This window comes from Patagioenas fasciata, chromosome 2, assembly GCF_037038585.1.
Source record: "Patagioenas fasciata isolate bPatFas1 chromosome 2, bPatFas1.hap1, whole genome shotgun sequence".
Taxonomy (NCBI): Eukaryota; Metazoa; Chordata; class Aves; order Columbiformes; family Columbidae; genus Patagioenas; species Patagioenas fasciata.
The window spans coordinates 8,681,170-8,969,527 of NC_092521.1; the positions used below are offsets into that span (position 1 = coordinate 8,681,170).

The 288,358-nt window shown below is 40.9% G+C and overlaps 1 protein-coding gene across 6 annotated transcripts; it reads left to right on the forward strand.

Annotated features, from left to right (window-relative positions):
• The first annotated feature begins 10,325 nt into the window (after window positions 1-10,325).
• Window positions 10,326-161,420, forward strand: ZFAT (zinc finger and AT-hook domain containing). Of its 6 annotated transcripts, XM_071803779.1 has the most exons (18): window positions 10,326-10,476; window positions 13,329-13,496; window positions 21,811-22,002; window positions 75,756-75,926; window positions 82,086-82,346; window positions 98,051-98,224; window positions 109,121-109,271; window positions 109,547-111,015; window positions 111,895-112,127; window positions 121,339-121,426; window positions 126,706-126,855; window positions 129,301-129,474; window positions 133,905-133,993; window positions 136,489-136,627; window positions 142,573-142,691; window positions 144,465-144,591; window positions 146,661-146,791; window positions 160,188-161,420. In XM_071803779.1, exons 4-18 carry the CDS (start codon window positions 75,773-75,775, stop codon window positions 160,425-160,427), a joined length of 3,699 nt encoding a protein of 1,232 aa, XP_071659880.1. In that variant the 5' UTR covers window positions 10,326-10,476; window positions 13,329-13,496; window positions 21,811-22,002; window positions 75,756-75,772; the 3' UTR covers window positions 160,428-161,420. The 6 variants fall into 6 exon arrangements, 5 of the variants coding, with proteins under 5 accessions (XP_071659880.1, XP_071659881.1, XP_071659879.1 ...); XM_071803780.1 differs by lacking the exon at window positions 13,329-13,496; XM_071803778.1 differs by lacking the exons at window positions 10,326-10,476; window positions 13,329-13,496; window positions 21,811-22,002 and adding an exon at window positions 59,938-61,585.
• Window positions 161,421-288,358: the final 126,938 nt, after the last annotated feature.

Genomic DNA, 288,358 nt, shown 5'->3' on the forward strand with positions numbered 1-288,358 from the left:
CATGATGACAAAGCTTTTCACTAGGAGGGTGGTGAGGCTCAGGAACAGGCTTCCCAGGGAGGCTGTGGATTCTCTGCACTTTGGGGCTTCTCATGGCTTCATAGGACAAAGCCACAGCTGACCCCACCAACTGCTGGTCAGAGCCCTGCTTTGGGCAACTGGATAGACCAGAGACCTCCAGAAGTCTTTTCTGATCAGCACTTCAATGACTCTGTGATTATAACAGCTGTAAAACAAAAAATGTGACTGACTAGTTTTTAGAAGTAAGAAAAGTAATAAGTCAGGAAGAATATTTGCAATCACTGCAAAAGAGTTCCCATGTTTGGAATAAGGAGTTTGAAGGTTAAGTTCTCTTGAGGAAAAACTGCAATAAAAATAAAGGTGGTATAAAGAAAGTTGGTGAGATCATAAAGATAGATGACCTGGGGGATCACACATTCTTTATTTTGAACATTTATTTTGTTTTGTTCTGCTTTTTAGAAAAAAAATAATAATAAAAAATGTTGCTGTCTTTTCAAGGGAAGCAAAGCACAGAATGCTCCTTGTAGGAAAGACATAGCTGAGCAACTACTGCCATGTCCCTGCAATTGCTGGAGGGCTGATAGGCTTGGGATCCCTCACAGAGCCCCAGCAATGCTGCTCGTCTCTGTGGCAGCACCTTTTCCCCATGCACTCCAAGATTTTTGGGCTTGCACACAGGTGGCGTATGCAAAACTAAGCAGGAGCTGAGAGCTGCTATCTTAAATACAAGTGTTGTGGTTTAACTCAAGCTAGCAATACAACCACAACAGCCGTTCACTCACCCCCACACAACCCCTCCCCAGATAAGGGAGAGAATCAAAAGGGAAGGGAGAAACTTGGATTGAGACAAACACAGTTTAATAAAATAGCAATATACTAATAGACTGCTAATAAATATATATATAAAATAGAAATAGAATATAAAATAAAAGATACTCAATGCAATTCCTCACAAACTCTGTCGACACCAAGCAGCCAGTCCCAGGAAGCAGCAACTAGTCCTGAACAGCCGATCCTGTATCATAGAATCATAGAATGTTAGGGATTGGAAGGGACCTCAAAAGCTCATCCAGTCCAATCCCCCTGCTGGAGCAGGAACACCCAGATGAGGTTCCACAGGAAGGTGTCCAGGCGGGTTTGAATGTCTGCAGAGAAGGAGACTCCACAACCCCCCTGGACAGCCTGGGCCAGGCTCTGTCTCCCTCACTGAGAAGAAGTTTCTTCTCAAGTTTAAGTGGAACATCTTATGTTCCAGTTTAAACCCATTACCCCTTGTCCTACCATTGTTTGTCATCGAGAAGAGCCTGTAGAGAGGAAAAAGGCCCAGAGGCCTCGGCAAAATGGCAAAAGGCCGAACTAAAGAAAGTCCCAAATAGAACCCCCGTGGCTCCAACAAAAAGAGTGAAGAAAACCAAGCAGCGAGAGAGAGACTGGAAGATTCCCACTCTCCTTAAATATGAAGCATGAAGCCAAAGGGATGGAATACTCCTATTGATGAATCTGGATGTCAGTCAAGCTCTGCCCCATCCATGCCCCCTTTCCTCGATGCCTCACACTTGTGGGCAGAGCACTCAGAGTGTCCTTGGCTCTCAGATCAGAACAATTAAAAACGTTAGCTCTGTGCTGGGGTGTTACCTCTTGTTCTCAAACTACGTCCAAATAACGACCATGCTAGCTATGAAAAAGAAAGGTTTCTAACTGCATGAAGAAAATTAAACCATTTTCAGCCAAACCAGCACAACAGGTATGACTCCAACTCATCTTGCGCAAAGGATTTGCACACTTGTAGAAGTGAGTAGGAGTGGGAATCAGCAAATTATCACCAGAGAGGAGATCTGAAGGGTCCTGCCTCTGTTGTGGGGAATGACTGAGTCTGACAACCAATGTCCCTTCAAGTGCTCCATTGGGAGGAGCGGAAACGGGATGTAAGGACCATGACTGAAACGCTGTGGATGTTGTAAGTGCATAAAGACTGGCAAGGATGAAAGGAAGTCTTGGAGACCTGTGGTGTGCAGCTGCGGTCCCAAGCAAACACTGCCATCCATCTGGCCTCTCAGAAAAACTGTGATCACGTCTGACTGACCAACTTTGGAAAAGACAAATTTAGTGTGGACTAGGTAAAAGGAAGAGGTTTTTGAATGACCATGGGACTGGACAGCCTATTTTATAACGTCCTATTTCATAACAAGTCTTGTTTAGTCTGGCAGAAGAGTGGCTGCAAGGGAGCATGACTGCTTTCTATAAATACAGCATGGAAGGAAACTCTGGGGAAAACTATCTAAGTGAAAAGCCAATTCTGATGCAAAAACAAGTGGTATAAATTGACTAAGAAAAAATTTAGTCTGGAAGATTTCTAACCAGCTGAATAGGGATGTCCTAAGGTTGCCTAATAGCACCAGTGGGTATGTGTGGGTGGTGGTGGGAACATCCAAACTATTTTTCTGACAGGTTTTGAAGGAGCTCATGTGTCTGTTGGTAATAGCAGATGATCAGACTCAGTCACCCTGGAGCTGCTCTGCCTCTGGCCCTGCAGGGCTGGTGTGTCGGAGGGCACAGATGCTGCACCCCCCGTGCTGTTCGGCCATCAAGGCAAAATTACACTGCTCTTTACATTGCTTTAGTCAACACAGCCTAAATGTTTTCTTTTGCTTTCACAAACATCTTGTTAATCTTAGCTGTTCTTCCTTCTTTGTTCTCCTGGTGTCCTGGGGAGACACTGTAGTCCAGCCAAAGGACCAACACCTTCTTTTGTGCTTCTTCAGCAATATCTGACAGTGCCTCTCAAGTAACATACCTGTTATTCCCTCTTCTCCTTTATTTCCAAGCTCTATCATTTATCTCACTCTTCCTCCTCATTTCTTTTCTTCTGCTTGATCTTACCTGTCATCATGGATCTGTGACTACAACTACCAGCTCTTTTTCCATCACCAGTCCCCACTTGCCTCCATGTCTTCCTGAAGAGGGTTTGATATTACTTGCCTGCAAACTGATATTGCACGGGAATCTATGCCTACCAGATTTGGTGTGGAGTGTGTGCCTAGCAAGCATATCATATGGTGGAGAACATAAATTAAACACATACATCGATGTGACATTGAGTGTGGCTTGAGGGACTACAATTGCCCATTTCAATGAATAGACCATCAAAAACTCCAGGAGTTTGCAAAGCAAGTGTTGGGGGACAGAGGAGCAGCACAGCTGGGTTAAGGTGTATTTTTTGCTTGGGAATTTGCCTTCTTTTTTGAGGTGTTGGCCTTCTAGCTACAAATAAAGAAATCCCAGATCCCCAGTCCCTTCCTGCATGGCTCCTTCTATGTGTGATTGTTGTCTGGTGTGCAGAGAATGTTTAAATTAGTTTCCAGTACACTCACTAATGAGCAAAGCACACCCTGCTCTGAAAAATGTGTCGTCTGAAAATAAAGCAGAGAAGCATGATGATTGTATACCGTAAAGTGGACGTTTAAGGTCTGGTTAACCAGGCATTTTCTAGTCTTTACTGACTGGATCTCCACTGACTCCAGTGGGAATTTAGACAGGCAGCTCAGAGGTAGATGCCTCCACATGGACACATTTAAACAATTTATACACAAGTATCAAGTGTTATTAGAGATGCCCCAGGGTATCTCATATGTATTTATGGGACTGGCAGAAATTCCACAGTATCTACAGTGGACTTGTTACCTTCTGAAGCAGGAGCTGGACTTTGGCAAAGTCCTGTAGAGCATCTTAAATGGCACCAAAGTTCTATGGGTAGGCAACCGAATCTAGCTCTTTGTGTCTTAATCTGGAACTGGATTGTCCCTGAGGTGGCTTTCAGCTAAACCAAAAATTTTCATGTGTATCTAAAAAAAAACCCAAATAAGTCAGTTTTACAAGGTTCAGAGTTTCAGTGCAACACTTGCAACTCAATATTGATTATCCACTAAGAACAAGACAGGCCTGGAAAAAAACACATCTCCAAAGAGGAGCAAAAGCAAAATTTGAGTGAAAAATGACAAAGGGAGGTGACTCTTAATGGATTTATATCATAAGATATAGTGGCTGAACTCTTTGATACTGTAAATAAGAAAACAATGTTAGAAATGGCCTAAACTGAAGTAAGACCAACTTTAAATGAAAACAAAGCGTTCGCTGGCTCAGAGATGTCAGATTAACTTGGCTGTTGATTCAATGGATCAAAAATCGCATTGATCTAATGCCTCTGACTTTCCACATTATGTCCAGAAAATGCCTTTTTTTGATTTTTTTCCCCTCTTAATGGAAAATTTCAGCTCTATTTTTCCAGCGGTCCAGAACACCCTCTGCTTCCCACATTGTGAGATGACAACAATGCTCAGCTGTCTTTGGCCTGAGTTACGGCGTTTTGCCAGAAAGTATCTCAAGTTGTGAGAGGTCTTTAAATCAACACATTTTACCACTGAAGAGTGAGGAAAAACAGTTTCTAAAACATATGAAATATTCATGCCTAGCATCTTGTGAGATACCATCTGGTTAGATCAAACCAAAGCAGAGCTGATAGTTACATAGAAACACACTGAAGAGAAAGCAGGATGATGTGACTTGAAGATTCATTGCTTCATGACCTACAAAAGGCCACTGGAAAACCAGCGAGCATCGCTTCAGGAACAATTAACTTTTCAAACAAAGAATAATCTGAAAGAGAAATGTTGGTGCTTTGGGTCTGTTATTAGGAAAATCATAACGCACTTCAGATAAAATCGTGCCTCTCGTGAAGGCACTGACAATTTAATTGCGATTTCATATTTGTCTAAATATTAAGTGCTTTAAAAAAAAGAAAGAAAGAAAACAAAAGCCACCCCCAAAACAAGCAGTTCTACAGCCAGAAGAATAAAGAAAGGGCGAATCCTGCTGCAAACATTGTGATCTCCCAGCATTTTATATTTATACTCCTACAAGTAAAAATGTCCTTTTTTCACTAAAAGCCATTGTTCACAGGGTATAGTGCTGGGACTTGGGAGACCTGAGTTTTTCTGCTGCCAGAGCTACTTTTCTGATATATGACCTTGAGACAAATATTTTGCTTCTGTTACTGTTTCCCCTCCCACTTTAAGTGGAGTTTTACTGTCCCCTATACAATGGGGCCTCTAGGTGCTATTGCAATGTAAATAGTGGCAGCGCAGGTGCAATTGTGAGTGCGATATTGCTTTTACTATCCAGTTACAAGGTCACCGGAGGGTGAAAGGATCGCTGCATAAAACACGACTGAGCCACCAGCCTATGGCTGCCTCACAGATATATAATAATGTTATTTCAAAGGTGGGGACAGTATCTGAGGATCTCCCAAGCTCACCAAGTTTTCATGCGAGTCATCATGGAGATGTTTGAACTGTCGGGGCCTTCCCCACGCTGTTCATGTTGTTTGCAATTTACCTGTTCCTTTTCTCAAGGTTAATTAAGCTTAATGACACTTTGGAGGGTATGGAAATATCATACCCACCTCTGCAGAGAGGAAAGATGAAGGAGACAGAAATGAAATATCTGCCTTGGAGTGGCAGAGCCGGAGTCGGGGCCGGGGTAATCTCTGTTCCCTCACCGTGCTGCGAACCTCGTGATAAAACTGAAATGCTGCCAGTTTAACAGCACTGTCAGGCACACAGTATGGGCCCTGCACAGGCTTTGAAAACCAGGGAAGAGAGCATCAAATGTTCCAGTCCACTTAATTTGAAAGCTGCCTGTAATAAACCCTTGGGAACATGTAAAACAGACAGGTCAAATTACATAGTTCCACAAATATCACTGGATTTTTGGCATTTAGGAATAAAAGGCTTTGATCTGTTCAATTTAAAAGTGCCTAAAACATGCGTACACTATGTTAAAATCTAACATTAAATGTTTTTCTTTTTGCATTTTACAAAAGCTTAGCTAGAGACAATCTGTACAGTGTGAGAAAACTTTTGCCTTAATAATGTAAATATCTACGTACAAGTAATTCGGCAGAGTGTGCTATTGCAAAATATTTTACATTCAGTAAAATATCAGTTTTTGTCTAGTTCTTATACACAGAAACCCATAAAGAAACAATCTATTGCCGTTTAAAAGCCCTTCTCTATTCCTCACTTTCCCATCTGTCTTATTTATAGCTCTCTCCTTTGTAAAGCCCTCCAAGATCCACGAATGACAAGTACTCATAAAAACCTCAGTGTGAGCCGGGATTTGAAATCAACGGCACTTATGGATGTTATGCGTATGAAGAAAAGAGTTCAGCTCAACGCTCCCGAACTCAAAAACAACCCCACATCAGCATCCTCGTCAACAATTTTCACTTCAAACCAGCGCTCACTCAAAGTCTGTATAAATGCATCAAAATGTCTCTTTGCCCTCCTCCCACTTATTTTCAGCAGGCGTTTCTCTGTGTGGATGAGCAGGGATCCTCTCTCCTTCTTTCTCCTCATTGCAGAATTGGTTTTCCATGGGCCTCTTTGGCAGCTCTGGCCCTTTTTGCAAAGCAGAGTTTATTCTATTCCTCCCCTCCTCTTTCAGCCTCGCATTGAGGAGGAGGTTTGCGTTGGGGACACGGTGCCACAGAATGTCAATGCCACAAGTGGCCTTTCTCATGGAAATCAGGCATGGGAGCCCCGCATTGTCTGTGCTAAAAGGAGAGACGTGGCTTCTTTTTTCCCCTCTCCCTTCCTGGGAGATCATATTTGAAGCGATGAGCCCTGGCTCCCTCATGCCTCCTGAGTGCCAGGTCCCTCCTCAGGACTGATTTCTCCATCTCCTCCCTCACCTACATTGTTGCGCCATCTCCTCTTCCTCACACCCCATTAGTTGTTACGTGCTTATCTTGGCATTTTTAAGAATTCATCGATAAAAATGCCAAATAAGTGGATTTGACATGAATTTACTTGCTGAGGAGCATATTTACCTACGCCAATATACGACACACAAGCACTGACTACACTGACCCCTGGGAGAAAAGGAAGGACTGTCCCCACCAAACTAGAGGGCAACAGATGTGCAGGAAGAAAATTACTTTCCTGGGGACACGCTGATGTCATATCACCATCACCATCCCTGGAGGTGGTTAGATGAGTGTCTTAGGGACACGGTTTAGTGCCAGTGTAGGTTAATGGTTGGACTCAACGATCTTGAGGGTGTCTTCAACCAAAATGATTCTATGATTCTCTACTGACACATCTCTGGTGGCATATTCATTTATACCTTTCCCAAGAGTTTGCTGTTCAAAGTCTTCCTCCTGATTTGAATCAACAGGGATTTTTTTAGGGGGCGGACCACTAACACAGATGCTGCAGTTTTCAAGTGTAACAAGCGCAAAAGCCCAAGTCCTGGCATCTTAATCATGCAGCCCATCATGGCTAAGGGTCCACCGGCCCCGGATGGTTGGTACATTAGAATATGGTCTCTCCTGGTTGCTGCTGACTGGCCAAACTCATCCTTTTAGTAGCTCTGCAAGCCGGCAACAGTCGGGTTCGTGGTTTGGACACTGGAATTAAAAAGAGACCCGTCAAAACGCAAGGTGCAGAAGAGCTGGGACCCACCAGAACCGCTGTGCAAAGCCAGCAGGTCCCACACGGGCTCCCCGGGACAGACTGGTGTCACCGTCACCAGGCAGGTCAGCACCTCACCCAGCACACACCATGCTCCACCTGAACTCTCCTGCTCCACGTGACACCAAAATTCGAGTGTTTTGCCGGCAGCCAGTAATACAACACTAAATCTAGTTGGGTTGATAAAAAATAAGCCATGTTACAAATTCAGGGACAGTTAAAAAGCTCTCTTTACAATACTTTCCCTATTAGATCTCTTCATATGAGCAAAACTCAGATCACGTATGAATTCACGCTGCAGATCTTGGTCTTGCTGTGAGAGGATTTAAACTTGTTTGTTAATATTCTGGAAGAAAGGTATCATGCATTTCAAAGGCAGGGAAACTGTATCTGTGCCCTTTCATCCACCATTAGAAAGAGTTTGGTGAATACCTCTCAATATATATTTCTGATGAATATTAAATTGTATTTCTGAATTAATATTTCTGATTAAAAATCATTTGGAACTGCCATTTTGGAGAGATGACAGATATGTGGCACATATAAAGTACACAATGTGTTCTGCATGTCAGGTATATGAAAGACATGGGGTAATTGCTAATTGTGTATTTAAATATCATACCTGCATACTTACATCAACTTGTACAATACGTACAATACGTAACATGTTGTTAATACACGCAACTTCGGTGAAATAAGGTACAAACCCAAAGAAGACCGCTGCACCGGCCTTGAACAGAAGGTTGCATGCTGTGTGTTCATAACCTTTTCACAGCTAAGAGTGCTTGAAGAGAAGTATTTGTACATAAAAAAAGTCTGCACACATTGCACACTGAGATATGCAGCCTTCCATATGTTATACACATTACATACATGAAATCTGTGCCAAATATTTTTGGGAAAGTAAATGCAGTCGCCCATATGCTCGCCAAACAATGGGAATGTGCTGTAAACTGTGGACTGGGGAAGGAGCTGGATCCTCAGGGAATACAGAAGCAGCGCGGGACAAGGAAGAACACCAGAGATGGAGAGGAGCAGGCGAGCAACAGTGACCAATGGCAGAACCTGAGGGAATGGCAGGAAGATGTGCCAGGGGAGGTTTCGGTTGGACATTAGGAAAAGGTTCTTCACCCAGAGAGTGCTGGACACTGGAACAGGCTCCCCAGGGAGGTGTCACAGCCCCAAGCCTGACAGTGTTCAAGAAGCATTTGGATAATGCCCTCAAGACACATGGTGTGAACTGTGGGGTTGTCACATGCAGGGACACAAGTTGGATTCGATGATCTTTGTGGATCCCTTCCAACTCAAGACATTCTATGATTCTATGAAACTGTGATGGCACTAGCTCAACTTGTGCGTGTTTGTGCAGAGAAAGTCAGCATTTAAACTCGTGTTAAGATTTCCTTTTCCCCTCTGGAGAGAAGGAAGGATTGACTCCGCTGAGGAATGTGAAGGAGCACGTCCTCCTGCTCTCACCCTTGCCTGAGGGACCAGAGGCCTTTGCTGTAACACGCTGCTCTGCCCTCGGCTCCTCAGCACCCACATGCAGCATTGCTGCAGCTCCTGCTCCGCACCCCTCTGCCTCTGCTCCCACCGCAACCTCTCCCTCGCAACAACGTAAGCTTTCCTGCTGATGTGCTCTCCTGCATGCTCCATCACCAATCCTCCATCGCCAACAAATATTTCCAGGGTTTGCAGGGTGAAAGTGATGAAGTGGGGTTACAAGTATGCTGAGGGGTCTGGAGCATCTTATAAGGAAAGACTGGGAGAGCTAGGTCTGGTCAGCCTGGAGAAGAGAAGCTGAGAGGGGATCTCATCAATGTTTATAAATATCTCAAGGGTGGGTGTCAAGAGGATGGGATCAGATTCCTTTCAGTGGTGCCCAACGATAGGATGAGAGGCAATGGGCACAGACTGAAGCACAGGAGGTTCCATCTGAATATGAGAAGAAACTTCTTTCCTTTGAGGTGCCAGAGCCCTGGACCAGGCTGCCCAGAGAGGCTGTGGAGTCTCCTTCTCTGGAGACATTCAAACCCACCTGGACACCTTCCTGTGTGATCTGCTCTGGTGAACCTGGTTTAGCAGGTGGGTTGGACTGGATGATCTCCAGAGGTCCTTTCCAACCCCAGCCATTCTGTGATTCTGTGAACCGGTGGTGTTCGCAGCACAGCATACAGTGCATTGCAAATGACGTGCATAGTGCACCGTGCACACACACAGCGCACACCACGGTCCAGAGAGCATGCATTCCACACATTCCACACCGCATGCACCGCACACACCATACACAGCCTGCATGTTGTGCACCCTGTAAACCACACACACCGGGCTCGGTGCAACCCGTGCACCCCGTACACCACACACATCCCGCTCAGTGCAACGTGCGCACCCCGTACACCACACACATCCCGCTCAGTGCAACGTGCGCACCCCGTACACCACACACACCCTGCTCGGCGCAACGTGTGCACCAGGTACACCACCGGCCCCACGCGCTCTGCGCGCCCCGCACGCTCGGGGCGCGCGCCAGCGGCAGGGCGGGGCGGGAGCGCCCCGGCGCACGATCATTGGCCGCGAGGGAGGAGGCCCCGCCCCACCCCACGCAGCGCGTGCGCGCGTGCGTTTGCGTGCGTCCGTCCGTTGAGAAGAGCGGGGGCTGCAAGGGGGCGGGGATTGGTTGCCATGGGAGTGACGTCAAAGTGTGTCGGGGGCGGCGAGCGGAGACACGGAAAAGGTCAAACTAAAGGCGAAGGGGGAGACGCGGCCGCGCCGGGGCGGGGGCCGAGCTGGGCTGAGCCGGGCCGGGCGGCTCCGCGGGACCTTTCGGCCGAGCGAGGGCGGCGGCCGCCGGCAGGGGGTCTGCGAGCGGGCCGGGCGAGGCAGCCCCGGCGGTCCTCGCGGCGGAGCCGGCCACCCTCTCTCACAGGTAAGGGGGATCAGGGCTGCCCGGATGGGGCGGGAGGCAGGCTGTGGCCTGGAGTAGTGAAGGTGAGGGGGCCCGGGGACGGTGGGGCGGAGGCGGGGAGCGCCTGTGCCCCCCGAGGGGCGGGTAGCCGGGGGGAGGGTAGCAGAGAATTTGCGGCCTCCAGTCCCCCGGCGATGGGGGAGCCTGTGGGGGGCCTCGCTGCACGTTGCGAGCCGGGAGGGGAGGGCACCCCGCACCCCTCGCCCCGCACCCCTCGCCCCGCACCCCTCGCCCCGCACCCCTCGCCCCGCACCCCTCGCCCCGCACCCTTCACCGAGCCTCTCTGTGGGTAGATTTCCCACCACACCGCCCTCGGGGACCGTCCTCCCTGCTCCCCCCTCACCGCGCGGTGACCCCGTTGACCTGGGAACAGAGGTTTTTTGTTGCGTTTTATTTTTTTATTTTTTATTTTTTTTGATGGGCTGTAGGGACTTCTGCCCCCCGCCCTGGCCCCCAGCTTTGCAAAGCTTGTCTCCCGAGCTGGCTGTCCCTTCTGCCCTGCACTTTGCCCTTGCCCGGTGGTCTGTGGTGTGAGTGAGTGAAACTATTCAAGGACTGTTGTTTTTTCTTCAGTGAGAGAGCTGGATCACAAACAAGGCAGACTACCTAATTATATATATACACATATATCTCCTTTTGCCCATAGCAGCCCAGTGCTGAAGTAGGATTCTGTGACAGTATAGAACAAGGCCTATGGGCATGATTTATTTTTTTTTTAATTATTTCTCAGAAAACCCTGGAGTGAATCTTGCTATTAGCATGCAGAGTTTGGATGCCACAGGCAGTCTGTTGGCTTTTCATATTCAGAGAATGATTTAGAGGAGCAGAAATGACTCATTAATAGAGAGTGTTAGTTGCGTGAAGGCAAGACCAGGTGAAGTTTCTTACTTTACCACAGACTTACTCTGTGACCTTGGATCAGTCTTTCTGCGCGAGTCCTCTGTTTGCTTATGAATCAGGAATAGCGGTGCTTTCCAGAACTGTGCTGTGAATAAATATACTGATGACTGTGAAATGCTTATCTGCTATAGTAATAACAGATAGATACCGATGTTATTTCTATTACAGAAACAGAGGCTGTAGCCAGGGTATGAGTGTTTTTCTTGCAGAATTTTCCTGTAGTAGCTGCTATTTGATGGGAACAGGCACTTGCTTAAAGAGATATTTAATAACCTGTTGTATTGCATGATGTGCACTGTGTAGTCATCTTACACTTCGTATTTTTATGAAGCGTGTGCTCTAATATACTTTTAAAGGGCTGCCATTCCACACTGCATATTATTTGGGAGGGTTTTTTTGCCCAGTTTGCCTAGAACAAAGCTGGTATCCTCTTCCAGTGTTAAGGAAACCTTGTGAATTTGTAATGTGGCTGATTATCTCCAATAGTTGGCGTCTCTGAACTCTATATGGTGTTAGGTTTGGTGCTTTGGTAGGGAACTGGAAGACAGGCATTCTGATATACTTGATATGGTGAAGAAATTACTTACAGCGTTGGTTTGTAACTTTCTGTGACACTATTTAGTTGTACATGTCAGGGTTGGGTAGTTGCATTAACTCGATGCTATCTCAGGGTGCCTCTGTATTTGCAAGAAAATACTAAAGGGAATGACAATAAGTTCCTTATGTGTGTAATGAAAGGTAAACTGAGTAGTTCACTTTTAGGAATGGTATTTTCCCTCTTGTCTTATATGATGCTCTCTATAGAAAATAAAATTCTAGGCAAATTCATAGGCAAAACTTCAATACTGAAGTCCCAGAGCTGTGAAGGAGTTACCTGTTGTGGTTCACGTGCTGCTCAGAAGTGGTGCACACCCACTGCAATAACTGGTGAAGGCTCTGAATACTGACCTGAGTGGCTAAGTATTCCATCTTTACTGTTGTGCTTTATACAGACTTGTGCAGCTAGATTGTTTGTCTCTCTTTTTTTTTTTAATTAAAAAAAAAAGGTACAGTAGGAAAAAACGCACAAGCACTGCTTACCTGATATCTTAGGGTTTTTTTGAAAGCAATTTGATCTATAGTTTCTCACTTGTCCACTCAAGTTAGTACGAAACTTCCATAATCAGTTTAAACATTAAATAGGAAAGCTTTGATGTGTTGAGGAGGAGGTAAGCGCAGCACAGTTAGGGTTGTTGGATTTTGTTTTGTTTTCTTTTTTCTTAACAAAATTGAAAGCTGCTCTGGTGTAATGGCAATTCATTGTTAATTTATAATATGTAGATGCCCTGGAAAAAATCAAATACCTAGTTTCATAGCTACCCTTAGGCATCTTTAATTTATGCAAGGAGGGCTCACCCGATAACTCCTGTAAGTCTCTATAGGTTCGTATAGGTCATATTTTAACATGGATAAATTGTGCTTCAACTGTTTTTTCAGTAAGTATTAGGAACAAAGATGTGTGTACATGATTACGTGTTTTTTTCCAGTTCTCCATTACATTTTCTGGTTTTATTTAGATTCTTCCTTGTAAGTGCTACAGTAAATCTAGGGTCTTCTTGGATTTTATAACTCTATCTCTCATCTTAATATTAGAATGAAACACAAGTTTTTTGAAAAGTTATTTTTCAAGATCTCATTAAAACAGAGCTAACTGTGAGGTTTTAAAAAACAGCTAGAAAGACTGATTTTAGGATCTGAGACACTTGGCCAGCACAACCCAAACGTATACGAGTGACATCAGCATTTTTCTGAGCCATTTATGCTCTTGCTGTTGTTGGTTCCCAGCAGCGCCTCGTGCCTTATGTAATCCTGCCCTGTACATCCTGTCCTGCTGTTCTCGTGCATGGAAATTCATTGGCGTTATCTTACTGTAGGTTTCGAGAGCTGAGTAGTTACCGGCTGCTTGTTGTCTCAAATGTCTACATGCAAATTTCGGACCAGCATGCTGAAGAGATCGGTGCCAGGAGCATAATACTGACCTCCTAGGAGACATCAGAGGAATAACTTGGAGCGAGACACAGCTGGTCCTCCTGCTCCTTTTGGTAATGGGAACTGTAACTGCTGGGAAGTTATGTGGCTCTAGAGATAACCATGAGAGAGGGGTTTTACGGGACAGAAGCTTTGATCTGTATCGTACATAGCTGGACCACTAATGCAGTTTTGATGGCTGGTGATAAAACAACCATAAAAAAGCCAAAGGACTAAAGTTTCAACAGAAACTTCAGTAATATTAAGACCAGAAAATAAAGGCTTTTATATACTATTAGTATGCACTTCTTATTGCAACGTCCTCAAGAGGAATTGTGCCTTCAAATACTTGTTCTTGTAGTTAGCACTTAGGCATGCTTAATGAAGATACTGTCACTTGATGGGTGAAATTGAAGCAAACCCTCCATGATAAGCTTTCCTAAACATTCCTTCTGGTTTTTTTTGCTTGCTAAATCTAGCTCAAAACTGTTGGCATAAAATCCTTCAATAACACAATGTTTATAGTTTAATTCTAAGTAATCGGGCATCTTCTTTGACAGCATCTAATGTTTCAGTTAACAAAAAGAAGTTTCTTAAATATACTGTAGTTGCTTTTGTTCTCTAGCAGCGTGAGGGAGCCAAATTCCTAGTTACCTGTCTTGGTGAACATGGTTGTCCTTGTCTGGCTCCGCGGCTTGTTTTGAACAGCTGGATCTGAGCACCCATGTAGCGCAGTCCTGTATGTGACTGTACAGGACGTAGAGCTCTGCAGTGGAACCATATACAGAAGGAGCGAAGGGTTGACATGGAGGAGAAGTGCACCTGGGTGTGGAAGTAATAAAGAAATCCTTCCTGTGACTTTCCGCAAGTGATCTGTTCCATACTGCGCAAAACAATTTCTCATTCTAGTGGAGAAACAAGAGGAGTATGAGACTTGACAAGGAGACTGGTTATCTGAAAAGGAACAGGTGCAGTGCTTTGACACTTGAAAGCTAAACAGAATTCCTCTAAGTGAGCTGTTCTTGCAGAGTTTAAGGAAATTTATTGGCAAAACATCTAAGAGGGACTTGAATTTTCATTTTGAGTGGGGAATTGAATTATCACTATTGCTTTTATCACACAAATCTAGGAATGCGTGAGCTTTTTTTTTTAATGCTTTTGTTATTTTTGAAGATATGCAAATCTTTCAAAACCATATGCAGAAAAATGGACAGCAGTGCTTTCTTTATACATTTTAGCAGAGACTTGTAGCAGCTGTATGAGTAAACATTGTAAAAAAAACCAAAAACAACTTCAAAAGCACCTGCGTGTAGCACATTCAAGATTCCATTGCGTTATATTTCATTTCTTTACAGATATTTATGTGAATATGAAAGTCCACATACAGTTTGTCATTGTTCAACAGCCTTTTCATTCTGTAGATGTAGTCAAATGTAGTCTGGATGCTTAAGTCTGCTAAAATATTTATAAGCAAGTTGGCTCTTGGAAGAAGTTTCCCACAGGATGCAGTGGGTGTCAGGTCTAAAGGTCAGTGGCAGACAAAGTGAAAGCTCTTTTGGATTTATTTTCTACATGTTCTTAAAACCAAATTCTCCTTATTTAAAGAAGCATGGAATCTTCCTTTGTTACTTCATAAATTTCAAAATGCCAACAGGCATTTACAGATTCATTTTTGCTTAAGTGTTTTGTTGAAAGCTTTATTTTTTTTTTCTGGAGGGGAAAAAAAAAGATCAGTGCAGTGAATATATTCATGAACTCTTAGCACGGAAGTTCCTGGTGTAAATAAAAAAAGCCAGATGGAGTTTTAAGTGACTGCCATGTACAGCTTACAAAACGGACATTCCTGATACTAATAAAAGGGCCAGATTGGAACTACATAATTAATCCCAGCATCCTTTTCAACACGTGATAAGATTTGGCTATAACAGCCATAGAGTTAATAGAGACAACTGCTAATTTCTATGAGGCAGTGGATTGTTTGCCTAAAATAAAAATACCTGCATGCCTGCTCTTGTATGTATCTACTGGTGATTAATGCTCTTGCTGCAGTTTAAATGGGAAAATAAGCGTGAGTAGTGGCTGACTTGGTCTTGAATCTATTTCCTGTCTTAAATATCTATGTAAATATATTTATATACACATTTAATATGTATACTTTGTCTGTGAACATATTTTATGCATATAAATATATTTAAAGATAGGAAATAAGTATGTAGGTTTTTTCTAGTGTTACATAGCAAAACCTTCTCTCCATTGGAGTTGATTTGAAATGTAATGACTGGGAAGCCCCAGGGAGTGATCTTGCATTAAGTTTATTCACTGTATGTATCAGTGACCTGGAAGAAGTGTGCAGGAAGGTGCAAAGAAAGAAAGAAGGATGGAAAAAAAAAAGGCTTAGGAGGTGGCAAAAAGTCTGCGCCAGAGACAGGAGGAGGAGTGGGCAGATGGCAGCCAGTACCAAACAGGTGAATAATCAGATTGAGAACAAGCTGAATAGACTGGGGGCGAGTGCTGTTTGCACACTGCTTGTATTTTTGGTTTAGTTTACGTGATAGGGATTTTTCATGTTGTGATATATAGAACAGAAAGGTAAAAATGGTGCATCTGGAAGCATATGTAATGGTGGAAGCATGCCTGCCGTTGTGAGTTTTATAGGCTTGACCTGCAAGTTTATTCAGATCTACATTTGACATGCGTAATATGGAATAATATTAAAATTATCTAAACTGTTAGTGCCTGGATAGTATGGGCGTGCTGCATGACCATAGATTTTTTTTAAATTTATTTTTCTGAAAGCAAGTGGTATTTGTGATAATTTGTTTACATAGTTTATTTTATCTAGTTTGTTTGAAAACTTTTTGGGTGGCTGTTTAGCCTAACTGTTCATTAGCTCAGTGATCCTTTCCAGATTGTTGCTTTGAGGCACCATTGGAGTGAAGAAGGTAAAGAAGAATAAAGGGATGGTTGTACTGATGAATGATTGATGCTGTAACACATAGCACAGTGCTAAGGATTGTACAAAATAAAAGGAGATGGAAGAATCCTCCCCTGCTGTTTCTTGCTTCAAAAAGATTAAAATATCAATTTATAATAATAATAAGGCATACATATAGAAGAGAGTTTTAGATCCTCTTGATCTGCCTGTCGGTAATTTTGTCAATACAATAGCAATTACTGTCTTTCCTGTTTATATTTACTTCAAAATGTTCCTGCTTTTTTCTTCTTTAGGGAATTCTGTAAGTTAGAACAGCAGTGAACTGGTCTAACTGGAGAATGCCCCACTACCCAATAAAGAGGCAGATTTCTGTCTGAGCTGGTACTTAACTAGAAGCAGCACAACTCACCTTGCAGTTTAAAAGTCATTTAGAACAGATAAGTTTTCTTCACCTGAAGTTACCCTTCAGTAATATAGTTTGCTCCTCCTATACTGTCATCTTAGGATAACTCAGTCTGAACAACACAAGTAAAGAGTTTTAATAGCGCAAGAAGCCTGAGAAAACTAGGTTTATATTTCTGCAGAAATGGTTAGAAAGATAAAGGAAAAGATATTAAAATATTCACAAGAAGTGCCCTAGATAAGATTGTTTCATGTCTGAGGGCATGTTGGATCCTGTGGGAAATGAGGAGGCTGAACTTCTAGAAGGCTGTTTAATTCCCATGTTTCACACTCCATCAACACAGTGTTAGATACCAAAGTGGTATTAGTGGAATTTGTGAGAATGTGGGCATATTATATAGAAATAATAAGTCCAAACCAAATCTTTTGCTGCGTAAGAGCTGTGTGGAGAATGAACATCAGAGGCTTAAAATGAGTATAATAAATCAAAATTCCAGATGAGGCTCAGAGGACTTTATTCACTTCATTGTTTTCGCTGCAGATCCAGCGTGGTTCAGCCAAATGCAGAGTTGGCGTTCTTCTAACGTTCAAAGCGTTCCTAAATGTTCCCGAAGACTGAGCTCTTCTCTGTGCGTTATCTTAAAGCGCTCAGTCCATGATTTAGAGTGCTCAATGCACTGTGTGCTTCTATGTGCAGAAATCACAAGCCCACAGTTTCGGGTGAGTGGTGTGAGGTATGTTGTGTACTGTTGATAACCTAAAGAAAAGGCTCAAATTTGTGCCTTATGGAGAGCGCTGTTTCCCAAAGCTGATGCTTGGCAACAGAAGATGCACTGCTTACCCTCTGCAGCTTGGCAGAAAATGCACATGAACTTCCTAAGCTTATATCTCAGGGTACAGACTGGTCAGAGCTGCTGGCACAGCGGACTTTTTCTCTTTTGAAACCTTCACCGAGCTGTCTGCTTTGCCCATATCCTCAGTACCAGGCAAACAGAACAGTATAATAGGGGGCAGAGTTATGTACTAAGATAGAAATTAGAAGCAAATGGGTAAAATAGAACAGACTGAAAACTCTGTTCTGGTTTAAGCAGATGGTGACCTGTCTGGCTGCTGTTACCTGGAATTTCTAGGGCATGCCTCAGCTGTTGGACTCCTAGCAATAGTCTCTCATCAGTAGCAACATTGGTAAAGTATTTTAAGTTAAAAATGCTATGAGTTTTCCATCGCATCTTCCTTTCTTTTGCCCCATCCTTAAAAGTGCTCTGGCTGGGTCCACAAAAGCTCTTCCTGGAGATGGGAACCTTTGTGCTTAAAGGCTATTGGTCTTTCTTTTTCTCCAAATTCATTCTGCTGGATGACTGGTCCATATTTGATGTGCATCATTATTTCAACATACATTCTTAAACATACTCATACCCTTAGTGTAGTGTGTTTTTTGTTAACTTGTTGTTTTCTGAGAGTATCTTTATCTTTTATAGACTACCTGATACATTATTAGCACTGTTGATAAACTTTGTAGCTAAATGTTCTGATTATATACAGATCTTCCTTGTAAATAAATATTCTTTCTCATCACTGCCCCTCAATCTACTTCTTTTGGAGTTTTGTCATAATTTATTGTTCAGTAAACTTTACCAGTGAAACTTTAACTTAAGAGTGATTGATATTGCACTCACTTCTAGAAGGATAAATAACACACTTTTTCCATTAAATTAGGTTAAGACAAGAAATACTACAGCTAATTAATTTTTAATATTAGTTTGACAGGTGTGTACTTTATCCCAATAAGACAAAGGCAGTGTTTTCAATGTTTTTCTTGATGACGGTTCTGTGAGCCCAACTCGGATCTCCCTGTAGGTCCAGGACATCTTCATTTTCACGTCCCCTTGGCTGCCTCACTAAACCATCTGCTGATGGGTTCAGGCACTTTCAGGTCAACATTGGGAATGTTCTGGTATCAGGGAAGCTACTTCTGCAACCTGTCCTTCATCTTGTTCTGAATATATCAAGACAGTGTTTCAAGGAAATATCAAGGGAGGTTAAGGTGACTTTCAGAGCTTTATGAAGGTTGGTATACCGGATCTTTAGCCTTTATAGCAGAAAAGAATCCTCCAAACAGAGCTTGCCGTCTTCAGAACTTGAATCAGTTTTGATACAAGGCAAATTCTTTAACAAGGAAACTTGCGATATTTTCTTTACTTAAAGTGCATATCTGTCTATTTTGACTCTTGCCTATCCTCTTTTTTTCCCCCCCCCCCACTTACCACTTCTGATCCAGTGCTTTTAATATTATTAATTACAAAATGAACGTAGTAGTTGATATCCTCAAATATTATGCGGTTAGGCATGAGTGATTGGTCTTTGTGTTTTTCATTTTATTTCAAAGGTATGACTGCTTTGAGTTCAAAAACCTAATTAAAATTTTACAGTGTTTTTTTTTTCACTTCGGGTATGCTGACTAAATGACTTGTCGTGCTAAGCACATTAGTTGGATCGGGAACTGCTAAGCTGGTGGTTCAGTTAAAAGTCAGGCTGTGCCAAATATTAACTAGAAGCTGTAAAATCTCAGGAAACTAAAAGGAATCCGTGTACTGAAACATTCCTTGGTTCTAACAACCTGATTGAATTTGTGATCCTGCATGCCGATGAGAAGTTGCACGCTACAGTATCAGGGAGAAGTACTGATTTATGTATTGCTCTTTCTTATGCAACATAAATTCAGTGTCAAGTTCCTTATTGTTGTAGTTCATAATACTTCCTGGCTGTATCTAAATTAAGAAACAAGACCTTTACACAGCTTGAATTGCTGTTGTGTGCAGTATTACTTCTAAATTTCTCCTAAGAATACCAGGTATCCCGATAAAACCAGATCTCTGCTGAAATTCTCAAAGACTCATTAATGATTAAGATTTTTCTTTTTATGAAAAGGGAAATGTTTTTCTTGTCACCTGCCTTTAATGAAAAGGTGAATACTGGTTTTCTGTCAATTTATTGATACAGTTTAAATGTACTATTGCAGAATTTTCCATAATAGTTTAGACAGTTTATAACATGCAGTTAATTGGAACAGATCGTTGGACATTGAAGCACCATGGTGTACAGGCTATTGGTAACACTGTTTCCTGTCTTTAAACCACTGCTTTAAGCTGGAGAATATAATTAATTTGAGGAGTTCTCTGCTTTTAAATAGGATTGTAGTTAAGTTGGAATTTCATTTGCTTACGGAGTTTAACAAATAGAGCCAACTATGTTGCATTTTCTAATGTTATAAGTGGAACCTAAGGCAGCTGACTTCTGGCTTTGTGGTGAGTTTTGGTCTGTCGTTAAGCAAATTTTATGCAATGACTGGAAGCCTGTTTTTGTAGTATTTCCTTAAGTGTACCTTCATTGGTCCCATTGTACACATTTACTTTTATTTAACTGTTTTCACAGAACATATTTGTTTTAGAAATGCTATAGCCGCATTATTATTTTTTATTTGAATTGCTTACTTAGAGGGATTTCTTGATGTTTTTACAACATTACTGTTGAACTAAATGGTCTCGACTGACCTCTGAGATATAACAGCTCTGCGAAACTGACTGTTAAGGAGGTTCACTGAGAATTCACAGTTGGTCGCTCAGATAAAGAATTAAAGTAGTGGGTAAGAAGTGTTTCCTGTAACTTGTCCCTCACTTACAGATAAACAACATAGAAAGAGCTGATTTACGAATTAAGCCAGTCTCCAAACACCCTGAGAGTTTTCTTCAGTTACCTTTAGTGATTTCTTTGGCTCATAACCCTTGTGGAAAGCTGAATTAAGATACCGTTCAGCTCTTTCAACAGGTGAAATCAGCGATAAGGGCTGTAGCATCCTTGGTCTTCAAACCTCTTTCAGGGAACATGATCTGGTTTATGAACTGGGTATGGCAGTATTCCTATGAAGAGCCATGCGTTTGCTTATGGTTTTTATTTTTGTAAATGTTGTGAAATTAGGTAGGTGGGGGTTTTTTTAGCTTGTTTTGTGGGGATGCCTGGTTTTAATGAAATTTTATTTTGGGTTCTAGTGAAGTTCACTTTAAAATCCTGATAAAAATCAAATGTGCAGTGTAGAAACTCCAGACTTGGTGATGCTTTTGTGTGGGAGCTGCACTGTTGGGCTTGGCTTGCATCTCCCATGCGAACTGTTCTGCAGAGCTGTACCCGTGACCTCACAAAGGGAGTTACGTTAATGTGTTAGTAGCCAGCCAGACACCAGAGGAGGATTGAACCACATCCTTGGTTAGAGGTTTTCACAAATAGTTTTGGGGAATATTAGCATTCAGAAATGTATTATACTGCCAAGTTCTTCAAGGGAGGTTTTGCCTTAAGTGCTTGAGATGCCTCTGTCTACTGAGAAACATTTTTGTTTATTGTTGCATTCCTTTGGTTTGTCCTTGCCTCTCGGAGGTCAGGATGCCGTCTGACTTATCCATGTACCCACAGGTGGGGTGTTGGTAAAGACAGACTGACCTGTGACTCCCTTCTTCATTTGGAAAAGCGCATCCTGCTCAGTTGATTTACAAGGAGTTGAAGTCTGCAGTTGGGGTGAACTTTGATATCCAGAGTGAAAGGCAATTTGATGTTCCTCTGCTGTTTCATTCAAATGTTAGTTTCTTGTTGCAAGGCATGGAAGTATTTAAGCTACATCCAAATGATTATAAAGTTGACAGAAGCTTTAAGGGAGCATCGTGTTGCCAAATTCCTTTTTTTTGCTGTTTACTGTGTCTTTATGAGACGTGCAGTTTGCTCATGTTACTGTTCCCACTCAAAACATTGATACCAGGGGTATCAAAAGTATTGCTCTCTTTTTTTTTGAGGGGATGGCGGGGAAAGGTTCCTATTGTGGTTAAACTATTCACCTATATTGATTTAACACTAGATTGCCACCAAAATAGCCAGTCCTGCCCTATACAGCACCTTTGTCCTGTCACTGCTGAGGACTGTACTGCCACCTGGTAACTGAGACCAGCTACCTTCTGTAGGAGAAAACTAATATTTTTCCTTTTTTTTTGTTCTTTTTCTTTTCCCAGTATAAGTTTGCAGCTAATACAGTGGTTGTCCAAGTAACTTGCATCATGAAATTATAAAATTCCTGTAACAGTGGAGAAAGCAGGAATCTCTCAGCTGGATGACAGAGGGCAGGACTTCTCTTCTGCCACCCTGCAGTTACCATGTTCAGTTTAAACCATCGTGAAAGTGCACCAGAAGTCAGGCTCTGTGCTGTGAGTATTCATGTTTTTGGCATGGTCATTGTGCAACAGCCTCCCTTATTAAGGGAGGCAATACTCTATTGCACAAAATGATGTTCTTATTGCACAGTTGCTCTCTATTTGAGGTGTTACGAAGATCTAGGTTGCATGTAATTGTTGCATTCATGCATTGCTCTGTATTTTACAAACACGCATAAAGTTTAGGTGCTTAGGTTCTGTGACTTAAAATGCAGCTGATAAAAATTGCTTCAGGATTAACTTCGGAAAAACTGTGTTGTTATCTTCAGAACGCCTATGACTATAGGCTGGATAATGGTTTTCTTTGCTGTTGATTCTGTGTTTTCCCCTAAGAAACAGATTATTTTTTGGTTAGTTGGTTTCATATGAAAAACAGAGAAGATGATGAATCTTGAGTAATTCTCTTTGAGTACTTTGCCAAGACCAAATGTAGGAATAATTTGTAGCAGATCCTACAAAATACTTTGAAATCCTGCTCAGAGCAGGGCTCTCCAAATAGTAGAAGTAGCTCTGCCTTGGTAGCATTTGGCAGTGCAGGTTTAGAATATATCTTGACCTTGTGAACATTCATATGAACCTCAAAATGGACCTGTAAATTTCCACCTTCTTTAGAAAATTTGTTGCCAAATTGAAACCACATTGGGGTATTATTCTAATTTGTATTGCTGAATTATCTAATGATGTAAAGCTTTAGAAAGGATTTATTGCTGTATGTGCTTCTTCTGCCATTTACTCTACTTTGGCACTCAGCAGACATCTCGCTAAACTGATTCAACTTGCACAGCAGTTGAAAAGTCACATAGTGAATTACATTCATGTTTTAATCGGGTTCAGGAATGCAGTTTTGACATGACTGTTCTGATGGTGTCCAATTACCTTTCTGCAGTTCTTGTGGAACATGCAAGTCAACTTTTTTTGGATCAAACAAAATGGAAAGGTGTGCTTCTGGATTGGGCTAATGCGTTTGCTTTAAGACTATTTAAACCGTAGGTATGACGAGAGCTAATTTTGAAGCAAGACCTCCTGGAATATATGTAGTTTACATAGCGTCTTCAACACAAACTGGTTTGCTTTTGCTGATCTGCTCCTGTTAGAATACTCGCCAATGTGAGTGTAGGATTTATTTTTTTCTTTAGATTAATACATTGATTGGTTCACCAAAGAGGTGTGAAAAACACCAGTCAATGCAACCAAGAGAGAGTTCATTTTAGCTACTAGTCTTAATGATTAAATTGAGTACCTTTCTTATTTTGAAACTTGGGTGACATAATGAAATAATTCAAGGTTTGCTTGACCAAAAGTACCCCCAAAATCAGGACTGTAATGTCAGGTGAATGACACATGTTTCCCTTTCACCAAGCTGTTTTATCTATTGCATTGAATTGTTGCTTAATCTGTGTGGCCCTAGAAGTGAGTTGCAGGAATCAGTCCTTCTACTTCTGAATTACTTCCAACCTGTTTACTCTAATTGGTTTAATTGTCATTATCACTAAAGCTTTGCATTTATGGTGTGATAAAACAAACAGTTTGGGTCATGCTGTCTATCTTCTATATTTAATTAATTGTGGTTTAAAAAGCCGTATTTAACGCTGTGAGGAAACAGAATTGAGACTTGTTAGGGAAAAACGGAGACTCTAAAAATCTGTAGTGTGTCTTTAAATGTAAGGCATCCTTGTGTATTGCTTAAGAGTGACATTTTAAAAATTTAATGTTCAAAATTATGTCTTGTGGGAAACATTCTACTGCATTTTTCAAATTTGAGGGAGCTTCTACAAGCAAGCAAAGTGAAAATATCTCTATATATTTCCTGTTCTTAAAGGTACTGACATAAAATAACAATCTTGAAGGGTTTTTTTTCTGGAAGAACATTGAGTGTGATCTACAAAGGTGACCCTGGGATGGTGTTTGGCAACATGTTTAAATTCAGTAGGCTTAGGTATGCAATTTCTGTTTTCTCTATAGATTATTTGGCACTCTCTGATTAAAATAGTTTTAACATAAAATATTTGTGCTTCCAGAACTGTTGCAGCTGCTAGCACTTTAGTCTATTGATAACACCTGGGTATTTATAGCAAAGTCAGTACTGATGTCATCTACGGATAATACTTTTTCCAAAGACTTATTGACTTCACAATGACTGAGGATAACTATTTAAGCAAGACTGTAGCCGCTGGAAGCATATCACAGGAATTAATGAGATCATGGAGTTCTCACTGTGGTCAGATGGGACTTCTGGAGGTCTCTGGTCTATCCAGTTGTCCAAAGCAGGGCTCTGACCAGCAGTTGGTGGGGTCAGCTGTGGCTTTGTCCTATGAAGCCCTGAAAACCCCAAAGGCAGAGAATCCACAGCCTCCCTGGGAAGCCTGTTCCTGAGCTTCACCACCCGCCCAGTGAAAAAAGTTTGTCATCATGTCCAACCTGAATTTTCCATGTTGCTTTTTGTGTCCATTGCTCTTGTGTCTGCAGGGTGTCCTTGCCAGCAGCAGGCAGAGCAGGGCTGACACCCTCACCTGCGATTCTCTATGGGCTTTGCCTTCTCCACAGTGAGATGCTGGCCTCCAGTTCAGCTGCTTCTGCTCCAGCCCCTGGGCCGTTTCCAGCAGGGCTGTTCCTCAGCCAGCTCTCCCCAGCCTGTGCTGCTGCAGGGGGTTCTTCTGCCCCGGGTACAGAGCACTGAACTTTTCCTTATTGATCCCAGTGAGGTTTCTTTTGACCCCATCCTCGGGTTTCTCATGGTGTCTCTGTTGGTAGAAGTGCTGCCATTCACTGTGCCCCTCTTCTTGCCCCGTGCTGGCCCCTGGGGTCCTTGCCAGCTTGAGGACTGAACCTTCAACCATCATTTGCAGCCACATAAGGCAGCGACCCAGCCCAGCTTCCTTTCTGTATGTTGAGCTCAGGCTTCCTCAGAATCACAGAATATCAGAGATTGGAAGGGACCTCAAAAGCTCATCCAGTGCAATCCCCCCGCCGGAGCAGGAACACCCAGCTGAGGTTCCACAGGAAGGTGTCCAGGCGGGTTTGAATGTCTGCAGAGAAGGAGATGCCACAGCCTCCCTGGGCAGCCTGGGCCAGTGTCTGTCACCCTCACTGAGAAGAAGTTTCTTCTCAAATTTAAGTGGAACCTTTTGTGTTCCAGTTGGAACCCACTGCCCCTTGTCCTATCATTGGTTGTCACCAAGAAGAGCCTGGCTCCATCCTCCTGACACTCACCCTTTACATATTTATCAATGTTAATGAGGTCACCCCTCAGTCTCCTCTTCTCCAAGTTCAAGAGCCCCAGCTCCCTCAGCCTTTCCTCACACGGGAGATGCTCCACTCCCTTCATCATCTTTGTTGCCCTGCGTTGGACTCTCTCCAGCAGTTCCCTGTCCTTTTGTTCGTCAGGAACCCTCTGTGAATGTCATGGCATGTTTTCTAGATTATACTGGTAATTCCATGTAGAATACAGCAGTAGACTAAAGCATTTGGTAGTTAATAAGGAAAATTTTTAATTGTTGGTATGAGAATCAAAATTTAATTTCATGATTTAGACAAAAAAAATTCCTGCTAAAAGTTGCTTTTGTCGTCTTCTCCAAAAAAGTGTCTCCTCTTCTTATTGTAGTCCAGAGACATTGCTCCAAGTAGGAAAACATGAATCAGATTTGTCAGATATACTCCTGGCATATTTACAGACTAGGAAAGCCTATTTTAATTCTTTTTGTGTTATATGTTATTGAAGGAGGTGTCTTGTTTCTAAAGGCATTGGTGTTTGAGAGAGAAATACCATGAAAGTAGTAGTTTTCTAAGTAAGTTGGTCAGATCCTATGTAAGATGGATTTAGGATTATGGAGTTATGTTTTCAAAAGGAACTGTTTTTCCAGTGCATGTCTGTTTTCAATTACTGTCAGTAAATCCTGAAAATTATTTTCTCAGAAGAACTAGGTGAAAGCTGCTTTTTAAATAGACATAATAGTTGTGAGAGTAGTTGGGAGGTGTTTGGTATTTACATTGTATGGTTTTTGTTTCGGTTTTGATATCGTTGGTCCAGAAGTGGATACCATGATGACGTGCTGGTTTTGTGTGGACTGTTTCCTTTGTGGAAGCGGGTTGTATATTTGTACTTAAAAGAATGGGTCTTTTTGGGTATTACTGCAAAACAAATATTTAACTTTTTTTTAAACTTGTGCATAAGGACAAAGATGCTTTGTAAAACCAAGTGCTGTGCACTTGTCTGTTGTTTGTGACGTGCACGCTAACTAGGTTGAGCTTATTTTCTTTCAAGTAATTTATAAAAATGCTGTATGCTCTGGGAGCAAGGTTAGGATTGATGCTGGTGTACAGATCATTTCTCAGTTTGATATCTTTCAGGATTTATTGCAACAGAGGAGCTGAGCTCACTCTGTACAGGAGAGGAAAGATGCTGCTGGGACACTGACTTCCACAAAGGCTGCAGTAGCAATCTCCAGATTCTGCTTATCAAAATTAACAGTGTGAGAATGCCAGGATTTGTAATTTGCAGCTATACTAATTTGCATGGACTGGAATGTGTTCACACAGGGTTACCATTAAAATGGGAACATTTGTCCTGTGTTGCCCGTAGATCTCTTGGTGTCCTGGCCCTTACCAGCTTCTCCAACAATATAGTAATAGGGTGTAGAATTAGTTGTTGGGCTGCTGCTGTTAACAGACAGGTGAGCGAAGGGGCTCTGCAGTCTTAATGCTGCAGTTCTCAGCTTGTTTCCATTATAGTGTCATAGAGAACTATTGTTGGCAGCTGGTATCACCAGAGAATTACCATTGCAAATGTGAGTGAGAAGTCATTAAGTGGAGTGTGCTAAATGTGTCATTGACACCGAGTCTGCTACAGCAGTCTCAATTGATAGCCACTCAAACCCACAAAAAACCTGGCTTAACAAATGATGTATTTATATGGCGTTTTTGGTTTCCATCTTTTCAGGAAGGTTTTTCTGTTCGTGCTTGGCCATATTTGGGTCGGCAGACACAGAGGGCTTCAACTTTTTTTGGAAACTTGCTGCTGGAAATAAAGACTGATTTATTGGTGTGTATCCTCTGATACTGCTGCAAAGAACATCTATAAAATGTATTCTTTGTTTCTGTGTCTTATCAAGTCTTAGGGTTGTTTTTTGCCCTCCTGCTTCTGCCTTCCACTCTCTTTAAGAGGTGATCAGACCAGTTATTGTATATTCAGTAGTCTGAACTTTGTTTTCCAGACTGGAGGATTATCTGAATCTTAAAGATGCTTTTAAAAAGCAAGAGCTCACTTTCTGCAGACGACTCTGTCATCTTGGACCAGAGAGAAGACAAGGCAGACAGTGGGCGCAAATTAGGAACTGGAAGACTTTCCAGGCTAACATCGAAGCATGTCACGTAGAGGTAGCTGTATAATATTTAAAGCGATTTGTTTTAATAGTTTCTAATTAAGTATGTCCAAGAATCTATCTCAGATTAAACAATGTACTTTCATAGTACCTCTTAACCAGGAATGAGGCAAAAATTCCTCTAAGAGGGACCAAAAGAAAAAGGTAAATAGCTGAAACTATAGAATGAGAACTATACTGTGCACAGCAATGTTGAGTTATATATTAAGCGCAGTTATATATTAAACCAGGTTGCAATTTAAGTTGGGGAATAACCTATTAGGGAGCAGTGCAGGGGAAAGGGACCTGGGGGTCCTGGTGGACAGCAGGGTGACCATGAGCCAGCACTGTGCCCTTGTGGCCAGGAAGGCCAATGGTACCTGGGGTGGATTAGAAGGGGGGTGGTCAGTAGGTCGAGACGGGTTCTCCTGCCCCTCTACTCTGCCCTGGTGAGACCACACCTGGAATATTGTGTCCAGTTCTGGGCCCCTCAGTTCCAAAAGGACAGGGAACTGCTGGAGAGAGTCCAGCACAGGGCAACAAAGATGCTGAAGGGCTGGAGCATCTCCCGTGTGAGGAAAGGCTGAGGGAGCTGGGGCTCTGGAGCTTGGAGAAGAGGAGACTGAGGGGTGACCTCATTAACATTGATAAATATGTAAAGGGTGAGTGTCAGGAGGATGAAGCCAGGCTCTTCTTGGTGACAACCAATGATAGGACAAGGGGCAGTGGGTTCAAACTGGAACACAAAAGGTTCCATTTAAATTTGAGAACAAACTTCTTCTCAGTGAGGGTGCCAGAGCCTGGCCCAGGCTGCCCAGGGAGGTTGTGGAGTCTCCTTCTCTGCAGACATTCAAACCCGCCCGGACACCTTCCTGTGTAACCTCATCTGGGTGTTCCTGCTCTGGCAGGGGGATTGGACTGGATGAGGTCCCTTCCAATCCCTGACATTCTGTGATTCTGTGGAATCCACTGAGTTTGTATCATCAAAAATTTTTGATAGGTAACATAAAGAAAGGGATGGAGTCTTAGTGTGAAATCTGACCTAATACATTCAACATATTTTTGTTTCCCCTAAGTTCATAGTTCTGGTTGTTCAGGTTTCTCTTATGGTCAATGCACTGTGATGTAGCTACCCTGCTGCAAAAGTTTACAATCTAAAAAAGCAAAACCAGCAGTGTGTGTTGCTATGTACTACATAGAAATATAAACTGCTGAATGTCTGTGCTCTGAGGAAAAGAAATGCAATTAAGGGTGCTAATATTCTTCATTTTTCTGTTCTTGATTGCAGGTTAACCTATTAGTTGGGATTTTTATGAGAATAACTCAGTAGTGTGGTAGATGTATTTCTTGAATTTGTGGTGTGAGGTTTTTTAGTGGGTTTCTTCTGTTAGTTTGTATTTTAAGCTCATTTTGAAAGTAAAATGATCTTAGATTAGCCACTTCATGCCCCCTGTGATGACTGTGGAGCTGACTGACTGTTCCAGAACTCCCCAAGTCACCTGAAGTAAACACTTAATTTGGCTGGGTAACTTCTTTGGTACATTATTCCACCTAATGGAGAGCCAAGGTGATGTTCTCTAAATAAACATTTGATTTTTTCAGGCTCAGCTACTGCTCAACCCAAGGAATACAGGACTGCAGTGGTGAGGTGGGGGTGTCTAACTGCTGCCATCATTCTTAGCCACAGCAAACTAAATTTACGATGTTGTTCTTTGTTCAGGCTCAGATGTGGGGCAGTTGGGCAGAGACCCTTTTGAATCAGGATCTGAACTTTATTTTGGCTCACACCATCATCCTTTTTCTGTAGTTTGTCCTGCTTGGATGTGCTTTGGTCAGATAAGAATGTTACTTTACAACACAGACCTGTGGATGTTTGGTTTTCTGAAATGATTATACATGACATATGCATCCAGCCCTCACATAAATTTGGTCTCAGCTGTGTTAGTAACGTTCTACTTCTGTGCTTTCCCATACATTTTTAAAATATCAAGCCACTTTTTTTTCCCCTCTTTCTTTACAATTTGTAATGTTGGATTCAATCTCTTCCATAGTTTTGGGATTTGTGGCCCAATTTAAAAAATCCCGCCTCTTGTGACAAAATTTTTAGTTGTACCGCATGCATATTAGTCACCAAAAGCAGAAAATACACAGGAAATCAGTGTTAAAACTACTTATATACACATCATACTTCATAATTCCTCCTGCATTGTTAACTACCAGTGCTATAGTGAACTCTGTGTGTAGGATCTCAGTACAACATACAACCAATGTTGGAGGCAGTAGCTCACAGGTGAATCACTGCACGGCACAAGTGCTGTTGGCGATGATGTGATTTGGATTATATACGAAATGCAAGCTACAGTAATGTAGAAAATGTATAAAAATGGTGAGAATAGAATCGATTAATACTCCAGAGTTCAATAAATTTATTGGAATATTTAATTTAGAAATAAACGATCTAGTGAAAAGTTGTTTTCCCCTCCCTGCCCCCCCCTTCCCACACCAAAGACAGAAAACAAACAAACAAAAGGGCTTGCATATAAAATCTGCTCTGGCTACTTAATTATAATATCAGAGGAATTTGTATTTAATTAGTTTGGTATAATTACTGTAAGGTAAAAAGGGGAAGAATCTATTACAAACAAATGTGATTGATGTTATTTTTTTCAGAGACTTATCCTTAGGAGGAGTTGGGGGGGGGGGGGGGGAAGAAAAGAGCACATTGAGAGTGTTCAATTCATGTACTGTTAGTCTTTAGGCAGACTATACTATAGAACTTTTAAATCCAGATGTAACTACTAGAAGACTGGTGAATGCTGGCTTTTGACTTCACTATGAAGTTCTTCCTACTATTGCTGAAATTTGTGTGCAGTTCAAGAGTTCTTTTTATATTTGGGGTTTAATTCTCAATTCTGGTGAATATGCATGACTAAAAAAAAGAGTAGTAGCCACACTGAGCATCTGTCTCCTGCTGTCACTCCTCGTCACTCCTTTTGCTTGCATCAGGCATCTGTGGCTAAACTGCTTTGACTGATGGACTGATTGACAAGGCCTCGACTTCAAAAACTGTCATATTTCTGTGTAATAACTGAGGCTTCAGATTCAGTGAGTTATACTCGTTGTAGAATAAGGACGTCTTTAAGACGTGGGAAGAGTTAGGACCAAGTTCTGTCTGGCTGCTCAGCTTCTCACCTCCTGCCTTGTTGAGCTCTGCTTAAGGTGCTCAAGCAGCGAAAGTTCAGCATGACTGGTGAAATGATGCTTGAAGCTTTGGGAACTTGCAGTAAATCTGGGGTCTGCATGGCTTTGAGTTTGAAATTGTGCATGAACACAAGCTTTAGGTGTATCACAGAATCATTTTGGTTGGAAAAGACCTTTAACATGAGTCCAACTGTTAACCCAACTGTTAACCCAATGCTGCCAAGTCTACCTCTAAACCATGTTCCCAAGAACCCCATCTACGCTGGTGTCCCTTTTCTAGTATTAAACCTTTCTTTTTGTTGTTTTTCCAGTGTGCTGGCAGCTGAGGAACGGTTCCTAGGCAGATGATCCTACATTACCATTGGAAAATGACATAAAAGGCAAATTTCTTGTGTCAGAAGGACTTAATGTAGGCTTAAAGATTTGCATCCCTGTGTGTTCTTGACATGTTAGGAGGGGGTTTCACACTTCAAAGAATGATATCTTTATTACTGTTCTGAAGAAAAACAGTTAAAGGCATTAAGAGAAGCCAGCTGTCAATAATCTTCAGTTTGTGATGGCATTAGAATAAATCCTGTCTGTTTTCAGTGCTTTTAAGCTTTACAAAAGTGAGAGGGCAGTGCCTTTAATGAAAGCTGGGGTGTGCTGTCTGCTTATCTTTGTTTAAAAAAAGAAAGTGAGTGGGAGAAGAGCTGGAGGTGCTTCTTGATAAGTATGTGGCTCCAGTTTTTATAGAAGTTGTACCTTTCAAGCTTGTAGTTGTACAAAGTGACCTGTGATGCCTCTGCCTTTTTTAACACCACATTTAGAAATGAAAATTTCGGCTCCTTTTAATCCAAACATAATCGCTTTGTAAGATGCTGTGTCAGCATTTGTAGCTGACAGTGAGTTTGCTAAAACAGCGAGAAGCTTCATTATCGTGTGTATTGGCTATGTTGTGATGATTTACGTGTTAAAACAAAGGAGGTTGTGGAGAGTTTGTTCTCTTTGGGCAGGTGACGTTTCAGTAACCTTCATAATTCCTTAAGAAGTGTTAAATGAAAGCAGTATAAGAAATGGTTCATTGCAACTTAATGCTCAGCAACCTAATTAGCCAAATACCATGTGCCTACCTCTGCATGAAATAGCCCATTTCGTTGCAATGTAAAATAGGAATTTTCAATTTTGGAACAGCCTGAAGAGGCCTTTGTTGCAAATGACCACTGGCTTTTTAACTATTTCTTCTCAAAAATAATGCAGGTCAGCACGGTATCCATAGCGACTGCATGCAGCTTCCTCGTTAATCCTGCCATGCTGCTGCAATAACGAATTTCTCTTACTGCTAACAAGGTTTCATGTTTCAGGAGGAAACCTTTATTTGAAAACTGGATGGAGCTGGGTTTCTGTAATTGAAAAATCTTGAATATTGTCATTTTTCTTCCCTTTTAAACTCATGGTCATAATTATTCTCTTTACGAGCTGCTGTGGAGGCCTAAACACAACCCCCACAGAAGCAGCAACCTTAAATTCCTGAAGTCTGTATATAGTCTGATAGTAGAAAACTTCTTACACGCAAAGATCTTTCCGAAGGGATAAAATCTGTTAAATAGGAAAAAATCAATCTGCTTTCAGCTCTGTTAGTAGAAGGAAGAAATTTCACTATAAACTACAAAATTATGGCATGTAAGTATTATGTGAATATGATCAAGTGAGAATTTTATAGTTAAACATCTGCGGACAGCAGTTTCAGACCCCCCGTGTCCATTGCACAGATGGGGGAAACTTTTGCAACACCAGGAATGCCACGGAGTCCCTTGAATTTTGACTTTCTGGTTATTTCTGTGCACAGTGGTGTGGAATGGGAGCATTAGGGGAATATGCAGCAACCAGCTCAGGGCAATGCACTTAATAAATTAATTGGATCGAACACTTAAAGACGAAACAGTTTAGTTTATTGTGAATATTATTTTTTAATGTTATAAGGGTTCTTTTAACTTAGAGGAAATAGCTGCAGAACTGAATGTCGTCTTGGGGGAGTTTTGACAGTAACTTGTTGAAAATGGGAAGTGAAGTGGTTTTATCCTGAGGCTGTTATTGTTTGGTTTGTATTTGTTCATTTTTGTTTGGGGTTTTTTTGGTGTTTTTTGTTTTGGTTTTAATTATTTGGTTGTAACAGAACTTCAAACTGCTCAGGTAGTATTCTGACACAAAAAATAAATGTTTTCAGAATTCTGTCAAGTTTCTGATATTATGAACATGGCTTGTTTTCCTACTGTCTTTAATTTGCACGTAGCTTCATTTAGAAATATAAATAGTTATGGAAGGAGAGCTACCTGCAGAATTCATAGGATCTTCGAAGTGGAAGTCCCATTTATTTTTGAGAACTTCAGGAATGAGGGTATAGGGAAGTAAAGTCAAGAGATCTTTAAAAGAATAATTTGTTTATATATCTTATGTCTATATAGATATATAGGTATATTCTATCTATATTACAGTTATATTTTACTTATTTATTATTTATATTGCTATTATTTACTATATCTATATGTAGTGTTAGTAGTGTTAGTAGTGTTAGTAGTGTTAGTAGTGTTAGTAGTGTTAGTAGTGTTAGTAGTGTTAGTAGTGTTAGTAGTGTTAGTAGTGTTAGTAGTGTTAGTAGTGTTAGTAGTGTTAGTAGTGTTAGTAGTGTTAGTAGTGTTAGTAGTGTTAGTAGTGTTAGTAGTGTTAGTAGTGTTAGTAGTGTTAGTAGTGTTAGTAGTGTTAGTAGTGTTAGTAGTGTTAGTAGTGTTAGTAGTGTTAGTAGTGTTAGTAGTGTTAGTAGTGTTAGTAGTGTTAGTAGTGTTAGTAGTGTTAGTAGTGTTAGTAGTGTTAGTAGTGTTAGTAGTGTTAGTAGTGTTAGTAGTGTTAGTAGTGTATATTTAATATATATTACTATACTTATATTACTATTATATTACCATTACTATATCTGTTATAGCTATACTATATATAAATATATTTATATCTTATATATATTTTAAATGTATAATTAAAGTATATGTATAAATAAATATACAAATATATAAATAAGAAAGATAAATACATTTGGGCCTGAAGAGGTCTTAAAATGTATGTTAAAAATTGAGAATTTCTATTCTAATATGAATTTGTATTCTAATATCTCTATTCTAATTCAAAATTTGTATTCTAATATATTTGTATTTAGTGTTCTTATTCGTATCTAATTTGTATTCTAATTTTCTAATAAGTTGAGAATCTAGAGCTGTATTTTTTGTTGCAGACTGAAAATAAGATTTTCTTCAGAAATGTCTGAGCAGTAATGTGTTGGAATGTGATGGAAACACGTCTGACGTGTCTTGAACGTCCTCCCCCGCAGGTGAGCGCGTCCCTGCCCCGCGGCGCTCGCGCTGACGTCCCGCGGTCCGGTGCTGTAAACATCCCCGACTGGAAGCTGTTCCCGTCCAGCTTTCAGTCAGATGTTTGCTGCACCTGGCTGCGCTCGGGCAACCACAGAAGGAAAAGCTGCCGTAAATACATATGGATTGTCTTCAAATGAGTTAACTCAGTGGCTTATTGATAGCGTAGGTGTGATTTCTTCATATCCAGTCTGGAGTGGAGGTATAAAACTGTTGCACGTTTCCTCTTTGCTGCTTTGTGGTATGAGCTACATAATTACGCTTCACGGGGCCAGAACGGCAAGTGGCGGTTAACAACACATATGAATGAGATCCCTAAAGCAGACCAGCTTTGTGAATTGTCTGTTTTAGCAGCTCCTGTTCCTTAATGACTCTTAGGAAAAATAATTATAAATGCTGTCAAGTACTTAGCAGGCATTTAATCAGATGTGCCTTGCTTTTTTTGTTTTGTTTGATTGTTTTGTTTCTTTTTCTGGAATTCCCCATCCTGAGTCTCTATGAGTGGGTAGTGCTCTTATTGTTTGTAAACAGAATATAACCCAAGGCCAAAAGAAAGGTTAAAAAAAAAAAAAAAAAAAAAACAACAGGATATATTTTTGCACTAACAGTGCATAGTGTATACACTCGTTTGTGGTAAAGTCATTTTGATTTATGCCAACCCAACCATGACAATAGAAGGTTTTATTTTTCATGTAAATAGCAGCTTTTGAAAGAACAACTTCACTGATCCAGTTCCAGAGCGACTCAGAGCAGTCATGTCCACATGTCTGCAAAACAGCTTCAACGCTTCCCGCTTTGCTTTGGGCAGGATCTGCACACGCTGTTTCCTCATATTTGGGATTTCGTTTCTCCTTTGTTTTTCTCTAACCTTCCATTTTTAAAGGAATTGCCTATGTAACTGCTGCTGCTAAGACAGAAATATGCTTGCACTACTTCACCTCTCTGGTCTCCCTCCTAAACATTAATTTTTTATTCCCTAACACTTTAAAGACTTTGTTCAATTTGACAGTACAGTAAACCTAGATATTATTCATTCAACTTTGCTATAGTTATTCTGTAAAAGTAGACTACGTCCAAAGACACAAATATTTAAAGTGAAATATTTTCTTTTTAATTTATCAGAATTAAAACTATTAGAATTCCTTAGGCCTGGGAAAACTGGGCTAACAGGGTCATGGTTTCCAAGCAGGCAGTGAATGACCACACGTGAACCAAGGTTCTTCTGCCATGGTCCTATAACTGGAACTATTTTGTGTTACCTGGATGTTCTTTCTCATGACATACGAACACCTGTGATGACAGAAAGTACTGAAATTATTTATCCAATTCATAGCTAGCAACTCTGCAAAAAATTGGTTTTAGAGCAACTTGCACACTAATACAATCTCAGTTAAAAGCACATTTTTAAAATATCTGTTTGGCTTGATAATTTATGTAGGTGTATTCATAAAAAGGATTTTTAAGCAGAATCTACAGATCTTGATGTCTTAAAAATACTGTTAGTTGTTTTCCAAGTTTTCTTTGCTGTAAATATTTAGCATTTCCTGATTCTGTGTAGCATTTGGACTTGGAAGAAAGGAAGTGCTCTGCGTTAATAAACTTCTCTCATCCAAGTAAGCATGTTATGTGTATCTCATGTCTCATATGTTACATATATCTCATAATTAATCTAGGAGACATTTTGGTTAATGCTGCCTTGGCATTTTTTTATATATGTAAGTTTAGTTCATGTGCAGTTTGCCAGTCCAGTCTTGTGGAATTTTATTTATGTGTACATTTATATTGTCCTAACATCTAATACATGTACTTAAACGTAGCTGCCAAATGTCTTCCCGTGAAAACAGACTGAAGTGGTTTGTAACTGCAGGAAATCAATAAATTAAAGAAAAACACGCTGCATTTTTGTTTTGAGCTTTTTTTGCCAGGTGTTTGAAATACAAGGACTCTGTTTTCTATGTACACAATACAAAGCACTGAACATCTTATCGTGCCACATGTGTGGCTGTTTGCAGCTGGAGAAGGTGAGGGCTGTTCAAGTGTCCATGTGCACATTTATGCCGTGATTCCAGGTGAGCTGGCGCTACTGGGATTGCTGGGAAGGGCTGATGGGAGTTTGATGGGCTGTGCAGTTCTGAGGGTTGGGAGGAGTTGTTGAAGCAACTGTGGCAGAATTGGGCAGCGCAGGGCCACAAATACAGTGAATTTTGGGCATGGAGGAGGCAGATTTGGCACATCAGCCTGGTGATCGGTAATGTGAGGCCTCTGACTGTTCCTTGTATTGTAAGTAGTCGTGGGGCAGCTTCTGATGTTTACCAGTGCACTGATTTTTGAAGCAGAGGAAAATACGGGAATGAAAGCCAGGCTGGTAGTCCAGAGGCCAGCAGGGGACACGCACGTACCAATTCTGGGTGGGTCACACATTGTATACGCAGGTACAATATACAGTTACCTTTGGAGGTGGCAGCTGGGGAGGAACACAAAGGTCTTTGCCGGCTGACCAGTGTAGGGGAAAGGGACCTGGGAGTCCTGGTGGACAGCAGGATGACCATGAGCCAGCACTGGGCCCTTGTGGCCAGGAAGGCCAATGGTACCTGGGGTGGGTTAGAAGGGGGGTGGTTAGTAGGTTGAGAGAGGTTCTCCTGCCCCTCTACTCTGCCCTGGTGAGACCACACCTGGAATATTGTGTCCAGTTCTGGGCCCGTCAGTTCCAGAAGGACAGGGAACTGCTGGAGAGAGTCCAGCGCAGGGCAACAAAGATGCTGAAGGGAGTGGAGCATCTCCCGCGTGAGGAAAGGCTGAGGGAGCTGGGGCTCTGGAGCTTGGAGGAGACTGAGGGGTGACCTCATTAATGTTTACAGATATATAAAGGGTGAGTGTCAGGAGGATGGAGCCAGGCTCTTCTCGGTGACAACCAATGATAGGGCAAAGGGTAATGGGTACAAACTGGAACACAAAAGGTTCCAGTTAAATTTGAGAACAAACTTCTTCTCAGTGAGGGTGCCAGAGCCTGGCCCAGGCTGCCCAGGGGGGTTGTGGAGTCTCCTTCTCTGCAGACATTCAAACCCGCCTGGACACCTTCCTGTGTAACCTCATCTGGGTGTTCCTGCTCCAGCAGGGGGATTGGACTGCATGGTCTTTTGAGGTCCCTTCCAACCCCTGACATTCTGGGATTCTGTGAGCAGGGACGTGCCTGTGAAAACCAGGTTTTGGGGTCTGGATGAGCTGCCTGGGGTTTTGCTGTGGGTGGTTTCTGTGGCTGCTCAAAAGCAACACATCAAAGTCCTCGGTGACTCAAGACGGGTGTCTGGGCAGCGCTGCCTTCCCGTGCTGTGAACTCAAAGCTGCGTTCAGCAGACACACGTGAGCTCATGTTTTTCTTCATGGAAGTAACAACTGTTAAACACTTGGAGAGCTTCTCCCCACTCTTCTATGTATGAAATAATTTGCATCTGTGGTTCCTCTTCCCCTGTGAATCTGTAAAACACCTGTCAGACAAGAGCCTGGAGAAGGCTGAGGCTTTATTGAAGTGTTGATTTCCTGGGCTGCCGAGATCTTGTTTGTTTGAGACTAGACAGTGTATTAAACAAACCTGTAAAATCTTAAGATGTTGAAGCTAAAGTAAGTACGTTGCTCTCTTGATGTTTATTTGCTGTTTTCCTGCACATGAATTTAGTTACTCAGAAATATAAGAATTAAAATGATCAGAATAACGGGAGTACCTTGAAAAAGATCTGGAGGAGGAGCGACACTTCGTCACAACACAAATAGGAAGGTGCATAAATGCAGCAACAAAAGCTGTAAAATCTAGCACACTAAGGAAACTGTTGAAACATTCAACACCGCAAAGGTTTATTTTTGAATAAACAGTTTGAGATGGATATCTTTGAGTAGTGTTAACCAGTTCATACCACCGTGTTAATCTCCAATGTATGTATTCTGATGTTTCAGTTTTGAAAAATTATTTTAATTGGCGATTTCTAGGTGTCTACTCTGAGCATCAAGGACCTTGGCAGGTTAAGTGCAACAGAATGCTCATCTCCAGGGGCTGTGAGGAACTTCTCTCCTATATTCCACCTTCTACCTCTACAGCATCAAGGACTGTGCACGTATGTCACTGTGTTCTGGTATGTAGAAGATTAAATGTTAAAAACAGGTGTTCCAACTTCATAATGTCAGTAAGGCTTCACAAGCGTGGTGTGTGCCTTACGAGTTGCACAAATGGTAGCTCACGTCTGTGCAGATTCATTTTTGTATATCTTGAAAGCCAATGCTGTATTAATACTGTTAAGCTGATTTTTAGTTCCTGTAAACATCCTACACTCAGCTGTAACAAGTGGTGGGGATGGGGGTGGATGTTGCCTTCAACTGACTTGGAAAAGCAGCTTTCTGCAGTGAGCAAGGGACACATGGGCAAGAATAAAATCCAATTTTTCAGTAATATTCAAGTAAACATATTGCATTCTAAGTGTTCTAATTTCTGTGGAAGTAGCATATATTTCTAGAAATGTCTTGGTATTAAATTATGATTTATATTGACTGTATAAAGGCATACATGTTTATTGTGAAGCAGTCTTTGATGAGATCTGTATCTTTTTCTGTTTGCAAATAAACAGTGATAATGTATCTGTTTTGAAAAGGATCTTCCGATGTTCACCTCAGATACCCTGATAGACAATTTAAGATCTTGTATTGGATGTTCAATTCTCAGTTGCAGCAGTGATTTATTACTTGTCCACATGTTCATTGTCAAGGAAGGAATAGATATATTGGGCAATGCCTAAAATAAAAAAAAAAAATCATAACCAAAAATCCCCAAACAAACAAAAAACGTAAGCCAACGGATCATTGAAGCAGTAAGACTGGTATGATTCAACCATTCTGTTGTCTTTAACAAAATGAGAAGCATCTCATTTCAACAGGAAAAATCCAGCTAGGAGAACAGGAAGGGAGACAAGTGTCTGCCATGTTTTGTGTAACTCTTCTTAAATCGTCTTATCTCCTGGAGTCCCATTCCTGCTAGTAAGGGATGTGATGTTAAATGAAGCATGGCTCCTAAATTTAAATGTTAAAAAACCCTCAGATTTATTTGTATGCAAATGGAAGGATGAAGAACATGAAATTGATTAAAGGAGTGGAGCATCTCCCATATGAGGAAAGGTTGAGGGAGCTGGGGCTCTTGAGCTTGGAGAAGAGGAGACTGAGGTGTGACCTCATTGATGTTTACAGATATATGAAGGGTGAGTGTCAGGAGGATGGAGCCAGGCTCTTCTCGGTGACAACCAATGATAGGACAAGGGGTAATGGGTTCAAACTGGAACACAAAAGGTTCCACTTAAATATGAGAACAAACTTCCTCTCAGTGAGGGTGACAGAGCCTGGTCCAGGCTGCCCAGGGAGGTTGTGGCATCTCCTTCTCTGCAGACATTCAAACCCGCCTGGACACCTTCCTGTGGAACCTCAGCTGGGTGTTCCTGCTCCGGCGGGGGGATTGGACTGGATGAGCTTTCCAGGTCCCTTCCAACCCCTGACATTCTGTGATTCTGTGTGAAATTCATCTTCGCTGTGAAGCGTAACCTGGTTTATTGAGGATCGTTTTCACAACTCTGTATCCCCATTAATATTTGAAAGGCTCAGACTCTGAGTTATAACACATTTCTTACTTATAAGGCCAAATACATTATGAAAATTATCAGAAGATTTTTCCTCATTTAAATGCCCATACATGAGCACCTTTTTGCCATAGTTAAGCTTTTTGCTATGATTTTTATTTTGTTTTCCAAAGATGTCTTTTTAATTTGCAGAAGTCCTTGTGGGCAGGTTACATGCAATAGATATTAATGCAAATAATGGCAAGAAAATGCATCAATATTTTTATTTATGCCGAATTCTAGTGCATGAACTCTGCTGTTCAACCGTGTATTGACTGTGTGTGTATATATAAAGTTCTGCTGGATTCGGTTTAGTGAATCTGTTAGTCAACTGGGGTGAGCTAATGAAGTATGGCTAGAAGGAATCCTCAAATCAACATTAATCCCAACAGGAAGGTTGTAGATATTCATCTTTTCAGCAAGTGCCTCTATCTTGGAGCTGATTTAATTGGTAGCTTGGATAGAGAACAAACACTGAGCAGATCAGTATGTGTATTTGGTGCTTCAGATTTGTTTTAACTGCTTTTGAAACCTAGAATTCACCTTGCAGAAATGTAACTATGGCCAAAACTCTTACTGTTGTTTTATTATAGAAATCACAGAATCACAGAATCGACTGGGTTGGAAAAGACCTCAGAGATCATCCAGTACAACCCTTGGTCCAACTCCAGTGCATTTACTAGATCATGGCACTAAGTGCCATGGCCAATCGCAGTTTAAAAACCTCCAGGGACGGTGAGTCCAGCACCTCCCTGCCAGCCATTCCAATGCCTGATCACTCTCTCTGCGGAGTTAGCCAGCCTAACTTTCCCCTGGCAGAGGTGAAACCCATGCCCCTTGTCCTATTGCTGACTGCCTGGGAGAAGAGACCAATCCCCACCTGGCTAGAACTGCCCTTCAGGTCGTTCTAGAGAGTGCTGAGCTCACCTCTAAGCCTCCTCTTCTCCAGACTGAACAAGCCCAGCTCCCTCAGCCTCTCCTCATAGGTCTTGTGTTCAAGTCCCTTCACCAGTCTTGTTGCTCTTCTCTGGACCTGGTCCAGCACTTCAATCTCTTTCCTGAACTGAGGGGCCCAAGAACAGTTGTGACTGCTTTTGATGGGACACTTAAAAAAATAAGTAGGAGCAAAATGTTAAAATTAGTGAAACCAAAGAGCCTATTAAAGCTTGAAAATTAATTAAGATATTTTGAATAGCTGGCGTTTGCAGGAGTTTGAGTTCTATAGTGGGTTTAGTTTTGTTTAGTTACACCTTCGATAAATGGGCAGTAGAGTAGGTTATAATGATACTCTTGTCAAACAGCTTGATTAGTTTGGCTCCTAAGTGAGACAAGGTGCTCACTGGAGAGTGTTGGGACCAGTACAGTGAGCCAAACTGTTGGGTTTTTCTTTTTTTAGTGAAGATTTGATAGGAGAAAAGTTTTGTCAGTGTGTCCTTCCGTGTGTTGGCTGCACCTTTGGGTGTTGGAAAAGTGTGAGCTGCTGACTTGCTTTACTTTCTGTGAAAATCTTAATTTGAGTATTAAATACACTAATTCTCATACTGTTTTTCCTCAGCTATATTTATTAGGTATTGTTTGTCCTTCTAGTTTGTGCTAAAGCAGAACAAACAGTTAAACTTCTAACCTAGAACACGTATTCAAAGAATCCAAGCACAAAATAGCATTGCAGAATTGGAAGCTGTGTTGTTGCTTTTAAGACAGATAAGTCATAATCCCACACCACCAGCGATGGCATAAAGCAGAATTGGGCAAATAGCTGGGAAAGGATGCAGTGTGCACGGCTTATAAGATTGTCTGGAAGTTTTACGCTTTGGTAAGTCACTAAACATTAGTCAAAAATTAAATTAGGCACAGTTAATGTGTTTTTTTCTGAAAACGTGTTTGATCTTCTGTGTAATTCCTCCTGGTTTCGTCTTATGCTAAAAATCCCAATGCTCATTTAATAGAAGGACATTGACACCCACCTTTCTTGTCTGTTCGCTAAGATTGTTCTTCCCGTAATTCAGGGCACTCCCTCTTTCCCTGCTAAGCCAGTTCTAACCTGCTTCATTCACATTTTATAGGGGTTCTGTGTGTGCAGTGAATAAGAGCATAGTTAGAACTAATTAAAAGCTCCACATAATACTCTTGAGTCATTATTGAATCCACATGATCCTTGTAGCAGTTGAACATGAGTAGGAAGAGCATTGACTCTGATGCTCAAGCCTGTGCAGGCAGTTCAGGAAAGCTCTAAGTTGGTTTGTTGGCATTTTTCGTGTTATTGCTTTGGGTGTGGGGTTTTTTTTTTGTGGGTGGGCGGTTTGTTTTATTTGTTTGTTTTTTCTTCTGTGGAGGAATAGCAGACCCTTGGGCATCTTTAAAAGAGAGGAAAGCCTAACCCACAAAACAATGCATGGGCCATATAAGCAGAGCCAAGGAAATATAGTTTGTGTCAGTCTGGATCATTTGTCTGATAACATCACATTCTCAGCAGAGAAATAATTTCCCGTGAACAATATGACTTTATCTATCTTAAAAATCTACCATTTTAATATAGCGAAAAATCCTTTTTCCAAACTTTACACAAGTTTAACTTTGTCTGACAGGACAAAAGGGAAGTGTCAGGGATGAAAGATGCTTTGACTGGAAGGAACCTTGAAAGAGCAGGAGCAGGAACACCCAGATGAGATTACACAGGAAGGTGTCCAAGCAGGTTTGAATGTCTCCAGAGGAGACTTCACAACCTCCCCGGGCAGCCTGTTCCAGTGTCTGTCACCTTCATTGTGAAGAAGTTTATCCTCATATTTAAGTGGATCCTCCTGTGTTCCAGTTTGTACCCATTACCCCTTGTCCTATCATTGGTTGTCACCGAGAAGAGCCTGGCTCCATCCTCCTGACACTCACCCTTTATATATCTGTAAACATTAATAAGGTCACCCCTCAGTCTTCTCCAAGCTAAACAGACCCAGCTCCCTCAGCCTTTCCTCACACGGGAGATGCTCCACTCCCTTCAGCATCTTTGTTGCCCCGCACTGGACTCTCTCCAGCAGTTCCCTGTCCTTCTTGAACTGAGGGGCCCAGAACTGGACACAATATTCCAGATGGGGTCTCACCAGGGCAGGGTAGAGGGGCAGGAGAACCTCTCTGACCTACTGACCACCCCCTTCTAATCCACCCCAGGTACCACTGGCCTTCCTGGCCACAAGGGCCCAGTGCTGGCTCATGGTCACCCTGCTGTCCCCCAGGAACCCCAGGTCCCTTTCCCCTACACTGCTCTCTAATAGGTCATTCCCCAATTTATACTGGAACGTGGGGTTGTTCCTGCCCAGATGCAGGACTCTACACTTGCCCTTGTTATAGTTCATTAAATTTTTCCCTGCCCAACTCTCCAGCCTGTCCAGGTCTCTGGATGGCAGCACAGCCTCTGGCGTGTCAGCCACTCCTCCCAGCTTGGTGTCATCAGCAAACTTGCTGATATTCCATCATCGAAGTCATTGATGAATATATTGAATAATACTGGTCCCTGTACTGACCCCTGAGGCACTCCACTATACACAGGCCTCCAACTGGACTCTGCCCCATTGACCACAACTCTCTGGCTTCTTCCTTTCAGTCAGTTCGCAGTCCACCTCAATACCCGATCATCCAGACCACACTCAGTTTAGGAGCGAGGGTGCTGTGGGAGACTGTGTCAAATGCTTTACTGAAATCAAGACAGACCACATCCACTGCTCTGCCAGTGATCATCGAGTCCAACTCCTGTCCCTGCAGGACAACCGCACAGTTCACACCAGATATCTGAGGGTGTTGTCCTGTCTCTCCTTGAACACTGTCAGGCTCCTACAGAGACTTGAGTCTGAAATGTTGAGGCATGTTGAGGTTGAGGTCTAATGATGAGGTGTATGTCCCCTTGCCCCCAGCTATGTTGATGCAATTAATAAAAATGCTATTTAAAACAAGGTTACTTAAAAAAACAGAAAGGATTATTCAAAGGTGTCTTCCTTCCCCCACTCTTGCGGCAGGATGTTCAGCAGAGCTGTTGGGTCCCACCAGGCTTGTGTTGTGTTTGTCTCAGTTCATGAAGAACAAAAGAGTCTGAAGCTTCACCCGTTTGCATTGAGAACTTCTGGCTCTCGTGTGCTGTCCAGAGTGGTGCTGGTGCTCAGGACCGCACCAGCCGGCTGGATGGTTGGAACAAAGACAAAACTATCACTGATTTCCCTTCTTGAAGATTACTCCTGTAGCCACAAGAGATAGTCATCTTCTAATGAACAATTATAAAACAAACATGCAAAAAAAGAGCAAGCAGAACACATAGCAACGGGGTCCTAATCACAAAACGCTGTCCCCCACAGCTTGAGGTTCCTCTGCCGTGAATTTATGTGCGGGAATTTAGTGCTGCTATTTCTGTAATAAAGTTTTATGTGATCCAATAAAGACTGATTAATAAAGCCTGTAGTATCAACTCATGTTATCAGGGAGGCACGCAGATAGAGATCTGCCCATCCATCTGTACAGAAAATATTGGCACATCACTACTTCCATTGTGTTTTTCTTTTTTATTTTAACTTGTTTTGGAAGGTTGTCCCTACTGTGGGTACCTGAGTGTCAGAAAATGAGAATTACTATGCTTTTGAATTTTTTGGCAATGCTGTGTTGATGTAGGGTTTTTAACTGAACCCTCACAATTTTAATTTTTTTTCTAGGAATAAAAACCCTTTGGCACATACATTGTTAGGAACAAATGTTTGGGGAATTCTTAGATTGCAATGTTTAAAAGACACTTTTAAAGCAAATAGGTTAATATGTTTATGGCAAACTCGTATTTATTTTGTGGGGAGTAGTATTGATCCTCAAGGTTGTTTTCGGTTTTTTTTAATCCACTCACACAATTAAGGGCTTGGTCCAAACTTAGGAATTGCAGAGTGTTCCAGTTAGTTCTTTTCAGGCAAAAGGAAGCTGAGAGTTCCTTTAATTGTAATAAAGGAATTCTTTGTCTTTCACTCCTACCTGTCTGCTCAGAAAAAAGGGAAGAAGATTCCCTCCCAAGGAAAGGGAACAGAAACCCAAGTGACAAAATCAGAGGTGGTGTCTTTGGCCTCAGCCTGGGAATAAAGAAAAGGGAGGAGCAAATCCTCCAAGTTTAACAAAGCTACAAAGGACCTTTTATTTCTCCCAGAGTTTCCAGAGTAGAGAACACTCATTTATAGACAGGACACAAGAGATTATCCAGTGAACTGACTTCACTGGATAATGTTCACAAGGATTTCCGTAATTTTTTATTTGTTTAGAGGAGGTGGCTTTTTGCTCGGTAGTTAAATTTGTTGGCTGCACCCATCTGAACGCAGTTTTAAAGAGCAGCTGTGGCCTAACGAGTTTTGGTTAAGACTGCCTTGATCTCTTAGGCTTAAGTTCAGGCTTGCTTTGCTTAGATCTAGTATCAGGAGCAGGGCTGCTTTTTACTCCGAGCTGTAAATACATGGAGTAGGGAATATGGTTCTGGTTTGTGTTTTAAGGAATTTGCATTGTCAGGGGTGGTTGCAGCTGGGAATATTTCACAAGGGTGTTTTCTAGCGTGTTCACAAGATGGCATTTTCTTACATGCGGAAAGATACCAGACAACTGTTACAGATGGTGTTGTCCAGGGAAAGAGGATTGCCCAAATCCTCAAATTCAGAGAATGCTTTTGTGAAGGCTTTAAAGTTTGCTTGATATTCTGAAAATAAACTGCCCATCTCTGACAAGTAAATTGTCATAACAAATATTACATAGGACAGAACCTGATCTCAGGGGCTTCTGGACATGTGGCAATCAGTCTTCATATTTTATGTAGAATAGGAAAACTTCAGAGCGTAAGGATCTGAACTTCCTGACGTTATGGGTAAAAAAACTTCAAAAATACAAAATGACAGCAGGATGACCATGAGCCAGCACTGGGCCCTTGTGGACAGGAAGGCCAATGGTACCTGGGGTGGATTAGAAGGGGGTGGTCAGTAGGTCAGAGAGGTTCTCCTGCCCCTCTACTCTGCCCTGGGGAGACCACACCTGGAATATTGTGTCCAGTTCTGGGCCCCTCAGTTCCAGAAGGACAGGGAACTGCTGGAGAGAGTCCAGCGCAGGGCAACAAAGATGCTGAAGGGAGTGGAGCATCTCCCGTGTGAGGAAAGGCTGAGGGAGCTGGGGCTCTGGAGCTGGAGAAGAGGAGACTGAGGGGTGACCTCATTAATGTTTACAGATATATGAGGGGTAAGTGTCAGGAGGATGGAGCCAGGCTCTTCTCAGTGACAACCAATGGTAGGACAAGGGGTAATGGGTTCAAACTGGAACACAAAAGGTTCCACTTAAATTTGAGAAGAAACTTCTTCTCAGTGAGGGTGGCAAAGCCTGGCCCAGGCTGCCCAGGGAGGTTGTGGAGTCTCCTTCTCTGCAGACATTCAAACCCGCCTGGACACCTTCCTGTGGAACCTCAGCTGGGTGCACCTGCTCCAGCAGGGGGATTGCACTGGATGAGCTTTCCAGGTCCCTTCCAACCCCTGACATTCTGGGATTCTTTGGTTCTGTAGAATATCCCACTTACAGATATTTTCTAATTCTCAAGGATTATAAAGTAATTAAGTGCTTAAGCAACCCTGAAAAGAATATTTCCCAAAGTCTGCATGCTACATGAAAATTTTATCTCACAGTACTTGAAACTTTGCCGGTGTGTGGTGTTCTTACGGCTGCTATCACAAAATGTAGCAAAATATTAAGTAAAAGGAAATATTCAGAGTACTGTTCTATCACTCTTGTTTTTAAGAGCATTAGACGTACACTATGACACAGACCTGCTCAACTGGCTGGTAAATATGGGAATGCAGGAAAAGTTGCTTTTAATTTACTCTCAGTGTTACAAGAACACTTAAACATTTTATAAGGATTTTAGGTGCTTTGTGGGATTAGTTTAAATTACACATTTGGTAACTTTCATCCTGGGAAAATCTTTTGCTACTTAAGCTTTGGTTGCCTGGCAATACTGAAACACAGAGTACAGAAAATGTGTCTCTTTACTGCACAATGGAATAAAGCTTCGTTTCTTCAAGATATCTAAGAAACAATAGTTGACAACTCTAAACTGATTTTTCTGAATGAAAAATGGGATGTAATTTTACTGAAATATATTAAATATAAGTAAACCTAAAAAAAAAAAATAAAGATGTATCAGTGGTAGCCTCTACCGATTTATTTAAGATTACGGTACTAAAAATTGGCAAAAATGCCTGCTCCACTCTACCCCTCAAAAAAAAAGAGCTTAATGCCCAAACTGAAACCCTCTATTTATTTTCTAGTAAATTGTGGCGTGACAACATACAGACACAGCCCATCTGTATCATGTCATCTATTTACTGCCACTACCCTGAGCACAGCTGCTGTTTGGAGTCGCTACTTCTGAACATCTGCTAAAAATACCTTGGAAAGCTTCACTGAAACTCTCTCCTTGTGCCAGATCTGCTAAGCTGGGTTTTTCATCAGGGTTCAGTTGTTCTGAGGCAGCTGCCGGTCACAACAAGCATCAGAACATTTGACTCTCGTGTTTATACATGATGTATTTTAAACACAGTGGGCTGAATCACAGAATCACGGAATGTCAGGGACTGGAAGGGACCTCAAAAGCTCATTCACTCCAATCCCCCTGCTGGAGCAGGAACACCCAGATGAGGTTCCACAGGAAGGTGTCCAGGCGGGTTTGAATGTCTGCAGAGAAGGAGACTCCACAGCCTCCCTGGGCAGCCTGGTCCAGGCTCTGGCACCCTCACTGAGAAGAAGTTTGTTCTCATATTTAAGTGGAACCTTTTGTGTTCCAGTTTGAACCCATTACCCCTTGTCCTATCATTGGTTGTCACCGAGAAGAGCCTGGCTCCATCCTCCTGACACTCATCCTTTATATATCTGTAAACATTAATGAGGTCACCCCTCAGTCTCCTCTTCTCCAAGCTCCAGAGCCCCAGCTCCCTCAGCCTTTCCTCACACGGGAGATGCTCCACTCCCTTCATCATCTTTGTTGCCCTGTGCTGGACTCTCTCCAGCAGTTCCCTGTCCTTCTGGAACTGAGTGGCCCAGAACTGGACACAATATTCCAGGTGTGGTCTCACCAGGGCAGAGTAGAGGGCAGCAGAACGTCTCTGACCTACTGACCACCCCCCTTCTAATCCACCCCAGGTACCATTGGCCTTCCTGGCCACAAGGGCCCAGTGCTGGCTCATGCTCATCCTGCTGTCCACCAGGACCCCCAGGTCCCTTTCCCCTACACTGCTCTCTAATAGGTCACTCCCCAACTTATACTGGAACCTGGAGTTGTTCCTGCCCAGATTCAAGACTCTGCACTTGCCCTTGTTATATTTCATTAAATTTTTCCCCGCCCAACTCTCCCGCCTGTCCAGGTCTCTGGATGGCAGCACAGCCTCTGCCGTGTCAGCCACTCCTCCCAGCTTGGTGTCATCAGCAAACTTGCTGACAGTCACTCTATTCCCTCATCCAAATCATTGATGAATATATTGAATAATACTGGTCCCAGTACTGACCCCTGAGGCACTGCACTAGATCCAGGCCTCCAACTAGAGGAGGACCTTTTCTCTTGTTTATTTGTATTCTCTCTGTCCTGCAGGAATTCTAACAGCTACCCAACATCTCCCCCTAGTAAATATGTACATGTAGAAAAACTTACTGAAAACAAAGTTAAGAAGTTGTAAAGAATCTTTTATGTTCTCTATGTCGTGATTATATGCTTCTTGATCAGCTAAATCCACTGATCTTCTGTCAGCTTTCAGTGCAGCACAGATTTCCGAGATTGCTAAATTTGTTAGTCCTTCGAGTTTTTTCCACTGCATTTAAAAGTTCCTATGTATAATCAGTGAATTCAGGAAATGGAAACTTCGGCCATTCACATGTTTAATATAATAGCATCCAATAAATCTTGGATGGTGCTTCATGATAAAAGATTTGGATATAGTTTTTAATCTTCATTTTTTTAAGATTAGAAAAATCTATTGCATGCTGAGCAATCAGAAATAATTTCCATACAGATCTTTATCTTAAAACATTTTTTTCTATTTGTTACAAACTTAAAGTATCGTACCATAAGGATTGTATATATAGTGGTGGTAAGAAGGTCAGTATGTGGTGAAGTTTTTTTCTGGGGTTATGCTTATAAGAACATTAATTTATTACTACTTCAGCTGATGAAGCCATACTTAGTATTGTGGGACGCACAACGATGTCTCCAACACCTTATTAATACAGACCCGTTTGATGCAGAAGCATTTTAATTAAACCTCATACCTCTTTTTTCAATAAATACCTTTATTTCACAAGCAGGCAGCTGAAGTAGGGGCATCTATGAACTGTTATATGAACTTAGGAGGAGTTTACGCTTTTTGGTATAGGGATAGAAAAATTTCCTTGTATAAATAAGATGTATGCGAAGACTTGAATCTGTCCAAAGTCCAGGCTACATCTATACTGATAAACACACTTTATTCAGGGAGTGATTCCTTCTCCCTGGCTTTTTTTCTCACCAGCACCCAACAGGTTGCACCCACAGTGCTCAAGGCGTACACCCGCGCTACATAACATTTGAGTTTGGATCTCCTCCACCTCCCATGCAGTGCTCTGTCATAAGACAAATACCTGCGGGTGTGTTCCCTGCTTTTTGGGGTGTCTGCTGCTGGGAGCTGTGCTGTATCTCACTGTATTTGCGTTCTCAGGGCAGGAAGGTGAGGGAGGGGGTCATGGTGGGGGTGTATTCTGGCACCCAAGGGTGCAGTGGTAGCATTGCTTGGGTGATGTGAGGAGATTCTAGTGCAGGAGGACTCACCTGGTGGGCTAGTAGAAGGTATTCCTGAAGTAAAGTGGTCTTAAAATTCAGCGGTGATTGTCCTGGGGGGGGACCAATTCTGCCCACTCCTAAAGAAAGCTTGAGGATGGACTTAACCATCTGAGAACTTATTTCATAGCATAGACTTAGTCAATTCCTACTTTGCTCCAGTCTCTTTCTCACCCTCCTTCCGTTAACTGTGCCATTCAGCCCCCTTGTCTCACCATCAGTGCATCCTTGTTAGATATGTCCATGGTTGAGGTTCACAGGAACACAGTTGAGTGCTAGAGTCAGGTTGTGGTTGGACTCAGTGATCTTAAGGGTCTCTTTCAACCAAAATGATCCTATGATTTTATGACTTTTTTTGGCCCCTCAGTTCCAGAAGGACAGGGAACTGCTGGAGAGAGTCCAGCGCAGGGCAGCAAAGATGCTGAAGGGAGTGGAGCATCTCCCGTGTGAGGAAAGGCTGAGGGAGCTGGGGCTCTGGAGCTGGAGAAGAGGAGACTGAGGGGTGACCTCATTCATGTTGATAAATATATAACGGGTGAGTGTCAGGAGGATGGAGCCAGGCTCTTCTTGGTGACAACCAATGATAGGACAAGGGGTAGTGGGTTCAAACTGGAACACAAGAGGTTCCACTTAAATTTGAGAAGAAACTTCTTCTCAGTGAGGGTGCCAGAGCCTGGCCCAGGCTGCCCAGGGAGGTTGTGGAGTCTCCTGCTCTGCAGACATTCAAACCCGCCTGGACACCTTCCTGTGGAACCTCAGCTGGGTGTTCCTGCTCCATGGGGGGATTGCACTGGATGAGCTTTCTAGGTCCCTTCCAATCCCTGACATCCTGTGATGCTGTGATTCTGTGAATCACAGAATGTTCTGAGTCAGACAGGACTCACAAGGATCATCAAGTCCAACTCCTGTCCCTGCACATGACAACCCCACAGTTCACACCGTGTGTCTGAGGACGTTGTCCAGTCTCTTCTTGAACACTGTCAGGCTTGGGGCCGTGACAGTACAACCATACTACAGTTGTAGTCATAATCTTACCTTAATGCGGAGGGATGAGTGAAGACACTCAGCTGCTTGTTGTTTCTCTCTGACACACCTTGGTGAACAAGGACAATACCTTCTACAGCCTCCACCACCCCGTTACAGCCATCTCCTGGACTACTGGTGGTGCTGCTTCCCTCCAGGAGTAGAGGAAAACAGAATCTCCAGGTCATTGCACATATTTTGTGACAGGTGACTGAGAGAGGTTGTCCAGGGATCCGTACGGGCTTGCAGAAGGTGTGATGGCTTCAGTGGTGAAGCTCTTGCACAGATGAGTGCGTGGGAACTGGAAGGTACGGGAAGGTTTTGCTGGGTCCCCAGATGGGTTTCCCCCAGTGCATCTAGATGGGATACTGGGAAATCCTACACTGCTGAACTTCCTTGAATTTTTGTTTGAGCTGCAGCATTTCCACTAGAAAAACAGGTAAGTGAGGTCACACTAAATTAATGGCTTCCAATGCCTTGTTCTCAGTGATAGCTCGCCTCTGTTAATTAGATTTGATGGTTGCTTTTGCTGCAGAATCAATCTGCAGTTGTGATGGAAGGCCAGATTCTGACTCTATTAAATTCCACTACATCTTGGTGATTTCACTGACTCATTTTCCTCTGGCTTTCATTAATATGATTGTGACTGTAATGAGGCTTCAGTTATGGTTCATAATATATCTGTAGATACTAAATATAAGCAAAAGTAAACAGTCATAAAAAGAAGTGTACACAATACATAAGCGGGTTTAATCATAAACAAGTTTTGTAAAATTGACAGCTGAGATATGACAGGGATGACTAATTTATGAGCATAGCTTCCCTGCACAAACAGGTAAAATGAGCTTGTGTATTTTTGTTAGATGTTTAAGTAATGGTTAAACATTACATTTCATTTTTGTCTGTGTTCCAAAAACAAAACCCCAAAAACCAAAACCCTTGACGTGGTGTACTAATGAAAGCAGACTGAGCAGATGGTTTTTAGGGACTGCACTTCACGTATTATGCAACTGTGCTGTTCTTTCGGAGGAAGATAAGTGAGGCAGAAAGAAATATAGATACAACTTTAAATCTTAATTTTTCACTCATTGTTAAAACAGAAAATGCCAGAAAAACACTGCAAAAATAGGGGGAATATTAAAGTGTGCAAGTTGTAAAACTTACTTTCTTTTACCTTTCCATTTGAGCGATTTTCTCATTAGAGCAGTGGAGTTAAAACTTTGAGTGTGTTTAACTTATATCAAGACAAGGAAAAAACCCACAATCATTCTTGGACCAGACAGAACATAGAGTTGCTTGGTTTTGAGATATGAAACCTGAAGATATTTGCTTAAACTGAAGGAGTAATGAAAAAGGAAATTAAAACAGGTTATACCAGTTGAGGAGTTTAATGGCAGCCTCTGCCAGCCCTAGTAGATGCAGCTTAGAGAAATGAAGTCATCTTACGTTAATGTGGACTTCGCGTAGCCTGTTCAATTCAGTGGTGTTACCATTACATTTTAGTAGCTGGAGTAACCGAAAGATGAGCAATAGTTGTGAATTTAGGAAAATTGTGAAACTGTACATTTTCCTTAAAACATTTTGTGGTGTAATTTCTGCGCTACCTTCAAAATTCATCTGTAAGAGAGATGGAGGTGTTCTGGTTAAAACACTCGCAAACACTGTGCAGTGCATGTGTTTTCCTCCTTGCAAGGAGCAAGCAACGAATAGGTGGCGATAGGACTTTTTGCCAGTCAAGCAACATCACTCTGAAAAAGGACTTCTGTACATTTCTTCCCTCTTTAAGGATTTTTAAAGATTTTTTTTTTTCCTATCATCAGTATTTATTATGTCAAAGAGTGTTGCGATAGTTGTGGAAGTTGCAATGTAATACGCAACGATTAATGAGCAAATCAACAATACCAACACTGTACAGGTTAGATAGATACCTTAATTTTTTTTACCTTGTTTCATTAGTGGGCATGTGCTCCTTTCAAGATGGTTTTAGATGGTCACCGTAGTCCCATCGCTCTCCTTCTGCTGTCAGTGGGGAGGTCTGGGTGCTCCTGAAGACCTGGAGAAGCTGCAGGCAGACAGGCTCTGAAGAGTTTAGCTGCAGATTTTTTTCCATACATTAGCACGGTTATCCATACAGATCCAAGAGCGGAAAGTGCGCCCATGCCTCAGGCACTCCTGCTCAAAGCCCAGCATCTTGACTTCAAATGTGAGTAAGTGTTAACTACGACCTGAGGACACTGAAAGGTTCCATCTCCAGTCCCCAAGTATGGGAAATGCTTTCATAGAATCATTTCAGCTGGAAGAGACCCTCAGGATCATCAAGTCCAACCATAACCTAACTCTGGCACTAAACCATGACCCTAAGAACCTCATCTAAACGACTTTCAAACACCTCCAGGGATGGTGACTCCACCACTGTCCTGGGCAGCCTGTCCCAATGCCCGACAACCCCCTCCATGAAGATTTTTTTCCTAATATCCAATTTAAACCTCTCCTGGCACACCTTGAGGTCACTTCCTCTCATCCCATCACTTGCTATTTGGGAAAGGAGACCAATCCCCTCCATGCTTCAACCTCCTTTCAGGTAGTTGTAGACAGCGATAAGGTCTCCCCTCAGCCTCCTTTTCTCAAATAATTACTTAATTACCATCCTATATTAAAAATATAATTAAAAGAATAGGGATAGTGAATGCTACACTTGCAGATTGCCTGAATTTTGTATGAGAAGGAGCAGTGGTCATGATTTAAAAACATTCAGTTGCATGTATTTGAATGACAACTGTCAGAGTATAATTAACAGTGGTTACTCTTTACTGCATTTTTATAACTAACAGGTATTTTCCAATAAACAAAATGTCTTTTATTTGCTTATAAGGAAATCTCTATTACTTCTCCTTTCTCCCTCTCTGGGTGAAAGTCCTAGGGATGCAGTAATGTATGTGTATCATTTCTTTAAAATTTAAAACATTTTTAGTAATGAAGCAATAATTACTGAACGAACTTACGGTTGCCTTACCCATTGAGCTTGATGGATAGATGGAGACGTATCATATTCTGTTTAAGCTGACTGAGGAAAAAACCACCAGTGGTAAAGTCTGAGACGTGTTTTAGTAGCACAAATAATGTGTATGTGGAAAAGGGAATGTGGGTAATTAGGCATGCTCGTAGAATTTATATATATATATGATGTATTATTATTTAATTGGAGGAACGTAGGTAGTGGTGTTGGTTCTCCCTTTCCTAGGAGGGAACTTAAGGTATGAAGTATTTAATGACATGATAATCTTGCAGAAAATGGATGAAGATTCAGAAGAGAACGGTAGTCTGCTGGAGCCAAACATATGATGCAACGTCTAATCAAATCAAAATCCTACAAATCACACAGGAACTGTCAGATTTGTGTAGTCTGCAGTTTGAGTATATCGTGGTTGTCAGATTCTTACTGTGGAGTTAATAAATCAAAACGAGCGCGATGGGTGCTGGTTTTTCCTCTTCACTGGACTACCCTATAAATAGCTCACGGTTCAGTGAGAGCTGTGGCAACTTTCCCAGCAGGAGCACGATAACAAAGACGTCTGTCTCCTGCACCTGCCTTTGTGCCTTTTTCAGATCCACCATCTCTTAGAGGTATTGAGAATATGCTATTTTGGCTATGAATTTACTTCTTCTATTTGGTGCATACATATTCCCCTTTCCCTGAATTACAGTGAACGTGCAGAGAATGAAATCAAGGTGTTCTTTGGATGTTGCTCTGTGTTTTTTTAATACATCGGCATAAATATAAATAACCTTCTATTTTGATAGCGCTACATTTTGAAAAGCTTCTGGAAAAGTTTGCTTTCTTACATGCATTTCTATCTCAGTCCAGCTGCATGGTGTTCATTTAGTACTAGACTGAAGAAACAATACATAATAACGTTTCATTTTTTAAATGTAATTTATTGTCTCACAGGAGCCTGTGTAAGAAAGCAACCCTCAATCAAAAAGTCCTTAAAAGCACATGGAAAAACACCATTTAGATCTGCAGTGTCTGCTGTCTCCAGATAGTCTGACATCACCTAGCAAAGGAAAAACATTCTGTACAGTTGTAATAGGATTAAACAGTATAAACCTGCATGCAGAAATGTGATTAATACAGGGCATTTCTAAGGCCTGCTGAGATTATATTGCTACACTAACAAACAGAATCTGTTTATTAGAAACATTTCCAGTATGTATATATTTTTTACTGAAGTTATTTATAATTGTTGCCTTTCTGTTAGGCCTGCAGGAGATAATTTTTAAATTAACTGTGTGGAGTAATCAGTATCAGCAGACTATACAATCCTGAGATGACAAGAATTATGATAAGCCTCATACTAAGCTTTGGAGAGATGTGTAAATGCGCAGTTTGCACTGCCCCATTTTTATTAGCGTTTTCATTATAAAGTTGTTACTGGAAGCATAAAGTTAATGTTCTGTAACAAGAAAACAGCAATTATGCAGTCCTAAATGCAGAACTCCACATTAAATATAGCAGATAAAAATTACAAGCAGATACAGTTACTCCAGACAGATACTGCGCAAAAAAATATGCAGCATTTATGTTAAAGCAATAACAACTTTCCCATCTCAAGCATAAAACCAGTCGCAAAACAATCACCTATAATTTCTGAGTATTCATCTCCTTTGCGTTTTCAAGTAGGACTTCCAAAAGTACACCGCAGCAGCTTATATTCCCTTTGAAATCAATGTGAAAATAAGAGCGACTTAAATAATATGTGCCAAATAGCTTTGAAAATTCCTCTTAAGCTTGTCTAGTGTTGGACTGACTTTGCCACACAGATGATCAAACTGACTGAACAGGGGTAAGGGGCAGCATTATTCACAAGAAGGTGAAGGTAAACTCTCTTTAAACACCTGATATTTTTGATAAATATAGTGTTTTTAGCTTATCTTTGGAAGAATCGCATGTTTTTATTCAGTTTTTGTTGCTGTTGTTTTGGGTTTTTTTAGCTTAATTATATACCCTAAATAGTATATTTAAAATACTTTGAGAATGACCTCCTTCATGTGCTCTCCCAGAATCTACCTTAACTAACTTACTACTTATCTACTGTTGATTATGGCTAGTTTTCCCTTAGTGGAAAAACAGTTTACAAAACCCAGGAAGAACTACTTAATCACTTAACACACTTTAGTCTTTGCTGTCATTAAACAACGGTGCTTTTATTTAAGAAAATAATGAAACACATTCCCTACATGGAAATGCAAGTTTACTCAGGTCTCTGAGCTGGAGGTGAAGATGATGGACTCAGGTTGTGTCTATAGGGTAAAATGAAAGCTGATAGTTGCACTGATTGGTTTAAAACCTGCTTAATTGACTGAAATTAAAGAAGAGATGTTATGGATCAATGCACGGTGACACAACTGTTCTCTCTCCTGTCTGCTCAGTTGTTTCAGTGCGGTTGTCCATGGGGTGGCTGAAAGAACGAAGCCAGGACACAAACAACTGTCTTTAAACAAGCTTTGTATCTAGATTGTTTTGCAAATTAAACATAGAGCACTAAGCGGGGCAGAGTTTAACATTTATAGTTGGATAGCAAGGAGGTCTGAACAGCTCAGGGTGAAAAAAGAATGGGAAGAGCATTGAATAGTTTTGTCACCAGGAGACTATAACACCCTGTGCTGAAGAAGTTAAACCTGGAATTAAGTGTTCGTATTTTACATGGCTGGACTTATGACTGAGGAACTGGCATGTCTGATGGCAGGACTGTAAAGTGGGAATTGCTTCAGAGAATGTCTGGAGTGTGGGGTTTGGGAATGTGTTTCAGGGGATTTTTGTAGGATAACGGGGTTTGCCGCCCACTTTCACTGCGAAGCTACCGAAACAGGTGTCAGGGTGTAACTGTGCGGGCCAAGCTTTGCTTGAATCTTTGCAGTCTGTAATGGGTTTACGTCCTCAAAATGACCCAAGGGAAGTCACAGAATCACAGAATGTCCTGAGTTGGAAGGGACCCACATGGATCATCAAGTCCAACTCCTGTCCCTGCATATGACAACCCCACAGTTCACACCATGTGTCTGAGGGTGTTGTCCAGTCTCTTCTTGAACACTGTCAGGCTTGGGGCCGTGACAGCTCCCTGGGGAGCCTGTTCCAGTGTCCAGCACCCTCTGGGTGAAGAACCTTTTCCTAATGTCCAACCTAAACCTCCCCTGGCACATCTTCCTGCCATTCCCTCGGGTTCTGTTGTTGGTCACTAGAGAGAAGACTTCAGCGCCTGCTCCTCCTCCTTCCCTTGTGAGGAAGCTGTAACCACCATGAGGTCTCCCCTCAGTCTCCTCTTCTCCAGCCTGAACAAACCAAGTGACTTTAGCTGCTCCTCATACGGCTTCCTCTCCAAACCTTTCACCAACTTCATAGCCTCTTCTGGACACTCTCCAGTAGCTTCATATCTTTTTTATCCTGTGTCCCCAGCCCTGCACACAGTGAATGCTCCAGGTGAGGCCGCCCCAGTGCAGAGCAGAGCGGGACAATCTCTAGAAACCGAAATAGAAGTGACAAGAAATAGAAATTGAAGTGACATGTAGGGAATTCAAAATACTAAAATGTATGGTACTACTAGCTAGTACGGTACTACTAGCAAACACTGGGAGATATTTTTGTAAATATTTATATTTTTTGAAATATTTGTATTTTTGTTTGCAAGCATTCAGTGTTGTGGAAGAGGGGCTTCAAGCAGCAAATACTTTAATAAGCATTAACACATCAGCTTGAAAGAACAATTCTATCAAAGATCAGTTATGTTAAATTACAATATTTTTTAACTACTTGAAAGGATAAGAATTTTGCATATCAATGTTTTATTATTTTAATTATATTCAATAAAGTGTTTCTTAATGTTAGAGAAAAAAAAATCCTAGTTCCTGATGTGCTAATCAAAAGGAGGGAAAAGATCTCATCTCTAGTAGTAATATACCTACTATGGCTTTCTGAACTGCTTTTTGGTCAAGCTGCTCTTCAAAAAAACATTAAATTGGAGAACAACACTACGAGTTCAGTGAGGATTTTGCACTTCTCAAAAACATTGTTCACAAGCAAGTGCAGTAAACTGACATGAGTGAAGTGCATATGGACTGTAGGATTCTTTGGATTAGTAAAGAACTGCAATGGACATTTCTGTTAGTATGTTTTATGCATTTTCTTCGTGAAATGCTAAAGGATTTTTCTCTTAAAGATACCGGTATTATGATAAAAATCAGTAAGTTTGGAAATTCAAGCACTGGAAGTTATTTCAGTGTCCAAATCAAGACTGCCAGCATACTTCTCTTTTTATCCTCTTGCTGATATTTGTTGTCACGGAGCCTTAGGTCTGTAATCACATCATTTACTGTTTTCTCTCACAGGACTACTGCTTCATTTAGGCAATTAAATAGCACTTGGTTTGTGTTCTCCCTGTGGCTTAATTAATTTTCTTGTGGGTGCTTATAGGGCACTTTTATTGATTTGCTTCTTCAACAGAAACAGTTTTTCACAAAATGCTTGTTGGCAAAGAAGGGAAAGTGATACATTGAAGTCAAGGTTAAAAAGTCTCCTTGACTTTCTGCGTTCAATTTAAGACATCTAGGATGAGGGTTTTAAAAAGCAGTTATCATATCTAAGCATAGATGCTAAAAATTTCAGCTATTGAAATACTTGATATTTTTCAAAGCACATTACGAGATGCCATGGTGAGTAACCAGAAAAGAAGGAAGATGTAATTAATGAACACTGTTTCTTTATCATAAAGGAGCTCTTTGGGAAAAGTTGTATCCTCCTAAAAAATCTATTCTTAATTTCCCTTTTTAACATCTCAGTGTTTTCCAGCTTCTGTAACAAATGAGGCAGAGTTTTGTTTTACAGACAATCCCCTTGCTATGTAGCCCTAATTCATATCCAGGTTGGGTCCATGACCAATGCTGAATGAATCAGAGATCCTGCACAAATCCAGTGTGCGACTGTGATGTTAAAAGATTCCCAGAAATAACCTGTGCAAAACCAAATGGAAATGAGCTGTGCAAGGTCGTACTAATTTTTTATTGATTTTACAACTCTAATTCTGTGGGACCACGCTTATTGAACAGTTAAGCAACTTTTGAATGCACATTTTCAGTAAAGTGCTTTTCCTGTTTGTGAATAAAGCCAAACCATGTAACTGGGAAAGGGAGAAGCCGACATCTGCTGTGCCCTCCTTGAGGGCATCTACAATCTCTTCAGGGACTCCAGCTCCAGCAGCAGGCTGAAGCCCTATGCAATATTTAACTTGCTCTATATGTGGACTTCGCATTCTCTAGCACTCTGTAGGGTTTTTCATTATTATTATGAGAGAATTGGTTAAGGAGAAAACAACTGATATTGGCTAAACAAGGAAGCTAGGACAAGGAACTCCTCAGTGGGCTGAAGAAAGGCAACCGGTAACTGTATTTGATGAGCACTTGTGCTTGCAGGAGCTCATCTGCAAGTGGCTGGAGGGAAACTGGGGTGAGAGAGTAACTGCAAGAAAGTACCTGGAAAGAGCCTTTGAGGAAAAGAGGAACGATATTTCTGCCATTGAAAACAGTTACTCCTGCTTTCAGAAGATACCACCAGAACTCCTTTGTATTTTGGCATCTTCTATTGTTGTCTAGTTAGAGAGGACACTTAGAGCTGACGCTGGTCACCCTGTCAGCTGGATCAGCTGTTGTGTGTGGTGCATCTGAACTCGTGCTGGGGATGAGTCGTGTGGGTTTTAATATGATGACACACAGCGGAATTTCTGGAAGAACTGGGTATTTTGTTTAAGCTGTGGAAATTGTGATTCAGAGTTGCAAACACTTTGCTTTAATCTGGCTCTGTGACCTGGCTGGCCACCCCAGCTCTTCGCTCCTGACAGAGCTCCCAGAACGTTTTGACTAGTCCAGACACCAAAGCTCAGACATTACAGCTCTGATTTTTCATCTTTTGTAAAGAACAAGCCTTTATTAATTTGGCCACACAGGCTTGTGATTGTGCAAAGCAGAATTTATGAAATAACTGCATGTAAAAAGTAACAAACCACGTCTCATATAGATGCTCAACCAGTGCTTCTGACTATGTGAAAGATTTGGGACAAGCACTTTCCTTGGCAGAAGAATCCACCCTACTTGGTGACTCAAGGAAAAGAGAATGTTCTTTCAAAGCTGAGGTAAGGATGGATATTAGTCATGTCCTAAAAAGAGCACAATCCCTGCCTTTCATGGGTGGGGAGTGTCAGAGCATGCATGTGCTTTCATCTTTAATGCTCCTAGTAGAAAACGATCTCCAGAAGCTGGTAGGTGTAGTAGTGAACAGGGATGGGAAGAGGGGCAAAAAGGGGTCCTAGGAGTCCAGAAGGTGAAGAGGGTGAGTCAAGGCAGCAAGCTAAAGACAAAGGCAAACTCCTAAATTGTGCTTCTCATCAGGTCAGAACATCCATGTGTGACTCTGCTGTAATGTAGCTCTGTCATCCAGGTCAGTGGAGACAAATGAAGTAATTCAGCAGTGTGACCGCAGCCTCTGGAAAGGTCTGGTTTTCCTTCCCTTCTGCCATGTGTTTGGGTCCCTGACGTAAATTCTAAACAACATGTCTCTGTATAAGCGATCTCACACAAGTCATTCTGAGCAAGTGGAATATTGGTGGGGTGAACACTGGCAGAGTACAACTGCTCCATTCAAGCCTTTCTGCTGGGGCCCAAGGACTCAGCCTGGTTGTGGCCAAGCTCTCCTTGGCAGGATCTGTGTAACAGAGCAGAATGTGACACCAGCTAGGAGAGCTGGCTTTGTTTTACACGCAAATGATTTCACTTCCTCGCATTTGCCATTTCACACGCATAAGCACCAAGAATGTTGCTCAGGTAGTCCATCCAGAATTACTTGTGGTGACATGAAGGACAAGGGACACAGGCCACCGAGTCCCCATCAAGTCTCCTGGTTGTTCCTGTCACGTCCTGCCCTCAGGTATGAGTGTGGGGGAGAAGTGACTCAGGGTCATGGTTCCCCTTTGGTTGGAAAACACACACGATATTTAAGGTCCGCAAACAAAATGCTTTTATTTTGCAGCTTGGCACAAATGCTACAGGACTCAGTGGCAGAAGGATTTACATTATTGTAGGTTCGATTGGTAAACATAAAAAGTTTGCAGCATATGCAGGGTTGCAAATCTTATGTTACTATGTTGCTTATAAAAGGGAAAGCTAAAAAGGTAGGAGTATGGGAAAGAAAGAAAAGAAAGATTTCACTATCCTTATGGCTCCACTTTATGTGTGATGGAGTTCGCAGTCTTGGGTCCAGCGATGTGTGGTGTCCTCTGGTGTCTTCTTCAGTTCATGTGGTGAGAACGGTGGATGGCATGGTCCTCAGGATGGTGGGTGGGCACCGCCAGTGCTTGCACAAGGTGGGCCTTTATAGCCCTCTGGGTTGCCTGCTGGCATAACTTTTGGTCTTTTGTGGAGGTGTTATTGTGAAGGAGAGAAAAGTCTGGGGGGAAGGGGTGATTGCAGAAGATTGACAAGTCCCAGGCCATGCTGAAGGGCCTCAGCTCTTCCCTTTGTGCCACGCTGGGTGTGTATCAGAAGGTGGAGCTATGTGCCCTCCGGCACGTCCCCCACCTCCTGTATCAGCCAGCAGCCCTGGCTGTGGCTCGTCAGCGTGTCTTTGATATGGAAATCGCAGTTCACCCTGCACTGAATGTATCACCTCCTGTGGCTGGGTGAACTGGTTTTGCCACAATGTTTTGGCCATTATCCTTATCACTACACGGCAGTTCCTTGATTGGCAAGTCTGGTGTTTGGATGTGTCTTTTGTGCTGTTTAGGAGCTGACAGTAATTTTAATCTTTTGCATATTTATCTCGCCCCACTCCGAGTCATCGGCAACGCTGCTGATCTCCTGTCCCATGTCCTCTCTGGGTGCTGTCTCTGCCCTCTGCTTTCTCATGCGGGTGTCTTGAGGAGCTACATGTAGACACACTGTGGTATCAATGACCTGTTGAGCACATGCCCTTCTTCAGCTGCTTCTGCTTCCACTTGTACTCAAGGTTTCTATTACACATCTCCACACTCCCACCCCTGCTAGAGCCTTGACCGCTGCTTCCTATGCGTCCTGGTGAGTTATACAATAGAATAATTTCAGCTGGAAGAGACCCTCAGGATCATCGAGTCCAACCATCACCTGACTCTGGCACTAAACCATGTCCCTAAGAACCTCATCTAAACACTTTTAAACACCTCCGGGGATAGTGACTCAACCACTTCCCTGGGCAGCCTGTTCCAATGCCTGACAACCCTTTCTGTGAAGAATATTTCACTAATATCCAATCTAAACCTCCCCTGGTGCAACTTGAGGTAATTTCCTCTTGTCCTATCACTTATTACTTGGGAGAAGAGACCAACACCCTCCACATTACAACCTCCTTTCAGGTAGTTGTAGACAAAATAACAGGGATCCACCATCCTTTTGACTACAGGGTCGCAGGTCATTAACAGTTTGTTAATGGTTGGACTTGATGATCCTGAGGGTTTTTTTCAACCTAAATGATTTTATGATTCTGTCTCCCCTTATAGCTGATCTAAGGGCATTTGCTTCAAAGAGCCCTTATATGTGATGGATTTTTCTGACCAGGCCAAAAGACTCTTCCAAGAATAAAGCCTGGGGTAAAACTGCAAGCCTGGTTGTTAGGACAAAAATCCTAATTATTTCAGCACCTGGCAGAGAAGACTAGAAAATAAATAGATGAAAATTGCAGACATTACCCCACATCATTTTTTGAACTGGAGTGGTGGTAGAGGGGCTGCTTCTGCCACGGCAGAAAGATCACTAAGACCGGGCTGATCAACATCACAGTGGAATACAGAATGCTCAGAAAATGCTCAAGCAATGGCAGAGACGGTTCAGTCCCAGAACTGCAGAGGTTTGAGACACTAAAGTCAGTATTTATGGTGTGAATCATCACATAGATGTTTTCCCGATTAAAAACTGTTTTGTTGCATTAAGAAATATATAGGTTTTGTGGCCTTATGCCTGTGACTGAATTTTAATTGTCACAATGAGATATAAGCGGTGGTATTTAAAAACTGTTTGTATAAGCTGTTTCTCAGTTAATATGTGTGCATTATTTGTCTTACAACAGGAAATTATTTAGGTTTATTACTGTAATTAATACTGAAATTAATTCTTGTTTTCACAATTTTTACTCTTTACACTCAATTGAGTACATCTGCAGTATGACAAAAAAATACTGTTAATGTTTAGGAAGGATAATGAAATTGCTACACTCATTTGTACTTAAATTAACTACAGTAACAGCCGCTATGGAATTCAACACTAAATTCATTAATATTGAATGCATAAAGCATTTATGATGATTTAAGAGTGAAAGTGATAAAATGGGTATTCAGCTGTTAGTTTAGAAACAAGGCAGAAGAGCAACATAACAGAACCGTGAAGCAGAAGTGAGCATTTGGGTATTCCAGTGGCACTAGTTGTGCAGCATCATGGAATCACCTGTTGTCAAGCTATTAAAAAAAACCCCAAACCAACAAACCCCAAAAAAATAAGTAAGTAATATCCAAATACATAACTTAGGAGCTGAGTAAAAAGATAGTCTGCTTCAACACTGCCGATACATGTTGGTACGCTGCTCTCCAAGGCAAATGTAAAACTCTCGAAAAATAAAGTTATAAATAAAACAGTCATGGTCTTCCCTGTTTTCCTGAAAATAAGACAGGGTCTTATATTAATTTTTGCTCCAGAACTTATTACTTTTTTTACACGTGTAGCTGCCTGGGCACTATTTAAGTTAGATTTTTTTATGAACTGTAAGTAGGGCTTATTTTTGGAGTAGGGCTTATATTTTGAGCATCCTAAAAATCCTGAAAAATCATACAAGGGCTTATTTTTGGGGTAGGTCTTATTTTTGGGGAAACAGGGTAGGTACCTGGGCACCTTCCTGTGTAACCTCATCTGGGTGTTCCTGCTCCATCAGGGGATTGGACTGGATGATCTTTTGAGGTCCCTTCCAATCCCTGACACCCTGTGATTCTGTTCAAGTCCCAGCCTCTCAGGGTCCTGGGACAGAGACACGGCTGGCCCGGACCCGGCGGTGCAGAGACACGAAAACTCCACCCCAGCAGGCAGAGCCCCGCGGCCTGGGCGGCGACGGGAGGTGTAACCCCCTGGTCTCCATGTGCCTGAGCCGCGTCCCGCCGGGATTCGAACCCCAAACATCAGCTGCGGGGACCGGGAACCGCAGCCCGGCGTGAGCGGCACGGAGCCACCGCGCATGCGCACCCCAACAGCCGCCGCTCGGCCACCGCGCGGCGCGTGCGCCCCGCACCCTGCCCTCGCGCCCCGCCCCTCCCCGCGCTCGCGCTCTCTGTGCGACGGCGCTTGAGGAAGAAGCCGCCGTGTCGGAGGCGGCAGATTCGCCATAATCCGCCGGTCGGCCGGTCTGTCCCGCCGCGCCGCCCACACCGGTTAAAATAATATTTTCTTTACCAAAGGGGGAGCCCCACGGGGCCTCGGCACGGCCCGCTGGCGTGAAAGTGATTTTTGTTTTTCCCCTCCCCCCATAGACCCCTCCTTTATCAGCCAGGCCGCGCCGCCCGGCTTGGCAGTTCCCCCGCCCCGCCCGGTACGGTCCGGTCCGGTCCGGTCCCGTCCCCGCCGCGGTTATGGAGGCTGCGGCTGCAGGTGAGCGGGGCCGGGCAGGGCGGGGGAGCGCGCACGGATCCTCTGACCGCGGCACCGGCGCTGGCTTGGGGGGCAGAAAGCAGTTCCGGCGGCGCGTGCTGTGACGCTCCATCCGCACGAGAAGTAGTTCCCTGGCAAGCGGGCCGTCGCTCCCCTCCCCTGACTGGCAGCTGAAGCGGGGTGGGGGCAGCGGCTGCCGGCCGTCCTGGGGGGGTTGTGGACCCCCCACCTGTGGGGCCCGGGAGGCGAGGGAGGACGCGGGCGCCATGGGCGTGTGGGGCGCAGGGGCCGCCCCAGCGCAGTGCCGTGGAACCGCGCGGGTCGCTCCGCGGTTGGGGGCTCCGAGGGCGCCGGCTGCCCCAGCGCGGTCCCCGGGGTTGCCCGGCTGGCTGACCCGCCGCTGCGGTTCAGGAAAGGGTAGGGGAGCACCTGGGAAAGAGCAGCTGCCGGCAGCCTGCTGTTTGTGTTGAACTGACGCGCATCTGGATTTAAAACGTTCGTGGTTTTCTTTGACAGCTCGTGTAAACAGCTTTAGCTCAAGAGCCTTAGGGTTCAGCTGCAGAAGGGAGATAGGTTAAAGTCAGATGCTTCCATTGCCCTGAGTGGTGCCCAACGACAGGATGAGGGGCAACGGGCACAGCCTGACGCACAGGAGGTTCTGTTTGAGTATGAGGAGAAACTTCTGTACTTTGAGGTGCCAGAGCCCTGCAACAGGCTGCCCAGAGAGGCTGTGGAGTCTCCTCTGGATACATTCAAACCCCCCTGGACACCTTCCTGTGTGATCTGCTCTGGTGAACCTGCTTTAGCAGGTGGGTTGGACTGGATGATCTCCAGAGGTCCCTTCCAACCCCAACCATTCTATGATTCTGTGTACCTTACATTGGCCTGACTTCTACGTGAATTCCAACCATAAGTAAAATTATGCAGACGTGGTAGCCACAGTAATATTGTGTATGTGCTTTTTGCATTTCACAATCCCCGTGTGTTCCTTGCAGTACAAGTTTGTGAAATGTTGTAATAATTTAATTAATTACCCTGTGTACTCAACTTTGGCTTTTGGTTGTCACTCCCTGAGATGACATTTAAATTGATAGTTAGAAGATGAGGTTATTTTATCTGACCTGTGGATTATTTACAGACAATTAGTTTACAATTCAAAGAGGATTTTGTACCAAAGAGAGCAGCACTATCAGGGGAATAACTTGTATCTAAAAGCAGAATATCCAACAGGTGTTGTGTTATTTAAGTGCTAGTGTAGAAACATTTTAAGACTGCCTTATATTGTCTGATCCAACTTTAGATAAGAAATTAATTCTCTTACTACAACTACTACTGCTACTAATGCATCTTATTCAAGGACATTTGTCTTAATAAAATTGTTCTGAGCATAGTTGAACCTGTAAGTTTCACGAGTGTCTGGTATGTTTGATGTTGCAACTGCTGAACTGCGTCTGACTTCAGATGCATTTCCATTATTTGTGCTTCTAAAAATCAGGTTCAAAGCATTTCAGCCAAGGCATCATGGTGCCGATGGCTGATCACGTAGTTCGTGTTTGTTCTTCGAGGGGTTCCAAGGGTTTTCGGTGTCTCTGGTAGTGCGGTTGTGTTTTAGTGGTAACTTCTGCAGTGTTGCGTTTAGCCACATGAGGGCGATCTTAGAACATTAAAAAGAACACCAAAGTCTTACTGTAAGTCTGTATTACGGTGCTTTTTTAATGATGGAAAGACACTTTATTTGTAGGGTTGATAAAGTGATTATTCTAAACTGCTGAGGTAAATTGATTTCCTAGTTTTTCATCCACTTCTGCATTTTGTATATTCTAGCCAAGATAAGTGTGTTCAGGCAGTATCTTGTTTTGGAGTAACTTTTTCCAGTAACTTTTGTAAAGCTGATGTGTGTAAAGGAAAAAAAAATACATATACTTTTATTTGCTTTCATTACTTAAATTTCAGTAGCTTAGAACTCAGGTTTCTTTTGACAAGTCTAGTAACAAACTGGTTAAATACAATATGCCTGGTTATGTAGGGCCTGTTATGACAGGAGAAGGGGTGATGGTTTTAAACTAAAGGAGAGGAAATTCAGGCTGGACATGAGGAAGAAATTCTTTACAATGAGGGTGTTGAAACACTGACCCAGATTGCCCAGAGAGGTGGTGGATGCCCCATCCCTGGAGACATCACAGACCAGGCTGGACGGGGCTTTGAGCAACCTGAGCTGGGTGAAGATGTCCCTGCTCATGGCAGGGGTTGGACTGGATGAGCTTTGAAGGTCCCTTCCAATCCAAACTGTTCTGCGATTCTATGGTGAGAGTGTGAGAACACACTTCAGACAAGAGATAAGACCCTTGTGCCTTTTTCCTCTTGGGGTGGCTGCTTCATCATGTGGCATAAAGCAAGCTCTGGTTTCTGGTAATACCTGGGAAAACTCTGAAGCAAATCAGTATAACATGGATACTTGGTCTCCCAGTAATTCAGTCTAACCATCTGAAATTGATCCATAAAAAGCAGAACTCTTGCCCCTTACTAATCCATTTATCTGCCTTTGTGTTGGATATTATGATGTCTTTATGTCAAATATTTGGAGATCTTCAGAGGTGCTCTTATATTGGTAAAATACTGTAGTATTTGAATGTTACAGTGTGTTACCTGTGTGGAAGTCTACATTGTGTAGTGCTGTTGTGACTTAGAAGGAATCTAAGAAAGCATAAATATTGTGGATCTGATTTTTGTGGCGTGCCTGATGCATCGTGTCTGTAACGGTGACTTGTGATGGATGTCTGCATAGAGAAGTATAAGAACAGGGTAAGCACATCCAGAGTACTCTTAGCCCTTCTTATGGGCTTGCTGAGCCTCAAATAGCATCTTTCCACCTACTAGTTCTTGAGAGACTTCACCTCCAAGAGTTTTAACTCCAAGTGGACTGGTTCCAATCTTACAGTTATGTGAAGAACTGATTCCTCTCTTGTTCTCTGTTTCACCCGGGGCAGTGAGAGATCAACTGAAAAGACCAGACAGTAGTTTTAGAGGGATCATTTGCTGCTCATCCTCCTTTATGACACACATTATTTCATAGTTCTGCATTTAACTTTTTGCCTTTTCTCTACCCCTCAGCTCCATCCTTCCCAGGCAGAAAAATTCTGATTTATTTAAGTTTCTCATGTACAACTGTGCTATGTTGTTGATTGTCATTTGTACCTTTTAAGCATTATTTTTAATTATTATTACTATTCTATTAGTTTTTCTGTTTTTCAAAGAAGAAGAACAATATCCAAAGATGGAAGCATGGACTTTTGCAGCAGTAATATTTTCTGATTTTTATATGCCTTTGTGTTACAGGACCATCTGTTCCATGGGACTGTGAACTGGATGTTTTTGGTTTTGAGTAGTACAGCTCTCAGCTTTGTTTTGAGGCTGTCTTTAAAGTATTTACCAGAACTGGGAGATCTTTAATAGAAAACCTCTCCAAACCCTTATAGAGCGATAGCAAATTGAAAAGCTTGTTTTGCTATGGGCTCACCTTCCTTGAGGGGTCTTTTAATGCACAGATAACTTCTTAGTACACAGGCTCTCAGGCAGGCCTGACGTCTTTGTAAACAAATGCTGTCTTCTGCTTTTTGTTTTTCAGGTTGATAATATTATCCTTATTGATTTGTCTTGCTGTGTTTTCACATTTAATTTGTCACAGTTTCCAGTCTTTTTTTGTTTTCCTCGTTTGACAAAACCTCTAACTTTTATAAATGTTTTCTTCTACAAAAGCTTCCTTTCACTGCTATTGAGCTGTGCTGGATTTTTTCTTCCCCTGTTCTAAAATCTCCTTTGATGATCAGCATCGAATATGATGCTTTTCGGTGAGTCTTCATGCTGCTTTCAATGATTTAACTCTTCTTTAAACCTTTTTAGTCTTTTTTTGTGGTTTTTGTTTTGTTAAAAATGCTTTTTGGCTCTTTAACACTCTTTTATAGGGTTTTTGAGTGCTTTTTTATCAGGTGTGATCTACTTTGGATAAAGTCAAGAACTGTTTCTTCTCCTGTGGTTTCCCTGACCTCTTGCTTAATGGTGTCTAAACATTTAATCTTGGTACCCTGTCCTGACCTGATATTTAACCAATCTCCGTAAGGTTAACTGAAACCTACAATATATTGTTGTTTTGGCCTCTGTAACCTCTTTTATTCACCTCGGTGTGCCACAGTGATTCTTACCACTGTTGCTCATGTAGTCCCAATACTGTGCTGTTCTGTACAATGTAACTATTTCAGTCCTCGGGGATTCTGTTGCTTGTTAAAAAAGCCTGTTAATCAGATTAGACCCTGAGCTGTTTTTAACAGATGGCATTGCTTCAGAAACAATACATCCCGCTTTCTGCCCTCCTTATTTAGAAGTGATAGTGTCCCACTGGCATTGCAACAGTATTTTTCAGAAACTTGTTTGAATGCAAGTCTTTCAATCATCTTAATCTAAACCAGGCATTCTGATTTTGACACCTTATTCGGTTTCTTGCATTATTGGAATATTATGTAGATTTATCTTTTTAAAAGCAGCTACAAAGAAATGGAAAACAAACCCAACAGTTTGTTTCAACTGTTCTTTGTCTCCTGTTAAAATATTACTAACTTCTGTGTTATCCTTCATTTGAAAACAGTCTTTGTGATTTTACTACTGCAAGATGAGCCGCTTGGATCTTTATGGTCTTTTGCACTTGTCACCTACCCTTCCGTCTTTCATTTAAAAACATTTTCATAATCTCTTAATTTTGGGATTGGATGAAGCCTGTTGCTCCTCCATATTTTTTATCAACATGTAATGTTCCCTTAGGATTATACGAAACTATCCGCTTAGTTCTGCTCACAACAGCGTGGTCTTGCATTCATGTCCCAAGCACCTGAACAAGTGCTTTTGTTTTCTCTGTCCTAGTATATTTGTATTGTGTAGATTTTAAAATGCAGTTTACTTCTTAATCAGAAGCATTCACAAATTTCAGTGTAATTTAATTTTATATACTGTGTACCTCCCTGTAATGTCCAAGAGCCTCTATAGATGTAGATTACTTTGTAAACTAAACCTGTGGCCTTGTTAGAAAAAATGCTGAATGTATATGGTTAGGTTTTCCATAAAACCATACTAAGTGGTATTGATTTTAGTATGATCTTATAGTTTTTGCAGGAATGCATCCTCTTATCAACATTACCATAACTTTCTTTTGTAATGTCAAAATAGAAAAAGCTTGTGGCATTTAACTAATGGTAATTAAATTTTCCTGATTTCAGTTAGCAACTAAAAGTCAGAACAGACGTGCTCAGGTGTTCCTGTTCCTTGATTGAATATATTCTGTAGTGCAGGTTATGTCTCCATAGTCATCCTATGATGGTGAATTAAAAAAAACCCAACCAAACAGCAACAACAACAAAAACCAAACCCAAAAAACCAGTTGCTTGCTATCCAGAATAGTTCAGGTTCAGATGAAGGAAGCCCTAAAATAGCTTTCTGTTCTCTCTGGTCTGCTGGTTTTTGTAGAGATAATTTATTAGTTTTAAACATGGGATACTTGTGCTGCTGCTGTTCTAATGGTCATAAATAGCAGTGGCTTTTCCATACTTTTTTTTAAATTCTTACTGAGGATGATGCTTTTTGGATAATAACTCCATTGTTCCATGCACCAATAGGTGTCCAGTGAATTTGTATTTTTGCATCTAACTATGGAGTTCTAGTTACTTTAAACTGTTGCAAGGCTTTAGAGGCTGTTACATAAGTGTTTAAATATTGTCTGCATTGAAAGAGTCCGGAAAAGCTTTGGGTATATTAGACTGATTTATAGTATAAAAATACAGATGGATTATCTCCTTTTTTTTTCTGTTGTGTGTGACTTATGAAAATAATTTATCTAAAATAAAACCAAGCCCAACCCCTAGCCTACTTTTATATAAAATGAAAGTTTTTAATTAATTAAAATTGACTCTAGACTAGGTTTTGTCATACAATGATCAAAAGTATGTATGTCAATAATACATTACCTGATTCCCTTAAACACTGTTAATTTTGGTGATTTCGCTAATATGAGTGTTTCTTTCTTCCCCCTTCTGTCCTTCCCCCTCCAACTTTAGAGCAAAACAGGATGGGTTCTGTTTTATGCTTTGTGAAGGGGATTGGGAATAAGGGAGGCTGAAATTTGCTGTTTGTTAGTAGCATCTGTTAATCTCTTTTGGTTAGTATAAAGAAAAAAAATAATTAAGAAATACCTTGAGATCTTTGGAAGAGTTAAGAAAAACTTATACGTCTTCACTTATGTTATAGCTTAATGTGCTACTTTTCCATTTAAGAAGAAAATAACTGGCATTATTTCAGTGCACACCTAGCACAGTTTATATGGGCAAACTGAAGATAATGAATTAATACAAAGCGTGTTTAGTGAATAGAATGTTCCAAATGGGTTTTGGCTGAAACTTCTGTTGTTTGTTTACCTCCATGCTTGATTGCTGTTCCTTTCTTTCTCTGCATATTTAACTGTTGTCTAATTAACTGCTCTGTTGGTTTCCTACATAATTAATTATTCGCTAATTAATCATTGATTCCCTGCATAGTTAATTAACTTATTGCTTATTTAATTTTTACACTTAATTGACTATAATTCATTGTTCTAGTACTACACCACCTAATTAGCAACTGGTTAATCAATTATCATTTGCTTACTCCTGATCTAGTTGTTTAGGCCTGCGATCAGCACAGTTCATCCTCTGCTTTATGACCTCCTTTTTCAATCATTCTTCCAAAAATCATTTCTTTACTCGATTTTGTTTCCATCTCACCTCCGAGCAAATGACACGCGTGTTCTGCTGTTTTCTGCACCTTCATTAACTCTGTTCTCTGCCACATGGTTTTGTTCCAGCTTTACTTCTGTGTGGTGGTTTCTTGTGGTTTTAGTACTTCCCGTGAATCCTGAATTCTTCTTGGAAAGACTTTAAACAAGGATTTGTATAATCAGGTGCTTTAAACAACCCAGCAGACTTTCGGGGATTCTTCTTCTTCTGCCCCTCTCCGAGTCCTCACTGGGAGGGATGAGGGATAAAGTGTGTGAGTCAGAACTGGTGGAAGAGGAGACACGACACACAAAGCAGTGAGCCTGAACTTTTATGGAAAACAACTAGCAGGTCAGGAAGCAAAAACAATGGCAAATAAAACCTCAGAATAGGAGTGTTGTCTAAATAATGGAATTTAAATGTTTAGTGTTAGTCAAACCTTTGGGTCAATGCTTGTAAGTGTTGTAGTGTGAATCTTAAATGTGTGTTTACACGTTGAGAGAACAGTTGTCATCTACTTAGTCAGTAATGGGCTTCATTCACTTAAAACTATAATACTACTAACTAGAGCAGAACTAGTTCAAAGGAACTGATTCAGAGGAACATTTCCATTATAAGCGAGTGTCACGGAGGCACCCCGAGGCTAATTTAAGGGACAACAGAGTCCAAAACAACTTTTATTAAACCGGTGAGAAACAGGGTTTTAGCACTCCAAAAGTGACTTAAATATAGGTTCGGGTATCAGTTGAGGAAAATTATTAAGGGGCAGCAACTGGTACAACTGGCGGTCCACAGAGTGCATGCACGTGGCTTCACCCAAAACGATGTCGGAACCACCCTCGAGTCCCAGAGGAGTACACACTTGCCTGAACACGGTGCGGGATTATTCTTAAAGAGATAAAGGTAAAGTGTACGCTCACGATTCCGCGAGGGTAAATTTATAATACACTCGCAATTCTGCGAGGGTTCATGTACTTACACGTGCGAATGTGCACGGAATACTACACGTGCTTATGTGGAAGCACGGGAGGAAAATACACTCGCGATTCTGCGAGGATAAATGTATAATATACTCGCAATTGTGCGAGGAAATAAAGTTACACTCGCGATTGTGCGAGGAAATAATTTAAAGTACGCGTGCAAATGTGCACGGAATAAAGTTACACTCGCGATTGTGCGAGGAAATAATTTTATACGTGCTTGTATTAAGCACGGGAAGTTACACGTGCATATGTGCACGGAAAGGATAAATACACTCGCAATCCTGCGAGGGGTTTTACTCACACCCGTGGCGCCAAGGCAAGCGGGGTCTCCATCCTGGGGAGGCGGAGTCTCGGCGGCAGGATCTTCCTCGTGCTCCGAGAGACCGGCGACAATGGGCCCCGTCTCGACGAGAGTCCCGTTTTTATACTGGCTGATCAGACCTACTGTAGGCAATCTAGAAGCTTCTCTGCACCCCCACACCGTGTGTGGGGCGCCCCTGAAGCCTCCAAACATCCCCCACACTGGTCACAGGTGCCCAGCGGCTCACTGGCGCCTCGGCAATCCCTTCTCCTAATGGCCCTGACCAGGGTGCTCTGGGCCAAACAAAAGAAGCTGTTAGCTTCAAGTAGCAGAGAGAGGGAGATGTGCCCACTCCCTCCATACTGAAGGAGCGGGGGGGAGAGAGGGGGGTTTGCATTCTGCCACAGCGAGCTGCAATCGCAACAGGAGTGCGTGTGCGCTCAAGACGGCAGGATGCCTGAGCAGGAACCCTACCGAGTTCTTAAGAACACCTTGAGTGTGTTACACATCTCGAATAGCTGTGCTTGTGTTACATACAGTATACTTCAAACAACAGAAACAGTATTTGGGTTGTTCTGCAGAGGTGTTTTAAAATAAACGAAGGCATATTCTGCCTTTTTGTTTTGAGGTAGTTGTATTATTTCTGAAGAGGAGGATGCTTTTGTTATAACTTCAGGTGCAAATAAGTGTAAAAGAGAGCCAGCTTTTAACATTGAGAATACCTTAAAGATAGATTTTTCTTGAGTGGGTTGAACCACATAACTAGTGTGTCATGACAGGGAATAGTATTAAATAGGGGTAGTGATTTTAGCTTGGGATTGTTTTGACAACAGGTCCCAAAGTGTAGCTTCCCTGTTCTCTTCACCCCAGGTTCATCCCAAAGTTCACAAAATATCACTTTATTGCTGTATTTATCCAGCTGATCTGTGGTTTGGTTTGTACCTCAAATAGCATCAGCTGTTCCAGTTTGATTTCAGTGACGTTATGTCCCTCATTTTCCTTAGGGAGGCAGAGGGGAGAGGAACAATATGAACCAATCTTTGAGTCTGGAGTTTTTATGTACGTAGCTGAAGAACAAGCATGTTGTTAAAATTGGTTCCTGGTGGTTGTTTTCACTGAGGAAATCACGGACTGTTGAAAAATCAAACCATTAAAACAAACAACAGTGGTTTTAGAAAGCAAACAAAGTCCTCTGAATTAACTCTGCCAAAAGTGGGTGAATTTTGTGTAGGTGGATTTTTCTGAATTATTAACTTTCACCCTTCTTTACAGTTAGTTACTGTCTTGAGGCTTTGCTCTCATATCACTGCTCTAGTACCAGTAAATCAAAACCAGAACAAAACACAACCAACCAAACAGAAAGCCAAACAAAACACCCAAACAAACCAACCCCACAAAATTTTGTCTAAAAAGTTCTGTAAAACTGTTCAAAGCATTGACCAGAAAAAGTTTTAATGCAATTCTTCATTCGCTGCTGCTTCAAAGGTTTTTAGTGGGCGGGGGATAACCTGATGGAATTTAACAAGGGCAAGTGTAGAGTCCTGCATCTGGGCAGGAACAATCCCAAGTTCCAGTATAGGTTGGGGCATGACCTATTAGAGAGCAGTGTAGGGGAAAGGGACCTGGGGGTCCTGGTGGACAACAGGATGACCATGAGCCAGCACTGTGCCCTTGTGGCCAGGAAGGCCAATGGCATCCTTGGGTGTATTACAAGGGGGGTGGTCAGTAGATCGAGAGAGGTCCTCCTTCCCCTCTACTCCGCCCTGGTGAGACCCCATCTGGAATATTGTGTCCAGTTCTGGGCCCCTCAGTTCAAGAAGGACAGGGAACTGCTGGAGAGGGTCCAGCGTAGGGCAACAAAGATGATTAAGGGAGTGGAGCATCTCCCTTATGAAGAAAGGCTGAGGGAGCTGGGGCTCTTTAGTTTGGAGAAGAGGAGACTGAGGGGTGACCTTATTCATGTTTATAAATATATAAAGGGTGAGTGCCACGAGGATGGAGTCAGGCTCTTCTCAGTGGCAAACAATGATAGGACAAGGGGCAATGGGATCAAGCTGGAACACAAGAGGTTCCACTTAAATTTGAGAAAGAACTTCTTCTCAGTGAGGGTAACAGAGCACTGGCCCAGGCTGCCCAGGGAGGTTGTGGAGTCTCCTTCCCTGGAGACATTCAAAGCCCGCCTGGACACGTTCCTGTGCGACCTCACCCAGGCGTTCCTGCTCCAGCAGGGGGATTGGACTGGATGATCTTTTGAGGTCCCTTCCAATCCCAAACATACTGTGATACTGTGATACTGTGATAGTGGGTTGGGTGTTTTTTTTCAATGAATAGGGTTTTTTCATAGAACCTGTATGTCAAAGCACATGAATTCCTGGATGTTTTTATTAATGTCAGATGTTAATATTGCCTCTGAGGCTGATATGATGTGTTTTTGTTTGAGAGCAAAACTTTTTCTCACCTGCTTAAATTTTCCTCCTATTCCTGACCATTTTTCTCCATGTAAATGGGTCAAGATGAGGCCTGAAAATTTTTTAAAATATTGGGATAAAGGACACAAAAAAACCTGTTTGTCCAGCTCTGAAGTGAATGACGAGAAGGAGAAAGGAAGATGATGTGATTGCATAGCTGTGAATGTCATATGATGCAACATTTGGTGGTCTACAGTGCTCAGATGTTTTTACCTTCCGCCGCGCTTTTCAGTTAGTGGTAGAGCCACATCTAGGGATAATGACCCCTGAAACCAAGCACTTCACATTTTTAACTCACAGTGGATGCTCACAGTAGTGTGCTAAGGCAAAAATGACACATCAAAGACATGTTTATAATAAAATATATTTATTTTATAATAGTATAGTGAAGGAAAAGCTTTCTTTTATCTTTTATGGCATTTAGTTCTTCCTAACCTTCTTTTGTTTCCTGCACTTACACAAGAAGTTAGAGATTTAGACTTGCTTAGGTGAAGTAAGTGGAAAGGTGAAATACATGTAGCAAAGAACAGCGAGATCCATGAAGATGAATTAAGATTTTGGGCCCAGCTTCTCTGTATTTCAGAGCTACTTTGGGAAAGATCAAGTGTTTTGCATTTCTACCGGTGTGATACACATCAAACCTGGGCGATGACTTACATAATTTTATCGTATGTTTGAAAAAACATGAAATTGTAACATTGTCTGATGCTGGAAAGGAAAAAAATAAAGGTCTTAATCTATTCTGCTTCCTTTTGGGTCTTCTTAGAAAATGTCTAAGATTTGAACCAGATTTTTTGTTTCCCCGGGCAGATATCTGGGTATAAGTTTACCCATTTCTTCAATTAATTAATTTTGGGATTTACTATGAATATCTTCATTTAGTGGTGTAACTGTCTTTGTTGCAGTTCATTACTGTCTGTTAACTGTATTAATGTTGCTGATAGTTACTATATTAGCTGAACTGAAATCTCAATAACTAGTGGTACTGTAAATAACTTATATTTGGAAATATTAACTCTTCTTTTTAAACTTATTTTTCAGGGATCAATTCCATCTTCATGTGTAAGCTTTGTAACTTATTTTCACCAAATCAATCCGAACTGTTGTCTCACGTCTCTGAGAAGCATGTGGAAGACGGGACCAATGTGGATGACATCGTTATTCCGCTCCAACCTCTAACAGCACCCACAAACATAAGCAAAGAGGGAGAAGGTACTTTAATAAATTGAGAGGAATGTAATTTTCGAAGTAACTTAGTTTTTTAGTAAAACCTGTGGTGTGATGATTCTGCATTGCATATAGAATGATTTACATAGCTTGTTTTTATAGCGGTTACTGTACAACTGCCAACCTGAATTTAAATCAGTGCAAAATAGATCGGAGGACAGATGTGGATGAACTCAGCATGTGATAGGGGATGATGACATCGGTCCATTAATTTTAAATGTCAAGTATAGCAACGTCTGCTTCCTACAGCTTTGATTTGAGCTGTGGGAAGACTGTGTGACAGCAGCGGAAAGCAACCAGGACATTGTGGATGGGACTCTTGACGCTCAAGAATGGTGCTGTGCTTTGAGTTGCCTAACTTGTTGTTTGTTGTATTTTGGACAATTTTAATGTTCTATTCCAAAAAGAAAATGGCATGATTCATAATTTGTAACTGTGCTGTAATACTGGCACTAGGGAAAAAAGAAATCTGGTGGTCAAACTTTGAATTAATTCTACAGGACGATTTTACTCTGCAGTGGAAGAAGTTACGTTCATTCCATTTTTAACTGATTATGATTGCAGTTTTTTGTAATGTTAGCAATGGGTTCAAAATAATTCAGTCTTGATAATTGTATCTTCTTTTAGACCCTTACTGAGCAACGGATTTATATAGTTGCCAAACCTGTTACTTAACACAACTACTAGGATTTCCTAATCATTATGACTTCTAGATATTAAAAAGCGTGTGCTTATGAATGAAAAACACTCCAGTATCATTGTTAGATTAAAAAAAAAAAATAACATATGGATAATGGTATTTCTTCATTTATTTACCAGCAGTAATTCAGTAGCTATATTAACTTCTTCAACATAAGAAGATAATTCTAATTACAGTCATATAGTATTCAACTTTAGCTGCTGCCTCCTCAGACGGTTGGTGAGGAAGAATTGCACTATATTATTATTTCACACAATGCCTTAAAGAAACAGTGCATCAGAAGAAGATAAATAAGTATTAGCTCCACATTAAGTTCCAAAATGCCATTCTAATTGTATTTTAATTGTGCAGACATACAGAATGCTTCTTTCTTGAATGTTTTTTTCTTGTTAGCCCTTCACTAAACGGTATTTCTGAGCACAGTGAGACTGGTGCTATCTAAGGTTCTTATTCCTTTTAGTAAAAAGGCTCTTCTGTGAACTCCTTTTTGCATTTGTGTCAGGGACTGTCTGCCCTTTCTGTGCTGTATGTTGTTAAGCGTGCATTATATGTTTATGAGAATAGTATGTAATTACTGTTGTGATCTGAAGCAGCAGAAATTAGACATATGCAGCTTTTAGGAAAATAACTTTGCAAATCTAATTATGTAACATATAACATTATAAGTTACCTTTTCATTATTCTTGGTGAATACTTTTCATTGTCTGCTATGATCATATGGTGCTACCTTTTTCAGATTATGTAGCCAAACTCTTTGCCATCTGTTGCCAGTAAGGATGTCAAGGTAAATTACTTTGCCATAGATTTCAGCTTGTGTTATAGACATACTTTAATATTTCTTTGCCATCACACAGATTGATTGGAGAAGAGGGTGGTCTGAAGTCCTATTCAGTTATTTCCTGTGTTCTGTTTAAAAAATAAAGGGTATTTCACAGTTGATTATAGGAATTTGAGGAGTTCTTATTTCAAGGCATCAATTTTTCCCTCCTGTTATGGAATTTGCAGCAGATGAAACTTTAAAAGTTTATAATACACAATTTTTTCTCAGTGGACCCTTCTTTGTAATAATTGAGTATTGTCACTGAAAGAAGTGATTGATGAATGACAGTAGTAGAAATTACAGCTTCCTTTTAGTGCTCGTTGGCTGATAGATGAACATCTTTTTGTCCTTTGAAAGCACAGTTTTTCTTCCAGCTACTGGTAAGCTCTGTAGCTGCCCCAGAGCTGGTGTGAGTGAGTGAATGCTGACTTGTTAATGCAGCTCTGTGTTCCGCCTGAGTAATACATTAATTATTTTATAAGTACTGTGAAAAGTAAAATGCAAGGCAAGTAATATGTGTTTGTTACTCTAATGTTATTTTATTGGCGGTGCTCTCTGCTGAATTTTATTTAGTCACACCCCTTCCCCATAGTTAGGTCATGATATTTTTAGAGTTGATTTGAATCATTTTGGTTGGATGATGTTAGAATTTTTTTTAACAAATGGAACCACAGGTACCAGGCAGATGTTGCTGTTATGCAAATTATGCATAAGTCTCATTTTGTCCAGCGCTGGAATGTGGCATCTGTGTTTGGGAAATGACGTGATACTATTCTGTAATGGATCGTTGTTTGTTTTAGGCTGTGTGTGCATTTTGAGATACATGCTTTCTGCAGCACAGTCTCCAGACCTGATCTATTGATTATTAAACCTGGAATAAAGTTAGTATCTGGGTATCATAATTTACTCCAATGAGTTTAACTCATTAAGATCACTTAAAAATGTGGCATATACATCAGCCTTATCCTCACTTGAACACAAAGGATGCAACTAGAGCATAAATTCAGGCTTTGGGGCATAAGAGGTGTTCCTACGTGCCATAGTATATGTATATGTACATCACAGTAACAATATAAGGCTGTGGATGAGATTTATTTGCATATATCTGTATGTCACTTTGTGCATAAGATTCTGAATACAACCGTGTACTGTTCTAATTGCTTAAATAATATGTAAACTTTTAATACTGACATTCGAGGAAGATTTCATGTTGCATAATGAATTTAGCTGTTAAAACTTGCTCAGGATGTTTAAGTGAACACTTGCACAAGTGCTTGGTGTCTTCTGACAAACTTCTTGTTTGACTCATGCTACAGCTCACTGTGGTGACTGTGTTGAGCTACTTACACAGGTTTGCCACCAAACCTTTTGAAAAGTTTGAGAACTGCTGTAAATTCTCCTGCTGGTGGGCTCATTTGGAAACAGGTGTAAGTTTACACTTTCTGTATGTTGCTTGCCACACCATCAGTAGTCACAGTGATAAGTTTTGTTGCAATTTGTGTGTAAATGTGAAAGTGTCGGGGTTTTTTTTCATGAAGTTTTCATTAAAACAGTCAATAAGTAGCATACCTCTTTTTCCTTATTGCACTTCATTTATTGTTGTTGCATGATCTGATTATTGCATTTTAAGAGGATGGAAAGAATATCCTACACAGAGAATATGGCGCTTGCATTCACTCTTCAGATCCTGGGATATAATTATGCTATAGTAACCTGAGTGGTATCCACATCTGTATTCCTCAAATTATGTTTGATGTGGTGGCAAATTGTGACCTTTTTACGGGTTGACATGAAGATAAATGTTTGTTTTAATTGCGTGTGAAGTTATTTAACTCAAGGCACCAAATACTGATCACTGCGATGATAGATATCAAAATAACATCGATGATAGCAAAGAGAAATTTTGAGAGCGCTGAAATCACCCCTCTCTTTTTGGCTGATAATTAACAGAACTACTATCACTGTAGCACATTAGCACAAAAATTCAGAACGCTGCTGAAGGAAGAGCGCAAAAAGTTACGTGAAAGCATTTATTTTTTCCTATTTATGAGGCTTTTACTGTTCTTATTATGTTATACTTGAGCAGACAGGTGCTCGATCACTCCTATAACAAGATTTAATGCTTTCTTTTTCACTTGATATTAATTACATGGTTAAGTCAAAGCTGTGGTTTCCATATGTGGTTTTTGTTTGTCTGCTATATTAAGGGAAATTTTGAACAGATTTTTAATAAGATGCTACCACCACCTCCAGTTCCCTTGCATCATCTTCCCTTAAGATTCCTTGAGGTCATTTATTTTTCCATATGCTCTAAGTCAACCAATTTAGCAGGGTCTTTTGGCATGCATACTTGGAAATTATTCATGTTTTTGTGTGGGGGGGCTGTGTTAATTATTTTGTGTGTGTTTTGTTTTTTAATAGTCTATTCTTTAATGGTTTTTCAGACTTTTACATTGTCAGTCTCACTTTACCAGGTAGGCTATTGGCTTGATGAATACAAATGAAAAGCTTTAGGCAGCTTTTAATCTTTATCCTAGATACACACTGGTATTCGTGACAGTTTCTGGAATAAAAGCAGGAGAATTGTACGTTTCTCATAAGAGGCACAATTTATGCGTAGTACTGCGAGTGTTTTAGCTTCAATAATCTCAAGATACTTTGAAGCCTTTGGAACTGCAGTAGTCACTTAATTAATGGGCATTGCTCTCCTGTAACCACCAAAGACGTTTCATACTTATCCCACCTAATACTGTGCAAAAAAACCCCCAAACTAAACTGAAACAAAAAACCCAAACCGGTATTAAACTTATGAATTTCTAAGGAAAATAATTTTATTTTGTATTTTTGCACAAGTCTCAAGATTTGGAAATATTTGGTGAAAAAAAACCAACTTCAAGGGACTTCTTTGCTGTGATCATCGTAAGCTGAAACATGCACGACAATTAAGTTTGCTTGGTTTTTTTCTGGACCTTAAAACCAGAGTTCTTGGCAATTTTTTTGTGTGTGCCAGTCCTTAGTCTTTGCTATCATGAGATGATGGCTGGCAGGTGCTTCATACCTGCTCTGTTTCACTTAGCAGGTTTTAATGCACATTATGCTCCAGGGCTTTTTTTGCAATTACGATGATTGTATTAAGCTCTGTTGCCTTCTAAATCTCAAAGCTGGAATTCACTGCTTGTAACTGAAAATTCCTAGATTGAGAGACCTTGGTCACCTTGGGATCCAGAAGCAATTCAGGTTTTAGGAGATCTGAACCACACTCTGGAGAGTAGTTTCTCTGTTCCTTCAATATAGAAGACAAATATTAACTAATCTGAGAGCTCAAGTGTCTAACGTTAGATAAAATGAATCCGAAAAGGCTGGAAGACGCCTGACTCTGTCCTGTTTCTCCATACACCATCAGGCACACTCATTTCAATGCACACTGAGTTTTCTTTCGCGGAACTACGTATTTTTCTGCAGATACACATAGTGCGCCTGATGCTCCACCAGATGTCTGCTCAGACTTAAAAAGATCATTTGAAGGCTTTGCTGTCTGTGAAATGACAGTTCCTTGCAGAAGAGCACGTTTAATAACTAAAATGTGTACAATAACAATTGGGTAATTCCTCAAGAAGCACAATATAAGGACTCCAAGCAGACAACCCCCAAGATTAGCAAGAAGGATGGTGACTGATGCTTTTCATTTTATTAACGTATCAGATGGAAGTAATTTATAGCTATGATAAAATCTCCTAGAAGAACCTGGTTGCTATCTGGAAAATTTCCCCTTCCCTCTGAGTATCTGTTTTTTACTAAACATTTTATTGGGATCTCCTTGGTTTGGTGAATCTTCAACGGTTACATCTGTGATGGTGGGGATTTGGCTTTGGAAGTAACTACAGCAGTGACAAGACAAGTTTTTTCTCTTGTTATATGTTTCTGTGTTCATTACATCTCATTTTTATCAGTGTTTTCTCTACACAAATATGGAAATGTAAAGTTACGTTGTAGTTATTAAGATTTGTGGATGACTTCTGATTTTAATTAGTTGAAATACTCATTAAGGAGACATTTTTTGCATGGCCGCTGGATTATTTTTTGTTGCCAAAAGTCTTTTATACCAGCTTTTGGCTTGAAAGTGCTAATGATAAAGAACCACGGGAATTATTAGAGAGTAATTGTTTAATTTATTAAACGGAGAATGAGCTTTTGGGTTTGAAAGATAAATTGGTTATATCTGAATATATCTCAATGTTTAAACAGTGTATTTGAGAGTGACTTAAATCAAAAGGGTTTTTTGTAGAATGTCAGAACACAGCAGAGCAACTTTGTAGAATATGCATGCAGATACAGTTATACAACAACTTAAGAGAGTGCTTACAGTGTAGTTTCTGTAAAACTGTGGCACTTCGACATCCGCCCATCTCAGTAACACAAATGTTGTTGCGTTACAGCAAGCAGAAATGTCAACAAATACCATTGCTTAAAAATCTTTGTGTGAATGTAACTGTTTTATAAACTTCAGGGATAGAGACTCTCAAACTTCATCAAATATTCCTGTTTTTCAAAGATCAGATGGATATTAGCTAGTTAACCGTGGAATTTAATATAGCTTCTTTTTAACTTGAACTTTCTTTTCTAGAGCTTCTTGTAGCGAAGAGGAAAAGGGGCAGACCAAAAGGGTCTACCAAGAAGTTTTCTGTGGATGAAGATGTGGCAGAAAATAACTCTGTTCCAAGCGAAGAAACTCCTCCTGGGACAGAAGAAGGTCCGGAACCGGCTGAAGTCTCACCAGGCAGCTTGGAATGTAGGAAATGCAATCGGAAGTTCTCCAACATGCGCCAGCTGAGGAAGCACATCTGCATTATTGTTTTAAATGAGGGAGAGGAAGAAGGAGATGGAGGTAAGAAAATATCCAGCAAGAATATATGAAGAATGTTGTGAAACAGTGTGTTTCCATCCTTTAACCTGATGGTACCAACTCGTAATCCCCGGTGTTAATTTTAAATGGAATTTAAATTATGTGTTTTTATTTTAACATAAAAAGCACGTTGAAGCTAAACTAAGAATAAAGTTAGACAAGGTATTTTAAATTTTCTTTGAAAAGGCCAGATTGTTGCTTGCACTAATTGTCCAAAACTCCCTGAAATGCTTTCTTTGCATAATCAACTGTTCTTTTTTCTCACAAAGAGGTTTATAGTTACCCAGTGAGAAGTGGTGTGGGCCACATAGGTACGTATCACTCATAGGTGAGAAAGGATGATCCTGTAAAAATGATTTTATCATGTGACTTGGAAAACATGAATTCTACTCTGTTTTTTTGATAGGTTTGAAGGCTGCTTTTGTGGAATGCTTGTTTTACTGCATGAAAGATAATGCCAAACTCCCCTCTTGTATTACACAAAACTTGATGTGAATGACTGTCTTTGGAGTATGAGAGTTCATCGTTTAAATTTTCCTTTAGGATTTATTTGAATATACTCAACCTCTCAAAGTTTTAGAACGTTTTCAGTTGAAAGGGACCTACAATGGTCATCTAGTCCAATTGCACTTCAAGGTTGACCAGAAGTTAAAGCATATTATTGGCATTGTCCAAATGCCTCTTAAACACTGACAAGCTTGGGGCATTGACCACCCCTGTAGGAAGCCTGTTTAAAAAGACAACAATGAGCATTCATTTAGAATAGAATGGAATAAAATAGACTATTTCAGTCGGAAGGGACCTACAATGATCATGTAGTCCGACCGCCTACTTAACTTTGCACAAAGATGAATGTCTCATGCACACAAAGTACTACATTTGTATCTAACTTTGAGTTTTGTGTTTGCATTAAAATTGGGGGTTTACTTTTGCTGTAATTGCTTAGTGTGATATCCTGTTCATTCTACTTCTAGACAAAATTTCCTATTGATATTTCTCCAGTTTTCTATTGTCCTTTCCCATCCAGTCTGTCATTATATTATACAATTACTGTGACTATTTTACTTTTAGCGAGATGTAGAATTTACCTTTTGTGGCAAAGAATAATTAAAACGGTCTTAGAATATGTTGACAGAGCACAGAAACTCTTGCTTTGATAAAACACCTTGTTATTGTTTCGCTATCATCAGTGATAGGACTTCTTCAACTTTTGAAAGAACATCTCAGATCAGAGTATAAAGTCAAATTAACTGTTCTTGACCTGAAAGCTCATTAGAGCTCATAAATCGTATATAGATCTGTTTTGCTACAAAACATACTGGCAGATTTTTCAAAGTAAATTGCTCAGCCTTTTCCTTTTTTAAAAATAAACAGCCTCAGTTTTGGGTAAATGAAAATATATATATTTTTTTTAATTTATTCTTTGGCAAAAGCAAAGCAATCAAGTGAAATAAGTCATTCTTGAGCAGCAAATAATGGGGGCTTCCAGTTGTTGGTGACTAGTATAGCAAGAATGTCTTCAGCCTAAAGTTTCCTACCTTGACTTCAAACTGTGAAGGTATTGGGGCCTGTTTTTTTTCGTGAAGGAATTTGTCCTTGAAATACGTCTAGGAAATTCAGTCTTCAGCCATATACCGACTGCTGTCCCATCACAGGAAAACTTTTCACTTCTGGCTTTACTGTATGTGCTGCTTTGGGACAACTTTCCAATTTCTGAGTACATAGATAAAAAGTGTAATACATATTATTATTATCCTTTAAGAAAATGTGATTTACATTGAGTAGCTCAAAACTTTCTGAGGAGAGGTCAAGAACAGTGTGGCCAATGCCTAGGATCAGCTGATCGGAGCCAGCGCAGCGAGAGCCAGAGCCGGCGAGGTTCAGTCGACTACGAGGTTTAGCCGAGATTAGAAAGCCCAGAGGGAAATGTACAGGGACAGCGTGACTCCCGGCGGTCCCGATCCCCCCGAAGCCCCGGTAGCCATTGCGAGAGAGCGGCTGACGTGGCGGGGGGCGTTCCCACGGTGACGGCGACCACACCTCCTCCTCTTGCCTTGAAAAAACCTTTGGGAGGGCAGCGACTAGTCGCTGCCCACCAGGTGCAGAGAGGAGCAACCAGCTAGCGCAGCGGGTGTGGCAGCTAGCGCAGCGGGTTGCAGAGAGCACTTGTTTTTCATTCCCACCGACTTATTGCCAGCGTCCCAGACCGCTGATGACCATGGTCGCCTCCAGAAGGAGAGCATGTCTCAAAAAGACTGTGGCAACGCAGACTGAAGTTCTGTCCCAAACGGTGGCTGTTCAGGTCTCCGGCTGCAAGGAGTGCCAGAGCCTGCTGCTGCCGGAGGAGGGAGGCCAGCACTCCACTTGTGTGAGGTGTGAGCAGGTGCAGGATCTGCTCGACATGGTTGTGAAGCTTAAGGAGGAGGTTGAGACGCTGAGGTCCATCAGGGAGTGCGAAAGGGAGATCGACTGGTGGAGTAACACCCTTACGTGCCGGTCGGAAAGGCCCCAGGGAGGTACCCCCGAAAAGGAGATGGACCTCCTGCCCTCCCGGACAGAGGCGGAGGTCCTGAGACAGCCCCACCCTTGTCGCTGTCGGGCAGAGGTAAATGACCTAAAAAAAGATGAGGGTTGGAAGCTTATTCCAGTTCGGCATCACAGGCAGCCCCCCTCCCTGCCTGATTTGCCTCCCCAGGTGCCCCTCCGTAATAGGTTTGAGGCCCTGGATCTTGAAGAAGAGGTAGGTGAGGAGGTGGTGCTAAGCCTGCCTACAAGATCACATAGGAAGAGGCGGTTGACTACACAACTGAAGACTACCTCTGATAAGAAAGATAGAAGGGTGATTGTAATAGGAAATTCCCTTCTGAAAGGAACAGAGGGCCCAATATGCAGGGTTGACCCTCATCTTAGGGAAGTCTGTAGTCTACCTGGAGCCTGGATCAAGGATATTGCTAGAGAGCTCCCCAGACTGGTACACGCGACAGACTACTACCCGCTGCTGGTCTTCCAGACAGATGGGGAGGAAGTTGCTTCCCGTAGTCTGAGGGGAATGAAGAATGACTTCAAGGTCTTGGGAAGGATGGTGAAAGATTCAGGGGCTCAAGTGATCTTCTCTTCACTCCTTCCCTCTTCAAGTGACGATGTGGGGTGGAATGGGAAAATTCAATCTCTAAATGGTTGGCTCCAAGACTGGTGCTACAGGCAGGGCTTTGGTTTTTTTGATAATGGCTGGTTTTATAAGACTCCAGTCCGGACAGTGTTATGCAGGAAAGGCTTATCTCGCAGAGGCAAAAGGATGCTGGGGCAGGAATTAGCTGGGCTCATTTGGAGAGCTTTAAACTAGCCTCGAAGGGGGATGGGGTTGTAGTTGGGCTTGCCCCAGAGGGGCAGCATTCTAAAACAGATGAGGACCGGGTGGCCTCCTGTGGCCCTAGGGAGAAATTGGTGTGCTCTGCTCGCTCCCTGAAATGCCTGTACACCAATGCGCGCAGCATGGGGAATAAGCAGGAGGAGTTAGAATCCTGTGTTCGGTCGGGAGATTATGATCTGGTGGCAATTACAGAAACGTGGTGGGACAGTTCACATGACTGGAATGTGGTCATGGATGGCTACGCCCTTTTCAGGAAAGACAGGCCAGCCAGGCGTGGTGGTGGAGTTGCTCTCTATGTGAGAGAGCAACTGCAATGTACTAAATTCTGCCCAGGAGCAGATGAGGAACGAGTTGAGAGTGTATGGGTCAGGATCAAGGGACAGGCTGGCAGGGGTGATACTGTTGTAGGTGTCTATTACAGGCCACCAGATCAGACTGAGGAAGTTGATGAGGCCTTCTATGCGCAGCTGAGAGTGGCCTCACAGTCACAGGCCCTGGTTGTTGTGGGTGATTTTAACTTCCCTGATGTTTGCTGGAAGGACCATTCAGCCAGCCAGCCACAGTCCAGGAGGTTCCTCCAGTGCATTGATGATAACTTCCTCATGCAGATGGTGGAGGAGCCGACCAGGAGAGGTGCACTGCTGGATCTCATCCTCACTAACAAAGAGGGTCTGGTTGAAGCAGTAAAGGTTGAGGGCTGCCTGGGTTGCAGTGACCACGAGATGGTGGAGTTCAGCATCTCGTGTGGCAGGAACAGAATAGCAAGTAGAATTGCAACCCTGGACTTTGGCAGGGCTAATTTCGGCCTTTTCAAGCAACTGCTGAGGGAAACCCCATGGGCAAGACTGCTTGAAGGAAAAGGGGCCCAAGAGAGCTGGATTGCATTCAGAGATTGCTTCTTCCATGCTCAGGATCAGAGCATCCCCACACGTAGGAAGTCGAGGAAGGGAGCCAGAAGGCCTGCGTGGTTGAATAGGGATCTGTTGGGTATGCTCAAGCAGAAGAGGCGAGTTTACAGGTCATGGAAGCAGGGACTGGCCACTTGGGAGGAATATAAGGCTGCTGTTAGAGGATGCAGGAAGGCAGCTAGGGTAGCCAAGGCCTCCTTAGAATTACAGCTGGCGAGAGGGGTCAAGGACAGCAAGAAGAACTTTTTCAAATACATAGCAGATAAAACTAATACCAGAGGCAATGTAGGCCCACTGATGAATGAGGTGGGTGCCCTGGTGGCAGAAGACACAGAGAAGGCAGAATTGCTGAATGCTGCCTTTGTCTCTGTCTACTCCGCTGGAGGCTGTCCTGGGGAACCCTGTACCCCTGAGACCCCGGATGAAGCCAGGTTAATGGAGGAGTTTGCTTTAGTCGATGAGGACTGGGTTAGGGAACAATTAAGTAGTCTGGACGTCCATAAATCCATGGGTCCAGATGGGATGCATCCGCGGGTGCTGAGGGAGCTGGCTGAAGTCATTGCTAGACCGCTATCCATCATTTTTGCCAAGTCTTGGGAAACGGGAGAGGTGCCCGAGGATTGGAGGAAAGCAAATGTCACTCCAGTCTTTAAAAATGGCAAGAAGGAGGACCCGGGTAATTATAGACCGGTCAGCCTCACCTCTGTCCCTGGGAAAGTAATGGAACAGCTTATCCTTGGTGCCATCTCAAGGCACATCAGGGATAAGAGGGTCATTAGGGGCAGTCAGCATGGCTTTACCAAGGGTAAGTCATGCTTGACCAACCTCATAGCCTTTTATGAGAATGTAACAAGGTGGATGGATGATGGCAGGGCGGTGGATGTGGTCTACCTTGACTTCAGTAAAGCCTTTGACACAGTCCCTCACAGCATCCTCACAGCTAAATTGAGGAGGTGTGGTCTCGACAATAGAGTAGTGAGGTGGGTTGCAAACTGGCTTAAAGAGAGAAGCCAGAGAGTGGTGGTCAATGGTGCGGAGTCCAGTTGGAGGCCAGTATCTAGTGGAGTGCCTCAGGGGTCAGTACTGGGGCCAATATTATTCAATATATTCATTAATGATTTAGACGAGGGAATTGAGTGTACTATCAGCAAATTTGCTGATGACACTAAGCTGGGAGGAGTGGCTGACACGCCAGAAGGCTGTGCTGCCATCCCGCGGGACCTGGACAGGCTGGAGAGTTGGGCGGGGGATAATCTGATGGAATTTAACAAGGGAAAGTGTAGAGTCCTGCATCTGGGCAGGAACAATCCCAAGTTCCAGTATAGGTTGGGGCATGACCTATTAGAGAGCAGTGTAGGGGAAAGGGACCTGGGGGTCCTGGTGGACAACAGGATGACCATGAGCCAGCACTGTGCCCTTGTGGCCAGGAAGGCTAATGGCATCCTTGGGTGTATTACAAGGGGGGTGGTCAGTAGATCGAGAGAGGTCCTCCTTCCCCTCTACTCCGCCCTGGTGAGACCCCATCTGGAATATTGTGTCCAGTTCTGGGCCCCTCAGTTCAAGAAGGACAGGGAACTGCTGGAGAGGGTCCAGCGTAGGGCAACAAAGATGATTAAGGGAGTGGAGCATCTCCCTTATGAAGAAAGGCTGAGGGAGCTGGGGCTCTTTAGTTTGGAGAAGAGGAGACTGAGGGGTGACCTTATTAATGTTTATAAATATATAAAGGGTGAGTGCCATGAGGATGGAGTCAGGCTCTTCTCAGTGGCAAACAATGATAGGACAAGGGGCAATGGGATCAAGCTGGAACACAAGAGGTTCCACTTAAATTTGAGAAAGAACTTCTTCTCAGTGAGGGTAACAGAGCACTGGAACAGGCTACCCAGGGAGGTTGTGGAGTCTCCTTCCCTGGAGACATTCAAAGCCCGCCTGGACAAATTCCTGTGCGACCTCACCTAGGCGTTCCTGCTCCAGCAGGGGGATTGGACTAGATGATCTTTTGAGGTCCCTTCCAATCCCAAACATACTGTGATACTGTGATACTGTGATTGTTTGTCGTACTTTGTTGCTTTATCAGCTAAGAAAACACGTTCTTTAAAATTTGAGCTGTTGAATAGTTACCAGGCTAAAATTTTGTCACGAAGAAAGTCTTGAGCGTGATGGATGAACCTTCTAAATGTGAACAAAAAATCTAAAATTGCGAAGGCAAACAGACAATGAAATTGTAAATGTACTTTTTATCTGTTCATGCAATTTCATGAGGGCCTGTTCATAATTTAAAACCAAAAATACTTGGACAAATGCACCAAGATTCTTAGTTATCAGAGTCCCTGAACTAGGGGTTTCATCTGTATTATTGGCAACTGAAAGCTATTAAACTCTTAATTTATCTAAGTGGGTTACAAAGCTGTCTTGTTTCTAGTTTTCAGTATGTTCTGTGTTAATGAGTTTAAGAGCACTATTATATAGTTTGTGAAGCAGTGGTACTTTTGATTGTTTCCTAAACCCGATGTTTCTCATTTAATCCGGTGCCACTCTACTTTATCACTCTGGGAAATGGTGAATAACAATGTGTATTAACCTCTTGCATAAGGTTCATAGTTGAGAAATCTTCATATTTGCATTAACGTTATTCTTATCCTGTATCAATTGTAAGTAATAGACTAACTGGACTATATAGAAATAGCTTATGTATCTGGTCAGTCTTAACATTGTCAGCAACTCTGCTGTAGCTGTTTGAGATGGAAGACACAACAGCATCTCTGGTTTACAGCACAGCATAATTTTTAAACTTTTCTTTTCTGCTCTTAATGATTCCTCAGATTATGTTTGCTTTTCTGACTACTGCTGAGTATTGAATTTATGTTTTCAGGGAACTATTTAGAGAGACAGCTGGATTTTTCTTGGGTTGTAAGAGTCAATTTAGAGCTCATTGTTTTTTCAGTAAAGTACTTTTGTGTTGCTTTGTTTTGCATTTATTGTCACTGGAGGTGGGAGTCTGTTCCACACTAGCACCTGTCTGCATATATATGTTTATTCACTAGATTTTCTAAGCTTTAATTATACTCAGCGAAGATCGAGTCAGTGCTTTATGGGAACCTGTGGAATGACATAGGGTTGACTGGATTGCTTGTAGGCTCCATTGACTGGTTTAACTAGACCTCTGTCAATAATGGCAATTTAGATATGTAGCTTGTACGTGCATTGATCTGGTTTAATTCCAGCTTATTCTGTCACTAGTTACTGGTTATTCCGTAGCTTCATTGTCATCAAATGGTTTTGAATGTAAGTGTATCGTACACAGATAGTGGTGTAGTTGTCTCAGCACATACTAGTGCAAGTATTACACCACATTTTTATTTCGTGTATGTGGTTTTCTTGTGTGTATGATGTTCAACAGATGTTTCAGTTACTTGAGCAGATGTGGTTGATACCAGGATTTTTGAGAGTAAACTATCCCTGAGACAAAAACTTCTTGAAACCACACTTATTGTGGTCTTTATGAGAAAAGAGGTACCAAAACCTCTGATTTGATGAGATTACTTCTTTGGTGAAGTTCTGAAAGGTAGACAGAAAATTTTATTGAGTAAATTCCAGAGTTACAATATCTTCTCTCTCATTCTGGAGTAGATGGCTAAAAATCATAAACACCTGTGACTGCAAGTTCTTCTCCCTTAGTATTTGACATCTCACATAATAGAACATAGAATCATTTCAGTTGGAAGAGACCCTCCGGGTCATGGAGTACATATGGGGAGGGTTTTTTCACCCTTTTTTATCCATGGTTTTCCAACTTGAAAATACTTTTATTTGGTTTTGTTATGCATCTGTGATTTTTTTTCTGTAGCATTTTTTTTATTCCTTATGTTTTTAATTTCTTGCAAGTTTAACATTGTACAGACATCTGAATAAAAAGTACATTTTCATTTTGCACTTGGTCTGGCTGGGATAGAATCAATTTTCCTTGAAGCAGCTCATATGATGCAGTGTTTTAGATTTATGACCAAATAATGCTGATAACACACTAATGTTTTAGCTATTGCTAAAATATGCTAAACATACAAATATTGAAAAGGCATATATTGATACTCCATGGGATATTCTCTATTGAGAGAAACATAATGTATGTATTGAGCTGAAGTTGAAATATTAGAAAAGGTTTTTGAGTAATAAAATATTTTGCTGTCCATTATAGATCCACAAAGGAAGTGTTGATATCCTTACCATATTGGACATTTAAAATTTAAATCACTATAAAACGGCATTGAAACTGCAGTAGGTGTTGGTCAGAGGAATAATCGGTGGATGTAAGAGGCGCCTGCTGATCTTTGCTTGTGCAATTAGTCGGCACATTGACCTCCCAGAGGTCAGCGTCTCACTGCCAGTTCTCCCACTCTTTCAGCCTTACTGGTTACTGACATCCTCCGTGCATCTCATTGAATCCCTTGGTGCATCAGAATTGCCTTCACTTGTGGGCCCGTTCACTAAAACAGCAAGAAAAAAACTGTGTTATTTTTTTCAGAATTCAAAAAAGCCCATTGTGCTTACAAATCCCTCACGAACATGCTTAATAATTTTTATTTTAATAGTAGGTTGATTTGCCAAAAGAAATTGCTATGATTTAAGAAGAGCTGTGTATATGCCTATTTTTGTTTTTATTTGGTTAAAGCAAACGGAATTGCGGAATGACCTATTAGGCAGCAGTGTAGGGGAAAGGGACCTGTGGTTCCTGGTGGACAGCAGGATGACCATGAGCCAGCACTGTGCCCTTGTGGCCAGGAAGGCCCATGGTACCTGGGGTGTATTAGAAAGGAGGTGGTTAGTAGGTCCAGAGAGGTTCTCCTGCCCCTCTACTCCGCCCTGGTGAGACCACACCTGGAATATTGTGTCCAGTTCTGGGCCCCTCAGTTCCAGAAGGACAGGGAACTGTTGGAAAGAGTCCAGCGCAGGGCAACAAAGATGCTGAGGGGAGTGGAGCATCTCCCGTGTGAGGAAAGGCTGAGGGAGCTGGGGCTCTGGAATTTGAAGAAGAGGAGACTGAGGGGTGACCTCATTAATGTTGATAAATTTGTAAAGGGTGAGTGTCATGAGGATATAAAGGGTGAGTGTCATGAGGATGAAGCCAGGATCTTCTTGGTGACAACCAATGATAGAACAAGGGGTAATGGGTACAAACAGGAACAGAAGAGGTTCCATTTGAATTTGAGAACAAACTTCTTCATGGTGAGGGTGACAGAGCCTGGACCAGGCTGCCCAGGGAGGTTGTGGAGTCTTTTCCTCTGCAGACATTCAAACCCGCCTGGACACCTTCCTGTGGAACCTCATCTGGGTGTTCCTGCTCCAGCGGGGGAAATGGACTGGATGATCTTTTGAGGTCCCTTCCAATCCCTGACATTCTGTGATTCTGTGGAGGTTTTGGCTAATGATGTGGATCTGGCTGGCTGGAGGTACTGCCATCCATTCTTTTCATCCTAAACCAAAGCTAGACAAGTTGAGATTCTTCCGTGTGTGTTCTCTGTATCTGCTTCCAGCCAGAAACCGGAGCTGCTTCAACCCCTGCTGCTGGGATGGGATGAATTGTGGGATTCTGGCTGTTGCTGGATTCGATCAGTTCCCCAGCAGCTGCCTCTAAATTCCCTTGTTTTGAGAGACAGAGAACAGGTGATTATTTTAACCACAAGCCCTCTCCCAGTCTGCAGCATATCTGAATCTCTGGGAGATTTGAGAACATTTGAAGGCTGGGGAATGGGATTTGGGTGGTTACAGCAGTGGACAGCCCAGATTCTCTTATTTGGAGTGAGCCATTCATTCCTAGTGAATTAGAAGCCTGCTTATTTCTTAAAGAAGGCACTTTTGGCCTTAGTTTAAAATGGTTTTGCCATCAGCTGGATTATAATTTAAATGAATTCTTTCTGTGAATAGTATTTCAATCTCTGCAGGAGAAGCAATTTCATATGTTCATTTTGAATGGCCAGTTTAATTTTTGTTTTTTTCCCCAAAGCTACTCTCTTCCTACTATGAAATACCAGCATCTTTTAAGGGATAAAAAAAACCCCAATAATCTGAATGAAGAGTAGTTTAAAAACATGCCAATTAGGGATGTGTAACTGTACCTGCAAAATGTCATACACCCAATTACGAATGCAGAGAGCAGTACCTGCAATTAATGACTCAAATATAATCATGGGACAGGTGAATGATTCAGTTCACCGGGACTCCTCCATAAGCAGTGATTCATTCAGAGCTGACAGCAGCTTTACTCATCAACACAGACACAGCCATTCCTTAAATGTGTTAGGTGGCGCCAGCATGACATGGTATTTCTGGCACAAGCAAGTGGGCACTGAAAACGCCCATTGCTGTGTATGGGACGGCAGTTCATCCTCTCTTGGACTAAAGTGCCCCCTGACAAAGCACTGGCTGCTTAGTGAGGGAGATGCAAAGTGAGGCACTTTGTCTAAAGTTGCATATATTCCGTTTGCTCCTAAATCTCCTTAAAATCATGGATGTTCCTTTATATTACTGTTGAGGGTTTAGATTGCGGGGTGACAATCAAACCCTGGCAGATGTATTGTTAACCTCCTCTCCTCCCCCCACTTCCCCCTTTTGCCCCTCCCTCTCCCCCCTTCCCACTCAGAACAGGCGATTGGGAAGGAAGGAAGGACAGAGAGAAGAGAGTTGGAAAAGTAAAAATGTTTTACTAATGCTACTAATAAGAATAGAGAAAATAATACAAAATATACAAAACCAATCTTGAAAGTCTCAGTGACTGCAGAACCAGCACCCGAAGTCTTGGATTGGACTCTGCAGCCAACCGGAGCTGGATTCAGTCTCTCACTAGGCCTCAGTTCGCAGGGATGACCAGCAAGGTCCTCTCCTAATGTCGGCCATAAGCAGAAGGGAAAAGGGAAAAAAGGGACGAGATCCTCGTGATCTCCCACTTTATATGAAGTATTCACGTGAATGGAATGTTATACACAGTTGGTCAGTTCCTTGGTCACTTGTTTCTCATCGTCCCTCTTGCGAGATGTCCATCCGTGCTTATCAATAAGTTTGCATTCCATTGCTAGATTTACCAAAACATGTATCTGGTTCTCCAGGAAAATGCAACTAATATGAAGGCTTTAGCTGATAGGCAAAATTCACTGAAAGAGAAACTTGTTTTTTAACAAAACCAGGACAATTACAAGAATAGTAACAGGTGAACTGTCCTAGTTGTGAAATACAGGACACTTACTTTGACTCTCTAACTCACATTGGTAGGAAGTCAACTAAATTACTGGTCAGATGGTCCCATATTATGCGAAGGCAGTTTGTCATTGAAGTTTAAGCTCTTATTTTTCATAAAAACATGCTTTTGGCTCCCTCTTTATGCTTTCATAAGCACGACTTCTCATTCAGGTTATTTTGGTGTAGAGAGTTTAGGAAGAAAGCAGCTGTCATTGAGAGTTAAGAATTTTCTGTTTTGATGGTTTGGTGGAGAATGTTGGTTTGGTTTTGTTTGGAAGTTCCATTCAGATTACATACAGACTATGGAATAATTAATGTTTGTAGCAAAAAGTACTGGGAATGTGTGCAGCCCCAGCTCCTCACCAAAAAATTGCTTCTAGAAGATGCTTGTTTCTCTGGGAAAGTAGAAGAATGGGGGTATTGCTATCAACATGCATCAGATTAGTAAATACATTTTCACATTTAAGTCTCAGAAACTGACCACTCTGTAGAGAGGAGACTTTTTTTATTTCATTTCATGTGAGTGTTGGGAATATTCATACAAATACTCAGCACTAATTGAAAATATGTGATCAGTAAATCAGTTGAATGTTCTCTGTGTGTGGGCTTTTTTATGTTAATGAAATTTGCATAGAATTAAACTGACTCATACTTTTAATGGCTGGAAAATGAATTCAGGACTGTGGTGCTTGGCTTCTGTCCATATCCCTATCAGAATTTGTTACGTGTTCCCAAGGATAATGAGAAATTCTTTTGTCCTGATCACAGCTTTCCTTTTAAACTATGGTTATGGAATTTTGTCAATTAAAACACACCAAAAATGACTTGGAGTTTTGTCCAAAGGTGTATCAAATCTTTACCCTCCCGAACTATCACTAACGGATACCATCTACTGAACAAAAGTAGGGTAATTAACCCAATTAATTTCTGTATTTGATTAACAATATGTGAAACAGCCTCAGGAATACACAATTTAATAAGCAGCTTACATTCTTTGGGTATTCTGATTCTTTATGAGAAGACTTTCTTCTGTTGATTTCCTGGTCCTACTGTGAAATTGTGATGATTCATTTAATTATTGATAATAAACTAATGGAGGCTGTTTCATAAAGGAAAACTGGAAAAACATGTTTGTTTCCTTCTGCCATGTTCATCCCACCAGAGGAACACACTGCGCAGGTGGTTTCTGGTCAAGTGGGATATTTCTTTAAATTCAAATGTCCCTTTTAAAATATGACTATGAAATGTTGGTGTTAGAATTACTTGATTTCAATATCAATCAATAATTTACAACTCTATTAAAGAGTTAAATGGGGACATAATGAGACCTTTTATACCTATAAAGCAGCAATATTTTCCAAAACCCTAGAAACCTACAGAGAAAAAGGTAGCTGAGAAAAGGCATATATTAAGGAAATTATCTAATAAAATTGAAGAAATCATCAGCAGGCACTGAAAAGCTGGGGCCTCTCAAGGCAGAGCATGATTTCCTATAATCTAGAAACTAGAAGCTCAGGCAAAACCATTTCTAATGGGACTCTATAGAAAGATGGCTTGCTAACTGAATTCAATTTGTTAGGTAGTTATTCCTCATCCTAAATGTAAATATGAATTTCAGTTTTGCAGATTAGCGTCAAGTCATTAATAGGTGTCGGTAGATGCACTTCTGCCTCAGTATGCCTGAGAAATGGAAAGTAATTCCTACATACCTTTTTTTCTTCGATTTTGTTAAAGAGCTTGCAGTTTATCCATGTGCTACCCCGTTTCCCTGAAAATAAGACAGGGTCTTATACTAATTTTTGCTCCAAAACTTTTAACTTTTTAATGTATATAGCTGCCTGGACACTATTTAAATTGACTTTTTAAATGAACTGTAACTAGGGCTTATTTTTGGAGTAGGGCTTCTATTTGGACTGTCCTCAAAAATCTTGAAAAATCATGCTAGGGCTTATTTTTGGGGAATCAGGGTAGTTACATGGTCAGTCCTAACTGTACTACTTTAGTTTGTGCTTGTGCCTCTTACTTTTTAAGGGCTGACCAGCACTTTTTAACCCCTTTCCTTTTTAACCCCTTCCCATTAAGGGAAGACCACGGGACACACATTGCTTTGAATCTCAGCTGCGTATTAACAGAACATCACTGAACTTAAAACACAGACCTTTCCATGTACGGTATCTTTGCACTGCTTCTGCTATTTGTGTGTCATAAACAACTCCAGACACTCTACAGCTTTGTTGTTACTGGTTTTTATTTATATACCGTTTCCCTATCTCAGTAGAGCAGCTACAGCGCGTTATGAATATACATTGAACGGCTTATTCTGAAGATTGTGTCAGCTGCTTTATATTCAGAAATAAAAAAATCTGAAATTCGCAGGGTTCATTTGTAATTTTCTTTCTTCAATCAGTTTTTGCTTCTCTTGCTCATTACCTCCGGAACGTTTGCATAATGCCTTAATTTGCCAAGAATATTTTCTCTGGCTGCATTTTCTACCCCTTCATCTAATATAAAGAAAATTTGTTGCTATAAACTTGCAACCCTCTGTTTTTACTCTTTATGCTAATTCTTTTTATATAAGCATTTTATTTTTATTTTTTAGAATTTCAGTAAGGAATTCCTCATTTGCTCTAAGTAAGAAATAGCTTCAAGGAACAGCTTAGCTGATTACTGCTTATTCATTCTTCTTTCAGATGAGTGCTTTGAATACAACTCTTGTGTTTCTTTCTAGTTAACAGGTCCAAAAGTTATTTGATTTAAGAGGCTGAAGACATTCTGAACAGCAACTGATAGGGGATAATTTAGAAGTGCAGGTCTTCAAAATGAAGAGTTACATGTCAGTTACATGCCATGTTTGGGCAGGCAAAAATTTAATGAAATATAACAAGGGAAAGTGTAGAGTCTTACATCTGGGCAGGAACAACCCATGGTTCCAGTATAAACTGGGAAATGACCTATTAGAGAGCAGCATAGGGAAAAGGGACCTGGGGCCATGAGCCAGCACTGTGCCCTTGTGGCCAGAAAGGCCAATGGTACCTGGGGTGGATTAGAAGGGGGGTGGTTAGTAGATTGAGGGAGATTCTCCTGCCCCTCTACTCTGCCCTGGTGTCCAGTTGTGGCCCCTCAGTTCCAGAAGGACAGGGAACTGCTGGAGAGAGTCCAGTGCAGGGCAACAAAGATGCTGAAGGGAGTGAAGCATCTGCCGTGTGAGGAAAGGCTGAGGGAGCTGGGGCTCTGGAGCTTGGAGGAGACTGAGGGGTGACCTCATTAATGTTGATAAATATGTAAAGGGTGAGTGTCAGGAGGATGGAGCCAGGCTCTTCTCGGTGACAATCGATGGTAAGACAAGGGGTAATGGGTTCAAACTGGAACACAAAAGGTTCCATTTAAATTTGAGAAGAAACTTCTTCATGGTGAGGGTGACAGAGCCTGGACCTGGCTGCCCAGGGAGGTTGTGGAGTCTCCTTCTCTGCAGACATTCAAACCCGCCTGGACACCTTCATGTGGAACCTCAGCTGGGTGTTCCTGCTCCGGCGGGGGGATTGGACTGGATGAGCTTTTGAGGTCCCTTCCAATCCCTGACATTCTGGGATTCTGCGAGGAGTTAAACTGAACCAAAGAACTGTTTTGAACCTTGATTCTTCTTGAATTTATATTGAAAAACAAAAGTATGTTTCTGACCATAGATTCTGAGTAACAGTGAGGGAAAAAAGCCTAATCCAGAGAGACTATTGGAGGACTTTCCAGTAAATAAAATGGATTATGAATCTAGTGCTAGGAGAAATAATCCTAAAGTCATGGAAAAGAGAAAAATAATTTGTTCATTAATGGTGAAATCATTAGAAACTCTAAAACATTTGTGGAATTTCCACAAAAATCCACAATAATGTCCAAATAATTTAGTTTAGAAACACAAATATTTCTAAAATTTCTTTTTTTTTTTTTTTTTTTTTTTTCTTTCGTTTCCTATTTTCTCTGTTTAATAAAAACAGCGTGATACTTATACAAATAAAGGAAAACCAATTCCTCTCTCGGGTCTCATGCAGCATGTATTGTTTTAATAAGCTGTATTTCTTTCTACAGTAGCATTAATTTTCTCCTAATTCTTTCTAGTAGTGTTAGAGACTTTGTTACCTGCGTTTCTTTTGTACATAGTTACATTCTTTTTGATGTTTGCTCTTTAGGTAATGATTCTGACGTTGACCTTGACAGGAAGGAAGATGAGCGAGAAAAAACTCCAAAGAAGCCCCGAGTTCAGAAAACAGAGAAAACTCCATCAACTAAGGAGACTGAACAGGTTTCAGGAGCTAAAAATCCTATTATAAGTGTGGTTTTGACAGCCCATGAAGCCATTCCAGGTAATGAGAATCACTGATTAAGTAATAGAGTTAGATTCTGTCCATACCGACACTGGATAAAATAGGCTTTGGTCTAAAACTGAACTGCTTAGGATACTTATTGTCTGAAGAATGCTTAGTATTTGGTTATCTCGATACAGAATCTCTGCATCTGGCAGCTCCGTCATTCTAGAACCACTGTCACATATCATAGGTATGACAAATGCTGGACATGGGTATAGTTATCTACATTAACATCAGTTATGTTTAGTCTGTGAATGGTTTTAAAGAAGAAACTGAGAAAATCGGTGGCCAAGGAAAAGGGAAGTTTTTTCCACACAATATCTTCACTTTGTCTCTTGATTTGTTTGTATATTTATGATAAATGTAAATTTGATTATGAAAACATAAACAGCTTAGTATATGTATATAACTTAATATTTATGCATACAAACAGTTTGACAGAAAATATGTATACAAATTTGAAAATCAAAATTCCTAGGTAATGATTAAAGGATTCTTCATCCATAAATTTCTACAGCGCCTTTTCGTCAAAGGATTTTTGAATCATTTCACATTATTTATTTTAAAAGTAGGCTTCCATTTGCCTGTTTCTGTAAACCTGTCACTCACCTGACTGACAGAACCCCTTTTGAATAGTTTTGTGCGTTATTTTCAGCTTTTTATAACTTTATTGTTCTCCTTTGCATTATTGCTAACATTTCTGAATATTTGTTTTGCTTATAGCTCTCAGAACAAGTAGAATGTATTTATTCATTTTATTGTTGTGAGTTGGAACCTAGCTGGATTTGCTACGTTGTGCTTTAATATCTTTTGATATTGAGATTTGTGGTATGCTGGGGCTTCGTTTGCTAAAATGTATTTGTAATTGCTGTGGTAGAGGAAGTTGGATGAGCTCACTTAGGAATATCCTGTGTGCTTAGAAGTAAAAAACACCTTCACCTGCATCGTTTGAGAAACATCACACAGGGTTTGGAGATTACACTGAGCTGTTTAAAATTTAGTCTTGCAATATTGTAAATTAATATTCAAGGATCATGTCTTCCAAGCACAGGAGTGATGCATCCCAACAAAGAGGAATTCAGGTAGAAACACCAGGAGGCCTGTAAGGATGAACAAGGAACTCAGACACAAAAAGGAAGCCTACAGAGGGTGGAAGTGAGCACAGGTGACCTGGAAGGAATGCGGAGAAATTGTCCGAGCAGCCAGGGGTCAGGTTAGGAAAGCTGAAGCCCCGAGAGAATTAAATCTGGCCAGGGACAACAAGGGCAACAAGAAAAGTTTCTACAGGTATGTCAGTGCTAAAAGGAAGACTAGGGAAGATGTGAGTCCTCTCCAGAAGGAAATGGGGAACCTGTTTACCTGCGATATGGAGAAGGCTGAGATACTCGATGAGTTTTTTGCCTCAGTCTTTGCTGGCAAGTGCTCTAGTCACACTGCTCAAGTTGCAGAAGGCAAAGGCAGGGACTGGGAGAATGAAGAACCACCCATTGTAAGAGAATTGCAGAATCATAGAATGTATTGAGTTGGAAGGGACCTACAAGGATCATCGAGTCCAACTCCTGTCCCTACACATGACAACTCCACAGTTCACATCATGTGTCTGAGAGCATTGTCCAAATGCTTCTTGACCACTGTCAGACTTGGGGCCATGACACCTTCCTGGGGAGCCTGTTCCAGTGTCCAGCACCCTCTGGGTGAAGAACCTTTTCCTCATGTCCAACCTAAACCTCCCCTGGCACATCTTCCTGCCATTCCTTCGGGTTCTGTCATGGGTCACTAAAGAGAAACTGTGCTAAAGCCCATGTCAAATAGGGAGATGATTTGTGACAGACAACATGGCTTCACTAAGGGCAAATTGTGCCTGACAAATTTGTTTTCCTCTTACAATGTGGTTACAGTGTTGGTGGATAAGGGAAGAGCAACTGACATCATCTACCTGGACTTGTGCGAAGCATTTGACACTGTCCTGCACAACATCCTTGTCTGTAAGTTGGAGAGACAAGGATTTGATGGACAAACTGCTCGGTGGATAAGGAGTTGACTGGATGGTCACACTCAAAAGAGTTGTGGTCAACAGCTTGTTGTCCAAGTGGAGACCAGTGACGAGTAGCATTCTGCAGAGGTCAGTACTGGGCCCAGTGCTGTTTCACATCTTTGTCAGCAGCATGGACAGTGGGACTGAATGTACCCTCAGCCAGTTTGCTGATGACACCAGGCTGTGTGGTGTGGTTGACACACTGGAGGAAAGGGATGTCATCCACAGGGACCTTGACAGGCTTGAGAGGTGAGCCTGTGCAAACCTCATAAAGTTCAACATGGTCAAGTGTAAGGTCCTGCACATGAGTCAGGGCGATCCCAAGCACAAATACAACCTGTGTGGAGAATGGATTGAGAGCAGCCCTGAGGAAAAGGATTTGTGGGTGTCAGTTAATGAGAAGCTCAGCATAACCCAGCAATGTGCTTTTGCGGCCCAGAGAGCCAACCGTGTCTTGGGCAGCATCAAGAGAGACATGCCCAGCAGGTCGAGGGAGGTGATTCTGCTAATCTGTTCTGCTCTGGTGAGATGCCACCTGGAGTACTACAGTCAGCTCTGGGATCCTCAACATGAGGACATGAGCCTGTTGAAGCAAGTCCAGAGGAGGGTCACAAGGATTATCAGAGGGCTGGAGCAGCTTTCCTGTAAGGACAGGCTGAGAGAGTTGGGGTTATTCATCCTGGAGAAGAGAAGGCTCTGGGGAGACCTTATGGCAGCCTTCCAGTACCTGAAGGGGACTGGAAGAAAGCTGGAGAGGGACTTTTTACGAGGGCATGTAGTGATAGGACAAGGAGTGATGCATTTGAACTGAAAGAGGGGAGATTTAGATTACATATAAGGAAGAAATGCTTCACTTTGAGGATGGTGAGGTGCTGTAACAGGTTGTCCAGGGAAGCTATGGATGCCCTCTTGTCACAGAGGCACCATAAAATGACTCCAAGCAGATAATGAGCTTAAGCCAACTTCAACTTAGAACCAAAACTGAAACCAAGTCAACAGACCGAGACCAAATGGGAGAAACCAATGCAAAGTGTGTGGGGATAATCCAAAATCAGTCATCACTCTGACAACGTTTAATCAACTGCAGGTTTAATGTACAAGTTGGCAATGTTATTATTGTACAACCGCACAAGAATTATGATCCGCGGTGTGCAGCACTCACTCCAAGAGAAACCTCTCTTCTCACTCTTTAGGGTACCCAGGAGAAATAATTCCTTGCCTGGGGGTAGGAGGCAAAGACTCTCTTGAGGATATATCTAGGAGAAATAATCACTCACCAAGGAGGAGGTGTGGACTGTCTTAGACGGTGTCGCTGATCTAAGGGGAGGTGTCCTTTCACAGTTCCACTGCTCTGAGGAGACCACTCAAAGGGGGTTGTTGTCAGGGGCCCCATTTTATAGCATGATTGGGTCTGGCTGTGGTCATTCTGAGCAAGGTCCGTAAGCTTCTCTGGGCTTAGGATTCCTCACTGACTGAGCATCTTACTCCTCCTACTCCCCTGTCTGGGGAGGGTGAATGTGAGGAGTCACCATGCCCTGGGCTGGTGGGGAGACATGAGTGTTGGCACCAGCTGAGGTGTGTATGTGAGGACGGGCACAGTGGGGCACAGAAGTTATGGAAGATCCATCAACTGCCCTGTTGAAAGCTCCAGCTCTCCTTAGGGTGTCTGCAACTGCCACACACCCATCTCTGGAAATGTTCAAGACCAGGCTGGATGTGGCTTTGAGCAACCTGGTCTAGTGGAAGGTGTCTCTGTCCATGGCAGGGACTTGGAACTTTAAGGTCCCTTTAAGGTCTCTTCCAACTCAAACCATTCTATGATGCTATAACTGAAAGAGCCTTGAAGAGAGAAAGCGCTGTGTTCATGAATGTGTACACCTTGTATCAGATTAAATGGAGTACAGGTTTTTATAAGCACCACAATTAAGAATGAGAATGAATATCTACAGTTATATGCATATCTAAAAATACTTGGTTTTGAATGGCAGATACTTTTGTTCATATTCTATTTTTAAGAATCAGTGAGTAAACTCTGCCAAATATTCAATCTTCTGGTTTCTTTTAATGTATTTTATTCCCATGTTTAAACTCTGTAATGTTATCCAGGCTTCTAAAACCAATTTATTATTTATGCTCAATTAGTTTGATTCAGGAAAGATTCTACTTTGAACATTTGAATTATTGTTTTATGTGAGTCCTGTAATATTTTAAAGACTCAGCTTGTTACTAGGAGAGTTATTTTAAGTTTCTGTAATGATCATAGGATCATTTTGATTGGAAAAGACCTTTCAGATCGTTGAGTCCAATTGTTAATCTGGCACTGCCGAGTCTACCTCTAAACCATGTCCCTAAGCGCTACATCTACACATCTTTTAAACATCTTGAGGGATGGTGACTCAACCACTTCCCAAGGCAGCCTATTCCGAAGACTGACAACCCTTTGTTACTTGGGAGAAGAGACCAATCCCCTTCATGCTCCAGCCTCTTTTCAGGCAGTTGTAGACAGCAATAAGGTCTCCCCTCAGCCTCCTTTTCTCGTGGTTAAACAGCCCCAGTTCCCTCAGCTGCTCCTCATCAGACTTGTGCTCCAGACCCTTCACCAGCTTTGTTGCCCTTCTCTGAACTCTCTCCAGCACCTTAATGTCTTTTCCGTAGTGAGGGACCCAAAGCTGAAGGCAGGATTTGAGATTTGGCCTCACCAGTGCCCAGTACAGGGGAACGATCACTTTTCTGGTCCTGCTGGCCACGCTAGTACTGATACAAGCCAGAAAATGGCTTGAGATTTTGGGAAGTAAGGAAGAAGAGGAAGGATATTGTTTTACTTAATATTTTGGGACTGACTTAGTTTAACCAAAGACAGTCTTTTCCATTAAACTGATAACAGTCTTTTCTGTTGAAGCTGGCTTCTTTTTTGTAGCTCATGGAATGATGGTTGTGGGTTTATGACATATCTAAATGGATTTAATATCAACCTGTTGCCAAGGGAGCTTTCTGTGTGTCTCTTATTTCCCAATTCACTTCCTTTTCTTGTATCACCACTAGCAATTGTGTCAGCCTGCAGTAAACTCATTCCAAAAAGTGGCAAAATAAATACACATATATGTGCACATGCACATACACACACTCATTTTCTCTGTCAGAGATGTTTTTTTTCGACGAGTTTTGCTTACTGTGTCACATTGAGGCTGCACCAGTTTGTAATGTTGGAAAATGGTGACAAAATGAGTCTTTTAGGGGAAATGAGAAGAACTGAGACTCCCCTTTTTTAAGTAGTAGAGTGACTGAAGTAATGTAGCCGAGTATGTATAGACTGCTGTCCTGGGGCAGTGCTGTGTTGTCCATCCACCCGTCTTCAAACCCTGCCACAAATTACAGAATCACAGAATGTCAGGGATTGGAAGGGACCTCAAAAGCTCATCCAGTCCAATCCCCCTGTCAGAGCAGGAACACCCAGATGAGGTTACACAGGAAGGTGTCCAGGTGGGTTTTGAATGTCTGCAGAGAAGGAGACTCCACAACCCCCTGGGCAGCCTGGTCCAGTGTCTGTCACCCTCACTGAGAAGAAGTTTCTTCTCATATTTAAGTGGCACCTCTTGTGTTCCAGTTTGAACCCACTACCCCTTGTCCTATCATTGGTTGTCACTGAGAAGAGTCTGGCTCCATCCTCATGACACTCACCCTTTATATATTTATAAACATTAATAAGGTCACCCCTAAGTCTCTTCCTCTCAAAGCTCCAGAGCCCCAGCTCCCTCAGCCTTTCCTCACACGGGAGATGCTCCACTCCCTTCAGCATCTTCCTTGCCCTGTACTGGACTCTCTCCAGCAGTTCCCTGTCCTTCTGGAACTGAGGGGCCCAGAACTGGACACAATATTCCAGATGTGGTCTCACCAGGGCGAAGTAAAGGGGCAGGAGAACCTCTCTGGACCTACTGACCACCCCCCTTCTAATCCACCCCAGGTACCATTGGCCTTCCTGGCCACAAGGGCCCAGTGCTGGCTCATGGTCACCCTGCTGTCCACCAGGACCCCCAGGTCCCTTTCCCCTACGCTGCTCTTCCTGTCCTTCAGAATATTGCACATGTTCATGCAGTTGTGTAGTAAAACATGCTAGAATATTAATTATATATTTTCATAAGAAGATACATGGTGTAGATTTTAATCAGATCCACCCTCTGATCCTCTTCATCTTCATAAACTTCTGTGCTGGCACTTTTAAGGCATCACAAACATGTAGTTGAGTGGAGGGCTAGACATGAGAAACTAACCCTGTGTTGATTTAACACAAATACGGAATTAAGCAAGTTAGGAGAATTAAAGATTTCCTCTCCGAATGCCGGCAGGTATCTGTGTTCTCATGGGCTTACAGACTGCTCTGGAACAGCACCGGAACAGGCTCCCCAGGAAGATGTCACAGCCCCAAGCCTGACAGTGTTCAAGAAGAGACTGATCAATGTCCTCAGACACATGGTGTGAACTGCAGGGTTGTCACATGCAGGGACAGGAGTTGGACTCAATAGTCCTTTTGGGTCCTTTCCGAATCAGGACATTCTATGATCTAGCTCAGTCAACCTAATGTCCAGCTTTGTTGAAAGGGATAGTAATCTTCATCCCACCATGCACCAGTCTTCATTTATATTTCTTTGTCTGAGTTAAAATATGTTTAACTTCATGGTTGTCTAACCTTTAAAACTATTAAAAAGTTCTTTTTTTTTGCTTTTCTTTTTTTTAAAACGTTATTTTGGGATGAGGAGCAGTTTTGCATGGGTTATGGGTAGGGTCAGTTTCTGTTCATTTGACTTTCAGAATTATCTTACCGGAGGCTCATGCATTTGAAGCACATTCCATAGCATATTGAAGAAGCTGAAAAAAACACATTCCTTCAAAAAGAGATTGTAAGAAACACATATTCACTTCATATCCTTAGCAAGTTACTTCACGTGTGCAGACGAGGGTAACTGCATTATGAAGGGTTTTTTTGGACTTAAGCTACAGTGCTTTTTTCTTTTTTCAAAGGTTCATCTAGTCATATCAGTTGTCTGCAGAGGCAGCTTTCAGCATCTCTATAGAAAAGAAATAAGAAACTTACTATGTAAAGCCTCTCAGATTCTGACAGCCATTGAGCTGATGGTTACATCAGGTTCATCATACTTAATACACAACTATTAATTTATCTAAATCCCTTCTTGAATATATTTGTATTTTCAGTCTCTGTAACATCATGCAGTGATTGTTCCATAATTTAATTACATGCGGGGTGAAAGTGTACATTCTTTTGTTTTGAGCCTGCTGACTGCTTATTTCTTCAAACTGCTCTTTGTTCATGGTTTATGAGATAGAGAACGATTATTCACACTTTTTTTCACAGTAATTTTAGAAGTCTTTCTGATATCACAGAACCACAGAATGGTTGGGGTTGGAAGGGACCTCTGGAGATCATCCAGTCCAACCCACCTGCTAAAGCAGGTTCACCAGAGCAGATCACACAGGAAGGTGTCCAGGTGGGTTTGAATGTCTCCAGAGAAGGAGACTCCACAGCCTCTCTGGGCAGCCTGGTCCAGGCTCTGGTCCCTCAAAGTAAAGAAGTTTCTCCTCATATTCAGATGGAACCTCCTGTGCTTCAGTCTGTGCCCGTTGCCCCTCTTCCTACCATTGGGCACCACTGAAAGGAATCTGGTCCATCCTCTTGACACCCACCCTTGAGATATTTATAAACATTGATCAGATCCCCTCTCACCTTCTCTTCTCCAGACTGAACAGACCCAGCTCTCTCAGTCTTTCCTCATTAGAGAGATGCTCCAGACTCCTCATCATCTTTGTGTCCCTCCACTGGACTTCCACAAGCAATTCCTTGTCCTTCTTAACCTGGGGAGCCCAGAACTGGACACAGGGCTCCAGATGCAGCCTCACCAGGGTAGAATAGATGGGGAGGAACAACCTCCCTCAACTTACTGGTCTCACTCTTCTTAATGCACCCCAAGATACCAATGGCCTTCTTAGCCACAAGGGAACATTGTTGATTCATGGTCATCCTGTTGTTGATCGGATCTCTCTCCACAATGCTGCTTTCCAGCAAGTGAACTCCTACTTTGTGCTGGTGGCTGGGTTTATTCCTCCAGAGGTGCAGGACCCTACACTTGCCCTTGCTGAACTTCATCAAGTTTTTCTCTGCCCAGTCGTCCAGGCTCTCCAGGTCTCTCTGAATGGCAGCACAGCCTCTGCTGTGTCAACCCTTCCTCCCCGTTTGGTGTTATCAGCAAACTTGCTGTGGTACACACTGTCCCTTCATCCAAGTCATTGATGGACAGGTTGAGCTGCACTGGACCTAAGACTGACCCCTGGGGAACCCAATTAACTACAGGCCTCCAACCTGATCAGTACAGTTAACCTCTTTTTTTATCCTGCCGTTTGTATAGTCTGACTTCTTCATATGGTTGTCCAGGGAAACAATTAGGAAAACTTTTATCTTCCTTATTGTGTATGATATTTTTAATGGAAAACCAGATATAGTATCTCTTTGCCTTGTTCTTACGCTTTTTCCCTAGCCTGTTGCTGCTTTTAGAAACACAAGTATTGAGGTCAGTCTCTAGGGATGTGGGACACATGGGTTCACCACCCTGGTAGGTTGGGTACAGCCTAGAAATCAAGTTTCTCACTTTCTGAGCATATGCTTAGTCATTAGTTGATGCTTCAGCAGTGATTGCTGTGGCTACTGGTCCATTAGTAGTCCATACTTAGGCAGCATCCCAAGTGGATGGAGGCATCTAATGTTTCTTAATGCTTCCTTACCTTCTAAAGGTAGGAAGTAACTACTTTACGTGAGGAGATGTGATTGCTTCCTGTAAGCAAGTATTCTTTATCAGTATGTTGGAAGAATTGGATCTCCCTCTTTAGGTTTTTAGAGGTATTTCCCTCTCTCTCAGCTGCCTGGGGAATGTACACACTAGTGCTAGGATGACCTGGAACATTCTGTCGACTTCAGGTATGCAAAATACTGGTGATTTGGTACTTATCTAGTCCACCTAATTTGGGTGATTAAAATTTTATACTGATAACACAGAAGTCTATTAAACAGTTCAACAGTCTTTTCAGGAAATGCTGAAACACCCTGAAAGGCAGAAGGGCACGGAGGAGGTTTAGTGCAGAGCATTTAAGGAGGATCTTTGTCTCGTATGCAGGAACTGGGAGGCCTGAAAGAGGCAGCATGCATATAGAACAGTTCAACATCTATTTTCTTTTTAACTGAGTCATTCTAAATATGGAAGAATTTGCTTCTATTATAAGAATATTGGGGTATGGGAACAGTAGTCTGGTGTCTGATGTCTGTTGTATCAACCTGGCATTTGTGGGAGAGGGAGTGACATGACAAATAGAAGTTTGTAGAATCATAGAATAGTTTGGGTTGGAAGGGACCTTCAAAGCTCATTCAGTCCAACCCCTGCCATGAGCAGGGACATCTTCACCCAGATCATGTTGCTCAGAGCCCCATCCAGCCTGGCCTGGGATGTCTCCAGGGATGGGGCATCTACCACCTCTCTGGGCAACCTAGATCAGTGTTTCACCACCCTCATTGTAAAAAAATTTCTTCCTCATATCCAGTCTGAATCTTCCCTCTTCTAGTTTAAAACCATCACCTCTTGTCCTGTCATAACACACCCTCTTAGAAAGTCTGTCCCCACCTTTTTTATAGGCTCCTTTTAAGAACTGAAAGGCCGCAATAAGGTTTTCTGGGAGCCTTCTCGTCTCCAGGCTGAACAACCCCAGCTCTCTCAGCCTGTAAGTTATACTTTACCAGTAACATTTAGGTTGAAAACTTGGAAGATCATTCTGATCAACTGGCAATATCTTTAGTACAGAACCGAATGCATTATTTAAAAACAGTAGTCAAGAAAAGACATTTTTATATCCAACCAGTTCAGTGAGCAACAGAGCTATTACAGTCTGTTTGTTTACAGAGTTGGCTGATGTCCCATCTGATATCAAAAGCTTCAATAGCCTTACATACTCCCAAGTGGCCTCTTTTCTAATTGTCTCCATTTCCCAGTATAAATCACTCTGAAGGACCTGCAGGATCTCTATCTTTCTCCTATGTCTTGTCTACAACACTGCTTTCCTCAGCCTAATGTAAATTAATACTTACATGGATTTTCATTACCATCAATGCTAAATATGGGTGCCCAGCACTAAGTTTTTCCTACCACTGTTCAGAAAATAAAGAACAGTCAGCTAGATAAATATTCTAATTTTTGCCTCAACTAACTGTAAAGCTCTGGGGGATAGAATCTGATATTATTGTGTTTGTAGAGCCCTTTTACTCTTCCTAATGGAGACTGGGAAGTGCACATGGAACACATTTTGTACTGAGGGGATGGCAGTATGCCCCAAAATAGAAACATTGGAAGGTCTGTTTAAGGAAGAGATGTGCAGAGTTTTAAATACAGACTGAACATGTCTTTACCCCAGCCTTAGTTGTGGAACTGATTAAACAGCTTGGCTGAAGTTTTCCAAGGGTGTAGTATGAGGCAGAAACAGAAAAAATAGCATTTCATTTTGACAAGTTAAAGTTTTCTAAAGGTGGAAGTATTTGGATATAGGATCTCATAATAGTAGGTATCAAGTGCCATGAATAACCCTCAGAATCAGCAGTCCTGGCATGTTATTTAAGCAGATCTGTGGTGTAAGTACTGATGTCTTCTGGAAGTGTATCCATGATTTTATGCACATGAATTTAACAACAGAAACTAAAATAGTTGAACTAATGATTACAGAGTTTGATGTTTTGTTTACATGAGTATATTATAGACAATGCACATTTTAATGTGTCATTTTTAATGAGTGTTTTTTGTTTTTACTTTTAGGAGCCACAAAAATAGTTCCTGTTGAGGCTGCTCCCCAGGAAAGTGAACCCACAACTCCAGAGTCAACAGTTCAAGACCCATCACAACGAAGAGGATATCAAGAATATGCCATTCAGCAAACCCCATATGAACAGGCAATGAAATCAAGCAGGTAATTCTGAAGTACTTACATTTTTCTTTGTGCAAAATATGAATAAAATACTTCCCTATCCGTTTAATGAAATTAAAATATTTTCTAAGCCTTTTAAATAAAAGAACAGCTGAAAGTGCTATATGCATAAGTTGTAGAATTTAAACGTCCTGTGGAGAATACCTTTTTAAAATAAATTAAACATTTCTGTCCATTATGAAAGGCTAGGGAAATTTTGACATATTATGCCACCAGGTTTCAATATTGTAAATATAACTGATTTGCTTTCTTTTTAGGTTGGGTCCAACTCAGCTGAAGATTTTTACATGTGAATACTGTAACAAGGTGTTCAAATTCAAACACTCCCTCCAAGCACATTTGAGGATTCATACAAATGAAAAACCTTACAAGTGTTCATACTGCAGTTACGCCAGTGCCATCAAAGCCAACCTTAACGTTCACATGCGGAAACATACGGGGGAGAAGTTCAGCTGCGATTACTGTACCTTCACCTGTCTCAGCAAAGGCCATCTCAAAGTCCATATTGAAAGAGTTCATAAGAAAATTAAGCAGCATTGTCGCTTCTGCAAAAAGAAATACTCTGATGTCAAAAATTTGATCAAGCACATCAAGGAAACACATGACCTTCAGGATAAGAAGGTGAAAGATGTTTTTGACGAACTTCGCTTGATGACACGGGAGGGCAAAAGGCAGCTTCTTTATGACTGCCATATTTGTGAACGAAAATTCAAAAATGAACTCGATCGAGACCGTCACATGCTTGTTCATGGCGATGAGAGGCCGTTTGCTTGTGAGCTCTGTGGTCATGGAGCCACTAAATACCAAGCCCTTGAGCTTCATGTTCGGAAGCACCCGTTTGTATATGTGTGTTCTGTGTGCCTGAAGAAATTTGTCAGTTCTGTAAGACTCCGTGCTCACATCAAAGATGTGCATGCGGATTTGCAGGAGGCTTCTGTTTTTAACAGTTCTATCAATCAGAGTTTCTGCCTGCTGGAGCCAGGAGGTGATATCCAGCCAGAAGCCCTGGGGGAACAGCCACCACCAACTGCAGATGGAACGAATATCACAAGTACAGATACTATTAATGTACCACAACCATCTGCTTGTAAAGGTGAATCAACAGCTGCAGATGTAAACCACAATGGTCAACATAATGGTGACTTAAAAATTGATAATGTCCCGTTGTTAGAATTTGAATGTCCTCTGGTGGAGAACGTAACGGAGACGCTGTGTCAGACAACAGACATAGCGGTCCCAAACGTTCAATCCTGTGTAGCGTCAGATTGCTTTCTGCTGAAAAACGGTACTTCTGGTCCTGATGTGTTAAAAGTTCCTCCTGCAAATGAAGAGGAGGTTAATCATTGCAGATCTGTAGATGAGCAGGGTGAAGAAATTCAGCTTCTGCTGTCTGAAGACAAAAGTTTAAATCCAAGTCAGAACAACGGAATGACTGAGAACCTTTCTGTCTCTGAAGAGAGAAATCAATCTGTTCCTTCTGGTGAACCAGAAACAAGCAATTTGCCAATTCAAAATTCCACAGAAACCACAAACCCTTTGCCAGCACCAGAAGCTGATGCAGCCGTCGCTCCACAGGCAGCCGCTTCCAACGCACTTACACCAGACACTGGGAGCGGAGCTGTTGCCTTTATGCAGATCTTGGATAGCTTGCAGAAGAGACAAATGAACACAGAGCTGTGTGAGAGGATAAGGAAGGTTTATGGAGACTTAGAATGTGAATACTGTGGTAAGGAGCAGTAGAATTATGTTTGTTTGGGTTTTTAAATGTTCTGTAGCAGAGCATCTCTTTCCTGCTCTTCTGGTTTATAGAGTTAGGTATATTTGTATATCTTTGTAGCAGTATTAATTTTCTAGTTCAGTATGGATTCTGGGGTCCAGTGAGATTTACTTTTTGCTATATAAATAGTTTGAAATGACTCAAATATTCTAAAAAAAACCCCAAAACCTAATGGAATGTAGCAAAGCAATGCTTTGCTAGGCTCAATTTTCTGTCAATGTGAAAATGGATAGAATTAGATGATTTCTGACTATGTGCCTCTCCCCGCCCAGAACTTTCACTGGGGCTAAGCACAGTAGATTTAGGCAGGTGGTCAAATTTGATCAGTCCACGCTTTAATGCTTAAGCTTTGTGATGAGCTTAGTACAAAATTCAGAGTCTTTTTCATGTAGTATAGGAGGATGTATGATATACATTCTGTATAATAATAGGAATGTACTGGCATATTTTTGTGTCTTGCTTTGAACCAGCTTTTCGAGGTGAAAATGTTTATTACATAATATCAGATCAAGACTGTTCGCATTGTGATTGGTTTTTTTTTAATTTATCAAAGTGGGAGTAATACACCATTCCCATTTATTCTAGCTGAAAATGTTTGTGTTCACGTAGCTGCAGAGGAAACAATTCAGGACATACGATAAAATTTTGGGGGTCAAAAGTGTTTTTTGTCAACATATTTCCAGTAGTGAAGGGACATTAGGACAAGTTTTCATTAAAGACAAAAGGGACAGGGTTCAAACTGTGTTTTGCCCTGAAAGAAAATTGGGGACATATTGGAATTTTCACTGATTTAGAAATTGCTTTCTTCATGTCTGATTTTATTTTCAGGCAAGTTATTTTGGTACCAAGTGCATTATGACATGCACGTTCGTACGCATACTCGAGAACATCTGTATTACTGCTCCCAGTGCAACTATTCCTCCATCACCAAAAATTGCCTTAAGCGTCACGTCATTCAGAAACACAGTAACATTTTGCTGAAGTGTCCCACAGAACATTGCGACTACTCTACTCCAGATAAATACAAGCTCCAGGCACATCTTAAAGTTCACACCGAACTGGTGAGTAACAAATAAAATGCTATGTTTGTCTAAATCCAGCGTCGTCATCATCATCATCATGTTTGAAATGGTGTGGCAATATTTGAAGACATAGATAAGAGTTCTTACCCGAGCGCTCTCTACATACATGAGGTGGGGGAATACATGAGTTACAACAACTAGATATTTGCTCCCTCTTGTACTAGTTTCCAGTAGAGTAAGTTTGCAGATGACACCAAGCTGGGTGGGAGTGTTGATCTGCTGGAGGGCAGGAAGGCCATACAGAGGGATCTGGACCAGCTGGATCGTTGGGCTGAGGCCAATTGTATGAGGTTCAACAAGGCCAAGTGCCGGGTCCTGCACTTGGATCACAACAACCCCAGGCAGCGCTACAGGCTCCGGAAAGAGTGGCTGGAAAGTGCCTGGCAGAGAGGGATCTGGGGGCATTGATTGACAGCAGCTGAACACGAGCCAATGTGTGCCCAGGTGACCGAAAAGACCAACAGCATCCTGGCTTGTATCAGGAATAGTGTGGCCAGCGGGATTAGAGAAGTGATTATTTCACTGTACTCAGTGCTGGTGAGACCGCACCTTGAATCCTGTGTTCAGTTTTGGCCCCGTCAAAAGAAGGACATTGAAGTATTAGAGAGAGAGCAGAGAAGGAGATGAAGCTGGTGAGGGGCTGGAGCACAGGTCTGATGAGGAGCAGCTGAGGGAACTGGGGCTGTTCAGCCTGGAGAAGAGGAGGCTGAGGGGAGACCTTATCACTGTCTACAGCTACCTGAAAGGAGGTTGTAGCATGGAGGGGGTTGGTCTCTTCTCTAAAGTAACAAGTGATAGGACAAGAGGAAATGGCCTCAAGTTGTGTCAGGGGAGGTTTAGATTGGATATTAGGAAAAAATTCTTCACAGAAAGGGTTGTCAGGCATTGGAACAGGCTGCCCAGGGAAGTGGTTGGAGTCACCATCCCTGAAGGTGTTTAAAAGGTGTTTAGACGAGGTTCACAGGGACATGGTTTAGTGCCAGAGTTAGGTTATGGTTGGACTCGATGATCCTGAGGGTTTCTTCCATCTGAAATGATTCTATGATTCTATGTCTGTATTCATTTTCTCCCTTTGGTTTTCCCTGTATTGTCAGATTATTTGGGTTTTGAGAGAGTAAAATGACATCTGGTATTATTGTTACTTTAGTTCATTTCAATGGACCCAAATTCCTCCTTTGTTGTTGATTAAGATGCATTTTTAGAAGTGAAATTATTTACATGATGGTATTGGAAGATGGAGAAGAAACAATTCTTTTCTTTGCATCAGTGTTGTCTAGCTTTTCCTTGTTGTTTTATTGTTTCGCATGAGTGGCCCAAATAGGTTAAATTATTGTCAGAAAAGGTCCATGTACCATGGACTTCTTTTCCTGCCATGTGGCAGGATCCTTTCCACGATCTGGGACATTCTAGACTTGTGTGTTATAATGCTCATATACTCACACAGTGTATATACACAGGTAAGTTCCTTCCCGTTCCAAATGGAGCTCTAGAAAAGGCTGTTTGGCAAGTGCCTGTTCTTACAACATATTGAATTTAGTCCACTTTTGACTGAAGTCTTTCTTGAATGCCATCTGGAGTGCTTAGGTGGAACATAATTACCTCATATGATTTTATAGGAAGATATTGGTATTGAATAAAGTACAGCTTAGGATTTCATTTTGGAAAGCATGCTATTTGTAATTAAACTTTCTTGACTGATAATGCTGGAAAATTGGCATGAACTACATCTTTGCAATTTGGGTTTTTAACAATTTATGAAGTAAAATATTTCCAAAAGGCTATTTACCATTTTTCTGAATTGAATTTTATTCTTATTCCAGCAGAGACGAAAATACCAGTTCTTTAATAGCTACACTCATTCTTCTGTCCTTTAGAAACACTGAAATATTCACATAGATAGGCAGTTCTTCACATAACGTTGTGATTTTTGCTGGCATTGTCCTATAAATAATCTTACTCACCCTTGACAGAAAGCAACATGTATCAGATATTCATCCTAATCACATGAGAAAGCAGCATCACAACTCAAAGTACTGTGATAAGTATTGGAGTTACACTTGCTCTTACCAGCGAAATGTGGTGCTTAAATTAAGGATTCATGTTAATTTTTCCCCAAATGAGGACAATTTCTGTGTAGCTACTTAAAAAAGCTCTTAAGCTACAGTGCCTGGTGGTTCCAGGTTGTCTTCTGCAGTCAGCATGTTGTCTCTTGGCCAATATTTCCAACAGCTGAAGTTACTTTAAAGGTGTTTTTAACAGAACAGAGCACTTCACCTCCTACTTTTGTTAAGTACTAGTCTTTTGTAACTGCAGGGCAGCTCTAAAGGTGACACAAAAGGGAACATTTTTTCCTCAATTTGTCCCCCAAGTTCTCTAGTTATTTTAAATCTAATCTGAATTTGTTATGAGATGTGCAAAAAACTCATATGATAGACATCCTTTCAGTCTGCTTTTGAATTATTGTGTTTATGATGTCCATCTGATGGCAAAAATCTGTGTAAATGATGTCTGAGACAACTTAAGAAAAGAGCCTCAAATTAGATATCATATGTCCTTGCATAATTACCTATTTTTCAAATGTGATGCATGTCTGACAGCTCCCACCAGGAGGATCATTTTCATGATAATAAATAGAGCCGAGAAAATATATTTCATAATTAAAACCAGTGTGACAGTGAGATCTTTGAGAAGTACGCTTACTGCTACTTACTGTCAAATATATTTGAGTGTTTAAATGGATTTAAAAATCTGTGTATTAGAATTTACTTAGTAACTAAACATGGCAGTTTTCATATTGACCTTTGTGGCCACTGCTTGGAATATTTACTTAATGCAAACCTCACTCATTCTAAAATACTGTACTTAAGCAAACTGCACAGTTGAATGTGGAAACCTACTTTAATGTTCAGTTTAGTTTGTAAAATAAATTCTTAATAAATATTAAAATTAAAGGTTCCCTGGAGATAGAATATATCAAAATCTCAGTTCAGTTGCTTGTATGAATGTCTGTATTTCGTTATCTTGTTGCTGGCTGCTTTTCAACTGGATCCCTGTGTTATCTGGTGAACAGGATAAATGATGGTTATTGAAAAGCAGCTTCTTATCAGTCAGTGAATAGCCACCTGTCTTAATGCACCATCCAAATCTTGCACTGAATTTGGGGTTTATTCCCTGGGGAATGATTATATGTGTGAGTTGCTTCTTGCTTCTGTATTTACTACATGTTGTTACACAGAAGATTTTTACTTTTAAAGTCTGGGAATTGAGGCTCAAAATGATTCATGGCCAAAATTTTGCATATATATGATCTGATTTTCAGTACCAATCTTTTACCTCTAAAACCTGTGTAGTGTTTTTTGACAGTTCTTTGAGCTCTTTAGAACTTCAAACCGTGACAGGTGTAAATCACTTCAATGTTATAGTACCCAGGAAAGGGATGGGCAGAGTAATTACTTTAGAGTAATTTACAGTTATGATTGAGCTAGTGGTAACCAGCTGTGGAACTAAACAATGCTGATATAGGTACCAGAGTTTGTTTACAACCTCTAGTAGGTTTTACAATATCCATTATGCTGAGCAGATAAAAACCATGGAGAGGTTTGTCTCTGAAATGATTTTAAATCTGTATATGTAATCTATACTGCTAGATGAACACCTCTATAAAACTGGAGTTCAAACCCAGAACTACTGCTGGCTCTTCGATGCCTACAACTGCTTTCATGTACATTTCGGGATGTAAATTATTCTTGTCTTTGGAAGGATGCTTCGAAATTTCATTATGCCGCTGACCTTTTGTGTTATGGTGTAGTCAGACCTTTCGGTGGAAGTGAGATACTCGAGCTCTGATTGCTTATTTCCCCTTCCTGAGGAGGGTTTTCAGACCATCACTGGCCTGGCTGTGATACCTTCGGCTCTGTAGCAGTGCCACTGTGTAGTCAAGAGTGCATGGTACTGGAAAGGGAAGGAATTAACGCAGAAAATCAATGATCTAATGATCAGGCACTCAGTTGGAAATGGCTTTTGCTCTTGATCCTTGCTTCCATAATGAATGTCAGCTAGCCATACTTTTTTACTAGTAGTTACTTCACAAAAAAAGTGCTTAGCTAGTACTGTATCCAGGTGCTCGTCATTTTGTGAGCTGTGATTTCTGCTGCCAGACTTCCTAAAAGTCTCTCAAACCATTTGCAATTTTTTCTGTAGCCTCCTTGTTGTGTGTGCAGCCCCCTCCTGGGTACATTGGATCCTTTTAGCTAAGTTGCATTTTGATAGGACATCAGCTTAGTTCAGGGATCTTTTGTGAAAGTCTTGATTCGAGTATCGTGATAACTATAGGGAAGATTTCTGGACATCTTAGTCCTTGGAAATGTAACTAATTCTGTTCCCACAGGTGACAGAGATTAATTTTTTGTTGATCAGAGTAGATATAGGAGCAGGCTTTGGCTCTCTATTCCTCTGCGTCATTATACAATCAAATGCATTGGAAATACTTTTGAAGTACCAATAGTTAATAGAACTTTGTTTTATTTCCTGCTAATAAAATCATGTCGCTGCTACTAAAAGGAGGGAAATGGATCGTTGATTTCTATCACATATTGGTCTAATTTCAGCCTAAAGACTTTTTATTATGGCCATGGTCTTAATTTTGCACTATTAGTGATGTTGATAACAAAGCAGTCAGGAGTTCACAAATTCTCTTTTGAAATTAGTGGCAAAATTATCATAAAGATAAAATATATGATCGTATGCACTCTATGTATGTTCATAAGAAAAGATATTTGTGTCATCTCTATGGATGAGTGCAATAGAATTGCTGCTAATGTTTCTGATGTTTTGCACTGCGGGTCATATTTAGTACTGTTTGATGCATTGAATAAACTTCATAGCAGTCTGTTGGTTTAAATGCTACATATACAGAAGCTTTTCATTTGTCCTTTCATGACTGTATACTAGTACACCTACCCCTTGAATTATCTTGAAACACATGCCTTAAAGAAACAAAATTCTCTTCAGAGACCTATAAGCTGGTAATGCAAATAGCTGATGCTTTCTTAGCACAATTTTAATTCATTTATATGAAGAGAAAGGTATTGTGATTCCTATGTAAGTGGCCTTATTTTATAATGAAATATAGCATAAACAAGAAAATTCTGTGAGAGCATTAGACAAATTTTTTCATTAGGTTTAAGAAAATTTATGGACCTAATTCATTCCTGGTTTGTGGAATATGTACTTTCAATCAGAAAACTAACTTTATTTTGGAATTATTTTCTTATGTTTTCTCAAATTGGCTCATAGGGGGATTAAGCAAATCTCAGGAAGTGTGGAAGTGACTTTGAAATTTAAATAGCTGATTGAACCGTGCAGCTGGTCTGTTACAAAGGTAGATCCTGCTCTCTTGATACTTTGCTTCTGTTTGCATCCTTCAGAAAAAAACTCATGGGCATTAAAAAGGCAGGCACTCCGATAAGGCATAGGATGAATAACTTCTGGAAACTTGCATGCTGAGAATGTGATGAAGGAATTACTGCAACCTCAGCCTAAGTCCTTCAAAGTGCCCCTGTCATTGCCTGTGACAAGAAGAGTGGAGCTATTGAGGGGAAACCTCCTTGGGGCTCAGTGTTGTGACCTTGTGAGGAGCAACTGAGGGACCTGGGGCTGTTCAGCCTGGAGAAAAGGAGGCTGAGGGGAGACCTTATCGCTGTCTACAACTGCCTGAAAGGAGGTTGTAGCGTGGAGGGTGTTGGTCGCTTCTCTCAAGTAACAAGTGATAGGACGAGAGGAAACGGCCTCAAGTTGGGCCAGGGGAGGTTCAGATTGGATATTAGGAAAAAAAATTTCACAGAAGGGGGTGTGAAGCATTGGAACAGGCTGCTCAGGGAAGTGGTGGAGTCACCAGCCCTGGAGGTGTTTAAAGGAGGAGACCTCATGGCGGTTACAGCTTCCTCAAAGGGGGAGGAGGAGGGGCAGGTGTGAAACTCTTAGCGACCAACGACAGAACCTGAGGGAATGGCAGGAAGATGTGACAGGAGAGGTTTAGGTTGAACATTAGGAAAAAGTTCTTCACCCAGAGGGTGCTGGACACTGGAACAGGCTCCCCAGGGAGGTGTCACGGCCCCAAGCCTGACAGTGTTCAAGAAGAGACTGGACACCGTCCTCAGACACATGGTGTGAACTGTGGGGTTGTCATATGCAGGGACAGGAGCTGGAACTGATGATCCTTGTCCATCCCTTCCAACTCAGGACATTCTGTGATTCTATGACTCTATGGATCTATAGGTGAGGCTCTTAGGGACATGGTTTAGTGCCAGAGTTAAGTTATGGTTGGACTTGATTATCTTAAGGGTGTCTTCCAACCAAAATGATTCTGTGATTCTATTCTATGAGCTGCATGGTCTGAAATACTTGATTTGCAACAGAGCATTTCTTAATGACTGATGTTGGGAGTGCTGGGATTACACTGAAGGACTAGCACTGTCAAGCTCTCAGGGCAGCGACTGAAGTACACTTAAACATTCAAAACTAATAACATAAGCTCCAAAAGGCTGTTGCACTGACTTGGATAACCAGCAGTGAAAGGTTTGTCTTCAGCTGGGTGCTTTCTGTGAGAGGCTGGAGCTCGACACTACAAAAGATCCCCTTGTTGGAAGATCATTTACTGCAGGACTTGGTATCGGTAACTTTCTAACTGCTTGAAGAAAGTTTCTTAGCAAAAAGTTTTGTTACCATCTCCATGTGGAAACGTGTTCTTGGTGCCCTGACTCTCCTGTTGTTCTACAGCTCTTGATACATTTACTGATGATTTTCATTTTTTCTCTTAGACCTGGGTTTATAGCCTTTCCGTCCTGACGAGTATTAGCAAGAGTGTAAAGTTGTCACAATTGTAGGTTTTTGCTTAAAGTAGTGTGTGTGTGTCGAGTGTTGTTGTTATTGTGTGTAGATTTTTTTTTTCTGTTTTTTTTCTTCTTATTCAACTTTATGAAACAGCAAGATGGATTTATCTTAGTGTTCTGGGCACACTGAGAAATACTTAATACAATGAATATTAAAAGCGAGCAACACCCAAGTGTACATTAATAGTATACTTTTTTTTTTCGTTTATTGTGTGTTTTAAAACCAGTTACATAGCAAATTTGAGGAATGACAAACTTCAGCTGGCTTGTCAACAGCCTCTAAATGATACTGTGCTTATGGTTTTCTTATACGTGCCAAATTATGAATGTGGTCATGCAACTGAGTGTTTGAAAACGTGCAAACATTGCTACAGAGTTTTATTAGAATTAATCTACCAGTTTTCATTTGAGCAACATGTTCATGTAGAAGTCCAAAATCAGTGGTAGCAGCCTTAAGGATAATAGGTTATATCATTTGAGAGACCCTAATCTGAAAATTAGCAGCTCTTTCTCAATTTTGTCAGCATTGTAGACTCTTGAATCTTTTCTTTCAGGTGGAAGAAGAGATGAAATGGCCTCAAGTTGCACCAAGGGGGGTTTTTATTGGATATTAGGAAAACTTTCTTCACAGAACGGGTTGTGAGGCATTGGAACAGGCTGCCCAGGGAAGTGGTGGAGTCACCATCCCTGGAGATGTTTAAAAGATGTGTAGATGAGGTTCTTAGGGACATGGGTTAGAGGTGGACTTGGCAGTGTTGGGTTAACAGTTGGACTCGATGATCTTAAAGGTCTTTTCCAACAAAAATGATGCTATGATTCTCTGAAAAAACAGCGAGTATTCTCTGCTGGTCCTTCTCTCTTCACTTGAGATCCTCAAGGCTCGAAATGCTGACTGCCCCAACTCCATCACAGCAAGATACTGTCCTTGCTCTACTGAGGGTGGTCATCCTTTAGAAGCTGCCAGCCCCAGTCCCTGGTGTAGCTTTTCTCACAGGAGCAAACGACAGAGTTCTCCTTGTGCCATTGCCACATTAACAGCAACGAGAGCTTCATATGCCATGTCTGTCTTAATGAAATTATTTATTGCTATTTCAGCCCATGAGTTCTAGGGTTACTTGTGGATTTAGCTTGTAGGTAGGTAGCTTGTAGGGGTTTCTTTCTGAGAGTTGCATGATACTGAGTGCAAATACCTGCATAATATTCCAGAAATTGTTTGCCGTGAAAATCCATTCATTTTTCCTTTTGTTTTAAGAGAGATGTCCATTTATAGATGTATAACCACAATATATAGGCAATAATAGCCTCCTTCTACATTTTTTTCTCACTATTCAGAGATGCTGTTTGGTCTCAGGTCAGAAACTGGTAGAGTCCAGGAGCTGTATTCTCTTGTTACCTCCAAATTTCTCTTTCATAACACAGGGTCTGTCTCTTTTTGATACAGTAATTTTCCTCCCATGCTCTTCAAAAAGTTATCTGTTCTCCTGAAGTAATTAGTGAAATATCTGTTCTGTAGCTTCAGCTCACCATTTATAGTGGTCTCTTGGTAGTTTGGTAGGTACACATTTCCGATCAGGTAAATATGTTATCTGGTTATCTGCCTAGTTGTCAGGACTAACTAGACTTCACTCCATCTGTTGTTTTGATCATTTGTCCAGTTTGTTTGATGGTGTTAAATCTTTTACATCAGTGACACTGATAAAAACCAGAGTAACCTGTAAGTTTTTAAATCAAAATAGTAAAATAAAACTTCATTGTTAATACATAAAATGCTGAGTATTTATAAAGTAGTTAGAAATGTAGACACTGAGTAAGTAGTGGCATCTGTCATTGCTAACTCTTCTACTCAGTATCAGGCCATTAAATAGTAGTAGAAATACACATACTGGTGGATGTCTTCAAAATAATGAGATCTGATCCTTAGGTTTCAGAAGGATGGACTTGTGAAATAATTGAAAAAAATCTGTATATTACTGCTTATATCAAATACATTTTCTTCTGTTACGCGACTTGATCTTTCCACTCTTGGTTCCCTAAAGAATCAGTCAGAAGATAATACTTACATTTATTGTGCGTTTTCTCATGTGCTGTAACTTGGAACCCTTCATTCATGAGGATTAATGGTGTGCTTAGAATACTTTATTATTTCTCCTTCACTTATTTCACTATAAATATCTTCATTTTTTTCCTTAAAAACTGAACCTCCAATTATAACTTCGTTGAGAACCATGTAGTACTGAATAATGACTCTAGTGACTACACCAGTGGACTGATAATGCAGTCTCTTTCTTTCTTTCTCAAAGGATAAAAAGACTTATTCCTGTCCTGTGTGTGAGAAGTCGTTTTCTGAAGATCGACTTATAAAATCGCACATCAAGACAAATCACCCTGGTAAGAAAAAATTCTCAGTCTATTGCAATAAATAGATAGAGGTTTGCAGTGAGCAGTTGTAATGTAATTACATTCTAAAGAAAGAGAAGAATCTCTGTCTAATTTAACTAGTTTAGAGAAAAATCGAATTGATTTTGCAGATGTTAGAATTTACAGTGAAAACATTATTGTTCCAGTTTGTGTGTTGTGGAGTACATCGGGTAATTGTGCTAAGAAATTTGTCTTCATCTGGCAAAGAACTCATTTTTAAAGAAGGACCTAAGCGAATTCAAATTAAGCACTGAGAAGTCTGGAATTAGACAAATAGACATCCTGTAACAACCCATGGGACATGAAATTCTCACTAGCCATACATAAACTGACAGAAATGTGTTTGTCGCCCATTATTTCGTCTGTAGGTAATTCATATCACTGCAGAGATCCCTGAGCCAAGTCTGTGTGTGCTCACTTAGCGTGTGGCTGAGCTTTACCTCCTGGGCCAGCTCAAGTCTGCAGCAGGTCTGGAACCAGCTGTGATGTTGTATGGCCAGTGTTAAGCTGCAGCTGTTAAACCTGGCTGAGTCCAAGCTCACCACTGCACTCCATTCAGACTCTGTTTGCACCCATTAGAATTATAGAACAGTTTGGGTTGGAAGGGACCTTCAAAGGTCATTTAGTCCAATCCCACTGCCATCAGCAGGGACATCTTCACCCAGATCTTCACTCAGAGCCCCGTCCAGCCTGGCCTGGGATGTCTCCAACGATGGGGCATCTACCACCTCTCTGGGCAACCTGGGCCAGTGTTTCACCACCCTCACTGTAAAATATTTCTTCCTCATGTCTAGCCTGAATCTCCCCTCCTTTAGTTTAAAACCATCAGCCCTTGGCTGTTGTAACAGGCCCTTCTAAAAAGTCTTTCACCATCCTTCTTGCAGTCCTCTTTAGGTACTGAAAGGCCACAATAAGGTCTCCCTGGAGCCTCCTCTTCTCCAGGCTGAACAAACACAACTCTCTGAGCCTGTTGTCACAGCAGAGCTGTTCCAGCCCTCTGATCATTTTTCTGGCCTCCTCTGGCCCCTCTCCAACAGGTCCATGTCTGTCCTGTGCTGAGGGCTCCAGAGCTGGACACAGGACTCCAGGTGGGGTCTCACCAGAGCTGCAGAGGGGCAGGATCACCTCCCTGGACGTGCTGGCCACACTCCTTTTGATGCAGCCCAAGATATGATTGGCTTTCTGGGCTTGAAGAGCACATTGTCTGCTTAATGTCAAATATTTCATCCACCACTACCCCAAGTCCTTCTCCACGGGACTGCTCTCAATCCCTTCATCCCCCAGCCTGTATTGATACCAGGGTTTGCCCTGACCCATGTGCAGGACCTTGCACTTGGCTGTGTTGAACCTCAGGCATGTCAACTGCACCACTCAGCTTGGTGTCATCTGCAGACTTGCTGAGGGTGCACTTAATTCCACCGTCTGTGTCAATGATGAAGATTTTATACAGTACTGCTCTCAGTACAGGCCTCTGAGGGACATCACTTGTTACCAGTGTCCATCCAAACATGGAGCCATTGACCACTACTTTCTGGATAATACCATCCAGCCAGTTCCTCAACCACCAAACAGTCTGCCCATCAAATCCATACCTCTTCAATTTAGAGAGAAGATGTTGTGAGGGACCGTGTCAAAGGCTCTACAGAAGTCCAGATAGATGACATCCATAGCCCTTCCTTTGTCTGTTGATGTAGTTACTCCATCATAGAAGTCCGCTAGTTTAGTCAGGCAGGGCTCGTCCTTGGTGAAGCCATGCTGGTGTCTCGAATCACCTCCCTGTCCTCCATGTGCCTTAGCAGAGCTTCTAGAAGGATCTGTTCCATGATCTTCCCAGGCACAGAGGTGAAGCTGACAGGTCGGTAGTTCCCAGGGTCCTCTTTTCTACCCTTTTAAAAAATGGGTGCAATGTTTCCCTTTTTCCAGTCACCAAGAACTTCGCCTGACTGCCTTGAGTTCTCAAATATCGGAGAGAGTGCCCTGGTAACTACATCAGCCAATTCCCTCAGGGCTCTGGGGTGCGTTACATTCTAGTGCCCTGATTTATCAGTGCAAGCACAACACAAAATGAATGTATTAAGTCAGTGTGCTGTGCCTGAGTAAACAATCCTTTCTCAAATCTTGGGAACGCAGTGCCAAAGTGACCTGGTGCAGGGACTGATTTAAATCTGACTGATGTAAAAGGGGCAGAGCTGCATTGTGTGTCTGTACTTTCCTCCTCAGTATCTGTATTTTGTTGGATAAAAGATGATCTGCATCTGTGGATGAAGAAGAGTTGGCTGCATTGGCCAACATATTTTAATTAACTCATCTACAGTGTGACTTATCACCTGACATATTTTGATATTAAGAAAGAAAATACCAGCCATGCTCAAATTGATTTTGGGGAAGGAAAAATCCAATTAAAATGATGTAACTTTTCTTGTCTTTGTCAGAAATTCAACATAATAGGTAAAGCAGTAGTTTCGTATCTTCCTACTGCCACTAGATAGTGCTAGACCCGTGTTTTAAGCAATCTCCTTCACTCTCCTTTCACACTAACTCCCACTTTAGCTCTTTAGTTACCAAACCTCTTTATTTGCAGACCACTCTACAGCAGTGTGGTTGGAAGGCTTGTCACACATCAGGGGACATGTCTGATGCAGCAAATTGAGATGAGGAAAGGCTTCTGAGCTATACAGTAGTCAGGAGGTATGTCACCCAGGAAACACAGAAATGAACATCAAGAGCTGTGCCTATAAAGCCTTTGTGCTGTCTCAGTCAGGGAGTTTAGGAGCCCTCCCTAAATAAAGTGATCTGTGAATGAGCAATAAGTAAAGCACTGTCCCCTTACAGGTTTCTGCTGGTCTGCACTGGTCCATTGACTGCTGAATTAGTGTTTGCTGTGTCTGGGGTCCAGAAATACCGGTTAATTCTGGAGCCCCGGTGTACTAAACTCATGCATTTCAATACTTTTGAAGAGTTCATTTGATATCTGAATCCCTCTAGAAGTATGGGGTAATTTTTTTGATCCAGGAAAGTGAGCTATTTTCACATCTGGCTGATAATAGAGGTAAGGTTAAAAAAGAAAATCTGCACAGCCTATTATTTTGTGTCCTCATTTTTAATTCATATGTCGCAGGCAAATAGAACTTAGAAGCAAAATACCAGATTTATTGGATATATTTCCGTTATACTAAAGAAATACTACATCTAAGGTATGCCTATGCTGTAGTTATGCAACAACACTGTTTTAATATATGGAGGAGAATTAATGCACAAATCTTTTTTCCTCTGCATATTGTCCTTGTAATGAGGAGGAAATCCTTTATTCGTACAACATACTCAATTACAAGCCAAATAAATGTGAGGGGTCTGATGGTATAAACTATCAAGTACTGCAGTGGAATGAGTGCAGTTGTTTTTAAAAATGTGAATGGAAAAGAACAAAGATGAAAGGAGTACTGTTAAAAGGAACTGAATTTTAGAACAACGTATCAAAAATTAATTTAAACTGAAGCCCTTTCATATTTATCATTAAAATGCTGTTTCTGGAGCTCCCCTCTCCTCCTTTCTTAATATAATTCAGCAGGAACCCTCTCTTAACTCTTCTATTTCATCAAGTAGAAAGTGTTAAATAAAACAGTAGCCCTTCCTTTTCCGCATTTGCAGAGAACAGGAGTTGAAATCTGGTCCCTTGAAGGCACTGGGACAAAGATCTCTGAGGACTTCGGTGGAGCAGTATTTCAAACCAAAGAGACAGGAGAGCTTGGCTTTATTCCCAAATTATTTGAGTCCTCAGCAGTGAAGGAGTCGTCTTTGATTCTGGTCCCAGCTCTCAGAATTATTTACCTTTTCATCCGTCCTCTGATTTAATATGATATTTGATAATAGTCCTGAGACATGAGAGGCATCAGCTCTCATAGATCCCTGCTGAGCTGGCACAGTAGCCCGCAGTCATGAATGAAGGATCTAAGCCATAGAAGGCAGATGAGGGTTCGTACTTGTGTCTGTATTTTTCTTTTTTGGGTGCTTTAGAACATCTCTGTGCTCACTTTGTAGGCTTTTATATTTCCCTTTTGAGATTGTTTTCCTGGTGCACATGAGTTCAGGCAGGAGTTTTGATTCTACTCAGGGACCAACCATCAGGACACTAAGTGTGACAGTTCATGTTTGGTAAAAATCTAAGTCTAGACTATAACTTTAAAATATTGTAAGATATTGGGCATAATAAGTCATCAACCTTCATGTCTTAATGTTTATATTGCCTGAGTGCTATACTGTCATTGAAGTGTGATATTTAGAATTTTATTCATCTGAAATGCATTGAGTGATTTGATTTATTTTTTTAAAGCATTTGGCAAGGTTTTCATTATGTATTTTTGTGACATTTTACTTTGAACTTCATTCCTTTCAGCTTTTCACTGTGACAACCAACACATTAAATTGAATGAAGGAAAAACCTAGAGAGTTGAGTCTGTTTAGCCTGAATAAGGGAAAGCTAAGAGAAGACTCTTAGTTGCTATCTCCAGCTATCTAATAGGAAATTAAAAAGAAGACATAGCCAATATCTTCTTGGACCTGTACAAGAAAGGGACATGAGTTGCAGGAGGAAAATTCTGATTAGAAATCAGAAAAATAATTTGGACTGTAAAGGTGGTCAAACACTGGAATGGGCCAAGAGAATCTCCATCCTTGGGTGTGTTCAGAACAGGACTGGATGTGACCCCAAGGAACCTGATGTAACTTTGAAGTTGGAACTCCAAAGTTGACCCTGCTTGGAGCAGGTGACCTTAGGGGTCGCTTCCTATCACATTTATTCTGTCTTTTCTTTTTCTTTAAAGTTTCTGATTATCAGGCATTATGATCATTATAGCTGTGGCTGGAATGAGTTGTCTTGAGATCCTTGACATCTGCAAATCTGGGGTGAAATCTTGAATAATGTCTTGAAAATTTTAAAGAAAAGGAAAAGCTGAATTAGCTTATTGGGAAAATTAATAGTTGGGAAATGATTTCTAAGCTGGTGGCACAACCAAGATTTTTTATGCGGGTTCACCAAGTACACAGATCAGGAGAGAAAGGACAGAACATCTTAGAATCCCTAAACGACAAAAGGTCCTTATGTGCTTTGCTCAGGTCTTATCTCTGTGGCAGGAGGGGAAGTGGAGATTTAAAAAAGTTGGAGTGAATCAGGATCTAGCTTTTCATTATTACTTACAGAACAAATTCCCTCATGTCCTTCTGGTTTTTATTACCTTTTACATTTCTCTCAGAGGTTTCAATGACTACAATTTCTGAGATTCTTGGCAGAAGAGTTCAGCTGAAAGGACTTATTGGAAAACGAGCTGTGAAGTGTCCCTACTGTGATTTTTATTTTATGAAGAATGGATCAGACCTTCAACGTCATATTTGGGCTCATGAAGGTAAAACTCTGGTTTTAAGCTTTTGGGCGTATAATCAGTCTCATATTCCACAAAAGCTTTGCTGACATAAAAAGGAATTCAGATCTATTGCTGTGCTTGAATCAAAAACTTTAAGGTTAAATAATTATTTTAATAGATTCCCGATGACATATGGAACTGCATGCTTATAGTGTGAATAGATAGCTTAAATGTTTAATGAAATTAATGAGTTTCTGATTAATTTTTTTTGCAAAACTCATTCATAAACATCTATAAAATATTCTATAATACACATGTGAGTAGAGAGGAGTGAATTAAATACATGCTCAGACTCTCAAAGCAAGTAACTTTCTGGATCGTCTCGTGTATAACTGCTGCTCCTTTTACGTTTTTCCAAAAATACTTGGTCTGGAAATCTATTAATAAAACAATTGACATGAAATGGCTTTGATGTATACATATAAATTCTGTGTATATTTTAATTAAACCATGCTGAGCATGGCAGTTAGCTGACATGGACATAAACAGTGATGAAAAACCTGTAAGAAAATGCTGATCATATCTATGACTTTTTAGGGAGATGTTCCAGTAATATGGCAACACACAGGTTAAAAATCCCTTGAACTTAAAATCTGTGCCCAGTAGAATCTTGTGCATACACAGTTAGTCTGTTTTCCTAAGAGGTGGAAGACAACTTGTATGCTCTTTAGTCAGTTAATAATCTATGGAACAGATTGACCATGGCGTTTGAGCATTGCTTTGGATTCTTTAGCCATCCCTCTGCATGAAGGGGATGATGGGATTCGGTGCTCTCAAACTGATATTTTCCTTGGAACCCATCTCATTTAACTAGCAGGAGAAGAGGTGAATAGAAGTTTATTCCCAAATCAAAGTATGCAATCAAGTCTGCTTTAAGTAGGCTATAATTCCTCATGCTTGTAAATCTAGTTTTAAGGTCATGAATATCAGTCTAAAACTGCCAGAACCTCATGAAACTGTTGAACTACTCTGCCAGTTTGGATTTATTCAACTTTTCTTTGAAGGATTTACTTGGTTCTTGTAATCCTTCTGCTAGGTGACTTACTGTGCATCTCTCCATTACATATTTTGGACTGTTTGCGGGAAATGCTGTTGTAAATCACAGATCACAGAATCACAGAATGTCAGGGATTGGAAGGGACCTCGAAAGCTCATCCAGTCCAACCCCCCCGCCAGAGCAGGAACACCCAGATGAGGTTCCACAGGAAGGTGTCCAGGCGGATTTTGAATGTCTGCAGAGAAGGAGACTCCACAGCCCCCCTGGGCAACCTGGTCCAGGCTCTGTCACCCTCACTGAGAAGTTTCTTCTCAGATTTAAGTGGAACCTTTTGTGTTCCAGTTTGAACCCATTACCCCTTGTCCTATCATTGGTTGTCACCGAGAAGAGCCTGGCTCCATCCTCATGACACTGATCCTTTATATATAAACATTAATGAGGTCACCCCTCAGTCTCCTCCAAGCTCAAGAGCCCCAGCTCCCTCAGCCTTTCCTCACACGGGAGATGCTCCACTCCCTTCAGCATCTTTGTTGCCCTGCGCTGGACTCTCTCCAGCAGTTCCCTGTCCTTCTGGAACTGAGGGGCCACAACTGGACACAATATTCCAGGTGTGGTCTCACCAGGGCAGAGTAGAGGGGCAGGAGAACCTCTCTGACCTACTGACCACCCCCCTTCTAATCCACCCCAGGCAGCATTGGCCTTCCTGGCCACAAGGGCCCAGTGCTGGCTCATGGTCATCCTGCTGTCCCCCAGGAACCCCAGGTCCCTTTCCCCTACACTGCTCTCTAATAGGTCATTCCCCAACTTATACTGAAACCTGGGGTTGTTCCTACCCAGATGGAAGACTCAATGCCTGAATCTTACCAAGAGAGGGGGGGAAAAAAGTACTAGTGCATGTGCCATTAGCAAATCTGCTACTAATTAACAATAAACACAGCTTTGCACATTTAACTTCTGCTTACACATTGAGTACCTAATAAACTAGTCCTCCTTAGAACAGGTTGGTTCATTCTTTATTCTAGTAAATAGAGAATGATAGTCATCTGAAGACTTTTTGAGGGAGATTAGGTATGTACACCTGCTAGGCATCAATTTAGGCAGTCTGGATTCTGCTTTTAAATGAGGGATGGACACACCAAGACTAAAATATTAGTATTTGCTTGGTTAGACTCAGTACCTGGCTTCAATAGGGAAGTATTTAAATTGAAAAGGACCCCACCTTTCTCTTAGTCAGACAAATGGTGCTGTGAAGACCTTGGCATCATTTGCACAGAAGCTATACATTAAATTTCTTAGATGTAGATATCCAAGTTTTATTGACCTTGTTGTCTGTGTTGCTCGCATGATCTGAAATGTCTTGCAAGCCACTTTCCACCATCTCATCAAAAGGAGCAGATTGTTTGCTTCACAGTATATTTTTTTATTTTTAGGCGTCAAACCCTTTAAATGTTCTCTTTGTGACTATGCCACTCGCAGCAAGAGTAACTTGAAAGCCCACATGAATCGTCACAGCACTGAGAAGACGCACCTTTGCGATATGTGTGGGAAAAAGTTCAAATCCAAAGGCACTTTGAAGAGCCATAAACTCCTCCATACTGCTGATGGTAAGTGCATGTTTGTTAAATTCAAGTTCATTTTAGGGCAATAAATACTGGCTGTGCTATAAGATCTTATTATCAAGCATTTTTCAGTTGAACACTTAAGTGCTGCTTACAAATTTTCTTTATTCCTGGGAGACACTGTTAAATAAAATTCAAAACTTTGCAGAAATTAACTTCTGTGAAAGAGAAACAGCTCTCTCTGGAATGCTTGATCTTTCGGCAATTTGATGTTGGCCTTATATCCCTTTATATTCTAACACAGAATTGTTACCTCAGCAGAAATTTGAAAATACAAATAATTCCGTGGTTAAGTCTCTCACTGCTTTCTCCTGCGAGAATATTGTGAGGAGTTGCCAAGTCCAGTAGCCCAGTAGAGGTAAAGCTGCTGCAGCTCAGTGTCCCCAGGTCCAGTCAGCCTGAGCATGTATATTTTCTATAGGCACACATGCACTACATGCGTTTGCTCTATGATATTAATATTTTTGTGATGATAACAGAAAAAAGTGAGATGCAAATAAAAAAATAAATATTTTATATTGAAATTTGGGACACAACAATACTTTATTCTTCTGTAATTATCAAATTGAAGTAAATGGTTTAGCAGGGTAAGTTGTACAGTCCTTCATTATGACTTAGAACCTTGATCCTTGTCACTCGTACAGCCTTGTGACCTCATTCCACTCTTTATTGACCATTTAATTTATATTCTTTTTTTAATAAAATTGCATATTCATTAGCATTGTCCTTTCACAGGAAGTGCACAGTGCTCTGTTACATCTTTACAATGTATGTGAAGTTTTGTGCCAGAGATATTTATTTTTATGTATCCTTATATCTGTATGTATAAGTGAAGGAGATGATCCCTTTTACATTGGTACGATACGTATTATAGAAAGCATACAGTTACGATAGTATTACCAAAGTTGCTGTAGTATCACTTCTCATTTAAAATGTACTTTCCAATATTTTGAAGTAACTTGATAAATAACAAGCAGGTACTGCACATAGATCTAAACTTCATATGCAATAATCAAGATGTGACTTGTCAGATGGAATCCTTAGCTGATTCCTGGCTGGGAGGACGGTACAGGTTGTATTTGAATGAAAAAGGAAAATTGGAGCATAATCAGACTATAAAGAAGAAAAAGGTCCCTTTCTATGGTACTGTAAAAAAATCGCTGCATGGGGTTTCATTTCAAAACCTTTCTGTTTTGTTTTCACCACCTGGTTTTCAAATAATGAAATTCAGCAATGAAAGTTGTATTTGTTTTTACTCATGAGTTAGTTCTACTTCTTGAACAATATATATATATATCTATATGTGTAAGTAATTACTGCAATTCCGCTGAGGCTGCTTTGAAATTTGACTCTGTTTAGAGCAGCAGTGTAGTTGTGCAGGAGCTGTCTGTGTCTGGATTTGGTTTAAAGGTGTGAAGTTAGGTTTAAACATTTAATTGCATGCAAGGAACGATATCTTTTATCACTTACTGCTAGGTCAGGCTGAAACTTTGACTTTAAAGGCAATGCAATTACCAGGAGCCTTTTTTATCTGGCTTCAGACTGTCATCATCTTCTGCAATAAATGAAGTGACTGCATGTTCCTTTTTGATGCATCTCCCTTTTTGACTGATACAAATAAATCGAAGATTTATGCTCCTTTGCCTTCCCTTTTACACTTCCAAAAGTGTTCCAGGAAAGTTGTCATACCTTTGGAAAATGTGTTTTGCCATTGACTCCAGTGGGAGCAGATTCTCACTGTCTGTGGAGTCTTAAGTAATTTTCCTCACTAAGTCCACCCTGGTAAACTCTTAATACATTTCAAACACTTGTGAAAAATAAGATAACACTTGTCACCAGAAATGTAGTGTATGATTTGTCAGGGGACTTTCAGCCCCTTGAACACTGACAGTTTCTCTTTGCCTGGTGTCTCTTCCTTTAGAGACAGCACTTCAAAACTTCTTCCCAGCACTCATCTAGTGTCCTTCAGTTATTTCACAAATAAATGAATTTGAAAGATGTTTCGCTGTTTATGAATCTTTCCTCCTGACTTAAGAATCCAGGCAATTTTTGTTCAAATATCAGCCCTGCAAGGTCAGTTTAACCGATGGAATATAAAGTAGTTTTCTGTCTGCTTTATTCTTCTCCAGAAGACAGACTCCTCAATTCTGTAGTCTGGGCAGTAATAAACAACAACCAGTAATAAACTGTTTGTGATGAGAAATAAACCATAAAACCTGGTTTTCATTATTTTAATTAAATATCAGAAACTGTCTTAAGGTTTTTCTTAGCTGTGTTTTGTAGAAACTTTCACACTCAGTATAAAATTATAGTAACTTTTTTGAGCAAAATACAGAATCTAAATAAACCTGGTCTCTTCAGGTTAATAGAGAATATTCTGTATTGTGCTTCTCTGTCCCTCCTTTTGGTTCTTTTGCTTTTGGAGTAGTTTTTAGCACAAACTTATTCCATGTCAGTCAAATACACTTTGCCAGCCATGGGCATTTAATACAGGAATGAAGTCTTTCTGTATTTAATAAACCTTGTAATTTGTGTGGAGGTAGCTGGACTGCTAGAATCTCCAAGACAAAATATGGAGGAAGGGTGTATGAAACACAGAGAACAAAAAGAAGAAAATTGTGTTATTTTAAATCATAAGGAAAACAAATATTTGGGAGAGAATGCTTTGAAGGGAAAGTAAGAGAAACCTACAGAATGGTAATATAATACATTTGGGAGTTTCACTCTTTGCAAAGCCACAAACAGCAACAGATGTTTCTCAAAAGTGTCAGAGAGAATTCTTTCCCGTTAGAGAATCCTAAAAATAAATCACGACAAAACCTGACCATCTTGCCTTAAGAAGGGCTCAGACTAATGATTTCAGGGCCAAAAGAAGACTTTTCTGATCACGAAGTCTGATCTCTTGCAGAACACAGACCATAACTTAATCTAACTATTTTGCATCACAGTTCTGCTGGATTGTAGTATATTTTTTTTTGGAAGGGCTAAGCAGACTTAACAACTTCATATGACAGGGCATCCATCTGATTTTTAGGTAAATTGTCATCGTCATTATTCATGCCCTCTGTTAAAAATATTGACTTTATTTTAGACTGAATGTTCTGAGCATCGACTTTCATTAGTTTAAATTCCAGTTCGTGTCCTTCAATTTTATTGTTGCTATTTCAGGTTGGAGAGTTAGTATCTTCCCCTATTGATGCCTGACTAGAAAGCTCACAGGCATGTAAAGGAATTTCAAGTATAATGTTTTGTCTGTGGAGCTTAAAGTAACACGTTTCTTTGGATTATACTTCTGAAATTGTTTCTTTTTCCTCGCAAAGCCATATATATAAATTACATTGACTATTTAATTGCATTATGTTGTGTAGAAGACCTGCTTGCAATGCAGATATTCAGTCTGCAAGAACTCCGAAGACAGAGACAGTCTGAAATCTTTCAATGACTTTTTAGGTTGGTATCTGAAGGAGCAAAGTTTATGGAAATATACACTTATCGTCTTTACCTCTTTTCCGATCACTTGATGTTTTTTGAAACAATTGATGCAGAAAAGTAGAAATCCAACAGTTACTTAAACTCCATACATTCTGAGAAAATTTGTGCCCAGTTAACATAAAGAAATATGAATCAGCATTCTTCAAGAACAAGACTGTGTGTGAAACTTAGGGTTACTGCAGAAATTTAGGTAAGAAATGACAGAATGTCATGATGAACAAGGCAAGGAGGCATCATCCAGTCTGGTATTGATGGAGCAATTTTGCTCGTTTTAAAACTGTGTAAGCAGAAGTGAAACGTTGAAGCATAAAACCTCTGTATTAGTTGTGATTCTGATCTTATTTTTCTCTTCACTTGGTATCCAGGGTTAAGCCAGTGTAGAAAACCCTTTTATGATAGTTTCAGTCATGACTGGAAGAGTAGTGCTAAACACATAACCAAATCTTGTGGTAAAAATAATAGGTCGTGTCATACCCTACCAGAAGTATGTCAAGAAAACTTACAGTGGAAAACCCAAGAAAATTCAAAATGACTTGGATTATAACAATTAAACACTTGGGATAGAAGCAGGTAAAAACATGTGAACATAACCAAACATCTGTGTTTTAAGGTTTTCAAAATCTGCTTTACAAATAGCAAAATAACTGTGCCCAGACTGGTAAGTAATTGATTTGCTTCTTCCATTTAGGCTGAATTATAAAGATTTTTGTCTTCTTTCCCAAGTGGCTATCCCAAGATCATCTGGATCATTTAATGCTTATAATTTAAAAGTGACACTCAAGCCTTTTTTCTTCCTTACTCTGCTCTTAGATCTACTTAACCACATTTTTGCAGAGCAAATGCCAGACATCTCATATTGTTCATTCCTTATGAGGAAATACAATCAGTAGTTTTCATTATTCCATTTTCTATTCCCATTTCAGGAAAGCAGTTTAAGTGTACAGTGTGTGACTATACAGCGGCCCAAAAGCCACAGCTCCTCCGTCATATGGAACAACATGTCTCGTTCAAGGTAAGAATACATATCAATCATGTAGAAATACATGGAACTTTAGACAACTGTTTTAAAACTGGCACATTTTCCTGTTTGTTGACAATTACGGCATCTTAACATTTTAGTATTTCGGGAAATACTGACTTTATATGCCAGCTTTTGAGTTAGGGTTATTTTGTTCAGGGACAATCTATAAATAGTGTCTCTACTTGCCAAAAATATATGTGTGTTGCAATATAAAACAAACATTATTGGGCTTTTTGACTGTCAGTCCTTGAGTGAACTAATCTGGTAAGTACCTTAAAATGTCCTAGGCAAGTAGGAAAGCAAATCCCATACATCACTGTTCATTGCCCACCTTAATTTTCTCTGAAAGTTTTCCAGCCTAATGTACTATAGATGAGTTCATATACTTAAAGAAAATTGAAGAGAATTAATTTTAAAATACCCCATTTATCTGAAACATGTCTTGGAAAGAGTTTTGAAGGTTGTTAATGTTTCTGTCAAGTGTTTAGATTAGTAATACAGTTATGTTAATAAACTGTAGTATGGTTTTATTCCTAAATTTCACATTGATTCTCAGCATGATAGGTCTTGATGTAATGAATTGTGAAATGCTATAATCAGGAAATAGAACTTATAGTAATGTCTTTTCCAGAAAAATCCACTATTTTGTATGTATGAAAATGTTCATTTTGATGTAACGCTTTATCTTGGCAGTGAACATATTTCTTATTGAAAACATAATACTATTTGCATATGCAACATCTTTCTTTATCTAACAAATCATTTTACTTCTATAAAGAGTACATTTCAGCCATTTTTAGTGAGTACCAGTGCTACAGACCCCCACAATGCAGAAAGGGAGACAGTCTTTTGACACATGGTATCAAATTTGGAATACAAGACATATAAGAACCTGTAGCAAGTTATCTAAAGAGATGGTATACTTTCACCAAATAAACTTTTCTTTCTTAAGTAGGTAAGTGTTGCTGTGGACTTGACTTTTTAAAATGATTTTTTGAAATGAAAATATGTAGTTTTCCTTTTTTAATGGCTAATGGGATGAATGTACTCATAATGCTGTTCCTAAATACAGCTGGTTCTGACCTTGGGATCAGCTTTAGAGCTGTTGACTCAGCACATCTTTTCAGTCTTCCGTCCCCCTACATATAAGTGTGGCAGTTCAATGCAGTGTCAAGAGAACTGCGAAACACTGCGATGGGTCAAGCAGGAGTGTTTGTCAAAAGGAGTTCAAAAACTGTCAGTAACACGTTGCCTCCTTCTGCGACAGTTGCGTGCACGCGTATCAAACTCACAGAGATGTCAGTAGTTGTGAGACCTAATGATAATTCAGCGTATTTCCGATCTCCATGAGTTTGCAATCCAGCAGATAACACACAGGACACGGCAGTATGTAGAGTGGTACATGAACACACCAGGCTGTCGGGATTATTTTCTGGAGAAAAAGACAGTTTCAACAATAGAAAAGGAGAATACCCTTCTCTGAAACACTGAATAACCGACTGTTTCAGTACCCTCTGTATTGTAAAGTTAAGGGAATCTAAACACTGCTTTTATTCCTTATTTTTTGCCATTTGAAGCCTGAAGGAAGGTTATGAGCAACAAGCGTAGGGGAATGTTCTGGTCAATGGACCCTGACTGCAGACATTTCCCTGCTTGAAACTCTCAATAAACATTTCCGTACCCACCACTTTCTGCCAACTAGCTTTAGGTGGGCTTGGTTGCTGTGGATAGAACATTTTGCACCCCATTCTCAAGTACTCGACTTTTCCCCAGGGACATGGCTCAATGTCTGCATTCTTTCCCAGGACCCTAATGGTCATGTCAAGCTTCCTATAACTGTGACACATCTCAGTCAGAATGTTATTCCCAAAGGCTAAATTTAGGCACAAACACTTGTTTTCCTAACCTTTTTTTTCATTAGAAATTTCTCTCCCTGTCAGCTGAAGGGAGAGGTACATTTTTAAAAACTAATTTAGTTGCCAAAACTTGGCTCACCAAATGGTCAGATGAATGCAAGTGAATGCCAGTGAAAGGGAAGCAGTTGGGAGCGTGTTGGAGGGAGAAGGAAAGGGAAGAGATCAACCCTGTCAGGTATGGTTGTCTGTTAAATTAGGCTGACTGTACAATCATATTGTACCTTGAGTTATTTTAGCTCTCTTACTCCCCCTTTTCAGACCAAAGCTCACGGCAGCTGAGCCATTTGCTTGTAGTAGAAAGTCTCCATGTGGTCAGACCTGTGATCATCAGTTTACTGAATTACGAAAAGTAGGTAATAATCTTATAATATTGAGAATACTTGGTGTCTTGCACATAATAAAAAGTACCAAATTTTAGGGTAACGTTTAGTTACAACTTCCATTTCTATTGAATTTTGGATGATCTCCTTGGAAGATGCCTAAACCAGAAAAGAACATGGTTTCTTGGTATCAAAACATTGCACCTGAGAGGTCGGGAAATATGTTCTAACATCTTCCTTTTTCTCCCAGCCTTTCCGCTGTGCACATTGCCACTATTCCTGCAATATATCTGGTTCTCTGAAGAGGCATTACAACAGAAAGCATCCCAATGAAGAGTATGTAAATGTAGGTTCTGGGGAGCCTGCAGCAGAAGCCCTTATCCAACAAGGTACACGTCCACCATATGAGACTTGGTTTGGTTTTTTTGATAAAGCGAACTTGGTGTAAACATAAACTTTTGTGCGATATGCGTTCCCCAGCCTGTTGAGTGTTAGGTAATAAATCATTACTACTTTTTAGTGATTCTGAAATGTCCACCTTTCACCCTTTGTTCATCATCCTTTGTTCTTGGTTTTTAAAGGTGTGTGAACCAGACTTTCGCTTGACCTTGCTTGTACTATTCATTGTTGCATATATTTATCATTTTCACTTGTTTGTCTCCTTTTGCAAGTGAAGTATCGCTGTCTGTTGAAATGAATGATAAATTTCTACCATTCTGCTGACAAATTTCTATGAGAATTTTGCAAGGTTGAACTCAAGGTAAGGTTGAGCAAATGTAAGGAAAAAGACTGAAGAGTAAATGACAGCAAAATATTCCCCCACTAGAAAAATGGGGGGGAAAAGAGAGTACAGGTAAAACAGGTTACAAATTGTTAGGCTCAGCATCTTGTTTATTGGCAAAGGAAGCACACTTTCTCTGTTTAAAGCCAAGAAATTATTGTTAGTATAATGGAAATCTTAACAGTCTAATTCAAGAATCACCATTAATCTAGATCTAATTGTTATTAAAAACAAAACAAACAAAACCCAAAACCCAATAAAGTATAGTTAGAGTACTTATGTCCAGGAGAAGTCTCAATAGTATTATTAAAACAATTAAAATGGTAACACACACTTCTTAATTTTTGTTCTTACCTGCTGCAGTGGTCACCCTTACACTGTCTAAGTCCTAAGCTGGGTGGTTTTTCTCTGGTGTTCGCACTGGGATGGGGGTTTCAGTAAACTGTCATCATCTGGAGTTCTTTCCTGGGAGATGCCTGATATTCATGTTGATGGTTTCATCGTCTCCCAGTTGGGGCCATTGTTACTTACTGGCTTACACACATCTGTGCTTTGCTTTTTCATTGCTCCGTAGCTCCAGATTAAATCCAAATTTACTGTATATACTGCCCTTCATATATGTTAAATACAGTTTTTGTTGTCCCTAAACCTGATTTTATCCAGCTACAGATTTGCATGTTTTTAACTGATCATTTCAGAGTTGGTTATAGCTGTGGATTCTTCAGTGCCCAACTTGTGTCCCACTTCTTACTGCTCCAGGTCCGCACTTCTCTGTGCTGCATCCCGTGTCTGTGCTATTGAAGGTTGTCACACCAGGCCCACAGTCCTCTACGTTACATTTCCCTGTCAGAGTCTTAAAAATCCCATTCTGCCTAGAACAATTGCTTATTACTGCTCTCTATGTAAAACTAGAGTCGTACCACACAAAGACAAAGAAAAAATTAGATATAGACACCAGGTCAATTAGAGAAATTGCTGTCACAAGTTAACTAAGTAAAGGCAACAAGGATTTTGGGGCGACTCACAAAGGGCTGAAAGGAATGTCTTATGACGAGCAGCTGAGGAGTTTAGACTTTTCTGATTTGGGGAAGAGGATGCTGAGGGGCAACTTCATTGCTCTCTGCAGGCTCCTGAGGAGGGGATGTGGAGAGGGGGGTCCTCAGCTCTTCTCCCTGGGATCCAGTGACAAGAAGGTGCACCAGGGGAGGTTCAGACTGAACATCAGGAAGCATTTATTTACCAGCGGGTGGTCAAACACTAGAACAGGCTTCCTAGAGAGGTGGTCAATGCCCCAAGCCTGTCAGTGATTCAGAGGCATTTGGACAATGCTGCTAATAACATGCTTTGAATTTTGGTCAGCCCCAAAGTGGTCAAGCAGTTGATCTAGATGATCATTGTAGGTCCTTTCCAACTGAAATGTTCTATTCTGTTCTTTCTGTCTCTGCCTTTGCATCCTTCTTTCTCTTCCCTTCCTTACACAGCTTTTTATTTCCTGGGGTACCCCTAGTGCTGTGCCTGCTTCCCATGTGTTACCTGCTCTGTGGAGGTTCAGAGCAGTAAAGGGGCTTCAAATCCACGTAGTAGCTGTGAAATCAGTGCCTCTGATCAGGACTCTGCCAGGGGAAAGCCTGGGTAACAGTTCCACTTTTCCCACGTGCAATCTCCTTTGCCAGCTCCATCTCCTGCTCTATAACACATCACGTGGATCCTACATGTGGGCTCAAAGACCTGCAGGTTTCTTATCCTACTGTAGAAAAGTCAGCTTTTCGCAATGTTTTGGTATCTCACTGGGGAGAGAGACAAGAGTCTCACTTGTGTGAGACTACAGTTAATTAAAATTTGCATTTGAAGTTAGTAAACACTTTCCTGATTTTGGAATCAGAAGATCTTTCGTATCTGTGTCACCCAGCAGAGACAGATCATTGTGGACGTATTATGCAGTATGACAAGGTTATGTGTTTCTTGGGGCAGCATTTGCAACTTGCTGTCTGACTAGACTCTACCAAGTTTTGATTTACCATATTCATAGATCTGAAAAGCAATTTTGGAAAATTATTCATGTATTCATGTAAGGGAGGAAGACCCTTCAGACCTGATATTAAAGGCCTTTGAAATTAAAGGAGTATGAATGAAAAAGAAAAGGCGGGAGACCCAGTAAGCAAAAGAGTTTGGAAAAAAATTGAGAAGGGAAACTAACAAAGATAAATGTCTAATAAAAGCTGTCTGTATCTATTCATATTGTATCCTGCTTGTTCTAAGTTACCCACTGAGTGAACGGCCTCATACTTGCTCATTTTCTCTACTCTCAATTTGTTTTTGACTGCACTGCAGGCATTGCAGAAAATCTTAATTGGAAATATTTGTATGAATATAGACTGCTGGACTTCACTCCAGATTTCTAGAATGAGTTTATAAATAAATGAATGATGCATAGAATAGAAGAAGGAACATGCTCATTTAAGCAACTGTATTACCAGAGATTGAGTGCAATATTTAATATCTGGGCTTATATTAGAAATTTGGATCAGCCAGGATCAGAAAAATGCTTGAGGTTTTTGGTTGGTTGGTTTTTAGTAGCAGTCTGTGATCTGACATTTATTTTAGTATCTTAAAGTAATAAAGGAAAATAAGTGCTATAAGGATTCAGTGTAATCTGCACAGAGGACAAGCGCATTTATAGATACGTTACCCACTAGTTCGTGTTGGGTTTTTTTTAAACCCTGCCTACTTGCCTGTTTAAGAGCTTCCTTTTTCATTTCCATTTGTTTTGTGCTGGGCAAGTCACATATAATTTTCCAGAATTGTTTTTCTTTTCACTGATACTCCGCACCATCTATTGTTTTGTTTATGTATTTCTTCACTCTCTGGGAGATGGATTTTCTATTCGTGTTTGTGCAGAAACTTGTGCAGTACGTTAGTGACAATCCAATAATGACCTCTGTTCTGTCACACCTCTATCATCACTTACTTTCCTTTAGCATAAAATAATAATTGTCTTATGAAGGTGTTAGGCAAGTAAATAAATAGTTTGGAGAGCACCTGTCAATGCCATGGTGAAAAAAAGTTGTGGAGCTGTATGATATGTGTGTACATTATTTTGCTGCAGATGTTAGTGTTGATATTGAAAGTAGATGAGGTGTGTCATTCATTGACTTTCTCTGTGTTGCCCATTGCTTTCAGGAATCATGTAGAAATTAATTTTTCTGAGCTTTCATATCAAGTCACTGATGTAGAATTATATGGTACCTGTTTAATTCTGTGCTTCCACTTGTTTTTCTTTAATTAAACCCTAATGAGAAAAGTTGCATCTTAAATTTACCTGGTACATTGTTATAATAGTTTTAATATCAAAGTAATGCAGAAAAATGTCCTCTCTTTCACTATAGCAGGTTTTTCCTAGTACCACAGATTAGTGTGAAATTAATATTTAATTTCAGTTTCTGTAACTGATGATATCTTTGTCCTAATCTGAATGAAGGTATTTTGCTGTTGTGAACTTTTGAGTTTCCCTTAGTAGGGAAATTTCCAGTTTTGTCTAAAGACGGAGTATTGAGCATCTACTGCAACAGTGAAGTTTGGTGAAGACTTGTAATGGATCGAGAGCAAAGAGGGGAATTTGTACAGGAATAAGTGTCAGTGAAATACCCGAGCGACTGAGTGTAGTTACATGCTATTTTATGAAAATAAAAAGTGTATTTCTTTTCATCTGGTAGAATACCATATGGTAGATTTCCATTACTGTAAAACAATGTTTTTTCCAATCACATTCATAAAAGTCCACGTGCAACAAGAACTTGGCTTATAACCAGCTTATGAGAGTATATCTTTGAAGCATTTGAATGTGATGGGTGGGAGTCATAATTTTCCATGATAACATGGAGAAAGCCATCTGGTGGCACAGTTCCTAAAGCAGCATAATGTCCTTCCCTGGCCATTAGATTTGTTAGAGTGAGTTCTGGTCACCTAATGCAACAGTTTATCACATGCAGATTATTTCTGTTCTGCTTTAGTCAATAGGGGAAAAAAAAGAGACATTTGCATAATTACAAACAACTGAGATCTGACATTTGACCAAATGACTTTCATAACAAAGGGAAGTAAAAGCTGTTTAATCTAGTGTAGAATATGGGATGCTTATGATTTCGTCACGCTCAGTTTTTTACTTGTAATGCCGCTTATTTAGACAGTAAACATTGTGCTAAATTCATGCTATGCATCATTTTGTAGATAGAAAACTTATGGTTTTGTATATTAACATAAACAGTAGAAACTCTCAAAAGCAAAGATAGTGGGATGAAGTGTATTGTTGAAGTGTATTAACGTTGTTAAATCTCCCTGGCTTGCTTTGATCATGTGTCAGAAAACTTAATGTTTGTTTGAAACCTTAAAAAACTAGAACAACTGTCTTAGTGAATGTACATTTTAAAAAAACTTATTGAAGTACGCTACTACTGTGTATGTTATATATTAAGATCTCAGTGCTGTTTATAAGCACTTAAAAAAAAAATTACAGCACTTACTGGAAGAGTCCAATGCACTGTGGTTTTGCCTTGTGTCCTGGGGGCCAGCACAGGGCTTTGTAAGACAACAGGGACCCGATATTTAAAGCTGAAGCTTGTCAAGGACTTGCCTTATAGATTTTTGGACTATATATATAATTTATATTTGAAGCTGCGATGATATGTAACAGACTAGGTGTTAAAATAGTCTCTAAGGAACTCTATGATTTGAAATTAAGGAGTATTTACAGGGCAAAAACATTAGTTAAGAATTATTAAAATCATGTGCCAGGCTTTTTTTATGGTGAACCTAAAGCAAAACCTAAGTCTCAGACACCCTCCGACTTGCAATAAATTTTATTTGGAAACTAGGACTAATCTCCATTGGTGCTGCTAAATTTGAATTTCAACCAGAATCATGACTGTGGGAATGATTCTGCACAGGCTGAAGCATCTCCTGGGTTCACGGGGAAAAACAGGGTGAGGTTGGTCATAGAATCATGGAATGGTTTGGGTTGGAAGGGACCTTACAGGTCATCTAGTTCCAAGCCCCCAGCCATGGACAGGGACACCTTCCACTAGACCAGGTTGCTCAAAGTCCCATCCAGCCTGGCCTTGAACACTTCCAGGGATGGGGCATCCACAGCTTCCCTGGGCAGCCTGCTCCAGTGCCTCACCACCCTCATGGTGAAGAATTTCTTCCTTATATCTAATCTAAATCTCCCCTCTTTCAGTTTAAAGGCATCACCCCTTGTCCTATCACTACATGCCCTTGTAAAAAGCTTTCCTGTAGGTCCTTTTTAGGTACTAGAAGAGTGCTATAAGGTCTCCCCAGAGCCTTTTCTTCTCCAGGCTGAACAACCCCAACTCTCTCAGCCTGTCCTCATAGGAGAGCTGCTCCAGCCCTCTGTGTCTTTGTGACCCTCCTCTGGACTTGCTTCAACAGGTCCACATCCTCTTGTGGACCCAGGTGGGGGTCTCACCAGAGCAGAGTGGAGTAGAGGATCAGTTTATATTAAAACAACTCAAGGAATTTATTTGTGTTTCCTTATAGGTGGCATTAAGTGTCCTGTTTGCAGCTTTGTGTACGGTACAAAGTGGGAGTTCAACAGACACCTTAAAAACAAGCATGGAATGAAGCTTGTGGAACACGATGGGGAGACCAAGTGGGAGGTAAAGCAAAGTTACCATGGCTTTGGCCCTGAGATTTTAAACTATTCTAGGGAGAAAAGTAAGGATAAGAATAAGAAGTATTAATAAATTCTTTCTTGACTTTTTACAAGATCAGGAGTTCGTGTGATCTCCATTTGAATGCATACATTGCTGTGACTGTTAAGCTTGACTGCTTTAATATCTGTTAGGATTAACAACATTGTAAGTGCTTATTTCTGCATTTTAGGGCTCTAGTCTTCTATTTCCAGCAGAAAGGGTGGAAGTTGTGCCAAAAAAAATCTGAAATTGAAAAACTTACTGCATTTTAGTATATGCCAAATAGTCACTGGTGTTAACTGCATGAAGTGCAAAGCTACAAGCTTATATTGAATTAATGAAGAAAGCTTATGTCTTAGTCCAGAAAAAGTTTAGAGTGTAGAAAACTGAATTTGTAAATTGATCAGCTAAAAAAAGTGTTCTGTAATATAGAGAAAGTCTTCTATAATTTGTTCTGTGTTTCCAACTTCATTCCAAGGTATACAGGAATCACAAAATCACTAAGGTCAGACCTTAAGAATTTTAAGTTAGACCTAAGAAGGTGGGTTAGAAAAAAAAAAAAAACAACAACCTGAATTTTCTCAGTTTGGGGTGGGGTAGGGCAGCTACCTTGAGAGGTCTTACGCTTTCAAGCTTTCCTCTGCTGCCGTATGTGCACCTATTTGTTTTGAAATGGAAACTGTTACTCTTACAGAGCAGAGCTTACTGTAGATGCAGAAGCTATGGGAAAAACACAGATCTCAACACTTTTGTTTAAAAATTACCAAGCTGAGTCTTTTCCAGTGCCTGAGTAGGCTATTGTTGGTGTCCCGTGAGAGGAAGAATCCACAAGTCAACTGTAGCTGGCTGACCCTCCACGGTTTAAGACCTGTCCTGCAAATTTCAGGCAGTCTAACTCCTGTCATAAACTTAATGCCTGATTTGGAAGAGCCATCCTACAGTTCTTGTTCAACAGTTTTGTGCATCCACAGACAGAATGCTAAGTCCTTGAAAAATATCATAGAATCATAGAATGTCCTGAGTTGGAAGGGACCCACAAGGGTCATCGAGTCCAACTCCTGTCCCTGTACAGGACAAGCCCAAAATTCGCTCTCAGAGTAGGTTCTGTGTGGACTGTTATCCAAAGAAGCCATGGCAAGAATTTTAAAATGTAATCCTTTAAGGTCATATCCACATGCATTTCACAAATGATTCTCTGTACGCTCTCCCAGTAGATGCCCAAACCTGAAAAAATAAGAGGACATCCAGGATGCAATTATGTCTGTTGTTCACATGTCTATAAATAAAGAAGTCCCATCACAGCAGGAACTTATGTTGACAGCTTGTCGTGAAAAAGCATAGTTATGGAAAGGATAAAATGCATTTTCAAACTTCAGAGGCATTTTACCAGATCTGCAAGGATGTACATTATAAACTAATTTTACCCAAAAAGTCTTTACTAGCCCCTTAAACAATAGAAGCTTGTTGTTAGTTCTAGAATGACTGTGCGACAAAAATGACATAAAGATAATTTAGCTTGCTTAATTTGAAGTAGTATCTAGAAGAAGACTATGGGATGATATCCTGATTCCCATGTAAAATTCTTCTTGAATTCTGTTTCACCCAGTATTTCTATAACTCTTCTTATAGTAGTTGTTGTCCAAAACTCATTCCTTTGAACTCAGAACTGTCATTGTTCTCTAAATTGCTACAATGAGAGTGAGATTATTGATGCCTTGGCTTGCTTTTGTTTTCAAGTTAACTGCTGAAGTTTCTGAAGAAGCGTCCACTCAGTATGTCCATATCACAGAGGCTGCAGAAGATGTTCAAGGCACTCAAGCTGCTGTAGCTGCCTTACAGAACCTTAGATACACTTCTGAGAATGGTAAGTTACCTTTTTTAGATAGGAACACAAACTATATCTTTTTTGATAAATATCTAATTATTTTGAGTATACTGGGCAATGTATAGTCCCCTGTGAAACTATTAAAAATAATGAAATTTGTCATCCAAGAACTTAATTCTGGGGGGTTGGATTTTTCTTCGAGGATGAATAATGAGAAGTGACCGTTCTTTATTAATTTCTATATCTTTAAGTTATTAATACTTACCGCACTCTGTTCTCCACTTTATTATGAGGTGTATGGAATTTCCTGCCTGTATTATTAAATATATTGTCAAATCAGCTGTCTTGGCAGAGTAGATGGTGTGTATCTAATGGCAATTCTCTAGCTATTATTTTTCTCCCTGCTTAAGTCAGTCAGCCTGCAGAAGTGGCACGGTGGAATAGCTCGTTTACCATATTCCCAGGAAAGTACTAACAAACTTCGTTCTGGTGATACACAAAAGATAGTAAGCTATTCTGTATCAGATTGAGGAAGAAAAGAGTGGGATTAGGTAGCAATTTCTAAATGGGAAATAACAAACGCTGGAAGAAAAAACTGTCAGGTTTCTGAGAGTGTTAAAACATCACAGACTAGAGCAAATGTTCATGTATCTTGTTTCTATTTATGTAAATAAATGCATTGGTTGTCAGGAGATAACATTTTGTAGTTGTTTACCATTGTGGTCTTTATAGTTTATAATACAGATATGTTTCAAAACCTCCCATTTTTAATGCAATTTCCAAGCATGTTGCAATTAAACTATGTTACTGACCATTTCTGTATATTATTTTATCTTCTTTTAATGACTGAAAATTCTGAGTAAAAACTGCTTGCAAACTTTTTTTAAGCTTTTATCCATTTACATTAAAATAAACATGATCGTTGCATATGCTGTACGTAACAGTTTGGATTTTAAGCATGAGGCTGTAATTTTTGAAGCAGAACGATTTGCTTTAGTGTGTCCAACTTCAGATACTCTTCCCTCTAGGCATGAAAAGCAGTAATATCTTGTCTAAAGGCAGTTATATAGAAGAAAAAACAAAGCAAGCAAACATTTTTCAGTACTCAAGCCAGTTTCTCTTGTAGATAACAAAATATAACTACTTTCTGTTTGAAATGAAAATATCTGACCTGGATCCCGATCACAGTATCAACCTCAGTTTTCAAGGTTATGGGGTTAAGAGATGAACTTTATTCTATTTACTGTTTCTTTCCTGTCTCTTTTGTTGCTCCAACAGTGATTATGTCAAATCTAAGGCAGCTTTAACGTGATCCTGAGATTTTCTTTCCCTTTCTGACGTTTCTCTCATGCTGACACTGGCCCTATGGGAATGTTGGGCCACAGAAGGGGAATCCTTATTCCTGCATAACAAAAAACACTTTCCAGTTGCCAAACCTTTACTTTTCACACTTCGTGAGAATGGGGTTTCTTTGTAAACTTGCTCATCCTTTGGCAGGGCTACACACATCAAGAAGATTTTTGGAAAAGGGTAAACATATTCTGATCTCATGCTTCTAAAATGACAGGCATGAGCTCTCTCAAGCAATGAAGTTTTCCCTTCAGCACGTTAGTGATAATTTTTCTTCTTCTAGGTTGAGGGGTATTGCAGGTGGCTGGAAAGATGGTAACCACAGGTTTGTAATACACCAAATAGCAGTTGTGGTTATAGGTAAAGATTTCAGGTTCTGTTTAAACTGAACGTTTGGCAAATACACATTTAGACTTGTAAAGTCTCGCCGCTTCCTAATTTACACGTACTGCTCTGAGTTGTTCCTATCGTTTGTTTATTCAATATATTCTTTTAGATCTCTTTCAAATAAGCGTAAAAATGACCAGTGTGGCTTCACTTGCTGATTCATGCATTCCTCAGGCAAGTTTGTTTTGTGAATACTATCCTGCCATGGATTATTATCCAAGTGTCATGTTATTGAGCTGTTTGAAATTTATAAACAGTGCTGTGAGTCGGGGTTAAGGCACGAGGGGGAAGAGTGCCTGTAGCACTTAGATTCACGTACCCTTATAGCTGTTTTACTGTAATGATCTTATGGTTACTGTCTTTCTGATAAGGTGAAAGACTTGATCCAGCAGCTGTGAACATCCTACAGCAAATCATCGAGTTGGGTTCGGAAACCCATGATGCTACTGCAGTTGCTTCTGTAGTTACTATGGCACCTGGCACTGTGACAGTGGTAAAGCAGGTAAGAGCTCTTTTACTCTCCAAAAAGCTGTATTTCATTTTTTATGTATTTATTGTGAAATAAATATTGAGCAAGGGCTGAATTTTGAATGAATGTGTGAGATGTATGGAGTTTTTCCTAAGCTAATTTTTAACTGCGTGCTCTGTGTGTGTTATGTTTACATGCACACACAAATACATGTTTATACATAGAAATACACATGTATGTTTATACATATGAAATACATGCATTTTTTCATGTGTATAAAATACGAGTGACCCAATACACATTAAATGTGTGTGTGTGTGTGTGTGTGTTAGAAAATAAAGCTTTCTTTTTCTAGCAGCTGTTTTGAGGCTTTTTAAAATAACATACCTGCCTTGTGGACGTGCATTTACACCCATTGTCATCTGAAAGTATCAGGAGGTCCTTGACACAGGATTCATCCACGTATGGAAGAGCATGAAACAGCGTCGCTTGTGCAGAACTGTGCACACTCTGGAACCGCGGTGCTGCAGGACCATACCCAGAGATGGACCGTTGTCATAGAACATAGTTTGGGTTCGAGGGGACCTTCAAAGCTCTTCCAGTCCAACCCCCTGCCATGAGCAGGGGCATCTTCACCCAGATCAGATTGCTCAAAGCCCCGTCCAGCTTGGCCTGGGATGTCTCCAAGGATGGTTCATCCACCACCTCTCTGGGCAACCCGGGCCAGTGTTTCACCACCCTCATTAGTATTTGCGGTGCTGTCTTGTGACAGGAGTTTGAGTTTGTCCCCTGAGGACAAGCGAGACTTCTCTTCAGTCTGCATTCTCATTGTCTTGCTGAGGAGTGTTGCAACAGAATTGATCCGCAGGTGTGTAGCCGCTCCAAGAAGAATATTGCTGGTGCTCCTTACAGCAGTTGCTTATGTGAGACTAAAGTCAGCGTGGCCACCCACATTTGAGATAAATAAAGAAAAATTCAATTGTGTTCTAGTTGGTTGAAAAACTCTTTAGTTAATTTTGTTGTTACCAGGGAAATTGTGCAAGATCAGAAGATATAGATCAGCATATATAAGATTGTTAATTTCAGGCTTTGCACAAATTCTCTGCCAAGAAAAATGGTAGGTTCAACTGATAATTAAATCACATAATTAGTGGCAGGCAATATACTTCCTCTTAAAATGAGACAGAAGATATTGGTAGAAGTTACTTTAATGCATGTATATTTTTCTTGAAGTTTGATACTGCACAGTTTTTGCTGAAAATATTTGCAATGTACAGTATTACTAAAGCACTTTAGAAATTAAGAATGAGAGATACAAAATCAGCAAGTAAAAGGAAATAATTTTCTATTTGAGGTGGATATTGAGTGCAAACATCAAGACTTCTGCTCAGTATTTCCTCCTCACAGGTGTCTGCTGACTTTGTTGCTCACATTTTATGTTTCTCCTCATTATTCTCCAAGCTCCACTTGTTCCTCCTGTTTCATCGGATCTCTGCTTATCCCTTTTCCCATTCTGTTCACTGATTCATTGGGGTCTCTGTGCTCAAAAGTGGTTGGTGAGAGAGGGAAAGTGCGTGCGAAGTGTTAAATTCCTGAAGAGTTTAAGTAACTCCTTTTTTAAAAATGAACAAAACTCTCATTATTTTGAGTAGCTGAACTAACCTTTGAGTTCAGTATTTTTTTATAGTGTTGTGAATAGTGAATTGATGAGAGCTCCACAGAAGGCAGAAGTCCATAGTCTGTGAGGGCAGTGTTGGGATAATTCCTAAACTTACTGCTCAAATGTCAAGAAGAAAAGGCAGAATTTCAAGACAAAGCATTTTGAGATATTCCTTTGCAATGCTTAACAGGTATTTTGATTAGAAATCATAGAAGGGTTTTGGATTTTTTTGAAGAAAAAGAGATCCAAATTTGGAAACTAAATGCAGTCCTAAAGAGAATCTACCTTATAGTCCTATGTGCAAGTTTCAAAACAGCTTTAACAGTAGTCACTGCCAACATGTACATTGTTCTATACATCTGACCTGTTTAAGTGTTGAATGCAGTATTAGCCATTGGTGTTTGTCTGTGCAGTCTGTCAATATTACTGAAACCTCTTCTTCCCTTAAAAATGCATCTCTTGAGGCCCATCTACTAAAAGCACAGGGGAAAGTGACTGTTGAAGTAACAGCTGCCAAGGTGAAACTTTGTTTCGATATTTGAATGTTAAACTTTAAAAAAGTCAGTCATTCTTCCTCCTTCAAGTATTAAATCTGATCAATGTCTGGTTCATCTTAAAATCTATCATCTTCCTTGTTAGACCATCTGAATTCGCTGATAGCCTTTTGTAACGAAATGTTTGTATTCTGAGTTAGTTTACTCCCTCGCTTTTTAATCCACATTTCTACCCTTTGAGTTTACAAGCTGCTAAGTGTTGATCACTTCTTTTTCCCTTGCCTTGTATACATCAATGGCTCTGACTGATCTGATGTCAAACTGTTAAAAGCTCCTCTCCTATGTCAAATCAAATATTGAATTCTCAGAGTACTGAATCTCTTTCCTGCTTTTCCTTCCCTCCGCCTCCGCCTTTATGTTCTTGTTAATATAAAATGCCTTTTTTCCTGTAACCTGAAGTTGCACAGCAGCAAAATCAGCGAAGAATTTAAGTACGTCTCAGGCTGAATGATCTTGTGCTACTTCTGCTTACGCTGGATTTTACTTCGACGCTGGAAGCACCATTTCTCTATTAACACGCTCTCTGTGTGTACTGGAACTCCCACTCACTTCTTTCTCTGGTGGCCACAGTGACTTTCCACTCTGTGTGTGCAGAAATGTGCAGATGTGCGATTTCCCAGAACAGGGTCGGGTGGCAGGACCCCGACTGACAGCTGACAGACTGCTGACTTACCTCTTGTGGCCTTTATGGAAGCAGAGCAAGGACCAGGGAGGTCTGTAGATAATTATTACAATTATTACTATTTCACTTTTCTATTTTTCTCCTTTCATTTTTTCTCTTTTGTTTTCCTACATAAATCACCGTTTCATCAAAGTCTGTTTCATCTGTTTTACAGCTTTAGTTTCCAGTTCGTGGCTTCCCACCAGAGCATTGCTTCAGGGTTATAGCCATACCCATTTTTAATTTGAGGGAAAAGAAGTCTTTAAATGTTATTAAGGTGACTGTAATCCTCTCCTATTCAGAACTGTCCGCTTTTCTTTTTTCTTCAATACTGAGTTGCTTTCTGTGGGATATCACTCGTTTCTACCAATGGCTTTGTCAGGTTTTAATTATGCTGAGTTCCTAATTGTTAACCTTGAAGTGATCTTAAGACATGTTCATATTTCACTCTCCTACTGGAAAATTGATTCCACGCTTTCTCCTGTGACCTTCAGCTTCTCCTGTGGATTGTGAGACAAAGAATTCATTCAGGGTGTCAGCAATTTATCAGCATCATCTGTCACTGAATTTCCACTCCTGTTCTTTAATAGCCTCACCAAGTCTGTGCTTAGCAGCTTGGTTCCATTTTTTTCCCTAACAACATTTATTGTAGTTGTTCTGATTTCTGTGCTGTTATGTTGGTTTATTTCTTTTTCTCTGAGGAGACAAACATTATCCTTTTTTTTTTTTTTCAATTCTTACCTTCATATCTCATTTTTAGGTGGCCCTTGCAAGTCGCCCTCGTATTTCTGTAGTCGCACCAAGAAACTTCTTCTAAATCCTTAATTATCAGAACTTTTTAAAAGCATTTTTTGTTGTAAATGTTAATGCTACATTGTTGCTATCTGCATCTCCCGTTTCCTCCCTGGAAACCATTTACACTGGATTCTTAAGATTCGGTGTGAATCCAGATGTATCCAGCACTAACGCTGCTGTCTTCAAGCTACCCCATGTGGCAGGTACCTGTTTCAGGTAAATGTGAGACTTTTGCCTGCAGAAACAAACTTTGTCTTCATCCCTAAGTCCTTTTCAGCATATTGCAAGATCTCCAGTGTATTATCTAGATCTGACCAGTATGTTTTTGAAATTCTTTTCTAAGTCATGAGACAGAAAGGATGCCATGCTTGTGGTGTTTTTCTGTTGTATGTAGCCTTATTGCTTGTATCTTAAATCAGGAGTAGACATCATCATAAAATTCAAATCAGGATCATTTTGCCTAAAGCTCCCAGCTTAGTGTTGAGAAGAAAAACAAAAATCAATTCTGACTTCGGAAACTTTCTATTTGTTTATAGGAATTATTTTATCAAAGACGACACTTTGATAACTTAGCAATAATCAATCCCAGCCTGAAATGGGATTCAGCTTATCATTTTAAATCCAAAAAATGCAAGGTTAGCCCTCTTCAGCTTGGAGTATGATTGGGAAATAGGAATCGTTGTATCTGATAGTGTCGTGTGTGAGGCCTTTCAAAGGTTGTGTCTAGAACCCAAAATGACTTTAGCTCATGCTCACCTGACAGTCAGTTTATTGACCTCTTATCAAAGTTAAACTAATTTGGGAGAAATCTTATTGTATGATGGCTGTTCATTAGCAGCTGCTAAGGAAGATAATACACACCAAAAAAGTTAATAATGTGAAGTTTTGTAGGTATGATCTGAGATTGGCAAAAATCCACACTGAAGGTTTGATCACAGCGTTGCAGGAGTGTATCCTTGTCAGTCTGAGTCCTTTGCAGTTACTAGCGATGCAGTCTGGGTGTCTTTCTGACAGAATAATGAAGACATTTCTTTATGGCATGATATTGGAGTTGTTCTGCAGTGCTTAAAGATCAAAGAATGTAACAAGGTGGGGAAGAGGTGAGAGCAGAGAGTGCCAAGTTTGAAGAATAGCTAGGAAAGAGGCTAATAAATGCTTAGAAAAGATAGGAAGTATTGTCCATAGTGGATGGTAAACAGAGAAGAAACTGGGGAGAAATCAGTTTTGGGGAAACAGCTCATTGCAAGGTGGAGGGACTGGAAATGTAAAACAAGTCACTTTATTTTCTGTGCATTTGGCTCTGTCCTGTTACAGATACACTCTTGCCCTTTTGCGCTAGGGTGGAGATCGATTCATTTGTTTTTTTGTTTATTTTGCTAGCAGAGGGTGTTCAGTCCGTTATTTATATAGGTGGACTGTTTTCCTAGCTCACGCGATTACTGTAAAGGCGGGATTGAAGGACAAGCAGTCATGCCGACATCATGATCACCCTTGATTTACAGGATCTGCAGGTCTGTGTTCAAAGACTTCTTTTTCAAACTATATCTGTATATAGACTAGGGCAGAGAAGAGAGCGTGTTTAACTACAAACAACCTTGATGTAGTTAGTTATTTCGGTTAGCACACACATCAAATACAGATGTTAATTGATCCTGAGGAAGAATTTTTTTCCAAGTTAAACATTTGTTTGAAGAAACATTTCCCTCAGAAATGAGCACTCCTGTTATACTTTTGCAGAGGGGACTCTTTCACTGTGTAGTGTCTGTAAGTTATTCTCCAGCAAAACAAGATTCAAAGTGCTTTTTTCTTGGTTTCACAATGTGAACATCGCTGAACACTTATTTCCTGAATCCCTCACTGCACAGATTTACCCCTTCTTGGAGTTGCAGTTGTTGCTCTTCCATTTCCAGTGCCCGTTGGCAGCAATGTGTAATGGTAGCAAGATACTTTCTGGTTTAATTCATTTCTCTTTTGTAAATGTGGTGTATTACTTATACCAAAACTCTTTAAAACAAAAAGTAGAAGCTGTGCATGGTTCTTTGTCCAAGTTTGAATGTTGACTTTTGCTTCACATTCCTGAAACAGAGCAGTAGATTTTTTGATTCCTAGTGTCAATCAAAGTTTTAAATCAATATACTATAGTAACCAGTTAAATTCAGTTGCATGTAATGGGCTTTTTGGACATTTTTTTGTTTAAATATTGCTAAACAAATGTGCTGCTAATTTACCTTGTTTGGGCCTGTAATATGTGTAATGTAAATATGTGTAATATGTGTAATATGTGTCATACCGGGCCAGAAATTTTTGTCCTGATGTGAGAAACTCATCAGCGGATGATTGCGTAAAGCTTTAAATCTTTTCCTCGATATTATTTTTCCCGTCTGAATAAACCACTGAGATCCCTCTTCATTCAGAGCAAATCCTGGCTGCCCCATACACAGAGAACTGCACAGGAGCAGAGCAGTAATCTTTGTTCTAACAAAACAAACCCAACACCCCCAAAAAACAACTGACCTGTGCCCCTGGTCTTGTTTACCACATCAAATCTCTGTTCTTTAGTTTCTTGTCTTTAATTTCTAAATCTTCTGAACAATATATCTGGGTGAGCAATGCAAAGAAACATTTTTATACCCCCTTACTTGTAGCACTTTAGTTAAAAATCCAGAGCCTCACACGGACATTTGACTTGCGTTATCTTTGTTTGCAAAGTTACATGGCCACTCTTCTCCTGTCCCAAATAAAGACTGCACCTGTCCTCTAAAGTTTTCATGTTGCTCTAGAGCCATCACTTCAAGCTCACTCTGAAGATGGCTAAGATTGTGTTAATCACTAATCATTATTATTAATCACTCAGATGATTATATCAGTCTTTCTGTTTATCAGTAGTCCACTTTCTTTTTCAACCCTATGGGATGTAAGTCTTTCCTGTTCTTCAAGCCAGAAAGCTGATGTCCTCTTTAGGTGATGAGCTAAACCGTGCTGACTTGTTCTGCCTGACGACCTTTATATTGTCGCTTACTTCAATGACTTAGCTAAAATGGTTGTCCAAGCCATTATTGTTTTAAGCTACAGTTAACTCTGATAGTCTTTTTTTCTGACATTCACAGCTTATGTTTTGCTCCTTTTATATTCTTTCAGAAAAATTCACAGTTTACTTCTCTCGGCCCCTCTTGACATCACCCTCTCTTTTATTCTCTTCACTTGATGTTCCTTTTTTGCCACATCAACCAAAACCTTGTTTTCACGTCCAGAGGCTTCTTACTCCTTTCTGAATGAGTGTCCCATTTCTCATTAGCTGTAAAGGTTTTGATGCCTGCCTTTACGCAGTCTGTGAAGATTTAATTGCTCATTACTTTTTTCCCAACAAGTTTCTTAATGCTTTCTTCCATATTGTGCTTAGTTATGTTGATTTTTAATGAAGAGAAATTTGTACGTCATTGTCTTCTCTCAATTACTTTTCAAAAATATGATAACTAATTATATGTGGCTAGACTGTTGGTATATTTATACTAATGCCTTTCACATGAAACTACTGCTGTGTCGTTTATGTTGTACTCACCTCCCATTTTCCCGTGTTTGCTTACTGTCTCTTGTTTTATGTTGAAATTATAAGGCCTTTGGGGCACAAAATACTTCTTGTTTGTAGAAAACCTCATACAATCCAGGTCCTGGTCCAAAGTATTACATTAATATTAACGATATTGGAGTGTAGGGTTAACATAGTAACCTATTTTCATCCTAGACTTCTACATACTTTGCTCTGAGGAGTAAGTATATCAACTGTTCTCACTAACTGAGCAGATCTTTATCAAGCTCAAGAAAACACTGGATTTCCATGCGTTTCACCCTTTCTTTTGGTTCCTTTCATCCTTTTATTCTGTGATCTCTTCAGGCTCCAGTAAAATCCTACCAGAGCAACAATCATTTTCTTCAAAGGGACAGCGGTAACAAGGCACAGCAAAGATTACACATCAGCTTGAGGCTGATCACAGAGCAGAATTTCATAGTGTAACACATCTTCAAAAGTAAATATCTAATAAAATTAGCATGGCTGTCATGTCAAAGGCAACTGCACATCGTACTTCAGCAATACACTGTATATTTCAGTCTGGCTCTGATTTGCACCTACATGATGCTGGATGCTGGTGTTCATCTAGAAGATTTGCCGGTACGTGGAGTTATATATAGGCTGATTGTCAAGTGTGTGGTTGTTTTATGACGTGGAGCAATTTGGTGCTGAATCTGATGGTAGCAGCAAAGGAAGGTTCTAACTGGGGCAGATGGCCCTGTTTTCTCAGCCCCTGTGGAGTTCTTGTCATCTGTGTAACATACAGATATAATGTCATATCAAGATTACTGTCCTGTTAGAGCTCTTGAAATGCCGGCAACGTTGCTCTGCTTCCTCTCAAGGAAATCTGGTGATACGGCATTTTGTCTGAGTGAAGTTACCAGTCACAGTCTCTCTGTCAGGATGTATTCGACCAGCCAATTTCTAAAACTTTTTAAAAATATACATCTCCAGTATGAAAATTTGTTTGCTACCTCGCATTTTATTTCATGCAAAGCAAGTCTTGCATATTCAAGTATCTTGTTATTCTGAAACCGTAGTGCACTGAATTGTCTTTGTAGCTCATTATAGAGCTCTGTATGATCAAATTAGTGTTTGTGTGTTTTTCACACTTTATATATAAACTAGAACTGAGAGTTTGAGTTATTCAAATGGCACTGAACAAAATGGTAGAGACAGTCCCGCAAACACTACCGTAAGTTGGCACATCGCATATCCAGGTGCTCTCCGTGATCTCCAAATTCACTTCTTGTTTCCATCCTTTGTGTAGATATTTTGTATATTTTATTGCTGTGGCATCTTAAGATACATTTATCCTACTTAGGAGCATCTGCAACCTAGTGTAAGGTTTTGAAATCCTACAAGATCTCTGTGATTAACTTTTCTTCTTTGTGGTAAACTGAAAGGCAGCATTTAGTCTGAAATCAAAGTAGATATTCTGTAGAGGATTTTAGGTCAAGCCCAGCAAGACTGTTTTAAACACTATGGATCCGCAGCTCCTGCTGACTTCAAAGAAACTTGAAGATATTCTTCATTTCTCAGGATGAGCTCTAGAACAAGAAAGCGGCTTTAGCATCTTACTGCAGAGTATTTTCTTTTTTCTCCTTTTCCAGGAAGGGAAGAAGTCTGTTTTCTTTACTAGCTTCAACTAATTTATCTCAAATTAAAAAAGATTTGTTTGGTTTGGGAGGAGGAGATTCCCCTAAGCGATGCCTCTCTTTTCTGTCACATGTATTTGGATGGTGCTCAGATATTTAAATTAAGAACTTCTATAATTTACAAATATTGAGTTCCTTATGAAGACATGTGGGCGAAAGTCCCATTTGCTTTCTTGAGAGACACATTTATCCAGTAAAGAATATTTCTGCAGGTACTGAATTGATTTAATATACCAGCTGTGTGTGGTTGCAGCTCCTTGCTGTCATTCTTTAGCGAAGGATTAGCAGCCAGATGCTTTTCAGCTGTCTCTCAAACAGAAAAGAGGTCTTGGATGCTACTCTTCAAAAGCTTTCAGATGCCAATAAAAAGAATCGAGTGTAGTGACTTCATTCATTCTGGTGGCAGCTGTCCCACTGTTTCATATAATTTGAGGGATGTAAATTAATGTTTTGAGATTATTCCCTGTGGAACAATCTAATAGGAACCAAGCAGAAGCATGTAAACATTGAACCGATTTGAAATGTAAATATCCAAAATAATGTGGTGATTTGTCAAACTAAAAGGATTACGGATAGCTGTCCAAAAAAGATACTGGAAGCTGGAAACACCAGAAATAAGGGCATTAGTCTTCTTTACCTTGCATGACAAGGGTAATAAAACCACATTGATAAAGTCAGGTAGGGAGCTTAAATTAACTTTCTTTATTGGCCATTTTCATTTCAAAAGCATATAAAACTGAAGACGTATTAGATTGCTGCTATTGAATTGAATGAGATTCTGGTTTCATTTCATTTTCCTGTCAAGTGTGCTTTATTTGTTTTCCTTTCTTCATTATTAATGTACACTCACAAAACTATATTTAAAATTATTTTGGGGTTTTGATTTACGGTGACTGAAGGGGGATGGAAGAGGACCCTTCGCAGACTGTGTTGTGCGTTCTTGCAGCTCTTTGCAAATGTAATGTAATTTTTCTGGCCTGAAGTATGTCATCAGAGGTCTGTCTATAGTGCCCTAGCACAGGAGAAGTGCTGTATATTCCATAATTAAAGGGCCAAATTTTAGACATCCCTATTTGTGTATTTGTTGGAGGATCTCTACATTAAGGGCTGTAATTATGAGTTGATTCATAACAAGCCGTGAGTTTTTAATTATCTAGCATTTTTAATTGCAGCTTCCTGTCTGAATTCACTAGTGATGAGGCTTTTGTCAGCCTGTTATGATCTTCATTAGCAGATCTTGTGCATGTCCTTTCCTTTCAGACAGGAGCTGCTGCTGGAGCGGGTAACCTCAGAAATAGAGGACATGTATGGAAAGGGAGCTCCGTGTATGAATTCACTAAATTCCTTTTGCTTTCGATAGTACTTTGAGTTTCTTTATTTTCTTTTAAAGAGTGTGTGGGGAGGAACAGAGAAGAAAGTTAACAGGGCTACGTTTCTTTTCATTATTTAGCTCCTTGCTCTGCAAAGAGAAGCTCAATCGTCTATTAGAAGAGGATACTTTGCTGACAACCGTATTTTGTACCAACATAAATTAGTTTTTCTGAGGGTGGCCGCAAATTTTATTGTGTCAAGATAAGCATCCAGTATCTCCCACTTTTCACAGAATCACAGAATCAACTGGGTTGGAAAAGAGCTCAGAGATCATCCAGTCCAACCCTTGGTCCAACTCCAGTCCATTGACCAGATCATGGCACTAAGTGCCATGTCCAATCTCAGTTTAAAAACCTCCAGCGCCGGTGAGTCCAGCACCTCCCTGGGCAGCCATTCCAATCCTGACCACTCTCTCTGCAAAGAATTGCTTTCTAATAGCCAGCCTAAATTTCCCCTGGCAGAGGTGAAACCCATGCCCCCTTGTCCTATTGCTGACTGCCTGGGAGAAGAGCCCAATCCCCACCTGGCCATAACTTCCCTTCAGGTAGTTCTAGAGAGTGCTGAGCTCACCTCTAAGCCTCCTCTTCTCCAGACTAAACAAGCCCAGCTCCCCATAGGTCTTGTGTTCAAGTCCCTTCACCAGTCTTGTTGCTCTTCTCTGGACCCGCTCCAGCACTTCAATCTCTTTTGTAGAATCTTGAGCTTGAACTACAACAGGAGCTGTTTAAAGTATCTTTCAATTAAAATGTTCTGAGATGCTTGGTAAAAGAAACAGAACATGGAGAGAACGTGAGTCCATTCCTGTAGTTTTAACCCTATAATCTGAATTCTGTGTGACAAAGCCAAAGTCAGCATCAGTAGGTACGATTGTGCTGTTGCATTAAGCTTGATGGCAATGGCAAAATTCTTTTTAGATGTTAAATATTTCACCAGATAAAGTCCACATATGTTTCAACAATATGTCACAGGCATACTGACTCTGGGACCTCTGAATAATTTAAGACCTGAACATGCTTGTTCCAAGAAAAAGCTTTGTATAGCCTCATGGATCGAGTGAAAGTTCGAAGTTACATGAAGTCCTAAGGGGTTTGTGCGTCTCTGAGTTACTCTTGATCTGACAGATATTTTAAACATGGACTAAAAAAGTTAAAAGTCAGTGTACAACAATGGGAATGGTTATTTAGGGGAGAAAAAATAGAATAGAAAAGAGCACCAGGAAAACAAACATATAGAGCTTCTTTTTCTCCTTGCTGATCTCTAAGGAGTCAAATAAATGCCTGGAAACTTTGCTCTAGTTCTTTCCTTCTGTTCCTGCTGCCCTCAAGCAACAACACTGATCTTAATTATGTTTTCTTGAACTTGATTGTTCTAATATTGCCATTTCCAAAACAATGTCATATAAATGAGAATTGGAGAATAACTTTTGAATCAGCTTCTAATAAAACCCCTTTCTAATTTGTGTAATTTAGATTCCACACTTGGTGGAATCTACAGTGTTTGACCTATTATTTTTAAAGTCAGTGACAAGTTCAGTGCTGCCAAGGGGACACCATGTACTGCTCTGAGAAGGGTACACTGAGATCCAGGAAACTGATATCTGTCAATCCTTTGTTCTCTGCTTATTACACTTTGTATTGCTGTTGGAAATACCGTGGAGTTTTGCTTTCCATCATGAGATGTAGGTGAGACAGCAATTCAGTCTTCGTTCCCCGTTGTTTGCGTAAGTGGACAATTTATAGATGCACTTGGTGATACGGAAAAAGTGTTTGTTGTAGAGAATGCGACCTGCTACAAATTCAATCAGCTACTTTCTTACAGTGAGAAATAAACATGATTTATCTCTGGAAGCTTACTTCATAAAACATTCGCTACGCCTAAATGAAAGAGAAATAAGCCTTAACAAAACCAGCCCATTTTCTGAGCAGGAAGAGAGGATTTGATAGACTGCATGTTGCAGTTGCTGGTGGGTTGGTTGGCATTTATGAACCAGCAAATAAAACAGCTCTCTTCAATGAACAGAGGGAAAGGTGCTGCACTGAAAACATCGAACAAATGCCATTGCATATAAAAAAATGTGTCGCAAATAAAAAAATGTACTCAAAAGTCCATCATTTTATCTCTAACACTTGAGAGAAAGCATTTTCTCCGTGTGACTTAGAGTTTTCTGATGTGTTGTTACTGGCCTGGAGTACTGTGCATAGGAATTTTATATGGACCTGGTAAAGAATTAAGATTTGTTCTTGAATTCTAGTAAATACTGTATTTAAATAAATGACAGATGTTTGAACTCTTTGAAATTCAATACCCAATTGTGGGTTTTTTTTCTTTTTATTTTCTTTTTTTTTTCCTATTTTTTTTCTCTTTCACAAGAAACATTCTGTTATTTTCAATTGTCACTATCCTTTCAATAATGTAATAATCACTGCCTCAAAACCAGTAGGTCTTAGGGATCTATTTCAGTTGTCGTTACCTCTCACTGTTTTCTAGAATCATAGAATCATTTGGATTGGAAGAGACCCTCAGGATCATAGAGTTCAACCATAACCCAACTCTGGCACTAAACCATGTCCATAAGAACCTCATCTATGCATCTTTTAAACCCCTGCAGGGATGGTGACTCCACCACTGTCCTGGGCAGCCTGTTCCAATGTCTGACAACCCTTTCCGTGAAGAATTTTTTCCTAATATCCAATCTGAACCTCCCCTGGCACAACTTGAGGCCATTTTCTCTAATAAAAGTCTGTTATGCTTTACAATTAATTTTTTACTTCCTTGAGCAGTTGGTTGACTATGGAAAAAAATAAAGGTATAATAGATTTTTTTTATGTTGTTTTCAATGGATTGTCATCTCAGTGCTACTAGATGAATGGTTTGACTTTGGATTTATTCAAATAAGAGCAGTTTTGAATGAATGACTGTGGAGAGATTAAAGCTGTCTCCAAGGACCCACGTTCCTGGAACTTGCAGCTTTCTGTGCATATAACTGAGACGCTGTGTTACTGCTTTCAGTATTCTCTTTAGCTACACACCTACTAATCAAAAGGGCTCACTACAAATTTTGTGTAAAACTGACATTTTCTTTCAACACTATCATTAATCATCGCAATACCAGGTACTTATTGGAAAGGTGAAATTTCCGTAACCTCTTCAATTCCTCCGTAGGTGAAAGAAGAGGAGCAGTCGGCCAACCACACTTTGATGATCCAGGAGACGCTGCAGCAGGCATCGGTGGAGCTGGCGGAGCAGCATCACCTGGTTGTCTCGTCTGATGAAGTGGAGGGAATCGAGACGGTCACTGTCTATACGCAGGGTGGAGAGGCTTCCGAATTCATCGTCTATGTTCAGGAAGCCATGCAGCCTGTAGAAGAACAAACCGTGGAACAGGCGGTGCAGGAGCTCTAGAGAACTGTGTTCAAGGGAGGTGGCTACTGGATTTGCCAAAGCCAAAAGTTTGGAGTTGTTTTTTTCTTAGCCAAAAAACAAGCAAGCAAGCTGATAGATTTTCACTTCATTTGTAAAGCAAGACCTTGTTGCTAGATAGCGATCTGACTGGTTGGACTGTGTCAGTGACCTAAGACATATTATGTACAAAACCTTCTCAGACTTTTTTTTTTTTTCAAAAAAAAATGTTCATATTTTAAGGAAAAAATATTCTTCCCCTTCTTAGAAGATCTCTCACTTGTTTCCTTTAAATCCTCACAAATATTGTCTACTCAAACCTGTGTTATCCCACAATAATGAAACATCTATAAAGGTAGCTAGAATGTCTAGAGAAGTCCCTACATCCCATTTTATACATATGTACTTGACTGGAAGCAGAGTTGTTTTTTCTTTGAATTAGAAGGGCTTCTTATTTCTGAGTTCATGCTTAGAATGTGTTTGCTGAGTTGTGTTCCTAACCCAAACACAGGCTTAGACTTTTGTTAGAAACATACCACAGATGGATGGTAGTTGCACTTGTGAGATGATTCTTTGAGTTTGGGAGGTATTTAAAGCCATATATGATAATTCTGGGTACCAGCAGGATGACCGTTATTTAGATAACGGAGTAATGCTAATTCTTTACATCCCACTGGGTAGGTACCTGTCTGGTACCATATGATGAAACCAAATCTATCTAATCGATGAAATATTATATTGTTTTTAAGAAAAAAATTATATTCAAATGATTTGTAAATGCTATAAAGGTGGATGTCCATATGTTTTAAACAGACATGCTTGTAAATATGATTGTGTGAAAGAGCTTGTACAAAAAACTTAGGTAAATATTGACAAGAATCTAGATCCTCTTAATTATGCATGTATATAGTTCCAGATTTTTCTTTGTGAATCTTGAATTGTTTCTGATTCAATATTTTTAAATTTGAGCTATAAAAGTTATTAATTAATAACAAAGTTCTCATGTTTTCTTCTAATACTCTCATTTCCTAAGTGTTGGCTTCCCATTCACAGTTAAGTAAAAAATGCTGTTTTGCGTTGACTCTGACGAATTATTCCTCCAGTTAGTAGTCTCTAATCAAGAAAGTAGCATAATGAAGTCTAGGCTGCCCTTTCTATATGATTGAACATATGGGTGTTCTGGGTAGAAAAGTCGGAAAAAAGATTTAGATATAAGTTGATGTTGATGTAATGAGTTGATTGGTTGGTTGGCTCTTCTAAGTCTGCTGGGTTCTATTAACGCTCTACAAAATCAGAGTGCAAACGTTTAGTGGTGGCTTCTCCCTTAACTGTGCTGATGGAGAAGTTAAATTTTGTAATGGAAAAGAGCTGAAAATCAGTCGATTTTGGTGGTAGGTATGGTTCCTCTAGTTTAAGCTTGCTATACATCACTCTAATTCTTTAGTAAATTGTTTCCAGATAGACATACTGAATCTATGAGAGTTGGATGAAGGATTATGGTTTTATTTTCTTATTTTAATTCCAGTATTTCATGTCCATGCATAACTACTGTAATTTAAGGCTTCACGTGCTTTATTTTAAACCACAGCAGTGCTGTGCTTCCTGCTGATTTGAAGGAAAAAAGCCCAGTTCATTTTACTAATGTTATTAATTTTATAACAGAGAAATTAAGATGTGAATATATAGAAGTTATATCACTATTAATTTGCCTGTACTAAAGCATAAGCATTTCTGTGAATTTTCTACAACTTTTTTTTTTTTTTTAAATTAAAAATACTTTTCAATTCAAGTCTTTGCTTAAATTCCAGGGTTTTTCCCAGCTCTCCTTGGAAATGCAGTGGTTGGAAACGTATGAGGTCTAAGTCAGGAAAGACTTTCAGCTGCGTTGAGTGCTGCACATTGATTTCTTGCCTCCATAATGAGTACATTTTCTTCTTTCTAAAATATGTGCTGTGTGTAATGGCATGAGGAGATAAGTGTTTCCTCTTTAATGTAGGCCGTTGTGCTTTACAAAGTAGATGTCCAAAGATTTGCATTTTTTCAGAAGCGTGATGGCAACAAAGAGAGCTTTGTTTATACCAAGCATTTGTTTTGAGAGGCCACGGCTGTTCAGTTGACTTCTGTTTGCATTTGGAACCACCAGAAAGGTAAGAATTAAATATTTTGCTTGGCGAGATCTTCTGTTATCACCTAACCAGTGCAGGTTCTTTTTGAGGTAGATTCAAATCCTTTTATCCAGTTGATTATTTCTGAGGGTTAGGTGACCTTTTCAGTTCAGAGGAGAGAAACAGTTGCAGTTTTAAGTTAATCAAGTAGCTCTTCTTTCTGAAGATTATTCATTCTTCCCACACACTAGTAATTTTCATTAAGATTTACTACACTATATGATCTTCTGGGTTTTTTTCCTCCTTTGACACCTGAGGAGTATCGTGGTTTTAGGCTAACACTTGGCAAATATTGCTCATAAATTGATGGGCTGACTCATCTTCACACTAAGAACACATCAAATGTTTCTGGGAATGTGTTGAGCACAGAGGGGAGATGGCTCTTGGAATCGTGCAAAGATTATAAAAACATGGAAAAAGGAAGCTCTGAATAATTTTAGTAGCAGCAGAGATTTATTGAATGCAAGGTAAGATTATAGTGCTTGAAGCTGATGACTTCTTCAGAAAGGTCTCATAGAACTTTAGTAGAAATAATAACTAGTTCTGAAAGGATCTCATCTTACAGAGTGTTGTAAGCGTTGATACACAAAGAGGAAAATTTGGACCTCACAGGGCAAAAGGCACAGGAGAGGACACGGAGAATGGAGGTTCCAAAAATTTTGACATTCCTTTACAATTTATTGTATCCACAGAGAGTAGTTTCTTGAGTAGAGGAGAGGATGGGATCTACCTCTCCTTTCTGATGTGGTTTGGTTTCTTGTGCTGCCCGTCCATCCCAGCACCATTTCTTGATAGCAGTGATTTTAACCAGCTTTTGCAGAATTTTTGCTTCTACGAAGCAGCATTAATAGAGGCTTTGAACTGGATCTTTATCACTTATCTGGAAAGTCCAAGGGATGGAAAGAGAGGGGAACTGCATAATTCTACTTTACTGGTTTACCTCAAATTTTGGGTTGTGTGAAATCACAGCTAGAGACAAGAACACTACAGTGAGGGAGATGTTAAACCAATTGTTCCCACTGTAAGGAATTACATGGCTTGAATATATATACTTGAAATACCTGCTTTTAATGGCATGTTCTCAAACAAGATCACAGAAGTGACATTGCTGGAGGTCTGAGACTTTCAAAACATTTTAGTTAATTTCTTCTAAAGTTAGAAAGTTATGAGTCCACACAGCATCCTAGCACTGCCGTATAGAATGTGGCACTTAATCCATTTGATCTTGATAAAGGAAAAGAAAAATTCTATCGCATTCCAATAAATTTGTCCACAACATGGGCACGTGCTTTACAAACTTAAACCAAACCCACAACCAAAAAACCAAAACCATAAACAAAACTAAACAAAATAAAAAGCAAATCCAGGCACAACTTCATCTGAAGAATAAGAAAGTACTGTTAGCACAGTAGAGAAAGGAAGAAAGTAGGAGAAATAATAATGAAAGACACTGAAGTGTTCAAATAAACGTTGGGAGCTCCAGGTGGGCAGAGTTTGGCATGTGAGGGAACCTTTGGAGCTTTGTTCACCTGCAGGATCAGGACTTGATTTTTGTGCCTGATATGGAGGAGGCTTCTCATGGGCTACTCCAGCTTGTTGGAGCTTCTGTAAAGCCAATGGAGATGTGAAACTTCACCCGGTGAGAAAGTTTAAAGTACCAGGCCTTTCTGAGAATCAAACCCTTGGGATGAAAGAGTGCTGAATAACTGTGAGTGACCACTTTGGGAGAACTTTAATTCCGGAGTCACACCGAATCTTTTATGAAGGTTGGAGAGTTATCAACCAGTCTTATACCTTAAAAGACTGCAAGCCCAGCTCTTCTTGTCTTGCTTAAATGTGGAGTTGTATTTCTGTAAGAACAACGAGGTTCAGCTAGTATTGAATTGAAAAGAATATTGACTTTTATTCTTTAATTCTTTTGACCTGAAAATAATGATGACTTACGAGAGTGCACATAGCAGAGCTGAGTGAAACAGATAGTGTGCGCAAAATCATAGTAAATAGATCGATTGTTGTAGTTTGTTTCGTGGATGGTTTCAGGGTTTGTTACACCAGAGTACAGTTTCTGCTTTTTGTAAGTATGTTTGAGCTGCATCTGAAAGTTTTAACAGGGAAAGACAGGAGCTTATTTGCAGACGGTATCATCAGCACAAGTGTGGTTTCATTAGGTAACGCTAATAATGCAGTCTTTGCTCATAACACATGTTCTTTTCCCTTTTGTAATCTGGTAACAGTGAAGTTACTGAGTTGTGCTGCACGTGGCTTGACAGATTCTCAATTTGCATTTCCAGCTTTCCCATCGTTAGCGGACATCATTTCCATCAATAGCTGCACGACTCTATTTGTCCTTTATTTCTTCATTGAAATGATGACAACTTTTCATCTTGGAAGACTTTCATCTTCACTCAGTCACAGAGATGTATTTTGGCACATCCTGAGAGTATCAAACTTGATGTTATGACGTAAATATGTAGGATCATGTTCATCTCTGCTGTAATTCCACAAGGTACAGGTAATTTGTTAGGTGATCTTTCATGTGTTCTGATTCTAAACTTGCCTGCGTTGGGCTTTATGTGAATAAAAGCAGCGCCACACATTTCCAAGGACATTGCAAACTACAGAGTCCTTGTTGTATGTTCCTAACAAAATATTCTGTTCAGGTCTGCGTGTCTCCTTCGTCAATCTTTAGGATGACTGATAGAGAAAGGAAACCATCATGTGTTCCTTGGCAAATCCAAATGGATAAAAAGGTTCTGCTTGTATGTAAACATAATTCATTTCCATCCTGTACAAGGCAGATCACACTGCAAACTCACCAGCCCAGAATGACTTTTTCTTTCTCAGAACAAGTTGCTAAAGACCAACCTGATCACTTTTTCTCAGAATAACTAGCAAAATGGTTTAGAGTATAGAACATGTTGATGCTTATGGGTATGACTTGCCACATTGATAAAAAGCCATCAGCTGTGACAGAGATAGGTCAAGGGGTTCAGACTCAGCCCTCAGTGGTAGTGGAGCTCAGGTTCAATGTAAGAATGCTGAAAATGGACTCCTGCAGCATCTGGATGGCTCCAACTCAGCTGTGTGTTCCTGCTCTGATGGCACAACATGCAGGACGGGATTTCAGCTGAAGAGTTCAACACCCGCTCACTTGTTTTACTGCAGCTTCCTGTTTTCCTCTCTGCTCTCTAAGGAAGTTTAACCTTTCTCTTACACACACACGTTGCTCCCACACTCATGACTCCTCTCCCGAGGGGTGCAGGGGTGTGATGGGGGTTGCGGTCAGTCCATCCCAGCCCCTCTCGGCCGTTCCTTGCTCCTCACATGTCTCTCTGCTCCCGCCTGGGCTCTCCACGGCCACAGTCTTGTCAGGGGAAGGTTACACTTGGTAGAGCCTGGTGAAATGGAATGGCAGGAAGATGTGCCAGAGGCAGTTTAGGTTGGACATTAGGAAAGGGTGCTGGACACTGGAACAGGCTCCTCAGGGAGGTGTCACAGCCCCAAGCCTGACAGTGTTCGAGAAGCAATTGGACAGAATCACAGAACCACAGAATGGTTGGGGTTGGAAGGGACCTCTGGAGATCATCCAGTCCAACCCACCTGCTAAAGCAGGTTCACCAGAGCAGATCACACAGGAAGGTGTCCAGGTGGGTTTGAATGTCTGCAGAGAAGGAGACTCCACAACCTCTCTGGGCAGCCTGGGCCAGGGCTCTGGCACCTCAAAGGAAAGAACTTTCTCCTCATATTCAGATGGAACCTCCTGTGCTTCAGTCTGTGCCCATTGCCCCTCATCCTGTCATTGGGCACTGCTGAAAGAAGTCTGGTCCATCCTCTTGACACCCACCCTAGAGATATTTGTGAGCCTTGATATCATCCCCTCTCAGCTTCTCTACTCCAGGCTGAACAATCCCAGCTCTCTCAACTCCCTGAGACACATGGTGTCAATTTTGGGGTTGTCACCTGCAGGGATAGGAGTTGAACTCGATGATGCTCGTGAGTCTCTTCCAACTCTGGACATTCCATGATTCTACAGATCCTCAGAAACCAAGAGAGGAGGAAGCTGGAGCTAAGGATTACTGAAAACATTCTTTGTCCTTTCCCACCTCTCTCTTGACTTTAGTTTACATCAGTTGACAAGGTGGTTGATACCAAGTGCCCATGTGTACCCTGATCAAAAATATTTATGGGTTTCACCAGAGGAGACTGGACAGGGCTTAGTGTGATACAGAAACATGGAATTATGAGATTGTAATCGAGAAAAAGAAATATTAGACCAAATAACAGGATTAATGTCTATTGGGGAGAACTATTAGCTCGGAAAGTAATACCTGCAGTAGTAGCAGCTCCTCTTCTTCAGTTGCTGCATTATTGCACTGGGGAAAATACAGCCAGACATTAGGAATGAGCCTGGTGGGAAGAACAGGGCATCTGCCTTGAAGGTTTCTCTTACACCTTTGATTTCTGGGCATTTAATAACAGCAAAGGAGAACAAAATGACATAATATCTTTTTAATATTCAGAGCCACAGCTGACAAGAATGCTTGTCAGAGTTTACTCTGAAGGAACTGATGGGATGGGCATTGATGCGGTGTTAAATAAGAGCGAAATTGTCACATTATTTTATTCCTATGTCACTTACTCTTCATGAAAAGTCCAGTCCATGACTTGAAGTGAGTAGCGGTTGCCAATAAAATACAAAAACACAAAATAAACTTTTCTGACAGAGCTATAAATGACCTTTTTATTCTCTATAAAAATACTTTTTACAGTCTTGTTTGCTAAAAGTGGATGAGGAGGGAAATTACAGTCAATACACTGCAGACAGCTCTGCCTGATTTTTTAAAGGCTGTATTTTTTTTCTGAGAAGCTGGAAATGACTTTATCAGCCTAGGTAAATTAAAAGGGATCAAAAGGTCTTCAATGTTTTGGAATGAAATCAAACAATTAATGGGGATTTATGGAACAAGCTTTGTTATGTGTTATTCAGTTCAAGGAATGTTATCTTCTGGAAAATAAGGGATCATTTTGTGTCATGCAACCAAATGAGATACACTGTAAGTGTTTTTTACAGGAACACACAAGATATATGAGAATGAAACCATAGGAGCTACCTCATTTGTAATATTCTTTATGGGCTAGCAATGAAATAAAGGACAAAATATCACAGTGCATTACAGAGCTAGTCAGTGCTTTTACAGTTTGTTTTGGAAATGGTCCCCCATTTTGATCAGCCTTATAGCTTTTATTTTTCTGCTACCATTAGGAGTGAAAATACTTCCTGGGAGCTGAAAGCTGAGTGGCCTTTGGGTATTAAAAATAGAGTACAGACTTTTTTGGTGCTAGGTAGCTGCTTCAAGTCCATATTGAAATGATAGGAATCAAGTATTGGCATCACCTCATGGTAACTGAATGAGTTAAAAGAGTTTAAATCCAAGATATGATAAAAAAGGTGCAAGTTGAGAAATCTTCATGTGTTTGGGAATGAAGCAGTATGTCAGCTTTTACAGAAACAACAAAGCTTCAAGCAGCTACATGGAGCTTGAATTTAAGTCATCCTCAGAGTAGCTGAAAAGCACATTCAGTCTGAAAGCTAACATCCAGTATGGAGATATTTTGTGTTAAAACCAATGAGTCCAAGCTGTCACCAATGGAATTTATATATTTATATATATAACATGTTGCTAATGAGAGCATTCTTCACCAGTGGGACTGGAGTCAGAGTGGGAAGTAAATAATCCTTTGGCAACTGTAAGAACTTCAGACTAGAAAAGGAATGGAAGGCAAATGAAGAAACTTTGGTTTATGATCATTTTATCAGTTTTCATCAGTAACGCTTTCAGGAGTTGTAATGAGGTCCTGAATCTCAAGAAAAAAAATTAGTTGCTGATTTCACCTTGTGCCTTGTGTTGTCTCATGACAGAAGGTGCCTGTTCATGGCTCAACAGAAATAGGGCACATGAGTGATGCTCACAAATACCAGTAAATCATGATTCTCTATAATTCATAATTCTTTAACTGATGTGAAAAGGTCTGGATGATTTTCCCCCTGTATTTAATTCTGGAGTCATTCTGTGCATACCTCTTACCTCGTGATCAAAGGTCGGTCAGTTTATCCAGAAGAATCAGGCATCTTTCACTTGCCACAAAGCAAGCCTAGACAGCAACGTTCTGTTTAAAGTTTAGTTTTATCTATTCAGGTTGCGTTTTCAATCTTTAAATAACAAATTGCAGGTGAAGCCTTATCTACTTAGATTGCAGTCCCACTAGTGTGGAGCTGCTTTCCGTTTCTGTTTAGGTGATTCTGGCACCTTGGGTGTTGACTTGAACTAGTGGGCACTGCCACAGCACAAGAACATTTTACTGCAAATCATAGTATGTGCAGCTTCTTATGGCATAACTGTGCTGTTTTGTCAGGTCAGAAACACTTGAAACTACTGTAATTATTTACTGAAGTGCTAGACAGATGTCCACTTTTGAACCTAGAGGTGTTCACCCGAGGCAGTGTGGTCCTCAGGTGCTGCTCTCTTCCATTTCTCCTTCCCCTCTACTCCGCCCTGGTGAGACCACACCTGGAATATTGTGTCCAGTTCTGGGTCCATCAGTTCCAGAAGGACAGGGAACTGCTGGAGAGAGTCCAGCGCAGGGCAACAAAGATGATGAAGGGAGTGGAGCATCTCCCGTGTGAGGAAAGGCTGGGGGAGCTGGGGCTCTTTAGCTTGGAGGAGACTGAGGGGCGACCTCATTAATGTTTACAGATATATAAAGGGTGAGTGTCAGGAGAATGGAGCCAGGCTCTTCTTGGTGATAACCAATGGTAAGACAAGGGGCAGTGGGTTCAAACTGGAACACAAAAGGTTCCACTTAAATTTGAGAAGAAACTTCTTCTCAGTGAGGGTGACAGACGCTGGACCAGGCTGCCCAGGGAGGTTGTGGAGTCTCCTTCTCTGCAGACATTCAAAACCTCCCTGGACACCTTCCTGTGGAACCTCATCTGAGTGTTCCTGCTCCGGCAGGGGGATTGGACTGGATGAGCTTTTGAGGTCCCTTCCAATCCCTGACATTCTGTGATTCTGTGATTAGTTAGAGGTTACTCGATAGCTTTGCCAGTGGAAAAGGTCGTGTAGGAGATCTCTGATCTAATCCAAGGAAACAGGAGAGGAGAGGAGAGGAGAGGAGAGGAGAGGAGAGGAGGGGAGGGGAGGGGAGGGGAGGGGAGGGGAGGGGAGGGGAAAGGAGAGGGGAGGGGAGGGGAGGGGAGGGGAGGGGAGGGGAGGGGAGGGGAGGGGAGGGGAGGGGAGGGGAGGAAAGGAAAGGAAAGGAAAGGAAAGGAAAGGAAAGGAAAGGAAAGGAAAGGAAAGGAAAGGAAAGGAAAGGAAAGGAAAGGAAAGGAAAGGAAAGGAAAGGAAAGGAAAGGAAAGGAAAGGAAAGGAAAGGAAAGGAAAGGAAAGGAAAGGAGGAAAGGAAAGGCAACACATGGACAAAGCTTTAGATGGTAAACTTCAGACAGTCTCAGTGCTTCAATTTTCCAGTGTCAGAATGGGAAATACAAACAAACAAACACTTAGCTGTCAGAAAATTTAATTCTGTATGTACTTCAGCAGAAAATAAATAACAGAGGACCTACCACAGTGATTATGTTGTACTATTTAAGTGATTAGTCTAATACTATTTTTATTATATTTCTGCTGAAACTACACAAGAGCTTCCAGCTTTTCATGTGATGTGTTTAACTACAGAGCTTCTCCGGAGCCTTGTCCAAGTGAGGAAAGCAAGGGAAGCAGGTAATAGCATTAGACTTCTGTGTAAAGATGCGAGATGTCACTTTTGACTAAACCTAACCTAACGTTTATTTAGTCATACTTAAAACAAGGTGTCAGGGTGAATTCTGTTCCTGATATTCTATACTAAGCAAGATGTACTATGTGCAAAGTTTACTAGGGTTTTTGTTTGGCTTTGGGTTTCTGTCATTGTTTTTGTTTTTAACCACCATTTCAAAAACCTGCTACAAGATACAAATTGCAACACAAGATCTAGCAAGAGTTGATAAAATGGAAATATATATTCTGGAGTTAATGTAGGCCTATTCATTTTGCTATTAGTTTGGAGTGCAGCAGAATTTAGTCACTACAGGAAGGTGGAGGGAAATGTTAGGGAAGAGAACAGGAAGCATACGTGGGATCTGACCTGGAAATGGTGGAGTCACCATCCCTGGAGGTGTTTAAAAGAAGTTTAGATGAAGTTCTTAGACACACGGTTTAGTGCTAGAGTTAGGTTATGATTGGACTCAGTGATTTTCAGGGTCTCTTCCAATCAAAATGATTCTATTCTATTCTATTCTATTCTATTCTATTCTATTCTATTCTGTTCTGTTCTGTTCTGTTCTGTTCTGTTCTGTTCTGTTCTGTTCTGTTCTGTTCCGTTCCGTTCCGTTCCGTTCCGTTCCGTTCCACTGTCCTGCCTCTAGTGTGGTAGATGTTAGTAGATAGCAAGGTAGGAGTGTAATACCAAGGCAAGCAAAAACACATATGAGGCATATTTTTGAAACGTCCAGATTTGTAGTCTTGCACAACAGAACTATGTCTCTCTCAATTTAACAATATTAATGTGTTTAGAAGCAAAATTCTATATTTATACTATTCTGCAGGTAAGCCACCAGGACTTCTTTCCCTCTGCTCACCCCTCGAAGCAATCAAAGTGTGCTGTCTTAAGCTAGAACTTTGTTTTTTGTTTTCTTCTCTCTCTTCACTGCCTAGTTCACTAGCTGTTAGTGTTTATGCTCAAGTTGCTTCAGAAAGACTTCAGGGGACTGAGTGCTGTGAGGCATCAACAAGGTTTCTATGCTGGATGTCAGAATGTCCTACATCACAGCTCAGCGTAAAGCCACTTTGTCATTTAATTGCGTATTTCCCAGTTGAGCCAAGATCCATGTGAATTAGATGTTCATGTTTATTCCCTTGTGCTCTGTATTCAGAAGAATATGCCTTGCCATATTTGCTCTGCTTTCACATCTCTCGATGTTCTTTTGTTATGCTGAATGATTAGGTTGGTCCATTTTTCAGCCTTTGTTCAAGGCAGTTTGCTCTATCCACACACTCAGAAATTTAAAAGCATTCTGTGTATTAAAGGGTTTCACTTGTTCTGAGACAACAGACCAGGGGGATCAAACTCATTTTCACTGGGGACCACATCAGCCTGGCAGTTGCCTTCAAAGGACCGAATGTAATTTTAGGACTGTAACTACTCCTACATTTATACAGTTCTAAAATTACATTCGGCCCTTTGAAGGCAACCGTGAGGCTGATGTGGCCCCCGGTGAAAATGAGTTTGAGACCCCTGCAATAGACCCTGCTGGTAAAACAGAAGGCACCAAAACTTGGACACTGTGTGTTTCACTGCAGATTGAAACCATTTCACTGAGACTGACACCACAAGGGTGTAAGAAATTGTGTTTAAATCACCCTCCCAGTGATATGGAAGGACTAGTTGAATACCTGATTTAGAAACCAATAACTGGGCCTACGTGAGCTGGCAATTCTGCATGTAGTAATTACATGTATTAGAGGCATGTATCATGGAAATGGGAACCGATAGGATCGTACCACTTCTCAGGAGGTTTTTGAGATGGAGAGGAGCAGCTAGCGTGGTTAAAAACCAAATTAGCTATGCATATGTAGAGATTACAAAGCGTCAGCACACAAACAACAGAACTAATTCTCTAATGCAAATGAGTTTGGGAGCTCATTGCCACTGAGCAACCATCCAGCTGCATGGGGCTGAGGTGGAGCTGGGTGGTAATGGTGCTCCTGACACACAGTGGCCAGGGAGATCTCACAATATCTAGAATATGAGACGAAGCTGCTATAAAAACAGATGCAGTAGAGTTGCTCAGCACTTGCTGAGAAGCTGCACTGCTTGTTTCTTGGGGTCCAAAGGCCAGGTTTTATTTGCATGAAACAGATCATTGCAGCAGCTCTCCACACCGGTAACAGCCCGCAAAGATCCCAGCGTGCTGCAATGTGTTTTGAGCTGAGTGCCCTTGCGGTGATTTTTGTTTCTGTATTGTTGTAGGCAGAAATGCACAACTAATAATAAAGCATTTCTCTCTACACCTAACTCACTCTTACATTCAGTTGCACAAAACTTGTAAAGCTGTCTGTAATAAGGTTGTCTGCTGACTGCAAATATTGTCATAATCCTTCTGGGTCATTCTTGCCACCCTTCATCATTTGTAAGATCAAAAATAGTAGCGGTTAAAACAGTATCATTCTTTAGTTAGTGACAGGTCGCTACAACTCAAGTAAGGATGTAATTTCTTTTTTGATTGAAGATGAACTTTTAGTAATCTTCAAAAGGAAATTCATAGCATGATGATCTTGAAGATTCAATGGAGCTAGATGTCCAGGGCTGGTTATCAGAGGTGAGAAGTGCTCTACATGCCTTCTGATGTTTTTGAACATCAGCAAGTTTTAACATAGGTATTGAGTACTTGCCTACAACGTGACTGGCATAACAGTGTGTTTAATAATCTACAAAATAGAAAACCAACAAACAAAAACAGAAAACCATCTGAAGAGTGTACAGAAGAGGCTACAAAGTTGGTTAAGGGTTTGGAAGGGAAGCTGTATGAGGAGAGGCTAAAGTCACTAAAGTCACAGCCTGGAGAAGAGGAGACTAAGAGGAGACCTCATGGTGGTTACAGCTTCCTCACAAGGGCAGGAAGAGTGGCAGGTGCTGATCTCTTCTCTTTAGTGACCAATGGCAGAACCTGAGGGAATGTCAGGAAGATGTGCCAGGGGGGTTTAGGTTGGACATTAGGAAAAGGTTCTTCACCCAGAGGTGCTGGACACTGGAACAGGCTCCCCAGGGAGGTGTCACAGCCCCAAGCCTGACAGTGTTCAAGAAGAGACTGGACAGTGTCCTCAGACACATGGTGTGAACTGTGGGGTTGTCACATGCAGGGACAGGAGTTGGACTTGATGATCCTCATGGGTCCCTTCCAACTCAGGACATTCTATGATTCTAACAGACGTATTTTGGAAGCTGGGATCAACACCGAAAGTGCTGTGGATATTTTAGAGGCATGTCTGGCCTTGTCTCCTAAAAGACCCTTGCATCCGGTTGTAGGTAACTTATCTCCAGTCCTTCCTCTGTCTCCTGGATGGACCTCAGACCGATGCTGTAGCTTGACCTGCAGCCCTATGTCCTGCCCAGTCTCCTGCTGTTCTTCACTGTGTTCCCTGGGTGAACCCTGGCCCTGGTTCATCACCTTGCCTTGTCTGGGACTGCTGATGGACCCTGTTACAACCACCCAGCTCTGCCTATGCAGTTTTAGGTCTGAGTGACAGACCCAGTGTGTGATGCGCTTGTGAGTGCTGCTGCAATATGAATATTTGGGAATAATTAGCTTGACCATTTAAGGTGTTTAATGCTTTCTGTGGCCTGTAGATTGCTGCAAAGCACAAATACAAACCAAAGGAAGTACTTCTAGCCCAACTTCATGATGTATATTTGTAAGTAATTTGAATGTTGTTTTCCTTAATACTTTTAAAATTTGTAGTGTAAAGCTAGGACTTAATTTCTAAACCCCAAATTAAGTTGTTTAGCATTAAAAAGAGACCTTGAAAATTAATGTATTTGTACATTAAGAACTTTGAGCATTGGAAGACATGTTCCACACTATCTCTCTATGCTAAGACCTGACATGTCACTGAAATTTTGAAAGGAAATTGTTACCTTAATGCAAAGTAAACTAATTTTTTTTCCTAATTTACATATTAATTATTTTCACACAGTTGATGCAGTGGGATGCATCAAGATTCATCTCATTTAAGTCAGTTTAATCCTTTGCAAGCTTGCAAAAGTAATTATTCTGCATTTCCATCTAACGCTGTGTAATAGAAACTTCAATCTGTTCAGCTCCTGCTCCAGACCCTTGGTGACCTTTCTGCTCATACACGCGACACTGACTGCAATTAATTCCTTCTCTCATTGGGAACCTTCTTGCATTGATCTGCTCTTTATAAAAGATGGTAAACTCTTCCCTTCTGGATCACCATTTAAATAAGGCTTCTTTCTCTCATTTTTACTTTTATCCATCACGTTTGAGTCATGCATTTTATGCCATGGCTTTCTTGTCAGCACATACATGACATTGCCATTAATTTCTGGTATCTTTTCCATGCTTTGGCCAGCACGATGCTCTCTGCAAGTACAGCAGCTTCTCTGCATCTGCAGACTCCACACATTACATTTCTGCCTTGGCAACGATACATTCTGTGCTGCTTAATTTGTCCTTTGGCTGAATTCATCTGCTTTATCAGCTTGATTTAATTGACCATGTAGTGAACCTGAGGTGTGAGCCATTTCAGCTGACCGGGGGGCAGCGTGTGACGGTGGGGAGAGCCACTTTGTGCTGGTGATGCAGGAAACATGTTAATGTGGCAGAGACCTCTCTTAAAAGGCTTGAATTCCATTCCACCTTAGGATTATATAGTCCACAGAAAATTGCAGTAAATCACTTCCTCATGGATTAGGGGTTTAGATTCTCCCATTTATTCATCACCTCTTCCGCAAAATTCATTTCCCATTCAGAGCTCATTGAGCCTGAGCCTTTCTTCTGTGACCATCATTAGCACAATGACGATAATCACTCTTTCATGAGAGTGTTGCTATTATCTTGCCTGGTTTTCAGAAATGTTAAAAGAAGACAGCAAAGACATCACTTAATGTCATATATATATACACACACACACATTTTTATGACATTCAGATGAACTGAACAAATTGCAGAGCTGGGACTGTTTCTATCAAGTGACCCAGAATAGCTGAGGTTATCATTACAACATTCTTGTAGCTTTTCTTCCGGGTACAGATGATAGTTTATTGCAACCAATCTACATAGCTGAACAAGATTTAGAAGGTACGCATCTCTCTAAGATGGGGCATTTTCACAACTTTTCCACCTTCAGAGTTGATTCAGAGATTAGTGCACTCACATTATTCAGTATGTTATTCTTCTGTGTATGTTTAATCCCCTTCTATAATCCTGCTTCCTTGTTAATCTTTCAAGGACAGATAATTACAATTGTTTGAACTGATGTGGAATCTCAGCCACATTGAGACTGGTGGGGATCCAGCAGTAACACAGAAAGGTGAGCAAGATAGAGCTTATTGCAACTGCTGTATTTAGATATGTGCTTATAATTAACTAAGATACACCATTTTATTATGCATAATAAAATTACAGAGCAGTGATAATAATTTACTTACCATTATTAAATATTTCTGTAGCTGCAGCAATTGAAAACTCAGTCTGGGTCCTTCAGAGCAGGTGCTTCCTATGCACCTGAGAAATTACAGTCCCAGTTCAACCAGTTTGCAAGTTGAATTCTCAGGTACTTCCATTGTCCAGTAAAACACCTTATCTGTAACGTGTTCTGCCAGAACTGCTCAGGCTGTTATTGTGCTGGAAATAAAGGACCTTGTGTCTTAGTAATTTGGGAAGGATGTAGAGATGATAATCCTCAGATGGCCACCCCTTCATAGTCTCTCTGTAGTTTTTGCCTTATGAAGCAGCTGCTGAACTTCTGTTTTGCATTCTGATATAACAGGGTCATCTCAGATCATGTTACCATTGTGCAGTGGATTCAGCACCTGCTTCAGGAGCAGCAAGAGAGGGAACCCTTCATGGAGGGTTGCGCCAGCAGCTGCTGCAACCATTCGGGCACTGCTGCCTGGTCAGAGCCTCATGGTGTGAAAACTTGGCCCCAAATGGACAAGATGAATAGGAAAAGAAATTCTGATCTCTCAACACAGTCACTGTTTGATCGGTTTGTCACTCCCTAAAAATCAAAAAGAGTTTTGTTGATAATTTCAGAAGCAAAACTCAGCTTTCCCACCATGAGACTGGAAGACAGTGCAGTCCAGATGAATATGGAAAAGTGCAACATGAAATCAATTTTTCAAACACTCAAGCAATAGGTTTCATTCTATGTAAAGGACAAACCCATCTGGCAGCCGCTGATGATTCAAAATGTCAAAGATTACATGTTAATTGAGTCTCTAGCTAGGAGTTGCTTATTACCTTTCAGTAAGATCTGTGTGCAAGACGAATTGAGCTGTGAGAAGTGTGTGGAACCGCCGTGAAAGTGCCCTAATGGGAAAAAACAACCTGTGCACAGGACATCAAAAGTCTGCCCCTGTTTGCTGATCTGCCTCATTCTTTCTCCCTTTCTCGTTTCTAAGTGCCAGCCTTGCTGTGCAGCTTTTTAATTAATGCTTCTTATTTTACGAACACAGTGGGGGTAATGCTGTCCCAACCTCCTGTCACTGGGTGTATAGATTGGAAAAAAAGGTTTCTGGTCACAAACGTGAGATGGAGAAGTAACAAAGGAATGAAAAAAACAAAACACAACACCACACCAGAGCCTGTTTTCTAAACCATGAGGTCTCTGAGTCTGTTCCAAATTCCAATGAAAGGAAGGAGATCCCTTTTCCATTGGCTTCAGTGGGCTTTGGAGAGAGCGCTCTGGCTGAACAAGTGCCAGCTGTTCTCCTCTAGTGATCGTAATTGGTAACAGTGCTGCTGCAGCTGAGGATAAAGGAGGCAGCGTTCAACGGCTTCATGGGAAAAATAATGTCCTTGTAACATCATGTCCCCTATGTTTATAGTAGCAACATGTGAATGTTTGCCGACGGTTGAATGCTGGATGTGCCCCATTAAGGCACTGCAGCCTGCTCCAAGGGCAGGGTGGATTCAATAGGCTGGTATTGGCGTCTACAATGACTTAATCCTTGTTTTGCACTTGCCTGCACCCATTTATCTGGGAAGATCAAAGTGCTGGAAATTAGGAAACTCAGTAAGGCTCCCAAACCCCTTCCTGGAATCAGCAGCTTGAGCAGGTGCTCAGCTACCCTGTAATGGATATCGCACATTAAGTGAATAGAGCAATTTTATCTGAATGCGTCAAGCTCGTGCCCCCTGGTTGCAGGGAGGGAAGGGGGCGGCAAGTTGCTGTCAGAGTCAGACAGAGCTCCGAAAAACTGTGCTTCCTGTCAAAAACAAACCCACCACTTCCAAGCACCTGAGAAAAGAAGCAGGATTGTTTTCTTTATGAACCTCTGGAAAGCAGTTTGTGATGCTTCAGAACAGAAGGAAGTTATGTCACATGTCCTGCATGCTCTGTCCTTGTAGAATCATAGAACAGTTTGGGTTCTAAGGGACCTTCAAAGCTCATCCAGTGCCACTTTTGCCATGAGCAGGGACATCTTCACCCAGATCATGTTGCTCAGAGCCCCGTCCAGCCTGGCCTGGGATGTCTCCAGGGATGGTTCATCCACCACCTCTCTGGGAAACCTGGGCCAGTGTTTCACCACCCTCATTGCAAAACATTTCTTCCTCATATCTGGCCTGAATCTCCCCTCCTTTAGTTTAAAACCATCACCCCTTGTCCTGTCATAACAGACCCTGCGAAAAAGTCTCTTCACATCTTTCTTACAGTCCCCTTTTAAGAACTGAAATACTGAAATAAGGTCTCCTGCACAGGTTTTGGGAAACCTCCAGCAGTGGTGAGGGTTACACCACACCCTGCCAGCTCATGCCCAAAAGCTCTTTAGCACTGATGGGAAACATAGTTCTTTCCATCTGTGTTTTTCTGTTATCTGTCCTAAAAACTGGCGTTGTTTCCCATCACTTTGGCTAAAGAAAAGAACCTTTTTTCCCCTTAGGCCGTGGAGACACCATTATCAAAAAAGCTTTAGCTGGGTGCTGATCCCAAAGCATCATTTAAAGTCCGTGCTTTCTGAAGCACAATCGGTTCAAATACATAACCGGAGGAAAAGCCACCAGCAGAAGCAGATCCGCACGTCACCAGGTGTCATCGACACACAGCTGCTTCTTCGGGGGACAAGAGGGCACAACCGCACATTGAAAACCGGCAGATTTCTGTTATCGGAGGGTGAAGGGAATGACAGGGCATGCCAGCATTTGTCACAGCCGTGTCAGGGATTGAATGACAAAGGACGGACGGCAATACGTCTCTCCTGGCAGATAGTCAGAGATAGTGGCCTGGAGTCAGAGCCAGAGTTGTCACTCAGCCATTGTGAGATGCGACAAAGAAACAGCGGCTGCCCTGCCATTTAGAAGCAGCATGAATTATTAATGGAGCACTTGTAAATTGAGTTACCAAAAAAAAAAAGAAGAAAAAGAGAAAGAAAAAGTCAGCAAGCTATGCTGCAAATACAGTGATAACAATTCCCTCCCCTCTTCTTTTCCCATTTTAATCAAAAGATGGGGCATTCTGGGTTGGCTGATTCTATTTCCATTTAATAAACAAGTGAGGTTAGAGTGACACAGCCTGAGTTCTGATCATATTCTGCACAGTATTTCCCTAGTAAATGTTTTGGATCTCTTTCTCTCTTTACAAAAACTTCTGTGTAAAGTCCTTAATGTAAACGATAAAAGTTCTCTCCCCTTCATCCACTTCCCATAGTGTAAGTTCCCTCTTATTTATTTCTTTATTGAAGTTTGGCACCATGTGCAAACTTGCAAGATCAGGTCTGCCCCATTGTTAAATTTTAAGCAAAACACCATTTTTTCTCTTTGTAAAGTATAGGAGATTGTGGGGTTAAAGTATGAATTCAAGTTTAATCACTGCTCGTCTATTGTCCCGATAAATTTCTCCTTGAGTACTCAGACTAAAAGGCAGCTGTGTAGGCAGGCAGTAAATAACGAAATTGAGACGATTGACAGAAGTTTTTTTAAAAGGAATCGAGAATTTATAACCTATTTGTCCTGGTGCTCTTCCAAATCCCAGCTGTAGGATTTCTTTGAATTAGCGATGTGCTTAGTCCTCAATTTTTTCTCAAGTGCTCTTAGGTCTTTTCCTTCTATTACATCCTCACAAAGGCACCCAACTTGGGCCTGACAGCCTGAAAACATTCATGATGGGTTAAAATGAGCCTCTTTTTTCATCTCCTATGTGTCTGAGGTGCACTTGTACGGCTGGAGAAGATTTGAAGCCATGCTGCCAGCAAAGCACAGGGAAATGGAAGTTCTGAGTCCTCATTTCCATTAGTGAGGTTTGTGGGACACTGTGAGGACATTTTTTGGCATGTGAACAGTTCTGTGCTCTCCTGGGTAGAGGGAAATGCTCTATGTGTCTGTCTTCCAGTTTGTGCTGGTTTTCTGTCAAGCAATTTTTTGTTCCTAGCCCTCTCTATTTCTCAGCTTACAAAATTTGCTTACTCCATCTCCTCTTAACTACCCTGTTTCTCTGAAAATAAGACCTACCCTGAAAATAAGCCTTAGCATGACTTTAAGATTTTTGAGGATGCTTGAAATAAAAGTCCTACTCCGAAATAAGCCCCAGTTACAGTTAACTTAAAAAAGTCAATTTAAATAGTGCCCAGGCAGCTATACATGTTAAAAGGTAATAAGTTTTGGAGCAAAAATTAATATAAGACCCTGTCTTACTTTCAGGGAAATAGGGTATTAAAATACTGGAACATGTTGCCCACGTAGAAGATCCATTCCTGGAGATATCCCAGGCCAGGATGAAGAGGGCTCTGAGCAACCTGATCTGGGTGAAGCTGATTCTATGATTCTGTTGTGCTGTACAGCCACAGAAAGGCAGCTGAGCCAATCCAGTCAAAAACCAGAAAAGGGCATCAACGGCACTATCAGAGATCACAGTGAATCCCTGGATGCGATGTTTTGTTATTAAATTCATACTTGACAGTCATGCTGAGGAGTCATTTTGCTGGGCTCTGAATACTGTCCCTGAAGGAGCAGGAAGGATCAACTTCACACAGGTTTAAGAAAAGGCTGTGATAAATCTGAAAAAGGCTAAAGGTGATATAAATTAACAAAAGAGGAGCTGGCAGCAGCTGTGTCATCATAGAGTCATAGGATAGTTTGGGTTGGAAGGGACCTTCAAAGGTCTTCTAGTCCAATCCCACTGCCATGGGCAGGGACATCTTCACCCAGATCAGGTTGCTCAGAGCCCCGTCCAGCCTGGCCTGGGATGTCTTCAGGGATGTGGCATCTACCACCGCTCTGGGCAACCTGGGCCAGTGTTTCACCACCCTCAGTGTAAAAAATTTCTTCTTCATGTCTGCCCTGAGTCTCCTCTCTCTTCATTTAAAACCATCACCCCCTATTTATCTCAAAGGGTGAGATGAAGGGAGCAAGACACATGGAGTTTAGTGGCAGCGTAGGCTCTCTGTGCGAAGGAGATGATGGTCCACAGCTGTCCCACCACCAGCCCTCAGGACTGGAAGTGGAAGAGGAGCAGTCCCTTGGGCATGAGGCACTGCCCAGGCTGTTTTATGGAGAGATGAACAAGAGATTTGTGCTTACAGAGTTGTCTGGAACCTTCTGACAGCATTATGTACAAACACGTTTTAAAAGGAAAAATGAAATCTTCACCTCCCACAAGAAGTGAATAGAAATATGTCTTCTGCTACTGCGATGATGCTTGTAACATAAATAGAGCCTGTGCTCCTCCAAAAGCTCTTTCATAGCCTTTTAAACAGACACAATAAACCATTCTTGGTAGTAGATAATAAATCTTCCTTTGCTTGATTCTGACTGACAAACAAGCAGAAATGAACATGCACTGCAGCCAACTATGGAAAAAAATGCAATTTGCATTTTTTCAGTTTAGTTTCATTGCGCTCAGTTTTCGGATAGCATTTGCTTTTTTTTCAGATGATTTTAAAATTAAATGAGTCCTCCTCAGCCTAGAGAAGACGACCAGAAATATCACCCTTCTTTTCCCAGTCCTGCTGCATGTCAGAGTAGTCCTGAGTCCCTGGTCGTGACACTAAGGGTCATGGATCTGGCCTGTTTAACGCTGGAAAAGCAGAGAAAACCTCAGACCACGCATTTTCTGGAGCCTCAGTAACCTCTGCTGTGCACAGGCTGAGCAGGCGCATTTTCAGATTGTGAGGGATGCTTTACGCATATAATACTGTGAGAAATGGAAAGCAATTTTCCTTTCAAAATGTTGGCACTATTACATCCAGCTGAGATGCGGCTGCACAGGGACGTATGAAAATGAAAACTTATTTAGGAAGACAAGAAGGGACTTTAAATATTCAGGCTTATCCTGACAGCTCAGCGTGGCTTTGGAAACACGGGGAGTTTTCCCAATGCCGCCTCACCCACCTCTACTCGCTAACCCGGTGGCCGGGACATCGGTATGACTCAAAAGAGAGACCATCTTCTCTGTAGCCAAATTTAACAACTGGGCTTTGTGACGGTGTAATAAGTAAAATTCATTCTCTGTGGGGAAGATGAAGGAGTGATTCATTCTCCTTGTTTATAGAGGTGTCTTACAATAATAATTTCCTTACAACTTGCCCTGTTGGGAAGATACTGTGCACAGGGGAGTCTTGAATCTCTTCACCTCTGCCATCAACAATATATAAAAAAGGAAAGGGGCTGGGGGGAAAAGCCTATAATAAGAAATCTTTACTCGCAACAACATTCATGTGCAGCTTGCAGAGACAGCACGCTGCAACAGCCCGAGGTGGTGCACAGCCTTGGGACTGGGCAGGCTGCCGGCTGCTCTGGGGCGGGCAACAGTCGCTCGCTGCACTTCAATCAGAAATTATCAATCAGATCTTAACACAAATCAGGTCAAAACTTTACATTAGTGAATTACTCAGCTCTTGGCTTTGAGTGCTGTAGATCGGAAAGCTCACCTGTGTTATGTCCCCAATTCCTCAGCCTTGTCATACAGCATAGAAATAAATATGTACCTGTATGAACGCTGTGAGCTGTTGTTTATTTCCCTCCCCCATGGCACTTAGTCCTTGTATGACAAATGTAGAAGAAAAATAAAATGTTATTGTTCCTGCCTGAGACGGCATCATTGAGATTTCACAGCAATGACAATATCTGAAAGAACTTTGTTTCCCATTACCTAGTCATGGCTGCTGCTATTTCAAATGAACCAGAACCACTTTTGCGTTTCATCCTGCTAAGTTATCACACTTTCCCCTACTGGGCTGAATGTAGCAAGATCTCTGTTTGTCAATCAAACGGAAAAACTCCGACATGAAGCTTTTAAAGAGAATTCTTAAGGAGACGTCGATCACAAGCAGACACACCACAGGCACCCAGCACTGTCCTCTCCTTCTGGCTTTATTCCTCAGGAGATTTATCTTCCGTTTCTGAACAGGTTTCCAGTCTTCCTTCCACAAAATGACTGGGGTATTCAAGCTTCTCATTTTACGTCTGAGTGAAGACTAGTAGTTTTAGCAGGGGAATGCTTGGCACCCTCTGAAAAACAGAGCACATCCCAGCTGTTCGAATTGGACACTAGATTGGGGCTCTTGCTATAACCTGCCATTTTGGAAAGAAAGTGCATTCTTAATGTACAAAAGTCGGTGAATATAACTTTCTGTGTTCTGCCAAGTGTATTTTCTGTAGGGAATCACGTAACTTCTCAGTCTTAATAAGAGTTATTTTTCTTGAATCCAAGTTACCTTCTCATAACTTAAGGAAATGTGTTTATCAGGTCAAATTTTCCATTCAGACTTCACTGAAGTTCCACCTGCTTTCGCCAGCGGTGTATTTGACCTCTTGCCCTTAATTTAAAAAAGGATATTTTGCTTACAGAGACATTTATCTAACAGGGACCTGTAAGGGAAGAAAAAATTTGGTTTACAGATGACTTGATTCCCTCAAGGTACATGAATCAATCACATAAACTGCAGCATGTCCTGCACTTCAGCTTCAATCAATAGGGGATTAAAACTAGTTTCAATCTGGGGAAAATAAATGTCCATACTGATGCTATTAATAACACCTGGGATTACTAAAAGTATACCGATGATTTAAAGATCTCACTTTTTAGCACTTATGTGTCTTGTTTGGTATTTCCACCGTTCCTCTCTGCTGGGAGGGTGAGAGCAGCGGAGGAACTTTGACTTATCCCAACTTGCTGCCAGGCATTGCTAAAAAGGTTTATTTCCTGCAGCTCGGTAACCTCTGTGTTGTGTCTGGCTTTGTCTGGCTGCAGCAGAATACTAACGTGAACATAACCTGTGAGCAAAATTAGGAAGGACCTAGTTTAACACAGATTTTTTTGGAGGGTCTCTACTCTGCCACGCGGGTCCTTGCTCTGCCACACTCTTCCTATGTTGCGTTGGCAATTCAGGTAAAAACCAGTTATGGTCACATGGCTTAATTTGAAAGCAGATATTTCCATAGAGTAATTTGAAATGTGTCTGTACCTCTCCTTTGACTCCAGATTTCTGGTCCATATCCAGTCTCATTAATTACCTATTTTTATTTTCCTATCTATAGTGGGGAGCTTGAGGGTGGGTGCTGAAAAATGTTCTGGTAGAAGATGAGGGGTGTTCTTCACACTGGGAGCAGCCTGGAGGCAAACAAAGGAAATACAAGAGCTTGTTGGAGCATGGCATGTTATACTTGTTGGTAAGAGCACTTAGTCTTCTTGTAGAGATGATACCTATGTTGTATTATCTCAACATTGTATGTTGAATATTTTTTGCATAGCACGTCCAGGGTCTAGGAGATCTCCATTCAACTCCTTCCCTGGAATGGGAGAACCCAAACTTGTATCCCCGTCACCTGAATGTGGCATATTCTGTAAAACCACTTGGTTCCCAACTAAAGCCGCTGAACCACATGGGAGAGCGAACAGCAGGAGACCTTTGTGGAGTGGGAAGATTACTGGATCCTGGTCCCTGCTACACAGACCCTTTCAGTGTCTGATATCAGACAGGACACTTCAGTCCATTTCACAGGCAGGTCTTAATAACACTTAATGATCTGTCTAACCTCTACAATAGTTTTGGTTTTTTAAATAAAGAGTTAGAAAGTAATTTTTATAACTTGATGCCTGATGAGTCTGTAATTGCATCATAAAATGGAAATCATGAACTTGTTATGCTAAAAACAGCCTACATGATGCCTCCCTCAATAATGCCATTTTACTAATACTTCTGTCTATAGAGCTGCACACATAACTTCACTTGAGGCTGACACTGAACATTTTCTCCTTCTGATATACAAACTTAAAGAAGAGACAGAAGTAAGTCTCTGTTTTTTAAATGTGTAAAACAAACTTTAAAGAAAGGACCGTTCTTTGCTGGGATTAAGATCTCCCGTCCTAGCATTTACTGCATTTTCTGACAGGCCTGTCCAGTCCTAGACATAAAGCTAGATTTGCTTCTATATATTTTTTGCTGGCCCACATCTTTTGTGTACGTAGTGTTCTTTTGTATTTAGAAATCAGACCTTAAATAATGCATTTCTTCAGTAATGAAATTGATAGAATATATTATACCGTGTCAAATGTTATTTCCATATCACTGTGATAAGAAGAGCTAATAAACACACTGCAGTTGTTAGCAAGTTTTAGAATGATCTTTTGTCTGCTTTAGATGATTGTCATTGATTTTGAGAAGTGCTTGATGTACATAAAATATGGTTTTGTAGATTGCGTGGTTTAGACTTTGGAGATTTCTGCTTTTGTTCAGTACAGTTCTCAAATGCTTTTGGCAAAGGAAGCAACCTGCCTTATGTAGGTCTGAAACCAGATGTAATTAGGAATGTTTCCCATCAGGATGAGTCTGTCCTGGCTCTTTCAATGGTTGTTTTTGTATCATCATTTTCTGTGAAAGCTGTTGCAGGCGATTGGCTTCTGTCTTCGCTGCAGTCTGTCAGTGACTGGGAATCTTATAAGCATTTTAGTGAATTTTGACTCACCAAAGACAAGATCAGCTTCAGCCAAGTCATCCTGGCAGATGATGATCTAACCTGCTTGTAGACAACTCTAAGCAATATGGGCTTCGCTATTCTTACAGGCAGTATTCTCCCCTAAACTGGTCATGCTGAAATTAAAAGTCCAGCATTCTTTGTCCATCCTCCATATGTCTTACATATTTCTTATGTTACCCAAGCTGGTCTCCACCTGAGGTCTTATGAGATCTGCATAAAGAGGAAAGATGTGGTACTGTTGGTACATTGCATCTTGCTTCCCTCAGCAGGACCATGGACTTGTTTTGGCGGCAAAAGATTCCTCCAGGTTTATGGATGTGCTGGGTTAACTTAGGCTGGATGTCAATTACCCATCAAGGCACTCTGTCATTGTCCCTCCTCAGATGGACAGGGAAGAGGAAATACAATGAAAGACTCATGAGAGAAGGACAGGGAGATTGCTTACCAATTACAGTCATGGGTAAAACAGGGAAATTAATTTATTACCAATCAAATCAGAGCAGGGTAATGAGAAATAAAAACAAAATCTTAAAACACCTTCCTCCCACATCTCCCTTCTTCCTAGGCTCAACTTCACTCCCAAGTTCTCTGCCTTCTTCCCCTGAAGTGGCACAGGGCAACGGGGAATGGGGGTTGCCGTCAGTTCAACACACATTGTCTCTGTCACTCCTCTCTCCTTGCACTCTTACCCTGCTCCAGTGTGGGGTCCCTCCCACAGCAGACACTCCTTCACAAGCTTCTTAACATGAGTCCTTCCCATGGGCTGCAGCTCTTCACAAACTGCTTCAGCGTGGGTCCCCCATGGGGTCACAGGTCCTGCTAGGACCCCCACAGGGTCACAACCTCCTTCAGGCACATCTACCTGTTCTGGCATAGGGCCCTCCATGGTCTGCAGGTGGATCTCTGCTCCACCATGGACCTCCATGGGTGCAGGGGATAGCCGGCCTCACCATGGTCTGCACCACGGGCTGCAGGGGAGTCTCTGTTCCCGGAGCACCTCCTGCCCTCCTTCTTCATTGACCTGGGTGCCTCCAGAGCTGTTTCTCTCACGTATTCTTACATCTCTCTTCTGGTTGCTGCTGTGCAGCAGGGTTTTTTTGCCTCCTCCTTAGCTACGTTATCATGGGGCCATCATCATCATCGCTGATGGGCTCAGCCTTGGCCAGTGGCAGGTCCACCTCGCAGCCGGTGGAAACTGTCTTCATTGGACTTGAGGAAAGCTTCTGGCTTCTTCACACAGAAGCCACCAAAAACCTTGCCATGCAAACCCAGTACAGGTGTCCTTCTGCACACCCTTCCACACAACCTGCCATGCAAACTGCTGCCTTGCAACCTGTTCATGGGGCTCCCCAGGGGTTTTTTTATATGTGAGGGCTTGGCCACACTTGCTCCTACCAGTGCCCAGGTCTCCTCAGCCGCTGTGTCAGCAGCTGCCAGATCCTGCCGGGTCTCTCTGGTCCCATGAAGTGTCCCCAGTTCAGGAAACCCCTTTTTGCACCGTGCTGGAGCCTTGTGCTGGCAATGGTACCAGCACTGAGCCACTCGCCTCAGCGACTGACTTTAAATTTGACTCCTTCATTTTCTTCCTTTTGTTTGCTTAATTTTCTGTTGAAATAAAAAGTTTCCGGCAATTCTTTCCATCCCTATCTAATCTCTTCTAGGGCTTCTCTGCTGAAAAATGGCAGCTTTAAGATAATTTGCATTTCCAATCCAGTACACTCAGTAGACAACACAGTGCTGTGGGGCACTTATAAATCAAATTTTTCAAGTAAAGCATGGAAATTAAGTGTTGAAGTTTATCGGCATGTAGCTGTTTAGAATTGACTTAAATGACTTCATTTTAAAAGAATACCTAAGTAGTTCCAATAATTAAACCAAACCAAGTTCTCTGCTCCCACCTGCTAAGTAATGCCAAATGCAAACTGGTTTTTGTTATATCTCCAAAATTGAAAGCGTATTCTCCATAAAAAATTAATTGTTTTAACCTGGCTTTGCACTTGCTTGTAAGAAATAGTTATGTTGGCTGTATGCCTGAGGCCATGCGAACAGCGTGGTATTGAAAATCTTTACTTCTTTCAAGCTTCTCTTTTGATCATGACCACGCTGGCTCCATTAATAACTTCTTGGGTTACTGGAATTTTTGCTTTGAGAATGGAAAGAATGACTTTCCTTTTTAATTACATCCAGACTTTTCCCTTTCTTTTTTTCTTTTTGTCGCTGTTTCTGGTAGAAGGAACAGATGATACCAGTTCCACCAAAATCCTTGGCAAGTAGATATTCATGGACCTTTAGAAGACTGATGCTAAGCTAGTGGTCAAAACCTCCTTCCTCTGTGTTAAGAGCACAGCATTTTGACAGCATAGAAATGGCACACGTCCTTAATAGTACACACTTAAAAGCAGGGAATAACACAAAAGCAATGCAACCTTCAACCAGAATAAACACACAGAACATGATACACTCTGTCCATTTTTAAGTTTCACATTCAGTTGATGTAAAAACTCATTTCTTGTTAGCAATGAGGAGCCACCAACAGCTTTCTACTATGAAGAAAATAAGTAGTACAGCAGCATTTATGTTATTATTTTAATTTTAAAATAATTTGGTTTATGCTTTTTTTTTTCAGTTTACTTTACAATTTTTTTTTTCTATTAACAATGCCATATTGCATTATGAAAATTAGCTCTTGTTAATTAAATACATTAGTCTGCAGTACTTGTTAAAGCGTTAATTCAGTCCAGCAGTTAAATAAATGCTTAATTTGTGTGTATTTTTCAGTTCAGTCACCAAAAAGGATAATTCCTCGAGTCATGGGTCACTTTTTTGGAAGATCAGGCTGCACTATTTTACTTTACCTGGAGTACTAGACCGGAAGGATCATCAGACTCTGCCTGCTGCTGCTATAGGTGCAGAGAGTTCCTTACTCTGCTGATCAGGATCTTTCTCAAAACTTTGCTGTTGTTATTGATGTTGTCTAGACGTGATCTGGGATTTCAGCGCTCAGAGAGCTGGAAGCTTTCCCCTGATTTCCCCCTAAATGTATTCACAACCAATTTATTTGTCCTACATTAGCGTAGTTCTCCCCCTCTGGATTGAAAAAATGTAGGAAAGGAAGTGAGTATCAATAAAAATCTTTCTTCCTTTTGTTGTGACAGGTTGAGCAAGCCCTGTGTGCCCGGCTTCTTTTTGCAGAGCAGCCCGGCTGCATTACTGTCCTTTTCTTCACCATGCCCAGTGTGGCTTCTTCAATGTAGGACCTCATTGGCCCAGAGTACTGCAGGTGAGGGACACCAAGGTGCTGAGAGATACAGTGACATTTGTATTTACAGTACCACAGTATCACAGTATGTTTGGGATTGGAAGGGACCTCAAAAGATCATCTAGTCCAATCCCCCTGCTGGAGCAGGAACGCCTAGGTGAGGTCGCACAGGAAGGTGTCCAGGCGGGCTTTGAATGTCTCCAGGGAAGGAGACTCCACAACCTCCCTGGGTAGCCTGTTCCAGTGTCTGTCACCCACACTGAGAAGAAGTTCTTTCTCAAATTTAAGTGGAACCTCTTGTGTTCCAGCTTGATCCCATTGCCCCTTGTCCTATCATTGTTTGCCACTGAGAAGAGCCTGACTCCATCCTCGTGGCACTCACCCTTTATATATTTATAAACATGAATAAGGTCACCCCTCAGTCTCTTCTTCTCCAAACTAAAGAGCCCCAGCTCCCTCAGCCTTTCTTCATAAGGGAGGTGCTCCACTCCCTTCATCATCTTTGTTACCCTGTGCTGGACCCTCTCCAGCAGTTCCCTGTCCTTCTGGAACTGAGGGGCCCAGAACTGGACACAATATTCCAGATGGGGTCTCACCAGGGCAGAGTAGAGGGGAAGGAGGACCTCTCTCGATCTACTGACCACCCCCCTTGTAATACACCCAAGGATGCCATTGGCCTTCCTGGCCACAAGGGCACAGACACTGACTATACTGGAAAAATCTCATTTCATATGCCTTAGGAACACTTTTACCTCTCTCACAGATCCAGCAGTGACCCTCAGTCACTCATGATGGGCAGATACAAAGCAGCCTTCCTCCTCATTGTTCCAACTTATTACTGCCCTATACAATCTATTCCACTAGCTAATTGACCTGACAATTAAATGTCACCGCTCACTTCCAAATGGCATACTTAAATTTCCACTCTTGCTGACATTATTTTAACACATTGTCTAAATATTGTTTATGACTGTTTCTGTCAGGCAGTTGTTCTCTACACCACATGCCGTAAATTTCTGTGGTGGTTCTTCCCATGTCACACCTTGAAATTCTTCTATGTGACTTGCAGGCTTTGTCTGGCTTTATTTCACTTTACCTCAGACTTTTGGATGTCAATGTAGATGCTACATCTGCATGGGAAAGCATTCGCAAAGGCCGGCAGGAAATGTGCCACTGTGCAGAATCCTGTGCTAGGCAGAGCATCCATTGGGCAAAAGAAACAGGAAAAATTTCTACTACCTGACTTAATATTTTAAAAAAAATACTAAAAAAGGGTCATTTCTTGTTGTATGAACTCTTAGAGACAGCCTGCGGTAGCAACAAAATTTAACAAAAAGCTCAGCAACCATTGTAGAATATAAGTAAACTGTGACTGCTCTGCAGTGCTCTAAGACAATTTGTTATTTTTCTGAAGCAAAAAATTTTTATATCTAAGTATATATCCATGAGGAAAATGTATCCATTAATGCATATGTATGTGTGTATGTATTGCAGTCAGCAATAGGACAAAGGAGCATGGGCTTAAACTCTGCCAGGGGCAATTTAGGGTGGAGATTAGAAAACAGTTCTTTGCAGAGAGAGTGGTCAGGATTGGAATGGCTGCCCAGGGAGGTGCTGGACTCACCGGCCCTGGAGGTTTTTAAACTGAGATTGGCCATGGCACTTAGTGCCATGATCTGGTCAATGGACTGGAGTTGGACCAAGGGTTGGACTGGATGATCTCTGAGGCCTTTTACAACCCAGTTGATTCTGTGATTCTGTATAAAGTTGAAAAAAGCAAACAGTAAACCAGGCATTATTAAGTTTTTAAAGATTATAAGTATATCCTATGGAGGTAAAATAGGTGCTGCACTCATTCATGTACCTGTGACATGTTGTACTCATTCAAATCAATTATCCTTTTACAGATGTGATTTCATAAAGGATAATTAGTTCATATCTGGAATTGTATCAGCAAAACCAATCTATTTTAATTGGTTTTGTATCAGTGAACTGCAGTACATATTTTTCTAGATGCAAAAAAAAAAATTAATCAACTCTGCCAAACACGAAGTAATTAGTCACTTGAAAGATGAAATTGTTTATTTTTAAAGTCAGCCAAAAAAATGTTTGTTATATATCTGCATGTACATTTTTTGCATCTATTTTTGCCTTTTGTAAAAATCCCTTGCGCTGGAGAATCATGTAGGTGATCCTCCTTTTATTCCATTACATTTCACAGAGGTTGCTCTTGAGTATACAAGGACAGTGTATGGCGGAGGTCCTGCTGATGCCTATTTAGAGGCTTCTCTAACCAGGTGAAATTAAAAATCTCTGCCTGAAAGGTTGTTTTCAAAAGTCCCATATGATGCATGAATGATGAAATATTGCATTTTGTTTTTCTCAGGAGGAATTTATTAAGCAGACCAAACTAATACAAAGGTGAGGAAGCTCAGTGGATAAACAGCACATTTTGAGTGAGATGCAGAGTGGGTGGATATGGCTGTACAAACCGACACAGGACACACTTTGCAGACCTCAGGCTCCCAGAGCAGTGACTTTGCCTGGCCCAGGTTGCCCAGAGAGGTGGTGGATGCCCCATCTCTGGAGACATCCCACGCCAGTCTGGACGGGGCTCTGAGCAACCTGATCTGGGTGAAGATGTCCCTGCTCATGGCAGGGGTTGGACTGGATGACATTTGAAGGTCTCTTCCAACCCAAACTATTCTATGATTCTATGATCATGAGGTCTGGGTGCTGACGAGCCCTATCACAAAGCTCTCTCTACCAGTGAGGTGCCCATTCTGCATCCATTTGTGCACCAAGGCTGCCTCTGTAATTTCCAGCACACTCTTGGGCACAGAAATGCGGCTCCACATGCCGGTAAAATCCCAGACTGTTCCCTTTCAAGAATTTGTCCTGTTTCAACTTGTGCAGTCCCTGGAAACAGCTCAACATCTGGAATGGTTCTGGGATCATTCCCCAAAGTGGTTTGTGTACAACCACCTTGTTTTGGGGACTACCATGGTTTATTAGTGTAGATACGGGCTGATGTGTGTCACTTGACTTCAAGGCCCAAGAACATTTATTTGTCACTGTGGGCAGCCAGCATGTCCTGCCACGTCCTTTTTCTCCATGCCTGTCAGCTACCCTGTGGCACCTGCCGTTTCAAATCCCAGCTACTGCAATAGACCCTTATTCCCTCTCAGCCCAAACCATTTTCAAAAGCCTCCTGCAAGTCAAGATCTTGTCTGCGCTCACATGTGAGTTAACCCCATCACTCAGCAGCCAGCACAAAGCTCTCTGCTCCTGCTGAGGCTTATTCCGCAAGGTGCAGTGTAATTGTAGAGCAACAGCTCCTTCTTCTCTCAGCCTGTCGTTGATGTAGCTGCCAACCGAAACATTAACTGCAGTGACAGTCAGAATTTTCCCTAGGATATGAACAGTGGGGATCTATTTCCCGGCATACTTCTTTCCTAGGCCTTGGAATACAATATCCTGATAAAATTCTTATTAGTATTAATAATAATAAATGGTCACTGCTTGATGAGACAATAGGAATGCCTGAAATATACCCTCAATATTTTGAATTGTGTCTTTCCTGATAAGACCCAGACCTCTGGAGTAGAGGGCAGAGATTTGCAGCATGGCTGTTACGACTCTTTGTGCATTGATAGCTGGGTAATTGGGAAAATAAGGGCAATTCAGACTCTGATTCACATTGGATTTACCTGCAGTGGCTGAAGAGGTTACCAGCCTGGAGGATAAACCCTTCAGCTCTTGCAGCTAAATCAGAGATGACTGTGAATCTGACTTGTCAGCCTTCGCAGTTTACAGCTTGATGTTTTAATGTAAACAGAGATTGATAGTGGTTTACATTTACTGGCAACAGCAAAATCAGCACCACATCTAATCAGTAATCTGGCAGGGACATGGGGTCCGCGGCCTTTTAAATCATACTGGCCCGAAGTGCCAAATCTTGTGAAAAAGGTGGCTTTAAGGACAGGATAGGATATTTCTGACTCTGAGATCACAAGCCTGTGTTCATCAGCCCCGAGGATTTCAGGGGACTAAAGAAAAATAGCTGACCTGTGGTATTGTGTTGAGTAATTTTCCTCTGCACAGTCTCTCTGCATATCCCTTGATCTCATCAGAGATCTTGTCAAATCAGATGGCTGCACTAGATTTATCAAAGTGGGTGAAAAAAAAAAACAAACTGGATAATTAAAACCCAATTAGTTTGATGACAGTTATGTCTAAAGACTTCAAAAGAATTTTTTAAGGAGAATATAGATGTACAGAGAAATGAATTAGTATTCTACAAGACTTTGTAAAAAACATGTTCCTCAGAATAATCTGAAGTCTTCTTTGATAAGATATGATATTCTCTGAATTAGTCAACAACGTATTTTTCTCATGACATGTAAGAAATTATTACTTAAGATTAATAAACTGCATATTAGTAAAGAACTGTGAACTGAATAGGGATGAATCTCAAAGAAAATTTTCAATAGGTTGTGATGAGGGTTAAATTATCACAGGGGAAAAAAAGATCTCCGGCTTTGGAAACTAATATTTAAAAGCATGCGTTAACAACCTCTACAGGAAAAGTAGGGGTAAACAGCGAAAATTGCTTATTAGAAAAATTAAGCAACACTTTCATCTCAAAGCAGGCTAAGGATGTAATTTAGGAAGAGTTAGATTATCAAAGAGTGGAAGTGGCCTAAAACGTATCAGAATGAAATGCAAGTCACACAGGCCTTCAGAACAGGAATTTTAGCTGCAGTGTGGGAGATCATGATATAAAATAGAGGAGGCATACCTGACTATCAATTCAAATGTACTTCCAAGATTAGGATTACCAGGCAAGGGACTTTTAATGGAGATAAGGAAATAAAAGGCTGCCATGAGACTTTATCTGGAACAACGTGGGAATTCTTGTTTCCTGTGCCTGAGAAAAACAAACATGAACTGAAGCAGAGGAGTGGAGAAAATGATAACCCAGCGGTTTATTTTACTAGAGGAAACCTAAAGAGCTTAGTCTGTTTCACTAGGAAAAATGATACTAGAATACATCCATGATAGGTGTATGCCCCAATTCACGGAATGTGGAGACTGGGGGATCCCCTTCTGTGCTGCATGCCTGGTAGAGAAACACAACTCGGTACCAAAATGGTTCAAAAGAAAGCATTTCCAAAAAAAACCCACAACCAAACCTGTGTAAAGGTCAGAAAGTTTCATTGCCTTTTGAACATTCCTTAACAAACATGTTGCACATGAACATTATTACATTGGAGCAGGTGAAGGAGATCAAATGGAGAGGTGGGATCTGAGCTCTTCAGTCTCTCACTGCATGAGAGCGCAGAGGGATGTGACCGCCTCAACTTACTTTGTTTGAAGACTTTCTTGTACATTTTTTGACCCGTCCCACCTTCTGCAGATTATCCCAGGCCCAGCTTGAGGTACCATCAGGAGCCAGGAAACCTTCCCAGCAGCAGTTTGCTGACACCTCCGTGATAACTTGGGCAGACAGATAAAGACCACGACACGCTGCCCCAGCCTGTGCGGTGCCTGCACTTTGCTGCAATGTGCTGAACTGACACTGAGTGGTAGTAAAACTCATGGGCTGTGGAGTCCAGACCCAGGCTTGCAAGGGAAGAATGAAGTTTCCTATCAGAGTTTGATGTGAAAGAAGGAATTCAATAAAAATATCGATGCTAGTATGTCATTCCAGCTCTATGAAGAGCCCCAAGGCTTGTTTATCCGTTAAACAGATGTAACAGACCTTACCTGCCTCAAAGAAGATTCATAAGAGATGGCAATCAATAAATACTTGTGAACACCTTTGAGGCTTGAAAATGGAAAATGCTATTTTCACTAGACTTATACAACACTCCAATTACTGTTTTGAAGGACTAGAGGGAGAGGAGCAAACAGATTTGATCAAGACTGAGGTTCTTTGCCATGATTACACTGAGACCTAAATATAAAAAATAATAACAATAGGCTTGGAATTAACTGATTCAAGTAATTGTCTTCCAAATATAGAATGAGTATGAGATTTAGAAATCTAAAAAAAAATAAAAATGAAGAAGATAGGCATGGGCCCTTCTGTCAGATGATCTGTTTCTGTGTCAGGACTAATGGATCAGTGTATCAGGTTAGGAAGGCACAATCACAAAACTAATGAAAATACAGGGGGATGATAAATGTGTTTTGATACCATCCTAAGACCTAGGTGTCCCTGAAGAGCTTACTGCAGAAGTAAGTGCAGGACACAATTCAATTCCATGTAATTGCAGTGAAGGCAAGATTGAAGTCCCCTAAATTAAGACTGAATTTAGAGTAAAGTTCTGCAGACTTTGAATACCAACAGCTCAGACCAGTGCTTCAAAATGGCAATTATCTTTTATTCTCCTGGAGGTGTTTAAAAGGTGTTTAGACAAGGTTCTTAGGGACATAGTTTAGTGCTAGAATTAGGTTATGGTTAGGACTCGATGGTCTTAAGGATCTTTTCCAACCAGAATGATTCTATGATTCTCCTTATTGTCCATTGTCTATGTGTCTCTTTGGTCAGCCTCAAAATTCCCTGTCCATGTAAGTGCAAACATTGCACAGCTCTGCCATCACACATTCAAACCAGACTGGTGCCCATGTCACCTTCAAGATCCCATGACGTTCAGATTTGGGCACCGACACCTAATTCTGTCCAAGAGCCTGGAGAGCTCCTGGCCTGTGGTGCTATATTTGCAGATGCCCTCTGCCATACATACATCCATATGGCTGACAGACCACAGGTGTTAAAACCTTTGATAGTGAAGAATTCGGTACCCAGAAACCAGGAATTTAACCCTTCCTGATGTGAGGGGTTTTGAGTCTCTGTCTCTCACATCTCCGGCCATCATGTTCCAAGAAAGGCGCCCCACACCTCTGGATGCAGAACTGGGAACTCAAGAAACCAGGAGAAGAACAGAGCGACAACCCCCTGACTCTACTCTGAGAAAAGCAGGATGAATTTCTGTCAGGGCTTGTACACCTTGTTGAAGGAGAGAGCAAAGGCAGGTTTCATTTTGCCCTGCACGTGATTGTAGTAACAGTTCAACAGCTGGAAAGTTCTGCACTGCGCAACTGTGAGTGAAAAGGACCTGCCAGACTGACCTTCCTTGCCATTAAGGTTTGCTCCCATTGTGCAGACTTGCTTAAAAATGCCTCTCTCCGTGCATTTGTTATGTGCTTTTCTGTCTGTCTCCTAGAAAAGGAAAAAATGTCATTTGAATATAATGGAAAACCTGCTCCCATGATTAAATGCAATGAAGAAACCATTGAATACAATGATTTTCTACTAGGAGACTCATACATCTTTAAATCAATAGAGTTGCATTTGCTTGCTGTGATGAGCCAATGGCCCACCCATGGCTGGCAGAGGCTTGATCAACTGGCTGGCTACAGGACTCCTGAAGTATGTATTATAAAAACATCAAAAAGAGCAAATCTGTCCTGTCAGCTCTTTTGAGAATAAATCCTGTGCTGTGCAGCACATAAATCTCCTACCTAACATCTCAGGCTACCTCTTGTGTCTCTTTTGTGCATGTGTAGTCTCACCATGGCCCTGAATCTGGCCCTGATTCTGCCCTCGTGCCTGCCCCATCCCTTGGCTTTGTCACTGTGGTGACACCACCTACCTGCTGCTTCATCATGACGTGGGCATCTTCCCTTTCCCTTCTCCAGCCCATTCAAAACTCTGCTGCTCACAACACCCATTATTTCTTCCAACTCCTTATGCTGTTAACTGGCCTATAGTATATCCAGGAGATATTAACTGAAAATATTTCACAGCCTACATTTTTTGCCCTCTTTTCCTCACCTTCCTCATCTTCCTGTCCTCAGTTGGACATTGACGGCAGCTTCGTTGCATCATTTGTGCTTTCATTTGAGCTTTTCCATGCTTTCTCTCAATTTTCCCCTTGCATTAGGCAGGAAAATCCCACAGAAGCTGTGAAACTACTCTGTTATGATCATCCTCCAAAATCCTTCCCTAAAACACCTGTTTGCTGTGTGAGTAGGGCTTAGGTCCTTCCTCTGTTGAAACTGGTGGCCTGGCCCCTTTGACCAACAGTGTGTGTTGGTTTTCCTTGCCTGCCTGTTGCCTCTCATGTTACATTTACCCCATGAGCTCTGCAAGGCAGAGAGCTCCCCTCCACCCTGTTTGCAGAGCATTTAACTCCAGGAGAAGTAATGTTACAGAGGTATGGTTCAAATAAATTCATAGCAGGCAGCAGTTTACTCTTTTTCTTGAGACAGGATCCATTTTCTTCCATTGCCACTCCATTTAATTTGTCGTGCTTGACCTTCTGAACAGAATATTCTCTGTATTACTACATGGAATGTACTTTTCCTCACCTCAACCCCTAAAAGAGGCCTACATTTTTACAACAGCTCTCTTAGACTCCCAAATCTCCAAGCCTGGCACTTCTTTTGCTGTGTGTATTTAATTTTTAAGCCCAGAAAGGAATCCTGTAGTGACTTAGACTGACCTTTGCTGCAACCCATGTCAAGATAGCAATATTCTATCCTGCTAAGTTGACAGTCATCAAGGCCACTGACCTTTTGGGAAACAGAGTGGTCTGGAGAGCCTGAAGAGAGAGTATCATCTATTTCTCTTGGCTCTGGTAGATATTTCTGCAGCTGTTGTTTTAAAAAGAAAATTCCAGGCTGGATTTTTAAGTTTCAGCTCTCAGTCCTCTTATCCTGATTACGCCTTCATTAGGCACATGAAAGAACTCCTTAAAACCCAATATATTTTACAGCTGCAGTCTGGTCACTTTTCAGCCATCCTTTCAAGAGTATAATAAATATCATAATGAAAATAATAGCTAACAATGATGATAGAATCCATTATTCACAGAAGAGATGTGCAAAATATGTAGAATCAAAAGTGAGGGCTTGAGCATAACCCAAGACACTTCATAAGCTGGGACATAATTGCTCTTTATTTCTGTATATTGGCTTTTTATCTCAGAAAAGGTAGAGAACAGATTGCCAGGTGATTTATCATAAGCCGTTAGTATGTGGTTTCCATCCTTTCCTCCTCTTGCCCTCCTCCTTTGCTTTTGGATTCTTTTCTTTTGATATTTGTAAGTTTACACATCTCGGAAAGGCCAGACGATGAGGAACACAAGCCTTTCGCACTCTGCAGTCAGCTGGCCTCCCTCTCACTATTCCAACTCTGCAGTAGCACTTGGGCAACTCAGTCATCTTTGGTGTTAGACAAACCCATTTCAGAACATGCTCCTGCCCTGAAAGATTCACACGGAATAGATGAAGCGTGTAAGAGAAAGAGAATAAACAACGGTGACTCACCTGGTGTCAGTGGGCAGGCAAAGGGCAAGCCCAGGAAGGAATTTGTATCTCAGCAATGCCTTAGTCACTGCTTTTCTCATCAGTTACTGTCCTTCTTTTTAGGACAAATAATATTATGGCTGAGAAATTGGGTGTTTCTTTAAGCTGTCAATGGCCGGACAGTCCCTAAAGGACAACTGGGGTGGTCCAATGAGGTTTAATGATCTTGCAATATACCTGTATCCCCAGGGGGCACAACTGCATTTTTAAACTGATGGTGAGATCTAGGTTTCATGGGGAAGAATATCAGCTCCCTTTTTCCCAGGTTGCCCAGAGAGGTGGTAGATGCTCCATCCCTGGAGACATTCAAGGCCAGGCTGGATGGGGTTCTGAGCAACCTGATCTGGGTGAAGATGTCCCTGCTCATTGCAAGGGGGTTGGGCTAGATGAGCTCTGAAGGGCGGACCATTCCAACTCAAGCTATTCTATAATTCTATGATTCTGTGATTTCCCCTACCCCATAGACTCCATTGCTCTTTATCACAGCACTGAGTCCTTGAGCACTGTGGAGGTTGGGGCTCCCCACCTTTTGTTCCTGATTGCTGGTTATGGGCAGCTGGAGACAGCTTGCAACACCAGTAGCATCAACATATACATTTTTCATCCTCCCAGTGGTAGGAACAGAGGTGAGGAGTTCAGTGTTCTCCCTTACCTTCACTGACATCAGTGCTGTGTCAGCCCTGATGGTATTAACACAATCTTTTAAAAGCAGTTCATCTTCTCCCCATGGTGTGCACTCCCTGAAGGCCACGGACAAATGTTAAAGTCTGGAAGTGTGTATGATGTCATGGAAAAAATATGAAGCAGCAGTTGAACTGCTAGCTGCTGCAAGGGCAAATTTTGGTTAATGTTTCCTATTAACTCCTAGCTCCTTCTGTCATCCTGTTGTTGTGGTAGGGAGAGACTGAACAAAATAGCTCTCTCATGTTCTGCTAGAAGTTACCATTTGCCTGGGATTTGCTAGAGGTCTAATTAAAGCAGAATAAATGTATTTTGCATTTCTCACCCAAGAGGGTAGTTTATCTCATAATCAGTGGAATGAATACAACATGTTTCTGACTGAATTTTCAGTGCTAATGAAAAGGGATATTCTGAATGATGAAGACAAATGTACTTCAAATGAGGAATTAATACTGCTCATAATAGTATGAATATGAAAATTCATATTCTTAGAACAAATGTTTTGCTACTTTCCGGCACTTACGAGTCTAAATGTCTGTTAGAATCTACAGCTGGGATAGACAAATATTTATGCTGATATTTAGTACTTAATACTAATGTGTCTGTAATTTATATTCTCCCAGAATTATGTCAGAATGTCATTTCGTGTGCTTTCTGCTGTGGCATTTCCACTTTCAATTTTAATGTCCCTGAAGCAACTCTTCATGGGGAAATCCATTCTTCCAGCCAAAGAACAACTGTTCTCAAATCTCTGTGGTGCCTTCTGAAACACAAATAATAACACTAATAAGGCCCAGAAGCTTCTGCAGTGAACAGTACAAAACTATCTTGTGAGAAATGCTGTCTTCACAGGGGACCTTATGTTCTTAAACAAGATGCATGAACTGATTTTGTAAACAAGCAATTGTGGATGGAAACCATAGCTAGCCAAGATATGTGGTTATGAAGCTATCTGTAAATATGAGTTGCAAAAATGTCTTGTTTTTACAGACAGAAGCAAACAAAAAGGCGTTCATGAGATTACAGGCCTTACCTTGTTGCTCCTGCTCCAGGATCGCTCAGAGACTCATGTCCTCTTGACAGCCTTTGCTGTGGATTAGCTTCCCAAACGGATGCAGGTTGACATCTACAGAGGTTCGTAAGGATGGATGAGATACTTAACCAGATTGCTTCCTCCCATAATCCTTCTTGGAGCTCCCACAGCTTCCTCTTGATCATGCACATTCCTGACACCCTCAACTTGCCCTCTTTGCTTCTAGCAGGTCAAACAGGTGAGCAAAGCACATGTCTGCAGTAACATGAAGCAACATGTCTCATCACCTCCTAGAGGAAGTCTGAGCCTGGCCACATAAAGCTTTCCCACAAAACTAAACTGAAGCCCAATTTCAAAACATGTGTTCCTGAGAGCTTTGTCAGAAGAGCAGTGCAGACTGTTGAAGAGGGTAACTGGTGAAGGATTAAGATGCCAAAATCAGAAACATATTGGAAAATCTAGGATATAGTTTCTTGCCAGGTCATGCTTTTGCACAGTGACTTGCTGTCATTGTTTTGCAGTGAAATTTCAGTGGTGGTGGACTGTTGGTTGGCTGGAGTGTAACCTGGAAAGCTTCCTCTGTTCAGATGTCATCTTTTTGACATAAGTGACTTGAACAGGACTCAGAGGTGCGGAAGTTTTCAAGTAGCCTTTTGTCTCACAGCTGCATTTAATGATAATTCTCCATGATGGGCTCTATACTGTAATTTTTCTCAGTCTCTCAGTCTACGTTTAGAAACAAACATAGCAATCAGCCTTGCAAAACTATTGTATCATCCTACAAAAGACAGTATTTTAACCATTGCTATTAATACCATAAATGTATTACTGAAGGCTTGCCCCATACTTACTTTACCCTGTCTTGTAGCCTTGACTGACTCCATTTGCTCCCATTTAATAAAGCATTGTAATAGTTCTCCATGTTCTTTTTTCCAGGTTTTCAATGAACTATTTCTGTTTACTCATGAGAAAAGTCCTTGGTGGTATCTTAGCTCTTTGTGATTATGAAGATATTGACTTACACAGTGAAGAGCTGATCCTTTGCCATTGAGTTTATATTAACATTCACAGTACCAATTAAACAACATTTGAGGATCAAGTATGTGACACTAACTGAAGGGGCTGAAATATTGGCAAAGTTTAGGCCATGGTGATCAAGCTTTCAAATGCATTTTACACACTGTTGATGTGAAGTCTGCAGGTTATTTCTTCTTCCTTCAGGTGTCAGGGCTCATTTAGGCTTCAGACACTGCCATAAAAGGCAATCAGGTCTTCCTTTCCAATCTCCAAAACCATTTTAACACAAGTAATATCAACAGAGTCACATCATTTAAAGCCTTCTCCTACTGCCGTACAGCTGCTCAGGCAGTTAATTACAATATGTTCCCAGGATGAGAGGCTGAATATGCAGTCACATTTCTGTGCTTCATTAAAATGAGCTTAGTAAAATTAGGCAGATAGGATAATGTGGTTACCTTGTGCAGCTTCTACTATTCCCAGCAGCAGGGATCATGCCAGATGTTGCTCTCTTTATGCAAATTATATACCTTGTATTTGTTGACTAGGAATATGTAATGGGCACATGCTTTCATCTTACATCAAGCTGCTAAACAGAATTATTTTAAAGCCTTATAAATGAATGCAGCATCTACTTGTGTAAAATAACAGTGTATCTACTAGCAAGCTCATCATTTAGTACTGAGGGCGGATAGGAGCTTGAAATATTTTTGTTAGGAAAGTACAGGAAACGAACCACTCCAAGAGAGCAGGTGCCTCACATGAAACACGTCATTTTTGTAACATCATAATTTCAAGTAGAACTGTTCCTTCCAGGTTTATAGAGCTCTTCTCACTCACCTTTGAGAGTTAATAAGACTGGAAATTAAAATTCTTTTAATGTTATTGATTTGCCAGTTGCTGATTCATTCGCAGTGGGTCAGGGCCCCGAAGGTGGGATTCATGTCATCTGTCTTTCTCTATGAAAGAATGTCATCTAGTTAGCTAAATATAGTTTAAAACAATTAGGGAGACAAAATGCCCTTCAAGGAAACCTGTCTTAGGTGAGGAAACAATTTTGATTACAGAAAGAGCCCCAAAACTAACCTGCGACAAATCAGGTATGTGTGATGCACCTCAAGTCAGAAAGGGTGAATTCGGGCTGAAGAGGCCCATTTCTTTTCTAACCCATTCATTATGAGCTTTAGTTGGTTAACAGAGTGATGTCAGATTCAGGTAAAATAAACTTATTTAATGTTGATTGTTGGGTTTTTTTGGGGGTGCATTTTTTTTTTTTCTTTTTTTCTTTCCAGGTTGTACCTCTTAGTTTCTGTTTTTGCTTTTCCTGGTGACAAATGAGGGACTTTGACACTCCCTAGTATCTTCATCTTGGCTTAGCACGGAGCAGAACAAATATAGGAGTGTAGGTTATGCTTTACCAAGCCTCTTAACCATTTCTCTGAGTGGATAATGAGTGGTCAGTATATGTGGCTATCATGTATAAGGTCAGGGAAAGAAAAGTGTCATGTCCTGTTACAGAAGCTGTTTTCTGGTGGTTTTTTTTTTTGGTCCTCCTCTCTGGGACATTTGCAACAAGCTAAGCAGAATCTAAATTGGAGACTTCCAAGACCCAAACAATGAACAAAACTATTAAGTCTGACTTCATGTGACTCATCGACCCTCGAGCGTTGCCCACTGGCTATTGCAGAGCAGGTTGCTTTGCACAGGGAGCATACGAGGCAAGTTCTGCTGGATACTGCAGACATTACACCTGCAGTTTTGGAATTTCATGGTCAAACGCTGAGTCAGAAATAAGCCTTCAGTATCTGTTCCTTTACTAACCAAACTGCAATGAAAATGACAAATAATGTGAGAATATTACTTTTAAATGGCCAGTGGAGGGAAGTAGGTGTCCCTTTCTTTGCTGTTAGTAAGAGCTGTGTTCTAAAGATAAGTGAGTAAAGCAATTGCTAAGAAAATAAGACATTATGCCATACACTATCCCTTGTAGATATACCTATTATTTATGACATACAGATAAAAGAGGAAGGATTTTATTTTTTAAAAAACATGTCTTTTGTTCTATAGCAGCAATGTGTGTGTTTTTACGAACATGCATACATGTAATTCCAGTGTGTGCAGTTTTATTGTATTCAGAACTGCTGAAAATAATTAGCCACACTACCAATTTCCCTTCTGGAGCTTAAGCAGCAGGTTGAGAGCAACAGTGCTATTAAGAATAATTTCAGAGCAGTAAATATAGCTGTCTAATCTTGTATAATGGCAGGCTAGACATCTACATTTGACTGTAATGAAGAAATGTATCACTCCACATTGTATTTCCGTGAAATATACACACATACATCCTGCACGCAGCAAATGCGACATATAGAAAACATTTATTCAAAACACATAATTCCTTCAGTGATCAGCTCCTAATCCTCACTTTTGCCTCCCAAATATTAAAACAAAAGCACCACAAAGCATCACAGAGAAACTCTACACAAAATATTGCATCTATTATGTTATGCATCTCAATCTTAATAATACTTTAAACATATTTTATATAGATATAAAAACCAGTCTGGATCAAAGCCTACATCTTGGAGGACAGTGAGACTCTTACTGATGGTTCAGTAGGTAAACTGATAAGGTCCTAGACATCTTGTTGATGTTCAGTACTGGGTCCCCATCAAAAATACGAGTCAGTAGTTGTGGAGCTACATTGGCAGATGTGGCTCTCAGCTCTGGAGTGTGCAGCTTTCATACTCCCTGGCAGCAAAGCATGTGGTCTAATAAACATAAACGAGGGTCAACATTTGACTCTCTGCTCTTGAGGTACAGAGTATTCACCTAATGCCCTTCTGACAGATGGTAGATTACTTTTGCTAAGGTGTTTTAGTAGCTTCATACACATTTTAAAGGAAAATTAGACTATCAATCAGGTTAAATCATTTGACTACTGTGGTGGATACCAGTGTTAGATGAAACTTGCCGGTACTGGTTTCCCATTTCCAGGTGAGATCACCTCTCTGCTCTCATCTACAAGTCATCTCCCATCTGCCCACGGTTAATTTTTGACTCAGCATTGTACCAGCATTCACAGTGAGTTTCTCTTTCCCAAGGTACAGCTTGTGTTAAGTACTTCCAGCTGTCTTCTCACATGGCCTGATTTATTAAGTAGAACAGGTGTGACTGATCTGGCTCATCAATATCTGGTGTTTCATTGTCCTGAATGTGGTTCACAAATTTAATCAGGGTCCATGCAGATGCAGTTATTGATGAACATCATCAGAAAGATACCCTGGGGCTGACAAAGGTGTATTCTGGGGATTAGGTAAAGGTTTTAAATATATTAATAATTTTTACTTATTTATTTTTCTAATAATGCTATGACAATAAGTCACAACTTGAAGGACCTTCCCTACACAGAGTATGCAGTGAAAAAGGTGAAGAGTCAACAGCTGAGACTTGTTGCTGTAGGTAAGACTTTACCCTCCCAGATGATATTTAACACCCTCTCCATTTAAAAATAGACCAGGGATGTTAGTTCATATCTCCATGGTTTTTCTGAGCTTGCAAAGTCTTTGAGTATTACTTTCCACCTGACAATGAAGAGAGATAGAAAACAAGTCTATTCAGAAAATCAACATCAGGCACAGCTTTTCAGTGTGGCTTTATTTTTCTCTTTTTGATGCTTTCAAAGTTGTATTACTAGACATGAAAAATAGTAAATGTGCTGTGAGAAGGCATTTAGCGTAGAGAACAATAGTGGCATTGCTGCTACCAGTTTTAAAAAACAAACCAAATCAAAGAAAAAAGCAAACAACAAGCACCCCACCCCACCCCAATCCCCCACAACCAAAACCTCATCCCCCAAAATTAGAGCTGTTTTCTTATGTAATTAAACCAATCAGCTCATTAGCATTAGCCATACTGATGATGCAATTTATTTTAAACTGCAGATCCAAGCAGACCTTATAAGGCTACAGTATCCTAATTCTAAAATAATTCCCAATTTAAAGCTGCCTCATCAAACCATGTCCTGTTACAACTGGACTTACTCAGCAGACCAGTCCAGTTCAACGTGAAGGAACTGAGAGAACTTGCAAGCTTTTGACTCAATAGGATCTTTATGGGGATTTGCTCAATTTATTTTAATTGAAATGTATCTAAGGAATAAAAACCAAAGCTGCTATGGAAAACAAACTCTTTATGTTACATGCTCTCTCTCCCAAGGGCAGCATCTGGCAGATGGTATAATACATTGGGCTGGAATGCAGCTCATACGTATTTAAGAAGCAAGCTGTAATTACAAAGGTAAAGCTTAAAGGATGCTTTCTTTTGACACAGCATTTTAGTCCCAAACACAGGCCAGATTTCTTGGCCCTCCTTGGCTTTAGTACTTTCTATAAGGAACCACAGATGCATTTTTAGTGGTATTATAATGCGTCCAGAAACAGGATGTTTTACATAAGAAATGTTTGATCTCCATGGGAAAGTATTTCCACTGATCCATTGATTATGTTACATTTGTGCCTTCAGAGAAATCTCAGTGGACCAGGCTCTGTAGAGTTAGGAATGACAGCACCAGCCTCTGGGCCCATGTGACACTGATGGGGACAGGCTTTTTAGCAGGGCGTGTTATGACAGGACAAGGGGTAATGGTTTCAAATTAAAAGAGGGGAGATTCAGGCTAAACATGAGGAAGAAATGTTTTACAATGAGGGTGGTGAAACACTGGCCCAGGTTGCCCAGAGAGGTGGTGGATGAATCATCCCTGGAGACATCCCAGGCCAGGCTGGACGGGGCTCTGAGCAACCTGATCTGGGTGAAGATGTCCCTGCTCATGGCAGGGGTTGGACTGGATAAGCTTTGAAGGTCCCTTCCAACCCAAACTATTCTGTGATTCTATGCTTACATGATGGTGACTGCCTCCAAGCAATGAACTGCCTGTGCTCTGAGCCCCCAGGATCCAGACCAGATTTGAAGCAAAAGCTGGTGAGCTTGACCTCCTTCTGTTTGGTGTCATTTCCAAATGATCAAGGGATTCTGGCCAGTCCAAAGCATGGGCAGACCATGTTCATATCTTCACACAATATACAGTGTAGCCATACAGTGGAGTCACTGGCTGCCACACTTAGGTCTCCCCATCCAAGTAACTTCAGTGCTTATCAGTGATCCTTGTTAGGAGGGGATTTTGAATTTAAATCAAAGAAGCTCAAGTTATCTTCAAAGAGGAAGGTCATTTGCTGTGATCAGATGAGATGGCGAACATTCGCCTTTCAGAGGAGCTCCATTAAATGAAAAAATAAACCTCTCATTAGTGAGGAATTTAGCTCAAGAGGCTAAAAATCTACATCCCAATATTGATACTGGACACACTTGGTAGACAGATTAATATAAATGTTTACTGTATCTAATCTTTCATTATGGGCATCTGGATGTTTCATAAGCGAATTTACTTATGTATGGAAAGATCAAGCAGTAGAGATGCAAACTATTTATAACTTCCATGAAAGAGCATCAGAACATGACATTAATCTCCTTTCTAATTTCCTGTGCTCCCATTTTTGTCATACAAGGTGACATCCCTCACAGGAACTGAGTGATTTATACTGTGGAGGGTAATTCTTAACTATCTTTAATATTGGTGCAACAGCTCATCCATCTTAAAGCAAACAATATATGCAAGATTATTTATTTAGGAGAGTAATTTAATCGTTAGAAAAAGTCTCATTCCTGAATAAATACAGCATATCTGTGATTGTCTCGCTGGTATTGAGTAAATTATGTGCCCATTATGAGTATTTGCAACCCACGCCAAATAAACGGACCTTAAATCTTATGGTGAAATACCTCTCTGAAACAGAATAAGGACTTGAACAATGAAGGGAACTTTCCTAAAATATAAAAATTGTTATAAGTTACATGACAAATTGTCAGAAAAGCAGAACAAGAACATAATCTTATGTAGTCTGTTCTGGTCTAACAGAGTGTCAAAAGCATTTTATGTAGGCTGCATGAAGGGCAGCATTATGTTTTATCCTTATTCTTTTTTTAAACGTCTTTATGTGCAATAATTAACTTCCTTAAAAATGCTGCATTTTTGATAGACTTGAAACTTTCTTTGTTATTTCTTCCCAACTGTCAACTGTAATTGCCTTAATATTCTGCTTCCTTATGTCTGGGAATGAATGAGGTTGGGCTCTTTGACTACAACCTGGTGACCAGAAGTTTTGTAGGATCTGTTTGGGTTTATCGCTTTCCACTGGGAAAGCACGTAAACAAATCTGATCTCCTAGACCTGCATATGTTACGTGTGGAGAGGGGAAGGATGGTGGAAATCTGCTGTTTCTTGGCTTTAAATTGACAAATGTCCTCTTTTACTAACCAGAAACACCATGTGACACAGGGACATGAGAGGAAAATGAGTGGATTACATTGAAAGGCATAGGGTGGTGGGAACAGACACTTTCTCCCAGTTAAACACTGAGCTACTGTTTAATGACATAGCTCTTCTGGGTAGCTCTTCTGAGGCCCACACTGAAAGGGCTTATTCAGTACCGTGCTTCCCTACTTAACTTTGGAAAAAAACCTCCTTGTAACAGCTCGATATGTGGTGCCTGCTGCTTCTTCCCCAACCCAGACCTCTTGGTCATTCACAAACAGCATTACAGAATCACAGAATGTCAGGGATGGGAAGGGACCTCGAAAGCTCATCCAGTCCAATCCCCCTGCCAGAGCAGGAACACCCAGATGAGGTTACACAAGAAGGTATCCAGGTGGGTTTGAATGTCTGCAGAGAAGGAGACTCCACAGCCTCCCTGGACAGCCTGGTCCAGTGTCTGTCACCTCACTGAGAAGAAGTTTCTTCTCAGATTTAAGTGGAAACTCTTGTGCTCCAGTTTATACCCATTGCCCCTTGTCCTACTGTTGGTTGTCACCGAGAAAAGCCTGGCTCCATCCTCCTGACACTCACCCTTTATATCTTTGTAAACATTAATGAGGTCACCCCTCAGTCTCCTCTTCTCCAAGCTCCAGAGCCCCAGCTCCCTCAGCCTTTCCTCACACGGGAGATGCTCCACTCCCTTCATCATCTTTGTTGCCCTGCGCTGGACTCTCTGCAGCAGTTCCCTGTCCTTCTGGAACTGAGGGGCCCAGAACTGGACACAATATTCCAGAGGTGATCTCACCAGGGCAAAGTAGAGGGGCAGGAGAACCTCTCTGACCTACTGACCACCCCCCTTCTAATCCACCCCAGGTACCATTGGCCTTCCTGGCCACAAGGGCCCAGTGCTGGCTCATGGTCACCCTGCTGTCCACCAGGACTCCCAGGTCCCTTTCTCCTATGCTGCTATTTAATAGGTCATTCCTCAACTTATACTGGAACCTGGGTTTTTTCCTGCCCAGATGTAAGACTCTACACTTTCACTTGTTACATTTCATTAAATTTTTCCCTGCCCAACTCTCCAGCCTGTCCAGGTCTCTGGATGGCAGCACAGCCTCTGGCGTGCCAACCACTCCTCCCAGCTTGGTGTCATCAGCAAACTTGCTGACAGTCACTCTATTCCCTCATCCAAATCATTGATGAATGTATTGAATCATACTGGTCCCAGTACTGCTCTGAAGTGACATGGCAAACCCAAGTCTGTAGTTACCTTCAACTACATTCGCTTCTAGATGTTCACAAGTAGTTTGACTGCCTGTTATGATGCTTTTCATCCTACTACCATGTGGTCTCACTACAGGTCCCCCACAGTATGACAGTTTCTGTACTTTGAATTCCTTCATAGTTACAGCAACACAGGAGCTGCCATAATAGTTAAATTCAAGGCAGTCTTGACCATTTTTTTATTCCTTTGATTCACTTATTCTCATGACAATATTGCTCTCCATCTCCTTTACTTCCCTAGTAGTTGCCTCCTTGTGAGTGAGCTGTCTTGTCTCCTCCAAGCTTTCATTTTGTTAGGCCAACAAATCAATTTTCTATAGAGGTAGCAGAGTATTGCCCACATCTACTAAAATCAGAGATAAGACAGAGGTAGAGAGAAAATTCTAGGATAGCATCAAACACAAGCTGAAACATGCAGTTTTAAGAATTTTTGGTCTTGGTTTTCAGTTAAAATGCTCATATTCAATTGTCTGCCCCAAATTAAACATTCATCCATTGAGAGAGGAGGGTCTGCTCATTTTTAAGCACATTTGGCTACCTCATGCTTAAATCTAGGAAAACAGAAACCAGCAATCTTAGAAACCAAGCAAAATTCAGCTTGGTCTGATCCAAAACTAGTGGAGGTCTTCAAAGTGTTTTGAATCAGTTCTCCTTGAGAGCAGCCATCATCAATCCCTGTTGTGAGGACAGAGAAAACAAAGCCAATTGGAATAAAAATCCAGCCCTCTACTGAAAAATTCCCTGGTCTTTATTTAAGCGTCAAATGTAGAAGTACAAATTACTGAAAATCTTCCTTCCATGGGAATTACTCAAATAACTTTTTGCTTTGAATAGTTGGGGTTTGTGTTTTGTGGAATCACTTTTCTTTCTCTTACTGGAATTGCCTCAAATATAAAATGCATGCCTGAAGAAAGAAAAATCAATCAAAGCATAATATCTTATTCAATAGTATAAACTAGTGCTGCCAGTGAAAATTGATAAAGGAATAATCAGAGTGCATTAGACCCCATCCTTTCCTGAATTATATGAATGCAACTCTTGATGTAGCAGAAGCACTTTTGATACTTCAGAAACTATACAAAAAGAATGGGCCCAAATCTCCTCTCGTATTGTTTTTATGCCAACATAATTTCATACATTTTAATGAGACCACTTTGCATTTACACAAGACGTAAGAAAAAGTTTTCACAAATATTGTCTTTTTTTCTTTTCTTATAGGGGGAAAAGCTATAATTTGGACATAGTAATTTTCAGAAATATGATTCTTTGCCTTTGTGGAAGGATGATCTGCACACCATAAATACAAATAACGGCCAATGTTACCGTATTATATTGTCAACAAATACGGACCTGAAGACCAAAAAATTAATAATAAAAAAAAAAGAAGAATTAAAAAACCTTAGAAAATACTGGTTCTAACATGGGGTCAAGTAAATTAACTTCTTGTTGTAAGAGCAGCTATCTAAAAGAAGAAGTTGCATTCTGGACTATTTAGCTTTCTTTTTTCATTGTTGTTGCAAATTTTTTTTCTTTAACCTTCATTCAGTAAGGAGGTCTCTCTGCTAATGAGGTTACTCATTCAACCCTTCTCACCTCCTGTAATTTGCCTAAATTACGGAAGGCAAATTAAGCCAGCTCAAAACAATATTAACAGACGGGTGCTACCATCATAATTAAATCACAGCAGATGCAAAGGGACGATAGAGCCTTGGTTGTAAATACATCAAGTGGTTCTGATGACAGTAATGCATTTTATTAGGGAAAACGATCATCATTTTTATGATCTAATGCACATTTACCCTTTTCTTGCCCTTCAGTCACCAGGTAGGACATAAGGTAAATTGGATTCCTGTATGTTAATGATTTTTTTCCCTAGTTAACTGATATTAATATTATATTCTACATTATTTAGTGGTTGCTGTAGCACCTATACTAGGTGCTGTCAATAAGGGAGAATCACTTTTTTGGAGTGGTGTTAGCATCTTGCACTGTAATCTCAATAAGATCCTCATGCAACGGGGTCCATGAGAGACACAGACTCAGTTCTGCCTGTTATTCCTCTGGGTCCTGATCTGGACCTAAGCAGGAGCTGCAGGATGGCTGTAGTGGAGCAATGACAGGACCTTGAGGACCATAAGACAGAATCTTCTCAGCTGGGGTGAGGCATGAACCCGAATTTGTGGTCCTTGGAGGAACTGCATTCGTCACTTGGTTAACAGCAGGTCTACTGCCTCTTACAGACATAATTTAAAAGCATTCAATAGGATTTTTGATAAAAACAATTACTGGTGCTTAGCATCAGATGTGTGGTTGTAGTTAAAGCATCAAGGAGGAAGGGATGTGCCACTTCAAAACTCAAATGTCATGATAGTTTCACATGATGTCCTGTGCAAATGGGGTTAATGGCACCTTAGGAGACTGTGTGAACCGATGCAGGCACATTGCAAGAAGAGTCAGAGGCCATGAAGGCATTTGCAAAGAGCAAGTTTTATTTTAGTTACCTCTCTACTGGGGGATCTCCAAGTAGCACCTAAGCTCCCAGCAGAGATGATACAAGCAGGGATGCAGGTGCTGCCGAGCTCAGCCCTGGTAGAAGATTGCTGGACCTACTGTTTTTTCCTGTGTTTCAAGGCTTCAAGCAGGCACAGCCTTCTGCTCTTTCTCACAACAAAGCAGGAATCTCAGGCATAGAGATAAGGTGCCTTAGAGTTTCTCACAGGCCTATGTTACCTAACACAGAGGTTCTACTTGTCAAGCACACAAGGTCAGTAAATATAAATTAGTGTGATGTATGTACTTTTTCTACAGACAGCTGCAAGTCACTTGAGGATATTTACATTTAACCTCCTTGTCATTCTTCCACTATATTCCCATACATATAAATGGACTAGGTGAACCTGCTTTAGCAGGTGGGTTGGACTGGATGATCTCCAGAGGTCCCTTCCAACCCCAACCATTCTGTGATTCTGTGACTTGGATACCTCAAATCCCCAGGCCAAAGAGAAATGTCCCTAGGGTTGTCACACATAGCCCATCTCCGTGGGTATTTATCAGACCACCAGTATGGGTGGCCAGCCTTAGAAATGTTGATGCTTTTCTTCTTCCCACAGGATTCTGGGGTGTACTCAATGCTGATATCCTTCATTTGTTTTTTAGCTTGTTGGCTTTCTATGCTACCCCATCTACACATCTCTGCTTGTTTACACTTGAGAAAGAAAATCAGGGTAGAAAAAACAAGGCTCTTTTCCTTAACTTGGAGCATCAATCAAACCAAGCACGGGGAAATGAAGTGGAAATGGAGTGTGACATCTGGGGAAAAGCCTTCCTTTGATCTTTCTTGATATTGTTGCTTACAACTAAAGGGGAAAACACTTCGTAATTCCTTCATTAGGCTCTGGTATGTGAAGTAATTTTTTCAGATAAGGGTGGTGGTTGAATGTCTACGTCCTGCAGACTGCACTGGAAAAATGTTGTGATGTTAATGTAGTACAAACCACAGAGGACAGCTTATCTGATGGAAAAACTTAATTAATAGGCTCATGTTCATCCAGACCTAATATTACCTGTAAATTGTCCAACAAATTTTAATTATGTCAGAGAGACTGCAAGATAAAGACATGACTAGAATAGTGTAGACACCTTCCATTGCACTCCTTTTCCTATTACAATGCTGTATATGCTAGCTAACTTGCCTGTATATCACACCTGTTCACTGGATCAAATTTGAAATACCTAAATTTTACCCGGCTAATTAGCTCTTCAGTGTCATCCATAGAGAAAGACAGTCCTATTGTCTTCGCAGGTCTGATCTGCTGAAACGAGAGTCTGGGTGGCTTGTGGTTGTAGAACAGGTGCATGAAGATATTCTAGATGGTGTTCACTTTTTATCATAATACATTTTCCTGGCATCAGGGGATAGTAGCTTTTATCAGAAGAAGGTATTTCTCATAGTCAGAATGAAGAGAGAAGGTCTTTCTATCATGGATAACATCTGAACGCTCAGTTCAGCAAAAATGAACTTCAATGACCTACAAGACATTTTTATTTTATTTTTTTTCCTTTTAATGCCAAACAAAGCAATTTTTCCCTGGAATAAATTATGCATTTGCTGGTCTAAACTAGGGGTTTACACAGATAAAGCTTGCATTCTGCAGGTTGTCCTTTCCAAACCCTTTACAGTCAAATCCTCTCTCTCCATACAGTCAGAGAATTCAGATGCATCCATGCCTTGGATGCTCTTTTCAAACGTATTGAAACATTCAGCCTTCCAGAGCGTGACAATCTGTGCTTTATATGGGGGATGCCTATACGACAATTAGAAAACAACAGCTACCTGTGTCTGGAGCAACATATCACACTTTACAGAGTATATTACACTCAGGACTATCACCGATCTGAGTTTTCTTGGTATATTGGCTGGCTAGGAGAACTCATCACTTCTTAACATATAATGATCTGAAATCAGTTAGCCACACATTTCTTTCAGCTTAGATGACCACTGTCTTCTTGACAAGTGCTTGCAACCTGTGCAAACTCCCATTATCTCAGGACATCACAGTGGCCCCTGTGGTGCATTGAGCTACCTTGGCATCCTCAGACCTGTTCTAGCCTCTCTGACTGTTAAGTCTTGGTTTCCATCATCAAGGAACACAGCAGCCTGGCACAAGAATTTCTGAGTGATGCCCTTACAGTTTTAAATCGTTCCCATTCTATAAATGTGAGCAACAGTTCCATCTCTCAGGCATAACAGAGTTTGCCCAAAAAGCAGTTAAATACCTTAAGACTCAAGGGATATTTCCAACACCTACATATAAAGGAATTTTTTAAATTTTCACAATTCTTTATAAGAAAAACAGACACTGAAAACATGCAAACACAGCACTGAGACTCCCACACCGGTCTCTGGAAACCAAGACAAAATAAACCGCATACAACAAAGCACATCAGTGCAATGCCAGGAGATTCTCAGTGTTATGGTAGTGTGGGCAGAACAAGACACCTTTGCAGAAGAGAACAAAACTGGAATTCCATTAACAATTCATGGGGTTTGTTTTAACTGATTAAACCATAACTTTCAGCCCTAGCATCTTGTGAGGTCCTCTTCTTTCTTCATGATCTCTGTAGCTCCCCTAGTTAAGCAGACAAAGGCTGATGACAGCACGGTCCCAGTCAGTGGCTTCTAATGCTGCCACCCACTCCATCTTTCCACTTAACAGACTCGGTGTCCATTTATCTTCTAGCTTCTTTGTGAAACCTATTCACTATTTTAAACAATTTGGGTTGATACAGAATATAAGTGCACATAAAGTATATATTTTTTCATTATATGTGCAATAATATCTCTAGTGAGTTTATTTTTCTGTGGCTTAAGCATTGTAAATGAATAAAATCCCAATCATAGCCGAATACTGTGGGACCACTTCAAGTGTCTGCCTCTAATCTTGTCAGTCTGACAGACATTGAACTAACCAGGGATTGGCTGGTTGGTTTGTTTGGTTTTTGCATGGTGCAGCAGCAAAAATGAGATTTCAACCACTGTTCTGAAGAATCCAGAATTTGAGGAGCATTAGATCTAGATGCAAAGATCAACTGTGCTCTTTGTCACTACCAAATGCTCAATTAAAACCAGGCATCTGGTTTTGAACTTCGTGTTTGGACAAACTGCGGTGGTGCAGGTCTAAACCATGCAGAAGAGCCCCTTTAATCTATGTTCTCAGGTCTCTCCTCCTCCCAGATGAGGGATTTTTTTTTTGTTACCAAATTAAAGCAAAATTCACTACTCACCAGGGTGCACTGAGAAACTGAGAAATAAAGTTATTATTACTAGTTTCTCTACAATAGCAAATTGCTTCTGTTTTAAATATTTCCCAGCAAGGACATTTTTGCCCAGGTCCCTCAAATAAAGCCAACAATTCCAGAGATGGTGGCAGTACTTATATTTATTATCTGACAAACCTTATGTAGAAAAAGATTACATCTGTATGTATTTTCTGGCTGTTTTGTGGGAGCTGATGCCGTCAGAAATGAAATAACCAACTTCTGAGAATACTTCCTTTTGGTTTATTGTCTCATTTTGTTTTATGAATGCAGCCTCCATGGTCTTTTGTTTTTATTCTGAATTTTCATGCTGCTGTGCCTGTTACTCTCGCTAGCAGTGTCATCACTTATATTATAAAACACAGGGGCTCTATCTGGTCATAAAAGTAACCTCATGTGAAATATGTGAACCTCCACAAAATAAATTTGAAATAACAACAATAATAAAAAGCTTAATGCATTTAGAAGCAAAACAGTTTTTCTTTTTTGTAATGCAAAAAATTGAAAATTTTAAAAATTAAAGAGGATAAAATCCCAGCTATGTCTCAGTTTGAAACCCTCTCTGTAATCAGCCAAATGAGCATATTTCTCCAGCAGAGGAAAGCCCATACAGAGATCACATGTACAAGCTTCTGCTCCAGTCGAAATCACCCCCTATATATTACGAGGACACTATGAGAGAAAAGAGCTGGGAACTGACCTCATGCCAATTCCTATTCAACATATAATCTCACAAGCCAGGGGGAATGAATGCATGTAGGGTTATGAGGAAAGAGTAGGTGTGGAAGGAGAAAAATCTAATTTTCCCTGAGTAAAATGCAAGTTTAGTCAGTATACATCTCCCCCCATTCCTCCCAAGGCACAAGTTACTATCAGATCTTTCCTGAACCTCATTTGATTCCCAGCAGTCCTTTGTGCCTTTTCCTCTGGAGGCCTTGCACGTATGCACATATTCCAGTTTTCATTTGCTGTGTCTGTGCCTTCTATTTTTCAAAGCTAATAGACGAGTCTCATGTTTTCTACTATTTTATATTCTGGAGAAGTTTTCCAGCAAAAACCCTGTGAAAAATTACAGTATGCAGCTTTAACTCACACGCTCCAGGATGCCTCATGGAATTGGAGCCCTGTGATTTTCTTCATTTACCCAAGCAGCATATGCTGCATGTAAGGCAGAGATGCCAAAGGCACTCAGAGAAAAGGGACAATCACAACTTCTAGCAATGGCCTATAGTCTTGGTCCATAAAGTCTGAGCCTCACATTGCACTCAACAAACAGCTTCTCTTTAGTCTAAATATAGACCACTTGTTCATGCAAATTACATTATCCCGAGTGGAGTATACCATTACAGTAATTGCATTTACAAATTATGTGAGCGTGGTTAGGCCTTTTGGGAAATGTTTTTTTTTTCCCTCCACCTACATTAATCTTGAGATTCAAGGCTCCATTGGGATGAAGGGCTTGTTCACACCTCAGGCTCCCTGCGACAGGTCTCCATCAATTCAGCTTGGAGAGCTGCCTTGGGAAGCAGGAGGAGGAGCGGGCATTCGACCGCGATTCTCTAGACGGTGCTCTTGGTGTGGCCATTCACATCTGAGTGGCAAGTGAATATAAAATGCCCTCAAGTGAAATGGGAACATTTTACACCTCCTTTGTTCTGAAAGTAATTGTGTAAAAAGAATGACAGCATCAATATGAAGCTATAGTTAAAAAAAAGAAAAGAAAAAAAGAAGAAAAAACTTTAGAGTTGTTATTATTGGGATGGGGGTGCATAAGCAGGTCAATAAGACTACAAAGCAAGCTGAGGTTATGGCTTTCCCCACCATCTTGCTACTAATGTTTATTATTTTGAGAATTAAAAATCTCTCTGCAAATGCAAGTGGTTACATAGAAAAAAAAAAAAATCACCTCATTAATTACTTTACTGCCTCCAAATCTTTCTGGTGTGAAAACCAGCAACCGACTAATAAAAAGGAGGTTAGGAATTTAGGATCAGAGGAGGAAAATACATCATCCACAAGAAGGTATTTTGGTGCCTAAGATATAATGTGGTATACAGAATTTAGACATGACTTAAGCCCTTAGACTCCATAGCTTATTCCAGAGCTGTGATGAAGATGTGACAGCACCAAAAAAAAACAGATGTAGGAAGAATTGTCTCATCTTAGAGATAAATCTGTAATTCCAGTAAATGGTACCTTAGATAACAGAGAATCTCAGAAAAAAGGAAAGGGGTGGTTGAATAACCTACATCTGACTGATATAATTGTACATTTATCAGAAAGGGTCTTCTAAGGCATTTGCAACAGAAAACTGAGCAGCTGCATCTGACAAAAGTGTCCTTGCCCACATGTAGGGAGCAAAACTTCCAAAAAAGAGGAGGTGACTACATCCAAATAGCTCGTTAGGTAGAAGATACCCTTAGGAACCATTAAGGCTAAGAGCAAACTTGCAGAGGTTTGCAAGGACTAAATAAAAGCATGAGGGTGGTCGCATGGAAAGCCAAATCAGATCTTCAGCAATCTGCAGCTTGATGGCACCTTCCCTGAGCTTGAAAAGCACTAATGGCTCTTGGAGGAGGTAAAGACAGAAAGGAGAGATGTTTGCAGAGAGTTAAACTCTCCCTGGGGGGCACGTGAACAAATCAGATAAATTGTGAAGCTCTGTGACAGCAAATGATCACAGGTGGTGGATGGAATAGTAAGTAGGGAGGAAAAGTATCTCCCAGGTGTGTACAACGAGCCTGCACTGGGCTTTCAGGGCAGCCTCAGCCCGGCCGTGGCATTATTAGGAACCACAAAGGATGAGGGAAGAGACCTGTCTTCTGCAGGGCTGGTGGGGCCAGCCATGGTACCAGGGGATGGGATGTTTCTTGGTTGCAGTCAGTCTTGGGGATTTGCAGGTCCTCCACGTACAACTGCTGGATAAGGTGTTGGGACCGCTGCCACAGCAGCAAAGCAAATCAGCACTAAGAGCTGTCAAGAAGACACTTATTAATGTAAAGCTGCTCTTAATCAGTTCAAGGAAGCTGCAAAATTAACCTCTCCTAGGAGAGCAGCTGAACAAATGTGGCACAAAGAACAAGAAAGGGATTGTTTGGTTAAGTCACTCGGGAAACTTGGCCTAGAAACCCTATGATTTCAGTCCCAGGAAGGGAAAGCCATAAATTTAAATACATTTGTATCTGTGTTCCCTTCCCAGTCCCCATGCTTCCGTTTCCTCCCAACCTCTCATTGGCAGCACTGACTCAGAGAAAATACAACTCTGCTGTGTCCATATCAAAGAAAGCTTTGCCATGAACTTCAGGGGCAGAAGGGTCAAACCAGACTTTCCCATGTGCTGCTCACAAGGCCAGACCAGAGGCAGGGTCCTTCTGCTTCCCCATGTGTGTGAGCCCTGGCAAGACATGGAAAAGAAGATGCTAACAACAGCAAGGGAAAGGATGACCTGCAGGAGTGACTATATACAAGTATCAGACAGAGATAAGGAGGAAGAATGAGCAGAAGATATGTCATGGCACACAGTGTGATCTTGTCCCAGGGTAGAGAGGGAGGGGTGGATTTGCTGACATTTTAGAGAAACTTGACAAGCACAAGTGGATTTCACCTGGCTGGAGTCTTAGGGGAAAGTGTGAGTGTGGCAGCTTGGCCTCATGAAACCAGAAAGCTCCAAGCTCTGTGGCATAGGTGTGCTTACTGCAGTCTTTCAGTACTTAAAAAGGACCTATAAGAAAGATGGGCACAGGCTTTTAGCGGGAGCTGTTATGACAGGACAAGGGCTAATGGTTTTAAACTAAGGGAGAAGAGGTTCAGACTGGACGTGAGGAAGAGATTTTTTACAGTGAGGGTAGTGAACACTGTCCCAGGTTGCCCAGAGAGGTGGTGGATGCCCCGTCCCTGGAGACATCCCAGGCCAGGCTGAATGGGGCTCTGAGCAACCTGATCTGGGTGAAGATGTCCCTGCTCGTGGCAGAGGGGTTGGACTGGGTGAGCTTTGAAGGTCCCTTACAACCCAAAATATTCTATGATTGCTGTTGTCTGTAGCTCTGGGGTGGCTTTTTGCTGGAGTCCGAAGGAAAAGCTTGGCAAGAAGAGAGTGGGCAGCTTTCACCTCGTCCCAGGCTGGCTCAGCTCCCAGAGCAGCTGCCCAGGATGCAGTGCTCCCATGGCCTCGCAGGACCTGGGGACCAAGAGCATCTCACCAGTTGCCCACAGCAGACATCTGCAGTGGCTATTCTGGGGCTGTGAGGGTGCAACGCACTTGGGAACTGTCATTTTGGATGGGGATTCTCACTGGTACAGTGAAATACATGACCACCCTGCATCAGACATGCTCTGTTCTATCTAGACATTAATTTCTCTGCAAAGACACATGCATCCACGTCTCAGAATCCTTTTGTGCAGCCAGACCAACAAAAAGAGTTCATAAACTTGGATCAGACTGTGCCAGTATCCAAGCAGTTTGTGAGTGAGCTGTGTGTGTGCAATATAAGCATTCTAACACACCAGCTACTTCATTCCAAGCAAGTCTTTCTTTCCAGGACATAAAACATTAAATAAAAGCTTCTGTAATGCCTGGGGTATTCAGTTTCTCTAACGGTATAAAGCAGACCTGCCTCTTAGGGATTTTTCTAATTGACAGAAGGTGATTAAATGGAGAGCGGTGAGAAAGGAAGTGCTCTGGGTGTTAAATACTTAAAGCTGGTTTGTGCTATTGTGAGTAAATGGAATCAATGCTCTGTATCATTATTTAAACACTCTAATTAAATTTGGAAATTCAGGTGCTTAATGTTCTCTTTGGCCCACAGCCAGAAAATATGATGGTCAAAGAAGAGGGGGCCAATAAACCAGCAAGGCAGCTCAGGTGTACTGGAGATCAGAGGAGAAACTAGTTCTGGGGTACTAATCAGTGAATTTAAAGTGAGGCCCAATAGATCTCAGGGAGCTGAGTGAGGTTTGTTCTCATTTTGTGTTGGTTAAGAGAGATGATTTTAGCACTCCATGCCTCCACCTTGGGCTGTATCTCCATCATCTCTGTTGAAGTGGCTGCAGTTCTACCTTGGGGAGGATTTTACAGTGATACTTCCTTTGGAAGGCTGCTGTTCTTCATGGCATCAGCCTAAGCACAGCTTCTCTAAAAACATCTTAACTTTCATATGCAGAAGAGAGAAGGACCACTCCAAGAAGCCCCACTTCCAAGAAGAAGGACCGACCCTAGTCCCTGGTCACTGCATTTAGGTGGTCCTTGAGCACTTTACTGCATGCTCAACAGCAATCACACTTTCTTTGGTACCCGTGCACTTCAACCCTCATGTGGCTCTGAGATTATTATTTAAATAAGGATCACAGAGAAAGCCTGACACTGTCTCAGCCCAATAAGTACTAGTAAATTTGGTCTAAATTATGCTATACTAATTGAAATTATTTTTATGCCTTCTTTAAGTGTTTGTACCCATAACAACAGGCTGAATAGGGACAATTATGTCACCTTTGGATATTGACTTCTGGGTCGAGCGTTTTCCTACACAATAGGAATATTGGGTCCATGTCACCATTTTTAATATGACAGAATGGGGACACGAAGGTAATATTTTTGCCTTCATCATCTAAAGAGGATAATTTAATTTTGGTTCCCACAAGCAGCCTAATAGCTAGGAACTGATATTGAGGAAATCCATATTGAAAATAAGCTCTGATTGGCAAGGCCAGTTAGGCACTGGAGCAGACTGAAATGATTTTCCACCTGTCATGTCTTCAAATCAAGAATAGGAAATTTCCTGGAAATTACCGTTTTGGCACTTTAATGAGCTCGGCATATAAGTAAAGGAGTGAAAGGTGCCTGATAGTAGGATAAGATCAAGCTAACAGATCAAACAGTCCTTAACTGCGAGAATCTATGAATCATTGGTGCAAAAGGTTTTTGCAGACCCCAAATTTGTGATGCAATGATGGATTTGCTTTTTGTAATTTCAAGATTAATAGCTAAAGATAATTGGTGCCAAGGTTTTAAAAGCAAACTTCATCTTATGTGTAACCTCAGGTCAGCAGATTATCCAATCATATTTATGCTACTTGTCATAAAACTGTACGTCTCATTGCTTGAAAATAATAGCAAGGAGCAAGATTTTTATGGGAGTTTCTCATTTTCACCTAACAAATTTTAAGGTCAAACTCAGTGATTTGTGATTGGCAAAGCTTTAGTCATTTTGAAGAACTGGGAAAATAGGGTGATCAGTGCTTTTCAGTGCATTGTCCTACTAGCAATGCATTCAGGAGATAAGTGTCCTCATTTGAGTTACATTTTTATCAGCGTATTTTAACAGGTATATCTGTCTTTGGCAATCCACTCTAGGGTAAAAGAAAATAAAGATCAAAGAAAATTACAATCAGAATTGCAGAAAGATACCTTCGAGCAGTTTCTATAAAGATGAAATTGCCTACTAGAAATTATCTTTAGAGTAGTTTCCATGGTACGTGCAAACAAAGTTAATGCAAAATTATGCCTGAATCTCTTTCAGATGTTCCTTTATCTAAAGCAAGCAGTCTAAATAGCTCGTTCACACCACCACCCTACTTCACAAACAGTGCCACTGAAATAAAAGATGGCAAAATCAGTCCCTGGGTAATCATGCTTTTTAAGAGGATTTCAGTTCTGCAAGATGTCCAGCAGATCCTGCAAAACTGGCATGGACTTAGGGACAATTAAGGCTTTGCAGAACCAAACTGATAACTATCAGACACTGATTAGTGTTACCTCCTTGGTATCAAGCTTATATTTCAAGTTTTTATCCCTTCAGTAATTTCTCTCACTTTTTCTTGTTGCAGCTTCTTTAAATAATGTTATCAAATAAATTTGGCATACAGCTACATGAATGCTTCACGGTTTATTGGAGGTGATACTAATGACTTTTTGGGCATACTGATTAACCAAATGATTCTTTTACATCATCCCTGATTTTCAGATAAATTTCTCAATTTATTTAAATACATACATAGAAACATATATATAAATATATACACAAATACTGACATATTTATATATTGATGTGATAATTCTTTTGTTATGGGGAGAGGCTGAGGGAGCTGGGCTTGTTTAGTCTGGAGAAGAGGAGGCTTAGAGGTGAGCTCAGCACTCTCTAGAACTACCTGAAGGGAAGTTATGGCCAGGTGGGGATTGGTCTCTTCTCCCAAGCAGTCAGCAATAGGACAAGGGGGCATGGGCTTCAACTCTGCCAGGGGAAATTTAGGCTGGCTATTAGAAAGCAATTCTTTGCAGAGAGAGTGGTCAGGCATTGGAATGGCTGCCCAGGGAGGTGCTGGACTCACCGGCCCTGGAGGTTTTTAAACTGAGATTGGCCATGGCACTTAGTGCCATGATCTGGTCAATGGACTGGAGTTGGACCAAGGGTTGGACTGGATGATCTCTGAGGTCTTTTCCAACACAGTCAGTTCTGTGATTCTATGATTCTGTAGTACAACCTAAACAAAACACATTACTTCAGTGTGTATTTCTCACCCTTGCATCAGAGGTGTCACCCTTAGGTCTCAGGTATGAAGACAGGAAAGTCCTTGGGGCAGGCAACAGCCACGCTCCTGCTATGTAGCAGAAAAAGTCAGCTTTACAGAGCTGTTCCATTTTGTGATCATTTATGTATGAAACAGGAGTAGAAGTAGGGTTTTTTTGTCTTTTATACTAATACGTGTGATTTGTTGGATAGAGATATTAAGGCTTTTGGTGTGTAGGGTAGGCAGAGATAAAGTGGGTTGTCCCATTCTCAAGAAATGTGGTGGGTACATAGTGGCTGCCTGTGAGTGCCTGGAAAGTGTCCCTCTCGGATCAGTGCTTTTGGTGCTACAGTGGTTCCCAGTAGTGGTGACTGTGATAAGGGGGATGTTCACAACCTGTTCCATCAAAAAAATATCGACTTCACAGCATCTGCCATTAAAAACTCGCTGACATGCACATTGCTCTCCCAGACATTTTGATATTTCACAAGTTGTGGTCTGAAACCTTCGAGACCACAAACCTATGAATTACATCATTCATCTAGGAAGGAGGAGAGCTGCGTTCTTTGAAAGAATCGGCCTTTTAGAAAATAATGAGGATGGGAACAGACTTGGAAAATAGCAGATTCTAGAGTATGTCACAGACAAGTTACTTCTGCATTTGCAGATAAAGGCAGTGGTACACCTATGTGCTACTTCAAGTTGTGGCACCTCTTCTGAAAAGGGTCTTAAGGGTCTTTTATTTTCGGCAAGGGTGATACTAAACAACAGCCCTGGCCTGGCACAGACACACATGGGCTGTGTTTGCTCTGCAAATAGAGAGCCTCCATCTCCAACCCCTGCTGCCTGGTGCATTCCACATGTATGCTACAGAAAAAGAACCACAACACAAATTTCTGCTCTTTTTAAAGCAGATGTCTAATTAGCTACTGGCTGCTATTTTTCTCTTAGACATGCTTTTGGGAGATTAATGATAATGAAAAATTGCTGAATCCCCTTTATCCCGAAGAACATTCATTCCAATCCTTTAGATCCAACGCCGTAACCCACAACATACTGTTGGATGCTTTACTGCTTTCAAGTATAATCCTCAACTCCGTTTTAGGGGAAGGGAGGGGTTGTTTGGTTTTGTACATCTACGTCTGCTTTGATTCATACATAATTTATGGTGTACTTTCAACTGTTCAGTTAACTTGCCTCTTGAGCATATTCCACAAAGTGAACAGAGTTTATAAATCAGCTGCACAAACTTTGAGGAGTCCTACTTTTTGAACTGTTTGGTGGATTGCACATATTTATAAGAGGTAGTGTGCACACAGTCGCAGACAATGCTTAATAGATTGGAAGTAGGAAGCTCATAATACCATGGTGAACATAAGCATCCACTGTGTTTGCAAGCTGCTAGTCAGAAAAATGAACTGAAGCAAAACATATGTACTGCCAAAAGGAAAGTTATCTGCTGACAGTCACCTGTTGTATCGCGGTGGGAAGAAATGAGGCACCGTGCGGTACCCTCACATTGCAACAGAGGAAGGGAGACCAAAGATCTCTGTAGAAATTTCCTTGAGCTGAATCATTTTCCTGCCGAGCTCCAGTTCACTCTCTTTCTCGATTACTTTCATCCAGTCCATTTCTGCCTCTGCTAGAGACCTTTCTTCTCTGAAAATCCAGGGATGAAAAACCACTCTACTGTAACTGGAAAGTCAAGGAAGACAGCCCAAGGGTGGCTTCACACCTCCTTTTTAGCTGCTTTTGGCCTCAACCTTCACATCAATTTTTGTCATAATTTTTTAAGAAACATACAGCCCTGACCTTCTGGCCCTCCAGAATGTGGGTAGAAACTCTTTCTATCACACTATACAAAATTTCTCCATAACTGAAGTGCGCTATTGAAATAGAGACTCAGATGTTAATTGCACTGAGATATCTGAGTCTAGAAGAATATTCTTTTTCTTAACAAGTTCTGACTATTTGATCTCTGCAAGACAAGCAACGAAAGCCCAATACCACAGCGGTGCAGGTGGATTGTTCTACCAAAAGGACATCTCTTCAGTAGAATTATATTTTTATGAACACTTTCAACTGTTGGCCAAAATGTTCAGCTCACTTGGGAGAGGCTTGGCTGTGCAATAGTTCTTTTCATTCCAGATGAAATGGCAGATCTCTTGGGAGTGAATTATTCACACTGATATCATGACCTTTCATTAATATACCCAGTTCCAAAAATAAACTTTTATCTTTTAAAATAATTCTCCCTTGCTTTTTTTTTTTTTTTTTTCTGAAAATCTTTTTCTTCTAACTCTGGAACAGATAGATCGTTAAACTTGAATGTAAATTCCTGAATAGAGTATTTTTTAAAAATCATTCCTCAATCTTTTTTTTTTGTTAGTAAACTCAGAAAATTCAGAAAAGTTCCTATATTCCTTTCACAGAACTTACCAGGAATTTCACCCTCCATGGAAGAAAGCCACTGTAGCCCCATGTAATTAAATGTCCTACCATATCCTACTAATTATATGCCACTTGCTTTAGGGAAATTGTTTCCAAATTCCTGTATCGTATCACAAGAAATGTAAGGTGTAATAATACTGATTTATTTTTACAACTATTTCGCCTCTTATACAATTAAGATCTGTTTTGTTCCCAAACTTCTCTCAGCTCTTTAATATTCAAGAGCTCTTAGATTCTTATTAATACATAATAGATCTTTAAATTTCAGCCTAAGAGTATTGCATTTTTCAAATACAAGGATTATCTTAGTATCATGATTCCTAATTCAAATTTAGATTGCTTGCCTTGTTTAAACTTTCAAATGCAGCACAAAGCTTTGCTTACATGCCTTTCTTTTCTTGCATTTGCAAACAACGTGTTTGTAAATCACCTCCTCATCCCCCAGTGTGCAGAGTATTTTTCAAATGATTGCCAATACATCTTGGGTTTTGTCTAATTGATCTATACCCAACTCATGGTTATGCTTCTGTTTTATCTTTCCTTGTGCAATGATATTCTTTTCTTTATTAGACTTTCTGGGTCACCTTCCCATAGTGCTCTTAAAATAATGAAAACATTCCAGAAAGAATAGTAGGACAATTTATCCTGGGACTTCTAGTTCAGTATTTCAGATGGGGTCTGATCCCATGCCTAGTGAAGTCAATAGAAAGATGCCACATGATTTTTGATTAAATCTTTTGATTAAACCCGATGCATTCAACTTAGTTGTTCTCAAACCTCTTAGATCTAGACCTCCTCTTTCTTCTCCTCTTCAATAGCTTAAAAATGCGCAAGGGCCAAAAGTAAGTTAGGGTCTTTACATGACTGCTACAGAATAGAGATCTTTCAGTGAGGCAAAAGAGAGGAAGACAAAATCAAAAGTATGTTGGTGAGAGATTAAGACCTGGAGACCATGCTTCTTTCCCACTGCAGATACAACCTACCTCTTGCCCTAGAGCCCATGCTCTGAAATCTCTCTGCATTTGGGAATCAAGAGTTAGCTTTGCTCATATCTTCTTCCTGGATATCACTAAAACACTCAGATGGAACAAAGACCTCTTGAGACACAAATGCACACACATCCCAACTTCCAGCACCTTCGCAACTCAATCTGTGTCCAAGAGCAATTATTCTACCTCTTTCTTACTTTTATAAATTAAAGTGGTCAAATGCATATGACTTTCTACCCATCATCTTTTGGAACTGGCTGCCCAGGGAAGTAGTGGAGTCACCATCCCTGGAGGTATTCAAAAGACATAAGGAGAAGATTCTAAGGGACGTGGTTTAGTTCTAGAGTTAGGTTATGGTTGGACTCAATGATCCTGACAGTCTCTTCCAGCTGAAATGATTGCATGATTCCATGATCACAGCCTGAAATTAAATACAGACTTTGTGGCCGTCTGGAGAGAAAACAATATAATTTCTTAGGACCCTCTTCCAGTCACAACTGTTATTTTATTTTACTGAAGGAAGCATGCTAGTTTTTGTCTCTGGCTAAGATTACAGATGAGGTGGCTGGGTTCAGAAATGGGAACTGCATTATCACCGTGCTGAATTTTTGGGTACTGATCAATAAGGCACCTTCCTCCTCAGGGCATTTCTTGGTGTTCAGGCTTCATAGAAAGCTTGGATGTTGTTTAACATCCAGGAACAGGAGCCACAGAGGTCCATGTGCTATGCAGAGAGCTCTTACACTTAGCCAATAGGATGCTTTGAGGGAAGGCTTAACCTCTGTCCTCCTATCAATCCTCAAGAGAGTTTCTTCTGTGAATTCACACCTTGCAATAGTCCCTAATCTTCCTGTCAGGATTCAGAGACAAAACTGTTATTGGGGAGAAAGCAAAGCAGCTGGATACATGGAAACCCTGCACCTCACATTGTACTTCAGTGATAAACTTTTCTCATTTTGCCTGGGGTAACATCAACACCTCAAGGTGCTACATGGGCTAAACATTTACATGACATAAGCATTCAGATCAGGCAGATTAAAAATGCGACCATGCCTCCTGCACGTTTTCTGTGTCCCAGCCCTTCTCCTGATGATTAAACTGCTTTTCTACTCTGGTGGGTGTAGGGAGCTTTCAGTTCCCGTTTCAGCTCCTGGTACCGTATCCAAATGCAAGCAGTCTTAGGAGCAGAGTCCAGGAGTGAAAGCACCTTTCTCAGAAAGCAAAGAATGCAATTTCCCCTAGACCACGGTCTTCTTGATCCTTGGTGGGCTACTATATAACACTTAGATGGGAGCTGTAACACTGTCCCTTCTAGTCATCTTCTGTGAGGACCTTCTCTTAGTGTTTGGTAGATATGGTCCAAGCATAATATGTATGGAGTCACCCCTCTGTAACAGCCAAAACCACACTGGAAGGCAGAACCATGTCCTCAGGCCATCTGTCAGCTTGAGTTCCTTTTAGGCAATGGTTCAAACTGGGAGAGAGCTGGGATTTTATCTTGGGGATCTCCAGGATCACTGAGAGCAGTGACTGCAAGTAGCCTTTCCTAATTCAGACACCTGAATACCACTTGGTTTCAGTCATATGTGATGTTCATACATCCAGAATCTGTCTCTGGGCATTTAATTCCCTTTTGTATAATACATAGCCAAAAAGGAGGTCCCAAAAGCTTTATTTGGACAAATTGCTTCCAAATGTTCTCAGCATGGACTTTTACATCTGACAATTTGTTTATGTACCTGTGCAAAAATTCATGAATCTTTCTGTAAGTTTCCAGTTCTGAAAACCTTGTTGTAAAACTTACAGGGCTAAAAAGCTTCTGCATCAGTGATTTATAAAAGAAAGAAAAGGGCACAGACAACAGATGAAAGCAAAATTGTTCCTGGTGTCATGATACCATGAAGTATAAATATCAGCACAACAATTTGCTTTATTTATATACATACTTGAAATACACATGGTTATATTTAGGAGTCTGCAATACTTGTACCAAATTCAACACCTCTTGGTTTTTGTGTACAATTCTCCTTTACACTGAATCTAGTTGATTCAATATTCACTTGATCTTTTTTGCACTGAATATGCAGTTAGTGCACTAATATTAGTTTTGGTATAATTTGGCCTATCAAGTATCAATAAACAAACCTCAAAAGTTTCATATAAGGATCTGCAGTCTGTTCCCTATACCCTTACTTGTATTTCCTTCTTTTCACTAGTGTTAGGGAGCTAACTTAGTCAACAACATAAAACACCATCATCAGGTAATAACAAAATAAATCACAATACTTGCTCTTTTCAGAACTGAGTCATTCAGATCTCAGTGCCCTTTTCTGAGCTTCTTTGCCTTGGTGGAGCCTAATTAATAAGCCAGTTAAAAAAAAAAACTTAATTAAACAAAACATCCTTGCATCCTACTCTGAAGATAACCAACTTTATTCACCAGCCATTGCTTTATGAGTATATGAATATTAATATTCATGTGAATTGTTGATGAAGCTATTCACACCTTTTCAGAATTCTGCATTTTTAAAAACATACTCCCTTCTGTACCTTCTTTGGAGACTATCATCTTAATAAAGAGCACATTTAGAGCCTGTTCCTTCAATGTGCTGAGTGCTCTAATTAAGTCCTGAGCGCCCTTGTTTTGGTGAGCTCGAGGACATTTTGTGGAGTGCTGCTCACGCTCTGCATGATAACAGCACATCCAGTTTCTTTGCTCTAATCCTTTGGTGCTTCTGTTATTGAAATAGTTGGTTTATTTTAGATTAGACAACATCGTTTCAAGTAAGTCACCTTTTATGAATTTTATCTTCCCCGTGAAAGCTTTAGCAAATGGCATCTAGTGTTAGTCATTCTAGAAGTAGGTGTTAGAAAGTTCATCTTCAGCTTAGCAGGAGTGGCCCAACCTCCCATCTGCCACAGGGTCTGTTAAGACAAGAGCGTGGCAGACCCTTCTGGGACATTTTTACAATTTAGTCACAGGACTAAGTGAAGAGTCTGCATTATTAGGAACTGTGACTGAAATATATCTCCTGCTTAGTTTCTGAGAAAGACTGCAGATTCAGCAGCAGACACAGCTACTACTTTCTCTTGGGATCTTGCCTTGAAGTACATGTGGGATATCCAAAGCTAAATGACTAAATGAAAGTCTCATCTTTAAAACTTTTGGAAACATAAAACACGCTCATAGATTTATTTCTGTCCCGAGAGGATGAAGCTGAAGTGCAGATGATGGTATGTGCATGCAAGGGTGCCTTGGGATCCCATGGGTGAATGGCACAGAACTTTGACTGGGGGAACCATTAGCTTTCCCTTCCTGCCATGCCATGCCATGCCACTGTTTTCTCAGTTCTCTGCATCTGCTGGGGCATTGGAGAGGAGCTGTGATACCCTTCCTAATATCGTAACAGGGAAAAAAATGGAAGAGAAGAATTTAAGTCCCTGACAGTATGAATACAGACTGGTGAAAAATTCCACAAAAGCCATTTTTGCTTGGTTTGTGTCCATCTGCAGGATTTACCTTTGGTTGTTCTGTTCCAGTTTCTAGGAGAAACTGGGTTTCTGGAGAAACTGGGATTCTGAAGAAACTGGGCTGAACAGCGGCAGCAGTTCTTTCAGGCTTTTCAACACGGAGTCTGAGCTTCCAGGCTCATCCCCTTCTTTGGATGACATCCTGTCTGCATATTTTTTTGCCATCTTGCCCTGAGCTTGCAGGTCTGTGATAAGAAAGGAGCTATCAGCATGCTTTAGGTTTTAGTTTTGGGTAAGGAAACAGCATTTTTTGGGCATGTGTAGCTGGCCAGCTGTATTCTGCACTGCGTTAGGTTTGTGTATGTTTTTGTGCTGGTTCGGGCTATCTGAGGACATTTTTCTGAAGCGTGAGCACCTCTTTGGAGTGGCCCAAGTCCATCAGCTCATTTTGTAGAGGATCTGCTTGCCAAAAACATGTCAGGTGACACCACCTACAGCCTCTCTGGCTGAGTTTGAGGCTGTGACCTGGTGAGCTGGCTCCGAACCATTGGTTTGTTCTTCCAGGCGGCAATAATTCTGTGAGATCAGCACAAGCCTGTGGGCTCCTGGTGCTGCTCTCATTTCAGCTCACAAAGCGATGCCCAGATTGATGAGGCAGGATCTGCAGCACCCCCACTGAGGGACATCTGGTTCCTCGCCATCTTTTAGATGTAAGTGCGCTTCAAAAAGAACAAAAAGAAAACCCAAGCACCCACAGCTTAAGTCAGGAGACACATGAACGTCCATGAGAAACATATTGTTTCACAATTGAACAGCTTCAGCTTTAATTGAATTTTACAGCTTTATTAGCCTGAATTATCATCTCCCAGGAAAAATTCTCAAAACTCATGGCTTGGCAGGAAGAAAACTAAACAGAACAAAACATTACCAGAGTGCACAACAGTGAAGACTAATCCTGTCTTGGCAATGAGAAGGAACAGATGACCAAAGAAGTCTTTTCCATCTCAGGCCACAGTGGTTCAATAACAGCACCCTGCCAATACTTGGCTTTACCAAGAAACAGTCCCAAATTTCCAAGCACATCAAAACACAATGGAAGAACTGAGTTACAAGCAAAATACTGGATTACCTGATCTTCACATTAAAGTTGAAGACTTAATTCAAACATGCCTTAGATGTTGATGTCTTCACTTCTCAGTCTTAGAGCAGCTTACAAAAATAATTTAATATATAGAAAAACCAGAAAATTTATAATGAAATGTCAGAGTGCCCTATCTAGATCGTTGGGAGAGTTTAACCTTTTAAATCCACATCTCTAGATACTACAACCTGAGTGAATGCGATTCCTGATGGTCCTGATGTCATGCTCGGTGATATAAAACTGGAGGAAGAAGAAGGTAAGTAACTGTCATGCGTCTTGAAGCCTGGCTTTCCTGGAGATGGCTGAACACCTGCCTGCCTATGGGAACTGGTGAATAAATTCCTTGTTTTGCTTTGCTTGTGTGTGTGGCTTTTGCTTCACTTATTAAACTGTCTTTATCTCAAGCCACGAGTTTTCTCACTTTGACCCTTCTGACTCTCTCCTTCATCGCACTGGAGGGGAATGAGTGAGCAGCTGTGTGGTGCTTAGTTGTTGGCAGGAGTTAAACCATGATACATAATTAAAACCAAACACAGCTTTTTTTTTAGAAAAATAAGAGAACCTGTAAGATGTTTTTCTTTTAAAATAAAGTCCTGGATATCCTTTATTCCAAGTATTTCCTCCACTTCAGCTCTGCTAGTCCTAAGTTTACATATTACAGAGTACTTACCTGCTCCAAATTAATTGAAAAACTCAACCTCTGGAATACTGACAACTGTGAAAACACAAAACTACAGATGGCACAATTAGAACACAAAGGATGTGTTGACAGGCTGAAAAATGGGCAAACGAAGCAAATTTTCTCTATGTTTGGGAAAGCACCTCTTAAAGGAATAGATTTTTGTCTTTGCTTTACCTCCACATATTTTTTCTCTACAGCATTAGAAAAGAATCTTTGCATTAAGAAAAGGTTCACAAACAGAGTCTTCAAAGACAAGAATAGTAGATTTCTATCAAAACACTCAATGGAAGAAATATGCTAGAGTTATTTTTAATTATGAGGTCTTTCCAATAATTTTTGGCTCTGACTTGAGAGTGTGATTCTGCTTGAGAGCATGAGAAGGTGTAGCAGTGAGGCTTCCTTACTTGCTTGTTTTCTCCCTGTGTATATGCAGAGTGCCATTTACCTGATGCCAGAAAAATTATCTGTTAGTCCTATAGTGCTAGCGATCATGGGAACTGGAAATGGGTTTTGTTTGGCTTATATGTCATTGATTGGAGTCTTAATTAAAATATAAGATCTGCTAACTTTGGGGTATGAGTCACCAGGATGGAGAGAGTGATGAGTTAATGTTTGAAGATGATGTTACAAGTCAACTGAAGAAAGGAAAAACATCTTTATCCTAAATTTGAGGGACAATCAGAGGAAACAGTAATGTCAAATCTTTGCCGGGATGTCCAATTTCTGAGTAAGTGAGTGGCATAAAGTGAGAAGGCATCATCCCTAAATCTGAGTGGTGATGGAGATTTTCGATGGAAGGTTTTCATGACAACCAGCGTAGCTTTAAGAGTGGAGACGCTGTTCACAGAGGTTACCAGCAGCATCCTCTGACCCTTAGTAGAGAAGAATTAGATCTAGTTTGGGCACAATGTGCTTTAACATGCAGCAGTCAGCTCCAGAAGAAAAAAATCAGCATTAATACAGCTGAGAAAACATTCAACCAGCCTTTGTCTTCAAGCCCATGAGTAGAAACCAAGGCAGTTTAAGTTTTAAAAAAGAAATATGTGTTTCCCTAGGTTAATTAATTTTCAGCTGTGAAAAAGAATGAAGAAAAACACACAATGACTCATGGCTTATAACTTAATATTACTGTCCAGAAACAAACAACAAAAAATGTAAATCTGAAATATAATCTGTCACAATGGAATAGATCACAAGTCAGGCATTCATGAGGGCAAAATAACCTTTTTTCAATTAGTTATTTTTCGTTTCTCAGTGGAAATTGGTGAACAAAGATTTTCTGAAATACAAGGGATGTAGCTGAAGTGGGAATTTTAATGACAGGAAGTTCTGACATTTCTTGACTGGTTCAAAATCAGCTTGGCAAAACTTAAAAATCCCCTTCATTAAAGTGTCCATAAAGTGCACTAATGTTTTAGACATAGTCCATATTTTCATAGCGGCATGTGACCGAAAGGTGAAAGGAACTTGGAGGTAGCAGGTCCCATCTGTGTGAGTGGAAAGGAGACATATGCCAGGTGATTCTCCTCTTTCAAGCTCTGTAATTCTTCGCAGGAAGAGTATTACTCCCTCCAGTCAACTGGGGACATTGAAAGATCCTGTAGAAAAATTGCTTCTGGTCAAATAAAAGCTAGATTATATAAATCACAGAATCACAGAATCACAGAATGTCAGGGATTGGAAGGGACCTCGAAAGATCATCCAGTCCAATCCCCCTGCCGGAGCAGGAACACCCAGATGAGGTTCCACAGGAAGGTGTCCAGGCGGGTTTGAATGTCTGCAGAGAAGGAGACTCCACAGCCTCCCTGGGCAGCCTGGGCCAGGCTCTGTCACCCTCACTGAGAAGAAGTTTATTCTCAAATTTAAGTGGAACCTCTTGTGTTCCAGTTTGAACCCATTGCCCCTTATCCTACCATTGGTTGTCACCGAGAAGAGCCTGGCTCCATCCTCGTGGCACTCACCCTTTTTATATCTGTAAACATTAACGGGGTCACCCCTCAGTCTCCTCTTCTCCAAGCTCCAGAGCCCCAGCTCCCTCAGCCTTTCCTCACACAGGAGATGCTCCACTCCCTTCAGCATCTTTGTTGCCCTGCACTGGACTCTCTCCAGCAGTTCCCTGTCCTTCTGGAACTGAGGGGCCACAACTGGACACAATATTCCAGGTGTGGTCTCACCAGGGCAGAGTAGAGAAGCTCTCTTGACTTACTAACCACCCCTCTTCTAATCCATCCCAGTATTTTAAAAGATTATATTAATTTAAAAGCTGATGAAATTCTATTTTCCTCTAAATAAAAAATCTTTAATTTCAATTTGGGCTTGTAGAACCACCTTAAGAACTTATTTATCTTTCTTCCTCTCTCCTTTTTAGTGAAAATTATTTTTAAACAAAGATATTGTTTTGAACAAAATAAAAAAGTTGCTGGTTTTTTTTTTTTTAATAGTAAAAAAAAACTCCACAACATACCAAAATTATAGATTACAGAATTATAAGTGACGCAATATACCTGCAGAAAGGAAAAGCGTGTGATGCAGCTGTGGATAAGAAGATACAGCACCATTCCAAGGAAAGAGTATAATGAAGAAAAATAAATTTTTAATCAATTGCCTTCACAACGAAACGAGACACCGAGCTCTAAGACTCCCCACCATCACTCCTGAGAGAGCTTCTTGTTCATGGAATACTTAAATTGGGCAATGCAGGAAGCACGCATCTGAATGGTGATGGAAAAAGCCTTTTCAAGTTCAGCATCATAATTCAGGGGCCCTTGAGGGAGTCAAGATAACCAAACAGTTTATTTTTGTCTGAAAGATTTTGCCATGTAAGATTGGTATCTTAGAGTTGCTATCCCAAAATGAATCAGGGACATTCACATATGTTCCTATGTTATAGATAATCAACTATTTCTAATTTTTTTCAAGGACAGAGGAAAAATAAAATGCATCAGCATGACATAAGCACAGTTTGTTTGTTTCGCTTTGATATTTAGAAATGAAAATGATTTTAAATTATTTCAAATCGACAGCAACATCTGAAATGCCCTGTTGACAGCAGCCTTCAGCAGCTCTCTCAAGGTATGCACAAAAGTGACCAGGGAATGTAAGTCAAGGTAGGAGTCAGGGAGAGAAGGTGCTAAAACCCAAGATCTCAGAAAGGGTAGAGACAACAGAAAGGTAGTTTAGAACTGTAGGAAATGAAAAAGAACTGCTTTCCCTCCTTCCTGTATTCCTGTCTTCAAGTGAGCTGCACTAACCAGCTCTAGGGAAGTCCTGGAATTAGAGGCACATGGACTTTTCTGCTGTTGCTGAAGTTGGAGAGGCTCCTGCTGTAGTCACTCAAGTTTAATCTCTTTTTGCATTTGCAGATAAAAGAGTCTTTAATGTTCTTTAATGCAGAGGAAGGTATCAATCCCATTCTAGAAGGGAAAGTCAATGGCCACTAGCCAGGATGGATATCATCTCCTCTACTCATACAGAAAATCCTTGTCCTCTTCTTTGGGAGAGCTTTCCAAACGACAGATGGTATTTCTGTATCTCATTTTGGAAAAAGAACTGATAAAATGTAAAGAATATGAAGTCTGAGCTTCCCTTAGCTGCTCTTATACGGCTGTAAACCTGAAAACTGGGTTGCCAGGAGGTCCGAGTACCCAGAAGACTGCAGGTCAAGATATTCTGGTTCACCTGCAATACTTTTTAATTTTTTTTTTTTTTTTTTTTTTTTTTTTTGTGGTGGGGGTGGGTTTTGGGGCTTTTTTTGGTCTTACAGGTGGTCTAGAAACAGAAACCAATACCATCCTTTCACCCTTCACAACTGCCTAAGTCTAGTAAGAGTTTTAGCTGTCCATTTTTCATGTTCCCCAGCTTTAAAACAACCACTGTTCATAGACATACAGTGTTTTCTATCATTCAACAGCCCATAAGCAATGAAGATCAACATTCTGGGTTTTTTTGGACAGTGAATTTGAAAGGAAAATGTCATTCTGTGAAGAGGTAGCACAGTTCAGAACTGTGAGCTGTTTTCTTGAGCCCTGAACAGCAGCTGAAACATGGTTTTATTGCCACCAATAAAACCAGCAATTATAAAAATAAAAAACGTTTTGACAGATTTTTTCAAAGAACTGAGTTATTCCCCTAATACACAGGAAATTTTTATAATCTTATTTGGTTTTGTTCAATGGAAACACATTTTCCTATTAAAAACATATATTCCCATGGGAAATGTTAACCAAAACAGTTTCTAGTTCCTTGCTGGATCAGAACTGATAGATCACAAATCTTCAGCACTGAGACAGGGGTTTCCTTTCAGCTTACTATTTTAATAGGACACCAGCAATGGATCTACCGATTCTGGAGCTTTAGTCGGTATCAAGGGCTGGAATTTATTAACTGTCCACTAACATGGTTTTCTGCACTCAAAAGATATGGAGTAGAAGACAGAACCTGAGCTGAGTTCCCTTATCTTCACATTCAAATGTTCCTCAGTGAACCACAAAGGCTCCTGTGCTGATACATGCAGGAAATTTTTCAGAGTTTTTTTTTTTTTATTATTTTTCAGATAATTTTTTAGGAAAAAATTCTTCACGGAAAGGGTTGTCAGGCATTGGAACAGGCTGCCCAGGGCAGTGGTGGAGTCACCATCCCTGGAGGTGTTTAAAAGGCATTTAGATGAGGTTCTTAAGGACACGGTTTAGTGCTAGAGTTAGGTTATGGTTGGACTTAATGATCCTGAGGGTCTCTTCCAACCAACATAATTCTATGATTCTATGCACAATGTAACTTATGTTGATCCCAGTCAGGGGCAGAATAAAACCTGTTTGCAGCTTCTGCTAAGGAAAAGAAAAAAAACCCCAAACAACCCTGTAATCAATGGAATAGTTATTTTCAGCCTTGCTAATTGCTTATGATACCAGCATCAGATAAATCCTCACCACAACCAGCTTAGAGCTAAATGGTGTTATTCTTTAATACAAACAGAAGCGGACAGAAATAAACATGCGTAAGCTTCCAGTGCAGCTTATCAAACTTACTCCTCTGGCTTTTGCAATCTCTACGTGATGAAGCACCAGTCTCTAGGTTTTAATTAACCCACAATGATCAGGGAGGTAACAGTTTGGGAAATCTTATCTCGGGCCAGTAACCATGCTCAGCCTCGGAGTGGATGGCAACATATTTTTGCTTTATTGTGCAAAATTAATGCTATTTTCATTTGCTGTCCTGACAATGTTAAACTGCATCCCACCAGTTCAGGACAATGATGGCACAGTTATAATGGGCATGTCGAGATAATTAAACTCTGTATGGAAGCTAATTAATTTTTTGCTTTTCATCTGAATTGCTTCTATCAGAGGCATAAATATTAAATATCACCGATTCTGTGCGTAATGAATGAATCCCTTAAAAAACTACAAAACGAAGTGGGAAAACAGTAGCAGACTACCATTTGGTGATTTAAAACAGCATAAAGTACAGTTTCTCTTCAACTTTCCCTCAACAAGGGAAGATGAGGAACTCCATTATGTGCCTGATTAGTTTAGGAGCCTCTCCAAGCCAGGAGAGAGGCTTAGAGAAAGGCAGTGATTGGACATGGGTATGGCACCATCCCACCAGGGAATGTAAGGGCAGTTATAATACCTTTTTCAGTAGAAACACTGCAAAAGCATCTCACAATGAGAAAACGAACAAACAAATAAACAAACAACTGCTTCTGCTGTTCCTGATGATTATTACACCATGATGACTGGACACCTCTGTGTAGCAATACACAAGTTTTGCAGTATGGCATTTAAACATCATGTAAGTCTCCAATTAGGCTCTGAGAGACTATTTGTTATTGAGTTCTAATCAGCTGCTTAAAAGAAGAGAAAACTCCAGGCCACGACAAGGTAGCAATATTCTATAACACTCAGCATCAAGTTAAAACCAAACAGAATGAACTTATTTTAGTAGATGGTTGCAAATTTAATCTAGTTATCAATCATCTAATGAACTTTAAAATTACCTTAAAATTGTCATCACTTTTCTGTAATCGCCATTTTTGCTAGGAAAGTTGCCTTGAACAACCTAAATTCCAGATAAGCCTGAAAATGGCTGTTTAACATTCTAAGGAGGTGTTTGTTCTTATGAGCGAGCTTTGCATGAGAAAGCAGTCCCCAGTTAAGCTTCTCTAAGACCCGTGCTTCCTGAGATCAGAAATGTCATTGTAAACAACATTTCTTCTTAATTTAATTGGTGAAGGTTTTCATGTTTAGTCATTAATTCATCAGAGATAAGTAAAACATATAATACGAATTTAATATAAATTTGTAATTAGCAGATTATGAGGTCCTTTCCTGAGCTAGTTTCCTGCTCATACACAGTTACCATGACATGGGTCTTGTGTTTTTTGCTTTCAAAGTTTGCTTGGCTTAGGTGTCCCTGTAACACTCCACTGCATGATGCAAGTGGAGTACTACAGAGACTTTCTCAAGTGAGGGAACCCTGGATCATAAAATGCTGTTGGTAGAGGGGACATCAGAGTTCAGTCCAAAATCTAACAATGTCTAGTTTTTTTGACATGTATTTTTTAGGTAATTGATGGTATTTTGAAATGTCAGTAACAAGTGAACTGCTAAAGGGATGTAAATTGCTTAGTAAACTACACAGAGCAGGATGGAACAATCTGTCAGCAAGAAAGCCAAGACAGAACTCTATCTTTACTAGTTAAACAGTATTTGTAGTCCAAAAAGGGAGAGCTTTATCTGTAGACTGTGTTTCCTAAATGTTGGGAAGAGTAACACGTACACCTGGGATCAGCTCTTCTGCTAAAATAAAACACTTTATTTTTCAATGACTATTTCTACAAGGAAAAAATTATAAATTTCATAACCTATAACCAGTTTTTGAGATCACTGCTTTATTACATACCTGAGAAAGGCCTATACTGCTCAGAAACACAGACATTTTTTCCAGCTGTATCATTCTGTCTAATACAATCTCCCTGCAAGTCTTTCTTCGCTTGTGGACTTGAACTATGGCAGTTACAGCAGTGATATCCCTGAAAAAGGATGAAATCCCATAGAATTGCATGAATAACTTGCACAGATCAAGTATCCCCTTAGGCACAGTAACTGGCCTTCTCTGACGCAAGAAAAAAAAGAACTTTTTATACTTCTTATTTTCTGCATCCCGAATGAGAGCAATGCAATGTCTATCCACATGCTCTGTTCACAGTCAGTGTCATGCCTTCTGAGGAGGAATTTGCAATATACATGAATGGGAAAGTTAAAGATGAAGTGGTATCTTCCATCATTTAACAGATCGTCACACCAATATCAAGAGACATGCCTGAGATTTCATAAGATGTCTGTAGCACAGCCAGGGATTACTCTATATTTATCTCAGTGACAGGCCACAATATTACTCATAAACCCAGCCTTTTCAGGGCTGAATTAATACCGAGGCATCTGAATGAGAAATGAGTGCAGCATGTTGATTCTGCAGCTTTAGATAGAGTTTTTTTTCATTTCTTTGTCTGTTTTTTCTTTACTTCATTAAGACCATCCTGAGGATGGTGGAAAATATTACAGAAAGCATTTATTGCTTTTCAAGGCAGAAGAAAAACATTGGTAATACTCCCATTGCTTAGGTGCAAAATGGATCTCAAAGCAATTAGAGGACAATAACAATTTTAAATTAAAATGTGTACGGTGTACAAATTGATTTTACTAAAGACAAGCATAACAGCAAAAAGACCTCTACTGGCATAGCAGATCTGAATGTTTAGATCAAGTTTATTTCTTGATAAAGACTCCTAGAAAAGCCAAGAAATCCTGGTTTTTTTGTTTGTACTTTGTAATTTTTTTCTAACATTAATTGCTTAATCTGAATATCTTTAGTTGAAGATGCAACATCTTCATTTTATCTATGTATTTGTTACTTTTCCTCTAAATATTTGAAATGCGGGTGGGGGCTGAGAAGAAGAACAATGTGGAAGATAATAGCTGATGCTTTTACATGCAGGTATGTTAATCAATCTTGTGTTCTAGAAACAACTTTTCAGCATTGACCACAGCTACTGTATGAAACAGAGCAGCAACATTATGTAGAGTTTGGCCTTTGGACATTGCAACGAGGAGCTTAAAAACCTGCTGTCTGCCACAGGAGGCTCCTAACAAATACAGAGTGTGCCCACAACAGGTACAACCTCAGGCCCGTGTTTCTGAACTTTCCCAGAGCAAAGAGCATCCATGTTAGTAGGAGAAACCATGAAAAGCATCCATGAAGCAGCGTCTATGTCAAATAACCACAGCTAAGTGCCTGTGCATCACTGATAAACGCCTTATTAGATACTGAACTGTTTACTGGAAGAGCTGAATGACAGTTCTGTATCGGATTTAATCTCACAACAGTTTTGGAGTTCAAGTTCCTTTCTCTTCTGTCATGTTATTATTTACTTTTCCTTTATCTCATGCATTTGCTTAAAAGAGTACTGAGAACCAATGGGTTTATCAGAGTGTTTGGTTTTGATAGTGCTTTCTTTGGTACCTGGTATACCCAAGAAATCAATATGGAGACTTGACTGAGATGTGTTATGAGACCCCACTGTAAGAGATTAAAGAATGAATAGAAAAATGTCTAAGTACCACTTATGTATGCATTGCTTTGTTGGGGCATGAAAAATACAGTTAAAAGGAATATTTTTTTAACATAGTGATGCCAGGAGATAGGTCTCTGGGCACAGAAAATCTCTGACCTCATCCAGGAAATTCTCTTTATCTAAAGCTGCAAAACATCTGAAGAGTTTAAGGCAAGGAAAAGTATCAGTTCCAAATTTGTTTTTCCCACACATCAATATATTGCTTAATTTTATGACTTTTTAATACATTTGAGTGTAACAACCCCCACAAACCTCTACTGAAACTCTTTCTACAGAGACAACCCTTTACCTGGATTTCTGGTTCTAGTACAGGGAGACTTTTACATTCAAAGAATTATATGGTGCCAATAAAGCATGTAAAAATGGCCACGTCTGCAGGGAGGAAATGTTTGATAGCCACAGTTTTTTCATGGCTACTGTTATCCATTAGACCTTAAGTGAATTGAGCTGTGGAAGAAGAATGGGGAAAATGGGAATTATTGTGTCTTATTTTAGCACAGCTAGGACTTCCCTCATTCAGGACAGTAATTAGGAAATACTAAACGGATATCCACTGGGTGTTTTAATACATATAGTGGGGAAAATTACATACAATTGCATGCTAATTTGGAGGCTATGTTAAAGACACAAAAAAAATCCTCTGGACAAGCAATGTTAAGAAAATGCTGACTGTCTCTCCCATCCCTAAATATGTGAATGTAAGAAGCTGGTATGTTTCATTTTTTGTATTAAAATTCACTGACTATACAGGTGACAGAACTTTTCACCTCAAGGAGTAACACACATGATCACAATGTTGTTTTTTTACCGGGTAGAATGACAATTTCACAAAAAATAACAATAAAATACATAAATACATGTTAACAGTTAGTAATTAGAATAGCCTTAAGACCCACAGCTCTCAGAAGCCTGGACAACACCCAACACCTGACAGCAGCTAGTACATAGTTTGAAAGTCTTACACTGAAAACTTACTATGACAGACATACCTACACACATACCACTATTTCTTTTCAAGATCTTTCTTCTGTCTCTCTCTTTGCATCACTGTCATTGCAGCTGTGAATTTCTGAAGTCACTCTCAGGAGGTTAACCAAGGTCTCATGGCTGTTAAGCACTGACCTAGCAGGTAGCTCAGAACCTCTGTCTTCATTATCCCTTTTTGATGTTGCTGGGGAGAGGGGTGTGTTTTTCCTAGTTGCTGTGAAAAGTTGATTTTGCATTGAAAGGGGGTGTTTCCTCTACTGAAAAGTAGGTTGTTTCCCCTCATCTGGCCCTTTGTTTCGTGCAACATATTGCAGACGTGAAAACAAACTCTACATACCCCAAGGAAAGGCAAAGACATTTTATAAGCCCAGTTGGGAAAAAACACCAAGCAAGGGTTGTTTCTTTCTGGTTTTGTTATGAACAAAGGACCATCTAGGTCAGAAAGAACAGCATCATTCAGCATTATTTTTTTCATATCATCTTGTGTTTGTTTTCAGCTCCTCTACATATAGCAGATGGACTTTGTCTGCAGTCCCTGGATACCTATGGAATCTTCTGATCTCTGATCTGATGCCTTCTGATCTTGCATGTGCTCTCCTTCTTGTATTTGCTTGTAATATTTGAATGGATCAACTGATCTAAAATTTTCTGTATCTGTGACACATGTATGTCTAACCCATGACACTTAAGTCTGTGGAGAAAATAAAAAAATGTAGGTCCTCTGTCAATTTATTGCAAATAACAGATTGTTTTTTCTCTGGCTTTTCTCCCTCATCCTCCACTCCTTTATTTCTCCTTTTTGCTCATAAAATTGGGGGAGTAAACTCTCTCAGAAAATTATGGGACATTTGGGGCTATATCCTCAGCTGATGTACATTATGGTGGTTTACTGAGTTCTGCATCAACAGAGACACTCATATTTGGGTTTCTCATACAAAATTTCTTTTCTTTTTTTTTTTTTTTTTTTCCTGTAAATGGATCACATAATTTAGAGACAAAAAATCTGAATCACAATAACGAACAGGGAAAAATGCATGGCACCTGTTGACTTTTTACCATCTCACACGTATGTTCATTGTATTCAAGTCTATCACTGCGTGTTCATTCCCCCCTGCTGTAACATTTTATATTATCTCTATGCAGGTAAAGAAGACACCCTGGGAAGTCAAAGAAGCTGCTTTAGAAAATGAAATTATTTAGGTCTCCATTATTGTTTGTTTTTGAGCAGCAGGGATTATGAGCTAACACTACAGAACATTCCACCTCTTAAGGACAATACATCTGATCTTACATTTTGGAAATGAATATGAAAACCATGCTCATGTTTTATACTAGACACTTGTAAATGCACCTTTCAATTTGAAGCTTGTTCTCTACAAATGGTTGTTAATTGGCGTTTCCTAGGAATTGATGCAATTCAGTAAAACTGCAACTGAAAGATGATAATACTAGCAGAAGAAGAGCTAGTTGTGTTGTAAAAGTGCTCTGCCCAGTCATTCCACTATTATAAGAGCTGCAAATCATCCTTTAAATGCTCTGGGAAGTTGCAGCATACCATGAGGAAGAGGGTGTAATCTTAGCAGTCTGCCACTGTGTGAGTGTCATTCAGTATTAAAGTTTATTTTATCTACTGCAAAAAATGCCTCCCTGGGTAGAGTTGTGGGCCCTTTTAGCACAAATGGATGTCATTCCAAAAACACCCATCTGAGGATGTTTATGCAGGGCTGATAAAGAAATGACGCTGTTGTTCCCCAGCTGGTTTTGAGTTGTGATACTGAACAAAATGAAATATAATACAGGCAGAGGCTAGAAAGAGATCCTCTCATCAACAGAAAAAGCATAAATAGAAAAGTTTCCCTCTAGGACGCACAAAGCTCTCTTTTGAAAGGCATGTGTACCCCACACAGGTCCCTAGGGTCATTGTGTTTTTACGCTCCGACATTAAGGAATTTCATGAGAAAAGACAGACAAGAGCTAAGTTGAGAAATACTTGGCACAGTGAGGTAAAATAATAAGACTGAGCAGGATACTGATTTCACCCTGGGGTCATCATATGAGCTGCTGTACACAGACTGAACCTGGCTTCCTCTGATGGAACATTGAACTGGCCATTAAACATTGATTTCATTTTTTTAGTGGGACAGACAATCCCTAATCACTTTAGGTTTGGTATAATACCACTGTGTACAGTAATAGCTCATCTGCTGTGGAGATAGATTTTGCCTTTGGCAAAGGTGATGTACAGAGTCCTGGGACCTGTTTCAGCAGTGGGTAAATGTCATGGTATAGCAATCAATGTAGAGCAAATGAGTTAACACTGTTCTAACTTGCTTGGATTCACCAACACATTTTCTTTTGGAGGCTGCCCAGAGACTCATGGCTTTCAAGATAGTTTGCATTGCCCAGGCCATTTTCACTGAGGTTAAGCAGACAAAATTGCCAATGTCCTAGGGGAAGCCTAGACATTGATCCAGGTCTGACTTCCTTGGACTCCCCTTGTTATTTCTAGAAATGCATGCAGATCCTCACCTGGGAAACCTTTTTACTAGGTGCCTTCTAAATCCAACTACTACATTTTCCCCTAGGAAAACACAGGCTGATCTCCCTTCCAGGATTAAACATAAATCCCTACTCTATCCTCCGATCTAGTATGTATTTCCCAGCCATGTTCATCTCTCTGTCACCCAGGGCTGGGTTAGAACATGGGTTTAAGAAAAAGAAAAAGGATCTGAATGTGGGTCTCTCATGTTTTGATGACGTCTCTAAGTAGTGAACAGTCAGATGAAAGAATCAGTGGGTCTGTCTTATTTTCACATGGCACCTGTAGTAATAAACTTGCTGTGTGTCTAAGCCCCAGAGGTGGGAGAGACGTAGGAGTATTTTGGGAAGCTTGAAGGGTTTAGTTGTGAAGTGGACATTTAGTGCTTTAACAGGCATCTCCTAACATATTCAAAACACATCTTTAGAGTCTATTAGTGTAGTGATCATAGGCTCCTAATGGGTTTCAAATGCCCCCAAAGTTCGACAGCAGGCACAGAGAGGGCTGGTGAATCTACATGTGAAAGTACAGAAACATCTAAGCCCTGTTCAGGGCACCAGCCTTCAAAATGGACTTGGAAACAGAGCTCCTTTTAAATGGATGGAAATTCAGATCCTGAAGTGCTTCTGATGACCAGTTGCTTTCTGTCATGCATTGCATGAAAATGAAAGATGCCATGTCCTGCACTGCATACATGTCTGAAATTGCATACCGTGTTGAGGAATAACCTGTGAAAAGCCACTTTTCTTCAGTTTTAGTTGAACTTGGGAGCAATGGAGGGTGCTGGGACTCTGGGGCTCAGGTGATCTTCTCTTCACTCCTTCCATCTTCAAATGACGATGTGGGATGGAACAGGAAAATTCAGACTGTAAATGATTGGCTCCAAGACTGGTGCTACAGGCAGGGCTTTGGATTTTTTTTATAATGGCTGGTTTTGTAAGACTCCAGTCCAGACAGTGATACGCGGGAAAGGCTTATCTCGCAGGGACAAAAGGAGGCTGGGACAGGAATTACCTGGGCTCATTTGGAGAGGTTTAAACTGGGTTCGAAGGGGGATGGGGTTGAAGCTGGGCTTGTCCCAGTGGGGCAGCATTCTAGAACCAATGAAGACCAGGTGGCCTCCTGTACCCCTAGGGAGAAATCAGTATGCTCGGCATGCTCCCTGAAATGCCTGTACACCAATGCATGCAGCATGGGGAGTAAGCAGGAGGAGTTAAAATCCTGTGTTCGATCAGAAGGTTACGATCTAGTGGCAATTACAGAAACATGGTCGGACAGCTCACATGACTGGAATGTGGTCATGGATGGCTATGTCCTTTTCAGGAAAGACAGGCCAGCCAGGCGTGGTGGTGGAGTTGCTCTCTATGTGAGAGAGCAACTGCAATGTATTAAATTCTGCCCAGGAGCGGATGAGGAGAGAGTTGAGAGTGTATGGGTCAGAATTAAGGGGCAGGCTGGCAGGGGTGATACTGTTGTAGGTGTCTATTACAGGACACTGGATCAGGCTGAGGAAGTTGATGAGGCCTTCTATGCGCAGCTGAGAGTGGCCTCACAGTCACAGGCCCTGGTTGTTGTGGGGGATTTTAACTTCCCTGATGTTTGTTGGAGGGACTACTCAGCCAGCCAGCCACAGTCCAGGAGGTTCCTCCAGTGCATTGATGATAACTTCCTCATGCAGATGGTGGAGGAGCCGACCAGGAGAGTAGCGCTGCTCAACCTCATCCTCACTACCAAGGAGGGTCTGGTTGAAGCGATAAAGGTTGAGGGCTGCCTGGATTGCAGTGATCACGAGACGGTGGAGTTCAGCATCTTGTGTGGTAGGACCAGGGCAATAAGTAGAATTGCAACCCTGGACTTTAGCAGGGCTAACTTTGGCCTTTTCAAGCAATTTCTGGGGGAAATCCCATGGGCAAGGCTGCTTGAAGGAAAAGGGGCCCAAGAGAGCTGGATTGCATTCAGAGATTGCTTCTTCCAAGCTCAGAATCACAGCATCCCCACACGCAGGAAATCAAGGAAGGGAGCCAGAAGGCCTGTGTGGTTGAATAGGGATCTGTTGGGTATGCTCAAGCAGAAGAGGCGAGTTTACAGGTCATGGAAGCAGGGACTGACCACTTGGGAGGAATATAAGGCTGCTGTTAGAGGATGTAGGAAGGCAGCTAGGATAGAACAAGGCCTCCTTAGAATTAAACCTGGCAAAAGGGGTCAAGGACAGCAAAAAGAGCTTTTTCAAATACATAGCAGATAAAACTAACACCAGAGGCAATGTAGGCCCACTGTTGAATGGGGTTGGTGCAGAAGATACAGAGAAGGCAGAATTACTGAATGTCTTCTTTGTCTCTGTCTACTCTGCTGGAGGCTGTCCTGGGGAGCCCTGTACCTTGGTATGAAGCCAGGTCAATGGAGGAGTTTGCTTTAGTCGATGAGGACTGGGTTAGGGAGCAATTAAGTAGTCTGGACATCCATAAATCCATGGGTCCAGATGGGATGCACCTGCGGGTGCTGAGGGAGCTGGCTGAAGTCGTTGCTAGACTGCTCTCCATCGTCTTTGCCAAGTCTTGGGAAATGGGAGAGGTGCCCGAGGATTGGAGGAAAGCAAATGCCACTCCAGACTTCAAAAAGGGCAAGAAGGAGGACCCGGGTAATTATAGACCGGTCAGTCTCACCTCTGTCCCTGGGAAAGTAATGGAACAACTTGTCCTTGGTGACATCTCAAGGCATATCAGGGATAAGAGGGTCATTAGAGGCAATCAGCATGGCTTTCCCAAGGGTAAGTCATGCTTGACCAATCTCATAGCTTTTTATGAGAATGTAACAAGGTGGATGGATGATGGCAGAATGGTGGATGTGGTCTACCTTGACTTCAGCAAAGCGTTTGACACAGTCTCCCATAGCATCCTAGTTGCTATGGCTTAAGGAGAGAAGACAGAGAGTGACAGTCAATGGTGAGGAGTCTAGCTGGAGGCCAGTATCTAGTGGAGTGCCTCAGGGGTCAGTACTGGGGCCAATATTATTCAATATATTCATTAATGATTTAGACGAGGGAATTGAGTGTACTATCAGCAAGTTTGCTGATGACACCAAGCTGGGAGGAGTGGCTGACACGCCAGAAGGCTGTGCTGCCATCCAGCGGGACCTGGACAGGCTGGAGAGTTGGGCGGGGAATAACCTGATGAAATTTAACAAGGGAAAGTGTAGAGTCCTGCATCTGGGCAGGAACAACCCCAGGTTCCAGCATAGGCTGGGGAATGACCTATTAGAGAGCAGTGTAGGGGAAAGGGACCTGGGGATCCTGGTGGACAACAGGATGACCATGAGCCAGTACTGGGCCCTTGTGGCCAGAAAGGCCAATGGCATCCTGGGGTGTATTAGAAGGGGGGTGGTTAGTAGATCGAGAGAGGTTCTCCTGCCCCTCTACTCCACCCTGGTGAGACCCCATCTGGAGTATTGTGTCCAGTTCTGGGCCCCTCAGTTCCAGAAGGACAGGGAACTGCTGGAGAGAGTCCAGCGCAGGGCAACAAAGATGATTAAGGGAGTGGAGCATCTCCTGTGTGAGGAAAGGTTGAGGGAGCTGGGGCTCTTGAGCTTGGAGAAGAGAAGACTGAGGTGTGACCTCATTACTGTTTACAAAGGGTGAGTGTCAGGAGGATGGAGCCAGGCTCCTCTCGGTGACAACCAATAGTAGGACCAGGGGCAATGGGTATAAACTGGAGCATAAGAGGTTCCACTTAAATCTGAGAAGAAACTTCTTCTCAGTAAGGGTGACAGACACTGGACCAGGCTGTCCAGGGAGGTTGTGGAGTCTCCTACTCTGGAGACACTCAAACCCGCCTGGACATGTTCCTGTGTGACCTCATCTGGGTGTTCCTACTCTGGCAGGGGGATTGGACTAGATGATCTTCTGAGGTCCCTTCCAATCCAAAACATACTGTGATCCTGTGATCACTGTCAAGGAAACACCCCGAAAATCAATTTAGGCAGGTGATAAACTCCAAACAGACGTAACTCTAACCAGAACTGTTTAGTGGAGAATCAACTAGAAATGCAGTTTATCTAAAATCATTCAGCATTCCGACAACATTATAAATCACAGATTCAGATACCCTTTAGGAGTTCAGTTACTACTCAGCCCATTTAGACCCAGGGGATCTCAAAACTTTAGACTGACGTTTCAAAATGTGCATCTACCGACTCATTAAAAGTGCGGTACCTAGAAGATATAATTACTCACCGGTAAGGCAAGATGTCTCAGTCCTTGAGAGAATTTCCTTAGATGGTGTCCTGGGTCTAAGGAAGAGATTCTTCCACTGCTGAACAGCTTCTCTGAGGAAGACCAGCTCAAAAAATGTCTCTGGTAGGCTCCATTTACACCATAACTGACTTTGAGCTTGTGGTCATTTTTGATAGTGGTCTAGAAACTTCTTTCCACCAAGGTATTTTATTAGTCAAGGGCCTTGCATGTCAACCAGCGGGCACATGCATGACAATAGTGGTCCGTTGGCCTGAAAGTTTCTGGTGCTTTCAAGGTGGGGTGAGGGAGATGAGGTGGCCCTGCCACAATAACTGAGCAGTAAATGCACATGTTGTTCTGTAACATAAGCTTGAAGTGTCTGTGCATTCATTCAACAGCAGCACTCCCCGGGATTCAGTGATGCAAGTTCACATCCTTACACCTGTCTCTCTGAGAAGATGCGAAAGGACAGCCAGAGATGTTCTTATTTTTCCTGCAGGATAGTCTTAGGTGCAAAAGGGAATAAGTGAGGAGGATTAAAGTTAAAAGCATAAAAGAAATACTGAAAAGACATCATAATCACGACCTGTGCATATGGAATAACATTTTAGATTGCATCAATCACTGCAGGAAGACTGTCCTGTAGCTCATTAGCCTGACTTGATGTTGACTTTGGAGAGTTCTTTACCTATGTCATTTAATGTAATATTGATTTTTCTTATGTGAGTTTTAGTACTTGTGAGCTCTCCTAAGATCAGCAAGCATGATGGAAAAAATTGAGTTTTTCTGTCGATTGGCGTTAACACTTGACTGTCCACCCACACTGCTGTGTGCATAACAGAGCTGTACTGAAATTAATCCAGCACTAAACTAGCACTTTGCCTGCAAGCATGGTTGTGTCCCATGCAGCATTTCACGTCTCCCTGGGGCTGCACAAATATTCCCATTTTCACTCTCCCAGCCCTAGGGAGAGAAGCAAGGTCTGTGCGCACTTCACAGGTTGAGGAGAGTGGATCAACACAGAAAGCAAACTGCAATAGACTGAAGGCAAAGCTGAGCCCAAAGCACAGGCATTTCTTACTGAGACTCAGGTCCTGCTTTGCTCTTAAGACGTGGACTAGAACAGGAAGGAGTAGATATTACAAAGGAAAAAGCCCAGAAGAAAGACTATCTTTAAAGTCCAAGCTTGTTAAATTGCATTCCTCTGACAGAGCAAGCCCCAGAGCCTGGTGGCTGGAGGCGGTGGGATTCAGCACCCACTTACAAACTCTCCTTGGTCTAAGCCTAATTTTCATCCCCCTGTCTTTTTATCAAGTGTAGCTGTGAGGATCCCAGGGTACGGCAAGGGATAATTCCTTTCACTCTTTGGCATGCCAGTTTTCTCCCATCTCGATGATATAGTTGGAGAAACAATGCTGGCAGCTCAGATATTGTATTCTGATGTTACCTGCACTAAACCTGTGTTTATTAATCTTCATTCTGGAAATAAAATGCAACCAAAAAGGATCCTACTGAAAACAGAGGGATAGTTTGAAAAATGAAATTTAGCAGTCTTACCAGGTGTACAGGAATGAAGCTAACTGAGACAGCCATTTTACGAAGATTTTCATGCATTCTTAATCTTACACATGTAAGCAGACCCAGTGCAAGCAACACATGAGCAGAGGTGTGACCAAGGTGCCAACAGCAATAGGTTCCATGCAGCACACTCCTGATATGCGCATGATTGTCTTGCAGCCGTGTGGGAAAACAGCTGCCGTGTACCTGTGTGGGTCCCCAAATTCCCTGTGCCATGAGACCCAACAAGGATTCATGCATGTGGGCGACCACTATGGGAACACGCTTATCTTGTTTTTCTGATCATACCTTTAATTTGGCTCCTCAGAGACTCTATATTGTCTGAGAACCTCAATAGAATCTGCTGGGACAGATATTATTCTTTGTATTTCAACAAATTAAATGACTGTGTTACTTCTCTGTCTAACTGAAATCAGTTGTGTGTGGGTTTGTGGCTTTTCTTTTTTTTTTAAATCAAGTAGTGATTAAGAATGTGGAATAAAAAAGGGGAGTTAGGGTCATATGAAAGTAGCTTTCATATTCGGAGTGAAGACAGATGTAATGCCATTACTTTTTGTGAGGAATTGGGAAGGCTAGAAATTGGATGGCTTTTAATTTTGTTTTTCAGTACTTCCTTCAGTGTTAAGTTAATTAACTGGAAGGTGGCCAGATAACTTGGAGTCTTTACAATGTTTGAGGGATTTTGCATAAAGAGACACAAGCCCACTACTTGGTGAAATAATTAGATTAGCCTGAATGATTTAAAACCTTTGGAGGAGGATGAATTGTGTAAGTGTTGTATACATATTGCTAAATCTCTTCTTGATTTCTTACAGGGAATTGCTGAGCCTCTGGTAAAACAGACATTGTCTATCTGGCATTGCTCTGAGAAATTCTCAAAACAAGTAACACAAAAGGAAGCAGAAGGAGCTGCCAGTGGTTACCCAGAAGCAGGATAGATCTCAGCAGTCAGTAGACCTCAGATTTACGGGTGTCCATGCATTATAGATACTTTTTTTGACCCACCCGGATGCACAGACCAGCACAGAAAGGCACCAGGAACAGTCTCAGTACTGTGTTTGAGGCTGTGGTGACACTGAAGTAACACCTGCCATGGAGGATGCTCTCAGGTGATGACCCCCTGGGATGCATCTCTCTGAGCTCCTGGTTCAGGCAAGCAAGGGCTGTGCAAGTCCTGCCTAACAGGGGACCTGGACTCTCTCTGGCAGACTGAGATGTGGGGTAGGGCTTTGGTACACTGGTGCCTTCTTTGCTTGTGGAAGGGTAACCCATCACATGGTGGTGTTTTCTCAGGATAAACTGGGCCTTTTCTGAAGAGCCAGTGTGTGCATTTAAAGTTATGACAAAGTTGACACAGGATATTAGATATCAGTGAGTATCCAATGGATCTGTTCATATAAAGACAACACTATCCAAGGCTGATTAATTCTTTCATGAAGGGGTCCACCCATGGTTGTCTTGGTGAGTGGGACTTCCAGCTGATACCTCAGGCAATGACCTTGCTTTACCAGAGGGATCAGTGATAAGGAGCAGTGACAGAAATTCTTCATGTGACACCCCTCTGCCCCACAAATCAAGGAAATATTTGGAAAAATGTGAGCTGTGGCATATAAAAGGCTTTGGAAATAACAATGTGTGTGTAGGAAAAGCCCCAAACACTCTGTTGAATACCAGTGGCACAAAGTCAGTAAGCTTCCTGTGAATACACTACTCTGTTCCACGTGCTACCACTGGGTTCAAGTCCACCGCAGTTGCTAATTAGATAAACCTTATTTCACAACATTTTTCTTTTTTGTCAAAAGAATACACCAAGATCTCAGTTTTATTGTAATGTAACCTCTCTACAATTAGCAGGATAATAGCTGGGGAGAATGATACCTCTGTAGCACAGCGAGACCACAGATTGCATGCTCAAATGCAACATGCTGATGTGAGGAACTGAAATTTCCTTCATTCTTTTGTAAATGCCTGATCCAAACATATCTGAGACCAACAGGAAAGCTGGCTCTGAGCAAAAATGTTGGGATGATCCATTTGCCTTCAGAATTTCATTTAAACTTTATTTCCAGTTGGAGTTTCATGTAACTGCAGCTAAACCTGGCAGTCACTCTGTCTTTTGTAGTACTACATAGGTAATATCTTTCTGCAAGTATGAATTATTCTTGTACTCTTCCATACTAGGCCCAAATTCAGCCTCTCAGTCTTGTCTAGGCATGTCTTATTTTATTCTACCTGCCTATTTCAGATAGAATTTTATACATATACTGATACATCTTATTTATAATCTTCAGACATTAGATTATTTTTATGTATAAGATTGAAGTTACTAGATTCACTAAAATTCTCATGGTAAAGACCAAGTATGTGATGCATATGACTTAGGCACTGTAGAAAGAGCAGATCATATGGAAACATGACTTTTCCTGACTGTTTCTGCACCAACTAGTTGTCATTCTCCCTGTCAACTGAAAAAAAACCCTACTCTCTACTATTTAATCATTTCATTATGAAGTCAAAAATACAGTTTGTCCATACAGGAGGCTCACAATAAGTTGGTTCCCCTAGTGAATATGTCAAATGTTTGATTGGAACATCTACTGTATGCTTTTAGTAAAGTTACACTTGCTTAGTTTAAGTGTTTTAATCTCTTTTTTCCTTCCTCTGAAATATTCTTGGTTACTAGAGCTTATATGACCCTCAGGAGACTTTTTCTGGAGTAATTGTTTGAGTTTGAAGTCTGAGTTTTCCATTTCTGGGTGTGATTGTTCGCAGCGTTGAAGAGCAGGTCTTGGTTACTTAGCCCAAAGAGTTGTGGTGAGTGGAGTTAAATCCCTTTAGTGGCTGGTCACAAGTGGTATTCCCCAGGGATCAGAATTGGGGCCAGTTCTGTTAAATATCCTTGTCAATGATCTGGACAAGGGATCATACCCTCAGTAAATTTGCCGACAGCACCAGGCTGGAGGGTAGGAAGGCTCTACAGAGGGATCAGGTCTGTCTACATCAATGGGATGCAGCCACTTCTTTGAGGGTCAAAAAGGCCATGTGCCGGGTCCTGCATTTGGGTCACAGCAGCCACATGTAGGGCTACACACCTGGGGAAGAGTCACTGGAAAGCTGTCTGGAGGAAAAGGACTTGGGGCTGTTGATTGTCAGTCGTCCAAGTATAAGCCAGCAGGACCAGGGAAGTGATTGTGCCACTGCACTTGGCTGTGGTGAGGCTGCACCTCGCATCCTGTGTTCAGTTTTGGGCCCCTCGCTACAGGAAAGACATGGAGGAGCTGGAGAGAGTTCAGAGAAGGGCAACAAAGCTGGTGAGGGGCCTGGAGCACAAGTCTGATGAGGAGTGGCTGAGGGAACTGGGGCTGTCCAGCCTGGAGAAAAGGAGGCTGTGGGAAGACCTTACTGCTGTCTACAACTACCTGAAAGGAGGTTGTAGCATGGAGGGTGTTGGTCTCTTCTCCCAAGTAGCAAGCAGATGGGAGGAGAGAAAATGGTCTCAAGTTGTGCCAGGGGAGTTTTATGTTGGATATTAAGAGAAAAAATTTCTTCCTGGAAGGGGTTGTCAGGTATTGGAACAGGCTGCCCAGGGAAGTGGTTGAGTCAAACCATCCTTTGAGGTGTTTAAAAGACATGTAGACGAGATTCTTAGGAACATGATTTAGAGGTCGACTTCACAGTGCTAGGTTAACGTTTGGACTCAGTGATCTTAAAGGTCTTTTCCAACCAAAATGATTTTATAATTTTATGATTATATGACTATTTGGCCATGTCTTCCCTGCTCTCCTAGGTCAGTCCCAGGGTATGGAGCACCCTGTCCACATCACACCAATGACCCTTCAACCACCTCCAGACCAAAGCAGGCTCAGCCCTTTACAACCTTGTGAGACAATCACATCCAGCTCTTCTAGCTCTGCCTTCATGTCTCCTGCATGCACAGGAGATCCCCTCCAGCCAGGGCCTTGGACAATAGTGGTGCTGCACCCAGATAGTGCAGAGGAAACCTTGGACACTGGGCAGTTATCCTATGTAGCCGTGAAACCATCACACTGAAGTGCAACAACTTCACATTTGGAGCACTAGAAATATATGTTATTTCTACCAAATGCTTCAGTGTTTACAACACAGCTTAGACAGGTGTGCTTTCTTTAAGAAAGCTTAATGTCCTGTAAAGTTTATATTAACAAAACTGTTTCTCATTCTTTAAAGTGTACATTCTCATCATTGTGTGCTTTCTCATCGTTACTCATACTTTCCATCCCTGTGAGGCATACATTTCACACTGATATCATGCATATATGTACTGGTCTTGTCTGTGAGAGAGTTAATTCTCTTCTTTTCTACTATGTGGATGTTTTTGTTACTGCTGAGCAATGCTTACACACAGGCCTTTTCTGCTTCTCACATCAACCTACCAACAAGTAGGCTGGGGGTGCACAAGAAGCTGGGAGGGGACACAGGTGGGACAGCTGACTCTAGCTCACCAAAGGGATAAGCTATACCATATGGCATCATGCTTGGCATATAAACCTGGAGGAAAAAGAAGGAAGCAAAGGAGGTTTGGAGTGATGGCTTTTGTCTTCCCAAGTAACTATTATATGTGATGAAGCCCAGCAGTCCTTGAGATGGCTGAATACCTGCCTGCTGATGGGAAGCAATGAATGAGTTCCTTGTTTTGCTTTGCTTGTGTGTGAAGCTTCTGCTTTACATATTAAACTGTCTTTATTTCAACCCACAAGTTTTTTGACTTTTACTCTTCTGAGCCTCTCCCCCATCCCACTGAGGGGAAATGAATGAGCGGCTGCGTGGTGCTTAGTTGCTGGCTGGAGTTAAACCAATGTAGTCCACTGCCCTGTACTTACAGAAAGCTAAATTTCACTGAGGATTTTGAGGCTGAAATGGACTGCCTGGACTGACTTGTACTTCATGTCATTTGTAGTCACAGCACGTAATGAGGTATCTTTTCCAGGAAAACAAAATAAGATTAAGATCCAAGTTATCCCCAACTGTACCTGAAACAACGTCATTATTTTAACGTGAAGCAAAAATTGAAAATTATTTGCTTTAGCACATGTAAGGAATCATGATACAAAATGAGAAGGTTGTAGTACATGAAGCCATACAGACATGATTAAAAGAAGAACTCAGACAAGTAAAATTCCTAGTTATGGATGTCTTCTTCTCAGTTGATGTATGTAGTTTGAGTAGTAAATTACAATAAAAACCAATTTGGGAAAGGAATATTAAATATATGATTCAGACACAGTTTTTCATTTAAGAAACACGGTAATATAAAGTTTGCTTAGTCAATCAGCCTAAGGTAATTGCTCACAAGGTAAACAATCGGAGATTATAAAAGGGGAAAACACATCAATCAGAATCTCACTTCTTCCCACACTGAGTAGGTTCAGTCCAACTCCATTTGGTTTCTCAGCTGGAGTCCAATAACATCTTGAGCAATAGAGATTTCTCAGTTACTTCTTGTGTGGTATATTTTACATTTGATGAGTGTAAAGTGAATTAAATTAATAGGTCTTGGGCACTCGCATAGCCTGAGGACACTTGCAGCTGGACTGGGGCATCAGTGCAGGATCTTGTTCTTCTGATGTATCTAAATCTGACGTTTTCCCCAGGATTTATCCCCACCTCCTCACCTACCTCCCACCATCTTTCTTCTCTCATGTCCATTTTACTTATTCTCTCTGATATTCAGACTTTCAGACACAGAAAAAACAGGGCCTCAATTCACAGGAGCAAACTCGAAGTTCCAGGTAAGGTTTCCCACCATCTAGCCCATGTCTAAGTGTAATCCTCTGTTAGACGCCCAGTCCTGGAGGTGCCTAGAAGTCATAATCAATCAAACTGCTTAATACTGACCTGTGTCCTGGGGCAGGTTGTAAGTGGGATCACACACACTCTGCCTCTGAGAAGACAGGCTATAGCTTATAATCAGGTTATCAAATGGTGAGGTCAACTCTGACTCTTCCATGCCATGGTCTGCTTCAAATGTTCCCACTACACTTACGAAACTGAGTTGAGCTGCAGCGGGGTGAATGACAAGTTGAACACGGGTCATCAGTTAGGCCTTGCACTGAAGAAAGAACTTGTGAGACCTGGAGTCCTGTGTCTATTTTTGGGATACCTGGTACTAGAAAGACACTAAGGAACAATGGTGAATCAAAGGGATGGTCAGTGAGATGGTCAGATAGTGGAAGAATGTGACATTTGAGGAGATGCTGAGAGAACTGGGCCTATTCAAGGTTAAAAAGAGTAATCCAACATCTGTAAGGACAACTTCAACTGACTGGTGGAAGGAAGTAGAGAAGATAAAGCCAGATTCCTCTTGGAGGTCCACCGGGAGAGGACAAGAATCTTCTGAATGCACACAATTTGCAATTTGGAAACAAATTATGACTCAGGAAACTGCATTCAGATATAATGATGAAAAATATAATCCTGAGGGTGATCGAACACTGGAATGGAGTAGAGTTTGCATCCATAGATGTATGTAAAACAACTAACAAGACTTTGAGCAGCCTGATCTAACTGGATCTACATTGAGCAGGGGTTTACACCAGGTGGTCTTCAGGTCCCTTCCAATCTCAGTTACTCTGTGGTTCTAGCAGCCTTTGTAAAACCCAGAAAGGCTTTGGTCATGCAGAACTCCACTCTGAACACGCAGAGTCCAAACCACAAATATTAAGTAGGCAATCCTGACTTATTTGAGGCCACTTCTACTCCATGGCTTGGTAGATAATTTATTTTTCTTGCTCTACTACTAAACTGGAGACTTCCAAATTTTTTTATCTTCCTGTTTCCTTTTCTTCCCTTAGTCCTTCTAGTTTATTAAATGTGAATTTTTCAAGGTAGAGTCAACATTCACGGGTCAGTTAAAGGTTTGTCTGATGTTGCTACCATCAATGGTAACAAAAGGGAAGGATTTGCTGCGATATTTGCCTGACAAAAACACTTGTAAAGAAAGATGTGTATATTTATTAAAGATGAAGTAAGTGCACTGGCTGCTTTTCCTTCCTACAATATTTTTGGTTTTGAAGTACCCTGAGACATTTCAGGTCTTTCTATATTTGAGATAGTAATTGGGAGAACTGTTGAAAAGGATTGAGCACATAGTGAAGAAAAAGCAGTGGGAGGCAAAGACTTCTTCAGAAGAAAATATAACACATTATAGAAATTGAGTGGTCTGCATTTAATAAGGCAAGCAAATAGACAAGAGAAAACCAAAGGAAAGGCACAATGGAGACAAAAAAAGCTTATTATGACAAGAAAGCCAGAGCTGTTAACTATCAGTCTGGTGATAAACTATTTCAGTATTACCAACGCTTTCTCCTGAAGAATGTAAATTATGTGACATGATGTTTGGCCCTACACAGAGATAAAGAAAGTGCATGCAGTTATATTTCCAAAAGGACAAGAAGATAAGAAAAAAATGGGAGTAGGGAGATAGGAGTTGATTTATCATTTTGAAGTCACTAGCACAGGCAAAAATACATAAAAAAGGAAGAAACGCACAAACCCTGGAGTAAAATAGACCAACGGATCAAGCCTAGCTTAGACAGATGTAAAGAGAAAGCAGATCTCACACTGAGTGTTCTGATTTAATTTTAGTTGAAATTTAGTGCCCTGTTAATCAGATTTCACAAATAAAAGAGGATTCAGCTCTCAGGAGACCCTGAGAAATATTTATTAATCAGCTAGAAAGAAAAATACCTTCCTTGAAAACTGTGGATATCCACAGAGGACCAGAAAACTTTCAAGAGCAATCAGAGAAAAACAGTCTGGGGGCTGGGAATGGTGCCAATCAGCTCAAATATGTGTTCTTAAGTGAAATCACAGATTGTATACATTTTCAGGGAGAAGGACAAAGCAGTATTTTCTCAATGTATTGTACCTTATAGTACTTCAACAGGGCATCCATGCAGAATTACAGATGTCATGATCATGCTCAAAGATTGAAAAAGGATCCACTCCACTGCATGTATGAGGATTTTGTGCTCGCTCTGGGACAGTGGAAGCATATCTCCTTCACTATAAGGGTCTAAGGGAGCTGCATGATGGTCTACCATTACAGTCTCAGAAGAGTTTAATCATGGAGACAAGCAATTTCTTGCACACCATGTTCTACTTGAGCTACATTTCAGCTTCTCATATCTGACAGAGCACTGCACCCTCAAAGATGTAATTTCCATCCACGACATGTAGGATAATGGAAAGCACCCACACCCCAGGTAATATTATGAGTCTTATGTGTGTTTACTCCCACAAATTAAACTGAAAAAGCAGTTATTTATGTTGAAGGAAGCCTTTTTCCCCAATGGTTCCAGGCTTAATTCATCTATACCCAAATCTGGTACTTTTGATACTATTACTTAGGTAACCTTGGCCTTACATGGCATTACTGATGTGGTTACCTTGGTACTGTTAGCTTTGCAAGATTCACTTCCCAAAAAATCGCTGATACTTTCCTTCAGCTACCCATGGAGTTTGGCCATTGCTCCTTTTAACTGCCTGGGAAGACCAGACATCCCTCATGGCACTATTTGAAACTTTTTAAAGCTTCTTTCACTGGTATCAGTGTCTTCCAAATTTTTTTGCCATGCATCTAGTTTTGCTTGCATCTTGCTGGATGATGAAAACCTTCTCATATAGCATTGATGTATTATGTCATTATAATGCAAATACTAATATTATACTCACTGAGAATGTGTCACTTGTTATTTTTCTTTTCCTTCTCTCTTTCTCTTGCAGGACTGTCCATTTCATACCTATCTCTTGCCCTTGTAAATACGTCCCATGTATAGAGGGTTCATGTGTTTGACACAGCTTCTGTGACACCTGTTTTGATTAATACTTTTGATGAAATCATATGAGTCTACATACTAATCAACAGCCCAGCATGGCCTGGATTACTCTCTGCCTTGTGATTTTACCTACAGGAGAAAGAGCTGGAACCTGGTACCTGTCAGAGACCAAGGCTGCATATAGGCATAGGAGCTTGTGGACAGCAAGACACGGCAGAAGCAGGTGGCTCTCAGCACGAGATGTTTCATGCTGAATAAGGTACTCAGGTACCATCTGGAGAGATTCAGGCAGTTTTGTAGCTTCTGTTTCAGCAAGTGAAAAAATGTAGAGTTTAGGTATATCCTAACAGATTTTAGACACTGATTATACCCCTCATAACCTGTGCCTTGATCTTAACTGTCCTGTTGATTATTTTACAATAAAAAACATTCATTTTCCCCCTTGTATTTAAACGTACAGCTATCACAGCACAGAGAATATATTTCATGTACTTCAGTTAAAAATTCTCTTTACGCTCAGAACAAATGTTTACCAGTCCAAGATCAAAATAATTTCTCTTTATACCTTCTCATATCAGCAAATTTAAGTGAATTGTCTTTCACTTTGGTCCATTAATACCGCTGGGTTAGTAACAGGACATCTCCTCCATCTACCATGCTGTGGTGTTCCCATTAGCCTGCGCTATCGTCTCCAACAGCCTGGAGCGCATGAGCCATCGTTTTGTTTGTGTAGCTTAATAAAGCAACTAGCAAAGAAAACCTTCACCTTGAAGAAAGTTTATGTTTTGTTCAAACGAAACAAGAGTTACCTGTCTCTTCCTCTCACCTTCACCTTTGCCTCTTCATGAAAAAATAAGGGTCACCTCATTTGTTTCATAACACCAAGAGAAAGTTTTTCTTCCTTCTTCTTAGGAGCATGCAAGGAGAAAGAAGCACAAGGAAAAAAGTGTCTTACAGGGTAAAAGCCAGCTTAGTGTACAATACTTAAATCCTACTCCTAAAGACATCGTTCTACAGGACATAATTAACATTGTCTAGATGTTTTATTGTGCGTGTTTTTATTTTTCTTCAGTGTAGTAATTCTGTTTTCTGCGTTAAGTATGTCAGGAGTTTGGAAAAATGTCTTGTAATAGTTTTGTCTATCCTTTAAATATCTGATACACTCTCCCACTCCTATATCATTTTTAGGCAGACTTTTAGCTGTTGAGAACCTACAGTTCTGTATATTCCTGTGTTTTCTCCAATTCTTGCTTTTCTCCTATTTGGTGTTTGTCCCTCTTCCCTTCCCTTGTCTCCTTTGTGCCTTCATTTATCTAACTTGGAACACACAGAGGAGGTCCAAGGGGGACAACTTGGTTATACCACTTGAATAAGGACCCTTCTAGGTCTATCAGGGGCCTTGAGTGATGGAGATAAACCAAATCACACATCCCAATAGCTCAGTATGAGCAATGGGTCAAACCATCAGCCCACCCAACAGAAACAGCAGCAGAAGCACATTTCAGTCAATTTTTCTAAAGGTTGTGGTGTCTTTTCCTACATCAGAGTTACAAACATCTTTTGCCAAGTGTCATCATTAGCAATAATTGAAGACTTCAGTCAAAACTGCAGCTCCTGGATCTGTGCTGGGCTGTACCCTTTCTGAAAGAAAGTGCAGGTGGAGCTACACAGTCCTTATGCTCTGGAAAACTTGACTTTACCCCTTTACACAGTCTGTACCATCAGCACATTGAATTGTGCACAAATAAATATGCTTTTTTTTAGGGCTTTGTCAATTGACTTCATTTCTAAACATTTCACAAAGCATTTGTTCAGGTCCCTTTTGGTCCTGCTCTTAAGAAAATTTTTAAGAAAACACTGAGAGCTGAAATTTATTTTTCCTTTGACCCAGGGGCTCAAGACTTTGAGGAAGAAGCAACTGCTTTTCTAAATGCAGAGCTTGTTCCTGGAGTATCAAACAAGAGAGAACTTTGACAAATTAACCTAGCTACACATCATTTGGATGAGGAGGGAGAGGTCACATCTCTTGGGAAACAAGCAAATGAAGCTGTAGATCAGCGGATTCGCCTCCAGCTAAGTAGCTTTGACATTGTATTATCTCTGCTGTTTAGTGATCATCTGACCTTTCTTGAGACACTTTATTTTCATATCCCTTTCTTGTCTGAGCCCAACAGCCTGCTATTGAATAAATCATTGGAGGCTAAAGAAAAGCTTCAGCTGCCAACTCACATGTTTGGGAATTCCTAACACTTTGCTCACTGTCACAGAAGCACCCCAAAATGACTCCAAGCAAATGTAAGCTTAAACCAACTTTAATTCGGAATCAAAATTTACACCGAATGATAGACTGAACCCAAACGACAGAAACCAATGCAAGCAGGGGAGTAATCCAAAATGAGTCAGCACTCTGGCAAGATTTAATAAACTACAGGTGCGATATACTAGTTGGGTATAGTATCACTATAGGATCACACGAGAATGATGATCCACAGCATGCAGCACTCTAAGAGAAACTTCTCTCACTCCAGGGTACCCAGAAGAAATAATCTCTTACCTGACAGAGGGACAAGAGCTCACTGAAGGATATATCCAGGAGAAATAATCACTCACCAAGGAGGTGGGCACTCTCAATCCTGAGAAGTCTCCTTAGACAGCGTCCCTGGTCTAAGGGCAGGGTTCCAATCATAGACCTGCTGCTCTGAGATAACCACTCAAAGAGGATCTTTGGTGGGGGCCCCATTTTATAGCCTGGTGGGATCTGTCTGTGGTCATTTATGGACATGATCCAGAAGTTTCTCTGAACCTGGGGTATCATTGGCTGAGGACCCTGTCTATTGACCAAGGGTCCCATGCCTCCTGCTCCCTCAGCTGGGGAAGGTGAGCATCACTGGAGTCACCATGGCCTGGGTTGGGGGATGTGATGACACTGACCAAGGTGAATAGCAAGGACAGGCACAGTGGAGCACAAAAAGTGCTAAAGAGCATCAGATGTCTCTTCTCCAGGCTTCTCTGGGTCTGTTCAGCCTGGAGAAGAGAAGGCTGAGTGGGATCTCATCAATATTTATAAACATCTAAAGGGTGGGTGTCAAGAGGATGGACCAGATTCCTTTCAGCAGTGCCCAGCGGCAGGATGAGGGGCAATGGGCACAGACCAAAGCACAAGAGGTTCCATCTGAACATGAAGAAAAACTTCTTTACTTTGATGGTGCCAGTGACACAGCATTAGAGCAGGCTGCCCAGAGAGGTTGTGGAGTATTCTCTGGAGACATTCAAACCCACCTGGACACATTCCTGTGTGATCTGCTCTGGTGAACCTGTTTTAGCAGGTGGGTTGGACCAGGTGATCTCCAGAGTTGCCTTCCAATCCCAACCATTCTGTGATTATGTGATTCTGTATTGGAAGCTCTGGACCCCATTGGTGTGTCTGCAACTGCTAGACTCACCAAGTATCTGTGAAAAATAGAGCTGTCTCATGAATTGGTTTTATTTGCTTTTTTTTTTTTCCTCTTTAGGCACACTTTTTAAAATGACAAGGGTGAAGAGCATGCATAGGGGTTACTCTGCTTTCTACTTCTAGTCTGCTCTTCTCAAAGTGAAGGTCATATTTCAGGAAAGCAATTAAGCACATGTTTAACTTCCACTGCATTTTATGTGCCGTGACTGCCACTGTAATACTGATAAGATTAAGCACATGTTCAAGTGCCAGGTTGCACCAAAGGGCTTCATAGACAGAGTAAACATGAAATATTTGGACTCTTGCTAGTGTTCTGAATGGACAAAATGAGTCATTTACAAAAAAACTCATTTATTATTGGTCATTTGCATGTATATGTATATATGTAACATGATAAATATATGTTTATCATCATATATTCTCGAGCATCCAGATACAATCTTTCAATTTGTGGACACCGAGAAAGAGAGTTCAGGCTCCCTTAGTGACACAGTCTGAATAAGACAAATATAAAATCTGAATTGATGGACAAAATTGAGTTAAAGAAAGGGGTGATAAACCATATTAAAAAAAAAAAAAAAACAAAACAAACAACTTGGGCCATACTGCTATCAGAATGAGCTGTGTTTGTAAAACCTTAAACAAAAGCAGCTAATTGAGGGTTATTTCTTCTTTCATTTTATTATTATTACTACTACTATTATTACTATTATTATTATATCTGTACATTTATGTACCTATGCATATTTTTGTGTGTGTTTTATCCAAATGGAAATTGGCACAACAAAAATATAATTCAGATGACTTCTTGTAGGGTTTTTTCAATGACAAACCTACCATTACATTTTTCCACCCTTTAAAAACGACGTCAGTCCAAGTTGCCAGACAAACTGAAATGCTTCCAATTTTCAATACCAAAGAGAGGGGGTAAACAGGTGGCTGGGAGTGGAGGTGTAACACATAATCTTTCAAAACACTGCAGTTTAATTTTTTTTAAAACACAATAAAGCTGCTTTATTCCTGCATATTTTTCAGAGAGAGGCTGTTTCCTGCAGAGGAACACAAGATTTTAGCTGAGAGAAGGTCAGGGAGGAGAGGAATGGTTAATGCTGGGATGAAAATGAAGAGGTAGAAGGAGGGGTGAGGAGGTGGGAGGAAGCCTGAAAAAAGAGAATAGAGATGTTTGAAATGGTGGTGTCATTCCAGTGCAAAGGAGTGGCAAGAGAAGTGCCAGAAAAGAGGCAAACAGAGAAAAAAGGCAGAGAAATGAGAGAGAGGACAAGGGAGAGGGAAGAGCAGAGCAGAATGGTTGAGGAGGGATAGAGGAGCAGGGACCTCGAAAAGTGGGACAGAGAACCAAGCAAGTTACCAAAAGTGCAGCCAGAGCAGTGGGAAAAGGTTGTGTTGTAGCTATCAAAAAATGAAAGGTTGAAGAGGAGAAAATTAGAGTGCCAGGAGGAGAATACAGGAGAACAAATGAGACACAGCCATCACAGGAAAAAAGGATTTTATGGGTTTTATGCTTAAAAGGAAGGTGGACATTGAGGTACACTGTCTCTGCTCTCTGGGAGCAGATGAAGTCAGGGAAAGCTGAGGCAAAGTCTCTCTACCAGCAAGGCTAGGCAAGGAGGGAGCAGGGCCAGGGACATCAAGCAAGACACAGGCTACAAGGGAAAAAACCACCATTTTCTATCTCAGTCTGTGCTGAAATATGGCAAAGTCCCTTTGCCTGAGCCTGAGCTGAGCCTCTCCCCAGGGTGTGCTGAAGGTGCCATTTGTTGCTGTGCTGACAATGGTTGTGGCTTGCAAACAGGCATGCGGTGGACAATTAAATTAGTGCTACCATTGCTCTGCAGGTCTTTAGAGATGACTTTGGAGCTGCTGGGCTGATATCTTCTGTGAGCCCTAATAGGGTGGGGAAAACTGCAAAAAACCCTGCTACTGTTCACCAAATGTCCTGTTGTTCCCAGGAATGCACCTCTAGGGCCAGTCTACCTAATCTGAACTCTTTGATGAAATGTGTTGAACATAAAAATTGCCCTCACTCTTTCATTTGGAGATAGAGAACGGTGGTTTTAGTATATGTTTAATCCCACCTTCTCCAGCCCATTCAGGTAAATTGCTGGTAGAAATTCTGAAGAAGGCAGTGAAAAGGCTTCAAAATCTGAGCTGGACTGGGCCTAGGATGTGAAGAAAAACACTTTCATGGCAAAGAAGACATGTCAATTGTCATGCAGACAATTTTTATATCCAAATCTAGATTTTGCACCTCAGGTCTAATTATTAAAGGAAATTATTTGAATAGATCAGGATATTGTCATCATTGACAAAATGTGCAAATACTTCTCAGCGCCAAATGAAATTATGCAGGTCACACTGTCCATGTAACCTGCAAGAGCAAAGTCTAAGCTGGTTGTCTGAGACAGGCAAAGGGTTGAGAACAAAGATAAGCCTCCCAACCCACCATGGTACATGTGGCAAAGCTCTTCCAGGTTCTTGAAGCTACCAGAAAGTAGATGATGGCAAATTGAAGATAACGGAGTGAATAATTAAATTGAAACAGGTTCCTCAAGGGAAAATACTAATTAAGTCTCCAGTCTTATCTGAAAAATTATCTAGTGTTAAGAGCTGTTAGAATGATTACCAACACAGCTGCATCTCCAGTTCAAAGGCATTTTCTCAGATAAGTAATATCAATCATATTTCCACATCTGACTATGCTAGCAAGCACGTGAATTTTACACTTGTTTAAAAGAATATACAATGCAGAGAAGTGGCTGTGTACATTTCAAATGCTTTCACCCTGACGAGCCCCAGTCACTGCATCTCATTGCCAAAGAAAGCTACAGATTTATCATGGCAAATGGTACTGAACATATTGCACAGCTGAAACCCACTGAGCCAACCCATGTCAGCTCTAATCTCTCACCAGTCACAGAGCAGAGAGAGGGAATTGCCAGACTGCATCCCATCCACAAGAAGATGCTTTGGAGCTTTGTTCCCAGAAGATCAGCGATCCCCCCTACTCAGACTGATGCTCTTTCTCACACCCTGCACGGCATCTCTGCTGTCCGTGGCTCCTGCCAGGCAGCTGTGCAAAAATGGGCTGGATTTAGCTTTTTTTTTTCCAATTTAGAAGGTGATATGAGACAATATCTGGTGGAAGCGGATTCATGGGTAAAGACTTTTAGCAACAGGATGTTTATTTCCCTCTGAGGAACCTGAAGGGTCATAAGAAAGCTTTGTATATGGAGAGACTGATGGGGGAAGTAGGAATGTCAAAAACAAGCATGCAATCAAAACATACTTTTTGCATTTGATTTAGTCTTTCATACTCTGGCTTATTAAGACTTTTGGCTGTCCTGAATTGCCCATGAAGCCATGCCTCAGATGGGCCAGATGTTCCGAAAAAGAAAGAAAAAAAAATCAGAAAGAACAATCACTCCTGTTGCTGCTGCCATGAGTTCTAGTGCAAGGGAATTGAGGGCTTATTAGAACTTGCAAACCTGCCAGGGAAGCAGTTTTTCCCCTTTGGTAATAAAGCACGAAAGGAAGGAAGCGAGCCTGAATCACAAATGTGCATCAAAGAGATACAGTCTGAAGTGTCTATCAAAAGTCATTAAATATTTGTCTTCTATAGAAAACACAACTGTGGAATAATTGTCATGCTGGGACACCGGGAGGAGCCGAGCAAAGTTCCTGTAGGATGTATCCAGGCTTTTCCACAGAAAGAGGGCAGTACCCTGTAATGATTCAATCAAATGCCTGATCTTAAAAGCTCAGCAGAAGTGCAAGCAAGGCTGTGCACCGCATACTTAGTGTCAAGGCAAAACATAGCTATGGATTAGGCAGACCTTTTTGAAAACGACTCACTAACCTTTATCTCCCATCCCCCATTCCCCTCTCCCCAGACTGTCGGTTCTAGAGGCGAAAGCACTTTAAATCAGTTTCTAGCACTTTAAATCAGTTTGTACCAGTGGTCCATGGTTACCTTCAGCTAATCTGAGGTTTCACAGCTGTTGAAGGTGTCCCATCCTCACCATCTCTGCTCTTCAGGTTCATGTGTTAGAGCAGTCAGCCAAATCTGTGCTTTTCCAGTTCCCTGCAGTCACCTTTTTTCATGGCCACACAAGGGGGATAAGGGAGAGACTTAGGCATAATTCAGCAAATGGATGTTGTGTCTCCATGCACTGTCACACCGCAGGTTGAAGTCACCACTTTCAGAGCTGAAACGCAGGTGGTACATTTACCCTGGCTGGGTGACATAGCTCTGCTTCATCTCTGTCATTTATGAGTGATGCTGTCAGTGAGGGATTTTGGAAAACAAGTTATATCAAGATAATATAAATATATAAAAGTAGATAATATAAATATATAAAATATATCTGATATAAAGATATAATATCAGATGTCGCTCTGCAGTGGTATACACACTGAGCTGCATGATGAAAGTTTTTCTTAGAATCATAGAATAGTTAGGGCTGAAAGAACCTTCAAAGCTCATCCAGTCCAACCCGCTGCTATAAGCAGGGACATCTTCAACTCCACCATGTCACTCAGAACCCATCCAGTCTGGCCTGGGATGTCTCCAGGGATGGGGCATCTACCACCTCTCTGGGCAAACTGGGCCAGTGTTTTGCCACCCTCATTGTAAAAAATTTCTTCCTCATGTCTAGCCTGAATCTGCCCTCCTTTAGTTTAAAACCATCACCCCTTGTCCTATGGCAACAGACCCTGCTAAAAAGTCTGTCCCCATCTTTCTTATAGGCGCATTTTAAGTAACAGAAAGGCTGTAATAAGGTCTCCTTGGAACCTTCTCTTCCACGGGCTGAACAACCACAACTCTCAGACTTTCTTCTGTGAGGTGGGTATGGAGTGTGGAAACGGGGATAACAGGACAAGCTTTGGAGATAATGGAGATACCACAGGGTCCTGGGATTTTCTGAAGAGAGCAATTGAGTGGTTGCTTCCTCTCCTTGGGCGTCACTGCCTCCTGAAGTCACAAGTCAGCATAGGTAGGCAGTTATTTGCTTGTGCAGTGTGGAGCATCTGAGTGGCTTGTCACAGCCTGATGCTTGAAGTTCTTCTATGTGGCTGGAAGAATTTTTTAGAAATAAATCAAGATGAAGGAAAATGTTGGAAGTGCAAATATTTCTAATTATGCCAGACTTTGCTTTATCATATCAATTTTGTGTAATTTTCTTAACTTAATGAGCTCTTTCAAATGGCACCAGACCTTGGTATAATAAGAAAATACAACAAAATAGCTACTTTTCCCCCTTCACTCTGTCTATTGGCCTAAGATATTAAGTTTTACAAAGAAGGTCTTAGAATAGTAATTTTGATAATGCACAGCTGGTTATCTTTAGATAAGGATAATGCATATAAAAGCCTCATAATTATGTACTTTCCCTGACACAGGTGTCAGAATGTGTAAAGGTAATAACATTGCATTAGAAAAAGCATGAAAATCTACCAACACCATAATATTGATTACAAACTTATATTAATACTTTTATGTGTTCCTGTTTTGGCTTCAAATAATTTACTAACTGCCCAGCTGAAAGATTTGCCAGTTAAAGTGAGAGAATGAGGGTAAAACTCACTCCTCGTTTTCGAACAAGGTTTGCTGAAGCCAGTCAAGCCACTCTGGCATAAATGATGGGTGAATCAGTCCTGCAAGTTTAGAACTATGAAATCTCCTTTAGGCAAAATGTTGTTCTATAGAAGACATAGATCTTCATGATGTATATGCACACAGCTATGTTAGACTAGATCTGTAAGATGATATTTTTTTGGGGGGAGGACATCTCATGAACATCATCTCACATGAGGATGTCTCAAACTGCTCTGCACAAAATACTTGGATTATGTCAATAGAGATCTAAGCTCCAAGACAGTGCGCAATCCTAGACTTATCTATCACACCATCACAATCCCATGCTCAAACGCAAAATTAGGCTGATCTCCTGCATGACTTGGAGCAGGAAAACTTGGGTCCAACACTTGGTCTTAGAACTCAGCACATCCTAAGCAGACCCTGGATGTTTCACATGAAGCAATGAAGAGGCAAATAGCCAGCAGGGTATGTGGAAATTACATGGTACATGGGATTTCTTGTGTTTGAGTTGGTTCTTAAAGCTTGTCTTTAATCCTCTAGTATAAATATAACCTCAGAGTTAGTTCGCGTAGACCAGAACTCCCAGGTCACAGCATTCCATTCCTGAGAGCTGTACTGCTAGAAATAGGCAATTATAGGTCTGAGAATTTAGTTAAGAGACACAGTCATTTAGCGATTATTAAGAGCAATTTAAAAACTATATCAAAGGAACTAAAGTCGGACAAATATTTTACCTTGTCTGAACAATAATTAAAGGGAAGTGTAATATTTTGCAGTAAATTGTAGGGAATAAAAAGCAATTTCTCCATCTCAGGTTTTGCATGAATTTTAATCTATGCAGCTTCTTTATACTACCTGTGTACCAAACATAGCACAAAGAAAACAGGTCAATACTCTTCCTGACAGAAATAAGCAAATCTAACCCAAGGATACTGCTTTGTGTTTCTTCCACTGGGTTATGGCTAAAAACAAAAGGAAGATCCAGAATTTAACGTTGCCAAGTCTGGTCTCAGGAAGCAAATGAAGGACCAAAACAATGGAAAAATGTTTGTAGTTGAGAATTTGTAGCTAGCGGGTGTATGTACAATGCTGAGATCTGGGAGGACTGTATTCTTCTCTCCTAGGAACTCTGAAGTTCTCTATGTCTGTTGCAGGCAAATGGGCACTAAATGAGCTTGAGTTCAGTCTGTTAGTTTTGTATGATCCAGGTGTATCATCCTCTTACAGCTGCAATGATAAGCAATGAGAGGAACAACATCTTGTATCCAGCTGAAACTGGGGCTTCTAATGTTCATTGAAAAAACCTACCTGGCTAACTCAGTGGATATCCCAGACCTGGCTACAGGGTTCTTCCTTGGAGAGATTAAGGTAATTAAGCTGTGAATGCTGCAAAGAAAACAATGGTTTTAAAACACCTGAGAAAACTGACTTGGGATAGCTTGCCAAAAGTCATGAAAATAATAATTCTCTTTAAGTTCTACCTGTTGTCACATAATCACTAAGCACAGGTGTCTAGTAATATCTGACATGCCTTAGTATGACCAAGACATCATCAAAGGCTGGCAGACATGACACAGGACCAATAGGAGACCTGAGCCCTTCTCAGGGATGTCTGGAGGCCAAGAGGGATAGGGCATCTCGGATGTCTGTATGTGGAAAAATGAACAAAGCCCTCAGTTCACAAAAGCGGCGGTGCCTAACGAGCTATTCAGCTGATTAACCAGCAGGTACCTACTGCTGGGGAAGCTGAACTGCTCTCCTACATCAACTGACTTACACACCTAAGGCTTGTTTCGGTTGTCTGTACACAGGTATCCAGTGCCATTTGAGATGTCTTCAGGTATCCCACCTGGCCTCCAGCTGCAGTTGTGGAAAGGCTGGAGTCTACCATGTGTCTTGTGTCATATTAGCCCTGAGTGGGTGGTTTGGGTGCCATGTCCATGGAGTCCCCATGTTGCTGGTTTGGTTTCACTGCACTGTAGTGTAAATATTTCTTGAGAGTGCATCAGTCCTTTTTTGTAGGTTCTTTAAGCATTCACACCTCTGAAAAGCGAATCCAACCCTTCTGAAAAGTTTGGGTCTTAATGCCCGTGCTGCTCAGACACATACAGCTGTTGTGTCTGGATCCTTGTTGGAATGACTTTCATGACAGAATAAATGCTAAAGGAGCTGGTGGGAATCAAGACCTGTGATTTTTCCCCAAGGACTTCTTTTTCTCATCTCTTTGTGGTTACACTTACAAAAAACCATAGAAAGGGACTAGATCCTTCTCACTGAAGAAAGTTTGAAGCATGAACACATAGTCAAAAGAGAAAGCACAGAATAAAGTTTGTGACACAGAAAAAACCTAAACCTGTATATACTACCGAACTCCCTATACTAAAATCCCTGGCTACTACAAGTTGGCACAGATCTATTAACTTCTGCAAAATAGTGCCGCATTATGGGAAGACGTGGCATTTCGAAGTTCAGTATATTTAGCCTTGAATGAGAATTGTGGTTTTTGTCTCTCCCACAAGATCCAGGCAGTGAAGACATTACACATTTCAGTACTGCAGAATTACAGCATGCTGCTCACACATGCTAATTCACAGCACTTTACAAAGTGTAAAGCCATTTTGGTTGTCAATAGATCACAGGAAAAAAGAACAACTAGTGAACTCATCATAAAAATAACACTGTGCGGAGCAAATTGATAACAAATCTTTAAAATGTTTAGCAATCTTTCAGATACAATAAAAAACAACTTCACTGTGACCAGAGATTTGTTTCAAAATGGCCCTTGTGTAGCAGAAAAGGAGAGCACAGACAGGGTATATTCATAAAGGAATTTATTCCTGCTGCTTTGGGTCGTATGTCTGTAATTGGAACACTCAAAAACTGCTGTCAGTTGCTGAGGAACTTGAATTCCTCATGAAACTCAAATGTCCACCAGTAAAAGTTATCTAATCATATAATTTTCTGTCAGTGGCATCCATACAGCTTTTGTATGCTATTGCTGTTTGGTTTTAAAACCTCTTTCTAAAGCTTTTTATTTTATATTTTTTTTGGCTAGTTATTCTTTGCCTGTATTCACAGGAAACAACCGTGGCAGTTACAACAGAACTATATGGATTCTGGTTGCTTTGTGGTTTAGCTGAATACATTAAATTTGGTCCACTAGGATGATGGTGATGTTTGGGCTTTTGTATCTAATTAGCATAATTAACAATCTGAAGACTGAGAGAAACATTCAAGCATTTTGTAGGTAAATATTTTTAAAGTTTATAATATCTACTAATACCTTGGTGTCTGCCAATTAGTTTGATTGTAAGTCTGACACTTATGAGTGCTCTGGGTTTTCAGGCCATATCTCTCTAAAATCAATGAAGAGAGCCCCAAAGTGAGTTTTAACATTTAAAAGGTCATTGACATTTTCCCCGGCAAACCACAAATACAATTCCATCTTTTGTGGTTTGTATAATTTTCGCTACATAGCCTATAATGTAGGCTTTTTGATATGGGAAGACACATCTTGATTTTAAAACAATTCAGATGGAAGATGCAAAAAGTTGACCCAGAGAACATTTATTTTTAAATATATAAAATAAACAGGGCTATGTTTTGTTAGTTAAAATTGATTTTTAAATGGTGAAAGATAAGCCAAAATAAGCAGCTTTATCTCCAATGCAAAATTGCACTGGTTTAATGTAAACCTTTTTTTGCCTTCACTTCCCAAATGCCACAAGGCAACAAAAACTGTGCATGCATGTTGGAAGTTTCAAATAAAAATTAGAAAATTTGGGGGTAGTAAGCTCTCAGTTAATAATTAAGGAGATGTATGGCATAAAATAAGAGACCCAATGTTCAGCTCCCTTCAAAACTTCATGAATGGTGTGGGTTCAACATTACTACTAAGGCTAGAGAGCTTGAAGGAAGTGTCTATCCTGTGCTTTGCATTCTCCTAACCTACAGCAAATTCAGGGTAAAGCAAGCCACAGTGCAGTTTGATGTATGTTTTAAGATGCCACCAGTACTAAAAGAAGTGCTACCTTTCCTCTTTTCTGGGCTGATTATATCTAAACCTTACATGAGCTTAGAGAATAGATCTGAAAACTAACAGGTGTTCAGGTTAACAACATCATTAACAACAACAATAATACTAATAACAATTTGTTTTCCAACCAGATCAATTCCTTAATTTCAACCAGTGAAGAAAATTGAGCGTGGAGACTGAATAGCAATGGGGAGAGTGAAGGACAGTTTCTTTCAGCGTCACTTGGTATTTTACAATAACAACCCAAATACCAATACCTCATTTTACTACAGCCTACATAAAATGTAGTTATCAAACTGTTGCAATGGGATAAGAGTACACATAAGGACAGCTACTGTAGCTTCACTAATGCTTGGTAACTCCTTAAATCGGGCTAATTTAACAGTGGGTCTAAGCCTCGAGAAAAGAATTTGAAAAGAATCAGACTTAATTATCACAGAAGCATTTCACATTTTCATAGTGCTTTACAATCACTAGCTTATTAATCAATTCAGTTCCTAATGGTATACTGGTATTATGAGCAATTTCAATGTCTTTTGCTTAAGGCTGGGGAAAAAAAAAACAAAAACACACTACTAACTCTTAACTCACAGAAACCTTTCTGTAAGCAGAAGTATAAAAATACCTGACCTATTATATCTGAATACCAGCTCTTAGTGTGGTGCTTGCTGGGCAAAACAGGCTGTGCTCTTCCCACGGAAGATGGCAAGATGCTCTACAGACCATTAAGTGCAGAAATAAAGGTATTGCAAGAATATGGAGAGGTATGTTAAGTGCTAACATCTCCAGGAAACCAAAGGCTATGAAATGAAGACACATGAAACCCATTTTGTTTGGTTTCTGCAGCACTTCTGTTGAGTGTTAAATGTATATGAGGTGACCACATGTGGAAATAGATGCATTAGGACAGGATACAAGCTCTGAAACATCAGGAAGAAAGAGCAAAGCCTAATTCTGTAAACGTAAAATCTTCAGAGTAGAATAATTTTGAAGAACTGTGGCTTCCAGGAACAGAAATATTTTTCTAAGCAAAACCAGAAGGTGTTATAGAAGGCACAAAGTGTGTTTGCTTGGAGCCAGGGAGTCCAAAGGCAACTTGAAACAGTCTGGTCCTTTCTTGATTTAATCCTTAAAGACTAATTTAGAATTAGTTATATATATTAGTTATATATACATTGCAAAAAAAAAAAAAAAAAGGGATAAAGTTCTATCCCACCATACTAAGGAATTAATTCTATTTTGAATCATACGAAAGAATTCTGCTTTGAGTTACTCTGGTATAGAGCAAGAAGAGCCCAGTTGGCCCATGGGGCCAGATTTAAGCTCACAAAACTTGGATTTTCTTAGGTGCTGACTCGAGTTGGAGCTGCTGGCAATATTTGAAAAATGCATTTTCCCCTTTTTACAACTGAAATACATTAGCAAACAGATTGTAACAAAAGTGAAAACAAACCCTTTATCTGCAGCAGTGTCAATACATTACACTGAAATATAAATTATGTCCTGTATGAGCTTTTGTTATTCTCTAATATTTCATCCAATCAATTTATTAGTGCAGTAGTCTCCTCCTCCATTAATTGCCGATACTTGTAGGAATGGGAATGTGGAAGAAGAAAATGGAATGAGGTTTTATTGTTTTATTTTTCCTGAATACATTTGTTATTTGTATCAGTTAACGTGAGAGGAACTTTGTCCACAAGTATTCTGCATGTCTGGTCTTTCGCATTGATGTTCCCTTTCCCAATACAGTATTATGGAGAAATTTCCATTATTCTGCTATGTGCAATATAGTTAAACTAGCTTTCCAGGCTGAACAGACTTTGCTGAGACCGGACCATCAGCAAAATGATGGTGTAAAATTCTTCATTGTACTGAGGCAGAGGAAAAAAGGGAAAGACTGCTTAGTTTAGACACATTTATTTTTTTACTTATTTTGTCTATAGTAACATTTTGATGTGTGAAAGACAAGGTAAAAGGGAAGCTGTGAAAGCACTGAACTTTCAAGCGACTTGTACAATATCAGTTATGCAAAATTTTATCTGGAAAACTCAAAGATGATTTTTCTAGAATTTGGTTTGGATTAGATGTCATGCTTTCTTCTTCACATACAGCTATTTTGCACTGGAACAACTACACTGACCGTCTACTAACAAAGTTACAGATGATTTAATAGTTCTGGATGCAAAGTCAACTCAAGCTCTTGGGGTAAATTATGGATCAACGCTTGGTCGGAGATGGAATAAAACCATGTGTTAAAACCAAAAGCTTCACAATTACAGAATGGATGACACACAAGGAAATGAAACTATAACTCTAACTTGTCATTTCCAAGAACAAAGGCCTTTATCTCCTGAAGAAAAGGAGACATCTTATAAGTATTCTTGGCAACTGATCCCTTCTCATCATTACAGGTCAGTTACGGGAAGGTGGACAGTCATACCTCCAGAGCTAGTATTTTACACCCACTGATTCAGCTAGGGATCAGTTTGAAAAATAGCAAGGTTCTCTCAGCTGTTCATGAGTAACTTTCATATGGGAGAGAGGAATTGTGTGTGACGCTGAAAGTCAGAGGGAGGACAGAGAGCTCAAGAAAAAAAAAACCCACAACCCATGAGAAAACTTGTGCAAATAGGTGTTTCTGTGAGTTTTCAGTGGAATCCAGATCAGACAAAGGCATATCAGGTGATATATGTCACCATATCAATGTACCTCAACTGATGAGGTGGTGGAACTGCTCTTGTAGGTGACTGACCAGCTGTGTCCTTTGGTTTCTCCTGAGACTACCAGCAAGACACCAATGTGCTTTAAGTAACAAAGCAAAACGATAAATTTTGGTATTGTTCTTAAGAATGAAGGTGTCAATACCAAGCTGTGATAGTCAACATAATGAGAATTATGGCCTAAAAGCCTAATACTGATCCTTAGTTGTATTTTTCTAATAACTTTCATTTCCATTAATGAACATCTCATTTTCAAAGACAAAATATTTCATCAGTTCCTGTTTAGTTGTGGTTATCTAGTAAACACGACTTCTTTGTCTTACAGAAAAGGTTAACATTCAGAAAGATTAATTTCTTCTTTCCCAGAAAAAAAACACTAATTAAGTTCCTAGTGAAACAGATGGACAATTCCACCCATGAAATAGGTATTTATGCAAATATCACTGAACTAATTGATGCTCAGTTGCATCAAAAAGAAGCACATAAGATGCTCTCATGGTGTCAACAGTTCTGACTATGATTTACTACGTTAATGATTTCTCACAGAGAGCCATTATGGTAAGGGAGAACAAAACCTGCAACTTTTGGACCTGATTTATTTTCCTGATCAATGCAGTTGCATGAAAAGAAAATGCATAACATTAACCTAACAGTAAATGACACATCCATAAGAAAGTGTAGATCAGGTTTTCTTGGACTTTATTCTATAAAGAAGTCACATTAAAAAATTCCATTTTCTCAAGATCCTCTGTATTGTACCAATTTAGACATAGCAAACATTTATAAATTATTTACTCATAATTAATTACTATTCAGTTAATTTAGAACTCCTTTAGAAAGAGCCAAACATGAACACTTCATTAATTTCAGGTAATCAACAGTAAAACATTCAGAGGGATCATGTACCCTTCTTTATTAGAGAAAACATTACCAGACTATTCAGTACAAAACACTTTCAAACTGTAGGACAGTTCACATTTTCCACAGACAGAACCCTTAAAAGCAACTTTAAAAGGAAAAAAAAATCATGTTTTGTAAAACGCTGATGGTCTTGCTTTAATATGTCTGATTCTCCTGTAGGTATAGAAATCATCTATACTAAAGCTTCAAAATATAAAGTGACAGGGGGCTAACCCATAAATATTGAAAACTTGAAATGGCAGATATTCAGACTTCACTCTGTTACCTTAACTGTTGACCTGGAGTTGAGACGTTCATGGCTTGGAGATCTATCTGATTATTTATTTATTGGAGCATCTTCCTTATGAGGAGAGACTGAGAGAGCTGGGCCTGTTCAGCCTGGAGAGGAGAAGCTGAAAGAGGATCTCATCAATGTTTAAAAATATCTCAAGTCTGGGTGTCAAGAGGATGGACCAGACTCCTTTCAGTGGTGCCCAATGATAGGATGAGGGGCAATGGGCACAGACTGAAGCACAGGAGATTCCATCTGAATTTGAGGAGAAACTTCTTCACTTTGAGGTGCCAGAACCCTGGAACAGGCTGCCCAGAGAGGCTGTGGAGTCTCCTTCTCTGGAGACATTCAAACCCACCTGGACACCTTCCTGTGTGATCTGCTCTGGTGAACCTGCTTTAGCAGGTGGGTTGGACTGGATGATCTCCAGAGGTCCCTTCCAACCCCAACCATTCTGTGATTCTGTGATTTCATCAGGAGTTTTTAAAGTAGAGAGGGAAGACACCATCTGTGTCCGAAAGGTTCCTGATGTGTAATTGATTAATCTGAGCAGAACACAAACATCAGATATAATTTATTTGAATAAATGCTGTATGTATCACAGTGGAAGAGAGTCTGCAGAAGAGACTGATGCTTTTGCACAACTATGTTAGTGTTGAAGGTACAGGGCAAAGAACATAACTGAAAAATGAGAAGAAAAAGAGTGGTCATACATATGCAGACAAGTATGAGAGAAACGGGAAGTGTCAAACTGACTCTTGAGGTCATGGGATGGATTATCAACAAGTAAAAGACCAGGGCAGGAAACCTAAAGGTTCTGAATTGCCCGAGTTGCTTTTAAGTCCAGCAGGATGGCAAATATCCTGTCCAGGTGATCAAAGATTAAAGTGTTTTTTTTGCTCTTTCTTCAGTTTTTTTCCTAAGATGAATCCATAGACCACAAAACTGAGTTCAGCTCAGCACTACTCTGCACTTAACTCAATTATACTGTTGGTCCTTTCATCTTGAATTTGTTATTATTTTTACTGATGTTTGTAGCTGGCACATTCACATGTAAAGAACAGATTTTTTTAATATATTTTTTTTTTTCCCGTGCTTGGAATTATTTCTCATAACTCTTAGAGAGGCCACATTCCCTTTCTATTGTTACCTATATGTAAGAAAATTATTAACCTGTCTTCTCTTAACCTCCTGAGAAAGGTTAACTGTGAGTAAATCTGATTCCTTTACTTCCAGCAGAATCATTGTAACTTCCACAGTTACTGAAACAGACGGACAATTGCACCAAATAAATAAAATATTAGTGTAAATATCACTGAGCTAATTGATGTTCATCTGAACCAAAAGAGGAAAAACAAGATTCTTACATGTTGCTAACAGCTGTGAGTATAATTTACAGCATTAATGGCTCCTTACACTAAGCCATTATCATAGCAACAAAGATTCTGGAATCTAATTTATTTTCTCAATCAGTGGAGCTGAATGCAAAGATGGCACAAAAGACCTGTTTTATTGTAAATCTTACATCTTTGGCAATAAAATGCAGGCATCATCAAATATATGTAATTTTTTTTTTTCCTGAGGAGAAGATCGCATCAGGGTTTTAGTATTTCATCTACTTTCAGTTATGTAACAGAGAACATTCTTCTTCAAATAATTTTTTTAGACATTTCTTCCTCTAGAGAAAAGTACAAGATTTTATCTATTATCCATCCATAAAACCTGACAAGTCTGTGAAATTTCCCAGAAGATTTACATTGTTACCACTGAGAATAGGATTTATCCTTTTTGGTGAAAATATGCAACAATTTCACTGAGGCCGCAATTACGAGGATGAATTTCCCGCTTGAAACTGAATAACAAGAATGTAATATTGTACTTCTAGAAATAAAACATAAAACCAGGATGTTCTCCTTGTTTGCCCTGATTTTGTATGTGGGTAAACCAAATACCTGTTGGAGTGAGACCAGTATCCCTCAATTCTATGTAAAGAAATTCAGTAGTTCTTTTACTTTAAATCTGCAAAACCTTTAATGCAACATCTCCCAGCACAGGAATATTTCCAAACTCACTAAATCAGAAATCAACAAGGAGAGGTTTTTTTCTCAATATTACTATCACCAGTTGTGAGTGACCAGTATTGCTTGCTTTTTTGGAGGAAGGATAAAATGTATGATTCTGGCACAGATATTAAGTAACCATGCTCACACAGTTTTTATCTAGCTCAAAGCATGGGAATCAGCATCACATCTGTTCTTGCAAAATATTGTTCACACACACTAGCATGTACCACTGTTCAGTGGGGAGAATACAAGGCAGGTTAACGTGATAGATGGCAGAGTCTGCAGCTGGGAAATATAATATCACCTTGCAAAATGGTAGTTCCTAGGAATCACCTTAATAATTCGTTAATGAATAAAAGCATTTCACATGAGATTTGCTGTAGTACTTGTTCCTAAAATTCTGTAAGAACAATCAATGCTTTTAGTTTGAGAATAAGGCTTTTTTTTTTTTTTCTTTTTAAAACTCAACTCATTAGGTGAAGGTCTTCAAAATATCCTTCAGTGTCAAACTCTAATAGCCTAAAAAAAAATCCATCCAGAAAATCTTTTTTCCCCAATAACCACCTCCAGAAATCTATATCTCTGTGCACTGTATAGCAGTTCGAGCTACGTAACAATTCATGTATTTCAGATGCACACTGACTATTACATTTCCTTTTCCAATCCAAATATCAGAACTCCTTTCCCCTCATTTTTCATAATGTGTTGGGTGTTTAAAAAGAAAAAAATCAGTGACAGAAACAAAGAACTACTAGTGGATGCAGCGGTGATGCAAATAATCTCTGAGAGCTTTCTAACAGATAACACATCGTGCTACACTGCACAGCCACATTTAGGCAGATAATGTGCAGTTCTAATTCAAAGTCTTTGAACATAATGTTTCTGTCTTGCTGCCTGATCTTTCAACTTATATTTCTTTGCAGTGTTAATTCGTATATTATAGTCCATTTACTCTTACAAAAATCAAAAAGTATTTCTCTGGCTGTATTAGAGAACTTTTTTTCCACGTGACTTTTTTTTTCCACCACACTGCTGTGTCACTGAATAGTAAAACTGGGGTGTAAGGTAGTGTCTTCTTCATAGGTGAGGCTGGTAGTCAGAATTTGTCCAACCTAGAATATGAGATGAGAATCTGAGACAGAAAAATATTCTCATGATACCAGAAAAATTCCAGGAACATCGGGGCATGTATTACTGCTCAATACTCATGAGAATAAAATGAAGATTTCTGTCAAGAGAAGACCATCCAAGAAGTGCAAGTTCTCCTCTTCTTTCATTCTTCAGTGTATTTTCTCCAGTTCCCAGAAAAGTAGAACAAAGTTAACATAAAATAATGAAGATTTCAAGATGTCAGAGCACTGAGATGTATTTAGAGAAAGAAGGATCTTCTCAGAGGATGGAGTCTGCAGGAGTAGAGAAAGTAATTTCTGGGGATGATGGCTGGCAGGATTGAGCTTTGAGGATGAAATAATCTTAAATCAAAGAGCTTCAAAGTAAGGAATCAATGAAAGGGATTATGAAGTTCATGTAATCTTCATACATCATTGTAAGAAAGAGGAAACTCAGGCGAACAAGGATACAGTTGTGAATAAAGGTGGATGGGCTGAAAAAAGTACAGTTGATGGATGAAATGAAGAATCCAGTGGGTGGATGGACTCAAAGAAGAAAGGAAATATTAATATTGATAGAAGCAATCATTACAAAGTGAAATGGCAGCATCTAAGCTTGCAATGGTGAAGAGAGTGAATCATATGAGAAGCCCACATGCAAAGCCCAGGCAACAAAAGGTATAGATTTACTTGTGGTGGTGTATAAAAAATATATCTGTGATTACATAGAGAGGGAAGAATAGAAATGATAGCTGGACTGCAGAGACTCAAGGCTATGAGCTATTCTTGAAAAGCACAAAATTAAACAAAATGATGGGAATATTAGGTAATATAGATGTATGTCAAAGCACCTGACCCATAGACTTTGGTGTGAATTTGGGGTACTCCAACGTTTCCTCTTTTTCATCAGCCTTGCCCAGGGATGTGGTTTCAACTGAGTGAGTTTTCTGGAGAGATGACCTCCTACTGTCTTTCTGATCAGCTCCATAGTTCCTTCTCCGTCAAAGTGCATACATCTTGTTTGTGACCATGTGACTGAAGGGGCTGCTACCCCTCCATTCAATAAGGGTCCCACCATGCCAACATGTTTATGGCTTATGCTCACGAGACCATCAAGTGACCTGCCCCAGATTTACACATTCCTTGATATTTATGATTTTAACACAACTGAGGGAGACAGTTCCAGCCATCTGACACAGAATGGACTGCAGAATTAAATATTTCCATGTGGTTTTACAAGATTCTTTCTAACCAAAAGATTGGGTATTCAACATTATTCTGTCAATTAAAAAAGGAACATTGCCATAGATAATTGATTCAAAATCATTCTGGAGAACTGTTTCTAAGAATCCACAATGCTACGGGACTGCAGAGTTTTCTGCAATGTTACTAGAGAGAGAAATCCCTGTGTCACTAGGTGAAGCTGCTCTTTCTCTGTTGTAGATTGGTGAACAAATGCTGCTAAAAACACAGTTATAAAGATAATTTTCAGACTCGAAGTGATTCGGAGAGCTTTCCTGAGCCACCAGGGGAATGGGAAAACTTGCTAAAGACAGGAGAGTTATGAACTTGAGTGTTTCAGAAACAAAGACTGGTAGGAGATCTCATTGCTGACTATAAATGCATCAGGGGATAAGCACCAGGGAAGTAGATAAGCTATTTAAGCTAAAGGCTAGTGCTCGCAGTTTAACAAAATTCTCAAACAGGTCATGAATACATGGTGAGGAAAAATTTTCCAATCATCAGAATAGAGCTCTGGAACAAATTTTTAAAATAAGTAATAGAGCTAATTCAATTTGTATGTTTAAGATGGTGTTTATTCACTTTGTGCCAAGGAGTTAAGTACTGAGTCTCCCATCACTAAGGGTGAAAGAGAGGGAACAAGGAAATAAAGGACACTGGAACCCAACTACAAACTCTTTGTCAGTGCCCTGTGCAGAAAGAAGACAAAATCATCATTCTTTCAATAAAAAAGACCGTAGCAGCAAAAAGTTGTGTTGTGCAGGTATCCTCTAGACCGACTTATCCATTCCAATTCAGTAAAAAGCCTGGAGAGAGAAGTGGATCTGAACAGTTAAAGCTCTTACTAGTTCAGGTATCCAGAGTGAAGGCCATTCAGCTCTGGTACCCCATTTTAGATGCTTGCATTGCCCATGAGTCAAAAAGGCAAACACTATGCCATTTTAAAGATCATACCCTATCTCTTCTTGTCTTCAAGGTATGTAATTTCTGTTCTCAAAATCATTAACTCTCTTGAAAAGCTTAGCTCGGAGGTCTTGTTAGGAACTGTGAGGAAAATGCTTCCTAAAGACAATGAGGAGAAAGTACTGAGACACTTGTTCATGCCATAACAATATTGTTCATGTCCTACAAGAAAGGTGTAATTGCAACTTCAGGATTTTTTACACCACAGTTAAAGAAAGGAAATAAACAAGGACAGCTGATAAAGAACGGGGAAGAAAGAGAACAACAGCAATTAAAATACATGGGAAATGCAGAATTTCAAATCATTTCTAAGAAGTTCAATTAGAGATCCAGCATATGGCAGAAGAGAAAATGCAACAAAGACATTGGTAAAAGGAATGCAAGATTCTGAGAATGCAGGAGAGATTAATTTCTTTATGGCAAATTTCTGCTGTAGAACATCAGGACGTGGCTGCTTGTTTCATCTTGGGACAGAAAAAAAGGAAAACCAGCACATTTTGAGTTCAAGGAGTAAAAAATAATTAAAATAACAGCAACACAAGTTTTTGCATATAATTTCAAACAGAATTGCTAGATGAGAATGTTTTTCTTTTCCAGTTTCTCATCACATCTCAGGACTGCAGTTGCTGAAGGCTAATAAATAAAACCAGACAGTATATTTTTCCAGGCTTCAACCCTTCCTTTCTGCTAATTACAGGCACATTTTAAGCTTTCCTTCCCATCTTATTTGTTTTTCAGCATATATCATCTTTACAATTCATTTCCACAAATCTAATTATTTCCATTTTCTGCTTCACATAATGAATCACATCTTTGTTTCAACAGCTCCTTATCTCCTCATCCCCTTTGGGATCAAAAGCATGAAATTTGATACATTAGCTGCTCTATCCCATTATATTAATTAGGAATGAAGATCATGTTTTGAGAAATTGCTTGAACTTTATGGAGCATTTAGTGGAATCGCTGCATTTTAAGTACATACAATTGCAGAGCTTCTCAAACAAAGAGAAACAACAAAACACATATCAGAGAAACAGAAAACTAGAAATAAAACTATCATGACTGGAGTAGACATGATTATTCTAAAATTATTGTCTTGAATTGTCTCCGTCTCATAGGCAAAAATGCCAAAGGTAAATACCAAAATGCTTCCCTTTTCAACTTGAAAAAGCAGATATAATTTCCTGTAGTTAGAAGGTAGAGTATGTTACTGGTCTGATTAGGACTAGTGTCAAATCCAGCGCAAAGTTTGACAAACACCACATTGTGGAGTCAATTTTTAACTGGTTTCTTCTGGGAGATATTTTTATCGGAATTTGATGGCTCTGTGAATGGAAAATAGGACAGCTCCCCTTCCTCTGTACCTTTGAAAGTTTTAGTTCTTGGTCCTTTCTGTTTCAAAATATTACAACATCTCCGTTAAAAGGAGGAGTTTGCAGGAGGCCTATGATGTCACTCTGAGAGACAAATTAACACCTTGTCTCCCTGACTCTGCTTGTGCTAGTGCAAAGGTGCCCAAATTTGCACAAATGTGATTTTTACAGCACTGAAATGGAGCTGGACATGCAGGATGTCTCTCTCCTCTCCTCTCCTCTCCTCTCCTCTCCTCTCCTCTCCTCTCCTCTCCTCTCCTCTCCTCTCCTCTCCTCTCCTCTCCTCTCCTCTCCTCTCCTCTCCTCTCCTCTCCTCTCCTCTCCTCTCCTCTCCTCTCCTCTCCTCGAAATTCCCACTGTCTACCTGTTCCAGCAACACAGTCAAAGCCTTGGAGTCTGAAACTCATGGGAATTCTGTGAAACAGGGAAGTTCTTCTAGCGGGTGCTCCAGTCCATGTCAGTAGAGCTCTCTCTGTGTTTGAATACAGCTGAAATTAATGAGGTTTGGTGAGTAGAAATCGCTAATGGATAAGCTTTAATTCAAAGCCAGGGTCTGAGTTTCAGAACATTCTTTGTTTGGGATTGTGGGATAGCATATCCAACTTTGAAAGATCAGATATGTACTTCAGTTTTCCCTACTGTGAAAGTGTTTCTGTGCTCTTGGCATTATTTCTAAAGAGAGTGAATAACACCTCCCTTTAGCCAAGGGATTTCTGAAAGCCTGTAAAGATTACTCATCCTCCCTACAGATTCAGAGCAGAGAAATTTGTCCAAAAGTCCTATCTGAGCTCTTTTGTTCTGGAGAGGCATGTTCTCCCTCTAAATACCTCAGAGAGGCAAAACCTCGGAGCCAAAGTAGACACAATGAAGTTTAAAAAAAATGTACTGAATGCGAACATATGCCAATCCACTCAGCCAGCTTAGACAGGTTTTGGCAGAGCAGCTGAACTCAATTGAGGGCTCAACAGCATGGAATGCCAAAAAATATATTCTCTACCTCTGACTTAATATCACTTTTTTTGCAGCTTTGCCTATACTGTCCTTTAGTTTCCATTCTTTCCTTCTGTATTTTTGTCTTCCTAGACAGCAATGATAGGCATATTTATGCAGATCACTTAGTAGACAAATGTATTCCTCTATGTCCTATAATGTGTTTCCTGTCATGCTGTTCATTATTCCTTCAGACTTTAATAATGTTCTCAGCTTGATATGGTTAAGAATAATGAAGCATTTATTCCTATTCAAGAAGCTAATTAAAAGACTCAGTTTTGCTTCTCTTAGGTGGGTTGATGGCTTAATTATAGATGTAACATTCAGAAAAAAACCTTTATATGTTGGGTGGCTCTATATAACTACATGATGTCTCTGTTTCCATTTTCTCCATGACATTGTATATTACAGTTGCATGAAAAAAGAACAATATGATGAAGTTTGAAAGAAAGTGCTTCTGCTAATGAGCTGCAAAGTTATGATGTTATTCAGAGCTAGAATGGAGTTTTCAACTGCATGTCTTAAAGAAAAATGGAGCCTGGCTATTGTCTCCACTTGCCACCTCCAGTTCAGAACATAAGTAACGGTGGATGAGTGATATGGCTACATCTTTGTCTGTGCTAGTTTTGGCTGGGATAGCTAATTTTCTGCATAGCAGCTAGTACGACGTTATGTTTTGGATTTATGCTGAAAACAGCGTTGATAACACAGATGTTTTCATTATTGCTGAGCAGTTCTTACACACAGTCAAGGCCTTTTCTGCTTCTTACACCACCCCACCAGTGAGGAGGCTGGAGGTGCACAAGAAGCTGAGAGGGGAAATAGCTGGGACAGCTGATCCCAACTGACCAAAGGGATATTCCATACCATATGACATCATGTTCAGTGTATAAAGCTGGGAGAAGAAGGAGGAAGAAGTGGGACATTTAGGGTGATGACGTTTGTCTTCCCAACTTGCTGTTACAGATGATGGAGCCCAACCTTCCTGAAGATGACTGAACACCTGCCTGCTGATGGGAAGAAGTGAATGAATTCCTTGTTTTGCTTTGTTTCTGTCTGCATGGCTTTTGCTTTACCTATTAAACTGTCTTTATCTGAACTCATAAGTTTTCTTACTTTTACCCTGCCAGCTCTCTCTCACATCCCATCGGGAGAAGTGAGCAAGTGCCTGTGTGGTGCTTCTTTGCTGACTGGAAATAAACCACAACATCCCAAGCTTAATTCTTCAGAGTGGTGTAAGTCTATGGAAAATCAAAGAGATACAGTGCTTCATGGGGTTTTAAGACAAAACGCTGTTAAGCTGTGTGCTAGGAGTGACTAAGAGATACACTGTGATGGTTTCCCAAGAGTTTGCCAGACTAACATTTGACCTGGATTGCCTTCCTGTCATAGACATTTTTGTTAAATAACATAAACTCTGGAACAAAGAATGAAGACACAAAGGAGCTCTAAAAGTGAGACCATAAGAAGCGTAGTGGAAACAGAAACAAATGTGAACCCTACACTCCAAAAAAAAACCCTGGTCCTGCAAACAATCAGAGTCCACAAGAAAAGCAGAAGGACACCTAGAGACTAACTCACACTGGAAGCAGAGGCAGAACAACATGGGATACTCCAGCCAGGAGATGGGGATTGTGGAACAAGATGAAAACCTTGAGTAAGAAACAGCCCCTACCTGGTACCCAGCAGGAATCTGTGGGAATGACTGTACAGAGAAGCACCGGAAGAGATCTTCTGGTCTCCTGAAGTCAGATATGCCTTGATGTCTACCTCAAGTCCTATTGCAAACTGCACCCTGCCAAATGGTTTATTTAATGGAGAAAGGGGAGACAAGAGGCGGGTACCGTGTTGTGTTGCACTTTTGTATCACATAGGTTCAAATCTGGAGAGGATTATAAAGGGAGCACTACGTAAGTACTCCTCTGTGTCCATTCTTTGGGAGGAGACTGGAAACAAGAAGGAAGGTAAAAGCATTTCATTCTTGTGCGCTCTGCTAGACTTGTCCCTTCAAACAGCATAGCCTTCGTTAATGTCGATAACTCCTTTTTTTAAAGGAATTCAAGGCATATTTGTATTTATCCAAAGTGACAATTCCATCAAGCCATATCAAAACATGATATGGAGACCTGCAGGTCTTGGGACCAGAGTTTGGAGGCTTCTGATTACACTTACTTGCAGGGTTTTTGTCCTTAAAAAATAAATGTTCCCAGGCTGTTTGTAGTGGAAAATCCAGCTTGTTTGTTATTTGGAAGCAATACTAAACCTGCTAATCATGGGTAGCAGGGAATCATCTCACCAGAGTAACCTTTCTAGCTAGGATCTAGCTAGGGTCTGTCTGCAACTACCTGAAAGGAGGGGAAAATCAGACTAGGCATGAGGAAGAGATTTTTTACACTAAGGATGGTAAAACACTGGCCCAGGTTGCCCAGAGAGGTGGTAGATGCCCCATTCCTGGAGACATCCCAGGGCACGCTGAACGGGACTTTGACCAACCTGGTCAGCTTGAAGATGTGCCTGCTCATTGCAGGGGGTTGGATTAGATCGTCTTTGAAAGTCTCTTCCAACCCAAACTACTCTATAATTCTATGAGTTTATAATGTCCCATATCTACTTCCTTGATTTATAGAGTGTGGAGGAATTTTTCCTTCTTCTGAGCATGGCAAGTGCAATTTCTGACCATACTGACTATGCACTGATTATTAAGTCTGGCCAGAGACACTATTTTATTCTGGTTTAGACTGCAGTCTTCATTTCAGGTATGAATTTCTTTCCTCTTTTTTCTCCTTTTTTTTTTTTTTTTTTCCTGCCAGTGACATTAGACTGCATCTTTGAAAGCTTATAAAAAAATCTCTATGGAAAGACTGAAATGCATAACTGCATAACTACAGCAATACAATAGCATTAATAGGTTGGCTCCTTTCCTGGAATATGGGCTGTAGGGGCCTGTGATAATTTTCAGACAATCAGGAAATCTTAGAGGAGAGGAAGCTGAAAAGTCATGCAAAGAGGAAGCAAGTATTTTACTAATGGAGGTGGGAGGAAGGTTTTCATCCCCTTAAGATGAAGCCAGGCTCAGTAATAAAAACCTGATGAGGGAAAGGGTTTCAGCGTACATGAACACAGGTCTCAGGGAAAGAGCAGACTTGAAGAGAAGTATTAAAATCAGAACATTTGCTGTTTTTGAAATGGTATGTGCTGCCATGTGCTTGCTTTATTTAGTAAATAACAATTATGTAATGAGAGAATTTGGAGACAAAGAGCTCAGGTCTTCAGGACCAAACACAGTGATCTAATTATCTATAGATGGAGAGTTCGAACAGATTCACCACCTGATAAACTTAAAGCGGTGGATATGAATCATTATTTTCGTTATAGATTAACTGTATTTCAGTATGTCTGTCAGATTTGGATGCAATCTGAAGCCATTATTTGACCAAAGACAATATTAAGTAAACATAGATACAGACTTATTTTCTTGCAAAATCCACAGCTCAATTTCACTGGCATTTCCATAGCAACATACTTCTAATGTAAAATCCAGGATTACCCTTTAAATATGGGTGTCCAGGATGACATAGATTCAATATTTGTCTCCATCTCTGCTGGCAATTAGGTACGAAAGAACTCTGCTAAAATTTAAGAACTGTCATTGTCTAAGCTTGGATGACCAAGATCTAAATGGCAACCTAAAGGCACTCTATATATGCCTAACTAATGGAGTAACATTTCCTAATCGTATTTTAGGAATCGATGTCATTAAAAATTGTGAAGGTATTTGCAGGAACTGAAGGCACAGAGCATTCTTGAAGAAAGGTGAAAATCAAAATTAAAACTTTTGTTAGAATGGATATTTGGAACTCTTTTTAACAGATGTGAAATATAACGATACCTTTTATAAAGACCCGACTAAGGAGGAGCAAAGCATAGTTTCATGATTGTATTCTTTGATCTTTGAAAAAGAGCAGTCACTTCAGGGAACACTTTTTAGGATCTGAAAGCTTCCTGACCTTGCAATATGCCAAGCTCATTCTGTTGTAAAGACACAGATGTTTTGCTATGATGGTGATTCTCCCCCTGAAAAGCCTCCTCAGGGAACACAGGACCACTTTCACCGGCTTAATGTAGTGTTTAAGTGATCGGCTTTGCACAGTCAACAACATAAATTTTATCTGTTGATTTCTCCTTTGAAGTGACATTTCTCCTTTCAGCCAAGAAATGAATTTGAACCTCTTTGTTTTCATAGTTATGGTTTAATGTCATAACTCTGGTGTGAGGCTCAGGTAAATGATGATCTAGTGCAATTAAGTCAGTTAAACCTATCAGGCAGAGGACTCCTCTATCCTCTAAGAACAATTTGAAAGCAGCGCAGAGTACACTTTGCTGCACTGCCAGTTCACTTTCTGAATATACGGTATCTTAAAGAAAACATGAAGACTGCCTAGGCAATGCTGAAGAGTGGCTCTGCGTGCCAGGACCTGCAGGCTCTAAAGGCACAGACAGATCCAGCTAACAATAGACTAAAAATAGTTAATCTAACCCTGAATGTGCAGGGTTTTTCTCTGATGACACGTCTTTTGCAACTGGCACCTTCCCCATCCTGCCCCTCATGTCCTAAGGAACAACTAGGACAAGAGAAGGCCTTCTCCACATTTGTGGGATGTTCACTTTTGCATAGTCTGGTCACAGAGAGATGTTGTGACTGATTGCCTTCATCACCCAATGCTACATTAAATCTCTGGTGATCAAAGCAGAAGACTCACATGATGCCTGCCTACAGTTAATACACTAGAGGTCTTCAAAGAGTTTTGGTGAGTGGGAGATAAAATTCAGGCTCTTCCTGAAACCCAGCACTTGGCTGATCCACATGGAAATCTGTCTCACAGGAGTTCTCTCAGAGTTAGAGATGTCTGTTGCTAACACGCGTACGTTGCTCAACTTCCACATGCACATCTTAATTTCAGTTTGTATTGCGTAAGGTGCAGTGGTTGTTTGAAATTCACAGTGAATGTGCTGACAACTAACGCATTTTAATTGAAAAACTATTGTTTGTTAATATATGTGACTTATAAGATGGGAAATTTATCACTGTGTCTTCCACAAGGATTAACAGGAGAAGTCAGTAAGGTAATAAGAGAGATTCTAATTGGAATAGAAAGTAATATTGAAGAGAAGGGGTCGGAGGGAGAGACAATGATTTAATCTTTTCAGGATGATGTGATGCCCTAATGACCAGACAATGACCAGGTGAAGAAAAAAAGAAAGCTGGGATGGCAATGTAGGCTGGAATAGACAATGTACCCAGAGAAGAGGAAGAAGCAACCATCCTACATGACAGATGGGGACCCAAAACCAAAAATTCACCAGGAACTCTCCAGGTCTTGCTGCCCTTGGGTTGGAAGAGAAACTAAGGTGCCAGCTTCCTAAATAAACAGACAAGTTAAAGCAGCCGAGGAGGACTTCAGATGACAACTGTACTTATGAACTTGTACTTATGTACTTGTCTTACACTTTCACACACAGTTAATGTATAGCAGATACATACTTCAAAGAAAACACAAAAACTGTCTTCTCCAATATGTTTCCTGCCTTTGTTAATCTGGCCAGATAACTTCTTGAACCACCAGGCGCACACCCTCTCATCTCTATTAGACAAGCTGTGAATGTCTTGGAGCAGACATGTCATGTCCATCCTGTGTGCTGGATGGAGCTAGCCCAACATCCCTTTTACCTCAGTGAGGCAGGTCCTCCTACCATGTTCACTACTCTGGCTTCTGTATCTCATGTCACATGTGATTACACCTGTGTACTCAACATAAAACGCCATGTTCAACACTAACACTCAGCCTCTGCTTTGCGCATCCTGCACTTTGCTTCATGATGCTACTAATACGAGCAGAGCTTCAAATGTGGAGAACTGCATGAAGATGAAAAAACATGCTTGCAAGAGAAAGAGTAAGAGAAAATACCAGTGTTGGTGTGTCCTGATGGAGTCTGCTTTTGGTGACCTGGCTGTTTACACTACTGAATGACACATCCTTGCAGGGGGCTTCAGGAACTTCAGCAATCACTGAATCACAAATACCTTCCTGCATGCTTGGCTACAATAAACTAATAATTCATGCTTAATAAATGTGTCCTGCAGCACACATTGGTTAGGGAATCTTCGAAAAATATCAGAAACTGAGGAGAAAGTCTTAGGAGCGTGGGGTGTCATTTCATACTATCTACAAAGTACAAGGAGACAGAGGAGGATTTTCAAGCTACTATCTGCTCTTCAAAAGAGTAATTCTTTAGGAGTTGTGAGCACTTAAGTCTATAGCTTCTATTTACTTCAGGAGTTTCTTGTAGTCAGTAAATATTATTTATAAATGGAGAAAGTGTATGGTCTACATAAA

Coding starts and splice junctions, on each gene's coding strand:
- ZFAT (XM_065832597.2), top strand. Junction 133,994..136,488: donor AACAACATGTCTCGTTCAAG/GTAAGAATACAT, acceptor TTTTTCTCCCAG/CCTTTCCGCTGTGCACATTG. Junction 142,692..144,464: donor ATGGGGAGACCAAGTGGGAG/GTAAAGCAAAGT, acceptor TTTGTTTTCAAG/TTAACTGCTGAAGTTTCTGA.